This window comes from Accipiter gentilis, chromosome 25 (genome assembly GCF_929443795.1).
Source record: "Accipiter gentilis chromosome 25, bAccGen1.1, whole genome shotgun sequence".
Classification (NCBI taxonomy): Eukaryota; Metazoa; Chordata; class Aves; order Accipitriformes; family Accipitridae; genus Astur; species Astur gentilis.
Genome location: NC_064904.1, coordinates 19,810,096 through 20,089,874, shown reverse-complemented (window position 1 = coordinate 20,089,874; position 279,779 = coordinate 19,810,096). Strand labels below are relative to the sequence as shown.

At 50.0% G+C, this 279,779-nt stretch overlaps 11 protein-coding genes across 16 annotated transcripts in view; 6 read left to right on the top strand and 5 right to left on the bottom strand.

Moving 5' to 3' along the window:
• Window positions 1-9,808, top strand: part of RTRAF (RNA transcription, translation and transport factor) — a 13,960-nt gene extending 4,152 nt beyond the window's left edge. The window contains exons 4-8 of the mRNA XM_049828505.1: window positions 857-943; window positions 2,074-2,162; window positions 4,857-4,925; window positions 8,694-8,742; window positions 9,465-9,808. Of these exons, the coding sequence (XP_049684462.1) occupies window positions 857-943; window positions 2,074-2,162; window positions 4,857-4,925; window positions 8,694-8,742; window positions 9,465-9,619 (449 nt within the window). The 3' untranslated portion in view covers window positions 9,620-9,808. The remainder of the gene's footprint in view (window positions 1-856; window positions 944-2,073; window positions 2,163-4,856; window positions 4,926-8,693; window positions 8,743-9,464) is intronic.
• A 218-nt stretch (window positions 9,809-10,026) lies between these two features.
• On the bottom strand, window positions 10,027-23,692 carry NID2 (nidogen 2). Its single transcript, XM_049828503.1, has 21 exons — window positions 23,478-23,692; window positions 22,435-22,743; window positions 19,306-19,538; window positions 18,624-19,045; window positions 17,843-17,992; window positions 17,506-17,751; window positions 17,069-17,269; window positions 16,717-16,935; window positions 16,216-16,359; window positions 15,708-15,836; window positions 15,483-15,626; window positions 15,271-15,390; window positions 14,939-15,175; window positions 14,511-14,732; window positions 14,179-14,348; window positions 13,233-13,362; window positions 12,853-13,024; window positions 12,158-12,315; window positions 11,759-11,882; window positions 10,850-10,962; window positions 10,027-10,760 (listed from the first exon to the last, which is right to left on the bottom strand). Exons 1-21 carry the CDS (start codon window positions 23,670-23,672, stop codon window positions 10,750-10,752), a joined length of 3,849 nt encoding a protein of 1,282 aa, XP_049684460.1. The 5' UTR covers window positions 23,673-23,692; the 3' UTR covers window positions 10,027-10,749.
• Window positions 23,693-37,347: 13,655 nt separating this feature from the next.
• On the top strand, window positions 37,348-40,948 carry PTGDR (prostaglandin D2 receptor). Its single transcript, XM_049828460.1, has 2 exons — window positions 37,348-38,350; window positions 40,358-40,948. The coding sequence occupies exons 1-2, from the start codon at window positions 37,535-37,537 to the stop codon at window positions 40,622-40,624; spliced, it is 1,083 nt and encodes a 360-aa protein (XP_049684417.1). The 5' UTR covers window positions 37,348-37,534; the 3' UTR covers window positions 40,625-40,948.
• Window positions 40,949-46,821: 5,873 nt separating this feature from the next.
• PTGER2 (prostaglandin E receptor 2) lies at window positions 46,822-51,613 on the top strand. The gene is made up of 2 exons (XM_049828675.1): window positions 46,822-47,738; window positions 49,889-51,613. The coding sequence occupies exons 1-2, from the start codon at window positions 46,887-46,889 to the stop codon at window positions 50,132-50,134; spliced, it is 1,098 nt and encodes a 365-aa protein (XP_049684632.1). The 5' UTR covers window positions 46,822-46,886; the 3' UTR covers window positions 50,135-51,613.
• A 15,857-nt stretch (window positions 51,614-67,470) lies between these two features.
• On the bottom strand, window positions 67,471-108,160 carry TXNDC16 (thioredoxin domain containing 16). The gene is made up of 21 exons (XM_049828554.1): window positions 107,818-108,160; window positions 107,578-107,703; window positions 102,189-102,392; window positions 101,154-101,236; window positions 99,958-100,031; window positions 99,582-99,656; window positions 99,126-99,247; window positions 98,514-98,604; window positions 96,608-96,764; window positions 94,971-95,137; window positions 93,839-93,899; window positions 92,333-92,474; window positions 91,377-91,523; window positions 90,829-90,888; window positions 84,599-84,767; window positions 83,959-84,095; window positions 79,353-79,437; window positions 75,019-75,157; window positions 74,239-74,399; window positions 72,498-72,688; window positions 67,471-71,160 (listed from the first exon to the last, which is right to left on the bottom strand). Exons 3-21 carry the CDS (start codon window positions 102,355-102,357, stop codon window positions 70,877-70,879), a joined length of 2,514 nt encoding a protein of 837 aa, XP_049684511.1. The 5' UTR covers window positions 102,358-102,392; window positions 107,578-107,703; window positions 107,818-108,160; the 3' UTR covers window positions 67,471-70,876.
• A 352-nt stretch (window positions 108,161-108,512) lies between these two features.
• Window positions 108,513-127,129, top strand: GPR137C (G protein-coupled receptor 137C). Its single transcript, XM_049828620.1, has 7 exons — window positions 108,513-109,042; window positions 116,609-116,652; window positions 117,422-117,650; window positions 120,838-120,987; window positions 121,532-121,654; window positions 121,792-121,907; window positions 122,687-127,129. The coding sequence occupies exons 1-7, from the start codon at window positions 108,659-108,661 to the stop codon at window positions 122,856-122,858; spliced, it is 1,218 nt and encodes a 405-aa protein (XP_049684577.1). The 5' UTR covers window positions 108,513-108,658; the 3' UTR covers window positions 122,859-127,129.
• A 454-nt stretch (window positions 127,130-127,583) lies between these two features.
• ERO1A (endoplasmic reticulum oxidoreductase 1 alpha) lies at window positions 127,584-149,582 on the bottom strand. Of its 2 annotated transcripts, XM_049828444.1 has the most exons (16): window positions 149,427-149,582; window positions 142,351-142,470; window positions 140,639-140,722; window positions 138,647-138,685; window positions 138,097-138,173; window positions 137,931-138,004; window positions 137,330-137,450; window positions 136,539-136,576; window positions 135,274-135,285; window positions 134,094-134,120; window positions 133,831-133,923; window positions 131,652-131,898; window positions 130,827-130,896; window positions 130,379-130,465; window positions 129,667-129,800; window positions 127,584-128,018 (listed from the first exon to the last, which is right to left on the bottom strand). In XM_049828444.1, exons 1-16 carry the CDS (start codon window positions 149,535-149,537, stop codon window positions 127,958-127,960), a joined length of 1,395 nt encoding a protein of 464 aa, XP_049684401.1. In that variant the 5' UTR covers window positions 149,538-149,582; the 3' UTR covers window positions 127,584-127,957. The 2 variants fall into 2 exon arrangements, with proteins under 2 accessions (XP_049684401.1, XP_049684402.1); XM_049828445.1 differs by lacking the exon at window positions 134,094-134,120.
• A 772-nt stretch (window positions 149,583-150,354) lies between these two features.
• On the top strand, window positions 150,355-163,286 carry PSMC6 (proteasome 26S subunit, ATPase 6). Its single transcript, XM_049828522.1, has 14 exons — window positions 150,355-150,492; window positions 151,238-151,317; window positions 151,677-151,716; window positions 151,927-151,979; window positions 155,691-155,758; window positions 156,196-156,310; window positions 157,258-157,345; window positions 157,517-157,578; window positions 157,662-157,785; window positions 158,148-158,209; window positions 159,260-159,380; window positions 159,471-159,551; window positions 161,582-161,653; window positions 162,794-163,286. Exons 1-14 carry the CDS (start codon window positions 150,366-150,368, stop codon window positions 162,910-162,912), a joined length of 1,212 nt encoding a protein of 403 aa, XP_049684479.1. The 5' UTR covers window positions 150,355-150,365; the 3' UTR covers window positions 162,913-163,286.
• A 2,253-nt stretch (window positions 163,287-165,539) lies between these two features.
• STYX (serine/threonine/tyrosine interacting protein) lies at window positions 165,540-184,569 on the top strand. Its single transcript, XM_049828539.1, has 11 exons — window positions 165,540-165,873; window positions 176,370-176,402; window positions 177,256-177,309; window positions 178,442-178,539; window positions 179,233-179,293; window positions 180,716-180,752; window positions 181,301-181,340; window positions 181,423-181,473; window positions 182,088-182,160; window positions 183,159-183,252; window positions 183,972-184,569. The coding sequence occupies exons 1-11, from the start codon at window positions 165,817-165,819 to the stop codon at window positions 184,043-184,045; spliced, it is 672 nt and encodes a 223-aa protein (XP_049684496.1). The 5' UTR covers window positions 165,540-165,816; the 3' UTR covers window positions 184,046-184,569.
• Window positions 184,570-188,595: 4,026 nt separating this feature from the next.
• GNPNAT1 (glucosamine-phosphate N-acetyltransferase 1) lies at window positions 188,596-196,153 on the bottom strand. Its single transcript, XM_049828628.1, has 6 exons — window positions 196,085-196,153; window positions 192,765-192,952; window positions 191,966-192,028; window positions 191,161-191,288; window positions 190,599-190,660; window positions 188,596-190,151 (listed from the first exon to the last, which is right to left on the bottom strand). Exons 2-6 carry the CDS (start codon window positions 192,934-192,936, stop codon window positions 190,004-190,006), a joined length of 573 nt encoding a protein of 190 aa, XP_049684585.1. The 5' UTR covers window positions 192,937-192,952; window positions 196,085-196,153; the 3' UTR covers window positions 188,596-190,003.
• Window positions 196,154-209,825: 13,672 nt separating this feature from the next.
• FERMT2 (FERM domain containing kindlin 2) lies at window positions 209,826-260,695 on the bottom strand. 5 transcript variants are annotated; one of them, XM_049828523.1, is made up of 16 exons: window positions 260,460-260,695; window positions 241,929-242,162; window positions 229,491-229,625; window positions 225,928-225,960; window positions 225,252-225,477; window positions 225,005-225,107; window positions 224,559-224,666; window positions 222,575-222,709; window positions 220,452-220,501; window positions 217,709-217,833; window positions 216,359-216,465; window positions 215,776-215,997; window positions 213,574-213,594; window positions 212,929-213,053; window positions 212,559-212,700; window positions 209,826-211,169 (listed from the first exon to the last, which is right to left on the bottom strand). In XM_049828523.1, exons 1-16 carry the CDS (start codon window positions 260,614-260,616, stop codon window positions 210,996-210,998), a joined length of 2,097 nt encoding a protein of 698 aa, XP_049684480.1. In that variant the 5' UTR covers window positions 260,617-260,695; the 3' UTR covers window positions 209,826-210,995. The 5 variants fall into 5 exon arrangements, with proteins under 5 accessions (XP_049684480.1, XP_049684481.1, XP_049684482.1 ...); XM_049828524.1 differs by lacking the exon at window positions 213,574-213,594 and having other exon boundaries at window positions 260,460-260,694; XM_049828525.1 differs by lacking the exon at window positions 225,928-225,960 and having other exon boundaries at window positions 260,460-260,694.
• Window positions 260,696-279,779: the final 19,084 nt, after the last annotated feature.

Here is a 279,779-nt window from a genome sequence, read left to right as displayed (position 1 = left end):
TAGACCCTCGTTTCACAGGGAGTAGATCTGGAACCCTTGGGAACTAGGGCAAGGTTATGAAAAAGTTGACTTAAATCTCAACAGTCAGCAGCGTTTTCATTTCCTTATAGTGACAGTGCAGATACAAATGTAATTACTGGTGGCAAACGTAATAATAGCCAAAGTACTGTTTTCTGTTGTCTTGAATTCCTGCAGGGCTGAGCTCTGCCCAAGGCAGGGATGGGATATACATATCTGCAATCTGTAGAGCTGGTTCTCAGTCCCTCATGATGGAGAAAGTGAGCTGCCTGTGACTTGGGGGTACATGAAGATGCAGGAGCCAGGAGGTCCCATCCTCAAAAGGCTTGAAAAACCCCTCTGTGGATGGTAGATGAATGCTACAGTCTTTATAAAACAAAGCCTTCACTGGAAATGTTTTACTTGCTGATCAGAACCAACTTCAATCTGTAGTTCTTGAGCTCTGCATATGCTGCTGATTGAGGCAGAGGGCCAATGCTAGTTGAACTGATGGATTTTAAGAGCAGTAGAACTGTAAGGTGCAGCTTGTTCAGCCTTCTGGGATAAAGACTGTAGGAAGAGCCTTAATCAAGAACGTAATGCGCTACGTAGGTGTGGAGCATGCTCTGATGCTGCTTTGGATAGCACATAAGCTCTCTGCAGATGGAAGCTGTTAGGGTAGCTCACTAGAATGCCAGCCTTTGGAGACCTTAGTAGGGAGCCCAAAACATTAGCGTATAAGCCCAGAAGGCTCTTGGGCAATTACCACAACCCAAAAATACAGCTATCGCAAACTACAGCTTGGCTCTAAACCGTTTGTCATTAGCTCTAATGGTGTTCATGTTTGCTTCTTTAACAGCTGATAAGTATAAGGATTCTACCCCGGATGGTGCTAAAAATACTGACAATACAGCAAAAAATGCAGAACCACTGATTAACTTGGATGGTAAGTGTGCAACAACCTACTGTATGGATGCGTCATAAGTGAATGTGTTCCACGGCCTGTATGGTGTTCTTCAGATTTTAAGTTGTTATAATGCTGTGATGCGTACAACTTTTTAAAGCCCCATTTAAATCTTTAGGAATGCAGAGTTCATATATTCTATTACTGCTGGCTGAAACTGCCTCTCTGTGAACAGTGTTTTGAGAGTTATATTGAGTTCTTTGCCCTTGGCTGCGTTCCTACTGAAGGAAAGAGGAACTGCTCCATGTGAATTGCAGGTGTCTGGATGTGCACTGATGCAGAACTTTTCCTGTTAGGAAAAAGGGGAAGGGCAGAGGGGAGGATATTTTGCAGCAGAATGAGATGCCCGGAGACTTGATCAGATATGAGTAAGTTGGGAGGGCTCTTACCAGGCAGCGAGGAAGCAGCTGAAGGGTGTTTACCTTAACAGCTTTGCAGAGAGCTCTGTAAGACATAGTGCTTACTGTGGGTTAGGGTGAAATAGCAAGATACCTTTTGACTATAGGCTCTTAACATATCTTTAAAAAAAAAAAAAAGCTTAAGGAAACAGGATGGCAAGCCGTTATCTTCAATACCGTCACGTATTACGTGTTGGCTCAGTCTTCCCCAGCTGTAATTTTCTTGACTGCTAGGCACATTCACAATAAATGGAAGTGGTGGAAAATAGCTACTAAAATTAGCCCTAAATCCCCCAAGTCTTGTCTCGTTGCTCCTTTTACAAAAAGACAGCTAGGAATTGCTCCTACCCTCACCCAGCCAGCACAGTTCTGCTCTGCAGTGATAGAAAGGTAGATAAAAGAGAATACCTTCATGTAACTGGTTTTATTTTCAAAGACTCAACACAGGTTTCCTGTGCTGTAGGACATACACAATGTGTTTGGCATTGAAAACAGTGCTGTTTGTGCTGGGATGGTGTTCTGCAACCTGGTTAGAAGGCATAGTGCACACTTTGATCGTCTTGTAGCCAGACTAAGTGGTTGCTCATTGCTGTGTATCCGCAGCCTTGCCCATCCTTGAGAGCAATCCAATATCATGGAGTCAGGAAGCCAATTCTGTCTTTTGGAGCCAGTTAAACTAGCATATATATTTAATTGTGATGATTATTTTTACAGTGAATAATCCTGATTTTAAGGCTGGAGTGATGGCTTTAGCTAATCTGCTTCAAATTCAGCGACATGATGATTACTTGGTAATGCTTAAGGTGAGTTTCACTGTCTTCAGACCTCCTTTCTTCCTCCTTTCCCCCAGTGTAATAGCTTGTGGTGCAGAGTTACTGATAACTATGACTTTTTAGGCACAAGTAGAAAGTAAAACTCATCCTGTGTGTGTCTTTTCAAGCAGATAAGAACACAGAATATAAGTTATGGAAATTAATGCAGGGATAATTAACTTGGTAAACAGTTCAATTGTGGCTGAGTTCCTGGGATTGCAACACTGAGAACTGTTCAGAATTTGAAGTGCTCTAGGTTAGCTGAAGTACTGCTTTATGTGTTTTTAATGAACCTCAGAAATGTTGAGGAACACACTCAAAGGAGAAGATTGTATTCCAATGCTAGAAATTAAGAGAAATTTGAAAACATAGAGGCTAAGTGATGCAGAGGATGTTTTAAAACAAAACATCTTAGGGAGGGGCCACAGTTAAAAGCTTCCTCCTCCTTTTGGTCCTGTGAACTGTTTACTCCTTGTCATTACTGAAGTCAGTTTAGTTTAGTCTTGACAACTAATCACAGCTTTTAAATGCACTAAATAGGCTAATTAATTTTCTATAGCACCTTTTTTATGACTTTCAGAAAATTTGTGACTTACTGGCAGATCTCTGTAGTTATCTCTATGTTTTGGGTCGAACCTGTACTGTATTTTTGAAGTACTGTATTTACTGAGACTGTAGCAATCCTGAGTTCCTACCTGATAGTGTCATAGTATGGAAATAAGCTCAGTTTTGCTCGGCACCAAAATAAACTCATTTCACTGGAAAAACAATAAGGTACATTCATTACAGTAGCTGTGATATTTGCTAAACTTATTTTGGAGGAACTAAATGCTGTGGGTATTGAAGTTATATAGTGTGTGTAAATCTGTAACTGGTATACTTAAACAGTATTATCATGCTAGCCTGGTTTCGTAAGGAAATGATGTCCTGCAGTTATCCCAACTACTTTCTCATTCTCTCCAGTATGGTATCCTCCTTTGCCTTCCCAATAGCTTTTGAACTCTTCATCAATCTTTAAAGCGTGGTAGAGATCTCTTATATCAAACCCCTACAAAAAAACCCAACCCAAAACCCTACAAAAATCGGTGAAAAGGGATATCAGGTAGAGAGAGAAGAAACCCTGTGAATGGCGATGTTGAGGATCTGCAGCATGAGCTCAGCTGTTATTAGGCAGACTTCCTTCAGGTCGTCTTACAGGATTGTCTTGAGGCTAGCAAACTTTTTCTGGGTTCATCTGATTTGGTACTAGAAACTCGAAGAGATAGCAGAATGTGTTTTCTGCATAAATACATTTACATTTCTGTCACTATTTCTACATTTCTAGTCTCACTATTTTCAGACAGAAGAGGTTGGACAAAACCACCAGCCTGAATTTTTTTGCTTTTAATTACAGTGAGAATAGATTCCTGCAATGGCAATTCATGTTACATGAACAACAGCAATGCTGGCTTTCAGGCTAAGATAGTATTAGAATGTGTCATTGAAACTCATTAATTCTACACCACAGTAAGCAGGTTTGCAGTGTGCGTGCGGAGAATTATGATCCCTATTCAGGCTTCAACACTCAGGAGTGGATGCTTAGGGAAGGCTAAACTGTGCAAGTGTGCCACAGACATCTGGCCAGACATTGGCCAAAGTGAGCAGAGAGATATTTGGAGTCCCATTTTATTAATTTAAATCTGGCAAGTTGATCAGAAAGCATCTGTGTATCACAGTTGGATATCCTTTTTCTGATGCAAAAAGCACTCAGAATTTTCTAATACAAGGTCTGGTTTCACTGCTGGAATTTAAAGTTAAACTCCTCATCAAATCACTCTTTTGTCCAGGCTACTCCCTTCAGTTAGAAAGATTTCTAGAAGTATTCAGTGGCAACTTTCTAGTACTGTTTCAACTTCAATCATGACCAAAACTGGGAGAAATCTTTGGGGAGAGATATGAAGCACTAAGACTGCTTCTGTCACATTTGGCTACTCATCAGGAAAAGTCTGAGGAATGTGTTTGACAGACCCAGTTCTTTCTGGTGGAAGTCTGCCTGCATGGTATTCATTCAGTTATTTTTAGAGGCATTTACAGCTGTAGGTATCAGTAACTGATATCTCTGATCTGATTTCATGCTATGTGCTGGAGCCAGTAGAAACAGATGAGCAGCAGGATTGTTAAAATTGAGGCTGTTCTTGTTCCTGTGTCTAAGAATAATTCCTTTCTGTTCTCAGTCTTTTTAAAACCTGGGTGGGTAGCCTTGCTCCAGGTTTCTCTGCATGTGGGAGATGGTTCAGCATCTACTAAAAGGTGTCGATAGCAGGATTTCCTTCCTGAAGCAGCTGTATTGCAGCGGCATTAAAGATGTGTGGTCTCAGAAAAATAAAAATGGTGCTGCTGTACTGTTCCTAGTACCTTGCAGTTTCTGGCCCAGTAGTGGCAGAAATTAAGTTTAATGTCCTTGTCTCTTCTGGTTAAGCTGCCTTCCTGCAGCCAAAGAGACTACACCCGTGTAAGATACTACTCGCAAAGAATAATGCTATTTGAAAAGATTTAAGGACTGAAGGAGTTTTCCAAAAAGTCTTTCACAAAGCTGTGGGTTTGAGATTATGCTAGGTTCTAATCTTGGCTCCTTTTCCCTTGGAATTGCCGAGAAATACATCAAGACATAAATTAATTACTCTCACCTTTAAATGTTTCCTCTAGGCAATTCGCATCTTGGTTCAAGAGCGCTTGACGCAGGACGCCATAGCGAAGGCCAGTCAGTCCAAGGAGGTTTGTACATATGCTGCATGAATCTAGTGTTAATTATTCCATGTCAAGTAAAGAAGTGTAAGTATAAATGTCTGCCATCTCAGTCAAAACCAGTTCTGTTTAAACACTTTGTTTAGGAGCATGGTGGAAACTTGCTTTATCTTCGCTGTCCTGATTCTACAAGACCCAGAGGATTATGGAGAGCAGTATACAAAGCTCTTTTTGTTTCAGATTAATACAAATATATGTACCTGTGTGATATATCATGTAAATAGCTGTTCCCTATCTTAAGTTATTTGCTACAGGGTTACCCTTACTGTTCAGTGCAGCATGTCTACAGTATGAGAAGAAATGTATGACCTGGCTTTTCCTTGGAATTCGCAGCATTGGCTGCGTAAACAGGTTGAAACTTTCCTTGTATGGAGTGTTTTGCTTCATACGCACACCTTGTACGTGTTTGAGGGTGGGGATGTTGGACATCCAACTCCTTCCTCCCCTCACCCCCTTCCCCAAAAAGAGGTGGTGAAGGAAACTTATGCACTTAAACCTCAGATTTTGCAGAATTATTTTCTAGCCACAGGCTGTTGTGTGTCTAAGATGTTCCAGGGGATGACTGTGGTTTTTCAGATTGGTGGTTCTTAAACATCCCAGTTCTCCAGCTCTTCTCTCTGGCATTTGGTGCAGCAGCTGCTGGCATTGGGTCTTGGGCACAGCTAAGGAAGGCAGCCTCTCCTGCCCTGCAGGTGTATGTTTAGAAGTGTCCCTGCTAAAGCGACTGGATCTGGTCAAAGACCGCAAGTCCCTTCATCTTTTCTGGCAGCTGCTCAGAACAGTCCAGGCTTTATTTATTATCATAACACTGCTTACGGTGTTTACTAAGTGGCAATCGCAGGTGCTCTGAGTTGCAGTGCAGTAAGTGCCAGAAGTGTTGGAACAGTAAATCAAAGCTTTGGTCTTGTATATCCATAAAACGATTAAAAGAGCAGGAAAATATGAAAGCAGCTGAGACCGCTGTAGTCATTTTAGGTTCAGTAACTAATGTTAATAAAAAGCTGCTTTTAGCTGCTGTTTACATAGCTGTGCAGCTGATATGCAGGGATCAAAATGGGGTTTTCTGTGTGTTTGGCAGAACTAGCTTCTGTGAAGAACAATGAATTTTTTTCATGACAAAGTGTTCTTCATATTTGATAGGTTCTCAAAGTGTGGTCAAGTCTGAGCTTGAAATGTCAGCGTGTCACTGAATGTGATATATGGCATTGGGAGTGTATTCTCATTTGGGGTGCTAAATTTCAAGTGGGATGGAGAAAAGGGAGCACGTTGGAGGCAGGAAAACAGCTTTATCTGTGCCAACAGCGATCGTCAACATTGTAATGTACCAGATGAATGAAGAAAATATCTTAAAAGCAGAGGGGATAGCTGGGTTGCAGGATAGAAGGAGAGGAAAAATAAACCTCTGCTTCTGACTTTGGCCAGCTTGCTAATGGTCAAAATAGTAGCCACTGACACTTTGTGTATTAAGCCTTGTGCCTGGCAACAGGTTATAAATGTCTGACTGCTGCATGGCGGATGACTTAATATACAAAATGTCACGAGTTGCATTCTTGACAATATCAAGGTAGAGTGGGGAAAAGATAAAATAGATACATATCCTTCTGTCAGAGAACATTTCTGTATGACGGCTATGCTGAGGAAGCTTACACTGCTGTGCTTGTGGTTTAAATGTATCAAATAAAATTAGATTTATTTGTTGGTTTGTCAAGGTACGGTTTTCAAGGTAAGACACGACACTTTTCTTTTTTAGATTATATTTTGAATGGCTGGCAATTCAATGTGCTTGGTGTCTAGACAGGATTCAGATTTATACCAACGGACTCATCAGCTGTCCTTCTGGGCTTTCCTTGCCTGATGAGTGTATCCTAGGTAGGATCAAGTACAACAAATGCCCTTCAGGATCACTTTAAGGATGCTCCCAAAGTCTATACCTGGGGCATATCTGAAAGCACAACAAAGTGGGTACATTTTACCCCTACTCTGAAATCCAGAAACTTTTTTTTCCTCTCGCTCCCCGGGAATTGAGCTTTGCTGTTGACACTTCCACTTACAGGGGAGATGGTTGCAGTGGTCAGGTCCATTACAAGTGTTTTGTGCAGCAATTTCAAATTATATTTTTGGGGAATGATGCTGTGAGATGAAGTAGTCTGTGTAGTTACAGATTTAAAGGCACTCTTCATTTCATTCCCTGTTTGAAGCTGCTGTGCAATTGAGCATGTGCTTGTTGTAGTTGTAGCAGCAGTGGATGCCTGCACAGCCCAGCACCTGCTATGAGACCGCCGCTATGGGCTGCGGGGCTTGGGAAAGGCCAGTCTACTGCTCTGTTAAAGACAGCTTCCAGCAGCCAAAAAGGAGCTAACATATGGGGGGGGGGGGTGGGAGGAAGACGGGGAAGGTAATGCTGTGCTACCAGGGTGTCTCAGATACCACTTCTGAAGGTGCCACTGTGGTCGCTCAGCATTGGAGGTGCCTGAAGTGGCCGTGGGGAATTCATCCACAAAGAACCGGCTGAATCAATGTTTTGCTGCTCACGTGGCTCTGAGAACACACTAGGGTGGCAATGAGCTCTTTGCAGCCTGAAGTATAAACCTGATTTCTTAAAAAGTATATGTATGAAGTCTGATATTGCTGGAATCTGTCTGAAGTGGCATTCTTATCAACAAGCAGGTTAGATTTTAACAATGGAGATGTATTTTTAAGATTGCAGTTGAACATTCATTTTGTTGTAAAGGCCATGGAAAAGAACCACTTTCTGAAAAAGGGGTAATTCTAATGAGTTACAGTCACCATTTTGTGTTTAGTTTGTGTTTTGATCAGCTCAGTTTTTCTATGTGTATATAAAAGCCTTTGAAACAAATCCTCACTGTTCAGAAGGTTTACAGCCCCATCGTTGTAGAAACTAATGGTATCAAACTTGAATGTTTTTGTCGTGCCAAATGCAAGGCATTTGGCAAATATGCCAAGGCAAATGTTGAAAAAAGTTCCAGAGGTAGTAAAAGCAAATTCTAAGATTTGCATTGTTTAAATCTAATTTTATGTGCATGTTGAAACATGGTGAATGAGTATTTAGCATGACTGCTCCTCCACAGCTGGAGAGAGTAAGGGAAAGAGAGCAGTGCTTATAAATGACCACTAATAAGACTTTTCCTTGTACTGTCTTAATAGAGCAAGTGTTTAGAAAATTGGATGTTTAGCTTTATTCGTAAGCTTAAGACTTGAGAAAACACTTCTGGGGATGTTGATGGAGGTTGTGAGTTCAGTGCTTGAAAAACTATCTTGATTTTCTTTATTTTTGCAACTCCTTCAAATCAGCCAGTGCTTTGAAAACAGCAGCTGTTTGAAGGGAATAGTTTCTCAGAAAGCCTAGTTTGTGCATGCTTTTTGTTTGTCCGGGTAGTGTTGTTGCTGGATTGGGTGTTCTCTCGCAGTACTGTTGTTAGCCTTTTAAGGATTGAATGTGGGCAGTTGTGTATCCAATGGGTTTCGCTTGACAAGTAGGGGGTTTATTAAGCATGAAGAGTTTTTTCTTTATTGATACTCTGGGTTTTGATGTTTCAGGACACAAAGGCAGTCGTGTGTAATCAAGCATGATGACTTTTCAAAGTTGTCATATGTCTATATAAGCAAAACTCAAGTGTCCTCTCCTCTAGAGTTACCTGCTGTAGTACTTGATTTTGTTTTCCAAACATGCAAAATGACATTTCCAATTGTATTTGAACATGCTTTTTCTTTTTAAAGGGTTTGCCTGTTGCTTTAGAAAAGCACATTCTTGGTTTTGACACCGGAGGTAAGCAGTTCTCTTAATGTTACTTTTAAATAGTGATGTTTGACTTTTGACAAAGTATATTACTGTCAAATACGTAGCTAATGCGTACAGTAAAAAAGCCTGTGGTGGAAAGAATTGCTCCCTCCCAGCTTGTTATTTACGAGCACTCCTGAGCATTTTGTCTTGGAACAGAAAAGCATAAATCTTAGCTGTGGAATATGTTGTTTTAGAGTAATGTTTAAATAACAGCTTTTAATGGCAGCCACGTTTGCAAGTGGAAGGAATGCTGCTTGCTACTGTTGTCTTGCAAATCTTGCTTCTACCAGCAGAGGACCTCTGTGCTGCTTCTGTGTGTTTTAGCTGCATAATTTACCTAAAATCTAATCGGAGGCAGTGCAAGTTGGCATGACCTGATAGATTATTTTGTAAGCAATAGCCTGATGACCTGGGACTCCACTAGTCTGGCTTCACTTTTGCCCCATGCACACCTAAATTACTACTCAAAATGCTTCATACTGACCCGACTTGGCTGTGGATTACTGTGAGGGCTGCAGGAAGCCGGAGCGAGGTTTTGCAGAGCACCCTGTCCCTCTCTAGCAGCAGGGAAGGTTGTTTCCTATTTCAAGTATGAAAACCACAAGCATGAATGAAGCGCAGAGCATTAACTTAGATTAGGCTTTTCTTAAGACCTTCCTGTCAGATGAAAATGACTGATACGACTTCTCTTTCTGCAACTCACTCAGATGCTGTTCTCAATGAAGCTGCCCAAATTCTCCGACTGCTGCATATAGAGGAGCTCCGAGAGCTGCAAACAAAAATTAATGAAGCAATTGTAGCAGTTCAGGCGATTATTGCTGATCCCAAGACGGACCACAGACTGGGGAAAGTTGGGAGATGAACAGATAAAGGCTTTTAGTCTCTTGTGTACTTAGTACAATTAGGAACTACGTACAACCCTGTACAACTCTGGCATGCAGTTTGAAATGGTATTACTTTACTGTTTTGAAAGAAAGCAGGAAATTGAATTCTGACTTCTAATGAGTTACCATTTTTCTTTAAATAAATGAAGTTGGGGAAAATAGACAAATTGTTCTGATTAGCTCTGAGTTGGCAAGTACGACTTTTTCATTGTGTTTGGCTTTGTGTTGAGAAGGGAGTGTTACATAAAGGCTCTGCAGATTCCTCTTTTGCTGAGGTCCTGCCATATGAACAGCTTGCTCCTTGCTTGCTTGCTGCGTCTCCACAGTCTACCCTACAACTGAAATATTTAAAAACTAAATCCAAAGGGAAACTTAAAACAACCATTTTTATTCAATTATTGAAGTAACCTAGAAAAAGTGAAGCATTACAACATAAATGGTATTTCTGAACATGTATTGGTCTACATTGGGTAGGTCTATGAAGGCACTTAGAAGAACCAACAAGCATGAACAGATCAATTCTAGCATATTCTTCTAATATAAATACTAAAAGACATGCATTGAGGCAGTGGTGAAAATACAGAATTCTCTCCTGGAAAAACTTCAATGCCTTTGCCATATCACGTAACTGTTCTGCACACTTTTGGAGCACACAGTGTCTCTGTCTTCAGGGCTGTAGATTACTTAGACCCAGCAAGATACTGCATGCAAAGCTCCCCATAGGCGCTTATTTTTTGGATTAAAAGGACCCGTTGGTCAGATTGTCAAAACTATTAAAAATTAATCCATTCTTCCAATAAAATAAAACATTTGAGTAAGAAAGCTACATTTTAAATTTGCTTGCATAGGCAAGAGTTAGAGTAATGGCCTAAGATTCACAGGACCATTCTTTTTTGTCATATATCAATGTTTTCCACTTTTTAAAAAATACAGTAGTAAAGACTTGAGGTATAACTTCAAAAATACTTGATCATCTTTTGCAGGAAAGTAGGTCGCTTCATTGGCCTTGGTTAAGGGGGCTTTCCCCCCTTAGTCGTATGCAGTGACAGTTTTCTGGGTCTGAAGTTCTTTTGGGTGCAAAGATTGATGTTTCTCGAAATAGCAGTTACTATTTCCTTGCTGCAGAAAGAAATGGATAGCTTTAGCAAGTCAAGCACATAACAGCTGTCAGACAATCAAGAGGGGGTTGGGTTTGTTGTGTGTTTTACCTCCAGGGCAGTAAGGATAAACTGCAGTTATTCCATAGAGATGTGATCGCTGCTCTGGAAGATACTCATCAGTAAAGGAGCCAGTTTCTTTATCAATAGCTATCACACCGTCCCTGGTGATAAAAGGGGGAGAAGTGCTTTACTCATCTATGAAACTTGGCGTTTTTTTCCCCTACCTACATGCATTTAAGAACAGAGGCAGCTAAAAGGATTGATCTGAACACCTGCAGAACAGGTGGAAAGAAATTTGCCCCATAAGATCTATACCCAGCTCCTTCAGTGCCTTTCTCTTTGGTGATGCAGAGTCACAGAGACAGCCTTCCAAGGAGAGATTATCTCCCTGAGAGTCTCCTCCAAGTGTGGCAAGCACTTAAGTGTTTGTTGTAATCTGCTGAGATTTGATTGAAGTTTTGAGAGCTTCCAGCTGGAGTAGGAATGGAGGCGAGTTCCTGAGGCCGAAGGCCTTGGGGGGGTGGCGGAGAGGGAACAACTGAGGACAGAATCTTTTCTTTGACTTAATCTAGATTTAGAAACTTGGGCCAAGTTTTATTTCAAGAAAAAAAAAAAAACAGCAAAAAACCACCACTCTTTCTGTCCCTCCCAGGAAGCTGGGGCTGTTTCTAAACAACTGTCCTGCGCTGAGATTTACAAGTGGGAGTTGCTGAACGTGGCACTGCAGGAGCCCCAAGAGAGGGCTCTGGTGAGGTGCCAGGACTCGGGACTGGGGAGCAGGCTGGGGACAGCATTTCTTTTTCCTCCCTCTGGCTCAAAGCCCCTCCAAGCCACTCTCTAGCACAACTGGGGCAGGGACTAGGGGAGGCTGGCTCCTGGCCGCTGAGGGGAGCGGAGCCCTAGAACTGCTAGCTCAGCATTCCTGGCCACGGGAGGGAGCAGGTTTTCTTTCCTTACCGTCTCCAGTCTGTGTGGTAGAAGTGATTGGCATAACTGATGATGCTGAAAGGGTAGTTGAGGTTGTTCTGTATGATGCGCCGGCCTGCACCGTCAGGAAATATGCACTCCAGGTGCTTTGTTCCTTTTCAAACACAAGACAGTTACTAGGTCACAAAAAAACCCCCACCAAACGTATTCTTTGTATTGACCAAATTTTGAAACGGCTTCTCAGCCTAAGCATGTAGAAGCAACTCAATGCCATGAGCCCCCTTGACCCCGTCACACCAAATCTTTTGGGGCAGGACAGTGGAAAGGGGCAGAGGAGCCCACAGGTAGCAATGGGCTAAAGACAGATAGAGCTGGTTTTCCCCTCGAGGCTTAGTGTGTCGTAGTCTGGTCCTTCCTCGGTGAAGTTACCTGCGTCTGCCCAACAGAGCAGCTTGGAGAAGGGGTCGAACGTCAGGCCGTTGGGCAAGCCGATGTCCTTATTCACCAGGACCCTCCTGTTGGCTCCGTTGACAGTGGAAGTTTCGATTTTGGGTGCTTCACGATTCCAGTCCGTCCAATAAAGGTTGCTTGGGAAATAATTGTGTAATGAACAAACAGGACAGACAACAGTAAGGAGTGGTAGGAGATGATAGGCTTTCTCTTTGTTACTGGTTCTTGTCAGGAGAGAGGCCTGGTTTTTCCCTTAATAATGTCTGAAATAAATCTTAACTTGAATTGAAAAAATCTTTAAAAGAAAACCAGGATGATGTCAAACATGTTTACAACCCAAACTGTAGCTCTTAGATGAGGGCGAGTCTTAGGAGTAGCACATTTTGTATCGCAACAGCACCCTAGAGGCACAGCTTGTGTTTTCAAACGCCAGGCGCGTTTCAAAGCTTTTAAAAATAATGTACATCCTGATACTGAAACAGCAGGTTTAGCCAAATCCTGAATTATTAAATAAAAGAGGAGGTAGGGAACAGAGCCAATCCCTCCTACGGGGTGTGCAACGTAGGAGAGCTGCTCCCAGGGTCAGGATGCAGCCTTGGCACCACCGCGCGTGTCCGACTCTTGCACCTTGCAAAGCCCTGCCTGCAAATCCCTCTGGAAATGCTGCTGCTCACCCTCGGACGGGATCCACCGCGATGGCCCGGGGGTTGACGAGCTCCGTGTCGAAGAGCACCTGCCGCTCCGAGCCGTCCAGCCGGGCTCTCTCAATCTTATCCAGGCCGCTGTCGGTCCAGAACATGGCTCGGCGCAGGTGGTCCACCGCCAGCCCCTCGGGGCTGATGAGCCCTGCCAGAGGGACAGATGTGGTCGGCGGCTGGGGGCGCGCTGCTCCTGGACCCGTCACGGTCCCCTGACCCACAGCCAAGGGATGTGAGCACAGATGGAGGACCCCCCAAAGCAGGACAGCCCCAGAGCCGCCGCCGCAACGGGTGCGAACTTGGCTTGGACCCCCTGATGTGGCTTTGGGCAGGTGTCACCGGTGATGGGAGCACACCTGAACTGATAATGGTCTCCGGCTCAGCGCCTGGCTCCAGACTCGCCCGGCTTATGGTCCGGCCGGCCACATCAGTCCAATAGATCGTCTTCTCCCGGCAGTCGTAGTCGATCCCCACCACGATGGAGCCCTGCCAGGGTTGAGAGAGGGACATGGAGTGAAATCCTGCCTGGACCACGGCCGAGAGGCTCAGTGAGCACTCATCTCTCCAGCCGGCACTGGGAGCTGCCCGGGGCACTCTGCAAGGTGCAACAATGGGGAATGATGCTCAAATCCCTTTTCCCCGGCAAACCCCAACACCGATGGGCTCCTACCACACACCCCCCCAGCTGAACCCTGCAGCAGAGGTTTTTTTAGGCCAGCTGTCGCAGGCACACACCCACGTCCAGATGGGTGTAAAAAAACCCTTCGGCTCAAGGAGCGACTGCTCCAACAGCAAAGCCGGCCCGAGGAATGACCTTCAGGCTGGGGAAAGGGAATTCTTGGCAAGGTGTTTCAGTTCCCCAGGGTGCAGGGAGGGTCACGGCCCAGCTTTTAGTGTTCCTCTCCCTCGGACTGGCCTGGCTGGAGATGTGTATGGCCATGCTCCAAGAGGAGTCCGAGGAAGGAAAAAGGCAAGTTTGCAGTAGAGATGTGCAGCTGGCAGCCCGGGGCCCGTGACCGACGGCCAGGGGAGCTCTGCGAGCACCCGTGCTCCTCTTTGCAGGCAGCCCCTTGTCCGTGACCTGCCCCTCTACGGGGGGGGAATACGGCTGGAGGAAGAGGTGAGAGCATTCTTCCTCCACCTCAGCGCCAAGGCAGCCCTCAACCTTCAAGCGGTGACCCCTCAAACCACCGCGGCTCAGACAAGAGCGGTCCAGGGAGATGCGAAACGCGGAGTCGCAGCATCAGCCCATCCCTAACTCCCTCCCTCCGGTGGTCTCACACTCCCCCCATGATACTGTACATGGAGGGAGAGCAGGGTCTTCGCCTCCTCCTTCTGCAACCGCGTGCCGTTGAGGGGGAGGTAGCCGATTTGCTGTCCCTGAGCGTAGAGCAGAAAGGTCCCCATGGCCGGTGGGGACACGTCGGGCCGGGGCGAGGGCCGGACGCTGGGCGGCGCGACGCTGGGGAGACCTGGTGCCATAATGGCGGGGATGGAGACGATGACAGGGAGAGAGATGGCTCGGGGAGCATCAGCCCCTCGGCTCTGCACCCGAGCAAGAGCGGGGTGCAGCACCAGGAGCCTGTGCTGTGCTAGACGGGAGGGGTGTCACGCTTGGGGTGCTGAGGTCTTACATGGCGGGGTGCTGCCGGGCTCCGAGCGTGTCCCCTGGATCTCCCTGCCGCTCTCGTCCACGCACCAGCAGTACCCGCTATCCCCGTGGCACTGCAGCGGGGTGAAGTCTCCCCCCGCGTCGCACTGCGGCACGTACTGGTCGCTGCGGGGGCTGCCCCCGTAGTGCTCCAGCAAGCTCTGCCTCCAGCGCTCGCACATGGTGCGGGGCCGCTCTGTGGGCTCTGGCACGGGGAGGGGGACAGTCACCCCCCCCGTGATGGACCCCATGGACAAGCTTGGGGAACTCGGGGCTTTGCTGGAGCCCCGGGTCCCCCTCTCCTTGGTGGGTGCCCCTCCATGCTAAGCATGCCGGAGGGGCACCATGGGACTGGGGTGCTATGGGGAGGGGATGGTACCCCCCCCCGCCACCGCTCCCCCAGGCACTAACCTGGGCTCCCGCAGCGAGGCGGCGTGCTGCCCGGAGCCGTCCGAGTGCCGGCGATCTCCTGCCCTTCGGCATCCACGCACCAGCAGTACCCGGTGCTGCCGTGGCATTGCAGGGGCCGGTACCGACCCTCTTCGTCGCACTGGGGCACGTGCCCGTCACCCGCGGGCGAGGGTCCCGGCGGCGATGCCCGTGGGTACAGCCGCTCGTGCTGGCAGGGCGTCAGCCGCTGCGTGCTCCCTGACGCCGTCGAGAGAGCCAAAGCAACAGCAGAGTGAGGATGGAGGAAGGCACCCCAGGCAAAACCGGCGTGGCGGCGAATTGGGCAGCCTTACCGTGCGCACACTGGAAGCCATCGCCCTCGTAGCCGGGCCGACACCGGCAGGAGAAGGAGCCTGGCGTGTTGTAGCAGGCGGCGGCCGGGTGGCAAGGGTTTTCGGCACACTCATCCACATCTGTGAATGGGGAGGATGGGGATCAGCCGGGATGGAGAACCCCGGCGGCTGCCCCGTACGGTCACCCCATGGTCCCTCCCGCTCCCCCGTACCGGAGCAGTCGATGCCGTCGCCGGTGTACCCGGGGAGGCACTCGCAGGTGGGGTGGCCGCTGGCGTGGGACAGGCAGCGTGCCCGGTCCGCTGGTGCGCAGGGATGAGTCCCGTCCTCGCAGGGGTTGCTCGCCGGTGCCAATGCTGTGGGGACACGGCGGGTGAGGGGGTGGCCCCATGGGGCATAGGAGCAGGGGGACCCCGAACGGCAGGGCCGGCACTTACGCACGCACGCCTGCCCGTCCTCCGCCGGCCGGTACCCGCTGCGGCACTCGCACCGGTAGCTGCCCGGTATGTTCAGGCAGACGGTGAAGGGGCCGCACTGGCTCAGGCCCCCCGCGCACTCATCGATGTCTAGAGGAAGGGAGAGACGCCGGACACCCCGGCGGTGGTGGGACACCCCCATTTTTGGGAACTGGCTGCTCCTGGCCTGGGGAGGGGGATAACCTGCCCCGTGCTGCCTGTCCCACAGCTACCGCTTCCTCCATCCCCGCAATCGCTCCTGGAGCGCTTCCCCGGGTGCCCCCAGCACCCTGCCTCAGTTTCCCCCCATGATTCACCCATATTCTTGGTGCAGCTCCAGGACCTCTTGAGACCGTGGGTGCTGCGATGCTGTGGCACGTCCCAGCACCCCAAACAGCAGCGGCCACCATGGTGCCCCATAGGGGATGGATGGGGTGCACCAGCCCCCCTCACCACCACCCCCTCGCACCCACCCGCAGCCCCCACTCACCTCGGCAGCCCCGTCCGTCCGTGCGGTACCCGGCCGCGCACTCGCACGTGTACTCCATCCCCGCGCCGGGCTGGCAGCGCGCCGTGGCCTCGCACGAGTGCGTGTTGTCGTGGCACGGGTTCACCGAGGGATTCTCAGCATTGTCTGCAGGCAAAGGAGGGTGTTGGGGGGGGGGGAAAAAGACCTGGGAGACACAGGGAGCGGGGAACAACCGTTCCCGCTTATATCTGACGTAGGCATCACCGCTGCGCCGCAGCACCCTCATCCCACGCAGGGACCCGTGGCACCTAGTGTGACCCCCGCTGCAGTCCCCCCCCCATCCCAGAAGTGCTACGGCTCAAGCTGCTCAGGAAAAAAAACAAAAACAACCAAACCTCTCTTTTGGCTGTTTTTGGGCAAAGCGAGCATGTGCAGCTTTGGGAGCGGGTGGGAGACAGCAGCATCCCCCGGCGAGGGCTGGCACCCTGGGGTGGGCACCCCGGTGTGGGTGCTGGAGCTTACCCGGTGCCAAGCCGATGCGAGCGGCCAGGGCGTAGCGCAGGACGTGTTCCTGGCCGTCGTAGAGGGCGAAGGCACGTGCCACGCTCAGCCGCTGCCGGGCGGGCAGGCGGGCGTACGGGCAGCCGGCGAAGGTGATGTTCTGGCGCAGGCGGTAGGACAAGGTCTGGTTGGCGGTCCCCGCCACCAGGACGTAATCCCGCTGAGCGGAGGATGTCACGGCTGCCAGATGGTGAGAAAATTTCCCCCACCGGGGATGGGGGAGAAGCGGCTTCAGCGTCGATGTCTCTCGGATGTTGGGAACCGCGGTGGGGTGCGAGAAATCGAACCCCGGGGGCTGAGAACGGGCTCTTACCCGAGCTGGAGTAGTGGTAGAGCTCCTTGTAGGGAGTGATGTGGACAGTGACGTTCTCCGGCAGAAATGGCACCTGGCCCTGGATGTGTGTCTTAAGGCTTAAGTAATTGTCCGGCCCCAGCCCCTCGGCCGTCTGAGTGATGTGGACCGTCTCCTCTCCGGGGTGGAAGGTCACCTCCAGGCTCTGGGTGAATTCGGCGCCTGGGCAGGAAAAGGCAATGGGCGGCATTCGGTTGTAGGATTTTTAGGGAATACCTCCCCAAAGCACACCCGCAAGGCCTCACAGCAGGGAGGTGACAGCCAACTGAACCCGGCGGGGTGATCGGAGGAGCCGTGGGGATGCCCCGAACCCCCCATCGCCTCCCAGTGCCACCCCAGCAGGAGCCGTGTCCCTCGGAGCAACGGGACTCAGTGGCACATCCCACCTCCCCGCTTACCGGTGATGCTGAAGCCGTTCTCGGAGCCGGGCTCCTCCAGGGCGAAGAGCCAGGCGAAGAACCCGCCGACGGGCAGGAGGGGCAGGAGGGCACGGGCGGCGGGCTGGGGCACCCCGCTGATGGCCGTGTAGGCTCGGCCGTCGCTGCCCACGATGTAAGCGTGCAGGTCGACGTCCTGGAAGCGGACGGATGCTCTTCCCACCGTCAGGCTCCCGCTCACCTTCCCGTTGAGGCGATGCACGGCCCCTGGGCAGCGAGACGGGCACCCCTGGCAGCGGCCACCCAGGCAGGGGGTACCCGTCCCCCCCCTCCCCCCCCCGCCGCCCAAACCGCGTACCTTCGGGCAGGCATTGCCGCCCGTTGCCGTAGTAGGTGGCCCGACAGTGGCAGCAGATGCCGGTGGCGTAGTCGGTGCAGAAGGCGTGCGGGGAGCAGCGCCCGTGGTGCCGGGCACACGTCTCCTGGCTGGCCGCGCTGTAGGTGAACACTGGGGCCATAGGGGAAAGGGTTGGGGACACGGTGACAAAGCCACCCCTCACGGAGCTGGGGGGTGACCACCTTGCCTCCTCGGCCCCAAAAACATCGTGGGGAGACAGGCCAGCTGGCAGCGGCGGTTCCCAAGAAAGCCGCCTGGGATGCGTAGGGGAGGCTGAGGGGTTTGAACCTGTTGCCTGATTTCAGGCAGATCTGACAGAAGGCGAGAGATCGAGTTCCTGCGTATTTTTGGGAGACAGCCGGCCGGGGATGGGGCTTTGCTCCCCCAGGCCCATGGTGCCACGGTGGCTCCACAGCCGGCTCAGTGATGGGGAGGGGGGGCAGCAGGACCAGCCCTGGTCCCACACCGTCCCCTCGATCTTCCCTCCCTCGCAACGTGGGGCAGAGCGGCGACAAACCCAGCGGGCAGGGACGTATGGCTCCGGCAGCCCCTTGGCAGCAGGATTTAGCTGGGAAGAGAGGAGCTGGAAGGGCAGCAGCTTTGCAGGAGCGATGCCAGCCCACGCTAGTTCCAGCCCCAGCTGCTCGGGAAAAGATGAGCTTCCAGCAAAGAGGCCTTTTTTAGGGAGCCACCCGCCACGAGACAGCCCCGTTCGGTCATCGGAGGGGCTGCGACCACTCACCGTCGGGGTTAAAATGCACGTCTTCCTCCACGCCGACACCGTGATGCCCGGAGCTGTAGGAAGAAGGGTTGGCGGAGTAGCTCTGCCGGGCACCACCGTCTCCATCGGGATGCAGCCGGCGGCTCCGTTCCTGCCCCGGGGACGCGGGCAGCCCCTCGGGGACGATACCCGGTGCTCGGCGTCCGTGGTCGGGATGCGGTGATGTGGCCTCGGAGCCGTGCTGCGCCTGCAGCTCCATGGACGCGTGGTCGGCACGGCTGTAGAGCGCGCGGTTGTAGTCGCCGGTGCCGGGGCTGTGATGCACGGGGCTCTGCGGCACACCGGGGCCGGATTCCCCGCCGCCCCCCGGTTCCACGTGATCCAGGGGGGCCACGCTGCCCACGTGGAAGACCCACACTCCGGGTACCCCCGCGTTGCTCTCCCTGCAGGACAGCAGCACACATGTACGTCCATTACAGCCACGGTGGGAAACCCACCCCAAAGTACCGACCCCGCTCCACGCCACCCCTCCCAGGACCCCAAATGCGGCTCCGGTGCCCATAGGGCCGAGCCCCCCCGATGCAGCCCATCACCCCCAACTCGCTCCCCTCATTCTTCCAGCCTTTAAAAGGCTCCAGGGGCTGGGAGAAGGTGACCCTGCTCCCCCTGCCCACCCCGTACGGCCCCCCCTAGTACCACGCACCGCTCCAGGTGCCTCAAAGCCTGCTCGCTGCTGGCCAGGCTGTGGAAAAGCCCGTCCCTCTTCGGATCGTCGCCGTCCCCCCGGCTGAAGCCCACCCTGGCCGGCAGCTCCAGCTGGACGTTGTAGGATTCTTTGGGCCGTGTCCCCAGGAACTGGAGGCCACCATCGGGGTAGAGGAAGATGGCGTAAGTGTCCTCATCGTCGTAGGCTATGACCGCCTGGAAGGTGTTGAGCTGCCAAAGGGAGAGCAGGACAGACGGACGTCACGGAGGGGCAGGATCCCAGCGGAGGACCAAGACAGGGAAGGGGACCGGGGATGTGACAGCCACCTCCCCACACACAGCAGTGCACGTAAGCACCCCAAAAGAACCCTCTGTCGGCCTGCACACAACTCCTGGGGAAGAACAGGAGCAGGGGCTGCTCGTGCGTGGCCAAACCCCTGTGCAACGTGTGGGGAAAATGCTCAGCATCCTCCACGGGAGTCCGTGACGCAGCCAGACCACCCCCTCTCAGCTGCATCGGTGCAGGAGTGTCCCTTGGAACTGTCACACAGGGAGGTGACAACCCCGTCCCATGCCCAGGAGCATCCCAGGCCATGTAACCCACGCACCGGTTTGGCGTGCTGCAGCCCGGGAACCCCTCGGTCCCATCCTGCCCCTCACACCAGCAAGCCCCACTCCATTCCATCAGCACCAGAGGAAAACCTGCACTTCCCCGCTTCCCTCCTGAGAACAATTTTAGCTTGGTTTCCTCAGGAAAAAACATGCACGTGCTCCCGCCTTCCCCACACCCATACGTCCCGCTATAGGCACGCTGGCTGCCTGCCGTGCCAGCCCTGCGAGCCTTGGGACCGCGCCAGCCCCGAGCGAGGCTGCGTCGGGGAGTGGGACTGCTGCGATAACCCACGGACGGGCAGGTTGCGGAGCGAGCACAACCCTTACGAGCCAGCGGAGAATCCCCACGAGCATCACGGTCACCTCGAATGCGGAGAAACCAACGCTTGCGGCATTTGGGCCAGCCCCCCTCCCCCCCCCCCATAGGTTCTGCTCTCCTAATAAATAAATATAAGCACGCAGCAGCAGCCCTTCCCCACGAGCTGCCGGCAGCAGCAAGTGGGGAACGGTGTCTGAGCGAAGGAAAAATGATTAAACTCCCAGTTTCACCCCCAGAGCAGTGGGCAGAAGGGAAGGGGGGGGCTCTCCCCACCCCCCCACCCACCCAGCCCTGCCTGTCCCTGGAGCGCCAGCCCCAATTTTTGGGGCGCAGGGCCCCCGGGGCATAGCAGGGTTTCCCGTCAGTCCCGTGGGATATAAAGAGCCTTGTTGTGCGTGTCACACACTCAGGCATTCAGAGACCCCGTGCGAAGGCAGCCAAAAAGCTTGGGGGGGGATAACCCCCCCCCCCCGGGGCCAGATTCCTTCCCCCACGCAGCCGAATTGCTGTGGCAGCTGCAAGACTCTTTTTGCCTTGCGGTGGGCGGCGAAGGGGGGGACCCGGTGGTGGGTGACACCGATGCGCTGGCATCGCGGGATGCAGGGCAGAAAGCGAAGGAGGGGGGGACAGCCCCCGGCTTGCGGCCGGCTGCTCCCGGCAAGGAGCTGCAAAGGGCAAATTCCAGCCCAAAGGACAATTTTTGCTCCCGCAGAAGCGGGGTCAGCTCTCGTCCCAGCCCTGGAAAGTGTCACTGCGGGGACTAAGAGCGTGTCCCCAAGGAGGTGGAGGGGACAGGGGGCTGCCGGCAGCGCTGCTGGACCTCCCGGCCATGCAGGACCCCCAAGGCAGGGGATTGGGGAGCCTCAACCCCCCCCCCCCAGCCTTAACCCAGGTTTCTGCTTTCGAGGTTCAAAAAGGATGAACCCTTCCAAAGCTGAGGGGGTAAAGGCTTCGAGGTCAATGCTGGTTCTGAGAAGCGGGAGGGCAGGGTTTCAATAAATGGCATATTTGGTAAGAAAAAAGTGGCGTTTGGGGAGGTTTTTAGCAGTTTCAGTTAAGGGGGAGTTCAGCAAAGCCCAGGCACAAGCTGCATTTCAGTGCATCTTGAATGAAATGTTCCCCGGAGCCGCTCGTCTCCAAGCAAGTCCGGTTTCATTTTAAAACCTGATCCAACTACTCAGAGAAGGAAAAAAAAACAATTGGGAAGAGAAGAGGAGGCTGCATTTTTGATGGCTGCGAGGTCGCTGCGAGGCCCCTGATGGCATCTCTTCAGCTGCTTTCCCAAGTTTTAAATTAGAGGAAAAAATGTGCGTTGTTTCCTTCCAAACCTCGGTTTCTTCCCCTGCTTGGCCACTGCTCTCAGCAATCCGCTACTGAAGGGCCCCGGAGCGGGGGGACGGCCGGCAGGGACGGCTCCCGGTGGCCCGTGGGGATCCGGTGGCCACTGATGGGTTTTGGAGTCAGCCCACCCCACGGCAGCGAGAGCCTGTCACCCGTCGCACAGCTCTGGGTATTCATCACGAGTTTTCCTCTTGCAGCTCTTCATCTTTCAGCTCGTTTCAAGAAGCCCGTCCTGCCAGCAGAGCATCACCATCACCTCCTCGGCACGTCAGCAGCCTAATGTGACGGCTCCGGCCCCAGCAGCGCATCCAGCTTTTTCGGGGAAAGGCAGCACCGTAGGTCCACCAGGATGCACCCACGCAGGAGCCTTATCAGCCCGTGGGTGGAAAGCACAGGTCACCTCCCCGACCCAGTGGACCACCTACGAGCTTGTTTTCCAGGCACAAAATCAACCCACGGTGGAAACTCTGAAGCCGGCGGACTGGAGCCCGATGGGTGACCTGGGCTGCGGCTTCCCCCAGTTGCCCCCGGCCCAGCCCTGCTCTGCAAATGCAGGACCACCGGCACCGCAAAGCTTTGCCTGAGAAGCAGGGAAAAGCCTGAGCACCTCCGACCGTGGAGTTGAAGGCAACCTCTAAACCTCTTCTGCCCATCAGCAAAGCCAACAGACCCTCCAACGCCGCAGCTCTGAGCGGAGACGAGAAGCTCCACGTCTCCCCCAACGCTCATCCAAGGCTGGACCCACCATCCAGCTGCCCAGAAAGAAGAGACCGAGCGTTTTGGGTGCTACGCAAGGAAGACTCATCCTCCCGCGACACGTAGGATGGGCGTCCAACCTCAGCCTATTGACCTCACCTTCTTGGAGGGCTCGGTGTCCTGCGAGAGCTCCTGGTAGGCGCCCACGTCTTCCCAGGTGGCAACAAACGCGTTGGTGGGCACGAAGGAGCCGGCGGTGCGGGGGAACCCAGCCTGGATGTAGCCCGCGGCCTGGTCCAGCACATCCGGAGAGTTGTCTTGCCGATAGTAGATGTTCCCTCTGTCACCGGAGGTGTCGAGGTCGGCCAAGAAGGGAGCGACGACGGGGAAGTCTGTGGGGAAATCGTCATCCACGTACTGGGTCTCCCTGGGGAAATCCTGGGTGGAGATGACCCCGTTGGTCCCCACCTGCAGGGAGAGCGGCGCAGGGTGCTCAGGAACCGCAGAGGTGCCTCCGCCGCCGGTCGCCCACCGCGTCCCCCCCTCTCCCCGGTGGAGCGGGGCACCGGGCTGAGAGCCCTGAGACCGCGTGGCCCCATCCGGCCAAGGAGAAAACAAAGACCTTGGGCTTCTCCGTTCCCCCCCCTCCAGAGAGCTGCAGATCAGGGGCCATCCCAGCTGCAGGCGCCGCTGGCGGGGGGGGGGGAAACAGCTGCAAAGGAGAAAGCCTTCTTGTTCCTCCACAGCTGGAGATATCGGGCAGGAGACAGCGGGAGTGGGGGGGGGGGGAAATGGATGGAGAAAAGGGACGGATGGCGAAAAGACACGTGCAGCAGTGCGGCAAAGAAGGGGATGGAGGGGCAGGGGTGGGGAGAAGGAGTGAGGGGAGGTGGGTGTCAAGGGGAACGGCTGGGGAGACGCGGGGGTGAGCGGGGAGAGGGATGGGGGGAAGATGGAAGGAGGGAGGGATGGTGGGACAGAGGGATGGAGAGGAGGAGCGTGGGAAGATGGAGAGGCAAGGCGGGATGGAAGGAGGGAGGGAAAGAAGGGTGGAGGGATGGATGGGAAGGTGGAGGGACAGAGGGAGACGACGGAGAGGAGCGAGGGGGGGGGGGGGGGGGGCTGGAAGGAAGGAAGGGCGGCGGGAGACCGGGGTTGGGGGGGGGGGGGGGAAAGGGGGTCCGGGACCAGCCGGGACTCACGTAGAGGCGGCGGGCGGCGCGGCCGTAGAAGTGCAGGGTCCGGCGGAGCGGCAGCCCGGGCGAACTCTCGTCGTCTCCCGATCGCAACCGAGCATCGCCGCGGGTCGGGCCGTACGGCAGCAGGGCCGGCCGGGGAAGGGCTGAACCCACCGCCAGCACCGTCACCAGCACCGTGACCGTGGCCACCCCCCGCATCCCGCCGCCGGGTGGACGGGAGAAATTCACCTTCCCCACCCCCCCCCCCCCCACCCACCCCCCCGCTCTCGACCGGACTTTCCCCCCCCCTTTCCCCCCCCCCCCCCTCCTGGGGGGTTTAAACCGGAGCGAAATCGGAGGAGCGGACCCGACGGGACGGCCCCGACCCGGCGGAGGGAACCGGAGCCGGTGGGGCGGGACGGGGCGCGCCGCTGGTGGGGCGGATCCAAACCCGAAGCCTTTTCCTTATTGGATTCCCTCCGGTCCCGGCTTTGACCAATCGGTTCTTACCCCAAAATCCGCCCCGGGCTGCTCCTCCGGCGGAACCGGGCCCGCAGCCAGCCGGGGTCGGGACCGGGGAACCGGAGCGTGGGCGAGAGGGTTTTTTTGTCCGCTCCCCACTCGAGGTCCCCTCGGGTCCCGTTCCCTTGGAGCCGGGCAGAACCGGGACTCCTTATCCACGGGGGACCAGGGAAGGGGGATGCGGCGGTGGTGGTGACGGGGGGGGGGGTGGAAAACTGGAAAAACAGCCACCCGGCCAAAATACAGCGTGCGGCTCGACTGGCAAGTTGGCAGCGAGCGGAGCTGAGGGCCCGGGTGTGGGGTTCCCGCTGTTTATCCTTACTCAGATCCATCTTCCCTCCTCTCCATCCCAAGAAGTCTCAGGGGGCGGTCAACGCTTCAACAACAGGCAGCCAGGGTGGGGGGGGGTGGGTGTGGGGGTTCCCTGGCTTTGATTTGGGGTGTTGGGGCGAAAGGACACCCCCAAATCCAAGCAGCTGGACTCACTGAGTGCTCCTGGAAATCCAAGCTGGGAGCAGCCAAAAACTCTGTTCCATCCTACTGGAGCGCTTCCCGCTTCCCTGGCTCCGGGCCAGCGTTAGTATCGCATCTGTCCCAAAATGTATACATGCCCGAGGAATGCCAGATAACAAGGAGAGAAGTGTCAAACCCAGTAGGCTGGCGAGAGAAATAAATCAGGGACACATTCGTGGCATTCCCGGCAGGAATCCTCACATGGGAAGCAGCTGGACGCCCTCCTCCCCGTCCCTCTTGCAGTGACGGGGATTTCTTGCTGTGGCCCCTTGTCCCCCCCCCCCCCCCCCCCATCCTGGGCAGCGTGCAAGCCGCTGCATCCCAGGCATCCTGGAAAGCAGCTTCTACCCGTGCCGAGACCGGGGATGAGCTGGTTTAGAAACCCGGCTGTCCTGGCGAGCGTGACCATGGGGGCCGCATCCGGATGGGATTCCACCCCCCTCGGCTGCAGTCAGCTGGCCGGCTCCAGCCCTTGGAGGGAGACGCCTCGCCTGGCCATGGAAAACCATTAGGGCTTCGAGCGGGGTTCAGGCCAGCTGGATGCAGTCTGCAGCCTTCGAGGAGTTCCGCGTGCCAAAAAAAAGTGGCTTTTCTTTTGAAGCTTGAACACCTCCAGGGATCTTTGGGGAAAGTGGGCACTTTGAGGAGACAGCAGCTCCTCTGCCTCAGGGTGTCCCTGCCATGGGGAATGGTGGCATTTGGTGGCACCTAAGAGGTGGCGATGGGCAGAAGGGGCAGGAAAAGGGGGAGGACAGCCTTGCTGCCCCGTGGGATGGTCGGGGGCTACCAAAAATACAAACCTAGCCATCCCTGGTGGGATGGAAATGTTACAGTTATAGAATGTCTTGCTGCTGCAAGGGAAAGATTCGGGGGATGATTTGCAAGCTGCTGGGAGTACATTTCATTAAGCCACTTATCTTCTAATGTATTTTTAAAGGGGTAAATTAAGTTGGGTTTTCAAGGGAGGAGCTGCTAACCCCACAAGTTCCCCATGCCGGGTCCAGCCAGCGCTGCCCCGTGCCCGGGAGAAAGGGGCCCCGCGGGCCCCGAGGACCCTCTGCCCTGTGGAAGGGGCAGCTGCCAGGTTTTTTGCACGGTCTTTTAAGATGTTAAAAAAAAATAAATGCTTTTTACCATCTCCTCAGCAAAACTGGCACCAGTCAGTTAAAAAAAGTAGCAGCTAGGAAGAGCTGGAGTCATGCCCTGGCCTCGGGAGCCGAATCCTGCTGGCAACGAGCATCCCTGCGGCTTTGGGAGCGGCTGGGAGCCTCACCGGGTGCGAGGATGGGGATGGAGTCAGGGATGGGGACGGGGATGAGGATGAGGTTGGGGTCAGGAATGGCGATGAGGATAGAGTTGGGGACCAGGATGGGGATGGGGTTGGGGATGAGGATGGGTTGGGGACGGGGATGGGAATGAGGATGAGGTTGAAGATGGGCACGGGGACAAGGATGGGGATACGGATGGGGATGGGGACAGGCTATGCTCATCCATACCATGTGCCGGGAAAGGAGGTGCTTGTGGGGGACTGATCCCTGTAATTACTTCCATGTGCCTCAGCAGAGCCTTTGGCTGGGGGTGGGGGGGTTAGCCCTTCTCATAGCTTGGGCATAACAAAAAAAAAGAAAAAAATCAATAGGCATTTACTTGGCAGCATTTTGTGCAGAAACAGATGTGCTGAAGTTGGAGGAGGTGGAGGATGCTCTGCGGGACGGGGCTGGGGACGGATCCAGCCAGACCCAGAAGCCCCCCCCACCATGGACGCTTGCTAAACCGGGCAAACCAGGACAAACCCCCCGTCGTGCTCCTGCCAGATGTGGCTGCCGGGGTGGGCCAGCAACCCCCTGCCCTGCTGAAGGCTCGCCTTCGCCCTGGGCTCCCAGTGAGGAGGAGGAAGAGCAAGGAGAATCCTTGGCGAGGAGGCCGTTTCAGGCAGGAAATCCCGGCAGCCTCTTCCCCAAGGCCTGGCAGCCGGGATCGCTGAGCTGCTGCAGCCGGCGGAGATAAGGGAAGGAGCAGGAAACTTGGATCTCTCCTGGGGCAGCCAGGAAAGGAAACTTGATTCCCGGTGACCGGAGAGGGGCTGGGGGCTGCAACAGAAAGCAAGCGCTCGCAGGATGCACCGGGGCCGTTCGGTGCTTTGGGATGTCAGACGGGAACAGGGATGGCGTGGGGCTGGGGTAAGAGCGGGGCTTCGGCCAGCTCCGTCATGGGCTCGGTCGGCAGCGTCCTGTTGCCGGCTGGGTTAGTGGGTCACCGTAATGATGCCCTCGGAGCGTTTCTCCTTCTGGTTATCGGAAACCGGTCCTGCTCGAGGTCGAGCTATTTGGCAGGAAGGGCAACGAACTAGTGCCTTAAACATCCTGCTGGTTCTGGTAGGAGAGGGCTCTCACAGGGAAGGGGTTGTGCACATCTCAGCTCCCTGAATCAGCACGCACAAGTTTTTTGGCCTCGTGTCCTAAGAAAAAGAGATGTCTGTGGCCCTCCCCCATCCCCGCATCCTTAATAACCTGGAATCTGCTGGATAATTTCAGCCAAATCTGACAGTAGCATCTCTAAGGGTCTGTAAAGCCAGAGAGGAGAAAGAGAGACCCTGTTAGCTGCCCGCTTGCCTGAGAAGCTGGGCACAGCCTCAGGTTTGAGCTCAACCCTTACGAGCCATCCGAGAATCCACAACGGCTGCACGGCTGGGGTAAGCCCAGCTTACCGGCGGCAGGAACAACCTCTGCGTTGTGTCAGGGGCAAAGGGGGGAATCGCTGGGTGGCCGTGGCCCTCCCGTGGAGCCATGTCAAGTTATCTCTCTGGCCGGCTCCATCCATGGGACCGTAGCTCCTGGCTGGGCTCGCTGCCTTCCCTGTGGCTGTTTCCTTTCCCGGGAGCATCCCGCCGGGTGCTGACAGCGGGGAAGCCGTGACAGCGGGGCAGATTCCCACCAACGCAGCACCCAGCTCTCGACATTGCCATTTTTGGGAACGGTTCTCCTTGACTTTGGTCTCGCTTCTTTGAATCAGCTTCGCCTCATGACTCACCACCTTCTCACCCTGGCCCACCGCTCCCACGCGCGGGGATGCTCTTCCCTGGCGGTTCAGGACCGGGAGGTACATCAGGACTCGCTCAGGTTCATCCTCAAGGATGCACGTGTTGCCCAGGTGGGTCTGGAGACCACCAGCCCCAAGGACACCCAGCGATCCCAAGCCACTTGCCTGCACCCAAGCTTTCTGGCCCGGCCACAGCAGCTTGCAGCGCCTGGAGGATGTCCACCCACGCTGCAAATGATTTCCATACGCAGGGTCCATCCCACACGCTCCAGCTGTGACCCAGCACAGATCTTTCTGCTCGGGGCATCGAACATGTTCTAGGAGAGAGCTTGTCCTTACAGAGAGCTGGGAAGATGGGGTGCTAGATCACAGGTGGGTGTGTAATACGGAAAACCAAGGTTTTTACAGAAAAAGGAGGGGTTCTTGGCCCTGGGCCACTCGGCCGGAGCAGAAGTGTGGGAAAATGGCTTGGTGCATGGAGAAGAGAAATAATTAAGGTACTGCTCTGAAAGGCGAGATAGCAAGTGCCGAGCCCTCCCAGCTGGAAAGGTAGTGGAGCTCGGATCTCCCAGCACCCCGAGGACCCGGAGACTCACAGGATGGAAACACCGCTCCCCCATGGAAAAGCTTCCTGAGGCATCTGAGCCCCAGCTCAAAGGATCGCTGCAGGTTTTAGAATGTACTTTAAGAGGTAAAGAAAAGGGTTGGGTTTTTTTTTTTAAGTCCCTCTCCTTCCTTCCTCTCCCTAAATATTGCTGCAAAGCTGGTTTTGGTACCGCAGCTACCGGACGAACGTGCCGAGCCCTGCGAGCCGCCGGCGTGCCGGGAGCTCGCCGCAGAGCTCGCAGGGAGCTCGCGAGCGCGCCTGACACTGACTGATTCCTGCGCACCGTTCCCCCAAGATTAGCCAAAAGTTCCTTATTTGGTCCGGGCTCCAGCAAACTCCCTGGCAAGAGGGGATTTCATCTGCCAGGGAGAGCAGCCCAGATGGGTTTACGCTGGGGCTGGGAGCATCCGCCGGGGCAGCAGGGAGGGAGCGTGTTCACAGCAAAGAGAAAATCAGCCCGTGCCCTGTATTCCCCCTGGGATGTATCTCGTGGGGGTTTTTCCTGCAGCACAAAACGCAGCGGACGCAGATTGCCTCTTCCCGTCACCCTCCGCCGCAGGTCTGGTCCCGCTCCATCGCAGGGCTCCGGCCTCCGACACGCACCGGGCTGAGCTGATGCAGCTTTGAGATGTTTCCCTGGGTGTTTGTACCCTGAATCAAGAGTCCTCTGCAGAATTAGGTGTTATTTGCTGGGATCTACCCAGCTTCTCCCCACCCTGGGGTGGGGGGGGGGGGGCAAGGAGTCCCTGGGGAGCTGGGACCCTGTGGCTTGCCCTGGGAGCACTATCAGAGATGGGGTCCAGGCTCTGGTCACCCCTTTTGCTTGCTCTTCGCCCAAACAGCCCTTCCTAGGGCTCTAACAAATCCGAGGCTCTCCCCAAAAACCTTTCTCCAGCTCATCTCTCCTCGCCTGACCTCCTCGGGCCTCCAGCCCTGACCCCCTGCAGCACCCAAATGCTCCGGGGTGACTAATCCCAGCAATTAGCCTCGTTCCCTGCGTTTATCTCCTTCCTGCCTTTGTCTCCCCCTGACAGCCTCTCGGAGCAAATATGCTTTTAGCCACATTTTCCTGGCTCCGGCTCTCCAGCCAGCCTTTGTCCCGCCGAGTCTCTCCGAGCTGGGTGAAGAGGTTATTCTCCCCCGACACGTGTCCCTTCCATCCGCCGCGATCAAATCGGTGACCAAAAAAAAGCGCCCAGCAGAGCCGAGGTCACCCCAGCCGCCGGCAGCGGACAGGCCGGCTCGAACCGGAGGCGAGAGGATTTGTTCTCTAAATTGAAGACTGCTGCAGACCCAGGGGAGTTGCATGCTAAAAGGGATTTTAGGGCTGAGCGATCTGGCTAAATGGGGATAGAGCGCTCGGCATAGTCTAAAATGCAATGGGAAATAGCGAAACACATGGGCAGCACATTTGGGAGCCGCCTTCTCCTGTTCCTCCGGCCACGCTGTCGCATCCGCAGGGAGCTCCGCGGACCCACGGAGTTTCAGGGGGACATCAACCCTCACATGTGTCGGCTTGACCAGCCTCTCATAGGGGCAAGCCAGGCTGCTTTAATTATTATTATTTTTTTAGCTCTCCTGCTATTTTCACTTCTTTTTTTTTTTTTTCCACTTCAGGATCCATCACCTCCCCTTGAAGTGAGCTTCAAAACCTTCCGGGATTTTTCCCCTCGGAGGTAGGGGCTGCTCCGCAGTCCTGCCGAGGGCCGTCTCGCTTTTCTGGGGCTCCTCGGGTGCTTTTGTCGCGACGTGGGTCCCTTCCCCGCCGCAGCTGGGGTGCTCCCGTGGGCGAGCCCAGGCGGGGGGCTCGCCTCCGGCCTGGGGAATCCATGGAGAGGAGGAATGGGAGGTTTAGCCGGGAAACGGAGGGGTTTCTCACACGACGCCCGGCGGGACGCCGCACCGAAGGAAAAACTCGTCTGGGGACGCGAGTCCCGGGGTGACGCTCCTCGCCCCTTTGCCGCGGCCGGGGGCGGTGGAATAAACAAAACCCCTTTTTGCCGACGCCGGGCCGGGCTCAGCCCTCCAGCCCAGGGAGCGGAGCTGCTGGGCCGTCCCCAATTTAAAGAAAAAAAAAAAACAAAAAAAGACAAAAAATTACCCCCAAAAAAAGAGAATTCCGCGGCCGGGGCCTTTCCCTGGTGCGGGGCAGCGCCCGGCCCGGGGCCGGGGCCGGGGCCGGGGCCGGGGAAGGAGAGGGCGGCGGGGCCGGGGCCGGGGCCGGCACCGGGGCCGGGGAGCGAAGGGGCCCCGCGATCGGGATCGGCCCCGGCCCCGCAGCAGCGCGAGCCCTGCCTGCCGCCTGCCGCGCGCGCGCGCGCGCAGGCGCGGGGCTGCGGCCCCGGGGCGCGCGGGCCCCCCACGCCGGTCACGCGCCTACGGGCGGGCGCGCGCCCCGCCCCGCCCCGTTCCCCCTTCCCCGCCCCCGCGGCGAGCGGACCCCGCCCCCGGCCCAGCCCCGGCAGGCGCGCGCCGGGACACCGCACCTCGCGCCCGCACGTCCACGCGCTGCGCCGGCCCCCCCCTCCCCCCCTTCCTCCCTTCCTCCCATTTTCCTCCCTCCCTTCCTTCCTTCCACTTTCCTTCCTCCATTTTCCTTCCTTCCTTCCTTCCTTCCTTCCTTCCTTCCTTCCTTCCTTCCATCTTCCTTCCTTCTTTCCTTCCACTTTCCTTCCTTCCTTCCTTCTTTCCTTCCTTCCATCTTCCTTCCTTCCTTCCACTTTCCTTCCTTCCATTTTCCTTCCTTCCTCCCTTCCTTCCTTCCATTTTCCTTCCTTCCTTCCCTCCTTCCTTCCATTTTCACCTGCACCAGCCTGCCCTCCCTCCCTTTCCCTTTCCTCCCTTCCTTCCTCCCATTTTCCTCCCTTCCTTCCTTCCTTCCTCCCTTCCATTTTCCTTCCTTCCTTCTTTCCTTCCTTCCTCCCCTCCTCCCTTCCATTTTCACCTGCACCAGCCTGCCCTCCCTTTCTTTCACTTTCCTTCCTTCCACTTTCCTTCTTTCCTTCCATTTTCCTCCCTTCCTTCCTTCCTCTCTCCCTTCCTTCCACCTTCCATTTTCTTTCCTTCCTTCCTTCCCTCCCTCCCTTCCTTCCATTTTCCTTCCATTTTGCTCCCTTCCATTTTCTTCCCTTCCTTCCTTCCTTCCTTCCTTCCTTCCTTCCTTCCTTCCTTCCTTCCTTCCTTCCTTCCTTCCTTCCTTCCTTCCATTTTCCTTCCATTTTGCTCCCTTCCATTTTCTTCCCTTCCTTCCTTCCTTCCTTCCTTCCTTCCTTCCTTCCTTCCTTCCATCCTTTCCTTCCTGCCTTCGATTTTTTCCTTCCTTCCTTCCTCCCCTCCACCTTCCATTTTCCTTCCTTCCTTCCTTCCCTCCCTCCCTTCCTTCCTTCCTCCCTTCCTTCCTTCCATTTTCCTTCCTTCCTTCTTTCCTTCCTTCCTCCCTTCCTTCCTCCCCTCCTCCCTTCCACTGTCACCTGCACCAGCCTGCCCTCCCTTTCTTTCACTTTCCTTCCTTCCACTTTCCTTCCATCCTTCCATTTTCTTCCCTTCCTTCCTCCCTTCCTTCCATCCCTCCCTCCCTCCCTCCCCTCCCTTCCTTCATTCCTCCCTTCCTTCCTTCCATTTTCCTTCCTTCCTTCTTCCCTTCCTTCCTCCCTTCCTTCCTCCCCTCCTCCCTTCCATTTTCACCTGCACCAGCCTGCCCTCCCTTTCTTTCACTTTCCTTCCTTCCACTTTCCTTCCATCCTTCCATTTTCCTGCCTTCCTTCCACCTTCCATTTTCTTTCCTTCCTTCCTTCCCTGCCTCCCTTCCTTCCATTTTCCTTCCATTTTCCTCCCTTCCTCCCTTCCATTTTCTTCCCTTCCTTCCTTCCTCCCTTCCTTCCTTCCTTCCACCTTCCATTGTCTTTCCTTCCTTCCTTCCCTCCCTCCCTTCCTTCCATTTTCCTTCCATTTTGCTCCCTTCCTCCCTTCTATTTTCTTCCCTTCCTTCCTCCCTTCCTTCCATCCTTCTTTCTTTCCTTCCTTCCATTTTCCTTCCTCCCTTCCTTCCTCCCTTCCACCTTCCATTTTCTTTCCTTCCTTCCTTCCTTCCCTCCCTCCCTCCCTTCCTTCATTCCTCCCTTCCTTCCATTTTCCTTCCTTCCTTCCTCCCTTCCTTCCTCCCCTCCTCCCTTCCATTTTCACCTGCACCAGCCTGCCCTCCCTTTTGTTCACTTTCCTTCCTTCCACTTTCCTTCCATCCTTCCATTTTCCTGCCTTCCTTCCTCCCTTCCTTCCTCCCTTCCTTCCTTCCTTCCCTCCCTCCCTTCCTTCCATTTTGCTCCCTTCCTCCCTTCTATTTTCTTCCCTTCCTTCTTCCCTTCCTTCCGTCCTTCCTTTCTTCCTTCCTTCCATTTTCCTTCCTTCCTTCCTTCCTCCCTTCCACCTTCCATTTTCTTTCCTTCCCTCCCTCCCTTCCATTTTCCCTCCTCCCTCCCTCCCCTCCCTGCCTCTCCCGCCTCCCGGGGCCCCCAGCCCCCCCCCCCCCTCACTCCCAGACCCCATCTCCCCCCCCCAAGCCCCAGGACCCCCATCCCATCCCCCCCCCCCCCCATCCCTTTCCCCAGGGAACGGCCGCGGGGCAGCGCGTGGGCCCCACGCCCCGTGACTCGCCCCCGGTCGCGCCGGGAACGCCACCGAGCTGGACCGCACCGCGTTCCTCCCTCGATCCCGTCATCCCACTCCCGGGCCAAACCCAGCCCCGGGGTTTTCGGGGCTTGTGCAATCGAGGCAGCGTCGCTCCACCGTCCCCCTCCTCGCCCGACGCCTTCCAGCCCCGCGCCCTCTTGGTTTTTCCCCCTTCTTTTCCTCCCTTTAGGCAAACCGGGCGGGATCCCCTCCAACGATCCGACGCGATGCCGGCAGCTGCCCGAAACGCGGTGGGATGAGGCGGCCGCGGCACCTGGACCCGTTGCCCCCCGCGGCCCGAGCCGGCTGCCGCTCGCGGCAGATTTTCCGCCCGGCCGAGGCCGTTTCCTCCTGGAGGGGAGCGGTGCTGCCATAACGCAGCTGGAAACAATCCCTGGAGTTTCTCCCGCCTGGGCCGCCCGATGACTCGGAGCGGGGCTGTTCTTCCCAGCGCGGAGGGACCGTGCATCCCAGTAGCCCCCCCCCAACCCCCTCCTCTCCCCGGGGACGCTGTCACGGTCAGGACGAGGGGACACGGGGACTCGCGCCAGCTGCCGCTTCTGCCTCTATCCGCCAATTTAAAATGTTTGGGAATGTTTAAGATGCTCGGGGCATCTTCCCGACAAGGAAAACCCATCATCCTAGGAGGAAAAGCACCGGAATATCACCAACTTGGGTGCTCCCCATCCCCGTGCCCCGACTCCCCGGGGTGCAGCACCCTGGGGGCCTCCCCCAACCTGTCATCGCATCACTTGGGCCACGGGAGCACCCACGTGCCCACGTCGGGGAGCTGTGAATCCCCAAATCCCGCCGCTTGGAAAGAGTGAAAGGCAGAAAGCCCGGTGGGTGTTTAGCCTGGGGAAATCGGAGCTGGGGAAAATGTGGGAACAGTCGGGAAAGGACACCAGGGAGGGGAAGGTGATGCTCTGCCCTCATTCCCTGCGGAACCGGGGTTCCCGGGAAAGGGACCGGGGTTGGGATGGGTGAGGAAGCACCAACCAGCGGTGATGGAGCATTCCTGGGCAGGGAAAAGGTTTGGTTTTTCCTCGCAGGACCCTCCCGGCCTTATTTGTTCGACACGTGAATATCCAGCGAGAGCTGCCAAAGCCGCCGTTCCCCAACCAGCCGCATCCCTCCGTCCGGCTCTCCGGCACGGCGCTGCCTGCCAAAACCCTCCCCATCTAATGGGTTCTAAATTAGGTTATTCAGACACCGCTACAAACAGTTCCAAAGGGAATGCTGAGCTGGAGAAAGGCGAGAAAATCACAGTACGGTCGCCCCGAGCCGTGTCGCTGATGACGAACAGACGGACACAGCTTCTCCGGGCACGGCTTTTTGGGGAAAGCCGGGTTTGGCAATAACACGGCACGGCGGCGGAGCAGGCACCCGCTCGCCGCCCCTCGCCGCCACTCAGCTGGCGAGGAGAAGCCGTTTGGAGTCAGGAAAAGTTTTGGAAAAAAAACCACCCCACCAACAAAACCCAACCCTGAAATTCCTTGCGGATGCTTCAAGTTTTTCCAGCTCCTCATTTGTCTTCTGGGTTTTGTGGCGTGCTGCTTTTTCTTCCGCTTTGGGTTGTTTTTATACTGGGGGGGGGGTTTTTTCCCCCTCTCCGCCAGGAATGTGACCGGCAAGAAGAGGGTCACATCGGAAGCGTGACGAACAGGAGAGATTCGTCATATGCGGTGACGAGACTTTCTCAAAATCGTTTCCCCCCCCCCCCCCAAATAGCTGCAATTTATGCAAATGAACAAAAAGAAGAGCTAAACAGGGACTCGGTGCATCTGGCTGCCCACACTGGTTTCTCTCCCAGGGGAGATGAAGGAGGGAGATGAGTCTGCGGTTACGCTCCCGGCTGCACACCTACCCCGGCCCCGAGCCTGGCTCGACGGCGCCGGGGGCTGGATCCCCCTCCGCAGAGAAGGACGGTCCCCGTGGCCGGCCGTGCTCAGCGTCAGACCTTCCAGCAGCAGGAGAAGGAGCTGGGACCGGGTGGAAATCATCCCCCCTCCACCCGGGCTGCCTCGCGCACCTCGGAGGCATGGCCAGACCAGGAGATAGCCCCCAAAAACCTTCTCCATCCCATGTTTTTTCCCCATTGCGCCGGTACCGAGCAGCCCAAGGACAGGAACAGCAGCGTCCCCTGGTCCTTTGGGGTTTTCAGTGAATCTGGGGATACACCCACCCCCAATAAGGGCTGGATTTTGTCATGGTTCCTCCTCCTCCTCCTCTCTCCAAGCAACCCGTTTCTGTCGAATTTGGCCCTCTGGCTTTGTCCGGCAGGCTGGTGTCTGTCGAGGAACTTCGCAGCGGCGGTGGGGAAGCCACCAGAAGACTTTGAGCTCTCCTCCATCGCAGCAGACCGGCGGTGCTGGGCCCTTCGTGGGAGCGCGCGGTGTCATCACCATGCCCGGGTGATGGGGAGCAGCATCCCCTAAAAATCCCCCTAGGGAGGAAAGCAAAGCCCAGGGGTTTTACTTGAAGAGGCGACTCCTGCGGACGGAGGCAGCTTGCCTGGGGATGGTTTTTTTGGTTCGAGATAGCAAGTTTCTGCTCTGAGCAAGGAGTGGAGATGCTCTGCCCGCGTGCAAGCCCCAGCCCGCGGCGAGGACCGTTCCTCCCCGGCGTTTGCAGCATCACAGGCACCGATCGCTCCGGGGCCCAGGACAGATACCGTCCTCCCAGCCCTTGGGAGTTGGTAAATCAGCTCTTAGGAGCTGCCGGGCTCCCCTTCCAAATCTTCACCCTGGGGAAAACCTGAAGGATTTGAGCCCATCTTTCCCAGGCTCCACGCTGCCGGTATCAGCCCAAAAAGAAGATCCCAGGCCTGGAAAGAGGTGCCGCATCCTCTGCAGAGGACTACGCTCCCCGGGGTGCTGGCAAGCCGCCTTCCCGGCATGTCATCCTCGGGGAGCTGACGGCAGCCAGGGCGCTGGGCCTGCTAAAGAAGGCAGCGGGTGTGTTTTTGAGGCTCTGGCTGGGAGGATTATCGCTCAGCTTGCTTCTCCAAAGAGGCTGAATTTCTTCTTCCCTGGGCCCCAGGCAGGAAGCAGCCGCTGGGTTCGCGTTCAGCCCTAGCGAGGGCAGCACTTCAACACCGCATGTGTGCAAGCGCCGAGCTGCAACGAGTTTTATCTCGATTTTTTTTCCAGAACTGGGGCTTTCACCAGCACAGAGCACCAGCCACAAATGGTCCCTGCCCTCTCAGCCGGAGAAGTCACCAGCTCCCTTCGTGCAGTAGAAGAAATACAGTCCATAGCTAAAACATGCCAGGGCTGATGTCTGGCCCCTTAGACCTCCTTTTCCACCCCTCCTGTCATCTTGATACCTTCCTGCGCTTCGCGTACACTCATCCAGAGTAGCAAAAAAGGGGTCTGAAAGCAGACAACTGTGGTTTCAAGCTTATTCATCATCACATGTATCCTGCAAGCTGCGGTACACAGTACGCAGTGGCATTTCTGTGGCCACTTCTTTTCCTGGAAGAAGCTCCGGGGGCTTCTCCTGAGGTTTGCTTCTGGGATAGCGGAGCGCTGACACGAGCACGGAGGGGCTGGGAACCCCGTAACGGGGGGCTCGGCAGCGGTACCCCCGCACGGCAGCCGTGCCGGCTGGGGTGCGGGTAGAAGTGACGCTTGGCTGGGTTGAAGGCTCAAGCGCAGCACGTCTCCCGCGATGTACAGAAGCACGGGCACCCCGAGGAACGAGGGTACGTGGCACGCTGCTCCCTGAGAGAGCACGGGGTGCTGGACAGCAGAATGGGGCCCAGCAGCGAAATGCCCCTGGGGTAACTCTGCCCAGTCCCTGCCTTACCTACACCAGTGCAGCAGCCGGGCTTGGCCCCAGCCCTCTCCCCCATCACACCCCCAGGAGCTCAGCCCCAGCCTCTACCCCGTGACCCCGCTAAGGGCTCAGACCTGACCCCCATAACCCGTAACACCCCCCCCCCCCCCCCCATGGGCTTGGCCCCAATTCCCTCACTCGTAACTATCCCTGGGGCTCAGCCCTGGCCCCTCACCTTCCCCCTCGCCAAGGGGCTCCGCTCCAGCTCCCTCCCCTATACCCCCCCCGCTCCAGGGACTCAACCGTGCCCCCCTTACCCGTAAGCCCCCCAGGGACTCAACCCCCATCCTCTCCCCTGTCTCCCCCCTCCTCCAAGACCCTCAGCCCCGACCCCTTACCTTCAACCCCCCCAAGGGGCCCCGCTCCAGCTCCCCCCCCCCTATAACCCCCCCCCCCCCTCCAGGGCCTCATCCCTGACCCCCTTCCCTCCAAACCCCCAGGGTCTCAGCCGTGTGTCCCCCTCCCCAGGGACCCTGCACCCTATTCTCCACCCCATACCTCCCCCCCCCCCCACCGCCCAGGGACCCAGCTTACCCGTACCCCCCCCCCCCCCCCAATCCCCAGGGACTCAGCCCCGGCTCCTTTCCCATCCCTCCTCCCGGGACTCCCCCGTCCCCGTCCCGGTCTCCCGGGGGACCGGCGCGTCCCTCCGCCCCGCAGGCTCCATCCGAGGGCCCGGGGAGGGCCGGTGGGCGGGAAGGGGCCGCCCCGGAGGCCGTACGCGATCGTTCCGTTCCGCCTCTCCCCTCCCGTCCCCTCCTTCCCTCCGCCGGCGGGGGCCGCTCGCCCCACCGGGCCAGTCGCCGCCGGGCAGCCTCGGGGGGTTCATCCCGGTTGTTTGGGTCGTGTTATTCCCATCCCCTGCTACGATCCATCCCGTTCTTGGGATAACCCGATGGAGACGGAGGGTTACCGGTGCCGTAGCAGCCGGTACATCGAAAGCGGACAGTCGGCGGTGCCCGGTTCGGTGCTGTTCGCCGCCGGGCTCTTGGGTAACGTGTTGGCGTTACTGCTGCTGGGTCAGCACCGACGGCGTTCCCGCTCTCCCGGTGGTCGCCCGCCGCGGGTCTCCGCTTTCTACGTGCTGGTGAGCGGGTTGGCCGTTACCGACCTGCTGGGCAAGTGTTTGCTCAGCCCCATCGTGCTGGCCGCCTACGCTTACAACCGCAGCCTCAGCGAACTGGGACCCGGCGGGCGCGGCGAAGGCGAGCCGGGCGTCCTCTGCCAGCTCTTCGCCTTCCTCATGGCCTTCTTTGGGCTGGCCCCCACCCTACTGCTGCTGGCCATGGCGTTGGAGTGTTGGCTCTCTCTGGGGCATCCCTACTTCTATCGACGGCATCTCACCCGGAGGTTGGGTGCCGCCTCGGTGCCGGCGGCGGCCGGGCTCTGCGCCCTTTTCTGCGCCTTGCCGCTGCTGGGTTTCGGGGTGCCCATGCAGTACTGCCCGGGGACGTGGTGTTTCATCCGCATGGCCGGCGGTGGCCCGCGGCAGCTCGCCTTCCCCGTCCTCTACGCCAGCCTGATGGGCCTCTTGGTCTTGGCCATCGGCGCCTGCAACGTGAGCAGCATGCGGCATCTCTACGGCATGGCCCGGCGGCAACCCCGACGTGGACCCCCCCCCGCCACCGCCCCGCGCATGGAGGAGCTCGACCACCTCATCCTGCTGGGGCTCATGACCGTCCTCTTCACCATCTGCTCCCTGCCGCTCATCGTGAGTAACCCAGCTGACCCCCTCCCCCGGAACAGTCCCCCCACCCCCGGGGACTCGCATTGTTGCTTTGACACCCCCCCCCCCCCGAATACCCACCACTCCATCCCTGGCGGTCAGTCATTGCATTAACCCCCTGGAAAATAAAATCCCCGCTCCCCCCAACCTCCTGCCGAGGAGGCTGGATTGTTGCTTTGGCCCCCTCGGAGCAGTCCCTCACCCCGTCTGTGGGGGTCGGGTCATTGCCTAAAGCCCCTTGGAATAACCCCCCCATCGGCACCACTCAGTCCTGGGGGGGGTGGCAGGTCGTTGCTTTGGCCCCTTGGAATAAACCCTGGCACTACCACCTGCTCCTGCGGGCTCAGGGAATTACTTTGCCCCCCTCTGACTACTCCCTCAGCCTGGCCGCGGGGGTCAGGTCATTGCCTAAACCCCTCTGGCATAACCCCCCCTCACCAGCACTCCGTCCTGGGGGGGGGGGTGGCAGGTCATTGCTTTGGCCCCTTGGAATAAACCCTGGCCCCACCACCCCCTCCCGGAGGTGTTGGGAGGGGGGCTTCTTTGCTTTAGCCCCCTCTAAATAACCACCACGACCACCCTGCCCCCAAGGGTCAGGTTATTGCTTTAAGCCCCTTAGAATACCCCCCCCCCCCCCGTTCCAGGGGGTTGCCCCCCTCTGAATACCCACTGTCTGCACAGCTTAATTTATTGCTCTAACCCCTATGGAATAACCCGTCATCACCACCATTCTGTGCCAGAGAAGTCGGGGGGGGGGGGGAGGTGTCGGATAACTATTTTCACCCCTTCTGAGTGCCCCCCCCCCGTCCCAGGGGTCTGGCTGTTGCTTTAAACCCCATGGAATAACCCCCAGCACCACCCCCCTGTCCCAGGAGGAGGGGGGGGGCGTTATTTCATTGCTTTAATCCCACTGGAATAACCACACCACCACCACCCTGTCCCGGTTCATTGCTTAAAACTCCTTCGAATAACCCCCCACACACACCCGTCACCACCAGCCTGTCCTGGGGAGGGTCGGGTCATTGCATTGCCCCCCCCCCCCCCCAAGAATACCCACCACCAGCACCACGTCCCCAGGGGTTAGTTCATGGAATAACCCCCCCCATCACCACCACTCTGTCCCAGAGGTGGCAGGGGGGGTGGGTAATTACTTTACCCCCCTCTGAGTGTCCCCCACCCCTTCCCAGGGGTCTGGTAGTTGCTTTAACCCCATTGGAATACCCCCCCCCACTGTCACCCCCCCCCTCCGTGTCTCTGGGGTTGCCCCAGAGGTGTTGGAGGTGTTGGGGGGGAGTCAGTTCATGGCTTTAGCCCCTTGAAATAACTCCCCCCCCCCCCAGCACCTATTTCTAGGGAGGTTGGTTCACTGTGTTAAACCTTTCAACCCCCCCCTCCCTTTCCTTCCCCCCCCGCCTCCCGGAGGCGCCGAGTAGATCCAGCTCCCTTTGAACCGCACTGGATTTCCCAACTTGGGGGAAATCCTCCCTGAAATCCTTCCCCTTTTTTCCCCAAGGTTGGGGGTCCCGCTGGTGGGGTGGGGGTGGGAGACCCCTAGCATGACAGAGCCCTTGTTGCCCCCCCACTCCCAGTGCTCCATGTCCCAGGACTGGATCCTGCAGCACCGGGCTGTGGTCCAGCCGAGTTATCCGATGGATGCCTGGTCCGATACCCATCGCAGCGGGGTCGGGGGGCAACACAAATGGGGTTGTGTTTTTGCTCCGTTTACTCCATGACACAACCCCAGACCCTGGGATCGTATCTTCAGCTCTAAGCTCCTGGCCCTGATGGGGACATGGTCCCCCTGTGCCAGGATCCAGCCCCAAGTCCCAGTTTCGGGGTCTGCAACCCACAACACGTGCTGATTCGATGCATAAGGATATCGAGGGGTTAAAACCTCTTTTGCTGCCCTTAGGGGAATCTTTTTGCTCTCAGCTTTACCCCTGTAGGGACATCTTCCTTCAATTTTCCCTATTTCTTCGTTTTTTTTGACAGATCCGGGCGTACATGGGGGCCTTTGCCGCCGATTTCAACGAGGACGCTGACCTCAGCGCCCTGCGGTTTCTCTCCGTGAACTCCATCGTGGACCCCTGGGTCTTCATCATCTTCCGCACCTCCGTCTTCCGCACGTTCGTCCGCAGGGTTTGCCGGAGGTTGAATTCCCGGAAAGCCACCCTGAAAGGACCCGACCTGGGGGGGGACAACCAGTTCTGTCCCCTGGGCTGGCGCAGGACAGACCCCCCCCAGCGCGGCTTCCCCTGAGCGCGCGGGTCTTGCAGAAAGCTGGCGGCTGCTGGTGAGGATGAGGAACGAAGCCTTCGGCCCCGCGCCCCAGCTCCGGAGCATCCCGGGGCTGTCGCAGGTGGGGACGGCGTCCAACTCGCAGCGAGGGGTGGGCGTGAAGTGTTTCTGCCCCCTCCCCGGGCTGCTTTTTTGCCCCGGAGAGGAACCGGAGAGGGGGGGGGACTCCCAGGTACCTGTGAATATTTCCAAGCAGCAGCACTTTGTGGAGGGTTTGGGGAGCCTTTGGCTCCAGAAAAGCAAGAGGGTTTTTGGCGTGTGGCTTCAGGGCAGCGGGGGCGCACAGGGAGGAGAGGGGTGTGTGTCTCCCCGTCAAATAAAAGTGGTTCAGAGCCCTGCTCCGTTGCCTTGTCATGTGCGTGAGCCCCTTCCACGCCGAGGAGGGGGTTGTCCGGAGCTGGTTTGGGGTGTCCCCGGCTTGGCCGAGTGGGCTGTGAAGGAGCCTTTGGGGATGTGGAGACTCAGAAACGTGAGCAGCAGCTCGCGGCTGTGCCGAAGAGCCGGAGGGCAGGGGGGGTCCGTCCCCGGGATGCCCCTCATCCCTCCGTGGGATGCTTGTCGTCACATCCCTAACCCCGTAACCCCCCAGCGGGGCTGTGGTTTCTCGGCCGTGGCTCGCTCTTCTCTTGAAAATTGCTTCCTCCAAGCGCTGATGTTGCATTTGCGTTACTCAGATAGCTACCTGTCCTGCTGTAATGATTTTAATTCCGTATTTACGATGATCCTGAGGCCTAATAAGAGCAGTAATTGAGAGAAAGCAGAGCCCAGGATGTGGAACCTCACGGTGCAAGCATGCAAGTGAACAATCATTTTAATGAAAGATCCATTTTCCCTCAACCACACTTATTAACTGGATTTAATATCTGCCTTAAGTAACCATTTAGGCCAAAAAAATTATGATTTATGACCAAAGTTTCTATCTGCTTAGTGTCTTCGGAGGAGACAGGGCAAATATTTCTCTCCCTCTATTTAGTTAAGCCTTGCAAGGTGTAGTCGTGTTCCTGCGAGTTCTCATGTGATATTTATTCTTGGTGTCAAATGGATTCTGCTTTTCAAGGAAGAAACTCAGGCAAATTTGTCTTGGGGCTTTTGGGAGGTGACCCGGTTGGGTTGGCTCTGGGTTGACCTGCCAGGCTCTCCTGGCTGGAGAAAAGGGTAGAGCTGTATTTGGGGGGACCCGCAAGCTCCCTGCTCAGCACCTCTCGTCGGGGTTTTCGAAGGAGAAGGAAATGAAATGAAGGTTGCTTGGCGTATCGGTTTCATGTTACTGGCGTGTTATTGACTTGGAGATGGCTCACGTGGGACCGTGAAGTCAACAGCCCGGACTTTGGGCTCACACTCAGCGCTGTGGCTTGCGCCGGACCTGTTTCGCCGCAGCAGGATGAAGGCCAGGTGAGATAACGGCTCTGCAAAACCTTGCCGTTGTCCTCCCCGGGCTGGGATCTATCTCCTCCACCGTATGGATCCACGCACCGCTCAGGACAGACGGACCAGGCACGGCCAGGCCAGGAGCGTGCAGTGATGTGAGCCGTGGGTGCTCCGTGGGTGCCCAGGCTGGGACAGACCATCATCTGCCCGCCACCCCAACGAGGAATCGCTCCTAGAGAGCCTCCCAGGAGAGGTCCCTGCCCCACCATATCTGCATTTAGAGCCCAGGGCAACCACGCTCTGTGCAAAGCAGCAATTAAATTAAAAAACCCCAAACAGGTCCTTTATTAAGGTGCACGAATACAGACTCCCTCCGAGCCCTGAGATGATGCACACACCGCAATGTCTGACCCATCCGTGACTTTATCATCAGAGAAAAGAAATCGGGGAGCCACCGAGCTCGGCTGGGGCTTGCAGGCTGCCAGGGTGACCCCCCCCGTCCCTGCACGGTCCCCATTCCCCGGCTGGGCCCGTGCACGTCCCGGCGACCTTGACATGTTCATCTGGCTTCGGTAGAGCTAATTTTAATCAGCGTTCTGTCCTTACTGGTGACCTACCTGCTCTGGGAGCAGACATGGAGTCTCCAACCGGTCACCGCTGCCTCCGGGCGAGCCGAACTCCGGCTGCAGCCAACAAGGTTTGCACCGGCGGCTGAACGCCAGGCCGCCTTCCGAGCAGATAAATCATTCCTCGGCATGGATAAATCATTCGTGGGGCCTGGGACTGCCATATCGTGGTCCTCTCCAGAGATGGCAGCACGTCCCCAGCCAGGGCTGGGCTCCGAACCGGCCTGAGCACGTTGGGCACAGCCGCCGCAAGGAGAGGGCTGCCACTCTCCACCCCAACATTCTCCCTCGGGTAACCCACTTTTTAATGCCCGAACGCATATGGTTTGGAGCTTCAGGGGTTACATCAAAGCTCAGAGCCCCTTCCTATTACTGAGCTTGGAAAAAATGAAAATAAGATTAAAAAAAAATAAATTATCCCCGCAACACGCGATTTAGTTGTAGATGTTGCTAAACAGGAACCATTTGGCTCAGGGCTCGCCGGCCAAATGCTGAGGAGGTGGGAGCTGCTGTGCGAGCCTTCCCCCATCGCATCCTCCTCCTCCTCCTCCTCCTCCTCCTCCTCCTCCTCCTCCCGGGCTCCTCGCACTGTTCAGTCATTCCCCGTGGGCCCCCTCCGTGCCAGATTGCTCCTGTGCCAGCGATCCTCAAAGGGACGGACGTAATGCTTAATGGAGGCAATAAAGAGACGCTGCTCGGTGCAAGGCTGTGGCTCACACCAACGATGTTCTTTTCGGAGCTGTTGTGCCGTGCCCGCTGCCGTCCGGCCCTGTCCCACACTCGCGGTGTCACCGGTGTCACCGGCATCACCTAACCCTGCCTCCCGCTCCTTTCCTGGACATAAATCGAGCATGGTTAATTGTTTTTTGGGGTTTTTTTTTGGTTTTTTTTTCAGCTCATGAAATCCAGACACAACTTTGCACAAGCTCATTTCCCGGCAAATTGTTTAGCTCTTGCAAAAAGCCCTTTTTTTTTTTTTTTAATTGTCTGCCTGCATTTTTCAGCCATTCTGGAAGCAGGAAGGCGCGTGCCTGGGCAGGCAGCAGCGCCGGGGCTGCCAGGCACCCGAGCCAGGGTGCTCAGCCTGCGGGGCTGTAAGACACAACCAGCCGGTGAACGGGTTGATTATTTTTTTTTTTTTTAACCCAGCAAGCCAAGGCACCGAAACCTGGATCTGCCACGCCGGTGCTCAGCCCTGCTTTTCCAGGGTGGTGAGTGAGGCTGCTGGCAGCACCGGTGTACGAGATAAGGGATGAGGCTGGGAAGGCTTTGGAAGAAAAATGATGTCTGGCTTTGCTAAACACAAGTCAGATGGGGTTTTGGTTTAAGAGGGTTGAAATCCACCCGTGCAGTCCATCCCTTCACGCACAGGAGGGCTGGGTTTTTCCCCGCCTGCGGTGCCGAAGCTGTCCTTGAAAACCCACCAGGGATGGAGCAGGATCCCCAGCCGTAGGCAGTAAACTCCAGGGACTGAGTCCTTTTGGCTGCAGGATTTGTATGAAATTCAGGGAGCTTTCCTACAAGCCCAGAGTTTTTTCTCCAACTGCACCAGTCCTGGAAAGCTTCTTTTAGGGAAAACAATGCCAACGACCCTTGGGAGGACATATGGTCCTTGTTAGAGGCAAGACACCTGAGATAAACATGGAAGCAAAAGGAAGAAAACAAACACATCCCAAGAAACAGACAGATCGCACCAAGTGGCATGTTCCTGGTTTTGAGCTCAGAAGGGGAAGAAAAAAAAAAGAAAAAAAAAAGCCCAGCAATTTTCCTATTATTGCAAAAATATCCCATCAGAGGCGACCGTCGGTTGAGAAGTCTGAAGCCCCAAAAGGGTATTAAAGGCTCCATTAGCTGCCAGGAAAATGAGCTCCAGAAGATGCCAAAACCCCTTCCTGAGCTGTGACACACAAGACCAGAAAGGAGTGGGAGGCTGGGAAAAGCCTTGGAGCAACCACCCTACGGGGTGCCTGCTGCTTGGAAAAGGTCTCCAGGCGAGCGGACCGCAGTCTCCGCAAGCTGCTCAGATGGACCAGGCCAGGATTGGGCCTCAGCTCCATGTTTTTTAACCTGATTTTTCTGGATACCACAGAAGGCTGGACGTGCCAGGGTCCCATCCAGCCCTCGGGAAGCCAACAGCATCGCTCCCACCATCGGCTGCGTCCACACGTTTCGGTGCTCTACTGCGTCGGGGCTGGGAGGGGAGTTCAAAAGGGTCCTGGGACGTGCGTTTTTCTGGCCCGCCTGCACGGAGGGTTAGTCTGGGAGTCGGGTAAGACACCTTCCCCTCCATCACACCCCTTGCTTTGGCCATGGGAACGGGAAGGGCTGGGGCTGCGGGTGCCCTGCCACCGGCAGGGTGACTTGTACGTCCTCCCCACCGCGGTGAAGAAGCCTTCGAGCTGCGTTAACGTGGGAAACCAAAGCGAGGAATAGGAGCAGCCCGTCGGAAATGAAGGTGCTGTCACAAACCGCAGCTCCCCCAGCCCTGGAGTTTGCCGTATACCACGTTTCCTTTACGAAGTTCCTGTTACAAAAAGGAAGGTTTTAAAAATAACAGCCCAAACGTGCTTGTGGCAGCAACCTGCTGCGACCGACCGCGCTGCAGCTGTCGGTGTTCCGCCGGGGTTTGGGGGGGACCGGTTTTGCGTTACGTCATGGATGAAGGGGTACACCTGAGCCCGGCCTGGCATCCAGCTCAGCCGGATCCCGGCTCGGAGGCCAAGGGCAAAGGTTTTACTCTCAGCAAGGTGGGGAGAGGATCGGGGTCACGACTCGGGAAATACTACGCAACAGCGAGAGCTTCCTGTGCCATTTGCCGAGCCCGAAGCCCCAGCAAAAGGAACTTTCCTGGAGTTGGTATTTGGGGCGGATGAGCCGCCCTCAGCCAGGCTTGCAGTGGGAAGAGCGGTTCCCTCCGATGTGTCCCCCACTCATGACCAGACACCGGCCGCAGGAGGACCTCTTATGATATATAGGAAAAGGGGGGCAATGGGGACGTGGTGTGGGGCCGGCCATGGGGCAGGGTGTTCTCCGTGGGCTCCGGGTGCCTCTGGGATCAGCTGCGGCTCCCCGGTAAATCCACCCCACACCAGGCTGGTGGAGATGGCACCGGGGCTCATCGCGCCTTGGGGTCCCTCTGCCCACTGGGGTTCCCGGAGCAGCGCCAGCACCACGGTTCCAAGTGAACTCGGTGCTCCCAGACCGGCACCGGGTATCGCCGTGAATTGGGGAGTCCCGGATCGGCGCTGGGTCTTGCGGTGCCTCTCGGGGATCCCAAATGGGCATTGGGGAAGCTGTGCCTCGGGGATCCCGGAGCAGCACCGGGACTCTCAGAGCAGACCGGGACTGGCTGTGCTGTGTGTGTGCAGGGCTCCCAGACCGGCACCGGTGCTGGCCGTACCGCTGGGCTCCCAGGTCAGCACCGGGACTAGCCCAGCGTTCCCGGAGCAGCAGTGGGACTCTTGAGTCGGTACCGGGGGCTGGCCATGTGTGGGGGTCCCAGCTCGGTACTGGGGGGCTGGCCGTGTGTGGGGGTCCCAAACCAGCACCAGGGCTGGCCATGCCACTGGGCTCCTAGATCAGCACTGGGACTAGCCCAGCGTTACCAGAGCAGCAGTGGGACTCCTAGGTCGGTACCAGGGGCCAGCTGTGTGGGGGGGTCCCGGCTCGGTACTGGGGGTCTGGCTGTGTGTGGGGGTCCCAAACCAGCACTGGGGCTGGCCGTGCCACTGGGCTCCCAGATCAGCACCGGGACTAGCCCAGCGTTCCCGGAGCAGCAGTGGGACTCCTGGCTCGGTACCGGGGGCCAGCCCTGTGTGGGGGTCCTGGCTTGGTACCGGGGGTCTGGCTGTGTGTAGGGGTCCCGTACCGGCACCGGGACAAGCCCAGCCTTCCCGAATCAGCACCGGGACTCCCAAACCCCCCCGGGAGACCTGGCCATTTACGGGACTCCCGACTCACTCTGCAGACTCCCTGTGTGTGGGGGGGACTCCCAAAAAACCTCCCCCGGGGACTCCCAACCCGGTACCATGGGGGACCGGCCGTGTTCGAGGGGTTCCTAACCCAGCCGTGGGGAGAGCAGCTCCGGGAGAACCGAGTGGGGGAACGGAGGACACGACACGCGGGACGGGGCGGGCTCGGGGGCGGCGGGCGGAGCCCGGTGGGGGGGTTGGGGAAGGCAGCGCGGCGGGCGGTGCCGGTGGCGGCGGCAGTGTCGGGGCGGCGGCGGGATGAACGGGACGGGCCGGGGGTCGTGCGAACGCGGCGGAGCTCTACCGGCCGGGGTCCGACCCCTGGTCAGCGCCCTGATGTTCTCCGCCGGGCTCCTGGGCAATCTGTTGGCCCTGGGGTTGTTGTTACGTTGCCGGCGCGGTTCCCGCAACCGTCAGCCTTCGCTTTTCCACGTCCTGGTGCTGGCCCTGGTTGTCACCGATCTGCTGGGCACCTGCTCCGTCAGCCCCTTCGTCCTGGCTTCCTATCACCGCAACCGCACCCTGACCGCCCTCGCCCAAGGAGGACGCATCTGCCTCTATTTCGGCTTCGCCATGAGCTTCTTCGGCCTCGCCACCATGCTCATCCTCTTCGCCATGGCGCTGGAGCGATGCCTGGCCCTGGGGCGGCCTTACTTCTACGAGCGCTTTCTCAGCCCCCGCACGGGCTTGGTCGCCCTGCCCGCTATCTACACCTTCTCCGCCGCCTTCTGCTCCTTGCCGCTGGTGGGCTTCGGGCGGTACGTGCAGTATTGCCCCGGCACCTGGTGCTTCATCCAGATGCACCTGGACTACCTCCGGCACAACGGCGGCAGGGAGGCGTCCGGGTCGGACATCACCTTCTCGCTTCTTTACGCCACCCTGCTCCTCTTCCTCATCCTCTCCGTGCTGCTCTGCAACCTCAGCGTCATCGCCAACCTGGCCCGCATGCATCGCCGCGGGCAGAAGACCCGCCGGCTGGCCACCCTCGAGCAGCCCCGGGCGGCCGGCAGCTGCGGCCGGCGCATGTTGTCCATGGCCGAAGAGATCGACCATCTCCTCCTCCTCTCCATCATGACCATCACCTTCGTCATCTGCTCCCTGCCGTTCACGGTGAGTGCGACCGCCTCTCCCCTGGGCCGGGGTCCCTCTCCCCAGCACCCCCCTTTCTCTCCCTCCCTTTATAGGGCTCCCCCTCGCTCCACAGCCCAAATCTTATGGGCCGAGGTCAAAGCTTAGCTCCTCCTGAAGCTTGGGAGACCCCAGCTCTGCCACAAAGTCTAGCTGACCCACACATCCTTTGGGGACTGGGGGACCACTCCCCATATTCCCAGTGTCGGGAGGAGGACGGGGTGGCAGGAGCAGAGGTGCCCTCCCATCCCACAGAGGGTCCGAGGCCGGGCAGCGTGGCTCAGGCAGGGTCTGGGGTAGGGGTCCCCCGGACCACACGGTATCGCTGGGGTTCCCGGTGCTCACGGTGGAGGTGTGAGGGGTGGCAGAGCAATAAATTAGATATCTAAAGGTGGGGATGAAGGAGATGCTGCTGGGCTCGAGGCAGTGGGTGTTTGCACTGGGTGGGCAGAGTTATCCCAGATTTCTGTGGCAAGAGGGAAGGACGGAGCCGGAGACGTGGGCAGGCGGGAGGTCTCCGCTCCTCCGCAACAACACCGGGGCGCGGGCACAGAGACGGGTGATTGCTGCGAACGGAGATCCGGCACGTGGGTCGCAGCACGCCTCGTCCCAAGGGTCGTGCCCTCATCCCGTGCCCTGTCCGTGCGCGAGGCTTCCCGCAGAAATACGGGGTCGAAACGCCGCAGCCAAGTGAGGAAGGGGAGAGAGCGAGTCCTCTGACTCTGCCCCGGGGCTCTCCCCACCAAAGGTCCACTTTTCATCCATCCAAGCCGTATCCCAGCAGCAGCATTGCCGGCTCTGGAGCACCTCGAGCCACTCGTGTCCCCCCCCTGCCACTCGTGTGTGCGAGCCCGCCACCGCAGGAGGTCATTTTGTTCCCATTAGAAGCGAGCCCCACCAAGGTTGGGAGCGAAGCCAGCACTAATTTTGTGCTTGTGGAGTTAAATAGACGCTACCTTCCCTTCGTGCTCCCTTTCTTTTCCCAAGGGAAAAGAAAATAACCACAGGCTGTAGCCAAGCCAGGCTGCCTGGGTTTTAAGACAGAGAAAAGACAAAGCAGTAATGTCCGAACGCTCGCGAGCATCCCGGGAGCTAGACTCAACATCCTGAGAGACGCTTCAGCTCCCGTCAATGGGCCCACACGTGATGGGCAGCTTTCCCCGTGTCCCGAAAAAGCCCCAGTTTGGGTGCCGTGGTCATTGCGAAGCAAGACCCCTTGGCGGGGAGATGCGGACAGGGCCCTGCGGGGTCTGCTGGGGGCAGATGGGGTGGGAAAGAGGCACTGGTGGGGATCCCATGGGCCCTGTGGTAGCAGATATAGTCTTATCCAGAAGCACAGCCAGTTTTTCTTTTCCCATCGCCTGGCTCCCATGTGGGGTTGTGTTCAGGCTGCGTTTTGGCAGCGTCTCAAACCAAGCTGCCGGTGTCTCCTTGGTGTGACACTTTCTCTTCTGGCTGGGGCTGCCCACAGCAGCAGGAGGAGCAGCCCAGGCACATGGACCCAGAGACCATCAAGCCACAGCACCACAAAATCCTTCTCCAAAACCCCTCCGAGCCCGAGTTAAGTGCTGGGCTGTCGGCAGCCGCGGGTACCGGCTTCACCGCGGCCGCCTCGTGTCCCAGGTTGTACCGTCCCTGGGTGGTACCCAAGGGATCCCGGCCGGAGGAGGGATGCTCACATCTCCCACACCCTCAGCTCCCATCCCTGGCCGAGCATCCCCTCTCCCCCGAAGCGAGGGGGTGGCGATCCGACCCGTATGAGTAAGGAGTGCTGAGTCACCCTTCCAGGAAGCCCCGTAAGCTGCTATGAGTCGGCACGTCGCAGGAAGGACCGGAGGGGTCCAACACCCCGCATCCTCTCCATCTTGAACGTTTCTTTGTCCTATGTGGTTTTCAAGGTGAGACCCACCGCTTCCTTGAGCAGCCTCCGCCTTAACTGCATTAGGGCTGAACGAAGCCTCGCTGCGTGTTGAGAGCAGAGCACAGGCCTGGCTTTCATTAGCAAGAAGTTAATTTAAACCGGCAGAGGCAGCAAGTGTGCTGTGACAGCCCAAATCTCCCCAAGAAGCTGCCCGGGGGCCAGATCCTGGAAGCCCGGACGCGGCATTATTTCTCCCCATCGTGTTTTACAGATCCGCGCCTACATGAACAAGTTCAGCGAGGCGGAGGACAACCACAGCTGGGACCTCCTAGCCCTGAGATTCCTCTCCATTAATTCCATCGTCGACCCTTGGGTCTTCGCCATCCTGAGGCCGCCGGTCCTGCGGTTCATGCGCTCGGTGCTGTGCTGCCAGGTGACCCCCGCGAGCCAGGACAGACGGACTCCGTCCCCCGCAAAGACAAAACTGGCAGCACGGCTGGACCCCGGTGGGCAGTAGATCCATCGGCCATTCCAGGAGACATCTGCCAGGTGAAGCACAGCCCTGACAGATGTTAACGAAGCTCTGCCTTACGGCCCATAAAGAGACGTATCTGCTGTAGGGTGGGCCAGGGTACGGGGTGGCCCGGCCGGGTGTCACCCCCATGTCTGGGAAGCCCCTGGAAAGCCAGTGTGGTCTCTCACGGGGCAAAAAAAATACAGTGGGACAAGATCAGAAGGGCTGATGAGTACCTGGATATCGCTGTCGCCCTTAGACGGGGCTGCTCCTACCCGGTGAAGGGTGCAGGCTGTGTTCAGCGGGACAGTCGGGGGGTGAAGCATGGGGGGCTTTGCTGGAACACTACTGCTGGGGGGGGGGTGTCGGGGAGCAGAGCTTCCTGCTGGTGTGCTTCCCAGCAAGGCCCCCACGGTCATTTTGGGCTGAAGGCAGTGTGCGGGCAGGGGTACGGGTCCTGAAGATGGGGCTGGGTGGCCACCGTTGCTGCAAGCACCTGTCTCTGCCCCCAGGTCCCTAGGGATCAGGTAGGAGAAGAAGGGAGCGGTGTATCCCCAAATATTACCCTTTATTAGGTAGGCTGGCTGCCTGAGGAAATGCACTTTATCAGGTCTGTGTGCATGTGTCTGTCTGTCTGTCCCCCACTCCAGGGATTTTAGGCTCCGGTGGGTGCCAGCCCACCATGTCTGAGGGGCACCGGGCAGAAAAAAAAGCCAAAAATTGTGGCACTTCCCTAGCGCTGTGATGGCAGCAGAGCTGCGTGGCCCCTCCTGAGCACCCATTTTGCAATTTTCTTTGCCCTGTAGTTTGTGCAGGAGCTGACAAGGGGAATAAAGAGCCCGACCAGGGAACGAGAGGTTTCGGTCACAGCCATGTGCTTTACCCACATGCAGGGTGATGCTGCTGATGCGTTTTGGGTTGGCATGGAGGAGGGCTCATCCTCCCGGGCTGCCTGGCAAAGTGGTCTCAACTGCCCTCCCACCAGCTTGGGATAAATCTGCTCAGGGACATCACGTCTCTAGAGGTTTAATTAAAAAAACAAAAACAACACCCAAAACCCAACGAAACCAAAAAACCCAAGTGCGGAAACATCCAGGTCACCCATCCTGCCTCGTTGGGCAGCATCCTTCAGCAACGTGATTTTGTTTTGTGGGATGCCTGTTGCTTTTTGGGGCTCCAGGTTGGTCCCCACCGGGGTAAGGAGCATCCGACCCCGTGGGCGAGCTGGGTTTGTCCCGAGGCCATCGCTGCCGTTCGGAGTTGCTGGGGGGTTGGTTTCATGGCTCCCGTTTGTTCAGCATCCGACACACACAGTGTCGTTGTGCTGTTGCCAGCGGGGCGTCTCGTTGTCCGTTTGAGAGCCGTAGCTCTGCTCAGAAAGCCCAAAGGTGCCGAGATTTGGAGTTTTTCTGCAGTTCGTTAGTTGAGGTGATGTAGAAAAAAAATAATATGTTATTTAAATAATAAATGTCTCGCAAAGGAGCCTGCTGAGTCACGTGTGGGTTTGTGCTTAAGATGCATCTCAGGGTGGATCTGGCTCCTGGAGGAAACGTGTCACCTGCCTGGAGCATCGGTGGGGTGAAGCCTCGGGGACGGCGGGGGAGGCTGGGAGGGGAAACATGTGCCTCCAGTTTCCTAAAAAGTGAAAATAAACTGTGTTTTTTAGATGTGTGATGATATTTTCGCCTTACCTCTGCAAACTGGCCCCTGAGCTACAGAAATAGCCCCACCTCTGAGCTCTTCCCTCAAACTTGTATAACCCGAAGCCAGGGAGAGGCAGGCAAAGCTCCTACCTGTTATCAAAATACAGAAAAACCCAAAACAAACCACCCTAAAAAAAGGCAGAATTTATGTCACTTTTGTCAGGCAGCCAATATCCACAGGAAGTTTACTGGCCTCCAAAATGTGTGTGGGCAGATGTTAGGCATGGGCTGCTATTGCTCAAGCCTTGCCGGCGGGTTTCTGGCAGCACCCTGTGGCTGGGGGGATTTGGGGGGGGTTGTGTGGAATTTCAGGGGAGGGTTGCAAGATGTGTCCTGTACATGGGGCTGCAGCTGTGGTGCTCCCTACACTGTCCGTGCAATTAAGTCTTTAACCCTGTTGCTGAGCCCTGGGTGTCCAGATTTGGCAGACTGGCACCCGCCGCTCGGAGGTCGCGGTCACTCACGTCCCCAATTATTTCCCCATGTGTGCGTGCAGCAGCAGGAAAGGCACTTTTGGGGTTCAGGGCTTGTGCACCCTGTTGTGTCTTAGCGGGTGCTTGGCTTGAAAAGGAGCCAAAAGCTTTGGGAAGAGCCGTGGGTCCATGCGCTTTATTTGGCTGGATGGTCGTGACCTGGTTGCTCATGCTGGAATTTCGTGACCAGTTGCCTAACCCTCTTCTAAGCCAGAGGGAAAGGCTGCCTGGCATGCAAAAGATGGGGGGAAAAAAGAAAAAAACCCTATCACGTTGGAAATGGCGGGGGGGGGGGGGGGGGGGTGTCACATCCTGCACAGACCAGCCTGCCGAGGCGTGTGACAGTGGTGGGAAGGGGACCCAGGACCATCCGTGGCAGCGCAGGGGACAACCCGAAGGCGGGATGCTCCCAGCGGCTCTCACTCTGAGGGTCTGCTCCCACCGGCTGCCAGCTCGGTTGCTGACCACTAATTGCTGGCCGCTTGTTTTTTTGGGAGGTTTATGGCTCGTCATGGGGAAACGCAGGGCTGGGAGACAACCTCCCAGCATCCATCCTGCTGGGATCTGCTTTTTGCAGGGTGATGCTACAGCCAAGTCAATCTCGTGCGAGCTGTCCCCAGTAAAGGTCAGCAATCCTGGCAAATGGGGTCAGGGAAATGACTTGGCTGAAATTTAATGCAAAAATAAAAAAGAGAAGTCGGTTGTGAGCCGGGGAGTGGCTTGGTGCATGCAAGGAGAGGAACCCCCCCGAGACCTGAGTCCCTTTGCCGTGACGCATCCTGCAGAGACGGTTCCTTGCCCAGAGATGCTGTGGGACGCTGCTCTGCTTGGGGACCGCTCTACACGCCGCTTCTCGGGGAGAGAGGGGGGTCTCAGCCCCCCCGAGTCAGGTTGTGCTGGCTGGGCCCAACCCCTGAGCTGCTGGCCATGGGTTACCGCCGGCCACTGCTGCTCCCCGAGCCCAGAAAATGAAAAAAGCCATCAGTCCCTCCTGCTCCTTCTTTCAGATGAGTAAAGGGCCTTAATTAGAGCTCTGTGAGGACAAGGAGGGCCATGAATGTATCTCTGTATCCTGAGCCATGAGCCTGCACAAAACACTACTTTTATTAGCATCATGCAGGAGCCATTAGAAAAGCCAAATTAATTTGACTCACTTCAGCTCAATCGACATCTGCTCAGCTTAAATGCAAGGTGCCAGAGTGTCATTTCGTTGTCTGTGCCGACCCTTAATGGTTTTTTATTTCCATACCGGAAACCTGCCGCTGCCAGAAAGCGCCAGGCAGGTATTTACGTCTGCATTTCCATCTGGAAATCAAGCTGCCGAAGAGGAGCAAGGGAGAAGCCACCCGCTGGGGACAACGGATGGCATCAGCTGTCCACCAGACCTCTTAAAAACGGAGAGAGACTTTCCGCAGCTGCCAGAGGGAGCAGGGAGCTGCGGGACCTGGGGAATTGAGACCCTCTCCAGCTGGCTGGAGCAGCCTGGGGGTGGCTCTGAGTTGCGCCCCATGGCGGCGGGGAGGCTGGCGTCTGCCTTTCCTTCTGGGCTGTCTCCCTTAAAAAGGAAAACATGAAGGGTCCAGGTGGCAGGGCATGGTTTGGGTGGGAAATGATGGCGATGCAAGGCAGAATTTTAGGGAAAATGAGCGTTTTTGGAGAGTAGAGAAGAAAGGAGGGGAGCTTCCTTCTCGCTCGCTCTTTTTCTGGCTTGTTTGGAACATCTCCTCTGCATCTGTGTGCTGTCAGCAAGGAGCGAGACTTCATTTTTCAGCTATTTTGGCCTCCTGGCAGAGCCCGAGTGCTTCAGCCGTTGCTCTACCCACAGACCACAAAAGCCCCACGTCCCCATTCACGGGGGTTAGCAAACGTGGGCAACATTTGGGGACACCCTACAAAGGTGGGTGATGTGATACGCTGCGTGCGGCGTTGTGTCCGAGCCCGGCATCCCTAAGGAGCTCCCCCGGGATGGCTGGTCCGGTCGGTCCTTCGGGAGGCTGGAAGGAAAGCAGAGCCCTGGGAAGAAGGGGAGAGTCAGGTGGGAAGCAGCTGCCCTGCCGAGGCGGCTGCGTTTCCAGGCAGAGGATGGGCAGCGAGCCCATCTCCCCGGGCTCCAGGAGGGTGCACAGCCACGATAGCTATTACATCGGATTAAATGAATTAGGCAAGGAAGTGACTTAAGGGAAGATGGCACGGCTGGGCTCCCAAACCAGCTTCGCAGCGGTGCCAGGGCTTACCTCGGCATCGGATGTCGGAGCTGATGGCAATTCCCCCACGGTTCGAGTGCAGGGAAAAGAGAAACATTTGGTTTTACAGTAGCTACCTTCTGCTTTTGCAGCTGGTTTCGGATCTCTGCATCCCCGCGTATTAATGTGAAAGCTTTCCAGCTCCTCCAGGTCCCTGAGGTTACCCCACATCTCCCATTTTCCCGGATTCACCAGGTCCCTTTTTGGTCATCGGGGACTAACACCGAGCATTTTCCTCCTACAGCATCCCCAGAGGGGAGAGCTTGCCGTGTAAATCAGGCTGTTATTTTACCTTGCAGCCCAGTAAGCAAGGGTTTCGCCCCTTTCCAGGAAGGCTGTTGGGGTATCCCGAACCTCACAGGCTTAAAATCAGAGCCTGCCGCCCCACACCAAGACCCAGCACGAGTAATTCGTGGCCTGTGCCCTGTCATTATGAGGGGTTATGAGACCTTGGAAGCAGCAGGGCTGTGACAGAATTAACCTCTCTGCAGCCACATTTTCAAGCTTTTTTTGCAATGTATGAATAATAACAATTTTTTTCATTTTGGCTTTTTAGTTCAGCGTTACAAGGGAGTGAAGGTCTCGGCTGAGTTTTTCCTCAAACTGGCTGAATTGCCACCATTTCGGCTTCCTGGGGGACTTGCTTGTTCCTGGCATGTTCCCGGGTCTCTGTCCCTCCCCGGTACTCGGTCACGGCTTCAGGAGCTGATGCATAAGGGAGGAATGCGGGAGGGACACGCAGCCTTCCTGCTGCCAACAGCTCCTGCGGGCTCCTTTCTCCCCGTAGCCGGAGCCCGGTGTGCCGGGAGGGTGAGCCGGAGGATGCCGGGGATGGCACTTGGCCCTGGGATGGCGAAGGCAGCCATACATCCATCCCCGTTGGCCCCTAAGCCATAAAGCAAATGCATGGGAAGGGCAAAAAAGAAGCAGAGCCCCCGCTCCGGGTCTTCCCCCTCCGGCTGGGAGAACGTGCTGCTGCTGGAAAACCAACCAAGAGGACAACCGACACGCTGGGAAAAATCCAGCCGGAGCTTAGAGATGATCTACAACTGATTGAAAACACAAGGAGGGAAAGTTTTACAAACCCAACTGGGATGCGGAGCTAAAAATACAACTGCCGCGGCTCGGCGAGGGAGTGAGCGCTTGTTTGTTTGCCGCAGCGACGTGCACGCATGGCGGGCCTGGCACTCGCCCCCGGAGAAAGCCCTCTCCTTTAAGAGCATCTAGATGAGGAATGCGATAAGATAGATTCTCACTTGCCGCTTTTTATACAGCTGATGCGTACTGAAGGAGGACCCATCGCCTTTCTCCGAGTGGGAGAAGCCGGCGGCGAGGGTTGGACCGCGCTTCCCCGACGCTTACGGGCTTCGCCGTTGGGGCAAAGGCGGCGCGAGAGGTTTGGAAGGGGCACGTCGGGTCCCTACTCAAAAAGCCGAGGTAGGGAACGTGTTTGGGGAGGCTCCTGGAAATTGCAAGGGTTTCCCATGCCGAGCTGCTTTTTTTAACCGGATTTCCCTGAAACGTGGAAACATCTGCGCCCATCAAATCCGCAGGGAAATGCCGCAGATCTGCCAGCGCTGGTGCAGTTCCCAAAGCAATCTAAATCTTCAAAAACAAGAGACTAAACAGTGTCAAACTCATGTCAAGCGTGTGGCTTTCAAGAAGGCCATAAAAGTTATGAGGCACCGCTGAGCATGATGGATCGCTCGCCACCTGCCTCGCGTGCTAAACGCTGTGACCTCGCTTGCAAATCTCATTTATTAGGTAAAAACCGGGACCCTGCTAGCAGCCTCGTGAACTGAGCTCATGCAAGGAGGACAGCAAAGGCTTCTGAGAAAGTCAGACTATAAATCTGTGTAGGGTTTTGTGTCCCAGCGCGGTGGCCGAGAGCAGCCACCGCCTGCTCTGCTTTTGCTGCGGTTCCCACTGAGCCTCTCCAGCTGCAGAATGTGACAGTTTGTGGCTGAAATTAAAAACCTCTTAAAAAAAAAAAATCCCACCTGAAAAACCTTGTTTCTCTGAGCAGCCAGTTTGTGAGTGAGGTCCTATCGTGGTTCAAACACCAGCCTTCCAGTCCTACAAATCTGACACACCGCATTTCTCTGCCTCAGTTTCCCCTCTGTGCTCTGGGAGCATCTCTTCCCGACATAGGAGCTGCATCCCTCCCACGGCCATTCCCCCCAGCACCCCACATCGACTGGGGGAACTCCAGAAAATTAAAAAAGGGAATAAAAAGGGGAAATAATAACAGTGAAACCACCTGCGTGCCGCAGCTGGGGATGGCCTCTGCTCCAGCACACAGGGCTCTGCCAGCCTGAAGCCGCTGGCATCCTCCGACATCCTCCAGCTCCCAGCTGTGACCAGCTCTGCTCCTGTTAGTGTTGGCAGCTTTTGCAGCGACAAACGGTCCCTGCTTTAGCTCAGTTTTCCCTTCCCACAGCCAGCCCCACGCTGCCGGCACTGTGCCGTGCCGAGAGGAGCCCGACCGAAGCCGCCGTGCCAGTCCCGGCTGAGCGAGATTCCCACAAGGCTGGCAGAGCCGTTCCTCATGCGGAGCATCCGCAGATTTCTCTCTCCCACTGGCTACTCTAGAGAGCACCCACCAGATTCAGATATCTCCAGCTGGGCTTTTCGCAGCAGGCTGCTGAATTTATTTTTTTTATTTTTTTTTTTTTTGCATGGTGCTCTGCTTAGCTGGGGTGCCGGGGAGGGGGCAAGGATGCAAGAGGAAGGCTCTGCTCCCCGCTGCCTCCTCTTCCTCTGCCTAGAGGCACTGAAATGGTGCTAGGAGAAACCTCCAGAGCTCGTTGAGCCCATCACCCTCCCCAAACCTCCTCCAGCACCCATGTCCTCACTGTCCTCCTTCCTTTGCTGTCACCTCCACTGTCATTTCAACCCCAGAAAGCACCTAGAAGGTGCTGAATAAGCAGCATAGCAATGGCTGGTGGAACTGGGATGGATGAAAACCACTAAGGATGCCGTTTACTGGGAGCCCAATATCCCCGATACTGCTGCCATGGCGTGCCGGGGACAAGGTTTTATCTCTCTATATGTGGGGGGGCAGGAGGAGATGGTGTTGGCCACAACAGATGTGAAATGTCAAAGCAGACAGCATTTTGAACAGGCTTAAAAAGAGAAATAACTGTATTTACAAGAAGCCATTCCAGGGCTGTTTGGTTTGCCTGTGTTTATCCCCAGACATTTGTGCTACTAGAGTTTTGGCCACGCAGCTAATTGAGACCGATGGAGTTTGTCATGCTGAGTGGATGTATACATGAGAGAACATTTATTTGTCATGAGCAGCTGCTATTTCCTCCACTAAAGACCTTTTTCATCCAGTAGGGGATGGGAAAAGCTCATTTACAGCTGTGAGGACTCTCAGAGGGCCCTGCGGAGGCCGGACTGACCCATAGCATCGTGAGGATGAGTCCTCAGCGCTTATTCTCAGCAAACCGGTGCACGGCCAGCGCCTGGGGAAGGCACGGGCAGCCCGTGCCCTGGCTGAGGGGCTCTGCCGACTGGTCCACGGGGCTGCTGGAGGACGCTGCTCGGCGTCTCGGAGTGATCACATCGGGCACCGGTTTTGGAAACCTCGTGCATCTTGCGAGAATGGTCCTGTTTCCTCCAGTAGCCCCAGTCATTGCTGTCCCCAACATCTGCTGGGGCTGTTCCCAGCAAGGCCATCACCAGCCCTCGTTTCTCCTGCAAGACCACGTCCGTGATGTGGATAAGAAGGAGCACGAAGCCTCTGCAAACCTCCTGCAGCTCTGCAAGCAGGGATGGGGACAAGGGACAGCGGGGCAAGAGAAAAGAGAAAGGGCAAAGGAGAAGGGGGACAGGGGAAAGGCTTCCAGGCTCTATCCTGGTGTGTTTGGCCATCGGAAATTGCTGTGCTCAGAAGGTTTCTCTGCGGGTAGTACTTTGCCATCAGTCCCCCCGTTCATTGCCTTTTGCCTTCCCAAGCCTTGGCTGCTAAATCATTCCAGACTCCCGAGCCCTCCCTGCAAGATGCTTTAGGAGCTGGAGGCTTCCCTCTGCCAGGGGGTTTGGGGGCATCCCGGGACAGCAAAACACAGAGCCCCTGACAAGTCTGAGAGGGGTTTGGGGTCAAAACCGAATACCAGGAAATCCAGGGCAGGACATCCATCCGCTGGTTCAAGCAACCGGTTACCCCCTCGGCGAGGTCCTTCCCGAAGAGCATCCTTCCTGGGGAGGCTTGCTCAGCACTTTCCTCCTTGGCAGAGCTGTTTGCACAAGCTGGAGCACCGGGACCAGCTTTTCCTCCCCGGGCACGGCGTTTTCCTGCCGGTGCATCCCACCAGCACCGGCACAGCCGCCCCACAGAGCAGCTGGGCTCAGCTTCAAAGAGCCACGATGCCAAACGCTTCTCAAATAGCTACGCAAGAAGGTCTTGATTCTCTTAATTATTTATTATTGTGATGAATGTACTGTAATTATCAGAATAAAGCACGAAGATTTGCAAAGTTTATCATCAATAATCTCTCTTTAGGGGGGAGCTGAAGGGCTCTGATGCGACGCATCCCTTCTGCAGTGTGTTTGGGAGCATTCGAGCAAATATTTGGCGTCTGATAATTTTTTAAGGGAGATCAGCTTTTCCTGGGCATTGCAGCAATGCTCTCGGGGTATCTGCTGCCAATGGCCCTGCACCTCCATCCAGCTCACCCAAAGGCCCCGGGAGCACAAACACCATCACATTGCTGCTTTGCTCTATTTTTTCCCTCTTAGGGGGGGAGCAGCTCATGTTTTTCTCACATTTTTCTGAAGTCATTCTTTGTTTTTAGAAGGACGCACTAAGCCAGGAAGGATTTCTTCTTGCGGGCATGTTTGCTTTGAGACTTGCCTTTGCACAGCAGCGCCCGGTGCATTTTTAAAATCATATTTAATTGCCCTTTCCCCCTGCCTGGACTCGCTGGTGCCTTTCTGGGAGTGGAAGGGTGCTGGCAGCCCGTGGGGCCATACGGCTGCTGGAGCAGCAGGCCTCATAGGGGACACTTTTGGGGTCCCCATCCTTACAGAGCAGACTCTGTCCTTCCAGGGGGTCCCTGTCCTTGCAGGGAGCTCCTGTGGAGTCTTTGTCCTTTTAGGGGGTCTCTGTGGGGTCCTTGTCCTGGCATCGGGGTCCCTGTTCTCATAGGGGGGGTCCTATCCTTGTAGGGGGTCATTGTGGGGTCCTCATCCTTGCAGAGGCTCTAAGCCCCTTGTAGGGTGCCCTTGTCCTTAGAGGGAGTCCCTGTCCATGCAGGGGGGCATCCCTGTCCTCGTAGGGGGTCTTGGAGGACCAGCACCCGGGAAGAGCAGGGCTGTCTCCCACAGGGAGCCACATCCCAGGGCATGGCACACTGGGGGACAGCCAGGATGGAGGGGGACGAGGGGTTGGCTAAAAACTCCTCGTCAGCCTGCAGCTCTGCGGCATGTCCTGCTCCGGTTCGTGGGACCCCAAACTGGCCCCAACACAGACCAACAGCCGCCGTGGTTTGGAAAAACCCACGTAGCCTGATGCAAAGGGCATTGGAGCAGCATAGGGCAGGCGGAGGTCACCGCGAGAAGGCAACGGCCAGGAGAGCAAAAAGCAATTAGCAAGAGCTGAGATTTGCAGAGAATTAAACGATGACAGCAGTGCCGTCAGCCCGCTGCCAGCTGGATTTTGCAGGCTGGGCGGAACAAAAAAAAATACCTTTCTCTATTTGGGCAAGAAAATGGAGGGGACCTATCTGTTAAGTCCAAGAAAAATACCTCCTATCCTTGATATCGAACAGCAGATGGAAGGGCTTGGGCGAAGAGCTGGGGCAACTGGGTCCCAATAACCTCATGGTGGTGCAGGGACTGGGGACAGTGCTCATGGCATTGGGACACCACTAGTAAGCCATGACTGGGGGACTGGGCTGGGTAAAAAAAGACATTTCTCTGCACGAAGACTGGCCCCGCTCCCTGCTGAGGCTGGGTGGCAGGGACCCTGTTCCCAGTAGAGCCGGGACTGTCACTGGGGTTGGCTGGCTGTAGGCAAAGGGTAGGCAAAACCCTTTGGGCTAAAAGCCCTGATCTCCTGGGAGACTGCAGGATGCTTCCCAGCACTGCTGGAGCACTCGTTTTCCCTGGAAATCCCTGACACACCACAGAAGGATGGATACATAGAGGAGTTTGCCCTCGTTGTGCCCTGGTGCATCAAAGAAGACTCATGGCGTGGGAGAGAGGAGAGCAGGGCTGAGTGGTCCTCGCTGCTGACGGCTCAATTTTCAACCATCCTCGGGATCTCGAAGGGATGTTGCTCAAAAAAAAATAAAATCGGAAAACCAAGGAGGTCCAAAGGAAGTGGAGAGCAGGAGGGTTGTGATTAAATGCCTTTAACTCATATCCTTAAAAAAATAGATCTACTCTGGGAGCTGTTCGGGGAGAGGAATGTAAGGCTGGCCCTGCTGGCTCACTCTGAAGGTCTCTTTGTAGCTTGTCTCCATCCGCAGACACTAGCTGGGGTTTAGGGAATGAGTCCAAGGACAGGGCAAGTCAGAGCAACCTTGGCTGGCAATGGTCAGCAGTCACCAAGAGCCAACCCAGCCCCTCTGAATTCACCTACCCCCTTTCTGAAGGGACTACCACCCCATGGCAAGGAGCTTGGGAGGTACCCACGGGTGGGAAACCCACCTTTTGGGGACAGGGAAGGTGGTGGGGTGTCCTCCCAGACCCCCCCCCTCAGCGTTGCCGGGTCGCTGAGGCCGTCGGCACAGGGGAAAGGCTGGGAAGAGCAGCCAGCTGGCCCCGCTCCTCCGATACCGCAGGACACGGCTTGTCAGGGGAATAGTTGAAGCTTTGCCGGGGACGGCTGGGCTGTGTTGTGAAGCCCTTCCCGTTCCCTGGGAATTAGACTGCAGAGATGAAGTAAAATATCTGAGGCCTCGTCCCAGCTGGAGCCGAGTCCTTAAAACGGACCGTGCTGTGCTCCTGGCTGCGATAAAGGAAGAGAGAAATCCTTCCTGGTGAAAAAAACCCCGACTTTCCCTCTTACTCAGCCCATGCATCATTTTGGCGATCTGCGTGTCATCCTCGGCATCTCGCTGCCTTGCTGCATCTTCCGCGGGCAGGCTGCAGGCGAGCTGGGGAGAGATGCTGTCGCCTGGCCATGCCCCATCACTGAGAGCCCTCTCCGCTGTGGGGTGCCATCGCTGGGTCATCGCGGTCCCAATAAGCCACAGAACTTGCCAAGCCATGAATCAAGAGGGATTTTCTCCGGCCAGTGCAGCGCTGCCCTGGGGTGACACAGCCTGAATCATGCTCCCCCCTTCCAATTTCACTCTCCACGGCTTGGCCCAGCTTTGTCCTGATCTGCTTCGCTCCCAGGGAGATCCCCGTTTGCCCAGTCCAAGCACTGGGGACAGTCCCTGCCGGGTGTCCTGGCCCTGCTACAACCAGGCACAGGGAGTGAGGGACCCGTCTGCCTCCGCTGCAGAAAGCCCTGTGCCCACCAGTTGCAAACTGGGAGAAAGGACTGAGCGTCCCTCTGGATGGATGGGGAGAGGCAAGGTGAGATGCCAACCTCATCCTGCCGTACACCACTGCTGTCAGCCTCTGCTGCAGAAACAGCCTTGGTCCCACCCAGGATGGCCTTCCTGGTGTCCTTGGAGTTGGTGAAGGTGCCAGAAGGAGGTGACCCAACTCCAGCATGGGTGCTGGGACCTCCGAGCCCCTTGGGACCAGTCTCCGAGCCCTGCTCCAACATCTGACTGCCCGAGGCTGCGGCACTGTGGCTGAGCTGGCAGCCACAAACGTCCCCAGCTCCTGACTCAAAGCCCGGTGCGAATCGTGGGCTGAGGATAAAAGAACAGGTTGGGTTTCTGGTGCCTTTTTCTTCATGGATCCTGGGTTTTGCTGATCCTCCAGGGAGAGAGATCAGTGGGGAAATGGAGCAGCACTGCCCAAGTGCCAGGTGGGACCCAGGAACAGACGAATGGCGCAGTCAGCCCTGATGTGGAGTCACAGCTTTTACCAGCACATAATTAAGGGTTTCAAAAGCATCTTGAGTGCATCCCCAGTGAGGAAGACTCTGGTGAGGAGCTCAATCTGTCCTCTGCAGAGAAGAAGAAGAAATGAAGCAGGTTCCTGCCTGCACCTGCAGCCTGCGGTGCCTCACTGCTGCCTCCTCCCTGACCTGAGGGGAAGACTGAGAGGCTGTAGGAGAGGCAGAGAGACCTGGAGCTTTTTGGGATTTGTCCCTCTGGGGTCCTCAGCTGGCCTCCATGTCCCCCAGGAGCCAGAGCCCCTTGAGGGCTCTGCATTAGAGGGTTGCAAGCTCCTATTTTTTTCACCCTCTTCATTAAGGGCAAGAGGGGGAGGTGGCACCGTGCCGAAGGGGGACAAGAGGTCGGACCCTGGGGTCTGCACATGGGGACGGCTCAGAGCATGGATGATTAACCCCGGAGAAACCCAGCCCTGCACGAAGGGCTGGCAGCAGGCAGCGGTGCCTGCCCGCAACTGTCGCTGCCTGCAGCACGAGGAGGAAGGACGAGTGCCACCAAGGTGGGGACCACGGCAGGGGATGGTGGCCAGTGGGTCAAACCGCAGTCGTTCACAGCCCCGTTTATCACCTTAGCTCATTCCCACACCTGGGAGATGGGTTTCAATACCACGTGTCCTTTCGGGAGCAAGGACTTGGGCTGAAGCCTGTGGTTGTCACACAGGCTTTCCAGTGGAAATACTCCACCGGAGAGACTCTGCCAGGATCCTTGAGAGCCACCCCAGTGCGTTCCTGTTCCCGGTGAGGGGCTGATTCCCAGGGCAGCTCAGTCCCCAGGGAATCAGGCTGCTCAAACAGTGATGAGGGGACGGCGTCCCCTCCCTGCCACCTCTGAGCTCAGACCTCTGAGCTCAGTCCCAAGTGACCTGGACACCAGGCTGATGTCTCATGATGGGATCGAAATCTCTGCACCTGGCTGGGCAACTCACGCACCCCAATTTTCCCTAGGGACCTACAAACCCGGCGGGGAGTGAGCAGGCTAAGATGCAATACGCTGCCTGCTGAAATGCTGGCGAGTCACAGCCGGTGACTTCACTGTCCCGGGTTTGCCCGCAGGCAGCTGTCAGCGGCATATCTGGCTCCCCTGCGATGAGACTGAGCTGTTGTTTTGGCTCCAGCCTTGCTGTGCTCAGGTTTGGGCAGGTCTGTGGGGACAGGGACCCCTGCCTAAGGCCCCCCCCAGCTGGTGCTAATCCCTTCAGGCTCCCAAATACCTTATCCTGGCTGTAGTTAAACAGAGAGGCCGAGTTTGAACCTAAAGGTGCTGATCGCTGGGAGTGAACGAGGAGGCTGCCTGGATGCTGGTACCCACATTTCAGCATCCATGTACTGGCAAGGGAGGAGAGGCTACTTTTTACCTCCTCGGCTGCCAGCTCCATGGGGATGGGGTGTCTCCAAAAAGCTCAGCCAAAAGAAGCCCCATAGACCCCACACACTGCCGTAGGAAGGGTAATAAATGGCCAGGAGCTGGCAACGTCCCTGCCCTACCTCTCCCCCCTGCACTGGGAGCTGCCCTGGGCTGGGCGACTCTGGCCACTGCCCATGGACACTGTTCCAGGTTTGCTCCTGAAAGCATTTGCAGTTATTTCTGGGCAGTAACTGCCTTTCCAAATATTTGCCTTGGTGGTAGCGCCCGGCCCTGCTCGCAGCTGGGGCTCCCTCCTCTGCTCATCGCCATGCAAAGCTGAACTCTCCCAGCTGTAGCATCCTTCACGCAGCCTTGTGGCACCTCCATGTCCAGGATCCCACCTCTCCCCATGGGTGACTTCTCCCACCCACCTCCCCACAGCAGGTCCAGGGTCCACAGAGAGTCAGCCACAGCATCTCTCCAGGGCAACTCAGCCCTCCGAAGCTCCCACTCCCCAACGTGGGTCACTCACAAGCCCAGCTGCAGGAGAGAAGAGTCCAAGACTTAAAACTCAAAAGGGGCCTGAGCGGATTGCTCCATGGGCTGCACTGAGAGGCTCTGCTGTCTGCTCTCCTCCAGGTAGGACTGTGCATGGAGCAAGGCTGGGCCAGGGACACCATGGCTTTCATCCCTGAGAGCCTGCTTCAGCCCCGGGTACAAGGAGCCACAGCAACAGGTCCATGGCTTTGCCCTCACCGATGGTCCTGGTTTTCACTCTTTATGGGTCCATGTGCAGAGGTGAGTCCAGCCCATGAGCTTGGGCAGCTGCCAATGAAGAGGAACAACACCAAGTTTAGCGATAGGACTATTTGTTTTGCAAGCAAGCCAAGAAAACCCGAGCTGATGGAGCAAAGGCCCTTCCCCACCTCCCCACCCCAGCCGAGAGCCGAGCATTGCCCTCCAGGCCTGGAGTGAAGCTGGGACCCTTCCCAGCACAGCCCGTGGGTTACCACCGAGGGCTGAATCATGGTATTGCAGCCACTCTTTCAACATACAGAAGGGATTTGGCAACCCCATGGGCTATTAATAGAGCCGTGCTGTTCTCCCTGGGCCCCATGCCGTGCTGGATGAGTGCAGGAGAGCAAAGCAAACTCTAAGGGAGGCGAAGCGCTGAGTTTACCTAAGGAGAGGTCAGGCGAGTGGGGAAATAACCTGCTGGAGAGCAGGAACTGGAGAGCTGCCCTCTCTCCACTTATCGCTTCCCGTCCCCACGTTGGCTCCGCCGAGCCAAGAACAATGAACAATGGAGCCAGCGACATGGCGCCGGTGGACGTGCCACCTCCGCTCCCTTCCCAACCCTGCGGAATCCCAGGGGCTCCCACTTTCCAGGGATGGGGGAAAGACACTGTAAGGGGATTGCCGTGGGATGGTCCGTTGTGGTTGCTGTTCTTCCAGCCTGGTCTTTTGACTTCACCCGTTGGGTGTGAGAGTCACCCTGACTGGCCGGCGGCATGAGCAGCAAGGTCCTTTTGTGGACACCCATGTCACCCAGCTTGGGGACAGAGCAGGACGCTGTAGCCGTGGATTTTGTCCCAGAAGGAGATGCCGGAGGTGGAGCACCTCTCTGTCGGGAAGGGAAAAATACAGAGAAGGCATTCTATGAGGAGCTGATTCGGGCTGCTGATCCTGGCTCCATTCCGATCCCCGGCTCCAGGAGGATGGAACAAAACCAGCGGTGCCCTTGAGACCCAACCCCTGCCCACGCCGAGCATGGGGCAGAAGGGATGGACACCCCATCACGGCCACCCTGCAAGCTGCTGCGGGTGGCGTGGGGTTGGGTGCTGCGGGTACCTGCCCTAGGCCTGCACCAGGAGCACGACTGTATTTTTAGCGAAGGAAGCGCCAGGCGGAAGAGCCACCCTACGCAATGAGGAAACCCATCCTGCCCAGCTGCCACCCCTTATCTTACATCCCAGCTCCATCCTGCCCCTGTACCCTCCCTTCCCCAGCGCAGCTCCTCCGCCACCTCCAGCCGTGCCAATACGGCACCGACGGCTTCCCGTCCCACCCCCAGACCAACGTCTGTCTGTCTGTCTCCAGATTCCACCCCCCCACGTTTCTCCCCACCACCGTGCTTCAGCCACCGCTCCTGCCCCAAATCGGCAGGCAGCAAGGGCGTTGTGTGGGCTCGGGGAACTGGTTTGGGTCTGGGCAGGGGGACCCGCTGGTCATCGTGGACCACCCCAGGCACTGCTGAGCCCATAGGACCCTTCCACCATCCCCACGGGCAGTGCCAAGGGCATGGGCACCACAGCCCCAGGGTACCAGGATGGTTTGCATCACCCTTGTAAAATTGGATGCCCCTCAGGGTGGGCTGAGGTCTGGCCGTCTGCCTGCCCAAGGTGATTCAAGAAAGCCTTGGCAGGAGATCAGCCTCACCTAGCAACTCCGGGCAACCAGCCCTGGCCGCGGCTCCGACATTGCAGGCAAGGCCCCGTGGCAGGGGACGGTGCCCCATGGCAGGGACCACAGCCAAGCCGTGCTGGAGAGGAACCTGCCCTGCCGGGTGGCGGTAAGGAAACCATCTCTGCCGGGCTGAACCACCCGATGGGATGGAGTGACTCGTTCCCACCGTCCCCCAGCCCTGCCAGACCCCCTGTGCCCGCACCAGACACCAATGAGCCCAAGAGACACAAGCCAGCTCACCAGGTCTATGTCCTGCTTCGCATCCTGGCCACGCTGCCAGGAATCGCTGGCACGGCAGCTGCCTGCGCACAGGCAGATGTGTCCTTCCCATGCCCCCGCTCCTGCTTTGCATCATCTCCCTCCTGGGGGCAATGTCCTCTCCCGCCTCCTCCCTGCTCCAGCCTTCTCTTCCGCTGTCTTGCAGCTGGATCCCTATGACAGAGCCAGACAAGAGCCTGGCCATGGAGTAAGGCTTACCAGGAGGGACCGTGACCATTAGTGGTCCAAGCCTGGGAATGGGGTCATCAGCGCTCCAGGAGGGGCTGAGCCGATTCAGAAAATTCACCTTCTACCGCAAGGACTTGGCCTTTCGCCATCTTCATTTTGCTCAAAGGGCTGAAAAGCTGGGAGAAATGCCGTGATTGCTTCCCGATGCCCCACGGTTTGGAGAGCACCCAGTAGAGACGTCAGTGGGAGCAGGTGGGAGCGTGCCGGCTCCTGAGTCAGCGGGCACCGAACACCCGAGGGAGGGTGTTCAGGCATGGGAACCTCCATCCTGCAGCTGGGTCCCTGGGGCTTTCATGCTCTCCAATCCACCACTCCTTGGCCCAGCCACGCAGCAGACACTTCTGTAACCCTTCCTCTAAAAGCTCTTTAAACATGGAAAACACAACCCTTAATGTTCCCTCGCACTGCTGCTGCAAGCCTTCCTCCCTCCTAACTGATGATGATGGCTCTGCAGGACTCATCAAGGATGGCAAAAGACGAGACAGACCACAGCGCATGGAGAATTTCCTTTTGTTTCAGACAATAATTGAAATTGTTTAGCTCTCCAGGACAAGCACATAATCCTTTTTTTGTGTGTGTGTGTGTGTTTGTATCATCATTTTATCTTCTGATCAACCACTGACATTTAAACACCCCCTGAAAGGTTCCCAAAGTACACGAAGTCCATGCAACTGTGCACCTTTAGCGTAGCGCTGAAGTAAAGTACTGTCACAAGAAGAGTTTGGTCTGAAGCCATAAATAGTCAATACTGCATCTGCCAGGAAATTAATCAGTTCTTCAGCTCAGTGTGCACCTCGCTAGCATCACCTAGGGAGATAGAGATAGATCTATGGTTTACTCAAACAGACACCTCTTTTAGTGTAAACTGTTGAAAAAGGAGCTGATAGCATCAGCGTTCACTGTGATCTTGCCTCACTTTAGCATCAGTATGTGCTGGCACACAGAGAAGCAGTAGACACGTACACTGTCCCCCTGGTGATGGCTGGCTGCCTTCTGCATCTTTGCCAAGCGGTGTGTGCAGGATGGCATCCCGCTCCTCAAGCCCGGTGGGATGTACTCTGTTCCTCACAGCTGCTCCCCAGGTCCAGAGCTCTCCTTCCTCCGACTCGCTTCTCACTCAAGGCCATAAACACCCACTGAATACTTCTTTCTGCATCGGTCTGTCCCCAGAGCCGTAGCTATTAAAAACAACCTAGTGCAAGAGTCTGCATCTGAAGGATGCAGACCACAATCAAACTGTCCCCAATATCCCTCACGTTTTCTCCCTGTCCGTACATATCCTGGCACATAGATGCCTCAATAGATTTCCCTAAGTGCCTGCTTGTGCTATGCAATAAAAAAGACATTTTTGTATTTAAAAAAACCAACCAAACAACAACAAACTCAAAGCCAGGCCCACGCACCCTGATGTGGTCCAGGACCCTGACCTGCACCCACGCTCACAGTCAGCAGCTCCAGCAAACACAGCTGCCGACCCAGTTTGATGCTAGCAGCGGTGGGACATGGACAAGCACGTCCCTTCCCCGTGTCACCGCAGAAGCCTGTGCTGGCAGCTGCAGGGACCCTCTGACTGGGCTCGCCTCGGGGCTCCTGGCACCCCCAAACCCATCTGGGAGGCTCAGGCTGGTGGATCCTGCTGTTGATGTGGGGGCTGAAGCCTGTAGAGCCGGGACTCCCCAACTCTCCAGGTTTGCTACAGCCCCTATCCCGAGGAGCAAACAGCCCCTCAGCCACCAGTGTCCCGCCCCAGGACCCCACTGGACAGCCGTTGCTGACCCGCCATCGCTTTGGTGGCAATGCTCCAGCATCAATTAAGCAGCACTTGGAGAGGCAGCAATTTTTGAAGCCATAACCAAGATGTGGCACTGACCCCTAGTGACAAGCTCCTGCCCCGATGCTGCAAGGCAAAGGGCTGCGATCAAAAAAGGACGCATGGTCAAGTAGAGCAGGGACGTGGGAATGGTCCTCTATCTTGCACAAACCCTGCTGAAGGAAAGGATCCTTCTGCCGCAAGGGCTCGGTGGGCTGGTGGAGCATTCCCGTAGGGATGCATCCATCCCAGCCACCCTGGCCCAGGACACCAGCCCCTCTGCTCACCACGGCGCGCCCAAAACAGATGCAGATTGACTGTGCTTGAGATAGAATTTATTTAAGACATCAATGACAAGCCCAAATATCGCACTTCACCTGCACCAAGTGGGAGAGCGATGCTGTAACGGCAGCAGTGGCGTCATTAAGGACAGGGTGGGAAACGACCAACGTACAGCTCGTAGAGCCCAGCAGTGTAACGACCTTATACAGAAGAGGAATGACGGGAACTCATGGAGGATCTGTTCGCGCCCTGACCTACTCCTTCCCTTGGGAATGCTCAGCTGCATGGCAGCCTCTGATCTGCATGATACATTTTATTACTTTAAATACATACATTTTGGCTCTAAGCCTGTCATTAAGTCCAAAAATGGTCTGTTTCAATTAAGGGCTTCAAGGAGAGCCCAGGACTAATGGTCTATTTCTGGACATTTCAAAATACTCCCAACCATGTGGGCTGCTTGCAGGACAAGCAATACAGACTTTACAACGCTCTCGGCAGTTCCTTACCGTCAATTTTTCCCCTCCCTAGTAACTTCAGAGCCATAAGGAGGAGGAGGAGGATCCAACCATTCTGGCACCTCTCAGCGGTGCTGTGGAAGGGAGCAGATGCTTATTGAAGTGGGTGGGAAGATGATCATGGCATGGGTGGGATTAGACAAAGCTTCCCTCCAAACACACAGCCCTCCCCAGCCCATATCCCATGCTGGTCTGCAGGCTCAGGTCCTCCAGCCAGGAACGACAGACTTTTTGCTGTCCCCAGGAGACGGGCAGAGGCTGGAAAGCCACTTCCCCGAGTCCTGTGTCTCCCCATCTAGCTATGGATGTGAAGCAGCTCCATCCCACCTTAGAAGGGCCTGTCTCCAGCACTGCCAGCCTGGCCCTTCATCTCCCTCCCCTCATTTCCAAAGCTCTGGGCTTTCTGCAGACCTCACTCCCTGCACCGTCCCCAGCTCAGGAGGCACCAACCTTGCTGCTGTCACCGACACCAAAGAAAAATCGAGGCTGAAAATAACCCCCCAGGCTTGTACCCAAGAAAATGCCAGCATTGAGCAAAGCCACCTTCCGACCTGCCTGCCCTTGGGATTTTCTGGCAGATTTTTGTCCCAGCTATTCATGGCTGTTGTGATGACCTGAGCTCTGGCCTTTGTAATAAAACTGCTTTAACCAGATATTCCTCTTAGTCCCAAGGATGAACACGCTCATAAATTCAGTTCACGAGTCAGGTGTAAACACAAGTGGGTGCCAGTTTAAGCAGCCCTGGGGTAGGTGGCACGCTTGCCCTCCCAGCTCCACATGGGTACAGTGCAGATATAATCACTTTTAGAAAGCAGGGCTTGCTGACATGCATCAGTAGAGCAGCAACTACAACCGTGGGGACAGAAAATGCTTTATCCTGGAATCACTCACGCCTTCTTGCTCAGGGGTAACCAAAACGCCTGTGTGAGACATACAGAAACTAGAGACCAGGGCTGCACTGACTTTTCCAGTGTAGCTCATTGCACAGGCGAGCTTCCAGCACGTGGTGAGCTTACCCCATCTCTCCCCCAGCTATGGGGTGGGCTGACCTCCCTCACAGCAACCTCCCTGCAGATCTGCTCTTGCCGCTTGCTGTGCAATGCAATCCTAGGAGCAGCCGGGGGGGCCAAGGTGTGGGGTGTACAGACACGTTTCTGGCATCAGAAATCACAGCCACCGCAGAATGACCAGCACACTGCAGCAGGAAACTCACACTGAGACTTAGGGGCTGTTTTATCCCTTCACCATTAATTTACTGCTTAAAGCACTTCACTCCTTGGTGTAAAGGCTCATGGAGGGCTGGGAAAGTGAGAAGGTTTTCTGGGCACCATCCCACATCTTTTACTGCCCCCGGCAGGGGCATGCCCAGTTCTCAGAGCTCACTGTGTCTCTTGCCCTGCTTCTCCCTTGCCGCCAGCCTCGGGACTGTCCCCCGGAGGTCCCTCCCGGGGGACCCAACTTTCTCTGCCTTGGTGTCCTGGGACGGCTCCTCCTGGACCATGATGTCCCCTCCTGGATTTTCGGGTGGGTGCCGCGCCGGTGTGTCCCCATGGTGGTGGGAAGTGTGGAGAGGGAGCTCAGGCACGGCAGTCTCCATCATCTGAAGGAAGTCGTAAGCAGGGAGAGGGGGTTTCCAGTCCTCCTCAGACAAGGTACCTGAGAAGCAAATACAGTCCCGTGTTAAAAAGTTAAAGAGTTATGCAGCCCCACTCCATGGACATTTCTCTTTTGAAGCAATTATGGCTTTTTTTGCCCTTTCTAGTGAACGCAAAATTAAAGAACTTTTCTTAAAGATCACCCTCTTTCCTCCAAAACTAATACCACCACCCAAATGAAACCAGTCAGGGGTGCATTAGTATTTACTGGAGCTGGCCAAGGCTCTGCTCCCCAAAGGCTATGGGGGTCCTCTGTCCTCAGACACCCCCACTGCAAAGGTCACACTCGGGTTCTGTCCACCAGTGGGTGGATGTTTCACTCGGGTCTCAGATAACTGTGTTAATGACTGTGCATTACTGAGATGCCATTAAGAGTGAGGGGAGACTCCTGTCCATACCAGGAGGAAGCGGTCCCATTAGGTGACCTTTTTATGCTTTTAAGACTGATCACACGGTTTGTAGCACTTAAAAGCCTGAGGAAGGAGGCTGTGATGGCTGGCACAGCCTTGGCTGTGTGGTGAGCTGCTCAGCCATCAGCTCACCCCTCTGACACCCCTGAGAACTAAGGTCCCTTCCTAGAGACCTACATGACAGCCAGGTGCCTTTAGCAGTGGAAATGGAAAGAGGTGTGGGAGGATGGCTGGCTTACAGGGTTCTTCCAGCGATTACTGGGTCAGAAATGGTGTCTTCAGCTCTGGTGAGAGCCTACACATCCTACCCTGCCACGCTTTTGGAAACACTTGCTTTGAAAGGCTCATTTTAAAATTCACAAGCATCCCCTGGCTACACATAAGACATGAGGAAGGCACATCTGTGCTGCCTTCCTCCAAAGCTTCAGCAGGCTGATCAAGGCAGGAGGGATGCAGTGAAAAGCTTCACAATACAAGCCAACCCCTTATGTCTCAAAGACCACAGCAAAGCACCATCTTCCTTATCCTCTCACATCCAAAAAAATGCTGGAAGGTGCCTAAAGAGCAGCTATTTCTTATGGTGACAGCTGGGAGTCAGAAGATTTTCTATTAGCAAGCTGTGTTTCAGAAGGTTTGTTCGCAGCAACTGGAAAGCACAGCCAGGTTTGGGGATTATGATGGAGAAGGGATGTCGATTCAGAACTATTCTTGCTTGGCTCTGAACGTTAAACAGTCCCAAAGCACACTCATGAATGCGGGTATTCTCTTCTGGCCGGACTATTTGTACTTCTCCAGTTCACGCTAGCATAGCCAGTTTTTCCATCATTAAATTCCAGGGCAGACAATTTATTGCACGTAGCATCTTCTCATAAACAGACCGGAGCTAACAGTGCATGCTTAGGAACGTTACAGAAGTGTGTCCACTTACTGCTGGGAATCTCCAGTCCTGCTTTTAGCTTCTCCAGCCAAGACAAGATGTTCATTTCAGTGATGGACTGCTCTGATGGGAACTTGAATACCTGACCCCCAGTGTGAAGCTTCACCCAGATGAGAACAGGCAGCGAAGGCATGGTGGCAAAGTATGCCTTCAGGACCCCGTGTCCCACTGGAGTCTTCCTCCTGTTGGGAAAAGGAAATTCAACTCGCTCACCAGCGGTCTGGCAGCACAACAGCACTGAGAGCCAAGCAAGCGCCAAAGACCTCAGGCCACATCCAGCAAAGTATACACTTTTGCCTATGGGATGGCTGTAGAAGCTCAGCACATAAGCTCAATGCTTTAAGCAAGCCATTAGAGTCCAATGGAGAGGGAGCGGACAGCAGATTAGATGCATAAAGAAATCCTTGAGCAGGAGGAGCTAGGGCAAACACTGTAGGAGGGTGTGAAATGTTCTCCACCATAAGTTTTTAAGACAGGAGCGGTCCTGCAGCCCCACTGCTTGCAGGGAGAGCTACCAGCTCCCTCCAGCCCAGTGGCTGCCACTGCCCCGCAGCTGCAGCAAGTCCGCAGGGGGTGGAAAGGCAGGGGCTGGTGCAGAGGGCTGTCCTCAGGTGGTCCAGCCACTGGGCAGCTGCTGGGGGCTTCCCCAAAGCCCAAGGAGCTGGGATGGCAACTTCCTCAAGCAACACAGAGAGAGTCAAAAGAGGATATCGAGATGGGGGGACAGGAAGACCACAAAGATGCTGAGTGCTTCCGGCACTATTTTCAGGCTAAGAGTGATGCTCGAGGTCTGAGCTAGCTCTCCCATGGAAATGAGGACCTCTTTCTAGGACTATGCTACTGTTTCTGAGCCAATGGTTGTATTCTGCCCTCTTTTGGGGCCATGCCCTTTTGCTCTGACAAAGGACAGCTCACTCCTTCTCAGGAAGGGAGAGCAAAGGCAGATGTGTAGGTGGGGAAGTTCCAGGGGTTCTCGTTTCTTGTCCATTACTGGCAAACAAATCGTCTTCTCTTTGAAAACATGTGCATTCCCCGTTAGCTAAACTTCAGCCCACGCTGCGAGGCGCTTCCCAGACTTCAAAGCACATTATGATTAAGGCAGTGAGGTGTCTCTGGGCTTGGGCAAAACAAAGAGAGGCTAAAAATTGAAAACGCAACCAGGGAGGGGAGGATTAGGAAAAAATCCCCTCTCCTACAACGTTCTATTTCTTAGCTCCTGGATTCATTTTGTTTCTTGAATATTTTTTAAGTTTGCCTTATGGGGCTTTTTCTGGCTGTCCCTTCTTCTGAAAACTTTCTTTCCCCCAGTCAACAATCGGTAATTGCCCTGCTGATCTTCCCTCTAATTGCTGATGGAATAAACAAGCCAAGATACTCCAGGAGGGCAAATTTACTTTTTTCCCCCACAAGTGATGAAAATACAAATAACACCAGAGCCAGGGTCAAGTTACTGTGCAATATCTTTGAGAACATTTTACTCTACTGAAAATTATTTCTGCAATCAATTAAACATTTACTAATTTTACTTTGTTATGCAATTTTGCAGCTGCCCAGAACACATATTGAATCATTGCTAAATGATTTGACCTCCCAACTCAAGATGATTTCAGACCGAATAATCACTTTACCAGCTAGATAGTGTTTTCAGTAATTGCAGATTCAGTATTTTCCTTGCACTGAAATACTAAGAGCGAGCTAACGGAAAGAAGAAAAGAGGTTTTTACACACTCACAAGTTCAACCAGCAAGCCACAAACGCTTGCTGGGGTCTTCCTTTTGCCAGCTTCAGCATTTCCTTGCTTTCCCTTTGACCGATGTCACCATTGCTGAATAAGATGAGGAAGGGCTTTCTGAGCTGCAAGTAGCGGGGCAGATTTTGCACGGTGATTTCTGGCTGCGAGACATCAAAACAAGAAGTTGGGGTTTATAGGGAGGGGAGAATAAGACAAAATTAGACTTTCTGTCCTTACGCAAGGGGTGCAGGGGCGAAAGCAAGGCTGTAGTGTCCATGTTGAATGCAAGCAGCTCGAAAACAAGCGTGGGTGCTGGGATCTTGGTGCACGTTGGAGATGTCTACGCCCAACCCTGCCCATGGCAAGCCAAGTCTGTATGAGCAGCTGTGCGCTCTGAGATGAAGGGGTGTGAGCAGAGAAGGCAGAAGCAAGGTCAGCTCAGCCCAGCTCCATGTGTTATGGCTATAACCAGTCTCTGAAAGGCATGTGCAAGAGGCAGGGACCAGACCCTGCGACAGGCCAAGTCACCACAGCAGTGGGTCTGTGACTACGAGCACAAGCCAGGCCATCGACTCCCAGGGTCTCCTCCCACGAGACCACACCGCAAACAGCAGATTTCTGTCCAGACTGTCTGATCCAAGCCATAAAATCTAAAAACAAACGTAACTCAGCATGATAGAAATAATGAGCAAACATATTTATTTTGCACAGCTCCACGCTATAATCAGTTCTGCAAATTACTGCAATGGAAAAAGGACACTATATTTTTTTTTTACTTACAAAAATGTCCAGCAATTCGTATCTGATCATCTGCACCATGTCCTGCACGCTCTGTTTGGACAAAGCGATGCCTTCCACGCTCCGACCTCCGCTCCTGGCAAGGAGGAGGGCAGGGGGAGACACTGCATATTTACGGGATCTGAAAAAGAGGGATAGTAACAAGAACCAGCCAGGGGATTTGACACACACCAGATCTGCTGTACGCAGAGCTGGCATCCCCCCAGTGAAAAGTGGGGACAGGGATGTAGAGGCACAGGCACCTGCAGGAGGAAAGGGTCATGTTGCCCATTGCCCAGTCTCCAGACCCTTCACAGTCCTGGTTTGATGGGGAGAGATGGGGCTGATGTGTTCCCTCATCCCCTTCTGAAACAAGCACTTACCCAGCTCGCACCAGATGCTAAATATACACACACACACACACACAAACGGCACTTCCTTCTGCAAAAAAAAGACATCGGCAGCTAAATAGGGCAAATCCAAAACACCACCATCTAAACTATTTGCTGGCACCTCTCTTTCATTTTGACACCTAAGGTTAGGTGCTGAAAATACACACCCAGTGCTTTACTCTGCCTCCCAAGCCGAGGCAAACAGAAGGTCTTAGACTCCATCTGAGGGACAGCAACCTACACAAAATAAGCTCCAGGAGATCTATTTTTTGACTTGGTGAACATGGGCAATTTTGCTGTAGTCCAGCTCTGCATTAGAGCAACACACACAGATTGCACAGGTATACTCTTGGTGGAGAAACCAGCTCATCCTTTGTTCCCTAATGTTCTTCTGGTTAAGAAGGGTTCTTCTGGTTCAAGGGTATTTAAAGAAAAGCTGAGAAGATGGAAAGAGCTAAAATAGGAGAAGTCTGAGCAATGAAAGGGCAGGGGGTACATCAAGATGGGAGAGCAATATTCTGGAAGTTTGAGGAACTTCAGTCCTGAAGGTTCCAGATGTCAGTGCCCAGAGGAAGGGTGTGACAGAGGAAGTCAGCTGCCTCAACAGTTTTTTGGGGGACATCTGTAGTCTATTTTTCAAAGGCTGCTGGTAATTATTCAAAGGCTGTGACATCAGAATTGCTCGGGAAGTGAGCAAGGTGTAAGGACATTTTGGGTTGAGGAGGTGGGGGGCGTGGAAAGCCTTTGATTTCCTTTTCAAAAGTAATCTGGTCCATCTGGTTTTTTCTCCATATGAGGAAGATGCAACACAGACTCAGCCTACTGCAAAGGCAGCTCAGAGAAAAGTCATGTTACAACCAATTGCACCCCCTTCCATGGTTTGCTCAGGCAAGTTCAGTTTGGACATTGATATTAGCAGTTCTGAATGGGATGGAGATTTGTTCAAATTTGCTTTAAAAATCTCAGTGTTTGGTGGTTTAGGTCATCAGTGACAAAGCAGGTGGAGGGAACTGGAGGTAACACATTTCCGTGATGTTCAGCTCATACATGGGCCTCTCACTTCCTCCACCACAGCACTTACCCATCTGGAAATAATACACCCACTGCAAATTTCTAAGGGGCACCCAAGATCTGCACTGATGTCTTGATAAAGAGCAGCAGTAATGAATGACCTTGGACTTCCCTGAGGCCTTCAACTGTTGTGAGTCAAACTGTTCTTGGATTTAACCAAGGCATTTCAGTTTCTTTTTGCAGTATCCTCTGCTTTTTAAAATTTCTCATTGTAAATCCAGCCCTGAGCTAAGCTTTCCCCTTTCTGCCCAGAATCCTGAGCTCCACCAGTCAAGGAAGTTGAGTTTCCCACTTCTGGTCACGGCTGGGAAAATCCTCTGACCTATTAGGAAGGTCCTTAACTTTCCTCTCTGTTATTTTTCAAATTAACCTGTATTTGCAATCAATTAAGAATGGTAAAACCCTAGAAAATTTTTAAATTGAGGGATTTTGAACTTCTCAGACTTCCACAGGTCTTAAAGAGACTCTGCCTTGATGACTTCTCAGAGGAGGTAAGGACTCCTGCTCCCTATGTCTAAATACATCAACTTGTTCAGCAGCCTTTGATAAAGAAGTTTATTACATAGTGCCAGAAAACCAACAAATTCCCCACCTAACAGCTAGAGTCTACCCTGAAATCACTTCTCATCTTATTGGTACCAAGTGGTTGTACTGTTGCTTACCACAGCTTTCTATTGATACAGCAGGGGCATTCGATGGGTAATATGAGACTTGCATTTAAATCAAAAACATCTGCAAACAAATACTTGGCAGGAATCTATGACATCTAAGCATTTGAGAAATAAATAATTACTTCATTGAAAGCATTTCTTCCTTAACGCTTTTTTTTTTCATTAGTTACCAACCGAGCATGTGCTTGCTGAGCAAACAGTTTTGCTAACAACATTCTTTGTGTATTTTGTATACCTTTTTCTCTGGGAAGAGGGGACTCGGCTTTCTGTGACCTGGGAGCCACAAACATTTCCTCCTTGAGTGTTTAGCAGAAGAATAGCTTTTCTTTTCTTAAGAAGGGAAGTGAGCCTGGCTCTTGCATAAGAAATTCCTGTAAGTGTTTACTTTCTACTTACAGTTGCAAAGATGACCAGCTACAGTAGCATCACCCACAAATCACAGCCAAATTCCAAACTTGGCAGAATGAATACCTATATAAACTGTATTAACTATTCCAACTAAACAGGAGCACGCTGCAGACTGCGGCTGGAGCAGAAAGATGGAGGTGTATTCTTCCATGTCATTGCTGAGAAAACACAGGCTTTTTCTACTGGTATCTTGTTTTGTGAGATCACCCTGCCCTCCTTTGCTTTTTTTAACTTCTATCAGCACAGTTTGGTTAATAGAGACGTACTAGCAAGATATTTGCATTTTTATTCTCCGTGCATACCACAAAAATGCCCGTGTCTTGTCAGACGCACTAGAGATGCATTGCATCTGTAAGAAACTAATGAAAATAATTCACTGTTGCATTACTGGCTGTTAAACCCATACCTGGAACAGGCCAAGTACCTTCTGGGGTTTTTATCTCTGCCTTGATAGCTAATTCCTGATGGAAATGAGATGCCAGGACAAGCTGAAGATTCCCCCTGGATCTGGCTGCATTTATAGGCACTGAAGCATCTCTCACAGTCTAATCCAAAGCACTTTGCCCCTTGCTGGAGTGAGTCTTAATGACACAGTTAAGTGCATGGACTGATACATGCTCAGATCCCATTAGCTCCAATTTGGCTTAAAGTTAGGGCTGCAACTGATGCTCTTAGTCAGGAACTGACTGAGAAAGCCTTGACTTCGCCTTTACCATACAAACAGGAGGAAGGCTGCTATATTTTTCCAGCACTCTTCCTCCAGAAAGAGGATGCACCTCCTCAGAGCTCTGTCTGGAAACGGCAGTAACGTTTTGCTCTTGCTGAGGGGAGGGAAACGGGTGAGCTCATCATTCAAGCAAAAAAAAGATTAAGATTAACTGTTGAAAAGATAGAGGTAGGTTCTTCCCCATCCTTGGCAGTTGCAAACATCTCACAGCCAGATGCGAGCGCCCACCAGGAAGCTGGATGAGACCGAAGGGGTTTAACACCTTTCCCAGTGCTGCAGAAAGGCCGCCTGCTCCACACCAAGGCAGCTCCATGGAAAGACAGCATTTATTTCAGGTCTTTCAAACCATCTTCCAGCACCCAGACACAATGCCCACTCCACTGCTACCCAAGAAAGCCTGCAAGTAGTCACAAGGAGCCTCTCTTTTGGCAGCTCTTGGCAACTGGGGGGCAACCATCAGAGCAAGACTCACTCACATTTAGAGCCCTGGCTTTGCAGCAATCCCCTTATGCTCCCCCTCCCTATCCCCACTGGCACTTTCCCAGCATCAGGCCAGGGAAGAGGAGACGAGAAGCTGAAGGGACTGCAGAAAGAAGAAGACCAGTAGCAATTCATCACTTCTTCCTGATGGAAAGAGAAGGGCAGAATTGTTTTTTCTTCCTCACACACTGATCCTAGCTAGAGGATATCATTTTTCCAGCCTGTTTTTTCCTCCATAAAAGTTTGGTCCTGTTTGTATGAGGAACCCAACAGATGCATGGGGGCTGGCAGGGCTGGAGGACTGAAAATACCCAGAGTGAACTTAAACAGCAGGAAGGGAGATGACTGCTCATTTCAACAGGGCTAAATGAGTTGCCCATGGACAAGCTGCAAATCAGTGGCAGAGCCAGGGCTACATCTCCCTTTGGCCGAGTCCTGACCAATCTCTCTACAGGACTAAATCACTCATAGCTGCTTAGAGCTGCTGATAAACACTCAGCCTAGCCAGTGACACTTGCTCTAGGCATTGGCTTTCACTAAATGCAGATCAGTTCAAATTCTCACCAAATAAAAAGAGAACCAACTTACAAAGCCAAGACATCATCTTCGAAATACATCCCCATTGTTACATGGCCACTTAAGATGTTTCCTGCATCTTCAAAAGCTTCCCTGGCTGTAAGAAAGACAAAGATACGAAAAGACCAATTATAAGACTAATTAGAAATCTTATAAATCCCAGTGACCCTTTGGAAATGACTGATGGTGACTTAACTGGAGTAGTGCTAAGTGCCCAGCAGATAAACCAACCTCTCCCCCAAGTCCTTTTGGTTTTATCCAGTTCCTCAGAGCAGGCAGGGTCTGTTATGGGCATCCAGCTAAGATAGGGAAGGTCAAAAAGCTAAAATGCCTTGCAGACACAGCGTGCTCCACCGCTTTGTGCAGTTGCAAAGAGAGGGCAGCACCTCTGCCAACACACTTCAGCATAAACCCATGTGCAGCAGCTGCGATGGTCCACCAGTTGCCCTACCGAGACGGCAAGGTCAGGTAGAGGATGGGGAGGAAAGGATGGGTTGGGGCTTTCTTGATCCACCACTGCTGCATCTATCTGTGTTGAGAGACTGATAGCAGAGCCCCGAAATGAAGCTGGTTCCAGAGCTGGTTTATGCCATCAGAAAATATCCTGGTTTAGGCAGCTGGATCCATGGGAGGGACAAGCTTTGTGAGAACATGCAAGCCATTGTGTGTGAGTTTGTAAAATACAGTTATAGATCAAAGATCAAAACCGCTGCTGCCAAAGGTAGGGTGAAAATGGGGCAGATTTCACCCCCCCCCCTCCCCTTTTGTATTGGGCAATCGAAAGCAACAAAAAAGGCTCTTCTGACTTAAGGACACCAAGAAATCACCCTCTGGAGAAGTCAGGTTTTCCCAAGAATTGATTACATCTCAGATACAGCCATAATATATGTTGCTTTTTAACTTAAATAAGATTTCATTCAGATACTATTTAGTGTTCCTCGTAACGTTCACCGTCATATCACAACTGGCCAGCCCAAGCTCTTGGGACTGGTGACTCAGACCTCAATAGACTGAGGCTGGCTCAAAACTGGCCACTTTTTGGTTCTTTGCCTCCTGCTTTCCAGCTACACTCAAAGCCGTATTTTCCATTGTGTTCCCCTGGAACCACAGGGACCGCAAACTTTCCTTTATACTATTTTCCTTTCCAAATGGAAGCTTAGATCCTTAAAGGAGTGGCTCATTGAGGGTTCAGACAGTGTAGGAAACAACACACATACAACAAAGCTGGGGACACAGCTTGGCTGGTTCATCTTGTCATAGAGAAACCACCGTTGGATGGGTTTGACGTTAGTTCCCAGCTATTTGGTCACTTGATTTTATCAGTGTTGAGAGAAAAGCAACCCATAGGACCAGCTGATAAGGATCACCGAGAACTTCACCAACAAACCCTTTGTGAACTTGTCTGTGCCCCAGCTACTGGAGAAAAGGCCACGGGGCAGACTGTGAGTGTGCCCTGTGCCATAAGGCACTAAAGGACACAGCCTGACATGGAAAGACCAGGCTCGCAACCAAACTTCCTCAGCAGAGCATTTCTACAGGCATTTAGCCTTAAGCACCTGCTTGAGATGTAAGCTCATCTTCAAGTGGTGCCCTGCAGCATCCCTGGCTGCAGGAATTCTCTCCTACATCAGGACAACCTTCAGCAGAGTCCAGGCTTACTCCTTGCATCAGGGTCATTCCTGATGAGATCTTCCCTCCCTATCACACTTCCAAATTTTTCCATATTTTGGGAACCGTGCCAGACCCAGAGCCACGCACCAGCCTTCACTTCTCAACTGCTCACAGCAACCATCTCTTAGCGCTGTGCAAGAAACCCTCCACTACAGACACGAAGCCCTTCTAAAGAAGCCATTTAAACATTTCCTAGAAAATTAGTTCCCCCTGAGAGCACTGTTTTAATTCCCCGCAGGGCCTGATCATGTGCTGCAGCAGATGCCTCCAGCTGGAATCCCAGCTGCCTTCCATGACAGCCACCACGAATTGCACAAGCCCAGCTTCACTGCAGGATTTGGGAACAAGAAGGAATAAAACTGCCAGATGAGGAAGGGTCTACAGCTCCTGCAGAGTTTTCGGAGGCAGGATCTGAGCATCACTCCTTATCCCTCTAGCAGAAGGCATCTCATGAAACCATGCTCTCCAGCAGCACCTGTAGCATCTTTGCATGCCTTCTTCACTTGGTTTACACTGATGCTGGCAAGCCCTATGATGGTACCAGAGCTTTGCAGAACACAGGTGTATTTTTAAACATTTGCTGCACAGAGTCTTACTTCCAAGTATGCTTCCCGTTTCTGCAGAGCAAACAAATTTGTCTCCTATAAGTTCTCCAAGTTTCCAGGAAAATGCTCATTCACTGCCCTAGTAACACGATTCACCTCTTTGTAATAAATTTTAATTATGATTTTTCCGACAAGCCTCTTGTAGCTCAGACCCACTGAATGACTTCTTAACATAGTCCTGACACTAAGTGTTGGAAGAAGTCCACGGCTTTATTTAACTGGACAACTGGTTGCTTTGTTTCAGTTAACTAGAAATGGCAATGACATGGCACGTTGCTCATTCAGGTTAGAGCAGGAATTCTTGCCATGAGAAAATCATTGGAAATTCCAGATAAGTCTGCAGGCTGATAAGAGCAGCAATGTGGTTTCCCTGACTCTGGCCTGGGTTTGATGTCAGAACAGCTGGCTCCAGTTTTCTGCTCCCTCGGGTCATTCTGCATGACGCTCAAACACCCCACAGGTTACAGGTGGTGAAAGCATCACATATTTCATCTCCCTTGGCATCTGCAACTGCATTACCCCAGACTGCAGATGCCATTCCAGATTGCAGACTGAGTGCACCCCGAGGAAAGAGGCAAACTTGTGGGCTCCACACCGAGCCGTCTAGAAACCTCCAAGACTGTTGTTAGCACGGAAGGAAATTAACTTCTCCTATATAGGAAAGAGTCTTGAGCTCGCACATCCAGGCAGGTTCCTTCCACGAACCCCTCTCACCATCCCCATGTTGCCCAAGGTCCTATCATGGGGCTAATCCAGGCTCCACTACTGCAGAGAGTGGTATTATCTGGAATAGAGGGGAGATTTTGCAGCTCCACTGATGAAAAGCAGGGAGAAATGGGCTAAAGGTTTTTTGAGATCAGTAAGATTTTCTGCTATATTTAACAGACTTAGACCCTCCAGAAGAAGGCAGGCATATTAGCTATCAGCTGGCTTGGTGAACACAACCCAAGTGTTTTCTAGCTGGTTCCAGACATTTAATTTTGTTCTTACCTCTGTGCTCAGTGGATTCCCTCTGGACCTCCTCATGTGAGAAAGTAGCTTGGTTTGCATTTAACCAAAGTTTACAGGCACAAGGGAGCTTAAAAATGAAAAATAGTCTGAAATTTTGATCTTAAGACAGATCAGAAAACTCTCCTTTTTTTAAATGCAGTAATTCCCAGGGGTCCTAGCTCTCCACTATGGATTTGCCTGAAGTTGCCTTTCCAGACTGACTTCATTCTCTCTCCCTTGTTAACATGTATGATTGTCACTGTAGCTCTCAAGTCAATTTTCCTATCTTTCAGAAAGCTGTGGAAACGCAGTGGATCCCAGACCACAGCTATGGCATGCAACTGGAATGATACTGGAGCAGCATCAGAGTGACTAACAGCACCCTATGCAGTGGGCAGGGGAGGGAGAGCATGACTGCTCCAAATATCAGCCATTGGTCAGGACTATACGGACTGAGACTACAAAGTGAGGCAAATTCAAACAAGTTCAGAACACTCCTTCCACAAACTTTGCTTAGCATTTCTAGCTGATGTCCACTACTCTGGGGGCTGTGCCCACCTATTTAGAAGTCCACAAGTGGATTTCATTGAGTTATTCACATTTCATTCCTTTTGATGTAAGAAATTTGTATTTTATCTTATTATCTTATTTGCTTTTTTTTTTTTTTTTTTTTAAAAGGATTTGGACTGTGTGTTGGTTGGGAGGACTGAGACTACCACATTTGCTGGAGGAGGAGTCAGCAAGATAACTATCAGTCCAGTAGTGGAAAGGGCTTTCTTTAAGAAAGAATATACTGTGACATGTTGTACATGGACTACAGGAAGAGGCTGATGGGTCTGGGCTTGTTCAGTCAGAGGCTAAGAGGGGATTTAATGGCAGCCTACAACTACTTTGAAGGGGACTCATAAAGAGGATCGAGCCAAACTCCTCACAGTAAGGGGCAGGAGATACAACAGGGACAACAGGCACAAATTGTAGCTTGGTAAGTTCAGATTGGACTTCTGCAAAAATTTCTTTGCAGAGACAGGTCACCAAGGGCACTGTTGTTTTGTACTGCACCAAGCACCATGTCTCAGTTTCTGTCGGGGTTGTCAGATGCTACCATGCTGGATGTAGTAAACATGCCTGGCAGCTGAATGTCCTCTGAGCCATGATATGGCCCTTAGGTCCCACATCTGGAATCACCTGCTACCTTCTTCATGCAACAATAAAAAGAGTGGTGCCAGGCAGGCTGTGATGTGAGTAAACACACTTAGAGAAAATGAAACACAGAGGAACTTCCAAGCACCTGGAATCATCCTTCTCCCATCAGGAATGAAGACAAGTGCTTAACCCACAAATACCACACTAACCTTCACTTGTGGCTGTGCTAAATACTCCTAGAAGTGAAGTGTGGTGATAGGAAGACAGCTCAGAGGGAAACTCTCCTCTTAAATATCCTTCAGCTTCCTCAATTGTGGCCAGCTTCAGAGGGCAGGAAACTTGGCTCCTATGGAGAGGCAGAGAAACAACACGGGCTGCCGCCTTCTTCAGTTTTGGGATGAAGAGACAAAAGTGCAGCCTCAGTCCAACAATGCCCCAACCCAATATGACAACCGTTATGCCTCAATGACAAAAATCAGTTGCCTGGGAAGGAAGGGCAATGCCTAGTCACAGAAAGACACTGGAGATGGTTATGGAGAAGAGAGAACAGCCCTGAGCCAAACTGGTTGCTCTGAGATCCTTGGGATCCCCATTAAAAATAACAGAGAAGAAATTCCAGCAAAGAGAGAGGGAAAGTGGCAACACATGGATGCACTGCCCGAGAAAACATGTTCTCTGACATTGAAAAGCACAAAAAGTTATTAAGCCGATTTCCAAACCAGGTCTACAGTCAGATGTGACATTATTTTTCAAAAAAGGATTTCCATTACACAGGCCATGAAGAATCCAGAACATCATCTAGCAGATGTGCCAATCTTACTGTGTGGGGACTCATTAACAGGCACTTACAGCATGATGAAGCTGGTCAGTTCTTCGGTTCCCCACATGCCATCGTACATGACTGATCGCTCTCCCTTCTTGTAAATCTTGATGGCAGGAAACTGAGTGACATTCTCCTTTGTGCAAATGCCAGGCCAGTCCCAGCAGTTGACTCGAGACAGCAAAACCCCTCGAGTTCCTAGAGTGGAAAACAAATACATATAAATAATATGAAAGAAAAAAAAAATGGTTGAAAAACAGAGCTTTTTGTGAGCTTATTTGGATATTATCGCATATATTTGTATTAATGCTGCCAGAACTCCTATTTGCTTTGGTGTGCATCCTACAGGGCTGGATCCTAGCACTAACAGTAAGCCCAGGTAGGCTACCACTGAGAAGCTGCTGGACCATTCCTGGAGACAAATGCTGCTTTGTGTGGGCAGGATGTCAAAATCCAGCCCCAAATACACAATACTTTTGAGTACAGGCTAGCTCCCTCTTGAAATCATTCATGGATATAGCACCATTCATGCCATACACTTTTCAGCATAATAGTAACTATTTCCAGCCTGCGAATGTATTAAATACCCCAGCAGGTGTGGATTGATCCAAACAAAAGACCATGGAGAGAATAAACTCAGGGAAGGCTGCACTTCTCAGAACAGAATTCCCAGAGACGTTCACATCTGGCTGGTTACTCAAAGGAACACCATGAAACCCTGAGGCAACTGTCCAGAGCATAAAAGGCAGTAAAGAAAGGTACTGGAAATATCTCAGGAATAAGGCCAAGACAAAGAAACAATGCAGGCACTTGCTTACAGGAAAGAGGAAAGATAAAGCTTGGCATGGAGGAAGTTGATGCATTCAAGGCTTTTTCATTTATAAGGTGCCCAGTATTGAAAAGTGGCTGTTTTACCTAAAACATGAAGCCCAATACACAAGGAGCAGTTAAAAGTCACATAAATATGATAGATGTAATAGAGGCTGGCAGTCTTGATGGCATTCATCCTATCCTACTTATGCAAGCTGCCCATCTCCAAGCCACTAGCAGGTACATTTAGGACCTTAAGAAAGAGCCTGGGGTCTCACAGGTAAGGGAGAGGGAAAGGGAGAGCACTTGGAACTTACAGAGCAGTCAGTCCAACTTTGGTTCCTGCTACTAAAAAAGCTTTTTACGGGTCTCACCAAAGTGATAAACTCAAGGGATTCATAAGCAGTGAAACAAATGAAGGTTGGTTCCCTGCACACTCTCCATGAGCCCGAGACACTCTGCCTGCAACTCCAGCATGTCCTTATCAGCCTTTTTTTCATCTGCAGGTTGGGCGATGATCAGCACATGCCGCTGCTGGTCCTTGGCTAAGCCTGTGCTAACCAGCTGGCAGATGAACCATCAGCAGCTTCACTAGCCACCACCCCTTGGTTGCCAGCCTTGCCTAACCTGCCTCCTACCTGCTTGCAGGCTTGACCAAGGACAGCAGGGCTGCGTACAGTCCTCAGGCCATACGTCGTCCATGCCCACTGCAGGAATGCTATATCTCAGAAATCTTCATGTCTTCCCTAAATTTCTTTGAACAGCATTCAACAGTTACATGGGAAGAATGGGATGAAACCGAGAGACAAGTACACACACGGAGGCAGACCATTGCAAAGTGTCCTTCAGAAACCAGGGTCACGGCAGGTGATGAGGATTTCTCAAGAGTACAGTAGATCAAAACAGCCAAGCTTTCTTCTCTGCCTGTGCTTGGTTTGATTCTCATCAGTATTTTCACTAAAGGCTTGGCTGATGGAATAAAACATATACATCCAATCTGCAAATGATCCCAAGCCCAGAGGGGCAGAAAGCAATTTGAAGGGCAAAGTGTAAAAACAGCAGCATTCTGTAATGAGAAGCAGGATGCACAGATATCATCAAAAAAGAGCAAAGCTCATTCTAGGATTAACCCTCAACAGCATCTGCAATAGATGGGAAGAAAACGATGCTGTTCTGTCCCAGTGAGACCTCTGCAGAGCCCAGCAAGTCAGGCTGGGAAACATGTTTTTTGGGAAGGCTTAAGCAGATGAGAGAGAATCTGGAGAAATTTGGAAGACATGCCTCCTGAGGAAAAACCCAAAGAACTGTGTTTCTTTTGATTGGAAATTGCCTGGAAGAAAGAAACAATAAAATCTAACAATATGCAAAGTCTGCTCTGGAGGCGACAGTGAGATCACTCTGTTGCCAGCTGGGCAAGGACAAGCAACAACCCATTCCCAGGTGGGGAGGTTTGACCAAATATTAAAACAAGCTACTGAGAACCAAGCATAGCTGAATCTTTTTGGCAGAGAAGCTGCACAAGGGTTTTAATCACAGGTTAGAAATGTGCCTGCCAGGGATGGGTAAGGCATCTTCACAGACAAGGGTGAGGCAGACGTGACCTTAGCATGGGTTCCTATCCCCTAATCCCTATGTCCTTGGCATCCTGCTGGACCATTTTCTGCAATCCTCATTTTAGGTTCTGCTTTGCAGCTCACATAAGGAGTTTGCTGCTGTTCTGCCTTGTGTCAAAATCATGTACAGAAAAAGCAAGCGGCAGCACAGAGCTAAGGGTCTGCAATTCCACTCAGACAGTCAGGAGCTGTCAAAACACTCCCCGAGAGTAGAAATGGTTTGTGTCATTCTCCAGGCTCTGAAATAACATCTCAAATTAAAAGCCTGCCCCTGGATTTATTTCACACCTCTGATCCAGTATAACTGGTTTTCATCATCTCTTACCACATAATCTTGTGTCTTGCCCAATTCTGAAAAATAATGACATGGAAATAGGGCTTTGATGTGTCATTAAAATTGAGTTGCAAGGCTGCTCTAAGGTCCCTCAAATATGAGTTTTAGTGTTTGGATACTACCTCGGGGGATTACGTATCAGAAGTGCTCCAAAGGAGCCCCATCTGGCCTGAGGAACAGCTTGTACAGGATGATCACTCTCCCAACACAGTCTGCACCATATTATTAATTACTAAACGAGCATATTATTAATTAGTGAACGAGCAGCAGTTTCAGGAGTTGAGTAACTCAGCAACTGGTTGTTCAGCCCTGTGGTCACTGTTGCGCTGCTGGATGGGAAGAAAGGTGAAAGAGAAACCCAAGATCCTACTGTTTCATGATTTTAGGTGCTACTAAAACTGGCAACAGCAAGAACCTCTGTCCTAGGGGTCTTATAAAACCAGGACGAGAAAAATCATCAGTGCTACAGGGAACAAGAAAAATCAAGAATCCCTTAAATGTTTAATCCTTGAGCTGGTCCAAAGGCTACAACATGAAAGAGAGTAAGTTATGTATGAAGTGCTGCACTTCAAGAGGAGGAATCCCATACAGAATGGGAAATGACTACTCAGACAGCATCACATAATAGACTCCTAAATCCTTACTTCAGATTTAGGTTCCATGAATATACATTGCTAAATCACACAGGTGATTTTCATGCCTTTGAACTACAACTTCAGATGCCTGTCTTTGGAAGTCATTAGACAAGAAGACTCCACAAGCACAGAAGAGGGAAACAGAACTGTTTTTAATCACAGTATATTGCTTTTCTTAGATACTGGTTTTCTCTCGTCTTTGCAAAAAAGGCCACACACCTAAGAAATGCTCAGCACTGTCTCACCTTCACATCCTCTTCCCCTGTCCCAAGGGTACTGCTTCCATAAATTCACATCTTGCAGATGAAAACAAGAGCTGCAGCAGTTAGCCCCAGTGGCAGCGAGAATGGCATGCTCTTGCTGCAAGAGTAGAAAATGTGCTCAGTTCAGCAAGACAGAGATGCTTCTCTTTATGTCTTGCTAGATTGGATCTCTCAACAAAGGGAAAACACTTGGGGGGCTATAAACTTAATTTTGTGATGATCTGCTGAACATCTGTTACTGGATGATTCACAGGGTCATTCCAGTCTCCAACCTCCCCCATGCCCTTGATCTCATACTGCCTATTCTCTGTGCCATTTTGCACAAAGAATTGGCATCAAAAGTGGGACCTGGTTCTGCAACTCAAAATGTGCCTCTAGAGTGAGTGATTCATGCCTCAGACAGCTGGTCTTGGCTTTTCAGCCCTTAGGAAGAAAGCTCCACCCCAGAGAGCAGACAGAAATACCAGCGCTTCTGGGGAAGCTGAGAGATTGCCCCAAAGCCATACCCTGTGTTTTATTCTCAGTCCTGCATAGCTCAGGATCTTCTTCCCAATCCAGACTTCTGTCCCTTGCACTGCTGTATCTTCCCTCATCCTGGCCATCACTGAGACCCCAGGGACCCCCATCCTTTTAGGTCTTCCAGCTCCCCTGGTAGCCCGCCTGTGACTGGGGGTCCCTCAGCAGCAGAGACAAAGGATCTCTAGATCTCCTAACGCAGCTGTTCTCCATCCTTTCCAAGGCCGCAGCAGGGAAAGCAGACTGGAGTCATTCCACAGGTCACATCTGGCCTGGGAGTCTTCGGTAGGACCTCACTGATCACAGAGGAAAGGCCCTGACCCCAATCAGTTCATAATCTCTGTTGAGAATCTGCCTGTGGCTGCTTCCATGTACCGAGATTGTTATCAAATGATTCAAAAAACACATGGTGAAAGCCTGACCACACAGAATCAGCCAAGGTTTGGCCACTGGCTCAGGAAGAGGCAGGGTTTAACACACTGACTCTCCCACGTTGCTCCTTTAGCTTGTCTGACTGCTGGGGAGTCTAAAAGAAACCCCAAACCATCAACAACCATCACATCTCTAACAACAACCACCCTCCCTGACCTTTCCTGTTTATTCCTGGGACTTCAGTCCAGATCAAAGCTGCTGGTGACTTTCCCTTCATGCAAACAATGAATGCAGAACCGCTTTCATCCAAACCACAGCACTGTTCGCAGCATTCCCAGGAGGGTTTCTTGTAAGCAGCTCCCATTGCATCTGCTTCCCAGAAAGCTGGCTGGGTGCTCTGCTGCTTCTATACATGTCCCCCCCTGCTGAGACCTCAGCCTGAATCCTGCTTGCACTCTGCAGGACATGTCCCCAGTCCCAGGGGAGTACCATCACTAGGAGAAATGAGCCTTGATGAAGAAGAAAAACCAAGGGAAGGCACCGGCCACCCTCAGGGGTGCCAGAACAGCTCTCACCCAGATCCATGCAACTTTTCCACTGGGTTGCAATGAGCTGGGGATGAAGACACCTGAGTGTACCCTGCAACCAGGGCAAGAAAGAGGCACCTTTGGAGGAGATTCAGCCCATGTAAGAGTGATGGATGTGCCGAAGAACCCACCTCTCTCCACTAAGAGAGGGATGGGGCTGAAGACCTGGATGAAGCTGAGTTGGGGCTTACACTGCTCAGGAACTGCTCAGACCCTCTTGAAGGATCTCTCCCTCCTGCCTTTACTACCAGACTACCCAGTGTGTGCTGTCCTTAAGCGTTGCTGATTCTTTACCATCACATGTTATTTATGGAGTTCTGTGGCCGCCTGCAAGACTTCCCATGTAATTAAGCCAGTCTCCAGGCCCTGAAGGCACCATCATTGTAAATTCTTTCTCTGACACCATCCTGCCTTGGTAGATCTGGGCTTGCCCACACCTGTCTGTCACACTTTCCACCAAAGCCGGGGCCAATTACTGCTCCTTTCCAGATCAAGTACTTCCAGGGACAGGAGATCTGATGTGCCACCCAACACATTGATTAGCTGTGCAGCATGCAGTGCATCTCTTTGGTCTGTGCAGGACCTAACACCAAGGGGTACAAACAGGACCCTGTTTCCGTGATGCAGGCTACAGTGCCTGCTGTTTGCCCCTCCTTGCTCCAAAGCCCACCCTGTGTCACCCACTGCCGCTGATGTTCTACCCTGGCCCTCTCCATATTCTTGGGCATTCATCACGTAGTCACTGTGCCCACCAACATCACCATCATCATCATCATCTATCACACTGTCACTGGGCCCACCAACATGGCCACCACAGCTGCAAGGCAGTTTGGGCAGCTGGTGTGTACCAATTTACACCAACAACATAGGGCAACTGCAGAAGGCTGCATTCCCAGTCCAATGACTTTATAGAGGCACAAATGGATGACAAAGATCCCTAAATAAGAAACAAAGGACTCTTCCTAAGCAACCTGATGTAGGTACGCCTTCCTCAAGAGTTTGAGGGGAAAAAAACAGTCTATTCTGGGTGAGGGAGTGAGGTACCATCGGTATCCTCCCAGTCTTCTGGTTCCTACTGCCAGGGCAAGTGCATACCAGCTGTAAAGCACTCAGACCTGTGGCACCTTACCTTTCAGGTGATCAGCCACCTCGGTGTAAGACCGCAGCACTGCCAGGGACACTGCCTCCCCTGAAACACAAAAGAGACACAGCCCTGAGGGACATACAGGTGACAGACCAGCCCCACCTCGCACTCTGACAATGTCATGTTATGATTCTCTGCATCCTAAGGTGCTTCAAGCTCTGAAAGACTGAAAGAAATGAGGGAAATTGGACTTCATGCTTCTGTGCAGCAGACAGCAACCACATTGTCTAGGCTATCCCATGAGCCCATGCTACCACAATTTACCCTCTTGTCCTACATTCGGTCCCTGTAAAATGAAGGTTAAAAACCTATGAACATTGATATCTTTATACTGAGAGATACTGTCTTCACACAGTATCAGTCAATGAGAAGAACTGATTTAATCTGATTGCTAACAGTGGGTGGAGGCCCAGCAGGCACGACACAGCACTTACTTATCGTTTAAACTTGTCTACAGCATCACCACATTATGGAAAGGATGGTGAGCAGCGCAAGCTTAGAGAAGGGACAACCAGGCCACATTTCATACTCACAGCTGGCATAAAACAGCACCACTGTCCGGGCAGTCTCCAAGAGGGCAGTGTGGAAGGTGTCCTCCGTCAGCGCACGGATCTGCTCCAGGGGCAGCTCTCGCTTCTTGTCCCTGGAAACTGCTTCCACCACCTGATCATCCTGAATGTCTGCAAGGGACCCACAGCTGTGCATGAACACAGGTACGCATGCAGGGCAGAGGGAACGGCAGCCCCCTCGTGCCACCCCATCAGCCATGTTTTTGTAAGCCAGCACCTCTCAGCAGAGACATGGTGACTGTCAGCAGGGGGCTAACTGCCTCGTATGGGGGAGTAGAGGCACAGACACACATACAAAATCATTAAAATGCACTTATGCCATCTTACACCAGTTGTGCCCTCTGATTTGAACACTATTCTTTAAGCATGTTGGCTCTTCTAGGATCCTGTGTCACTTCTTTTGGAAAACAAAACCAATTTTGTATGGAAAACAAATGCATCTTCAAGGACATATTGTAGGGCCAGTGTTCTCTCCCTGGGGAAGGCAAGTCTGGAACAGCTTTTACAAAAACATGTCTCAAACGTTTCCAAAGGGACTGACAATTCTAAGGCTCTCTTCTGATGCTTGAAGAGGAGACAGTGTTGGGTGCACTTTAAATCCCTCATGTCTCTGAAGCTGGACGCATTCAGGCAGAAGCACCCCTGAAACTCATGCAGCACTTCTGCAACTGCTCCTCTAACAGCTGCTGATTTTTCTCCCTGGTGTTTCCCCTAAAAATTATGCCTGTCTGTCATGAAACTCCAGTGATCTGCAGAGAATGAAAGAGCCACTTTGTACAACCGTGATGTGACTGTGATGGTTTGCCTTGGATTTGCAAAAGTATGCTCTAATGCTTTAACATATGCCTGCACGTCTCTAGCAGATGCTGACTGCATGTCCTATCTGATGACAATCAGCTTTTCACTGTTTAGTTGCGCACCTTGATTGTTATTCTCTTTTTCACCCTCATCTTCCTCTTCCTCCTCCTCATCCTCCTGGATTTGTTCGACCTTGCTCTTATTTTCCACCAGGGTTATAACTTCATCAGTGTCTTCCAAAACCAGGTATTTGATTGGCACTCCCTAAAGAAAACAGAATAAATCAGTGGGAGCAAAACATCACCCTGTGCCCACTCTGTCTGCAAACCAAACTCGGGGCTGATGGGGCACCATCACCCAACTCCTTATTTTTGGGGTATGTCAACAGATTCCTAAAGCTGCCGAACAGGGAAGCTTCTGGGGTGCGTTTCCTTGGCCTGGTTTCACCTGTGCATGAGTTTTTCTCACTCCAGACTGACGTTTCCTTGCAAGGAAGTAATTGTGGCTATGTGGGATCCTGTGGCTGGAGTGGTGAAAGCGAACACCAGCTCCACCTCCCAGCATCTGAACATGGATCTACTGTTGCAAGGAAAAGTCCAGTGGCCAAAGAGTGAAGGGGGGGGAGGTACAGGCTCCCCTTGGCTCTCCCCCCTCTAGAGGGTCAGGCTGGGTCAGAGCAGCCCATCACAGCCTGAGAAACTGGCACAAAAAATCCTTTATCTGATGGAGCTGAACCAAGAAAAGTACTCCCAAGTGTACACGGGCTGCCAGTCCATGGAAAGAAAAGAGCAAAATGTGTTTCTCAGAAATGAGACCTTGTCAGCTTAAAACCAGTTCTGGCACTGTCTCAGCAAAAGGCATTTCAGAGAAAATGAATTTTATAATGAACTGAGAGAAATGACAAACTGCTGGCACCTCCCATTGTCTCTAAGAGGAGAATCACAACATGCACATCTCTCACCAGGGCATGTGAAGCCCTCAGGGGATGCTCAGGTTCAGGTCTGATCCTGTATCTTTGCAATCATAAGTGTGACAGTTCAGGTAATCTGGGGCAACGTGTGCTCCCTGGCATTTGTCGGCACCGAATTCCATCTTGCCTCACAAGCTGGGTCAGGTCCCTCCAGAGTTTAGCTCATCTTGATCAACCTCATTTCACTTACACTCTGTCCTTTTCCCAGATCACTGCCAGAGGAATTTGGTTACATCAGTTCAGTACAGACCTGTGGTTATTTGCTCTTAGTTTCACACCCATTTCCTCTCCCATCTTTTGAATGCCTTTCCTAAGGGGACAAGGGCCTTTAGAAGTCCAAATCTTCAGGGAATTTGCACTTGGACTACTACCTTAGGTAGTTTGCAACCTTGTGTTGCCTTAAGGTGTAGTGGAGATGTCACCCTACGTTTTGAACCCAAAATAAACTCAGTATTTTATCTTTACCAGCAGGCACAATTGCTCTGCAGTACCAACCTCAGGCAGTCCCATCATGCATCTAAGGAAAGACACTTCCCCTTGAGCTTCTGGGAAGGCTGTCAAATAACAATGGAGCTCAGCATTACCCCAACACCTCTCAAGAGCGCCACGCCCAGATATGGAAATAAGAGTTGTACAATAAAGAAATCCAGCATCTAACCTCATCTGGTGTCTTGAGAGCAACGTTTGACCGGAGCAGAACATTCAAATCTACGAGGTCCCTTCCAAAATACAAAGTGAACATCAGATGGTGCGATGTGCAAGGTCACACCCCCATTCAGCCTGGCTGGCTGGCAAGCCCACCTCTCTCAGCAGCACCATGTCCTCACAGAGTCGTGCTTCAGGGCCCCCGAGAACTTGCAGGAACACAGAATCAATGTCAGTGGTGGAGAAATAGGCTCCAAGTGACCTTCCAGTGGGACTGCACTGTATAACCTGCCTATTTCACAAGGGGCTTGGACTCCCTTTCTGTGATCCAGGTCTTTGCTTCTGCACTGGTAGCCACTTCCCAGTGCAGCTGCTCTGCTGGTAGACTTCAGCTCATCAGTAAATGCAGCCAAGAAGTGCCTCAACAAAGGGAGGTACCATGGTGGCAGAAAGCTGGAATAAGAGAGCCCACACCCATCCTTCCTCTACCTCCTCCCATTTGCACAGCTGCCAGCAGACATCCCCAAAGGCTGTGCAACCATGCCTACAGGGGCTGCACACCTCCTTTGGCAAGAAACCATGGAAACATTTGTAAACACAAGCCAGTCTGGTGTATGCAGGCTGCTCCTGAGTCCATGGAGCAGAGATAAATAGCTGGTGGTCAAGCGTGCCTCCTGTCCTCCTGGGGAACAAGCGTGCTGGTGTAACTCAGAGAGCCCTCACTGATGGAGGAGGCATCGCTTACTGAGCGGAGGCTCCCATCGCATCCCAGTACCCAGGCACCCAGCACCCACAGTCCACCTCCTTTACTGGATGTCCTTCTGCCCTTAACTTGAAGGCAAAATACAAGCCTTCCATCTGTGCTAAGTTTCCTTTCCAAAATCTCTCTTAGTCTGACTGTTTTTCCACTTCTAAGTCAGCAAGAGACTCAAACATTTCTACACTTCCAGCCAGTCTGAAACCAAACTAATCTTATTCTGGACAAGTCCTTAAAAGTGACATCCTCTCGCAGGACATAGCCTAGTTTTACTGTTTCTCATACAAATGTGAATAAGCCCACTGACTATCATCCTGGCAGTGGAGAAACCAAGCTCAGAAACACCACAAAAAGCAAGAAGAACCCCAAAACACCTTAGAGCAAATACCTGGACAAAAGGGCAACTCCTGCTTTTCCCAAGAGCTGCCAGGCCACAAACTCTGCTGTCCTCCTGTCAGCCTCATAGGTCTCTTTCTGGCTGAGGATGAACACAAGTGGTAGCCCAAGCTGTAAGTGAACGGTGGAAACCTTCTCTGGGTCTTCAGTGACCTCTGTCTGGAGAAGAGACATGGTTATACTGCAGCACATCTCCACACCGTTGAAGGTATCTCAGCTCTTCTTCTGCACAGCCCATGCCACCGTGTGTTCCCCAGCCACAGAAATAAGGACACCCTCGAGAAAAAGCCTCCAAGCCTGATTCTAAAACATCCATTGAAGCAGAACCCACACAACTCCTGTTAAACTGTTCCAACCTGCCATGACCCTCCCTGTTAGAAACCTGGGCTTTATTATGCATGTTCTTTGTGACTTAGCAACTCCAGATGTCAAATCTCCATTACTTTTTATTTACCTGGCATCCATGCCCCGGGGCATTTTGAGAACCCCGGCCGCAACATGCAAGAGCTGGCATCCTCCCCCTTCCTGCCTTGGACATGCTGCTTCATGAGAGCATGGAGCTGCTTAATGAAGTGCCTTCCTTCCATGGGCCTAACCCAGGAGGCTGGCTGAAGGAGACACTTCCTAGCTCATCTCCTCGTCCTTTCGGCTGGGCAGAGATGCCACCAGTGGGAACTGGAAGCCTGCTGAAGTTCCTTCCCCCATGGGAAGAGATGATAGGAGGGAGCCTCCAGTCCCTTGTGCTCACGAAGGCTTGAATGACCGATATCGAACTCCCCAGGGTGCTGAGCCTGCTGTGGGGAGCCTAGAGGAGCAGCTAAGGACTTTGGGTTTGTCTAGTTTGGAGAAAAGGTGGCTGAGGAGTGACCTTATTGCTCTCCATACTGAGAAGAGGATGTGGAGAGGGAGGTGCTGAGCTCTTCTCCCTGGTATCCAGGGGTAGGACACATGGGAATTGTTCAAAGTTGCAACAGGGGAGGCTTTAGACTGGAGTTTAGGAAGAATTTCTTTACTGAGAGGGTGGTCAAACATTGCAACAACCTTCATATAGAGGTGGTTGATGCCTCAAGCCTGTCAGTGTCTAAAAGGCATTTGGACAACACCCTTAATAACATGCTTTAACTTTTCATCAGCCCTGAAGTGGTCAAGCAGTTGGACTGGATAATTGTTGTAGGTGCCTTCCAACTGAAATAGTCTAGTCTGTTCTACTGTATTCTGTTCTGTTCTGTTCTATTCTGTATGTTCCAGTGAAGTCTATCTTACTCTATTCTGTGCTATTCCACTCTATTCTATGCTATTCCACTCTATTCTATGCTATGCTATATGTTCCAGTGAAGTCCAAGGGGCACCTCCACCCCATCACCACTCATGGTGCTTACAGACAACTAGAGGAGCATACATTGGTGCCAGGCCTCCCTGGAAAGTTCTAAGCAAGCAGAGCAGGGCAATGGAGTGTTGCTCCCATCCAGCCTCATGCCTGTTCCTTGCTTGGACCCAGCCTGGGAGCTTTGCCATTAACTTCATGGAGAAGGGGCAGCTTTGCCTTCTCCTCACACCTCCGTCATCCTCACAACCACCCCAGCTGCCCTCATTTCCACAGCCCAAGTGGCTCCTCTTTCCCAGTCATACCACCAGAGGAGCCCCCATGAGCTTGAGGTGCCTGTGGATGTTGAGCATCGTCAGAGCCTGCTCCATGGCTGTCCTCCTGCAGGGCTGCGCCAGGTCTGTGGTCTGCTGGCAGTGGCAGAACAACAGGCGGGCAGAAGACACATCAGGCTCGTCATTGCTGTGGGAGACAAAACAAAAACCGTGCTGAGCTAGGCATCCACCGCAGGGTTTTAAATGCCCTGACAGAATGACCGTGTTTGTTGACATGTTTTACAGGGCAGATGATCCTCAAGTTCAGAGTTTGGCAGGCTTGTGGGACCTCTTCAAGAGCCCCACTACTGACAGGTACAATTGTGTCCAGGTGCCTTTCAGAATTGTGCTGAACGTCTAATGAAGCCCCTGGCTCACCAGGTGTAAATGACCCCAACTCCAGAACAGTTGGCCCAGCTAGAGAAGGACACAAATTAAGCTTTTCTCAATGGGACCAGCCATGCCACTGCAGTGGAGACCCTGGCAGGAGGACGAGCGCTGAAGTCTACAGCTTTGCTCATGTCTTTTACCTCACTGGTGACATCTTACAGACTGTATAAGGAACATTCCACCTTTTGAATAGGATTGGTTTTGGCTGTGCCAAAGGAAGCTGTGAGATGGAGTTCCCTGGATGGTTCCCTGGTTAGTTGTTTCTGCTCTGATACCATCACTGGTGTTGGCCTGTGGGTTAACTGTGGGAAGTCACAGTTCCCACACACCCATTCCTTCCCTCTAAAACAGCAAGCACCTTCTTTGTGAAGGGTTTTAAGATGTCTCTATGGGAGAGTAGAGCATAGTATTAAGACCTCAAAGCCTGCTGCCCCGTTTGGCTGAAAGCTATTCATGTTGGTGAAGTTACCACCATTTCATCAGCTAAGGAGATGACCTGCTGGTGTCCTCTGGGCTTTAAGCAGAACGAAGCCAATTCCTGTCCAAATGACAACCGTGCCATCTAGTGGCAGCCACAAAATGCTGTCCCTGACCATGATCCTGCAAGGATGGGATGGCACCTCAGCGAAGGACCACTTTGGTGCCTGCCCTGGTGTCACCTGTGAAAGCAGGCGAATCGTTGTGTAAATGCTTTGCTGAAGATGCAACATGCTATGTGATATTCCCACCTTCCTCCCTCTGTTTCCTGACTGCAGTAGGTCCCATCAGCAGCAAGTCATGTTGAAGGATCTGCCCTTCTAATGCAGCTCCTCCCGCATGGGAAGGAGATGGCCCAAGCTGGATGGGAAGTCCCAAATACATGAGCAGTGTCTCGTGCAGCTGAACTGCAGAACTCACTGCTGCTAGAAGTTGTTGAGATGAAAATTAAAAATGAGTTAAAAAAATTCTGGTGGCTGTTAACACCATGATACAGGTTCAGCTCCCATCTCTTGAGAGTCCTGAAACCTCTGACTGCCAGAAAACAGGAGGCTGCAGGCAACACATCCATTTCCCCATACCCCTTGGGAAGCACCTATGGCCACTGCAGAGGTAAGATATGGAGCTGGGTGGGCTTTGCTCCGACCCACTGTTGCAGTTCTTACCCTTCTCAGATGGCCAGACTTGATCATCAAAGCACAGGGCTGAGTGTTTTAAGACTAGAACATCAGCTATATCAGCCTTCCTGAAAACCCATGGCTGAGGTTTGATCAGTCAGCTGCAGAAGGGAGACAGTGGGCTCTTCTCCTATAAAATCCCATTCAATGAACAGTCACAAATGGCATGGCTAGTCCCAGTCCAGGAACACAAGCAGCAGCTGGTTTTGGAAAAGCAAAACAGATCTGACTGTCCACCCTTGGCATAACATTCTGATACCATCCCAGATTTGACCTGGGAATCTGAGAAACCAAGAGTAGAGCAAACAGTGCAGGGGAGCAGCTCTCCCTGGTGGGTGGGTGTTTGGACATACCTGGTGTCTTTCAACAACGTTGCCTCAGTTGTCAGAACAAACTGGTGGACAGTCCCATAGACAAAAGCTGCCTCCATCACAGCTCTGTGCTCTGGAAAGAGAAAGGCAAAATGAACTCATCTCAGCTCCCTCCAGATCTCCCTCTTCATCCTTCCCAGTTCTTATTATCAATACCCAGGCTTTCACAAACTCCTGGTAGAAAGTCATAGCTGTCTGAAGACACGCTATGAAGGTAACCGAGTAACTGGAGCTGGACCCAGTTGCTGATCGCCAGTAAACACACAGGTGGTGTATGTGAATCCATTCTACTGCATAACCAGAGATCTGCCTGCCTATGGGTTTATTTATTTTTTAAGACAGCAGCCACTGGCTTGCTTTCTCTCTCAAGTCCGTCTCTGAAAGTTTATGCTCTCAGCAAAACTTTTCTGGTGCAACTGATCCCTTTGGAAACACAGCAAGACATACAGAAGTGGAGAACCTGTGTGTGGGTGGCCCTTTCAGGCTTCCTTGATCCTCTATTTGCAGGATTTTGGGTCAGAAACCCAGCTTCCTTGCACCTTAGTAAAAAGGGCTCTGGGAGGAAAGCAAAGATGAAAAGCTGAGTGTTGGTACCTGCTGTCCCAGTAGCTGGTACATAGGCAAAGACCATGTTCGACCTCCCTTTCAATGAATTTTCAATGTTCTGAAGATCTGCCAGTGTTTCAACATATTTAACTTCGTTAAAGAGCAGGGCACTGAGGAGTCAGAAAAAAACTCATTAGCAACTGTTTTCTTTTAACAGCGAATTTGCAGCCATATAACCATGATGGAAAAACAACGTAAAATTCCAGCTTCTTGCTGGCAGATTGACAATTCACAGCCAAGTACAGCTGCCCAGATGTGTGCTGGTAAGTCATCTCAAGGGCATAGATCTAACAGGGTCAAACCATACCAAAGAGAGAAGCAGCCTTCTGCTTGGCTGAGAGCAGCCTTTGGAATATGTGAGGTTTGTATTTATACAAAACTTTGTATCAACAAGTGAAAATGGAAAGTAAAGGATTCACAAAGATGTATCTAGTCTGTACTTACAACAAAACGTTAGCAACAATGGAGTTCACGTCAAACAAGGCATCAGTGGGGAACTCTCTGATCAGCACGTTACCTCTAGGGAGGGAAGAAAGAGTATCACCAAAGAAACTACAAAAGATTAGCTACACATACTAATTTAATCTTCACTCTGCTGAATACTTCAGCAGAAACCTTGGGAGGTTTCACACTGAGGACAAAGCATCTACTTTGCCTGTGTTGGGCCTTTTGGGGGTACTTTTTGCTAAACCCTCTATGTCACTGCTGTCTTCATAGCGCCTCTCTTCCTCCACAGACATCTTTGATCACTGACAGTGTTTCCTTCAAACATTTGCACTGGAAAGCAATCGAAGTGTGGTGCCCAGACAGCCCCCCTCACCTGAACAGGTAGGCTTTCCTTAATGTGTTTTCTTTTACACAGTATCTTGAGACATCCTCTTTGGGACAATTCACCTAGACATCAAAAGCATGTAATTAGACATTCAGCTCCACAAGTGGCTACAAACATACAGCACTACAGTTTTCTTCCATTCGAGAGTGTAAATACAGTCTTTCCAAACCTGCTGGGAGAGAAAATACAATAAAATGGAGTCCAGAGATGGGTACTGGAGTTTGTACTTCAGTTCTCCAGCTCAGCCTGCCTTGATTTGGGTCAGATGGGATCAAGAGATTTTATGTTCTGCCCAGCATATTCAAAGTGACAGATCACTGCTTGCTTATTAAACTCAGCCTGTATCTGGAGGAAATTAAATACATACACACACATATAAAAGCACTTCTTATAATCTCATTACACTTGCCTAAATTTGTAATTCCCTCACCTAAATCTGCATAAAGTTTCAGCTAAAAAACCCTTTATATGAAGTATTTATTGCACTGAATTGAAAAGAAGTGAACCAACCCATCCCTCAGTCTTTGCAGTTTGAGCTGGCAGGAGGGAGCTATGGAGAGAGTTGGGCGCATCCCACCTGAGTGAGACGAGCGGGCTGATGCCCTCCTGTGCAGTACGCTGGGGAACTGTACTCTTCCTTGCACCATGCCCATGGGTACACAGCAATGGCCAGGCAAATCCACGCACCTCATGCAGCTGCTGGGAGGCCAGATTAGATCAGCCACCTAAGCCCAGTATGTGGGGTGGCCCATGAAAAAGACCGATCTGTGAGAAAAATGTGAGTAGCTAAATGTCCCCTAAACCCATGAATGCAAATCAAAGTGCACAGGTTCATCTACTGAGACTGAACTGGCAGGCCAGGAGCAGCTCAGGGCTGCCCCTGCCTGACCCACAGCACTGCTGGTCTTCTGCCTTGCTATGTTTGGAGACACAGGCACAACATTGAGTCTCTCTGGGACACAGGAACCTGCCCATGTCCCGCAGGCAGAAAGCGTGATGCAACCCACAAGCAGCAGATGTAAGGCCAGAGCAAGGGATAAAATGGGATGTCCTGGTCTGCCACCATCTGCTTTCTTGTGGGGTGCCACTGCTGTCAGTCCCCAAGGTGGCTCTGCCCACCCTGCAGGAAGCCCTGCAGAAAGAATCTGCAGAAATAGCCTGTCCCACTCCTCGTCCCCATTTACCTTCACCACCGAAATGCCATAGTCCTGGAGGGCCTCGGCCGAGTTCTCAATCTGCTCCAAGAAGGGCTGGGCACCAGGAGAAACTGAAACACAAAACCCCCTGGTTTCCATCCCTTCCCCTTATGGATGAGGAAGATGACAGTACCTTCAGAGGAAGCACTGTCTGTACTCTGGCATGGTAACAGCATGCTAAGGTCCCCATGCAAACATCCCTGGGACATCTGAGAAGACCTGAGCAGGGCAAACAGGGAGCTGTGGCATGCTGCCAGCAGAGGTACCTGTGGGGATTTGGCTGGGGGAGACAGTGGGACTGGGACTGGTTTTGTCAGATGGGTGCTGCTGTGCTGGGCTGCAAGTCGCAGAGTCAGGAGCATCCTCCTGCCACGCACTGGGACAGTGCTTGACACAATATGGTCTTGGTCTTACTCATAGAGTAAGTTATTTACTGAAACAAGACTAATTACAGGCAACAACATGAATGCCCGCAGTCTCACCTCCTTCCTTTCAAACACACCCAGCCTCCCAATGCTGATGTGGGAGCTGTGTTGGTGTCTCAGCCCATACCGATGTCTCTGGGAAACCATATCTGGGGGCCATGAAGGAGCAGAACAAGAAAGGCAAGGCCAAGGATCTCCTTCTAATTCTTGACAGCCCTTAGCTCCCCTGCATGCAAGGGATCCCCCTTTCCCTGGGAGGTACCATGGAAGAGAAACCCAGCCCCTTTCAGGGTACAACTTCTTAGGAGGCTGGGTTTCTCTTCCATGGTACCTCCAGAAAATCAATGAAATGCTTTGAAGGAGTGTACCTGGGGACACAGCCAGGAAAGATCCCACCCCAGGAGGTCTCTGCCTGTCAGGAGCACTTGGAGCTTTGCAAATACGGATTTGCCAGCTGAGCTTGACCAGCTCTTCAAAATCACTTTGGGTTTACAAATCTCAGGAATTGCCTCTTCAGTGTTCCACTTTTGCACACACCCTCACACAAGTGTTTGCTGAAAACCCAGGCTGATGTAAATGCGTACTGTTAAATACATACCACTATGGCTGAAATAACTCAGGGATGCTCTGCCGGCTTGTAGGCTACCGAAATACTTCTGCGGGCTCAGCTCCTGCAGCAGCCTCGCACTTCCCTGTGTTGGGATGGAGGAAGCACAGAAGAGCAGGAAAAAGAAGGAAGAAACCCATCTGTCCTTTTGGGCTGACATGGCTGTTACCAGCTACAGGCACGGGAGAGTCACAACTGGGAAAAAAATCAAAAACATATATATGTATTTTATATATATATACAAACATATACATGAGTGTTTTCTGTTTAGGTAGGTGCAGCATGATTGTAATTTCCAGATGTGACACAAACATCTCGAGGACATCATGAATTAGTCACCAGAACAGCAGGTGATTCAGTCAACTGTAAAGATGACAGTAAAGGCCATTCTCTTTCCTCTGAGTGCTATCTGCAAGTGCACGGATCCTCAGTGCTTTCAGTTTAGGGCTGTTTTTCTTCCCTCCTTTTTTTTGTCTTTCGAGTCAAACAGAAATTACATGTACAGGCAGAAAACAGTGACAGTATCATACAACCTCCCCTCCCCCTCCCCCCCCCAGCTGTCTCAATTCTTGTTAAAAAGCTTTGAGGATGCCACTATCATTATATGCGCCACTGAAAGAGGTGTTCACAAAGGGACAGGCCATATTGGTCACTTCAGACCATGCCAAATGATGTGCCTGCCCCATCTCTCTGCCATTTGAGGTTTCAGCTACACCAAAAGGGAGAGGGGTTTGTGCAAACTCCTGGGGCTTGTCATGCCTGGCTCGGTCCAGCCTCACGTTATTCTGACATCGGTGGCACAGGAGAAAAACCCATGACCCACACCAGGCTGCAGGGCAGTCCTGGCAGTCTCTCTTCCACCCCGGGTCTCCACGTGGAGCTGGTTAGGAGAGGAGCCAAGGAAATTTCTGAGATGTTTCAGAGAACGGAGCAGAGACCAAGCGTGCAAGTCAGCTGCCAGGGTTCACCAGCAGCCCTCCCCAGGCTGCCCTGCCACAGCTGTTTAACTCTTCTTGCTCAGATTAAGGGGCTCAGGAGAGCTTCATGTGGACAGCCACCACAGGATGAGAAAACACCTTCTTCCCACTTCATTCCCCTGTTTAATACCAGCTTCCTTCACAGCCTGCTCTTCAGGTATTGGTCTTTGCTGCTGAGTGTGCTGGAGCACGGCTGGCCCCTGGTCAACAAAGAGACAAAGCCAGAGTTGAAGCCATGTAGAAGCTGTTTGCTTTGCATCATGAGCTGCAGCTGTTTTCGTTAACAAATGCCCCTGTGTCCATGGACTGTCATTCCCTTCAACACCCTGTCAGATGCTGTCAGCTTACTATCGCTGTTCTGTGATGAACCCAAACTAAAATGTTCAAAAAAAAGCAGCCAAAGTCCCTTCGCTTTGCTCCAAGAGCGAGGAGTTAGTGACAGCCAGGCATGCTCAACCTTCACAGGCTCCCTCTCATGTAGGTGAGGGGTTTGGATCGGGCCTGAACGGCACAAAGGAACAAAGACAGGGCTAAGAAAGGCATGAATTTTTTTCTTTTCATCTTAAAATCTCCAGTTCTTTCCAGCTTTGGGAAGTGTCAGGCATTTCTGGTCCTTTGCCCTCCCATCTGTTCCTCTGGCTTACAGAGGGGACAGAGATTGGGGTGGGGGGGGCAATGTTTATTAAATGACAAATTTGGCTACAGCGGGGTGGAAAAATAAACTCAATTGTGGCGTGTGGGAATCAGCCCAGGTCAAATGGGAGAGCTTATTGTCAAGGAGGCAAGAGGAGCAGCCTCTAATGACTCAAAGATTTCACAGCATTATACCTGGAGGAGGGTGCCAGCAGTTTAAAAACACAATTCCAGCCTCTACCCAGTCCCACTCTCTCTTCCATGTCTCCTCTGGCTCTTGTAGTTTTTCTAGCATCCACCTTCTGCCCTCTCCACACACCTGTGTGACTGCTGCTCTTCTCCTTGCACCTCTTGCCCAAAGTCAGCCCTGTCTGCCCCACCGCAACCCCTTACTCTGTCCTATGCCCCCGGTCCTCCCCATGCCTGCCTCCCTCCCTCTGCCCCACCACCCCCAACCCTGCTCCTCCCCATGCTTTTCTCACCCTTCACACAAAAACATGTGCTCATCCCTTCCCTACTCATGTCCTCTCACCTCTTCTTTACTCCGTCCTGCCCAGCAGCTGCCCTCTGAGCCCCATCAATCCAGACTCGAATATTCAGCTTTTAAGTCATTTCCTCTGTCACCTCTTTTCCATCAACAGAAAATTAACACCATAGGGCTGGAAACAGCCAGAACCCTGTACTGCAGCCACTCGCAGGATTACCAGAGATGTGTGAAAATACCAGGGATGTGTGAACCAGCTCTGTGTCACTGCTGGGAAACCCTTAAGCCCATGGACTGTGGGGCAGCCTAGCCCAGCATAGATGGTATGCAAGACCTGGTTCATGTTTTCACTGTCCTGCCTCCAAGACAGAGCCAGGCCAGGTGGTTAAGGCCACTGTAGATGACCTAAAATGAAACCAAAGACACCAGAGACACTCAGCACAAACTCCTGTGTTGGTATAAATTGCTTGTTCCACATTGGTTTTTGCTTGGGAATCCTGTAGAGGTAACCACGGGCTGGGATCCCTGTATTACCTCTGTGATGCCAGCTGCTTTCCCTGACACCATACCTCACAGAGCCCCTGGCTGCCAATATTTATTGCTGAGGAAGCTGCAGTACTGTTCATTCAAGGGAGCATGATGTGGGGTGGTTTTTAAGACTCACAAGACAAGGAAGAACCACTGTCCTACTGGAATCATAGACTGCACAGCCAGCTGGCTACCATCTCCATCATCCATGGGCCTCCCTCACCTCGGGAGAACCACGACCAACCTGGACTTAAATGCCAGTGATGTAAAATCTCCCACATTCCTCAGCAGGGTATTTTCCTCCCGGTGATGAATTACCTTCTTGCAAAAACCCTACACTTTATATCTGGTCTAAATATGTTACACTGCTGCTTCCCCTTCATTTTTTCTCATTATACCAGTATCTTCCAGCCTGCAGAGCCCTCAGTTGGCAAGTTTTAACTCCTTAGGTAGATGCTCCTAAACCAGGAGCATTTAGGGTGCTCCTAAATGGAGTTGCTTCAACCTCTCCTGTGATGATCGACACAGATCAGGCCTTTTGTCGCAGCAGGACATTCACCCCACAGCCAGCTAGTACAGGTTTTTTTGGCAGCACGCTCACCTGCCTTTTGTGCCCTTCTGGCAGCAGTAATAAGTGTGCTGCCCTCCCAAGTTTGCTGGCAGAGAGGACATATAACAGACCCCAAATCCATGTGGGGCTGCCTCAACCTCTTAGCTACAGCAAGCTAAACAGGCTGAAACCCTCTCCCGAGCATGGCTGGATGCCCCAGCACAAATATACCTGCTGCTGAAAAATGCAAGGGAAAGCATAACACTGACGGCTCTTCTTGCACTGTGGACCATGCACACAGGTTTCCTTTAGGGGATCCAGAAAAACTCCCTGAAAACCTCTCTGTTCCAGCTTTCTGCTCTGCACATCCACATGAATCCCTCCAGCCACACGTCACTGCCCGGCCAGCAAGCCCTTCCCAAACACATCCAACTTGTTTGCAGCCAGCTTGTCCGAAGATGGAAGCTGTCCCAACAGCTGTATTGTCTGCAAATTTATTTTCTCCTGAAGAGATGATAAATTGGCTCTTCAGGGCCAAAGAAAGCATCCTAGGGATCCCACTGAAGCCTATCTGGATGACGCTGACTCTCCGGTGACAACGCACTATGTGAAACTGTCACCCTGTGGCCACTTCACTGCCTGGGGTGGGGGGGTTGTCCTGCAGGTTTTTAATTCATCAGAAGACCACGCAGCCCCAAGTCACATGCCTGACAACTGTTGACATATACTGCTGACAACTGTTGAAATAATTGCTTATGTCAAGCAATATTTAAGTCCTTTTTTTTCCTTGGTGAGGTTATGTGTTAGTTTTATGGAATCCTATGGCTGCCCAGCAGTAACCTCACTTCCTTACCAGATATTGTGTTATTTTGCATATTTTTCACTACACGCTCCCCTTCCCTGCTTATCTTCAAAAAAGTGGCCAGCACCAGCCTTTTCCTAATCAGCAGACAAGTCAGGTTAATTATCACTACCCAGTTTTGCTGGAACAGAGCTCAACTCAGCTCCTTTCAAATTTTCCAAAGGCAAGTTCTTTGACCCAGCTGACTTGAATAAGGTCAAAAAGCCGCAGTTCCCCAGCATTTGGAGCCGGGACAGCGTTGAGATTGTTCTCCATCACTTCGGGACGGGCCTGCAAACATGGGACCGAAATACCCGCTGGCCCTTCCCACTTGCCCCTTCTCCCCAGCAGCCTGCGGAGGAGGCAGGGGTTGCAACCTGCAATTGCGAAGCCCCTACAGCCGTGTCCACCCACGTGTGCTGCTGTGGCTGTGACCCTACAGCTGAGGGAAGATGTTTCCACCCGGGCTGGATGCCCTGAAAAGCCTCCAAGCCAGGCTGCGATGTCGGGACCCACAGTAAGACTCATACACTGCTTCCAGTCAGAAACCAGAGCCTCGCCGCAGAGGTATTTATCCTGCATTTATCCACAAACGCTGTTTCAAGCCGGAGCGCCGCCAGGCCTTTTGTGCACAGGCAGGCGCACTTTTCAACCAGCAGCGTTTTAAGGACGTTGCAGATTGCTGCGTAATCAGCCCGCGGCGCAAATCCGTGCTGGGGCAGCTCACGAGACCGGAGCCACATCTGGCACACCATGTCGGATGATAACGGAGCTCCAGTCCGCCTCTCCCCTGAGCCTCTGACCCCCTGCACCAGATGTGCCTGATTTTCAGTGCAAATGCAAGATACGGGCCTGCAGTCAGGGGACGAGGGTGCCTATAGGGGTGGCTGCGGTGAGCTGTGGGAGCAGCATCTCGCAGCACCGGGATCCTTCTCGAGGATCATCACCAGAGGTGGGAAACACATCGACATCAAAGTGCATCCCAGCCTGTTGCCCAGCGTGCTTTGCCTCGCTGGGTTTTTTTGCAGCGATGCTCCCACCTCCTGCCACTTCCCGGAGAGTTTCACTTTCATTTTCATTTCCAGGTCCCACTTCCCAGCACCCAGTAGCCCTGCTGGGCCTCTCGCTTGCTACCCAAGGCTGCAAGAAGGCCACGCTGCGGCCTTTCCCTCTGCCCACACCAGGAGAGGAGTGCTTCGATGCCCGCGCACAGCAGACAGCCCGCAGCGTCACCCACTGCTGCTGCCCCCATTTAGTTTGTCCCTGGGGACAGCCCAGCCCCCCAAATTCCCTGGAAAGCAGCTGGCACCGTGATGACGGATGACATTGCTGAGCTGCCTCCCAGATGGCTTAGGGATGTCACCTACCTGGGCATCCCGAGCTGAAGTCCTCGTTCCTCCACCACGGCTGCTGGGAGAGCATCAGGCGTCGAGGTCTGCCCTCGGCACCAGCAGTCCCTCACGGTCGGCGGCCTGGCTGTACAGCTGGCGAAGCTGGGATGCCAAAAATAAAGCTGGCGGATCCAGTGAAGGGATCTCTGAGACCCGAGACGAGGTCTCTCGGTAGCCGGGGTGTGTGCGTGTGTGTGTCCTCTCCCAACTGCCCACCTGCCTGTTAGGATCCCTGAGCTTTCCCTGCAGCCATCGGGATCGCTCCCCACATAGAACGGCCGGTCTCTGAGCCACGCTGAGCCATCCCCACCCCACCAGAGACCCAACCTGCCACCTACCACAGCGGGGCTTCCTCACGCACACCCACGCAGGCTACCGGGGGTCCCCACAACCCTCCCCCCCCTCCCCCAACCCCCGACAGCTCTCAGGGACCCCTGTAGGAAAGCTCTCCGCTTCCTACACGAAGCCCCCCGGAGCTAGAGAGCTGCTAAGAGCCGATCTCCCCCTCACAAAGCGGAGGGTCTCTGCCCCCCGTTGCTGAGGAGACCCCCAGAGCCAAGGCGAGAGGGAAGAAGGGCGGGAGCGCGGGAGGCGGTGCCTCCGCCCGCCGTTCGAAGTAGGCGGGGCGGGAGAGCGGAGGGGAGGGAAGGGCGGGCGGCGGCGGCAACCCAAGAAGCGAGAGGGGAGCAGCGGGGGCGGCCCGTGAGTGACAGGTGGCGGCGACCACTCGGCAAGGCGGATGGGCGCGGTGTGGGCGGTCCGGCGGGGAGCCAATGGGGAGCGCGGGGCTGTCAGGAGCGAGCGCCTCAAATAATCGGGCTCAGCTGATTGTCCCCGGCAGAGAGTTGTTTGGCGGCGGGCGGGCGGGCGGCGCAGCCGGGAGGGCGGGCGAGCGAGCGAGACGGGGAGAGGGGGGGAAAAAAAAAAAAAATAAAAAGACCCCCCCCGTCCCTCACCCCCATTTTGTTGTATGGGGGTGTCCAGCCAGGGCTGAGGAGAGGGGCGGGGCGGGAGCGCGCGCGGCGACCGTTGGCGGGCCGTTGCCTCCCGCTGCCCCATGAGCTCGACGACGACGACGGCGGCGGCGGCGGCGGCCCTCGCTGAGGGGGCGGCCCTGGCTGAGGGGGCCGCCGTGCCCTACGCGGTAGAGCTGGGGCTGACCGTGCTCCACACGGCGCTCTACGCCGCCCTCTTTCTCTTCGCCTACCTGCAGCTTTGGCTGCTCCTCTACTACCGGGAGCGGCGGTTGAGCTACCACACGCTCTGCCTCTTCCTCTGCCTGCTCTGGGCAGCCCTCAGGACCACCCTCTTCTCCTTCTACCTGCAAAACTCCCTGCAGGCCCTCCGTCTCCAGCAGCCCTTCGCCCACTGGCTCCTCTACTGCCTGCCCAGCTGCCTGCTCTTCTCCAGCCTCTGCCTCCTCAACCTCTATTTCGCTGAGGTAAGTTTGTTTTTTTTTTTTTCTTTGAGGGGCGGGGGGGGGTGGGGGACGCGCCAAACCCCCACCCTGCAGGACGCCAGGGTTAAAGCCTCCTCTTCAGCCACCCTACCCCCCCTAAACTTGGAGGGGTACAGCCTGAAGCTGAGGCTCTGGGGTGGTGGGATGGAGGGGTGTGGAGGTGTGTGCCCTGACCAGTCTCGGTGGGAGAGGGTGCCGAAAGGTCTGCCCTTAGTGTAGGCTTTGGGGCAGCTTGGGGAGATGCAGGGGTCTGCCCGGAATCTAGGCTTGGGGAGGAGGAGGAGAGACGCAGGGATTATGCCCTGAATCCAGCCTTGGGGGTGGGGTGGGATGGGGATGGGGGGGGGGGGGGGGTGAGCAAAAAGTGTGCCCCGAATCCTAGCGTCAGGGTGGTGGGGTGCAGGGGTGTGCTTTGAATGCAGACTCCATGGGGTGGCATGGGGTGTGTGGGGGGAAACAGTCACATGCCCTGAATCTGGGGTTGGGGGGGTGCAGAGATGTGCCCTGCTCCCGGGTGGGGCTTTCCTCTTTGCAACCCTGTGAGGGGTGGCAGTGCCACGGGGGTCTCTTGGGGGACTGTTTTGCATCTTTTTTTTAATTGATTCCCCTTCTCTAAAGGGGACCAGAAAGTGGCAGCAGCAGGGGCTGCTCTGGCCTGGAGTGATGCCAACCATTACGTCACCAGCTAGAGCCTCTTCTGCTATTGTTGCTGCGCTCCCTCCTTCTCTCCATCTCTCCGCTCCGCTGTGAACTGGGCTTGTTGTTCTGCAGCTTGTTGTCAGACAAAAACCCTGAGATCCCTCTGCCTCCCCAGACAACAGCCTGGGGCTGGAGAGGTGGGCCCCTTCCTAGCACAATGATCGCTAATGGGACAGTGCGGAGCTGCTTGTTATTGCTGCTGAGCTGTATTCCTTCTTTTCTGGGTTTCCCATCACTTGTTTTGTGATTATTTTTTTATCCTCCTCTCTCTAGTCCTTTCACTTGTCTTTATCTTTTAAAGCCTTGGCTCTCCCCTCCCCTTTCTCCTCTGAATATTTTGTTTCTGCTCCAGTTTCTCGTGAGCAGCCCTTTGCTTGCCTGCCTTCCAGTTTGGTGACTTGTTTCATAAATAGGCAGTACTTTCCTTCCAGCTTTGTTGTTGTTGTTCAGATTCTTTGCTCTGCAGCTCTCAGCTGTTCGCCAGCCTCACAAAGGAATCGCTAACACACAGCGAAATCGCTCCATCGCTCCGATGTGTCACCGATGGGAGTTATGATTTCATTTTCCCGAGGACATCAACATTCACATGATAATGTGAGACTTGGAGAAATTGGGTTGTTCAGCTGTTTTGGTTCTTCCCCCTCTGACACAAACACCTGGACGCTGGGGTAAAAAGCTGTCGGTGTTATATATGCTGCCGATCGAGTGGCAGCAAAATAACAAATGGTGCATAGTGTGCATAATCCATCTTGTCTGTTAAAGGAAGCCTGACCTACCAATTGCTCCAAGCAGGAGGTGTTTGTGTGTCACTTGAAAGGCAAGCTGAGGAAGGGATCCCATGTTCTGGTACCACAAAGTGGCTGGATTTCTGTTTTCCTCTAAGTCACTGGACTTGACAGCAGATTTGCCTCTTTGCAGGCTTGTTAAAAGGCTCCTTTAAAGAATGGCAAAGTAAATTCAAATAGGTTCTCAGGCTTCCCGTCCTCCCACGATATCTGTTTTTCAGTGGACTCTGGTTGAATATACCCCATTTCTTTCTCCTTGAAGACCTAGAGCCAAGGGAAATCCTGTCTGAGGAAATAAGAGCTCAGAATCTAGAGTGGGGAAGGTTAAAATGACTTATTAAAATGAGTATGTGTGCTTAGTTACAGAGAGGGTCTGACACTTGGCTGTTGCAAGCAGAACAGGTGTCCAGCATGTCATGGTGTTTTTGGGTGATCTCAGTGGTGGTAGGCAGTGAAGCCTGCAGCTCCAGAGGTTTGGAGAAAGAGTGCAGCTAGATGGACCGAAATCCTTTGGTGCTTTTCTGGCTTCCATTTTAACAAAGGAAAATGATGCTGAGTAGTGATATTTGGCTGCCTCTGCTTGGGCAACAGGCTGATTAAACTATCCCATCCTTCTCTAGACAGAAGGTTGCCACGTGCTGGTAGCTGAGATGTGCCTGGCTTGGCTGTGTTCAGTGCTTCTCTTAAAGCACAGAAGGAGTTATGTTAAGGGGGGTTAGGGTGTAATTAAACAAGAATTGTCACTACCTAGAGGAAGGAGAGAAGCTATGGTGGAATCACAGCAGTTGAGCTGAAGTGGCTCAAGATCTAGAGATGACTGGTAAGTTTACAAGTGTGACTTCATGCAGAACCTGCTGTGGAGGGCCTGTCTGTTCCCAGTTCTTAAGGGCCAGTTGGTAGCAACCTGTAGAAGGGCATTCTGAGGGTGTCATCCCAGTCTGGTATGTCCTCAGATAAAAGCATAGGCTGCTTCTGTGCTGAAGGCCTAGCTAATTGTTTTTGTACACAGTGCCTCCTTTGTGGAGATGCTGGAAAAATGGCATCTCTCTAAGCAGTGAAAGAAAGTGTGGCCTCTGCTATGTTATTGGAGCTAATCTTGCTTGATTTACAGAGCTCCTCAGGCTATGTACAAGCTGAGGTTGAAATGGTACTGGGTGGGGGAAGAGCTCCAGGAAACAACAAATACCCATGGAGAGCTAGCATTATTTTGTACTCCTGGCTGTTCTGGGGCTGAAATTCCAAGTCAAGAAACTGCCTGGTGTTCCCTCTTTCTGTGGGGAGAGGCTATCCTCTTCCTATCACCTCCTGGCCCCTGAGATTCCTGAGGGGATGTGGAGGTCTGACAAAATGCATGTGGGATGCTTATTTGGTGGTGACAGTTTCTTTTTGTCACTGCCTTATTTCCACCTGGAAAATCAAAAGGTGTAATACCTTTTGCTTGGGAGCACCTCTTCCTCTCTGCTTCAGCTTGTAACAGAATGAGTTCCTTTTTCAGGAAATCTGGAGTTCACAGTATATCAGGTCAGAATTCCTCAGATCCACTCCCAATCTTGCCTCAAACTGGCAGAACCATGTCTCAGATATCCAGCCCAGAGGGCTTCTCTGCCTTGCTTTTGGAATAGCTCCTCTGCTGCCAGCTAGACATCTGCTTGAGTAATTCTACCTTTCCCAAGAGTCTGCCAGTTCCTGCTTTCCCCCAGGTCATGGTCAGGAGCACAGTATATGGAAATGTAGCCACAACAACCTCCATCTTGATCCTTTCAAAGACCTTCTTGAGCACTTGGCGTCCTTGTCTCACTTGGGAGTCAGCAATTGTGTGCAACAATGAGTAAGGCCTTCTGCTGGAGTGGTGAGGCTCTGACAGGCTGCTCCGCCAGACTGGCGTGGCCATAACCCTTAACCTGTCTGGGTTTCTTTTAAGTGCTCCATCTGATTAGATGACATCAGCCTCTTTCATCCCTTGCTGCTCTAATTGCACTGGAGCAGACATGCATGGAAAGAGCATCCAGCCTGGGAGCTGTTTGTCCTTGCTGTCCAGTATCTTCCTGCCTTCTCAGATGGAAAACTGCAAAAGCTTCCATCCATTCTTGTACTCTTCCACCTTCCTTGTCTAGCAGACACCTAGCATGTGCCCTCTGCCTCAGAGGGACAGCTGGCAAGAGGTCACTTAAACTCAAAACTGCTCCATCCCAAAGCTGATGATTCCCATGGGCCCCATGGTTCCCAAATGAACAGCTGGCTGTGCCAGCAACCAGCTATTCTAGAGAATCGGGGTATATGCAAGTTGTACCCTCTGTTCATGATGGCATAAGATGATCTTGGTATTAGTGGGGATGGTGAGATATCCTCCTCATAGATAGTTCCATTTTTGAGGGGCAGGTGGGGGCTTGAACACTTGTTATGGGGTGTAGTCCCAAAATAGTCTGTGCTCTGCTTCGATGCTCGCTGCTGAATGACTGTGGTGAGAGAAGGAATCTGTCTGTGGATGCTCTTGCAACTGAGAGGGCTGTGTTCATGTCAAGGCAGGACATGGTTGTGTCTTTTATCTCAAGAGCCCAAACTCATGATTTTTTTTTTTATGGAGCAAAAGACACTTTGATTCCATCAGACAGACAATGACAAGTTTCTGGCTCTCCTGGATCTTTGAGATCTGTTGCGAATGGCTGTACCAAAACCAAGCTGAAGTGCTACGTGACGCTCAATGTTAGGGCTAAGATCCTGGCTTGTACAGGTACTGAAAGTGGTCCTTAGCCACCTGTGGGATGTGGTGTCTGTCACTTGTCATCTTCTTGTAGCAGCTGTGACACCTCCAGTACACCTTATAAGGATGAGTGTGTTTCTTAAATGATGCTCTGAGAACATACCCTTAGCAAGTTCACTTTTGGGGCTTAGCGATGTCAGCAAGGTATTCACTTTTGTGAAATACATCCACTCATCACAAAAACAAAAGCCTCCAGCATCACAGGGATTTTGAGGTCTGTAGCTCTTCTTGGCCTCGCCTTCTTCCCAGGTCTGGGGCTGATGTGAAGTGCTCAAAGGATTTGTGACTCCAGAAAGACAACTGAGTGTTGCCTAACTGTTATAAAAGGCTTGCTTAGGAGTAAATGTTCTCAGTCCTGCTGCTCTGGGCTAGCAGAGACCTGTTTCTTATTTTCAGCAGGCAACTGCATGACTTCTGGGGCTGGTCTCAGCTAGGAACTGAAGGAACTGTTCAGTTTGCAAGGGTTGCTACTAGCAACTTGGCATAATGCCCCTGTTTGAGGGCAGGGGTCTGTCTTTCCTATTTTTGTGAAGAATAGGACTACTCCTGAGTTCTCTGCACTGGCTTCTTCACAGCAGAATCCTCTACATCAGCTGTCCTTGGGCTTTGAAAGCAGCAGAGCTAGTCCATTGCTGAAAGCCTTGCAAGATTGTCTCAAGGATAAGAACCCAAAGGTGCGTTGTGAACACTACTGGTGTCACCTATTGACCCAGCCCCTGCGAAGAAAAAGCAATCTTCAGATGAGTTATGTCTTAATAACTAAAACCACTGTGAACTGAGTGATGCCTGTTTTCTCCCTGAAGTTATAGGACTAAATAGCTGGGAGCTAATAAAAGTATAAGGCTGGTGCCGTGGTCTCCCTCTGCTTTTTGTGGCACCAGTCCAAGTATGAGTCTCAGGTTGCTGTTGCACTCTTAACCCTGAGACAGCTTTGTGTGCCTTAGTCCTCAGGGCTGTAGCGGAGGGTCTTGAGAGACTGCCTTGCACAGGCCTGCTGCAGAAGTCAGCATCTTCTTTCTGCTAGCCAGTGGCATTTGCCTGCTCAGCTGAGGGGCTGTTCTCACCCAGTGACCAGCTGGAATACAAGCCACAGACTGCACTGCTATTTGGAGGCTGCGATTACAGATGGCTCTTCTGGGAGTCAGAACAGAAGTACAAATACCTCAAGTGGATATCTGTGCTGTGCGAATGGGTACTGAACCAAGAGGTTTCCCAGCTGGATGTCCTCCGTGTCTGTTTTGACACTCCCAAAGTGCTTGAATATAGCCTACAGGCAAACTAAGGACAAAGGAGGGTTCGGGGATTTTTCTGTTTTGAAATCACCATATGGTCCTTCCAAGGCACAGATTTCCTGTAGCTCAGGTGAGCTTTGGGGCTCAGAGTGGATTATGCCACACTTCTGTGCCTCTCTGGGCTGGTATAGGCCCGGACAACAGGATAGAGGGCTTCAGAGACTGCTTGTAGTACTGTACCACTCAGCCATGGGGGCTGGATACCTCCCTCTGCTGAAGTACTGTGTCTTGTTTCCCACTAAGTGTAGCTTGAGTTCATCTTCCCTTAGACTGCGGGGAGAGGAGTCAGGCAGTGAAACTCCCTCTCAGAAAAGGGTTGCTGAGGCTGTCCAGTGTGCTGTAGGAGGGCTTTCAAATGCTTGAAACTACTACAATGGGTCAGACAACCCTCAAATCCTGAAATGTCTCTGGAAATCCTGTTGTCAGGAGCCTGGTTTCTGAAGCTTCAGAGTGCCATTACTACCTCAGTGCTGACTGGAAGGCAGGAGCCAAGAAATCCCATCGGAACAAAAAAAGCTGATTAAGGGTGCCTTGTAAGAGATGAGTGATCCTTCATTGCAGTCACAGTCTGGAAGCTGACAGGGAGGACTCCTTGCAGAAGCAGTGAAACTAAACCTCCACACCTGTGCGGTGATCCCACAGTGGTCTTATGCTGACCACAAGTACATGTCTACTGGATCTGGCTAGATGGCTCTCTACCTCTTCCCAAATTCCTTCAGAGTCTCTAGTCAGGACATGAGCTTTGTTTGAGACTGAATGTGACCTCAGTTCTGGGATCCTTCTTGGTGGGTTCTGTACCAGGATCTGCATTTTTCCCAGGACAAAACCCAGCTCCTGCTATGGCTGTACTGAATTGGTGTGTGACAAGTGAGCTCCATGTAGCTCTGCCAGCATGCTGCTTTCCCGCTGCTTGTCCCGACCATGTGTGAGCACTGGTTACCTGTCCCCTTGCAGCAGGACTGCTGTGTTCACATCTGAGCTGTGACTTGGGAGTGTGTCTTCACCTTCCTAAACTGTCCATACTTCCTTAGGCTAGAAGTCTTGCCCCTGTATGCTTCAGTAGGAGCCACCCTCCAGCCCAAAGGCACATGGAAGCTTGTCTGCCATATTGGAAAGAGTGCTGTAGGGCTGCCTGAGTATGAGCTGATGGTTCTCCTCCTGCCTTCCTAACGCAAATGGCTGGGAGTGCAGGCATGTGTTCAGACCCTGGCAGTCTGATGAGAGGCCTGGGAGCCTTTGCTTTTAAGCAATGGTCCTTCTTGTGCAACTTTCAGCTTGAGTCTCCTAATCCCTTGTGTGGTGAGGAGATTAACAGAACCCAGATCCACTCTTGGACAGAGTGAGTGTTGCTTTGAAGGGTGAAACAGTCTGTAAATGACTAACTGTCATCTAATGCACTTGTCTGTCAAGTGTGCCATGCAATTTAGCAGGCTGGGCTTTCCACCTCTGGAGGACTTCCTACCATCTCAGAGTTACTTTTCAGGTGTATTTGGCCTACAAAAATCCTAAGGGTGGAGGAGCTCTGAGCTCCAAATGCTTGTTACAGCCTGCAGGTCCATAATGCAATACCAGAGGGCTATTTTAGATCAGCTATTTGTCTTGCTAAAGCACAGCAGCTGAAGCAGCCTTCTCTAACAGGGAAATTGAGCATGATTGAGGTCCTAAAATATGCAGCTGGGCAAAGTAGATGTATTTTTGAATGACCTTAGTGACTACTGAGTGCTAAACTCCCTGCTTTTCTTGAAGTCCTTAGGTGTGGTGTTAAAGTCCTTGTCACGTATGGGGTAATAAATATGTTTATGCCCCTTGGACACCTACATTTGGGCTTGGCTCTTGCATGAAAAAGAATACCAGTCTTTCTCACAAGTGGGTCCAGTGCAAGACTTGATCCTATCTAGAGTCCTTCAAGGTGTCGAACTGGATGCTGGCTTCCTTGTTGTATGTATCTGTGCTAAGTTTAAAGGAGAACTGTAGGTCATGTTAAGTAATGCTGTGCAAATTTTTCCCCTAGGTCATATTCAAAGTGAAATGTGCAGCTGAATTCAACAAGTACAAGTAAGTGATACTTTTCTAATGTTACCTTCAAAGCTGGCTTAAGGTGAACTCGTGCTGCAGTGCTAGCAGTGGGAGCTTCAGACCCCAAAGACTGAACAGATCTAATGCCATACCTAGCTGTGCTCTGACAAAGGATCAGTGTTGTGCCGTGGAGCAGCACTGGGGGCTTCAAGGGTACCAAGGAAGCTAAAGCATATGCTGCATGCCTCCATACATGTCACCAGTGTCCCAGTACTGGTGCTGCTAGCAAACTAGATGAACTCTCAAGGTCATTCTGAGCTGTCCCACCCCAGAGAAGATCTGCAGGATAAGGCTTGAGCAATAGGTGAGACATCTGTTTGTGCAGCCCAGGTGCTTCCTAGCCATTTCCAGGGAAACCCACAATGGAAAGAAAATGTGAGCTCCAGTGGCTTTCAATAAAGAAGTTGCAGTGGTTGTGATGACTCATAGCTTATTGACTGAAGTTAATGCAGAGCTAGAGCAACACTTAAAATCTGCAAGATAAGAACCTGACTGTCAGAAGATGAGTCTTGTAACTCATGACTACTTACACTGCTCATGCATTATGAGAGCAGCTCAAACAAATACTCTGCAGACTTGGGCTGTCAATACAACCACTGAAACTTGCTGGAATGTCTGATCTTCATAGGAAGCAGAGCACTGGGCATGCTGGGAGGTTCCCTTGCCTGATGAGACAAGAGAGTGGTGCAGAATGAGCCCAGAATTGTCTGATTCAATCTCCATTTTTCCCCCCCCACCATCTCTCCAGGGTCCTGTTGTACCTGGGCTCCGTATTTACCAGCCTCCTCTTCTTAGTTGTGAACTTAACTTGTGCAATGTTAATCCATGGTGAGGTCCCAGAGAACCAGCTGAGGTGGACGGTCCTTGCCCGTGCCCTAGTCAACGACAGTCTCTTCATCCTCTGTGCCATCTCGCTGGCTTGCTGCATGTGCAAACTAGGAAAGATGTCTTCAGCAAATGTCTACCTCGAGTCTAAGGTAGGTAAATGCCTTGTAAGCTATGCTGGAACTGCACAATCATCAGCTGGATTCTCAGCTGGATCTGTGTGTGCTTACTCAGAGCAATGCTGGCCTTGTGGCACCTGAGCTACTCTGGCTCAAATACTCCCTCCAGTGTGGAGGTGGCAGGTCTTGAACTCCTCCCTCCAGAAAATGCATGCTGCTGCTGTGGGAATGAAGTGCCCTGCATGTTTTAGGGGAATACGTTGTCTGCAGCTTTGCTGGCACAAAAGGAGACTTAGGAGCTGTTTATGCTTTTCAGGTTGAGAAGTATAATTTAGGGTTTGACTGGAAGAGAGGGCTCTCTAAGAGTAGCGGATGCAGTTTCTGCAGTATATTGTCACTAAGGACAGTAAAGTCTGCAGCATATTGTTACCTCTGGCAGATGCATAACAATTCTCTGCAAAAGGGATTCCCTCCCCCCCCCCCCCAGCAGTCCAGTTTTAGCTGACTGCCTGCTTGCTTGAGCCAAAGGCAGTGCTTGCCCATCCTGGGTGAGGTGACCATCTTAGAAGGGGAGGAGAAGCTGCTGTAGATCCTGCCCTGAGGCTGAAGGACAAGTGAGGGTCTGAACATACACAACTTCTCAAGCAGGTAGGAAAGTGGTTAAGCCACCAGCAGTCTTATCTTACTGTGGCAGTAGGCTGCAATTAAGTGTGCACTTGAGCTGCCTCCTCTTCCTCTGGGAAGCCATATCACTCCTATCAAAGGCAGTGATTCCAGGGTGGGGACCTGGCCTGTTGAGAAGGGCAGACAGCAGTCTCTTGATGAGCCTGGAAGCATCTATAGAAAAAGCTTGAGCACCTGAGCATAGTCAGGCTCAGGGAAGCCAACTGCCTGGCTCTAGCACTTTTGAGCTGCTGTCTTTTTGCAGTAGTACAGCTCCTTACCCCATATGCTCTGAATTGCCTCTTTCCAGGTGTCAGAAGGTGGGGCTCTGGCTTCCTTATTTCCAATGTGCTGTCAGTCAGGTGAATCTGTGTGGGCTTAGAGCACTGCCATGCCTGGCTCAGGTGAGACGCTGCCCAGACTGTAGTGCTCCCAGATGCTGTTGGTTGGATGGCTCTGTCCCCCCTCAGGAAGAGGATGGAGAGGGTGACAAGCTGCCTTGCAGCAGACACTGCTACAAAGACATTTTGAGTCAAGACAACTGTGTGTTGGCTGGAGGCATCTCCTTGCTCCTTAGCAGGCCATCTGCATGACCACTCAAAGTGGCTGTGGTCCATTGCCCCCCCCCCCCCTCCTAGAGAGGGTAGCTAAGTGAAAGCTGAGAGGGTGGCCAGAGCTGTGCTGTCAAGGCTGAAGCTGAGACTTTTCTGTAGAAGTCTGGCTCTCAAGCAGTAGAGAGCATCTGTGGTTGCCCAGAATCTGGGGTGCATGGGCCATAGGCAGCTGGGAGTGGCTGCCTAGCTGGCTCTTGTGACAGCTATCCACAGAGGCTGCAGATTGCAGCCAGGTGATCTGAAGTGAGACAGTGGAGCCATGACTAAGCTGAGAACCTGCTCAGATACCTGCTTGCATGGGCCAGGTCTCCAGCTCTGACTGGCTCTGGACACTAATTAACTTATCAAGTTCACCCAGCAGTAGTTTACGAATGCAGTTACTTCCTCCAGTTACATGCCTGAGGCTGCCTGTGGGGCTGTACTCTAGTATAACATGCTCTAGAGAAGCCTGCTCTCAGGTTGAATACTCAACCTGACTGTCTGGTAAAGGTCTCTTGTATTCAAATGCTGTCTCCCTTCCCTGCCTTGGAGGCATGCCCTGACTTTGTGTTTTGAAGGAGCTGCAAAAATAGGGTGGGGATGAGCAGAAGTGTTACACAAATGCCTGAAAAGGCTGTCCTGCCTCCTGAACTCCAGCTGTGAACCTGCTGACTCAAAACAACACAGCAAGGCTGGAGGGGCATGGTGAGGCTGCTGCTTCCACTGAAGGTAGGAACCTTCAAGCCATTTGATGCTTCAGAAGGAGGCTGTGCTGTTGAACTGCTGCCAGATCCTATACTGTGGTCCTTATTAGCTGGAGACTTGCTTCACTAGCCTTTCTGCCTCATTTTCGGCTGTCCTGAATACCAAGGGCTCAGCTAACAGTGCTAGAGCAGGCTGTGTTCTTGTGCTTCATTGGTGTCACAAGGACTTGTTTGTTAGCAGCACTTTTGTGCTGACTCTTCCAAGACACAGTCTTGAGCAAGTGCTGTAAAGCTAGGAAAGTAGAGCTGGCATACCTGTAGCTCAGATGTGGAGCAGGTCAATAAGGTGTTCTTCCTGAGCAGATCATCTCTCTAAATACAAAGGCAAGTCAGCTGCTGAGATGTTTGTCTGCCCACTTACTGGCTTCTGCTGTGCAGTGACTTGGTGGCTATTAAAGGCTTCATGGGTGACTTTAGCAAAGAAATGGGGACACTTGCAGGTCTCCAAGTAGCTTCTTTCCCATGGCTAGCTGTCCAGGAAAGGTAAGTACTGTGACCTTCAGACACCTCATGCAGCAATCCCTTTGACAGCACTGCATCTGAAACATTGTGGAGAAAGCTGCTCTTCACCAGCACAGGACAGCTAGAAGGAAGCAGAGATCCCACAACATCTAGCCGCTCTTTAGCATGCTGCTCTGTGTACAGCAAAGCCTGGTTTGTCCCACAGCAGTGCTGGGGTTCAGGTGCTGGGTCTTTCTGCCTGTTCTCAGAGTTGCCTACAGCAAATATCTGGATCTCTTTCCTAGAGAAACGTTGTGTTCAATCTCGGGGTGCTGAACTGCTGCAGAGTGAATGAGCTGGGTGGACATCTCTGCTGTAGAGTCTGATCAGAGTGTAGAAGCAGCAAGTTGATTTTCTTAATGGTCATTGGCTGGCCTTCTGGAGACTACCACAGTAAGGCAGTGGTTGGGATAGCATCTCCATGGACCACCCGTTTGAAGTTGACTGAAAAAAATGCAGAATGACACTCCTGTGCCTCAGGTCTTCCCTCTCACAGGTGACACTGGCTGTGTAGCTCTGCTACTGCAATGCACTCATCACACAAGGAAGCTCTTAACCAGCTCTGAATATTTTAGCAACAACATAGAAATGTTCTAGGTCATTCTTGCCTGCAAAGCTTCTCATGCATTTAAGGGGAGGGTGAGAATCGCAGCTCTGTAGGAAGGTCTGTATTAAAACTGTTTTTTCTTCCTCTTCTAGGGAACATCTGTCTGCCAGGCTATTCTTGTGGGATCTGTAGTCGCTCTTCTGTATTCCTCAAGGGCTTGCTATAACCTGGTAGCTGTGGCCATATCTCCAGACAATGTTCCTGGTCCTTTTAACTATGGCTGGGACAACCTTTCAGACAAGGTAAGTGTCTGTGACCCCCAATCCAGAGCTAATAAAGTGAAAGGCAGTTACTCTACCATCCTGTGAGGGCATGTGTAGGGGAAAAGGGGTCTATGTGGGGGTGTCCGTTAAGCTGAATCCCCATATGAGCTGGCTTTCTGCCTTCAGAAGCCCTGCTTGCTCTTTCCACCAGAGCAAACCTGAATCTTCCTCTATCTGGCTACTTCCTCAGAAGGGATTCCCTGTTGTGCACTTCAGTTTTAGCCTGCCAACTCTTCTTTTGGGGGAGAGGAGGAACAAGTCAACTAGAGCAGAAAAGCAATGCTTAATCAGGCGTGGCTGTGTGCAAGGGAGAGTCATTGGTGTGGGGAGGGAGCTAACAGTACCCTGGTAGCACACTGAAGAGAACTAGCTCACTAGAAACAGTAGCAGAAGTCAGGTAAGGGTCCCCATTCTGGTTTAGGGACTCCTGCCTTCGTAAGAGTTTCTCTGCATTCCTAGTTCTAAGCTGTGTAGCTCTGCTGATGGCTTGGATTATACAAAGACCTCTAATTTCTGTCCACAGGTGCATGTGGAAGTGAGCAGTGAAGAGTATGTGGTGTTTGGAGTGGTCCTCTTCCTCTGGGAGCTGGTGCCAACGACTTTTGTGGTGCTGTTCTTCCGGGCTCAGAGACTGAGTCAGAATTTGGTAGGCCCAAGCAAGCTGCTGTAGCTTGAGTACCCCTGTGCAGAGAGGCCCTGAGGTGCCTGGGGTGGGGGGGGCAGGCCTCTAGGAAGACTGTCAGAAATATCTCACTTCTGGCTTCACTCTTTTCTCTTTAACAGACTGCAGCGGGGATGGTCAATAGTCACAGTTACAGCTCCAGAGCCTACTTCTTTGACAATCCGAGACGCTATGACAGTGATGATGACTTGTCACGGCTTGGGGCCAGAGAAGGAGGGTAAGCATTGTGCTGGGCGAGTGAAACAGCTGCTGTTCTGCTGTCAAGTGTGGAAGCAACAGAGCTCTTGGCTTCTGCTCTTAGGAAAAAGTTTTGGTATAAGAGGCAGCTTGGGCAAGGTGGATGGGCCAAGGAGCCTTCTGTGACTGAGCTTGGTTTTGCTCCCTTCTGCAGCTCACAAGGAGCTATTTTTATTAGACAGAAGTGACCAGCTCTGAGAGGTGGATATTGCACTGGGTACTCACAGGTGGAAGAAATAAGCAGTGGCTGCAGACAGGAGGCCTCATCCAGGAGGGCTGATCTTACTAGGATCCTTCCTCAGCTGTGGGGGCAGAGGGCTCTTAAATGACTTCCAGAGGAGTTTCTCCACTGGAAAGTGAGAGGTGGTGAAGTCCTGGGAGGGACATGGTCTCTGGGAGCCAACTGGGACAAAGCTCTGCAGGAACTCCTGGTGTGGGGGAGAATGGTCAGGTATCCCTAGCAAAGTTGTAAGGGGAAACCTGACAGCCCTGTCCCTGCCCAGGGGTGTAGTGAGGGGTTCAGAGGTTCTGGCTTTTCTTGACCAGTGTTGTAGGGCCTGGTGCTCCTTCCCTTGTACTTCTTTCCTCAAAGCCAGGTTCCTTGGCGATACTGTGCCTGTGTGTCATAGCCTGCTTCTGCAGACTTGGATACCCTGGTCAGTGCTGGGAGCAGAAGTCTCTCCTAGCAGTGGAGACTAGCCGCAGTCAAATTATTAATCTCTAAGAGTCCGTGTCTGGTTTTTCTGTCTCTCCTCCCAGCTTGGCCACCCCTCAGTGCTCTGGCTGCTATGGGTCCCTGGCGGGGAATGACAGCTACACGGTGGGTCCCCATCTCAGCGGAACTGCTACAGACAGTGCCCCCTTGCTCTTTGCCGCAGGCGGCTCGGAGATGAATAATCACCATAGCTCATACCCTGCACCACAGAACTGAAGAGGCTGCGAGGTCCCTTTCTTCCCAGAAGTGGCATTCATGTATAGGATTGTAACCTGGTTTTCTCTTTCCTTCTTCCCTGAAGCATCTAACTCATCGACACAAACATTCCACTACCTGCTGCAGCTGTAAGCAGGACTGAGCCTATGGCTGCAGGCAGTAAGCAAGAGAACTGTGACTTTAAGGTACCATGTAGCAAAGTGAAGCTGAACTCTCTGGAAGCTTTTTCTTGGTCTGGTCTTCAAGATGTTGGCAGCTAAATGCACCAGAGCTTCCTCACTAGAAAAGAAACATCAAATGCATATTTGCACTTTTATCTGCACACTTGGAAGGAACGAATCTTGCTCAGACTGTGCTTAGTCTGAGACTGTTCTAGTTACTCTTTTAATTGCACATCCATAGCTGGGAGAGGCACTGTCTTCCTGCAAAGACGTGTTCCGTGAAGTACTCTGCATCCTGACTCACTTGGGAGTGTGAAGCTCTGTTAAGCGAGCGTGTTGCGGGCAGGGCCTCCTGCGGTGAATGTTAAAGCATACTGTGCCATATTCACGCCTGGCAGGGCTGAGGCCTCTGGGCCCAGCATGGTCTTGCTCTGGCTGCTGGTCCTTGTTTCACCTGGTTGCTGAACTGTCCTACCTAGGACTGTGGGCTCAAAGCATATCCTAGCAGAGGCCTGTGAGGGTGAGGTTGAGTGCTCCTACTGGCTTAAAGATCACTACGTTGTAACCAACCCACTAGCTTATGGCAAAGGAAGAGGGCTGGCTTGAATGGTAGCTGCTGTCAAGTGAGGGGGCAAGACTTTATAGGCTGCTGCCTTCAGGGAAAGCTTAGAGCTGGAGCTGGCTCAGCGAGAGTGTGCGTGCAGGATTGCGTGTGGCCCCAAGCGTATGTAAAACTAGGGCTGCTTTAACTGGTGGGTGGTGAGAGCAGTCCTGCTCCCCCCTCCACCCATGGTGGGGCTCCCCTTTTCCCCCCCTCAGTATTAAATTGCATTTAGCAGATAACCAAGAGTTTTAACCTGAAGTGAATGTGAACTGGTGGGGTCCCCACTGGGGAGGAGGCAATGCCTGCTGTTGTGGAGGGAAGTGGCAGACACTGCAGAGATCTGTTCCCTGGGCTCCTTGCTCTCCCCTCTCCTGCTGTGGGGCAGGATGGTGGGCCTGGAGTCCTCCTGCTGCCACACAGCTGTGTCAGCAGCGCTTGGTGGTGTACACAGGGTTTGAGTGTGCTGGGTCAATCTGGGAGGAGGTTTCTCTGTCTCTCTTTAACCAAAATAGCCAAGTTTGACCTGGCCTATAGCTCTGTTGGGCCCTGGGAGATGAGGCTTGCTGTTATTCCTGGCTTGTCCCTGAGCCTGATGTGGGGCTGAGTGAAGCAGCTTTGGGCACAGACTTGGATGGAGACACTGGTCCAGGGGTGACAGCTGCTCTGATATCTAGTGACAACCTGAACTGGAACTGCTTTTTAACCCACCTAGAGCTGCTCCTGCTGTTCAAACCTAAGCCTGACACTGAAGGGCCCAGCTGGGGTGAAAGACTTGCCTGTGCACAGAGCAGTACAGTGCTGCCTGGCTCTGGGTGTGGGTTGCTGGGTTGGCCTCTGGTGATGGAGGGACCCTGAGGCAGCCTCAGTGTCCACAGCTGTGTGTGAGAGAAACCCCAAGCACTGGGGCAGCCCCAGCCTCTCCTCACTTGCCACATGCTCACTAGTATGGTCTGGTCACTCGATCACCCACCTCGCTTGAACTGAGCTAGATGTCACTTGTCACGCTGAGAACACCCTGTCCTTCTGTGTGGTCTCCTGTGCTGGCTTGTGGGCCTCTCCCTGCTAACCTGCTTCACTCTTGCTGGCCCAAAAAAAGGAGCAAACCCTGCTGCTTTTTGGAGAAGGCTCTGCAATGATAACTTTCAGCACATCCCTCTTGCTCTAGTACTTGAACCAGAGAGCTCTGCCCTGACTGCCGTGGCTCTCCTGGCTGCTCCACCTTGCTTGGTGTAAAGGACCCGTCTCCTTGCCTCGGCTGGGGTGCAGAAACAGGCTGCTCCATCTCAATCATGGCTTGACTTATGGCAAAGCTAATGAAGGACCTGGACTCGGTGCGTTGCCCTTCTTTCTTCTCCCATAAGTCACCAAAGACAGTAAGTGACGCTAGTGGCCCCTGTTCTTGCTTAAATTCCAAAGCACTAGGAGCACTTTAAGTTTTCTTTGGAGGGAAAGGAGTGTAGTGCAAAAAAAAAATATAATTAAAAATAAAAAATTAAAGGGCTACAGGCTCATTGTTCATATTGCACTGAAGCACACAACAACAATACGATCTTCCTGGCATTAGAATGGCAGGTCGGGGCAGTGAGTCTCGTTGCTAATGTACTTGTGAGTGACTGGCAAAGTGTTTTGGTTTTACTCATTTGTATGGATGGCCGTTAATTTCAAAACTCTGACTGCTCCTGCTGGGGCTGGTCCTGTGTTTTACTGAAGTAATTTATAGCTGAGAAGTACAATGACTTTTTTAATGCATAGTTGCCTTTCATTAAACTTTCTTTTTTTGGTATGGTTTAACAGTGTTTTGGCTTTGCAGTCAGGCAGCAGCTGGCTGCAACAGGAAGCTGTGGCCAATGAATGTACCTATTTGTTCTTCACTAAACTGTAACCAAGCACTACTATGTTGAAATAAAAAAAAAAAAAACCAACCAACCCAAAAAACAAACCCAAAAGACTCTGTGCTAGGGTGCCAGAGGCCTGGCTGTGTTTTGCTCTCTGTGTGACCCAGCCAGCTCCAGACGTGGTCCTGCAGTCCCCCTGGTCCTGGCCAGGGGCTGGTTGGCTGTGCCAGCACAGGACCCCGGAGAGCTGTCTGCTCTGCGGAGTTGTGTCCGGTAACTCGATGAAGCTGCTTCTCTACGGGCTCTGGAGGCTGAGTTGGATGCAGTGTAGCTTGGTGCTGGCCAGCCAGCCCCTGCTGGGGACCAGTATGCTGTGCTTTGCTCCAGTGTGACTGTAGCATTGCTGTGAGTTCCTCTCAGGGGCTTGAATGTGGCCGAGAGCACCCAGAGGTGTTTTTTGTGAGGGATCCTGCAGCTCCCCTTTGCAGCTGTGGTTTTCTGGTGCTGGGGAGGGCAGACCCTTCTCCTTGCCCTCACAGGGTGCTTTATCCTCTGCTGTTTTTCAGGGCTGGCTGTGGCCCAGAGGGATGCGGTGTTCCCTGTGTCCTCAGCTTGTGAGTTAAAACGTGCTCGAACCACGTCCCCTGCACCTCACTGCCTTCTGCTTCCACACACACAGCTCCCAGGGCAGGTCCGGAGACATTTCGGGGTGCAGGCTGTGCTTTGTCCCCTTCTCAGGACCTGCGATCTGTCCAGCCTCCTCCAGCACTGAGCTGTGGAGGAGCTGAAAAACCCCAGCTCAGTAACTCGGTGCTTCCTTTATTTCCTTGCATGGGTTTATCTGCGTGGCCTTGAGCTCGCTGCAAATAGCAGCGGCTTAGCTGGAGTGCACGCTACATCTTCCTGTGCAGCAGCACCTGCGCCCAGAGCCTGTTTTGGGGGCCTGGGATGAAAAGCAGCAAGGCTGCTGGGGCTGCCGCACCCCCTTGCTGCACCAGGGAGGGGGTGTCTGTTCTCTGGCAGCGCTGCCCAAGCATGAGACTGTCCTTTGCCCCTGTTGCAAAGGTGGATGGTGTAATCAGGGCTGGCTCTATCCCTGTGGGAGCCGGCTGGCACCAGGGCTGGGGTGTCTCACCCCTTACTTTGCAGTGCTGGATGGGCAGCTGTGGGGGACCTGGGCCAAGCCTGGGAGTGGCCCTCTGCTCTGCCACAGCAGCTCTCTGTCCCATTTCCCCAGCTGCTTGTCCTTGGAGCGGCAAAATTCAACTTTGCTTCAGCTGCTGAGCAGCTCCGTGCTGCCTCTGAGGAGCAGCAGCCCAGGGGTGGGTACGTCCTTTCCCTTTTTAGCCCTGCCTGGCTATCAGCCTCAGATGAGGGGATCCCAAAAGAGGACAAACCCGCTTTAACACGTTGGGAGAGGCAGAAAGGCCAACGGGTCCCAGCGCTTGCCGCAGGAGCGAGGCTGTAACTCGGGTCCTGGCAGCAGCTGCTGCACCATGGGAGTCACAGGGGTCCAGAGGCACCACTGACTGCTGGCTCCCCTTGCCCTAAATGAGGATAGGGGCAGGGGGTGCCTTCAGGAGCTGGCTGGAAGCAGAGCAGCTTTGTGGGGCTCATAAAGGACGCCCTGTTTTCTGCCTCACCTCTGGTCCCTGACAGCAGAACAGGTAGAAGAGGGCTGCGCCTGCCCTGTGTAGCCACCCTCTCCTTCCCACAAGAGACCAAAACCCAGCACCACCTTTTAAAAGGCGCACTCTTACTCCTCACCAGGCAGCAGGGCACCAGCAGCTTTGCTCCCACCAGGTTCTAGCCAAGATGGAGGCACAAGGCTGGCCGAACGGTGAATAGCAGGGTTTCTCCAGCGTGCTGCTGCTTGCGTCAGTCATCTCCCCTTGCCTTCGACAAGGAAGCAATTGCCGAAGCCTGGAACACACAGTCAGCGCAGCAGGGTTACTGCAGCAGAGACCATCAGGAACAGCTTGTTACCAGGAGAAAGTTTCACCAAGAGGAAAGCACCTTTGTACTGCAGCAGCTCTGAAGCACTGGGGGCTCCTATAATCCCTTGCAGCAGCAAGTTAGTGTAGGGACACTGTGAGGGGCTGATTAGAATCATGTAGCAGACAAGGAATTTTCCCCAAATTTATTCAGTGGCACGGTTCTTGCCCTACCTCCAGCTTCTGAAGGCGCAAAGATAGGTCTAATCCATCAAAATAGTACAGCAATATTTAAAGAAGTAATTCAGAATGATCTTCCAATATATAAAATAAACTTTACATATAGTCCCCACTTTTATACAAAAAAAGTAGCTTTTTTTTTTCCCCTTGTACAAAATTATTTGTCATCAGCAGGTTACAGACAATCAGCTGGGACAGGAGGTCCAGCAAGTGGTCTTCACGATGTAGTGGTTGGGAGTGTGATGGAACAATGATGTTTGTCCATTTTTAGAGAACCCAGAACAGCCAAGCAGTAAAACTTTAAGTCTCTCTTTCTCCAGTGAATTCACCGCATATTTCGTAAGATGTTCTTGAAGTTTTCCAGTTCTCTAACGCTTGTTGAAATCCTACGCACAAGGAAAGCAAAAGGGAAACGTTAGAGCAACATATGCATCAGATCTTATTTAAAATTTAAGAGAAAGGGACTGCTATCAAGTAAAGCTTCCATGAGCTCTTGGGAAGAGAGAATTTACAATTTACAATGCTAAATTAGGTTCTGGTTACAACCAGGCCCTTCACTAATTTCGCAGACTCTTTTTAAAGCAAACACTGAGAAACACAGTGGAACAGGATGTTATAGAGAGCTCAGCAGTGATCAGACAAACCCATTAACTAGAGGTCAAGAAACAGACCATAATAGTACCGGCTGTGCAGGCAGGTCACGGAGTCTCCTTGCAATATAAGCTTGTTTCTTCTGAAGGGCTTTTTGAATCACCTACCTCATTTTTCTGGCTAAATGCATTTTGCCCCTGGAGCACCAGCATCAGTGAAGATGCCAGATCGGACTCCGAGGACAGGGCCTTGTGAGAGCCTCTTCCGTAAAGGAGAGGTCTGCCCTTCCCAGCCTGAACAAACATCTGTTTTAAGGAAGTTTTGAATAACCCAAATCACTTGTGAACAACAAGCAAAAGACAGAGGTCTGTTTTAAAAGGCTCTTCTAATCCAGGTGGGTGGGACATGAGGTTGGAGTCTGAGAAAAAGCTGCCTGGCCCCAGTCTTTTCACACAGCAGAGGTCTTCCAGGGTAGAGTTTTAGCTGGGCAGCAGAGTGGGGAAGGGAAGGAAGAAAAAGGCTCTCTGCCTGCCAGCCCTCAACTTCCTCTGAAAAAGCCGTTCAGAAGGTCCGTTAAGTCTCCTGCACGCTGCTTCCGAAGGTTGTGTCAACACAGCAGGAGAAGGGCAGAAGGAAGCCCAGCTCCTCTGGTGTAAGGGGAATGCAGCAGCTGTGCTCAGGAGGGGAGTAGGGGAGTGCCACAACATCGCCGGGGAAGAGTATTTTGGGGTTTTCCAGATTTGACTGATGTACATTAGGGTCTCCCCATTGCTGATGATTTACATGCAGAAGGAACAATCAGTCGGTTTGAAGTGAGGCACGACGGGACTCCTGAGCTTCAGAATTGGCAGCAACGTCACCTGAAGAATCCTTTGAAAAACCTGTTTGCCAGAAACTCCAGGTCTGTCAACACCACCAAGTGGTAATGTATAACCAGAGTGTCTTGCAATCTCCTCTCTCTCCCAAAGGCCTCGTTACCCTCCTTTTCTGCCAAAAACTCCTCATCCAGCTCTCCACAAGGGCTGGACTAATGAATTCCCGTTAAATGCAACCATTGCAAACGGATCTGGGGATTAATAGGTAGAAGTGAGAAGCTTGAAGGAGAGCTCTAAAGTGAGCATAGAACAAGAAAAGCAACCTGTGTCTGGGGACAATGTGCTCCAAAGACAGTCACACAGTTTCTTAAAAATCACCAAATTCTTTGTATCTTAATACAAATGCTTCCTTGGATTCCTTACAGAAATGTAGCGTATAAAGAAGTTGTTTTAAGTTGTTCCAACTGTTGCACTCCATATTAACATCATCTGATATTTGAGAGCTTCTTTACGAGACTGTACGATCAGAGCAGGAGTTAATACTAATATTGCTGGTAAGAACCGACTGTTTAAATGGGCCGCAACGCAGCAGCCTGTGTAAAAGTAGAGGAAAAAGTCTCAAACTAACCTTCCAAAAGCATTAAATAAGGCAACAATTTCTTGTCTGGTCAGCTGGAATCCATAGGAAGGGCCACTTTCAGGTATCTTTTCTATCAGGTTTTCAGAAAAGAGGATCTTCAGCGCCGTACCCAAGCCCTGCGTCTGTGCATGACAAACAAGACCATTTAATAGTGGGGAGACATCCAGGGCCTGACTCACAAGTTTAACTTTACTTCCCTCCTTCATCTCTGCAAGGATTTGTGTTGACATCATCTCAACAGAGCAAGACCTGGATTTTACTTAACACAGCTCAGAGAAGGGAGCAGAACAGAGCCAGGATGCTTTATTTATTTAGTGTTAACTGTGATAGCAGAGCTACCCAGCAGAAGCTTCCTGCCTAGGTTTGACCGCATGTAAAATTCAGTGCCCATCTGGCTGAACCCCCAGTTTTATACCACCCTCTGCCTCGCCTGCCAGAGGCTCTGTGCCCCCTCCCCTCTCCCTGGGAGCAGCTGTAGCAGCCTAACCCAGTTTTCAAGTGCAGAGGCAACAGGCAGCTGCTGCCAGGCCCAGCAAGCTGGAATTGGCACACTGCTTCCTGCTGACTGGACTAGGTAACGACTCGAGCAGCCCTGATCTGTATCTAGGAGCTGACTGGTATCCAAGAACCGCATCTGTGTGCCAGAGTCCCATCAGATGAGGTGCTTCCAGACACGTCCCCAGCTGCTGACAAAGCTTACCTGCAACTTCCCCCACAGGCGACACTTGAAGCAGCCAACACAGTCCATTATCTTAGAAATATTCTTAAAGTGTAGCCTAAATTCCTCCTAGGGGAAAAGACATTCAAGTTGATGGTGGTTACACACTGATTAGGACTTCTTCCATGTATTAATCCAAATCCAATAATGTATTAATCCTGGGCTTCAGGCTAAATTCAGTGGGACTGAGTTAGGGAAATGCCTCCTGAAGTGGGGTCCTCAGCAGTGACTCACTGCTCTCCTTAAGACAGACCCTACGGTCTGTAATTACCCACAAGTATCCCATTCAGAAAGCAAAATGAATTGGAAATACCTGACCCAGTACCTTGAGTGTACTGGGGTCCCTTTCAGATCTAGAATCGTCCCAGACATACACCTGAAAATACCCTTTAGGTAGCAAATGCCCCAAAGGGAAGGGCTGGCCAATTACCTTTAGTTTAACAGCTTCCTTTTTATTCCCTGCAAAGAATGAGTTTTCATCGAAATGCAGTGGGAAAGACCTGAAATAGAATGAAAAGAGTTTTATCTCTCCACAGCTTGTTTGTATGGCTGAAGTCCAGATCCACAGAAGTATCTGGTTAGGTGTGTGAATGAAACTGATAGGTGTTAGACATTGGACATCTCTAGATGTATTTTAAGTGCAAGCTGCTTGTTTCTTAGATCTCTTGGAGGCTTTCAATTTTAGCTTGCGTCTCACCTTGGAGACATTTTCAGCAATTGCTCTACAGTTTCTAAGCAATTGTAGTCTGTTTTCTAACAGACTAAGCACTGAAGGCAAAGGAGTGTGACAAGACAAATTCAAACATTGATTACATTAGGAGACACCCATTTCCATCTGGTTCTAGTATCTTTCATTCCTCTTACTCCAAACTCTGTCCAATAGTCCAAACCTCTGTTACTAACATGTTTAGGATTGTTTTTCTAGTCAAAACCACAAAGCCAGGACTGGTGTTCCACAGATGAGTCAAACGGATAGCCAGTTTCAGGGCTGACACATAGGCAGTTATTAAATGCATTCTGCTAAATCAAAAAGGCAGCCTAGACTATTAAACTGTGGGCCTAATTATCCTGGTTTGCAATTTGAATACAGATATCAATGTACTCCCAGCAATACTATGCTACTGCACAAATCACTATCCCACTACAAGAAAGAACCCAGAACCTGCCTTTCTAGGTGCTTTAAGGGAAAGGTTAAGCCCACTCAGAGATGGCAGGGTTGAAAGAGCCATTCTCCCCAGGTACTGAATGTAATTACTTGGCCAGATGGAGAATTTCCAGCAATAGGTTTTTCATTTCCGCATCGTGACTTTTATTCCCTGTGTACAGCTGGAAACCTGGGCGCTCAAAGAACGGCAGCACTTTAGATAGGGCCCGCAGCTCTATCAGGTAGAGAAAATACAGGTTCTTGAGTCTTCTGGGACCTTCCCCTCTGGTGATGACTTCGTCAAATCTCTGCTGGAACTCTGTAACATTAGGGCCCCATTTCTTCTCTGACCACGTATCTGAGAGAGCAAAAAAACCCAAAGACGTGAGGCAGATGGGTATATATCTGGTGCACCTCCTCCCACTGTCCTAAGCTAAATGATGAAATATAAATCTAACCAGGGAGATCCAAGCTTTACGATAGTCACAGCCCTTTCACTAACCACAAATTGTTCGAGAGTCAAGAGAGGCATACTTTTAACCAAAATCAAACCCCAACAAATGCAGAACTCCTGCAGAGCTTTGTCAGTTGGTTTAAAAGATGACCCAGACTTACAAGCAAAAGCTAAAAATGGAGGCTGCCCATTTTTCAACAGAGTTAAATCAGCTAAAGAGTTTCTCATCAAGTGAGCTGATTGTTTCCAAGAGCAGTTCTACGTAAGCTGATGATGGTTCAACATTTGTCTGCAAGTGAAGAGGGCTGGATGGATGTACCAGACAGGCTGTGAAGGTCCCTTCGTTCCTTCACTCCCACCCACAAAAGCCACCGACTTACTGGACAACTCGGAAGAGGTCTCTGCTTTGGTCTGAGCATCTGCACAGGCAGACAGTGCAGACCTCCTGATCGTCTTGCACTGGGAAGCAGCATGGGGGCCAGGGGTTGGGAGGCTTCCTAACAAACAGGGACATCTTAAGAGAATTCATTCTATTGTGGAAATGCAGGAGAACAAAAGTAGCCAAGGATGGGAGGAGATTGGCCTCTATATTCCATTATCAAGCCCACAGGTTTCACAAAGAATATATCTCTTTGCTCATCCTATCGTGTACTCAAGAGTCTATAAAGTATATAATAGGAGATATAATACAGTTGTATCAAGCTGATGTATAAAAATGGAAGAAAAAAAAAGGGAGAAACTTTATCTTCTAAATCACCAATGGATAAGCAGCCCAGCAGGAAAGGACTCCTTCCTCCTTCCCAGCTCTGAGCTGAGGTAGGCTCTACAAGGCGACCAGGGTACCTGCAGATGGAAATCCCTGCATGGACCCAAGCTGAGCCAAGGAACACCTTCTCAGAGCAGAAATCACCTTCTGTAGCCTTTCACCAACAGCAGTTATCCCTTTCTACACAAGCCAAAGACACTTACTTGGCTGCCTGTAGCCAACCTTATTTTCCTAATCCTCTCCGCAGTCCCAACTCATGTCTTGCCTCTGATATGTCTCTTGTTATTCTATCTCCCAACTCTAATGTAGCCTAACTCACATCAAGGCGAGGCCTACGTGGGCCATACAGACTTAAGTGTAATTACTTAGTTAAATCTAAATTACTTATCCAAATTCCAACAGCTATCTCTAAATCTGTACTTGATTTTTGTAAGCTTTAGCAGAATAAAGGTGGTAGGCTTGGTCCACAGGTACCACTCTAAACTACCATGACTAAATCCTTCAGGAAGTCAGTCACAACCTGCATCCCACGCTGCATGAGCAGTGTTGCCACAGCCCTTGGCCACGTGAGACACACAAATCATGTTTTCACATCACCCTAGATTTTCAACCCCAGGGTTAACATTTAAATTCTTCAGATAGCTACTTATGGACAAAGGCACGCAAAGGAAATGGAAATGGCATAGAGAAATGGATCAAGGCTCTTGGGAAAGCCCAGCCAAGCATTTCACAGTCTAGGTGAGATTATTGCTAAACTGACCGTCACAAAGACAGGCTGTCCTCAACATGCAGTTAGAAACCCACTCCAAAATAACCTTGGAGGAAGAATAGAAGGAATACGTGCTGGAAGTCTTGGTGCAGAGCACAGTCCAGCCATTTTCAGACCTGAAGGCATGTGGTAACTGCATTCCTAATTCTGTTACACAACCTGTGTGCTGAGGGAGGGAAGAGAAGAGCACAGAAGTAGGCCTGAACCCTGGTGGAATGGGCTCCAGCTAGCATTTAGTGGAGCCACAGAAGTGTCAATTTAGGACTGATGCAGGAGAGCTGAGGCAGGAAGTAGCATTTACCTTGTAAAAGGTACCTGGCGCTCAAATGGATGTTGATGCTTGCGTGGAGACCAGAAATGAGTTTGTAGAAAGCTCGTTTCTCTACACAGACACCTGAAAAGAAATGGGTACTTCAAGATACTGAAAGCATAGGTTGAATTTTCCTCTCCTGGCTGTCAGACAGAAATCTAATCCCACCTGAGCTGGGCCAGAAACTCCCACCCATTCCCTGCCCATTTTTCATTCATCCCAGGAAGAGCAACCAAGTTTAGAAAAAGGATTACCTTTCAGCCACTTGTAAAATGTATGCCCTGGAAACAAAAGGAAAACAAGCACATCAGTTTGAGATGCCTTCCAGCAGCAAGAGGGCTTTAACACACCGTGTCATGTTTTAGGCCACTTCTTTGGCCACACCTTTCAGAACACAACAGGATGATACACAAATGAGACAGGGCAGTACACTCCCCTCTGCGGCACGGGAGGGCAGCAACCACAGAGGGGAGGGTACTGCCCAAGCCAGATGACCTGAAACCACCTGAGGCCAGCCCCCAGAGGACCTCTGCTCACTCCAGTTTGCAGAAGCAGGGAAAGGAGTGTTAGAAGACCATGAAAATAGTTTTTCTCCCCACCCTTCTGACTAATGCTTCTACAGCACAGCGTGGCAGCAGCTAAACATAGCACGTGGTCTTTCCCACCTATCTCAGCAAGGGCTGGATGAAGGTGCAGAAGCGCTGCAGAACGGCACAGCATAAGGGGAAACAAGGACCACAGATCACTTTTCTCTTCTGGCCAGGATGGCGAGACAGACATTTTTATTAAAAATAAAACAAAACAGTGCAACCAAGCGTGTACAATCACACAAGCCAAGTGTTTCACACTACCCTCTACTACATGCTTGAAAGTAATCTGGAGAACATAAACATGGATTTGGAGCTAATTTGGAGACAAAGACATGCCATATACACAGGCCCAGGGCTGCAGAGGGTGAAGAGCTCCAGGGCACAGCCCTTCCCAGATGGAAGCCCTGCAGGGCCTAAGGGAGTTGGGCACCCAGCTCCTACCAGCTGTCAGAGGCTGTTGGGACTACCTATGAGTTTTCTCAAAGCTCCAGCCTGAGAGCTTCTTTCTCAGCAATAACAAGCGCTGAAAAAACACAACACAAGTCCTGTTCCTGAAGGCTTACAGCACTTCAGTAGCTACCTTCAAATGGGACTTGTACTCTTAAAAGACTGCTGGTGCTTTTTAAGACCTCCACACAAGGACAGGCTGGCCTCAGGCACAGGGAGCTCAGAGGGATCTCTCCACAGGGTCCTGAACACAGCAGAATTTCAAGACAACCTCTGATTTGCCTGCATAATGATTTTTCTAACCAGGTGCACTACCTAATGGTACAGCTTGTGACAGTGTGATAAAGACACCACAGTTGTTTCTGTTATCAGTAAAAACAAACAGAGTGCCACTCACCTCCATCGTCTCCTGATGAAAAAAAGCACGAGCAGTGGAGGGAGAGAAAAGAGAAGATAAAAATTACACATGACCAAAATTAAACTCCAAAGCACAAGCATTAAGATCACTCTGTTAATCTGCTCTGACAAGAGAATGAGCCTCTCCAGGGACGTTTAGAAATCTTCTGAACATAGAAAATATCATCTCTAACTGCAGCAGTGAACATACCAAATGAGCAATGCTCCTGAATAACCTGACCAACGCAGGAGGGATCAGTATTTGCGAAGGAAGTAAAACCACCACACAATTGAAGCAGAAACCAGAAAACAAGGGACACAAATGTCTGCCTCTGACAGAGATCTCCTGTATGACCTCTGACAAGATACTCAAAGACATCATCCCTGCTCCCTGCAGTTTCTTAGTTGCCTGCAACAACTCTTGCAGGTACCAGGTCAGATTCTCTATTTTCATGTCCTCCTGCTTCCTCATCTGCAAAACAGCAGTCCTTCCCTCTCCCCTCAACATACCTGTGCTATTTCATTCTGATCTTGGCCTAAACAACAGAAGTGGTCAAGGGAAGGACTGATATTTTAAAGGCCATTGTACATTTCTTTCACCAGTGCTGCTCCTGAAGTGCCACTCCTTTGCACAAGGCTCAAGGGAGCGTGGTAAGCACCTGCACAGTTTAGGGAAAAATCAAGATATCACCCCAGAGGGTACTGCTGGAGCGGTGTTCTGGTCAAACGAATGGGGAGTGAGGTTAATGACATTCTAGATGTCTGGGCAGGATGGAGCCTCAGGAGATATGGGGTCTCTTAGCAGCCTTGGGCAAGAAGACTGTTCACTTCCAAAACCCTTCCCTACTTTCATTTACACTGTCTAGCCTTAGCCTCTAGGGCAGAGTTTCTCTTACTGGATGGTTTCCTCAGAGGAACCCAGCCAGATTCTTATTTCAGTCCGTCACAGATGGTTTGGCATTGCCGAGTACAGAAACCAGGGACCCAGGAAGAGCAGATTGTTGTAGCTCTTGATCAAGTGTAGAATTTTATGGTTAATGCAAGGGTACCTGGAAGTGTGGCATTCTAGCACCCATCCCAGAGAAAGGAAGTCTGATCCTCCACTCCTGGAAGAAATGTGAGCTTTGGAGGGACTGGGAGCAGGACTGAACCCTGAGCTCTTCCTGGGTCCATTCTCATTCAGTAGAAGTAGCTCAGAGAGCATTTACTGTTCCTGGAGCTAGGATCAGTACGCTACTAAACCACTTAGTGAGATAAATGACTCACCTCTACCAGATGTCAAAGGTCTTTTTACATTCTGAGGCCTAAGAGGAAAAAAAAATAAAAAAACCTTTAAATATGGCAGATATCTAAGTCACTGTCTCCTGGCTGTGCAGAAACACAGCACAGCAGAAGTAGTTACTTCTCTGCAGTCAAATAGCCTAAGCAGTTCTTAGTTCTCCTTCTGTGCTTCAGCTTTGCTCAGACAGGAAAGGGGTAGAGCAAAATGTTGCTTCCTCCCCTTCTTTCTTTAGAACAAACAGCTAGGAAAACTCAAGTGTCTAGAGAGGTGCTAGTGGACATTATCCCACGGCTGTGGTGCTACATGATACACTAGTATGAATGGGGAGGAAATCACTAGAGAGACCACAGCAGGCAAGACTGTAGACCAATGCCCACTAGTACTGTGCATCAGCCCCAGGGGTATTCCCAGCAGACTTCAAACTGGCACACAGACTGGGGAGAGAGCTCACCTCACCTGTGCGATGGCCAGGGAGGACTGTGCGCCCAGGACCACATCACACAAGAGATGCGCACCCCCTGCCAGGCTGCTGTCTCACCACACTGCAGGGCTTGCATCGGGAGCCTGCACCAGGGCAAGCCATTGTCCAAAGAACAGCCAAGGGGGGCTCACGGCGCAGCCACATGGCTTGTCCCCTCCTCTGACAGCACACACTGCACAAGCATTGCAGCAAAGACAGGAGGATGGGGATTAATGGAACAGTTAAAGTACATGCAGCCCCTCTGCAAAAATCAGCGCCTGCAGGCTTGTGGAACCTGTCTCCCAAAGCACCTACTTGAAGCAGTTTTCTTCGTAAATACTGTTCCAAATTTTCCAGGCATCAGGTCCTTTGTAGCCAGTATAGCGTTCAGGATTCAAGAGTAAATCCACGTACTCCGCATCAGGAGAATAGATGTCTGTGAAGCAGAGTGCTGGGTCAGTGACAAAAAATTCTGAAGGAAAATGACATCTTCCAAGGCTGATCCAGCCACCCCTTTGCATACTGAACAGTCTTGCCAGGAGAGACCAGCTCATCCCTCTCCAGAGACAGGTGCATAATACTTGGTATGCATCAACCCACTGCAGCGGGGCAAAGCTCTCTGGCCTTCAGAGCTATCAGAGCACAAGGCCGCTGATGGCAAAGCAAACTCTGAGCATGCTCCATCCAAGGTGCTAACTTACTAAACACAGCAAGACCCTGACCAGTGGGGTCAGAAATACTTGGTCAGAAATATTTGCATTGTATTATTTTCAAAATACTGAAGGCGGGAGTGGGGGAGAGAAGAAATGCTGTATATGCTCCAGGCTTGCTGAAGTATTACACATTGGCCTGAAAGTTCTGCAGGGGTGCTTAAGAACCCATTACAAGACTTGTCAGATGTAATAGGTCCCTATACCATCAGCTTCGCAGAAGCTGTCTGAAGAGTCATCGTGTCGTGTCCACTGGAGCACTGCCTGCTGGGTTTCCTTGCTGCAAAGAAGGTGGAAAAAAGACTATCAGAAAGAGCACTGATACTAGGTTTCCCTCAAGACAAGTAAGGATTGTGGAAAAAGAAGTCAAACCTCAAAGAGCCATCAACAGCTCCAAGTCTCTTAGCTTCTTCACACTCTTCAGCAAGGTTATTGGCTTCTTCCGAATACTGGGTTGAAAAGCAAAAGAGTGGGGGGAGAGGAGGATTAAAAAGCAGTTTTTCTGCTGTTAGAATTCTGTCTTTAATGCACTAACCAGTTTAAGCATCAGAAACACTTTTATGATTCATTCCACCCTGTATTTCCACAGGATGTCTGCAGATATTCAGAGGCTTATGCAATTGTGATGACTGTTGCAGGGACTCACAGCAGCCTCTGGCGCTGCCATAGGAGCATTTTGTGCCTGACAATACCTGCTCTTGGAGAAGTCTGCTAAACTGCTCTATGTTAGTGGAGGGGAATACCTGACTTCAGGACAGCCACCTCAAAGGTCTATAGCATGCCAAACACTCAAAGAGGGTAAAAATTTAGCCATAAAGTGCATCCCAACAAATACTGCCCATCTGATTAAGGCAGCTTTTATCAGCTGCAGTGACACAAAACTGGTCCTATAAGCTGCGTCATTTTATGCAGACACACCTACCTTGTAACTTCCAGATCTGATTCCATCAGGGACTTCGTCCTGAAAGACAAAATTGAGCATGTGCTACATGTGGGGCTGATGAGGCCTTTCAGCCTAATCTTTGAGAAAGATTAGGAAGGTTACCACAGTTTCTAGAAGTTAGAAGGTAATCAAAGCACTCGGCTCAGCTTACAACACATCCGATTTCTGGCTCCTCCACGGACTAAGGTTAAGCAATATTCTTGGTGTTTTATTTTGATTTTTCACAAGACTCCTCTTCTCAAAAGGTCAGCAGCCTTCCACAAGTACTACATCAGGTTATGTTTTGCTTACCCAAGTGTGAGGTTAGGGAAGCCAATATAAACTTCAGAGGAGCCGGAGTTGCCTCTGGTCAGCTGATGTCTGGCATCCTGTCTTCTGGTGATGCTGGTGCTCCTGGCAGGAGCCCAGGCGCCTCCTCAGATAATGCATCTACCAGCCCCTGATATACATCATTCAAAAACTTCCCTTTTACCACTCCATCATGTAATGTCAGGCTTGCCAGCCCCACACAACCCAAGCAGTACGCACAAGACAATCAGGCCCTAAATGCTCTTCAACTTCCATTTCCTCCATCAGTAGGAAGGCAATAAAACCACTTCTACGCTGCAGGAGCAAATACTATGATGGCAAGCAGCACAGGAAGAGAAAAATTAATCAATGAATAAGACTTATTTTTGTTGCTTTCAGTATGAAATGGACCCAAATCAAATTAATTAAAACCAGCAGTGACACAGTCAGTTCTTAAAATAAGAACTACTAGCTAATACTAACATAATTGTAACATTACTCTGTCACATTGGTCATAATCATTACCAAACCAACCTTCTTAAGGAAGAAAAGTATTTAAACAAAATTTAGGGTTATTCTGAGAAAAAAACAAACCACCATCATTCTGTTTTGGGTCCATAATAGGTGCTTTTTAAAGACTAGGGAAGCAAAGGACACTTATTTGAGAGGTAGAGTAGTTGCTGAGAAGATGAATGAATTTAACATATGTATCAGAATTTACATAACAAATGATGCCCCCACACACGTACCAGCTTGTTTCAAGGTGTCATATCAGCTTAGCTTTTTTTTTTCAGCCACCAGCTACACTACATCAGGTTACCACAGAGTTACCAGGTGAGGGGGACAGACACCTGCTTCACTGCAGCACACTTTAAAAATCATACGTGAAAATAAACCAGTGAGTAGGAAAAATGCAGGTCAGGAGGCCTCTCTCATTAAGAGCACTCATCGCACCATCGGCATGGCATACCCCTGCATACCATTAGCATACACACTGACTGCTCTAGAGATCCAGGAATGAGAGTGTAAGATGGTCTGTTGCTGGCTGCCAACCACAAAGCCAGGCTGGCTGGCATTTTCACCACCTCTGTCAACCCAGCAACTAAGTTCTGGTTCACTCCCTTTTCATCCCCTTCTTTTCAGGCAGACACCTGCAGTCAAGATGTTTTCTCAGCAAACAAAACCCTTTTGTCCAGGATACAGGGACAAGAGTGTTTGCTTTTGTACTGGGAAACAGAGGGCTCTGAAAGAGCCATTTCATGTAAAGAGAGAGGCCTGGAAAGGGCCTGGTCAAATTCGTCAGCCAAAACTGCAAATCACAGTGCAGCTCACAGGCCAACAGGGTGCATATCCTAGCATTTAACACGAGGTACTTCTTGTAACTACAGTGGATTTGTCCCCAAACCATCCCACTAGTACCAAAAAATAAAAGATGGACCAGGACAAGTTTTTGGCCATTCACAGAGGGCTGGCTGTTAAAAACCTAGTCTTTAAACTCGCAGAATTTAGCATTTTGGCCTTTCACATGGATACCAGTATTACTGCACCTAAGAAAGCTCCATCAGAGCTGCAGTTTTGCTATAGCTACGATAACGAGAAGAGCAAGTCATTGACCTGCTTCTTTCTCTTGGTCTGCAAAAGCCAAAGAGAGAAAAGAGGTAAAAGAATGGATTTGGTACTCACAGATGGGCAGGGCTTTACAGCACAGTCTCTTATTCCACAGTGACTGTTGTCATTCCAAAAAGGACAAGGTTTCTTTAGGTTTACCTACAAATAATATATTATTCTATTACACATTTCCTCCATGCAACCAAGCCAAAGTTCCACACCACAGTTTACCAACACGCATCTTCAGCGCCTTAGTGCAAGACTTCAGATAACAAAACATAGTGCAAGGTTGAGTGCAGTGAGAGTGGAAACAGATGGTGTTATTTATCTTAAAGTTGATCATACTCATTCACTTGTCTTGCATATGAGATGTGTGTGCCCATGCAACCTGGCCAGGACTGCTTGTGGTAACACAGAAGACAGGACACAGACAACCAATTCCTAATCATGTCCTGAGGCTCCTGTTGAGCAACGACAAACTGGGTTTTGGCCACGTGGTTTGTACTCTTTAGGAGCCAACAGTTACTATGGGGCAATCTTTGGCCTTGGAATATTGCTCGCTTCATTCTCCACAAATCTTAGGGGAAGTTTGCTCCCCATTAATTTTCTTTGTTTTGGGCATCTTAGGACTACAGCCTGCCTCCCCATTGCAGGAGTAGGAAGATGATGCACTGGAGCCTTGCTGCCATCCTCCTGTGGCCAGAGCACAGGTGGTCTGCTGTCAAGTCATCTGTGTTCTGGACTTGTTGATGTGCAAGCCTCCTGGGTTCAACAGGAACAAATAATTCCTTGGTGTTTCCAGAATGATTGCTATCGCTCATGTCCTGGTTATGAGTACAGGTTATCCTTTTAATCCTTGCTCTGCTGTTTCTTCTGATGCTTTCACACACAGACATTTCCATTCATGCTTCATTCAGATCAATCTTATTATTTCTGTAACAAATCCCAACACTGGAATGGGAAAGGACACTAACTTCTTTAACAAATCCTAGTCTTTCTTTTCTGTGACTTGGTATCAAGTATCATTCTTTGAAAACAATTAACATTTAACAAGATTTTGTGGATTTGGTAGGGAGGGGGAGCAGGGAAAAGCAGCTCTACCCCTGTGACTTTATATATGGGCCCATTCTAGTTTGCAGTGCAGTGAAGTCAGGGACTTTTTAAACTGTTCTTACAGAAGAGTAAATACTTGCTTTGTCTGCAGAAACAACCAGGCAAAGAGACAGTTCAGTATCTGTATGCAGCAGGTAAAATAATGCCCCATAACCAAAGCACACCCAAATAAACCCCACATTTAGTGATATACATGCAGTCTCACTGAATGGGAGCAGAATCCATCTGACAACAATGGCCTGCCAGTAACACCATCAATTCACCTGATTATTTGGTAACTAAACCAGGCTTTCTGTGTTGATGGGGAGACACTATAAATACTCTCATTATGCAACGTGGATCTCTGGTCATCAAGACTTGAGCCACAGCTCAACGAAAGAAGTCACTTCATTGGTCTACTGCTTAAGTTCTTAAGAGGGAAAAATGCATAAGAAAATATCTTTTAAACTGTGCAACTTATAAGCATGTTGTACCACATTAAGATTCCCCTGATAATAGAAGAGTCCCACTTACTGACTGCATTCTTAAAAGATCAGGATTAAAATATAGGTGGCTGATTTTAAAAAGACCAGCAATAACTTCAAGAGAGATTGAGGAGAGAGAGAAAAAAAAAAAGCAGAAAAAAAAAGCAGCAGCACACAAAATAAATACAGTTCTTGAATGAGAAAAATCACCTTGTAGTATCTAAAATAGTCACTTTGCAGAAGTTCATTCAGTCTAGGAAAAAGCTTGTAGTTGTTGAAGGCATCAATGGTTTCTACATCACAAGTGCAGTCATCTAAATGACCAGTAACCTGTTGGATAAAAAAACCCAAACAACAAACAAACAGTTATGAACAACTTAGCCGGTACTTTTTAACACTGCAGACAATAAAGCAATTCACTTTCCTTTTACCAGTGAGTCAACTAGTTAAGTTTAACCAGAATTAAACAACATTAAACCAGACTCTGCCGAATTGGCAGAAAACTTCTTTTGACGCATCCTTTAGGATTTGTCCTGTACTTGTTGCTTGGGGACAGGCACTTTTATTTGGGAACGCTTTTCCTCTAACATACATTGATCTATTAGAATTCACTGATGTCAGAGTAATAGGCATCAGGCAGACACTTCCATCTCTTCAAAAAAGCAGACACGACAGACACATTCAACTAGACTGTGTCACACACAGACACAAAAAACACACAGCCCTGGTCCACACATCAGACACAGTTATACAGATCACAGATGTTTCTGTCAGGGCCAAATCCAGCAAGACACTGGAATCAGCTGCTGTAGCAGCTGTGAGCCATACGCGCTGCCAGCTCAGGTTCCCATTTGAGACTAGCCTCAGTATGTCACTCCTGTAGAATGGCGCACAGGTGAGAGCTGGTGTTTGCGTAAAGGACCAGTTAGACAACAATAATGCCACCAAAGATTACAGCTCTCAAAGAAAGTCCTTGCTGTTAATCAACTGCACTGCAGCCATTTGATCAGAACCACAGCAACTGCAACAGTCTCTCTCCTTGCCTCAGAGAGCCATTTGGCAAGAAAACATTTGTTCTAAATCTGATGTAGAAAGCCAACACTTCTTGCATCATCCTGAACAACTCAACAAGCTGTGTGCAAGTCCCGAAGAAAAAAAATATAATAAAAAAATGTAGCACAAATTCAGCTATGGCTTTCTGACATGTAGATTACTGTCTGGATGACAAAGTCCCACAACACAGAAGTAGTTTTGCTTCCCCCACGCCCCCTGATGAGTACTTGGGGAAATCACCCTGGCCAAAATCAAGTATTACTGCTCATTCACTCTCAACAGCACGCCAGGGATTTTTCCTGGATGTTGATGTAGCAATACAACACATGGCAAGCTGCCATTCTCCAGTATCAGATAAATTCAGGGGCTTAAGATCAGGCAGTTGTTTTAAATCAATGTTGTTAATTTATGAAGCAAAGAATGGGATGTTTGCTACCGTTCATGATATAAGAAACCCTCTTGCCACTTCTGTCCCAGAAAGCCTACAAAATCCTCGTAGCAGACAACATCCTCGATGTTTCTACATCGTAGAAACGATGTACCCCACACTACACCATTCTAGGAGGTTATGTCCAATCTCTGCCTTCTCTCTGTGCACGAGAAAGCTGGAAACAGAGACAAGCAGAGTAAGCCTGGAAACACTGGCACGGGCAGCAACTGCAGAGTGTGACAGAGCGCACTGCCGAGTGATGGCATAAAAGCTCCCCGGGGAGGCCAGGAGCAAACAGGCAGATGGGGGATCCACAACACCTAAGAAGGTGCTGAATTATATTTAAGGGGTTCCCCCTTTTCTTACATTTAAAACACTCAACCAGCCTAAGGGCTGCTGAACACTGTGGGACAGCAAACAGGAGCAGGTATCACCCCTCTTGCAGGAAAGGCAGCAGATGACTGAAGTCACAGGCATCTTGGTAGTCAGACCCAGGAAATGAGCATTAAAATCCTGCAAGCCTCAAGAAAAAGCCTCCCTGAATCAAAAAAAAGGTGCTACTCCAGCCTTCGCAATTAGGGCAAAATATATTATGCGCAGAGAGAGAAGAGCGCCACGTGAGAAACATGAGCCACCTGCCTTGACGCATTTCCGGAGAGCCCTCAGATAATTCAGCAAGAGCTACACATCAACTTAAACCATTATAATTAATACTCTGGAAATGAAGCTCCCTGCCCTCCTTCCAAGAAGGAAGGCAGAAACAGAGCACTTGCCCTCAGAGCACACAGTCACATGAAATGGGGAGGTGGGGGAAAAAATGGCTTGGATTAAGCATTGAGCACCTTAAAGGCAAGTGCCAATTTCTTCCTGCCACGCTGGACCAAGGGGGAAAGAATCCAGGCTCTAGACCCAGACTGCTCTATAGCAGGAATTAGTATTTTGCAAAGAGCTTTTTTCAACAGAGCTTTGATATTTTGGACTCAGCCACACTGACCTAAGGGGGAGTGAAGGGAAATCTATCAGAGCGTGCCAGAATGCCCTGCTCCACTTGAGCAAATTGTTTCTGTTAAGGCACCATGATTTGGAGGCTCACTTCTATTTCTAGTGTTCACATTGAAGCCCACCACCTCACACGTGTACCGTATTCTGTCAGGCATTTTGCATGGTAATGAAGATTAACAGCATAACAATTAAGCTTTCCACTAGCCTGAATCACCCCTATAAAAAAAAGCCACAATTTGCTAATCCAGTTACCCAATGTAAAGCTGTTTCAAAATTAAAAAACAAAACAACAAACAACCAACCAACAAACCACAACAAAAAAAAACAAACAACCACATTTTTTATTTCCTGGAAACTTGGCATCCATTGGGACAGGCAGCTTATTGATTGGGTCTAAAAGTGGCCTACAAAAAGATTTGTGGATAACCTTCAGCTGCTCTCTGTATCCATGCTAGACAAACATGTCACTCCAAGGGAATGACATCCCTGTAAGAGGTAACATCGGAGCACCCAGCCAGCCCTCAACCGAAACAGGACACGCCATTTGTGCCAGGCCTGTCTTCACTATGTCTAGCGACCAATTCAAGTCGGAGCCAACCTGGCAAAACATCATCCTGAAAATAATCCAGGGTGAAGCGCTGCAGATGCTCCCACAGTATTCAGGAGTCGGTGTGGGTCATGCTTTGGAGATCTCAGAATATCTGCTGCTCGGTTTAGAAGAACACTGGTGAGAAGGTCAGCCACAATGCCACCAAGAATATGCCCATGGAGGCAGCACACGCAAAGGGGAAGCGCTGGGGAAAACTCAAACTCCGCTCAAGTCAGAGGGAAAACTCCTTCTTCCTCCAAGGATTTCAGTCAGACTGTGCAAAAATGGGCAATATCCCTAGCCGGCACATGGCCAATGAGGTATCGCTGGCCTGCTTACCTTCCTGCTCTGCCTCCTAAGCCAGCAGGCTGCTGGGAAAGAAAGCTCAGCCAGGCCTGGTGATGCCACCTGTATGCGGCCAACCTACCAAAGTTCATAGGCAAAGGAGTACGGAAGGCAGCATCAAGAGCCAAGCCTCCTCAGAGACCAAGATCCCAGCACCAGTGATGCTACCACCAAACAGCACTGACCCGCTTTAAGACACAGGGAAGTGGGCATTATCAGACCACTTGGCAGGGCATGGTTTTCATCCCAAAAGTTCCCTCTTGCTCTGTGACCACGTGCCACCCCAGAGCCTCTTTCTTTCAGCCCTCTATGCAGCCAGACACTCACTTGTTTTGGACTTCAATTCTTGCTGACAGAGCAGTTGAGCTACAGCATGTCTCAAGCATGCCCTGCAATGGGTGGTGCCTTAGAACAATCCCCCCCTCCCCACCTCCCTAAAATATTTATCTACATCTTCAGCCTATAATGATTAGAACAGTTGTTTAAGATGAAACAAAAATTGATGCAGTCCCAAACATGTGCCATGTGCTTACTGGCACCTGTGAATCACTGCGCTGAGCGGCAGCGATGGGTTTCACTCCACCCAGCAGGGGTGTGAGAGCCTGGCATGAGACCGAAGGGCAGGGCTGGGTTTGCCCACTGGGAAGAGATGCAACGGAGCCGCTGGGACAGACGTGACACAAGTGGCTCCAGCTGCTGAGTAAGCATCAAGGAAGGCGTTCGGCTGGCCCTCTGCAATAGCCGCTCTCAATCCCTTAACATTGATGTACCCGCCTTATGTGTGTAACGCAGGTTGAAACACTGCCACACGTGGACTCTGCACAGTCCTTGGGTTTGGCCTTTGCTTCATCTTCCTTTACCTCCATCCCAGGCTCCTGTCAGTCTGCTCTCCCCTGCACTGCCGGTCTGTCTCTCCCTACCTCTTTCTGCTTCCCTCAGCGTCACAGAAATGTCCCCTGGGCCGTGGATTTAGGGCTTTCTTCTCTTGCTATGGGCTCTGTCCCAGACCCATACACCACCATCTACTGCACAGCTGGGCAGGAAAGAAGGCAAACTCCTTTCAGCATCTCCCACTTGTAGCTACAGCAGGGCACAGGGAAGGGAACACTACAGTGGTTGAGGAGTTGCTTTTAGCCTGTACCAACTTCACTGGCAGCTGCCTGCTCTTCCAGAGAAGCCACACCAGTCCCAGGCTGATGGCAAGCCGATGCTTTCCCTGCTACCCCACCAGAAGCTTCCTTGCAGTTGTCCTGCACAAGCAATTTGTGGCTCTGCCTACCTGTGGCACTCATTCCAGCTAGGTCTCTCTTTTATCCTTGCAAGCACTTGGAACAAGTAGCTAGCAGCCAGGTGAGGACAGTCATGCCCAGCACCTTGCCCTGGAAGCAGTATATACTGGCCCAGGTGCCTCCTCCCACATCTTTTCTGCCCCAGAAAACAAGGACCAGGGGTTCCGAAGCTCACGCAGAAGCAAACCTCACATGGGAGCCTCACGATGGGGTTAAACCGCAGAGGCTGAAGTGCTGTCAGATGGCACCTCCAACCATCTGCTAGCAAAGAAGGATCTGCAGCTGCTCTGCACTTGGAAGCTACCTCTCGAGCCACCCTACAGAGATTGGGAACCATCCTAGGTATGAATTCCTCCCTGGGAGGCTGTTGGGTGAACACCAATTCAACAAGAACGTTAAGAGCGGCTTGAAAGTCTGTTCAGGTAACAACAAGGTAACTCTCAGTGCCTGGACTCACCCCTAATGACAGCATACTGGCCACAGAAATGCCCCTGAAGGAAACCAGCCCTCTGCCAGACCGGAAACCCAGTCAAAATCGCAAGCTGCTGAACACCTGCAGCACATCCTTAATGCAGCTACATCAGTCTGTAAACAGCAAATGAGCAGTAATTACTAGGAATATGGAGAATTGATTCATGGCTGACTAAAGCATTAATGCAAACAGGAATATCTGGGTGGGGGACGAGCTGTTTGTAAAGTTCAAGGGAAATCTGATATTGAAATGTTATTCAGCACTAATGAGACAGATTGGAAAGCAGAAACAGTATGTGAAATTTAAGCGGTTTTAGTAACAGACGGATGTTTCTAAGAAAAGTTTCAGTACTGGTTAGCAACCTCTCTAAGTAAATGAGGAGCTAAAGTAACAGTCAAAAAAAGCAGGTGAGACATTGCTCTTAGTCGTACAGACAGACAAGAGCACAATGCCCATTCCAGAATTATGGCCCACTTAAGTCAGCATTTGAAGTATTGCTAGAGCAAGCGCTCTCAAAAGTGGCCCTTGTCAACTGTCCCAACACAGGCTGACGGACAAGTCAAAGCTCTTCCATTCACCCTACATCAAGGTTTCTTAACCTGACAAGCTCATGAGACAGCAAGAGATGGTTCACAGGAAGAAACCAAAAGCTATACCCAGACCTTCAAGTATATAAACAAAGGGAGATAAAACATACCATTTAAGCTTGCCCTATATTTTATTTGGTCGTAAATAAAAACCACCAGACCAGTTTGGTGCAAGATGATCAGCAGATTGTTTTTTATGAAAAGACAAAGCAGCCCTCAGGTGGTTTTTTTTAAAGGTTAAGTGGTTACTAAGAGTGAGAAACGCTGTCCTACATAACACACTTTCCCAAAGGCAATAAAGTCTGGAAAAATCTTGAACCTGAACACTTGTACTGAAAAATAAACCAAAGCATACACTACTCCATAAACAAGAAGTGCATTGCAACAAACCAATAGCATACAAAGTACAATGCCAGTTCCTTCTACCCAAGGAAAAAAGCCTGCAAGCCATTACTATGCCAGAATGCCAGTTCATTTAGTGGTTAGGACTTTTTATCCCATACCACACTCCTGACTCAGACTTCAATCCTTAGGAGACAAACTTCACTGCTAAGCAGGAAGCGTACAAGCAAAAACCCCATAGAGATATAGACTCAAAATGCATGCTTTTCAATTCTGTATCAGTCCAGCTTGTATTTACCATTTCCACATTAAAATCAACTGTCAAGAGCCACCCAGAAGGCAAAGCCAAGTGCACAATGGCATTTGTTTTCTCTCTCCAATCTCAATTTGACTCCCATTTAAGCACTAGCATTTTAATACAGTAAGAGTAGGCTTTTCAACAGCTTTTTTAAAAGGCAACAAAAATAAAGCACTAAATACACTGTACCATCTTCACTCCTTAATCTTGCAAAAGTGCTTGCGCACAGTTAAGTTAAAAGGAAGCTGTGTAGCAACCATTCCCCTAAATCTAGCTGCTTGACTATACCCAGTTCTCTCATTACTGCACATCAACGGAAGTTGCACTGAGCACGCAGGGCCAGACGGCAAGACACCTGGCACATCAACAAGGGGAATTAACCCTGGAAGAGCTCTAACGAGCAGGGGCAGCCCAGCTCACCCCGGGCATGGCAGGGTAGGGTAGCAGGTGCCTGCTGCAGCCACACTCTCTCCTGGACAGCAGAGTTGGGAGGAACAGCCAGGCAGACCTGCAGGAGAGGGGATGAGGCAGCTCCCAGACATTATAGTAACACACATACCTGAAACAGCCGACGAAAGGCACCTGGGTGGTTAGGGAAGACCTGCTCCCCTAGCTGAAACACTCATCTTCCCTGCTAGGGGTAGGGAGAGAGGCAAGGAAGAGGGCATGGTGCTGCTCAGCAGGCAGATGTCACCCTCCGAGTCCCTTTGCTCTAGGCAGGCTTTCCCATCCTCAGAGAGGAGTCGAGGCGCTGAGACACCTGCACCCAGCGGTGCTCACGGAAAGGGTCGGCACCCCCCCCCCCACGCCCGCCCCCAGGGCACGGACCCCGCCGCCGCCCGCCCCGTCCCGTCCCGTCCCCCATGGGCCACAGCCCACCTGGCAGAAGCAGCGTCTCTCCGCCGCGCCGGGCGGCCCGCAGGGCACCACCGGCAGGAGCAGAACGGCGAGTCCCAGCGCCCTCAGCAGCAACCCGCTACCCGCCGCCATCTCACCGAGCCGGCGCCACCGCCGCCGCCTCCGCCGCCTGAAGAAGCCGCCCCGCGCACCGCCCCTCGCCGGGGGCGCGGCCGCCGCCGGCTACGCGCCGCACCGCACGCAGCCCCGGCCCGGCCCGGCGGGCTGCCCCGTTGCGGAAGGTCGTCCGGGTCCTCGCCGGCGGTGACCCGGGCGAAGCTGCTGCCCGCCCGATTTCCCGGCCGCGGTGACTCACCGGTGCCGGGACATCCCCGGAGCCGCTGCCGCCGTTTTTTTCCTCACAGAGCCGCGGCCTTTTTGTCCTGGCTCTGCCTGCGCAAGGGTTCTCCCGTACCCACCGGCCGCGGCCGCTGCTTAATCCCTAAACCGCTGCCAGTCAGCGCTGACGACAAATCCTTGCTAATTCAGTTAACGGCATTTACAATTCGGCTGTAGTCTAGCGACTCGTCTTTGTCGTTCGAGCTCCCGAAGGGCCTAAACCCCTGACAGGAGACCCTGAGGCGACGGCTGAGGAGAGGACCCGCGGACCGGGATGGGGGAGGGTGGGGGTGGTGAAGCTCCCTGCGGAGGCTCTTACTCGTACCGGCCACCTCGGTGCAACGGGTACGGGCACGCAGGCACGTATATACACACAGACATAAAGATAAATACAAGCACGTACTTTGTACGCGGGACGGGCGGGCCGCAGGACGCCCAGGTTGTGATATTGGCGCCTGTCGCAATGCGCATGCGCGTCGCCTTCACGCATGCCATCTCCTCCGCGGCGGTAGGGGGCGCTGCGAGGGGGTGGGGTGGGGCGGGGCGGGGCGGGGCGGGCGCGCGGCCCTGCCCCCGGCGGCCATGGCCCTTCCCGGCATTCCCTATGAGCGGCGGCTGCTCATCATGGCGGACCCGAGAGACAAGGCGCTGCAGGATTACCGCAAGAAGCTGTTGGAGCATAAAGAGATCGATGGTCGCCTCAAGGAGTGTGAGCGTCTACTCTGGGGGTGATCGCTGTGGGGAGTCGTCGCTGTTAAGAGCACCGGGGAAACCCTGAAGGAAGCCGGTGGCCACCGAGCCGTTGTCGGCGCTTCGTCATGGGCTGGGCCTAGCCGGGCCCCGCGGGGCAGCGGCCGGGCTGAGGGGAGGGAGGGCGGGCGGGGGCCCTGTCGGAGCGCTGCTGGTCGCCGTGGCTGTTTTCTTTTCCCCTTGGGAGGACCCCGCCGGGCAGCCCGGGCCCTGGGGACCCCCCTTGCGTTGGGGTGGGTGGGAGGGTCAGGCCCTGTCGCCCCCCAGATCGAGCCGGGCCGTTCTCTTTCCTTAGCCTCCCCCCCCTCCTCCCCCGTAAGGTTCTTCTGTCAGCTTTTATTTTCCTGATGCAAACGTTCTCTCTTACATCTGTCCTGGCAGTAGCATGTCCCTCCATACGAAAGTCAGTGCTGTGCAGAAGCACCGGTACCTTTGAATTTGAGCTTTTTACGTCCTAGATTGGGTTTTTAGACACCTTCTGCAGAGATTTTTTGCTAATAAGCGATACTGCTGTGTTGAGGATGGGCAGGCCCTGGAGTTGCTGAGAAGGGGCTCCGCTGTGCTCGCAGAAGGGAGGCTTACTGGGTGTGCAGATCCCCCACAATCTAGCTCTACCTGCTGCTGTCCTGCTGTAAAAAGGCCTGGTCACGAGTTACCGTTGGATTGAATGTCAGCAAACTCCTGTGTTCCTTTCCTTTTTCTAGTAAGGGAACAGCTGAAAGAGCTCACCAAGCAATATGAAAAATCAGAAAATGATCTCAAGGCCTTGCAGAGTGTCGGGCAGGTACGTAAGAGAAACGAGGTCATAGCATCCTGTGGTGGTGGTTGACAATGAACTTGCCTGGAAGTAGCGTTTAAGTCCATTTTTGGTATCAAGAAAGACTAAGTGGGAACGGTACAGCTAACAGAAAGAGGAGCTGTATCGTCAGGGACAGAGACACTGAACATAGGGGTTAGAGAGGTTTCCTGTGTTTGTCCTGGTTAACAGCGACGTGTTAAAGAAATAAAAGTACTGGCAAGCGGTGTGAAGCAAGAGAAAGAATTTCAAAGTTAATGGTCATCTTCCATGTGCTGAAACACATTGAATGTTGTTTTGCAATGGTAACTTATCTGTAGGCTAATACTGCGTTTATTCTTTTGCAGATTGTTGGCGAGGTTCTTAAGCAGCTAACAGAAGAGAAATGTAAGTACACTGGACTGTTATGTTCTTTGAGATTGTGAAAATAAGCTTTTGTAGTTAAAATCCAGCTAGAGATTTGGAGTAGTAAAGAATTACAAGTATTGGTGATCTGAGTATTGGCAGAAGAATGTAATATACTGGATAGTTCAGAAGCGTAATTCGGAGCAGCGAATCAAGTAAATTTGGTGTTTTTCTTTGATCTTCTCTCGCCAGTCATTGTGAAGGCTACAAATGGACCAAGATATGTGGTTGGCTGTCGTCGTCAGGTAGCTATCTATATGAATATTCATTAAAATTTTGCTTTGGTCTTGAATATTAGCATTGCTTTTCATAAACTGGGTCCTTAGTGGGATTATGTATTTTCTTCTTTAAGGTGTATGTGGCTATTTTATAGTGGTATCTGCTTGCCCTCCCCCTTTGTAGCTGCTAGTAGTGTAATTTCCTAGTAAAGACAAAGCAGTCCACAGCATTCGTGGAACCTTGCATGTGTTTTACTCTTTTCACTGAGTTGAAGCTCTGTCTTTCTGCTGGATTTTGAACTCTCTAAAAATTAATCACTATGAAAATTTATCAATTGCGTAAGGTCGCTGTTGCTATGTTGTGAGCATGGCGTATGACCATTACTGTCATAGAGCTGAGCTTTAGATTTGATGTTATGTAACTATATGTTTTATGTAGCTCTTCACGTATTTTTTTCTAATGCTTTTGCACTCCACTCCACTAAATAATTAGGGGGGGCAAGGCCCCTGTTCTAAACACTTTGAGGGATTTTTAGCTGTTCTTAATGATGTTAAAAAAAGCCGTGGCACTTCTAGTCCACAGGACAACAGCTTTTTGATCTACAGCAAATTCTATAGAAGTAAAGACACTTTAATACAGAACCTTGCTTCCAGCGTAATCCATCTGCTGTAGTCAGCAAGAACCACTTAGAGGTACTCTTTGCTTTTTATTTTTATACAAAAGTATAAGGGACGTAGTGCAGGCATGGTTTAAAAAAATGGTTGTTGGTTAATTGAGCACTGAATGTGACCCACTTACAGTAACTAACACCCGTAAATCAGCTGTTCCTCACCAATGCTGCCCATTAAGTAGGAACCACAATACTTAGTGCAAGTGTTCTGCAACTGCAGAGCTGTTGGGAGAGCAAAAGTTTTATTACACTCCTCCCTGACTTTGAGAAGTGGAAGCAAAGAAGAATATCTATGAAATGATAGACACTAAGGTGTCTCTGAACAGAGAACAGCAATCCCAGGGAAGGATCATATATACTGAGAAGGCAGCAGCATTTTATGTAGTTATTTTAATGCACAAGTAAGTGTAAGCTCTTTTAACAGCTGTGACCTCTCAGTGCATCCTGAACTGATTCCCTTATGGCGGAGAAAGGTAACTGCAGCTTTTAACACATCATGATTGTAGCATGTTCTCCTATATTATGGAAGTTGTAAAAAATAGAAATTCCTTCAGTAAAAGGAGCACAGGTGTAGTATTGATGTTAAAGGTGCTTTTCTTTGTCTTTCTGAAGAGAAACTGTCGATCTTGGCAGAATTTTGAACTCTTACTGGTTCTATGTAAAGAAAGAAAATGTGTTTGCAAGACTAATGTGCATATGTTTTGCGGTACCCAGAATCTCTGGAGTAGCTTAAGGTTTGTACATGGAAGTTAAATTGAAGAACAGTGTAATAGAACTCGAACATACAAAAGTTAACCAACTCTATTTAGATGATTCAGCCAAAATGGTGCTGTGGTGGCCGTAGGAGCTGAGGGACAGCAAGCCAGTGGCAGAGTGGGGAGCCTACTGTACTTTGAAGAATTGAAAAAGAGGGGCAGAGGGGGGGGTTCTAGGTGTCAGAGAAATTCCTGGTAAAGGCCCACAATTAACAACACTTAGCAGTAAGCAGGGAGCAAAACTCATGCAATAAGTATTTTCCTATGCCATTGACTGTCAGTGGATTGTGTATTTCTCAGTAAGGATGGACCTTTTCTCCTCCTTTTAGAGACAAACTATTTGAGAAATGTGGGTACCAGTAAGTGTGTTAGTTCTTGTAGTATATATACGGATATACTTGACTTTCCTCGAGTGTACCGATGAGACATGTTTTTGCTTGCATAAAACGTCTGCAAGAATTGGTAGTATCGAAATGCTCTTTAAATATATAACTTTAAGCTTCATCCCTTTCAAGATGCTGTGGTGCAAACTCACTATTTCCTTTCACCAGAATGAACAAAGTACTTTTCTGGAACATAAGTATGCTTAATTCCACTTCGGAGCACATGAGGTAGTCTTGAGGTTCTGCATTGAAACAGAGATAAATGCTAAGGAAGAGGTTGTGTTTGGATGAGCCTGGCATTGCAACACATACACATTTCAAGTTTATTCTTCAGTAAAAGCACTCTTTGATCTTAAAAGATCCTTGGCTTGATACCAGAGACTAAACAAACATATCCATGATTGTTTTCAAAATGTCAAAATATCAAGGCAAATAATTTCCCATGGAGCGTTTCATGGAGTAGAACTAGTTTTTGATCAAAGTCCTTGTGGCTGTGCTGTGACCCTGTTTAAATTGAAACAAAATTACTTCCCTATCTAAAGTGCATTTCCTAAGGAATTCAAGGTCAAGTGTTTCTCTTTGTTTTCTTCCCACTGCAGAATAACATAAATCTATTGGCCAGTATTGAATCTGATAGAATTTCAAGGTTTTACAGATTTCTTAAGGTTAGGCAGCTGGAAAGAGGTCTTATTAGTGACCCCAGGAAGGGAGGGAGGGGTGACAGCTTGATCCTGAACACTACCAGAGACTGAAGAGCCCATGTGTGCAAGGGACCTTATAATCCCCCTAGCGGGAGCAATGAGAAGCTTCAGACAGTCCTTGCAAACGGTTGTCGAAATCCCTGTTTTTCAGGCGCCATGTCAGTAAAGCTCAGAATAAATAGGTAAATAGGTTTCATATTCTTCAAATGTGGATTGGGTACCTTTTTTTTTTTTTTTTTTTAAGAGAAGAAATTAGAGTGGCAAGGTAATCTCTATGATTGTTCAAGGTTGTGTTGTGTGAGAGGTGAGGCGGCTCTCCTAGACCAGGTTTCTTAAAAACAAAGTGAGAAATGCAAGTTAGTTGTTTTAATCCCAGCAGAATTTATCAGGGAGTACTGGAATAGGACTGCTAATGTGTTAAAAAATCTCATAAAAGTGGAGTAAGCAGACAAACACTGCTGAGGCAGATGAGTAGGGCATCTGAGGTAAATGACAGCAAAAGAGTAACAACTAGAACGGCTGACTTTGAAAATGGGATATAACTACTTATGTGAAAATGTGCAAATGATGGAAGGCTTGGAGAAAATAGGTTAGGGACATCTATTTGCCCTTTCTGTCAGTCTAGTAATGAGAATGCCGTTGAGTAGAAGGGTGGCAAGTTCGGACTCAAATGGGCAGGCTGTTCCATGTGTCCTTAAAGGAGAATTGCTTAGTTGTTCTGAAACAGCTGGGTCTGTGCTGTGTAGAACAGAAGGGAGAATTGGATCTCTCACTAATCCAGTCAGATTGACAGCAGTAAAAAAGAAAAAAAAAAAAATACAATCTAGAAAACAGTATTTATTTTCAAAAGTGGCAGAGGTAAGTTAATGACTTGCTGTTCAAGATCTATTTAAATGTTAACAAAAATTATTGTGGTCTGTTAGTTTTGCTGGTGTCCAGTTGTGACAACCAACAGGTTTGTTGGTCTAGGCCAGCTCCTGGATCGCTTCTCCTGAAGATCATGTTCCCATGAAACAGCGGGCCAGCTTTTTACAAGTTTAAGCATTCCCAAAACCAGTGGTGACAGGGGCACAGAGTTTATTAAATGAGCTGCTTGGCAAGGCTCAGTGGCTTTGTTTTCTTCTTGTGTGTGATGGAGCAAAGAGTGCAAACTACAGTAAACATCTTGGCTAAAACCAGACGTTGTTTTGGAGTGTGGTTCTAATGGAAATACCTTCTTTGTGACTAGCTTGACAAAAGTAAGCTGAAGCCGGGGACAAGAGTTGCTCTGGATATGACCACTCTGACTATTATGAGGTAGGTTTCTGCTTTAAGACTGCTCTTCTGCTCATCATGTAAAGGGGGGAAAAGTGATCTGAGTAGGTTACACAAAGGTTTGAATAATCAGTTCTGTAATATTTTGTAAGTGTTTTCTGCAAAGCAGGGCTTAAGGAAGGACAATTACTTTGAGGGAAGACTTATGTGACTATCATACGTGATTTAAAAAGAAGTTGGTTTTCTTTAAAAAAACAGTTAAAATGGCATTTTCAGCAGTTTTTGAAGCTTTTGTTTGGTTTAAAACTTGAGAAAGTTGGCTAGGTTTGGTGTTTATTCTGTTTTTTTCAGCAAACATTTGTCTTGTTATCAAGGTGGGAAGAGAAGAAATAATTTTCATAGTTGCTGTAAAACTTATTGCAATAACTTTACAAATATGTCTGCACAGTGAGAAATGTCTACTCTTAACTTTTTTCCAGATATTTGCCAAGGGAAGTGGATCCATTGGTTTATAATATGTCCCATGAAGATCCAGGGGATGTTTCGTATTCTGAGATTGGAGGGTTGTCGGAACAAATCAGAGAGCTGCGAGAGGTATCCAGTATTTCAAAAATGCTTACCAAATAGTGGGATGTGTTCAGAGTGAAGTTTTTAGTACAAAAGTGTCTTACTGTTGTTTGTCCTAAACTATCATAAGACAGACTGTTAAAGGATCCTAACAGATGAGCGCTTTCCATGTTTCATTAACTTCGACCACATTTTCCTAAACTAGAAGATAACTTCTGAAGTGTTGTTTAAATGTTTTCCAGCTTTGTAATTGTCTTTGTAACAAACAGGATTGTGATTGCGGGGTGCTGGTGCACGCATACTGAAGTAATCCTGTGAGTTTGGGCATCAGTGCTGCAGGCTGTGCAAGCCTGCCCAGGAATGCAGGTGTGTGAAGATGAGCTCGTGCTGCTGTGAGCCAACTGACTATAACAGAGATTGCTTGTGTGCTGTGCACACACCTTGCAGCAGCAGAGAAAGATTATTCTAAACACCAAAGGCCAGTTCTCAAACTGGTTATATCTTATCTACTGTTACAGAAGTTTTGGATTGAGATTAAAATGAAGAAAATCCTCTGAAGAGGGTTTGAAGGATCTGAGACCCATTAGGCTGAGGGAGTGCCATAAAGTCAAGTGGGAGGGCATAGACAGAATTGGTTTGCTGGTTGCCAAACTTGAATTTTGCACAAAAACTACTAGAATCGCTCTGGGTAGTGGTATTACGACCGCAGAAAAACATGGTTTGAGCAAAGAGCATCAAGAGAAACAAGCCATTGCAGAGCTGAAGTCTGAACAACAAGGACAGGATTGTGGATCATTCCATTAGATCAATCTGCCATTTTCTTACATAACTGTTTCTCATACAAGATATGCTGCGTGGATAAATAAGAATGCAGGTATCTGGAAAACAGCCTGGCAAGTGTACCATTAGCTTCCTGGGATTGCTGATCTATTTTAAAATGCAAAGTCTCATTTTGTTTATCTGTCTCTTCACAGGTAATAGAATTGCCGCTTACAAACCCAGAATTATTCCAGCGTGTGGGCATTATACCTCCAAAAGGCTGCTTGCTCTACGGCCCCCCCGGTGAGTCTCCTGAAAGGGTAATGAATGCTTAGTTATCACTCTCAAACTGTGGCAGTAGCCTTGTTTGTTTCTTTTTTTTTGTTTGTTTCTTTCTTTTTTTTTTTTTTTAAATGTTGTTAGCATGGAACATTGGGTTACTAGTTAAACAGTTTCAATCTCTTGTCTGTCCAGGTACAGGGAAAACACTTTTGGCCAGAGCCGTAGCGAGCCAGCTTGATTGCAACTTCCTAAAGGTAGTGTAATTTTACTCATGCACATATGCTTAATCTGTTTGCACTCCAGTCTCTTCATTCACATGTCTCTTGTCTTTCAAAAGGTGGTGTCAAGTTCAATAGTGGACAAGTACATTGGTGAAAGTGCTCGACTCATCAGAGAGATGTTCAATTATGCCAGAGATCATCAGCCTTGTATCATTTTCATGGACGAGATAGATGCTATTGGTAAGGCTAACAGCCTGGAGGATGGCTAGAGTCTCCTTTTAACGCTGAAATTGGCTATAACGCCACAGTCTGTCTTCTCCAAAGAGAGTGTGCGTGCATGTTTGTTCAGAAGAAACATAACGGGACAAGTGGTTCAGCTTCCTCCTGGAGCTATTAGAGCTAGCTTAGAACCACACCTGTTCATATCTGGCTTGGATATTTTTGACTACATGAAAAAACATTTTAAAAATGTGTGCATTTAACTCTTTAAATACCACACCTACTTCCCCCCAGTTTAAAAGGGATACCTAATTGTCTTTAGATTTTGTATTATATGGAGACAAAAATAAAGTACTGTAACTTAGGAGTTTGGTATGCTGCAGGTGGTCGCCGTTTTTCTGAAGGCACCTCAGCTGATAGAGAAATTCAGAGGACTCTGATGGAGGTGAGTGTCTAATCCCTGACTACGTACTGTACAGTCCACGCTAAGTAATAATAGAGATGTGAATTGTTACACTGTGATCTGGCTTGGTAGAACTTTTTCTGAGTTGTTAATTTTAAGCTAAAAGTGAGCTAGATGCTGCTTTTACAAAAGGCAGCTGCACATCCTGATAACTCAGCCATGCGTTCAACTTGGAGACTAATTGAAAGAAAAATTGCTGAAATTATTAGGGGTATTTTCTCTTCTTACTGTGACTTGGCTTTGCTGCTGCTTGCTGCATCTTCTTTGAAGGTTTGGAGGGACCCTCTTTCTTAAAGAAGGGAAAGTGGAGCTTGTCTCCTTTAGTCCCAAAGACACTTACTCCATACAATTTTAGAACTGTTACAGTTTGATTTTCAAAACTAAGAGGAGAAGTAGTTGTATTTCTTTGTTTCTGTACTAATTGCTCTGGTAAACAGAGTTGTGTGAAGGGAATTTTAAAACCGCTGGTGACAATTAAGAATTCTGAAGCTAATGGGAAACTTTGTTGGCCTATGTTTGCAAACAGTTTGTCTGGTTCAAAAGAATGTGTCTGCCTTACATAAAGAATTAAATCACTGTGATCAAAGAGCAAGTACTTTGAATCTTCACAATGAAATGTCTCCGTACATGTGTATTAGTATTCTAGAGGCTGTTCTCCAAGTCTAATTTAAATGTCCTGGACTTAGTGCAATACAATCAAAATGTGTCAGCCAACCATTGGCTCCTTTAGTACTTGCGCTGTTTTCATTGCCTTATTGTTTTAGGCAAAGTCTTTCACGTTTCAGTTCTGCTTTGCTCAAGATCTTTTTCTCTGAGCAAAGCATTTTCAAGTGTCTCTTAAGCTCTTCTTTATTGCTTACAGAATATGCAGGGGGCTGTGGCCTTTCATTAAAAGGCTTGTAGCAGTTTTTTTTCTGATTTATCTTTACCACTCATACATCTTGATGAAAATACTTATGCAGAAAATAAGTATAATAGATCACACTAGGAAGGTCTTGGGTTTTTTTAAAAAAAACTTCTGTTTTCTATTAGTTATTGAATCAGATGGATGGATTCGATACTCTGCACAGAGTTAAAATGATCATGGCTACTAACAGACCAGACACTCTGGACCCCGCACTTCTGCGGCCTGGAAGACTGGATAGAAAAATCCGTGAGTTACTGCTTCACAGTGGCTGGAAGGAGGGTATTATCCGTATGAGCTGTGGTTTTTCACTTTTATTAAAGCTGTAATTCTTTCTAGATATTGATCTACCAAATGAACAAGCCAGATTAGATATTTTGAAGATTCATGCAGGTCCTATCACTAAACATGGTGAAATAGGTAAGTAGGAAGCTACCTGGATATCCTTCCTACTTCTGTTTGTAAAAATGTGAAGAGGGTGAGTTGTTAACGATGTCTGTCCTTCCAATTCCTACCCTTACACTGGCCACACAATTTCCTCTCTTGGAATTCTCCTTTTTTTTTTTCTTTTTTTTTTTTTTTTTTCTTTTAATGCATCCTGATTGAACTGCTGCTAAGTCTTCCTTTGAAAAGGAAAACTGAATATAAACCCCTGGAGCATAGTTGTAAACTGGAAAATCAGCATGGTTCTCATCGGGTAGTTTCCTGTTTCTAAAAGAATATCTTAATGCAAGTAAACAGCATTTTCATTAGTCCCCCCAAAGAAAGAGAAATTGTTGCTGCAGAGGTCTGAAAAGGGTAAAGAATCTTTAAAAGTCATGGAGAAACTTACTTTGGAGTTCAGAGATGGTGTAATGTTGTCTGAAACATGTCTTTGGTTAGTGGTGGAGAGAGCTCTCTCCAGAGCGTAAGGTGGAGAAGTATCAATCAGATAAAATGGGGAAGGTTTATTTAATGACTCTCTTACTCTATGCTGACCAAAGTCTTAGTTTTACTGTGACACTTCAGAGCTTTCCTCAAGAAAACTGTAATTGTGATTTGCCTTTAAAATGACGGTGGCTGCCTTTTATTTCAGTAAGGCCCAACAGACCTTGCCTGCTTGTTCCCAGCCCCATGCGACCCGCCCCTGCCTCTTTGCTGACATGAGCTATTCATGCAGCCAGGCAGCGTGATCTGGATAGTGGAACGATCTCGTTCACCATCTGGCTGCACGAGCAGCTGCAGCTCAACAGAGGGGGTGACTCGGGAGCAGGAATGAGCTGGGGGAGGGCGAGAGGGTTGAGGATTGCTTAATGTTGGCTTAAATGTGCATGCATGTGACTATAGTCTAAGATACAGAAGAAGCTCCAAAGCAAATCATGAACCTGAGGTGAACTACTTCATCCTTTTTCTCCTATCTTTGGGCACTGGAGTGGAAGCAGGGTAGGATCGTTCCTTTACACCATTTAGCTGGGTGAGATGTCAGATGGGTACTAGCTAAATTTCCGAACGTGATGTGGGAAGACCGTGATGCTCAGCTTTGAGATCCTGAAAGGCAGGCTAGAACTTACTGGCAAGGTGGGGTGTGAATTGTATTAAAATCTGAAGATAATGACCTGTTCCAGGTTCCAGCGTGAGATTCTCCTGCTCTGGTACTGGTGTCTGCAAGGTTTTTAAGTTCAGAGTCTTCAGTGATGTTCAGCATTGCTCTCGGTCCTCTCGCTTGGTTTTTTTGACTTTCCAATTATTGGAAAACTTGTTTATAGGACATTGTGCTACATGGAATTAAAATACAGTTGAAGAATTTCTAATCTCCAGGGGTTTTGGGATTCTTAATATAAAAACGTTCAGTTCAAATGTTTTGAATTTCATACAGAAGATAAACTGTTTTGAAAAGTTTTGCAGAAAAGTTGATATTTTTTTTTAAAAATAATAAGCCTTGCAAAAATCAGAACTTGCTGGAGGCTCAACAGATGCAGTGTTTTAGAGATTGATTCTAGAAACTATAACCATAGCCACTTTTTTAGTAAATATATGTGCATAAAATACAGGGCTTAATATATCAAGACATTAAATGCTTTTAGTAGATGCAGTTGTTATGAGTGGAAAGGGACTGAGTTATGATCACTTGGAGATAAGTTTCTTGTTTTATTACATCATTTAAATGATAAGAACATTGCCTTGATGTGGTTACAAGCATCAACATGAAATGCAAGAAAAGCTACAAGTTAGTAACTTTGGCATTTAATTATATAATATGAGCTTTTGGCTGCAATACATTTCTGTTTTAATGACAGGGGTAATACAGCTGATTATTTCAGTTGATTTAATTTATCAGTCTAATGGACAGCTGTCTATTTGCACTGAAATCGCAGTGAAGTGTTTCTTTGTTAGCTAGATACGTATTTTGGCGGCATCCATAATGGGAAGTGTGAATTTATTTCTAATTGACATTTGTGTTTTATGAATAGATTATGAAGCAATTGTGAAGCTTTCAGATGGCTTTAATGGAGCAGACTTGAGAAATGTCTGTACTGAAGCAGGTATTTTCTTAACTCTTAACTTTGATATGCTAAGTCTTGGTTAATGCTAAACACTTGAGCTGTTTCTCTGATACTTCTGTCAATGGATTAAAATCAGGAGGTCAAAAATATTTTGCTGGAACGTGGCTCTTGTTCACTGATGGCTCACTTTTTGTTCTTAAGGGCTAGGTAGCATTTACTTAATGGAATGTTAGCACCTGGACAGTACCAAAATGCCAAAACAGTTGCATATTTCAGTGTGTCACATGTGACTGGACTGTTAAGCACAAGCAGCAGAATGGTGATATGCCCTGAAGCTTTGATGGAACAACTTGAACAAAATCTTTTTTCTTTCTTCCAAGTTTCCTTATGACCTATACAGTCACCCAGAACTTGATTCTTTACATGCTTCCTCTAAGGTTACAGACAAGTCTCTTATCAGCTCTGCAGATAACCCAGCTAGGCATACCAACAGTCCAGCTGATACGTGCAGATCTGCTGCCAGTTCGGAGCAGTAGCACTGCATTCATGTGACATTGCGCCTGCTAGTATCCCCTGCCATACACAAGCTGGATCTGCACAGAGTTATGTGGATTTGTGACATGTGTGGTATAAAAGATCTCTGTAGTTCAGGTTCAGCACGATGGGAGATAAAAAACAGCCATACCATTTCTGAGCTGGAGCTGGCCTCTAACCACTTGTTGGCCGAGTATCGTGCCATATGTTGTACTGTCTCATAAGAACTAGATGCATTCCAGAAACAGCAATGGTACCCATTTTTCTCCTTTTTGCGGAGAATCCGAGTCTCTTAGTACCTGGGTGATAAAATAGTTAACACTATTTTATGCTTTTTCCACATTATAATTTCATTGTACGCTTAGGGCTTGCCTACATTGGAAGGCTGAGTAACACAGTAAATACACACTCACAGTTTAAAGCAAGTTATACTTTTCTTCTTCGTGATCACCTAGTTCAGAAAGGGGACCTCATTGAAGTTTATTCCTCTTGCCAACACTCAGGACCTGCATGTGAAAGTCTACATGCAGATAGTGTAACTTGGATCTGTTCTCACTTTAAGTTGAGCAAATCTTTATGTACTGTCTTCTCTGTACTGTTGCTGCAAGAAGCACCAGCTTATTGCTGTTAAATTATTCTTCACAGGTATGTTTGCGATCCGTGCTGATCATGACTTTGTAGTTCAGGAAGACTTCATGAAAGCTGTTAGAAAAGTGGCTGATTCTAAGAAGCTGGAGTCCAAGCTTGACTACAAACCTGTTTAACTTAACCATACAATTTGTGATTGACTGCACATGTCATACTGGGTTAATTGTATAAAAAGAGAGAAATAATGCACCTCTTAATTATTATTGTAAGCTGTTTGTGTAACATGTAGCTAGTAATTTGGTAACACTAGTTGCATGTTGGCTACAGAAGTGTGTTTCCTGTACAGTTCTGAAATACAATATTCATTACAGCCCAGGTTAAGTAAAATGTGTGGAGATGTGTTTTCTTAGCAATTACGGTGTGAATTTACAAATGTGCCTGAATGGTTTAGCAGACTTTAAGAAAGTCAATTCATTTCTTGACTTTTTTTATATCGGTATATTTCCTTTCCCCAAACAGATTATGAATAAAACTTGTTTAAATCTGCTTATCGTGGTGTACCTTCTCTGTAACTCTTGAAGAGAGTTGAGTTCTGTGTCTTCAGCATTCGAAGAGCAACTTTTCTCTGGTGCAAGGATTGCATTGGAGTCCTATGCCTTGCATACCAAATGGAGGCAACCCTTCCCTCGGGCAGAGGAGGGCAAGTGGTATTTATGTACTCCTTCACTGCTGAAGTCCGGGAAGAGGATTTAGCTGAGCTAGCATTTAATTCCTCAGAATGCAAGAAGTAAACAAGCCTTTTAAAATGTTTGCCATCTTCCCTTCTGTTAGGATAACTCCTATGCTGAATGCCAGCTTATAGACAAAAGCATCTAAGTGGAGGTGCAGAAACTGATAGGAGTTTGATATATAAAAGTTTTGATTACAGCTTTTTGGGGTCGTGGGGGAAATATGCAAGAGGGATTTCCTTTCCAAGTTCCCTTTTCAGCTGCTCTGTAGCCAGGAACTGTCCAATATACTTTGAACCTGTGCCGCTTTAGACATGCAAAGTGGTGTACCTAATACTTCTGGAGCTCTGAACAGGGCTTTGCCTGCACCTTACCAGGTTGGAATTTTGCTGTGTGGGGGTTGCCTTTGTGTTCCCTGGGAGCTGACTGCTGCAGCTTTTTGAGTAACCACAGAAAAAAGTAAAAACGTAGAGGCTAAGGTGTTCATGTTCTTAAGGGCATCTGTTCACTATGCTTTTTTTTTTTTGCTTTCTGATCAGTTCCACCCCCAGGGCTGTGCATGCAGACTGACCAACTGCACTGTGCAACTTACCTGAACGTTTGACTGGAACAGTAGTGTACTGGACTGTACTTCTAATTATCCTAATTGGATTACTCTAGGCATGCTCAGCTGACAGACAAGTACATGAGATTAACTCTAGATTTACCAGGAAACACACTGCTTAACAGCATCTCCCTGTCAGTTTTAATAGCTGTGTGTTTTTATCTTTCCTCATCGCTGTGAGACAAAACAGGCAGCATAAGGTGGAGAACAGTTACACCAGGACAGGCAATGATATTTTAATGTTACGGTTAATGGTTGTTATGGACCTTTTTTCTGGTTAGTAATGAAAACTTTCTATCGTGACTGTCAGAAGACGCAAATCTCAGTTTTAGTTTACCGGAACGCTGGTTTGAGTGCACCTCGTACAGAGCTGCTAGGTCTGGGTGCTACAGCCAGTGCGCATGGAACAATTAGAAAGTTAAATAAAAGTCAGTTTCTGAGCACTACAGTGATGTAAATAGTGAGCTGAGCATCTGGCATTACTGTGGAGGGGGATAAAAGGTGGCAAACTGTTTCCTGAAGCCCTGGGAATGGTTATAGCTTATTTTTGAAGTTTGGGCCGTAAGCTAAGGCCACTGACAGCTGTCCCTGTTCCTATTCTCGATGCCAGCTGGAGGTGGGAGCTGCAGTTTTACTGTTGCTTTCTCCTTTGCCGTTTCATTTTTTTCTCTTTCGCTGAAAGGATATTGCAGTGCTGAAGGAACGGTTGCTGAAATGCGGTCATCAAAAGTTTCTCAAGGGGGAAATGAGCAAAGTGTTTAAATAGTTTGGGGTGGTATCTTAAGAGTCCAGCAGAGCACGGGACAGGGAGCCTCAAAAATAGGAAAAATAAGTTCCTGCCCCAAGACTGGTGTGTCAGAGGGCACCTCCCACGTTCAGAGAGGACCTGTTTGAAAATGACCCCATTTGCAGCATCAGCTAAAATTTGAGGCAGGCAGTGTCAGCGTCCTTCTGATGACGGATAAAACGTCTGCTTGCCAAAACGGAAGCGGTCTGCTCTGTGTGCGAGGAGAAAGAGACCGCAAGCCATGGCAGGGCGAGTGGAAGGCGACGAGAACATCTTGGGAAGCGTTAATGGCCACGACATGGCGGCCAGCGCGCCCAAGGTGCCAGTGGTGGCCGAGGCGTGAGGCGCTTCAGGCCTGAGCCTCGACCGGAGAAGCTGGGCCTTGATCGCCGCCAACCTGTGGCGGGAAAAGGGCCTGTTGAAGAGGTTCTAATTAGGGTCGCGAGGAGTTAATTAACGAATTCGGGGAGGGGGGTGGGGGGGGGGGGAACGGCGCTCCCCGAGCCCCGCCTGGGGATCGGCCCGTGAGGGGGAGAGCGAGCGCGCGCGCGCAGGCCGGTTGGCGCCTCACGGCCGCCGCGCGCCGGGCCCCGCCCCCTCCCCTCGGGCCGTTGGCGGCACCGCCCCCGCGCGCGGCGGCCGTTGGGGGCGGAGCGGTTGGGGCGGAGCGGGGCGGGAGAGGGAGCGGAGGCGGCTCCGCCGCCGCCGCTGGAGCGGAGCCCGGGGGCGGGCGGAAGGGAGGGGGAGCGGCGGCGGCGGGAGGAGGAGGAGGAGAGGGAAGAGGCAGTAGCAGCAGCAGTAGCAGCAGCAGCATGGCGGCCGGGCGCGAGCGGCTGAGCGCGCTGCCGCCTCCTCCGCCTCCTCCCGCCGCCGCTGCTGCTGCTCCTGAGCCGGAGCCCGCGGGCCCGCTGCCCAAATAGCCGCCCTGCCCGGTCCTGCCCCGCCCGGAGAGCGCCCGGCCATGGAGCTCGCCAAGCCGGCCTTCCCCGCGCTGCCGCAGGCCAAAGAGGACTCTGAGGTGAGGCGGCGGAGTAGGGGGTGGGGGGGACAACAGGGGCCCGCCGCTCCGGCCCCGCCTGAGGAGAGCCGCCCGCCGCGGGGGGTGGGGGGGGGCAGCTGCCGCGCCGGCCTCGTGGGCGCCCGGCCCGGCGTGGTGGCGCGGATGGTCCCGGCCTCCCCCTAACCCCCGCCCGGGGCTGTGGGGGCCTGTGTTGTCGCCCCCCCCCCCCTCCCTCCCCTCCCCCGCCGGTACGCCCCGTTCCGCCTGGCCGCGGGGTCCCCGCTGAGATCCCAGCGCAGGCCTCGCTGGCCGCCCCCGCCGGTCCCCACCGAGGCGCAGGTCCGCCTTCTAAACCGCCCCCCCCGTACCGGCGACACCCCCGCCCGCAGGTCCGGCCCCCCCGGGGACCACCGACCACATCCTCCGGTCCTGCCCGTTGTCCTTTGCTCCCTACCGTCTCCATTGCCCTCACAGAACCCCTTCCCTCCTGCGCCTCCCCTTGCGGGTGCCTCTGGCCTTTCCCCGCCTGCCTGCTTTTGGGGCTGTGAGCGAGCCCTGCCTGCTGAAGAGAGGGTGCCTGCTTTCACAGAAGCCTCCCCCCACTGAAGAGAGGGTGCCTGCTTTCACAGAAGCCCCCTCCCCCCCGTTCATCTTGGCTCCCTTGGCTTTTGCCCTCTGACAGCAACCCCCACTCAGCTTGCTGTCACTGGTGTCCCCTCTTCTGTGCTTCAGTGTGTCATGGCCTGTCTGTTAGCCGCCCTTTTGCTTTCTGCTGCACGTTCCCTCTCCCTTTGTACGGTCACCAGTCCTGTCCTCCATCTGCTGCTGGCTCCCAGCTCGCCCCTTTTTGTACGTGCAGAAAGGTAAGGAGCTGCTAGCAGTGAGTACCTGCGTGTCCCCTTCCAAGCAGTTGGTGTCTACTAACTCTTAGATACTCCAGAAACAATTTGGCGCTCTGGTGAGTCTGCTGGGGAGGCATTTTTATGGTGTTGAAGAGCCAAGACTTCTCTGCAGACTAAGACAGGTGGCAATATCTGCTAAGGCTAAACTGCACCCCGTGTGGTGTTAGAGGAGTCGGGTCAGTGTGGTGTCCGATTTCTGAACTTGGCTTAGCTTCTCAGTTCTGACCCTGGATATTGGTGGTGTGTTTTCATGTGTCACAAACAGCCTCAGGTGTCCCGCTTTGACAGCTTCAGATACTTCATGCAAAACGTCACAGTCTTCATGCGGGGGGGGGAAGTTGGTAGTATCTGAGCTCTGCAGAGGACTATACATTGTTGCATAATTCATAAACATCAGCCTTTATTTCTATATTAATGGCGTTGTTGAATACCGTTGTTGTGGTAAGTTACCTGAAAGATGGAAGTTACTATGTATTTTTCTTTTTTGGTTTTGTTAAGATTTAAACACCGTTCTTCACTTCAGAGCTGTGGAGGTGTTTACAAGTCATCTTGGTTGTTTTCAGAAAGTTGTAATCAGTTTGTATCTGAACACAATTATATGCCACCCTGTGAGGTTTATAGTTTCTTTGTTTTTAAATGTCTTTTCTTTCTCAAGAAACCAATCATATTATCTACAGTTACTTGTGCAAATGGTTAACTGAATTAGCCTGGATGGCTTTTTGAACCTGTTTATAACTAGAATGGCTAAAAAGGAGTGTGCAGTTAAAATAGTTTTAAAAACAGAGGTCACCGCCAGTCTTAACAGCTCTTAGCTGATGAAAGCTGAAACTTTAATAGTGTCCTTCAGAGTGGATTTTATTTTTCGCTTTTTTCATGCTCTATCTCTCAATAGTATAATGTACAGAATGTTACAACTCCACATGCTGCAAGACCATAGTGGAGAATTTCAAGGACTATTTTTAAAAACCCAAAGTTAATTTTTTTTTTAACAGCTTACATTACACTATAGTTGGAGTATTTGGGGGAAACAGAAAAGTTAAAGCCAGTAGAGAATGTCAAAGTTCTTGTGGAGCAACTTCTTCAGCAAAGCCTACGAGACCCTAGCCTTGAGCCTTCAGCCCCACCTTTAGGATGCCCACAAAATGTAGTTATTCTTGAAAAGCTGAAGATGATCTCTTGTGTATTGCAGTGAGGAGGTTCTTTAATGAGGAGTACTCTCCAATTTTATTTCAGGAAGTTGGTTATGTATGGTTTAATGCTGTCTTGGTAGATTTGATTTCAAGATATTGGGCTGCAGCAGGGGAGGGGAAGGAGAGAGAACTTGGGGAATCCCTGGTTTACTTGCTCAAGAGTAAGTGCAACTTTGTGGTCACTTTAAGGCAATCTAACTGCCACCCCCTAGCTCCCTTCTGTCTGACACTAGTAACCATGTGACAGCTTAAATATAATAATAATTTTTTAAAAAGCCAAATTGGTGAGCTGAACTGGTTGACTGCACAGCTTCACGCTCCCTGGTGCTGGCACGTGGAAAAGTCAGAGAGCGGGCAAGGCTATCTGAGAGGATGACGGCAGCCTGTGGTTGGATTGACTTAGGCAGACTGCAGGAATGTACTCTAGATAAACAGGTCAGTTTTCTGGCCTCTAGATTGTTTGCAATGTCCCTAATCCATACATAGTATTACAAATTGCTGGATTTTTAAACTACTTGACTATTGGTACCCTTTGGAGCTTGCAAAATGCCAGGTTAAGAAATGCCAGTGATGTTTACCTGCCAGAGAGAGTTGTGCCTTCTTTGCGTTCCTTACCTGATACCATCTCAGCAAATGACAGACCAGAAGTTCGTTCTTCTGAGCAACCTTAGTGACATGTGTCACTTTTTTCCTGCAGTTTTTGTGTGTACTTAAAGTTTGTTCAGGTGGTGAAACCATGTTTGTTATAGGTCAAGCACAGACAGGTATTCGCCAGTGTCTGCCGTGCTTCGGTACAACCGTGTGTCAGTGCTGGCTTGCGGTGCTTCCTCTAGTCCACTCTTAGGTGCTGGCTGCAGTCTGGGTGAATTGTCCAGTTCTGCAAGATGAGCTAATGAAGTCTGGGATAAACCAGCTTCCGTCTTTCACTGTGAGTCTATGGCAGTTAAAAGCTGAACTCCTTTTTACAGGTCCTTATGCCATCTGAGTGTTTTCTACTTCTAATTTTTGGATATTCAACATGTAACTCGCTATTCTTGCAAAGCTTTTCTGGTATATTTCATGAATGTCTGTAAACTCTATGTGTTCTTTTACAGATTAGTGACAGTGAATATGTCAAAGTCTTATGAGTAATAGTGGTTATACATGGCATGAAAATAATTTCTAAGCTTAGATTTATATGTCTTTCTAACATTGGCACTACTTTCAAGATGATGTCTCAAACTTTCTTAAATTTGAGAAGTGCTGGGTTTGGTTTCTTTTCCCCAGTATAAATGTGTATGGCTAAAATCCTGTTAAAAGAGTGTTGGGATAACAACAGTTAGTACATGCTGGCCTGTTAGTACTGAGACATCTTAGCACTTTTGGAAAGATGGCAAGTAAGGTCTGGAGTAATTCAAGGAATTTAATGGAAATTTTCCCATTAAATTTAAAACAAACAACCAAAAAAGAATAGTGCTAGGATGTATGTAATGGGAACGCAGCAATAATTACATTTCTTTGTTAAAACATTAGCATATTTGCTTGCAAGCAGGCTGAGTAAACTACTATTCGTGATGTATTTAGAATTTTTTTAGGATTCTCCATGTTTTTTTGTAATGGAATTATCAGCTTATTGACTAAGCAGTCATATTTGCCTTTTTATTATGCGTAAAAACTGAGGTCTCTTTAGCACATGGTTTTTTGAAGAAATTTACATTTCTTAACAGCTATATGTAGTCTGAAATGCTAATGTATTGTTACTGCTTTTTTAAAACTATGCAGTAGTGCAGTCTATCTAAAGGTGGAACAAATTTCTTAAACTTATTTACTTCTGAAAGGAAACAAAAGTAACCCCCTGAACCATAGTGAGTCTTCTCTTCTGCAGTCTTTAAAATAAGTAGGAAGCCTGTATTATAACATTTATTTTACCTGCCCACAGAATATTGCAAAAGAAATTTAAAAAAAAAAATAAATGCTATGTTATGCTGTGAAATGTAAATCAGGTGACAGATTTTGATCATAACTGTGGGATACTATCAGACTACTTTGCATATATCAAAAGAAGTGCACTGTGGCAGCTGAAGTTGAGCAGTCTTGTCAGTCGTGATTAACTTATGCCTTGCATCCACGGGAAGCCTGTTGAAGTGCATAGGCATCCACACAGACGTGAAGGTGGCTCACAACTGGAGCAGTCTGGAGAACCAGGGGCTTAAAGCCTGGGCTTTTTAATCTAAATGAGGATTGTACAGACCTGTACATTCCTTTGGCTGTCTCAGTATAGCCCAACTCACTAGGCTGTAGTTAAAAAAATGAAGGCCATGAAAAAGGACATGCTTGCACCATTATAAACAATTCTAATAATCCAAATACAATTTTTCCTTTACCATTAAAACTTGTTCATTACTGCTCATTCTACAGATTCTTTGTAAAAAGTGAATCGCTCATTCTACAGATTCTTTGTAAAAAGTGAATCATTGTGACCTTTTATTGTAGTGGGTAGAAATGCTGTGGGGTGAATACAGGAGAAACACTACTAGAAAAAATTCAGATGAGTCTCAGCTTCTGTGCAAGTCTCTTTAAAAAGAAAACAATACAGAAAGTGTGGCAGTCCTGCCATTTGGCTGTGTGCTTCATATAAGCTGAAGAATTCTGTCTTCGCTGCTTTATCGTGCTTTAATAAAAGCCAGTGCTGACGATCCTGTGTGCTAATAGGTAGTTAAGCTAGTAGAGGTATCTTTTGCACCAGTGTTACAGAATGGGACAAATAAGAAGCATTTGTTTCTCTTCTATATTATGTTTCTACTTTCCATTTAGTTGCTTTAGTCTACCTTTTTATTCTTTTCCATGGCTTGTGTTTCTCTTTGCTAAAAATAACCTTTATTTTCCTGTTGTACACTTCTTCCTTCCTCTGTGTGCTCTGTCATTCCCACCTGCTATTATTTTTCCTCTTCACCTTCCTGCTTTTGTATTCCTTTGTATTTTCAAAAGCAAAAATGTCTGTATAATGAGGACTTCCCATTCATTGTCCAAGTACTCTTTAGAAATAAGCAGAAAATGCTGTTAAACACTGCTTCCCAGCCCATGTTGACCAGTGTTGAGACTGACTGAAGTGGGATCTGTGACTGAGGGGGGACTTGCCATTACAGCAAAGCCCATCTAATAGCTGGCTTTGCTAAAAAGTGGCTTTACCCGTCCTGCCAACCATCCGGTGTTGTCACTGTTTTTGTCCCAGAGCTTATCTGACCTGTGGTGACCTGGAGTAGGGAGCTTACTTGGTAGACAACCGGCTTTGCTAAAAAAGCTGTTAGTTTGGGGCCATTATAGTTTCCTGAGCATGGTGACTGTAGGATTAAACAACTGCGCAAGGGTGGGAATGTTGCCTCACTGTTTAACTGGCTGCTGCTTTGGGTTAGCAGTACTGTCAAAGCCTTCCTTAACCTTGTTAGTATAGCTCTGTTCTTGTTAGTGGCATGCCCACATCTTGAGTGAACGAAAAGACTGGGTTTAATTTTTATATTTTATATACTTGCATTAGAACTTTTACCCCCCCCCAAAAAAATATACATATATTTAACCCTGAAGTGGTCAGGCAGTTGGACTAAATGATCGTTGTAGATCCCTTCCAACTGAAATAATTCTATTCTATATACATATTAAAAAAAACATATATTAAAAAAAATAAAGTGCTTCTAACTGGAATAACTGTCCATGAACATGAAGCATAACTGAAACTGAAGACACAGCCTTTCATTGCATTCTTTATTGTAGCTAATTTTGAGGCCCTTAAAGTAGCATGCTTCACAGTGATAGACATGACAGGTTGCAGTAATATTAAAATATTTTTCTTGAATATTTTTTCAGTACTTCATTTAATTTGTCTGTTTTCTTATTAAAAGATGGCAAATGAGTATGCTTTATTACTACTTCAGTATCGCATGATTTCTTTTGACAATTGTTGTTCCATTTTGCCAAGGCCATGGGTGTAACTAGCTTTATTTTTGTGCAGATCTTTAATGATTATGTCCCCTCTCCCCCCCTTTTGTTGGACTGTATCAGCTGGGAGGCTTTTTCCAAGATATTGTCTAAAATACTTTCAAAACCAAGTTGTGATCTCATTTCATTGTGTAAATTAGACTTAAAACTGCCTCAGAATTAAGCATAAAGCTTTTGTGTCAAGGTAGTTGTTAAGGGATCACAACCCATCCACAATCCAAGCTGTAGCCTGCTAAGGGGGGGGTCTTAGTAGTGTTGGCAGTTAGTATAATCACGCCCTCTGACTGTTCTGTTATACCACTGTTTAGCTGTATTTTTAATTTCCTATAAAGAGCAGTACAAAGTTATATCCAAGAGATCAGCTGGCCAGAGCAGATGAAGGAATTGGAGCAGGTCAGCAGAATGTGTGGCTGTCACTGCTGTAACAGTTGTCTTCAGCTTTGATTTCACAACTTGTGGAAGAATGTTGGAGGAGAGCCTTTTGAGTGTTATAGCTTATATGAATATTCCACTAGACAGAGAAACAAATTTAGGCAAGAGGATTCTGACAGACCCTAGATTTTTAGGGGTACGCAAGGAACAATCAATCATGCAGAAGTCTTGCTGTGATGAATTGCAGTGGGAAGAGAAAGCTGTACAGAGAGGCAAGTGCTGCTATTAATCAACAACAAATGAGCTGTCTGAGTGTTGGAAAAGGGTCAGAAACCTGGAGTGGTCAGGAAGGTTTTACTGGGAGTTGCGTGCAGCTTTTCAAAAGGACTTGAGTAATGGTCTTGAAAGCAGGGAGAGTCATGGCAGATGGAGGCTGATGCCCAGCGATGCTGAGCAGGTGAGGGGCAGCAGCTAAACATCTAGAAAAGATACTTCTTGTTGTTGGATTCTCCTTCTTCAAACTACTGATCTGATTTATTTTACTGGTGGTTTTTTTCAGCACCTGTGATAGCTTCTTCCTTCATCTAGGACAGTCTGTGCACAGTTTGCAGGCTCTACTAATTATAAGGCAGCAGGAGTTTAACCATAGTTAATGAAAGTGCGGTACTGCGGATTGCCTTTCAACCAAAGATGAGCTTTGGCAAACACAGACTAGGATATACCTTTTATATGTGAAAATTAGATGGGTCTTCAGACTTAAACTGTCGGATAGGGACCAGTTAAGTGATGTCATGTATATCCATTTCACTACATTCCTTCTGGTGAAGCATATGCAGATAGCATAAGGTACGTTGTGGTGCTGTGTTTAAAAACCACAGTCTGCTTTTGTGCAGATCTTGAGTGTAGACAAGTCTCAATGTCAGGGCTGTTAAACTAATTAAAACAATTCATAATATGAATTTTATATTAAGTCCTAGCCAAGGTCACTCTTTCAGGAAAAAGTCCACATGTACGTACATTTGCACATGTCAATGTAAGGTGTCAGGGTTTTTTTGCTATTAAACTGTTCTAAGGAAGAACAGGTATAGCTATGGCAAAATATTGACGAAATAACCGTAACTGTTGGCAGCATAATTCTTGATGTAGTTTGGATATTGGTTACCAAGAAGCTCTTTGTGGTGTAGACAAGTCTCACCTATTCGTTCATGTCTTCAATTTATTTCAGTTAGAGATTGGCTGTAGATGGGGAAGGGAGGGCGTCAAAATGTACTTTATTCCCTTTTCTTTTGCTAGTAGCTCCATTCTGGGACAGCAGTTGAAGTGCTTTAGATAGTCCCTGGCATTTAATTTGTGCGAACGCAAAACACAGCAGGTATGCGCAGTGAACACCCTCAGCAAAACAGCTGAGGTATCTTTTAAATTTATCTGTCAGTGAATCACAGTCTAGTCTTACGAGTATTGAAGATCATGCCTTCCAGTGAGTTGTCACTTATTCTGTAGAACCTACCAAATAGCAGCAAGGAGTGCTTTTATTCTATCCAGCTCTGGCATCACCGGTTGTTTTCTTAGCAAAATTATTGTATTTGGTCTGATAAGAAGAGAAACTTTCAGTAGTTGTTTGTCTGCTGGGTGCTTCAGACAGTGTGAAAAACATGGCTGATGAATGAATTCCTTAAAATGAGACCCCTGCTTGGGTTCAGTCTACATTAGTAGATATTTTTTTTTACATAATTTTTGGTAACATTTAAATAATCTTGCATTGTTAGTTTTAAAAGCCTTGAAGGGGTGTCACGAAATCACTGGAATTACTCTTTCAGTAGTTTGTGTACTTTTTATAAAGAAAACATTTAATCTGAGACATAGTCTTTCAGGTATTTATTTTGCAGACTAAATCCCTTTGGAAACTGTACCTTCCTGGCTTCTTCAAGAACACTGAAGACTAATGTCTGAAGCCAATACTGACATTTTTCTCTTGTTCAGAACATCTGTGGCATCTGTGTCTTTTGGGTTTTGGTTTCCTTTGGATTGTATATTGCTAAATTCTTGCCTACTTATTTTGCACAGCTAACAGCTGTTGGGACTAAAATGATTTCCTGTTTCTAATGCATTTGAAAGGAATATTTGTAATGTATTGTTAAGTCCTCTTGACTAAAGTAGTGATGAATTTGTTTTCATTATGCTCTAGATTAAGACTTTTAAATTCTCCAAGTATTTAGATAGAGCAATAAACCCACTTAAGCACTTGTATACTCCTGGAGTGTAGCTTCAGCTTTTCGAGTTTATTTCTCATAATAATGTTTTTATGATTGGACAAAACTGGGGTTTTCTTGCTTTTTGGTGAATGAAGTATGCTTTCATACATGCAGTTAGACAACAGGATTATGCTAAAACACTCCTAGGACAACCTTCAAAGGATACAGTTCTGCAAATATCATCCTTTTGTCACAGAACTTCTACTTTCTACAACCAGGAGCTTTTATTATTACAGCTGAAACATACAGAAGTAACTTACCTTACCTCTCTGTCTTTAGCAAAGATCACTTCAGTGTATTTTATTTTCCTGTTTGTACTACCATTTTAGGTAGTATTCAAAGAATTGTTTTGAGTGGCTTAATGTTTGTTTGCTTTCTCAGAAATGCTGTCCCAGATTCAAGTGGTTTCTAGAATAACTTTACTGATACTGAAATCCCTTCTAATTCCACTAACAAGAGCTAGCAAAACCTCACTGTGTAACTGTGTGTGTGTCTGGGGGAACCACTGTATTTTTTCTCATGTGCCTTAGTAAAAAGGGGGGTTAATGTGAAATTGATGCTACCGGTACAGCTGCAGGTGCTAAGGTGGACGGAAAGGCAGTTTAAGGTCCCGGGTCTTTCTTGGTGTAATCCTCAGCTCGCTTCAGAGCGTGAATATTTAGAGTTTAACTTTCTTATAGTTTAAGGAGATTGGAACATCAACAAGAACGACATATGGCAAAGTTTTTTCTTAGCTGCCGGTGTGTGTGGAGCAACCAATAAAGTTATGTAAATAAATGTATGCAGTCTATTTTATTTGATATGTTTGACTATTTCCTTTTTTTCTCCAGCTGGTAACTGTGATCTCAGATATAACTCCTTCATGTGTGAGGGTCAAAGAATGAGTAAGAGCCTGTTAATAGAGGACAGTGGGAGTTGCAAAGAAGGAAAGACAGGAATAGAGTCTGAGCATTTTTCTGTTCAGCTTTGGCAGTTCTGTAAAATGGAGCAAAGGATGAAAATATTGATCCTGGCATTCGCTCTGGGCAGTTCTGATAGACTGAGTTGGATGATAGCAAATAGTCAGCTGGTAAGGGGTTGTTCCCAAGAGGTGAACCTTCACAAACTTGAGGGTCTGAGATTCTGTGGAAGGGTGTGATGTGCTAGCTGTAAATTAACCGACAAGTAGAATCATGTCCTTGTGACTGAACACAAGCATATGCGTTTACTCTGTAAGGATCCCTCCCAGTGTAACTCTCTAGGATGGAGACAAGTGGAGATTCACTGTAGTGGCTTGCTGTGTTCATGGGGAACATAAATTTCTACAATTGTTAAAGCTAAATCCTGAATATTCAAAATAAAGTTAGTTGAAATATATTAGGTGAGGCAGTGTGGATATTAAGGGAGTTATCTGCTATACTTGTTATCTCCTAACTGTTTTTTCAGTGGCTGTAGGAATGTACCAGTCAAAGGAATTTTTTTGCTTCTGTGGCTAGTACAGAATGTTCTGAAGCTTTTTTCTCCCCCCCCCTGGCTCTAGACGGAAGTTTCTAAGCAGAAAGCTGAGGTGTGGATGTACACCACTAGCTATTCTACACAGGCTTCCTCACTGCTGTAGGGTAGTTGAGGTTTCTTCACATTAGCTTTCAAAATAGTGTTCCTTGCACTTGAGTGTTACTGATATCCATGTGGAGAGTTAGCAGTAACCATAAGCAATGTGCCTGTTGCATAGCAGGTAGCTTGTACAATCTGCAGAAAATAGATTTTGATTCTTTTACATAAGATCTCTGTCTGAATTTGTTTTTCCCTTTATGTGACTATATAATTATTTTTTGTTTTATTTTAAGGATTGGACCTATCCCATGAGGAGAGAGATGCAGGTATGACACACTTTCAATTACCATTTGAGTCAAAACCCATGGTGCATTCAGTAAGAAAAAGAAAGTGCCCTACAAAAGAGCTGGCATCAAAATCAGTGTTTAGGCGTAAAGTGTCAGGCAGCACTATGGGAGAGATGTGTGAGGATTGCCAGGTTAGAGTGCAGGTGTGCTTGGATGTCTGTTGTGCAAGTACTAAAATAAAAAAAGGAATTTTGTCCTTTTCTTCAGACCCCCCAAAATACTGTATTTTTGTCTTCATGAATATTTTTAGGAGGTGGTTGTTAACAATGTATTGGAGCTTTGCTTTTTAACTTAAATTTGGTTTGAAGTAAGGGTTCTCAAGTAGGATGGACATTTAAAATTTTCCTACCATAGTGTCAGCCAAATCTTTGCACAAGATAAGATCTACAGATCTACACATCTTTATTGGCAGGGAGATAAATGGTTAAAAATTGATGTTTTCCTACTACTAGGACAAAGCTAGAAGATTTACCATGTGTCTATCTTTTTCCATGAGAGTGATTTGGAATTAATTACAAGACACGATTATGTACAAAGTAGAGTTCCCTTCATTTGATCTGGGGCTGGGTAAGATGCAGTAATCAAACTGGAACTTAGTCCAAATAAAGGACTTGATTCCTGTTCCAAAACAAGATCTCCTGCACAAAGATCATGTTTCTTTTATTTTGCCAAACTGTTTTTTTCCCTTGTCCTGTTATAAATGACACTTGATAACACATCTCTCACTAATATGTAAATTACTTGTTTCTATGGGCATAGTCTGAGTTAAGTGCAATGTATTATTTAAAATAATTTTGAGTTGGTATTAAATGTCTGTTCTTTTGCCTCCTAGGAAATTTTACCTGGGTTATTTTTAGGCCCATATTCTTCAGCTATGAAAAGCAAGGTATGATTTTTCAGAATAGTGTCTCATAAGGAAACTTCGCTGTGGTGATTTGTTTTGTTACTGTGGTGATATATTCAAGTGTTATCTATATAGGTGTAAATTTGGTTGCAATCCTGAACTGGAACATGAAAGATGCTATAGTAGTAGTAATGTCGTGCATTTCTGGGATGGTCTTTTTAGCTTGCAGGATTATCTGACTGGGGCCAGTGTCAATGCCTCCCCTTTCCAGCGTGAATCTGAACTACTACTGCTTTGGACACATGCTGGGGCAGTTCACACTTACAAGACTGTTTTCTGTAACAGTCTTGTGAGCTAAAAGGTTACTTCAGGAGAAAAATGAAAAAAGAGCCCCGAACAGATTTTTTTCATGTCGCTTGAAGTTCTGCATGTGTCTGTGTACACACACATGCATGCTCCCTCAATTCAGATAGTCAGCTTTACCTAGTCCTTACACACCACAGAAAAGTGTAAGTTTGAAGTGAATTGCATGATAATTGCAGTGAGCATTCATGTGTGAGCTTTCTGTATTAAAATTGAGTCTTAGAATTAAGCTTGAATATAATTTTTCTTAGAAAAAGGCAAATTGTTTGAGACTTGCACATTACTGGTGAGGCAATCTATTTCCTTTGCTAAAATGTTGCAACACAAATCAGAACTGGGAAGTCACACGTATGCAGTAAAATAAGGTAAATTGCATGTACAGTAAAGTAAAACACTGCTAAGACGAAGCTTGTATCTGCAAACTTACCTCATAGTTTAAATGATCTTACTTTCAATGGTCTGATTCCAGCAAGAATCCAGTGCTAGCTGAAAATTACAACATCATGTAGGGACTTGCAATTTCAGGCGAAGTGAAAGGTGGGCAGAGACAAACAAGTTCATTAAATGCTGCCTTTACTGCCTGTTCTTTTTATCATTGCTAGGAATGTTTTTCTTTGCAGCTCCTAATGGTTGTTTTGTCTTTTTTGAAAGACAAAAGTTTTTCACACTGTGCTTTGAACATTAGAAAACTAGCTCCGATTTTTCCTTGAGGACATAATATAGCCCTATTGTGTATTTAAGTATAGTTTTTATTACTGTGTAATAGATGAATTCCATAATTTAAAAAAAATGTGTTTTTCTTTTTCCACAGCTACCTATACTTCAGAAACATGGAATAACCCATGTAATATGCATACGGCAAAATATTGAAGCAAATTTTATTAAACCAAACTTCCAACAGTTATTTAGGTGAGAAATGATCATAACATGCAGACCTGCAAACAATGAAAGGTCTTACTTTTAAATGACTTACTCTGTATTAACAAGATTTTTTTGTTAGTGTTCTTTCCAAATATTTTCACGTTGTCAAAACTATTTGAAAAATGTGCAAAGGTGTAGAAAGACTTTTAAATCCAAACCATGTAGTTTATTCATCCTGATAAACTCTAGACATAGGCAAAGTCTGGAAATGAGAAATATCCATTAGTTTGCAGTAACTGTCTTCAGTTTTGAAGCTGTTAGCTTGTCCTGCTAATAAAACATTTGAGGTAACTTAATCAGAATATGTGTACCTCTGAAAAAGTTGCATGCAGCCCTAGGAGAGAACACTGGCCATATTTACAAACTGATGGGGAACATGTGATTATGTAGTATGCTGCTTTCAAAGTTGAGTCACCTGTAGCATGGCACTTGTGAATTTCTTCCACTCTGAGAGGTGATTTTGTCAGGGGATGTTGGAAAAGGTTCCTCGCTTGCTGCTTTCTAAGGGCAGCTCCAGAGGTTGCTTGATTGTAGAAGTTCTGGAGCAAAGTAAAGTCAGGAGGGTAGTGCTGGCTTCTTTCTGCAGGTTTGAGTATTGTAGTGGGGTTGAGTCAGCTGTTTGTGTTCTGGTGGCAGCAACTCAGTGTTACTGTGTACTCATAGCAACTGTTTTCATTGTAGGTATTTAGTCTTGGATATTGCAGATAATCCAGTTGAGAATATAATACGATTTTTCCCTATGGTAAGTATTTGTGTGTTAATGGGAATGGATTGTGAATGGAGTTGCCCAGTAAGGATTTTCTGATCTAACGGATACCAGTTTCAAATTTGGGATACCCAGCCTGAGGCACCTGGAAGGGCTGTGAACTCTTAAGTGACCTTATTATTACCACTTCTAGTAAGTGTAATTAACTCCCTTTTGTAAGTATAGAAACTGAGGTGGAGTTGTAAGAGCTGTACCTTTTTATGGTCTCAAAAGAAAAGAAAAAAAGGCTGGTCTCAAAACAAAGAAATCGGGTCATAGGAGAGTGCTGGAGAACTTGGCCTGTAGGAAACCTTTTTTTTTTTTTGAGCCCAAGAGTAATTACATCTCTTGTATCAAATACTAAAACAAAATCAACAGAAAATAGTAACTAATTCATGTAATTAAGTTTTACAGCATCTTGAAACATGTTTATTGTAGAGGAATTAAAGTAACTTTAAGTTAAACAGTACCCATTATATACTGACCTTTGGAAATAGAATGAACCCTTAGTTTTGAGCTATGGTTTTGTATTTTTATTTTAGGTTCGTTTGCAACAGAGCAAGAGCATTTTGTTCCTCCCCACCCTCTCCAAAAAAAACCCAAAAAAACCCCCCAAAACAACAAACCAAACCCAAAAACAAAACAAAACACCAAAAAGCTCTTCTGGCTTCCCTGTGTATGGTAGAGGTGGTCATGTTTTTTCAGAACAAGGCAGGAAATCAGTTGATGGCTTGCAGCTTTGCAAAAGTATAATGCCACTTGATCAAACAACATCCTTTGCAAATCTTGCAGTTACTGACATCTTAGTAGCTCAGTGTTGGTATGTTTTTAAAACTCTAGTCTGAGTTTTTCCCACAATAAAATATTTAGATTTTGCTTTTCATCTAATCAGCTGTTTCAACCTGGCAGTATTCTGCAGACCTCACTACATCATGTCTTGCCTTATAGATTGATTAGACCTGCTTCTATAATGGAAAATATCATTGGATAACTTCTAGGAAGACATAGGTGTCTGTAGAGCAGTCCAGGCCACATTGCTGTTGATGCGTGTGGGTTTTAATTTGTGGTTTTGGTGGTTTGTTTGGTTTTTCCCCCCCAGCTGTTAAGCAAAGATGGTTAGAAATTACTTATTATACTGGTGTAACATGTGACATAATAATTGTAAAAGGCGCACATACTGGATTTTTATGCATTTTTGTTTCTGGCTTCGCACTAGTTGTTCACTGACAATTTTATGGATAGTTAAAAGTACAAAAGAAATATGAATGTCCAGTTGAAGTGATGCCTAAGTCTGTATAAACAGTGCATTATTGTCACTGTATATAAAGACTGATAATAAAAATTCTACCAAATTTAAATGCAGGTAGCAGTAACTTCTAAAATAATTTGAAACTTTGACTCTTGTAATTTTTTTTTTAGACTAAAGAATTTATTGATGGAAGTTTACAAAGTGGAGGTAAAATCATATTAACTTTCTTCATTTACTAATACATTGTTGTTAAAGATTTAAAGCTAACTTAGTGGTATATATTAGAGGCTCTTAAATGTGAGGTTTTCTTAAATTGGGGGTTTTATTGTGCTTGACTTGAACTATATTACACAAGTTCAGAGCAAAGTGTTCTTTCCTTTTGCCTCTGACTGGAAAACAAACTTTTTTGTATATCTGGTTTGTTGTGGTTTGGGTTTTTTCACTTTAAACACAACTGTGCTCTGTGCATGAGTTGTTTTTGTCCCCTCTCTAATGTAGGGCCTTAAATTTGTGTTGTGGTCCTGGAATGCAGATTCCGTTACTCAAAATCCTCAGAGGAGCAGGAGTACATGCTTCTGTAACTCAGGGGAGTAATGGATGGAGTGTAGTTAGTAATTTAGAGCAAAGACAGACATACCTATTATTCTTAGGATGTACCTTGCTACTGTGTAGTTCTCTATAACAAGGAAAAACTACATTTCAAAGCATTTTCTTCAGTCTGTACAAGTATAGTTGGTTGGTTTTTTCCTTCTCAGGAAAAGTTCTTGTCCATGGAAATGCAGGGATTTCTAGAAGGTAGGAAACTATCCATCCTCCTTATTAATTTTTTTTTTTAAAGAATGGAAATACATTTTACTAATTTTTTTTTTCTTTTCAGTGCTGCCTTAGTTATTGCATACATAATGGAAACATTTGGGGTGAAGTACAGGTGAGAACAGAGCGTGGTCATGTAGTTAACCATTTGCCTGAGAAGGCTGAAGTGAGAGAGTACTGTAGTACAGATAAGAAGTCTGATATGTCTGTAGGTATTCATTTTTTAATTCAAGTAGTGTAAGTGAATAATTTTGGAGGGAACGTAAACAGTTGTGTATTGATGCATAAGCCAGTTGTTACCTACTGAGATTGAGTGAAGACTTTACATGGGGCCGATTATTCCATTTCACTTCACTGCAGGATTGTTTACATCCTTTCTTTAAGAAGAACTAGGTACCTGCTGCTAATGGGAACAGGATACCAGCCTACATGGATTAATGCCTTGCTGTAAAACTACAGGAGAGGCCCCAAGAGGCTGTTCTAAGTAGTGTGTTGAAAACAGGCCAGCAAGCTGAAGACTGGAGGTGGGGGTGGGCAAATAGTATTTTACAACTACTGCTTCCTATTTTGCCCAAACAATTTCAGTTATACAAACCAGTTCTGAGGAGCATTTAGAGGTTGTATATTTCCTAAGAACTGATAATCAGAAGGAAGACTCCTGAAACCACAGAGACTTTCATCATAGTCTGTTTTCCACTGAAGTATTTTCTCTGTCCTTCTCTTTTTAAGGGATGCATTTACTTATGTTCAAGAAAGAAGATTCTGTATTAATCCTAATGCTGGATTTGTCCATCAACTTCAGGTGACTTCTTTTTTTCTAGTCATAACTCAAAAGCCATCTGATGAATCATCTTCCTGCAGAACAGCTGTTTCTACTTAGGCTTAACATTTACTGTAAAAGTATGCTTCAAGTAAATGTCAGAAGCTATAGTAGAGCTTGGGAGGAAGATGAGTGGGTACCCTAGTTCATTAGACTTAAGCTTTAGACAAAGCAAATGGAGGAGAAATAAAAATCCTGTTTTGTGCAGTGATTAAGAGGCTCTGAAACAGCTTGATTGGTGGCTAAGGAAATTGCAAAGTGAATATTGTGGCATGCATCATTGATGCTTCCTGACACTTGCATTCAGTGGTGATAGAATTCACAAGTGTGAAACAATGAACAACAGTATCATGAAGTTGCTTTATCGTATTCAAGGAGTCTATGGGGCGAATGGTGGGTAAACATCAGGACAGTACGTTAAAACAGGTTTGCAGTCTCTCTGCTATTACTTAAGTGGCTGGCAGCGAGATGATTGAATATATCCTGAGTTGTTGGGGGGGGGGGGGGGGTGGGTTTGGTTTTTTGTGTTTTTTTTTAAAGTAACTCCTGTGAGGAGTTGTGGTGTAGCACTGATAAGCATGACATGTCACTAGAATGCAACTTCAAGGCCATGTATGGTTTGTCCTTGTAACAAATCACTGAAGCTACTGTATTCTAAGTTTGGTTTGTTTCTACTGTCTGAATTGCATTTTGAGAGCAGCAATGAGTTCTCTGAACATTCTCACAGAATTTTTTTAATGAAAGTTTTTACTTTCTTCCTTAAAGCCCTTTCTTGTCATCCTTTAAGTTTTCTTTTGTTCTGTCTTCCTGAGTTTTTGTTGTTCATGTCAAAGCAGCAAAGAACTCTCTTCCTCTAAAATCTCTGCCTTACTATAAGATACTCTCTAGTCCATCCTAGTGAACTCTCTGAATTAGTCCTTCTCATCCTTACAAAGCATTATGCCAAATTAATAGCAATATGTATTACTATACTTTTCCAGGAATATGAAGCCATCTATCTAGCAAAATTAACCATCCAGATGATGTCACCACTGCAGTTGGAGAGATCCCTCTCAGTTCCACCTGGTACTACAGGTCAGAAGCCTTTCCTGTTGTGTGTGATGCTGCCTGTCTTACCTGGTGTTGTGCAGTGACTTTTGCACTCCATAAGTAAACCTCCAGCAGCAGTGAGTCTCAGACTTTTGGGAAGGGGATACCTGCAGTTGGTGTGCAAGCTATATTCAAACTTCAGTTTGCAGTAATTTAAATACTCTGTTCTCCTATGGTTGAACTGTTCTGTGCTGTTGTCTGCACTTCCATACCATACTGGGGAAGGGCCCTGCCTCTCTCTGTCCCTCAAAAGCCCTGAGTTCCTTAGGGGAATCAAGAGTGACAGGTTGAAAGCAGCCAATATTCATGACATAATTGCTGGCCTTAAAATTAAGGCAGTTGGTCTGAAAAGAAGTTTTGCTGTGCCTTTAAACAGATAACGGGGGGTTAGGGCATACTAAAAAATGTTACCTTAATCATACAGAGGTGTGCCAGTAGCAGCCCCTGCTAAAGGTCAGTGAAAATGGAGTTTGGGGGGACATGTAAAGGGAACACAAAAAATGGTGGATTCTAGGAAATTTCTCTTTCATGTGGAGAAGTGTGAGGGAAGAGTGCTGTCAGCAACTGGCTGTCCAAAAGCTGAATGTCTTCAAAGGGTAGAGTTCCTGCAAGAAGACAATATCTGCCCTGTAGTCCTACTCACAGCTGTGTATTGTTAGAGCTGATCTCTTCAGATGTATCCTGCTTCCTCTTGCCTTCTGCAGGAAGTTTAAAGCGAATGCATGAAGAGGATGAAGAACTTGGAACCATGCAAGTGGCAGCAGCACAGAACGGATGATACCTGAGGACAAGCACTGTTTGTATTGTGAATTCCCACCAAGAAAGGTGAAGAAAACTAGGGAAAACGAATTAATAATGCAAAATGAACACACACGTAGCTTCTTTTCAATTACATGTTGCTTTCAGATGTAAATCTGCCTCTGCAACACACTAAGCATCATTTTTAAGATGTTGGACTTCTTGAATGAATAGATGGCACTGATTGTTTTACTCCTTTTTTACACTTTACAGTTTTATTCTAAACCAAGATTTTTGGACTTGCAAAGAGGTATTATTGCAATAATGCACTTTTCATACTTGAAATTTCTTTATTTGTATGATATAAAGTTATTACTTTAAACAAAATGCAAGTTGGGGGGATTTGTTTATAAAGTTATTTGTGTAATTTATAACAAGAGAATTTAGTAAAGAAAAAGTTTGCTAAAACTCACCTTGTTCTCAGTATATATCATGGTCATGCTTGTAGAAATGTGCTTTATGAACTGCACTATGCACTACTACTGGCAGTTGAGCAACAGCAGTGTTCTAATCAGTATTTAACTCTTTACCTTGTTATAAAACCTCATTATATACTGAATTATTTTGAGACTGACGCTCCGAGACCAATTTAAGACAAAATACTGTTCTAAAAATCTTGCCTTGTTTTATGCAAGTTAAACAGAGTACTGATTAATTACCTAATAAAATAGTCATGTGCTGAATTAATACAGAGGGCAGCTACCAATTTTACACACATCAAGACTGAATTCTTTTAGCTAGCATTAAAAAGCTGCTTGTTAAATTAGCTATAGGTTGATTTAAGTTGACCGAGCCACTATGGTTCATCTGTCTACAAAAATAGTGCATCTTCAAACTGGTATTGAAGGAGTAGTTCCCTTTGTAAGCAATAGTTGCATCATTTGAGGTAAAAATTGGGTTGGTGTCTGAAAACTGAGGCCCAAAGCACTGGCCATAATAGCATCAAGACCTAAAGGATTCACCTTGGCTCTTCTAAAGCATTAGAGTCAATTAAGGCCACACACCTATCAGTGCTTTAAAGTTTTCAAACTGGGAATTGCAAATGTGTGGTTCGTGCAGCTTTGACTCTTCTCCCTTCCCAGAAGCACTGTGATAACTACTGGCTCTGCAAGTGCAGTCTCAGTTCTGCATCTCTGCTTTATTTGCCAATCAGTCTGTTGCATAAAAGATACGAATTAAATGATGGCTCCTTTAGAGCACTGTGGTGACTGAGCAAATTACAAAGCTGTTAGAAGAACTTGTGCAGTTGGGAAATCTGAGCTTGTAATTAGACTATATTTTAACAGGGAAGAGGTGGGCTCAAGAGAATTGAATCAATATAAAAGACATTTGGGGATCTGAGCATCCAGCTATCTCCCTGTACTCTCGTATGGCTGTGTGTGAATGGCCAGTGTTGTCTGTCAGTCTCAGAATGAGCAACCTGTGCTGAGGGGGACCCTCTGAGGGCAGTTATCTTTGAGTTTGAAGGTATGCATCTAAACAGTGAAACCATTTTGTACTGTGAGGATCTCTTCTGATGCTGCTTTTTGCTGGAGGACTGTCCAGCAGCTTGTTTACTTTGTAGGAGTTCTGCCTCACTTTGTGTATTCAAGGCAAGTTGACCACGCCTGTGACGTGCTGATCTTTGCTTAGTCACTGATCCTCTGCCTTGTCTTACAGCTTCTGGGAAGGCTTGCTGAGGGGCAGTCCTGCCAAAGCAAGCCTGGGCTCTTGGCCTGTGTGAAGGCTTTTACAAGCAGTTAGCAGATTCTGGTTTGAAAACCACTGCCTGGGTTAAAGCATGCTGCTAGAACAGATGTTGGTGTCACCTGAGGAGGAAATCCTCCTGCAGTAAGTCAGGGCTTGTAGCTGAGCCAGGACACCTGGGTGAGGCTTTGTAGCCTAATAACCTCTTCTGGTGTGGAATAGGAAGGCCCTGGAGTGCTGTGTGTGGGGAGGGTTCACAGCTTCAGTGGAGCTGAACCAGTGTTCAGCAGAACTTTACTGCTGTCTGTCCTCTGCCACCTGTGTTGGTGATGGAGCAGTGCAAATCCTTCAGAAAAAAAAAAATCTGAGAAATGTATGATGCTTTAGTTTAGAAATTTTCACCTTGAAAAAAGGAAGTGTGACTGTTAGCTCCTTAAGAACTACAACTTGTCAGTGTTAAGCTGACTGGCTAAGCATGCAGTGCTGGTTTTGCAGTTGTAGGGTTTATTATGTGCTGTTAACTGACTCTCTGTAAAAGAATGCTTCTGGGGCTCTTGGGAAATACAATCTCGGATGTTTCACCATTTACCCCACGAGGCTACCACATGGCTGCAGTGGGGTTTGTGGATGTCTGTCTCTTTTTGCACAGCTCCCCAAATGCTGCCAGCTGCAAGCTTCTGACAAAACATGCATGGGAACCAGAACTTCTGCATAAAACTGCTTTCTATTTCAGCTCCCTTGGGAGGGGGTAGAGATGAAACACAGATGGAAGAACACTCTTGATTCATCTAACTATCCCCTGGCAGAGGGACTTGTTCATGTGTAGTCTGGTTTGGTTACCTCACTGGGGTCCTGGTGCTTCCCTGGGGAGACTGTTGCACAAACTAATGAGCTTCATGACTAAGGATTTTCCACCAATCTTTTTTTCATGCCTTTACCCCCTGCTGCTGCCTTTGCAGTCATTCTGGTCTGTCTGCCTGCTGCCTTGCAAAAATCCTAAGGGATTCTGAGATTAGTTTTCCTATATCTATTATTAAGCCTTTTATTTAAAACTTTGTGACATCTGTCTCATTTAGCTTACAGCCAGTAGGTTTTTCAATTACTGTTTGCTTTCTGGGGTTGAATCAAAGGTGGTAATTTGCAGCAGGGGTCCCTCCCTGTGGCCTTAGAGTACCAGCAGAGGTTGAATATTGGGGTTTTTTCCCTTCCCCAGGTTCAGACGCAAAGCTGCAGGACCCAGATCTTTGGGGATCCACAGCTGTATGTTCAGGTGCTAAAGTTCCCTTTCCAGCTTAGGGGAAACAGAAGGAGCTGGAGATCTCTTCCTTATGGGGGGAGAGCTGTTACCCAGAAAATGAAATCCCAAGGAGGAGGTAATGTTACACCACTGGAGTAGCTGGTAGTTATGTTATGGTTGATTTTGGACAAGATCCTTGGTTCCTTTGTTTCCTGGGAGTGGGAGGGTCTTGCTTTTTCCTGTTGAGCCAATTGTACTGTAGATACATTAACAGGGCTTCAGTTTAGGGGCTGCCTCATGTACTTTAATACCACCTGTTGCTGTTAAATGCTGTTATTTGTGGCATTTTTCTGGTGAACTGTGACAGTTAAATACATAAACCTGTGTACTAGGTGTTCTTCAGCAGCAGCAGCAGTGTTTGACAGTCCCCAGTCTTGGGCAGTACCAGCTCTACAGCATCTGCCTGCAGTTTGTAGAGTGGGTTTAGTGTGTTTGCCAGCTAACACTTCCAGGGCCTCTGCTGGTAACAGGCCAGTTCCTGCCCTGCAGCTCACACCCACAACCCCTTCCTCATGTACACTGAGCCCATTCTTCCTCCGGAGGAATTCCTGACAGCCTAGCTGTTTAACCAGGTGTGGCAGCACCTTTCCCCTCAACACAGAGCTGCTGTAACTGCTATTTCCATAGGGGTGGTAGCCTGCCAAGGTTGGGATTGTCACCTCTGGTACAGAACAAAGAGCTCTTCAAAGCTAAAGGGATGCTGACAAGCTGGATTCTGCCCAGCAGAGGCATTGTCATGCAGCCACAAACCCAAGCTTTCAACCTAATTCATTTGTTTTACAATGATCTAAGCTGGGTACCCAATCACCTGCTCCTCACTTGTGCTAATCTTGTCATAAACTCTTAATGAGGGCCTGGAGCTATTTAGATGGTGTAGATATCACAGAATTCAAATAATCCACTTTAAAGTAGTGGAAATTCAGAATTAATTAAAACTATGAAAGGCAAGAAAATCCACCTCAGTCATTTGGACCCAGCTGATTTTACACAATTAGTTCAGAGCTGGGGCTCAAGCCACCTTGATCTTCTGTCAGCAGAGCACATCTGGGAGAAGCTCTGCTTTCTCTTAGGGGAGAACACCCCTAAGAAAATGGGGCACCTAGGCCTAACTGCAGGGCTGCTGCAGCTGAAACACAAGTGGCTGCTGAGCAGAAAGTGGGTTAGAAACTCCTGCCTGGCTCCAAGCCACACAGGTCTCAGACTGTGCCTTGTTCCTGGCAGCCCTGGGCTTGTGCCCATGTCTGGATGCCCACCTCTGGTTGCAGTAGAGGCCCTCAGCTGGGGGTTTGTGGCTGCAGGCAGAGGCTCCACCACCAGATTTGCTTTTGAAGACTTGCTTCATCAAAGTCATACTTGCCAAGATGCAAATGTGCATCAGACATGCTTAAAATCAATATGGGGTCTCAGAAAGCATTCTTTTCAGTCTAGGGAAAGGAAAACAAAGATACTCGCAGCAGGCAGTACTGTTCTGAAAGACAACAGGTACATACCTACTCTGGATACCTACCACTAGGCACAAGGCAGCAATATGAAGAACAGACCAGATATACATTTGGCAGTCTTCATTTATTCAGCTTAAAGATTTTTTTTTTAAAAAATAATCAATAAATAAAACAGACATCACCAGGGAAACACTATATTGAGTGGAGTACCATCAGGAACATTAAATAGAACCCCCACCACAGCTTAAAAGTAGCTCTCCACACCACAATGAAAGAACATTTTGTAAGGCCTAACTGTTCACAAACAAGACTGGCTGTTCTGTACAAACCTTCATGTATTTATAATGCCCTATTCATAGATGTAGGATTTGTCACTCTCTTTGCACAAAACACTACTGTTGAAACCAGAGCTTTGTACGTTACTTGCTTGCCATTGCTGGCAAAAGTGCTAAAATCATTTACCCAATCTTAGAGCAAGAGGGATGCTCCAAAGCAGCAACAATCCCTCAGGACCAGGATGGGACATTTCTCTGCCAGTTTGCTATGCCATAGGCATAAGCCATTACCAGCAAAACCGCAGCCCACCTGACCCTCAGGAGTTGGGAGTTCAAGTACAGCAAGTTGGCTGGGTGTGTTTGGTAAAGCTGAATGCACTGCTGCCAATCCCAAATCACATTCCCATTGAGTACAAGCCAGAGCCCCGCTCAAGATGGGTGTATTCTGTCTGCCAGACATTCCAGTCTCCCAGTTACCTTTGCCCTGTCACAAACCATTGGGTTATTCTTTTTTTTTCTCTCACAAAAAAAGTAATTATCCTGAAAACAAAGTTATCAGCTAAAGTGCAGGATCCCTGCAGCGAGAAGTACACATCCATTTTTAGACTCAGAACATCAAGCTTTAGCATAGCCCATGAGGATTCTCCCCTACCCGCACAAATAGTAACAAATTCAGTTTTGGAAAATAGTGCCTATAAAACTTTAGGTACGCTAACATCAACAGCACTTCAGTGAGCTTTCACAGAAAGAACAGAACAAATGCCCATTCTGTATCACTAATTCTGCATAAGAGAAGCATCATCCCTACCCGAGCTACGTCATCCTTCCGTGAAGTACAGACAGCAGAACAATCCCACGAGCTGTACTTTGGCTACCAAGAAAAGAAGCGCAAACCTTTAGAAAAATACAATGCAAGAAAAAATTTGAGATAAAAATATATACCTTTGGTTAAAAACCATCCCTTTAACAAGAGTCCTTTGTAACTCAGCTAGAACAAAAAAGCTTCACTTGGACTGAACAGTAGTAAAAATTAGTTCTAAGCGCTTATTTCCTAACCAAGAGGACCCTTCTAAAATGTCAGTAATTTTTTCTCCAGGATTTACACATTTCATGTTCATTATTTATAGGGATCATTAATATTTGCAGCAATACTATATAAATTTTCCACGAAGAGAATGTTTGTAGCACAAGCTCCTCCACCAACAGTCTTTAAAAAAAAAAAAAAAGACTAGAAGTTCTTAATTAAAGAACCGTTGAAACATGTAGTTTTCTTCAGATACTGAATAGCCAAACTTCTTATAGAAATCCACATTTTTTGGCAGACACTCAAGTGTAATTTTGTAACAGTTCAGTCTCTTACTTAGCAATGTTAGGGTGGACGTTAATCTGAAAGACAGAAAACCAACAGTTAAACAGCCCTGAACACTGGATCAATTAACATTTAATTAGCTAAAGTTATAAGACCAACAATACTGAAGTTTTACCGAACTCTGCATTTTCCTTTACTATACAGGATAGTTGCTATCCCAAGAAAAAAAAGAGAACAAAGTACCAGCGTCTCACAGACAATTGTATGGTACAAGAACCTCAGCTTGCACCCTGCCAGCTAGTGATACCTCCTGGCTAAATTCTTTTCAGCTGTCTGGCTGGGGAGGCTCTGCCCTGCAGCTAACCTGCAGAGCTAAAATCCTGCACTCAAAGGTCTGGTGAGCCATCTTTGCCAGCTTGTTTGCTGGCACTCATCAGCACGGTAAGGTGGGGGGACAGAAAGCAAATGAGTAAGGGCCTGCCACCCTGCCTGCTGTGGAAAGGCAAAGGTGGTGAAATACTTACAGTTTACCAAGCTGCCTTCCTCTGCACTCCCCGCTTACGACAACATCCTCTATCCTGCCTCTCTGTGAAAATACAGGCAAGTGTTAGTTGAACAGAACACTGCTGTGCGAATTTTCTACTGTCTGTTTCGATACAACTCCTCCAGTGGTCAACATGCTTGGAATGCCCCTTCCAGCACCCAGCAGGAGCTGCAGTCCCACCACAGCCCTTCCCTGCTGAGGGATTTCTGTCTCTCTAGCTCCCTGTTTTCACACGTCTAGCTGGGACTCCACAGCAGTGAGATCCTCAGCCATCTGCTCTGTCAGAACCAAGTCTGACTAGTTCAAAAGCTCACTGGGAGGGAGAACGGGACAGACATCAAATTGCTCTTTTTCCTTAAGAAAAGCCAAAGTTTCCTTTTACTATTCAGCTGAGCACCCAAGGATGGGAGATATTTTTAAGATGCTTTTGTCACTGACTCAGCAGAAGGTACTTTGTCACACAGTAACACCATGGAGTTATGCACAGAGTCAAGGGGACAGGATCTTTTCCCTCACTTTACAGCTGCAGCGAGAGGATATACCTTTGCACAGGAGTGAGTGAACTTGTGTTCTATCACCAGCGTTGCTGTAGCAACAATCTGTCCAAGATTTGTGTCTTCTACAACAGTAACGTAGTAATCTCCAGATCTCTTCATGTGCTCAAAGGTTTCTGTGGTAGCAGGCAGACAGCAGAACAGTCACCATTAATCTCAGATTAAATTGCTCTGAAGTCTAACACTTGCAACAGATTCTGAACGCAGATCACTGCAGGGTTCAGGATCACAAGGAAGATGCACCCAAGACCCCAGAACCTGAAAGCCCTAGAGTCAGACTAACCAGACAGAACCAGGAAAAAGCAGAAGTTAAACAAATGCCTTTTCCTCAGCTGCCAAGAGAGCCCTCCTTCCCCAGAGTCTCTGCAGATGGGCACTATGATGATGGTAGCAGCACCTCTTAAGTTTTCTTAAATCTCAGTCAAACCAGTGAAGCAAGCTCGGGTTTGCTGTTGAGCGATGATCAAAGACAAGCCTCTGCCTCGCTACCGGTGCTGCATTAATTCAGCCAAAACAAGCCATCACCCAGTAGTCCCTTCTGCCAGGCATCTAAAGCTCAGTCTCAAAAGCAGGTATACAATTCAGGTCCGTCCCAGCCAAGAAACCCTTTGGGATAGTTGCAGCTGGATCCAACGCTGAGTGCCAAAGGCTGCCTCAGGGAAGCTGAACAACTAAATCCCTCTGGCATCAGGCAGTTGGGAGCCTCACACCCAAGTGGATTTGCTGTCAGCGTCAGTATCCTCTGGTTCCCAGCCACCTCTATGGAAATGCCAAGAAATAATGATATACTCACTGATAAACTGCTCTGGGCTTGCAACTCCAGTTTCAGTCAGCTGACCCAGAACTTTAAAAAAGCCTGTTATAAAAAAAAAAAAAAAAAGGGGGGGGGTCAGGAGGGAACAACCCTCAGTGAGGGAGAGAGACACAAAGAGCTCCAAACAGCACAGAACAACCTGACACAGCTCTATGGAGAGTTAACATCCCCATGGCACCATGCAATTCAGTCATATGTAAAAGCCTGCGCTCTGCAGTTGTAGAGCTAGACTGCAATCTTAAAATCAAACTCCCACCTTGAGCACTGCTGAAGGATCAGCTAATGCATCAGCAGCAAACTGCAGCTTGAACGCAGAAGCTGCATACATTCAAGCAAGAAAAGTATAAGCCTGAAATTATGCAAGATTAAGCTGTATATTCAGAACAACATTTTCATCCAAGTTACAGAACTGAAGAAGTCTTCATGCACTAAGAATAATATGCTGGTTCACATTACTTTTATATTAAAAGGAACAGTATGAACAACTGTACTCCCTCTCTAAAGCTGTGGCGAGTAGGAAGCTGTGGATTATTTGGAAGATTTTACTTGAATTTTAAGAGTGGTTTTGAAGTTATTAAAACAGTAAAACCAATTTTGAGGGTCACCCAACACAGCACGACCAATCCATTGTGCCAAGTGCTCAAATTCCTTACTGATAAAAATAACCCAAATCAGATAAAATGAGCAATCCTGATCTATTGAGAGATCATGCAGAAACACATATGATCTAGTTCAGCACCTAGCTTTCATTTGGGATGATCATTAAGCAGGATTCTACCTCGATTTAAATCAGCTGTGCAAAGTGGTCTCAAAACTAGGCCATCTCCTGGTTCTAAAGGAGAAATAGCAGGAGAAAACGTCGTCGTGTTCTCGCTCCAGTCAAGTTCATGCAGAATATTTGGGTCAAACATCGGTGTGTCATCAGGCATCACAGTTGCAACAGGCATCATGGCTGCAACAGGTGTTCTGGAACAGAATGCACATGGGTAAGGAACATTTTGGTTTGTTCTTGCTTTAATCTCCCAATATGTCATTTCCCCTGGTTATATCATGCCACGTGATGTTTCTCAGGGACGCAAAGAAAGGTGAATGAAACCAGAGCTGCTGTTCACTTTATCTGCAACTGAAGCTCCTCAACCTTCACCGGACTAGGCCGCTGGGTTAAACAAAAGAGCACGCACCCCAACACTGCACACGTTATCTAAAGCCAACACACGTGGCACTTTTATGTTCAGCTGGGCAGTTTTTTCTCTTGGAAAAAACCAAACAGATAAGACATCAACTGGCATATTTAACCTCTATAGCCCTCTGAAAAGGAAAGCATCTCGCACTCTCAAGAAACCTCCCTAACATACTGCTTACTGAATATAGAGATCATTTGCATTAGTGTTTCATTTAAAACTGGCGGTAGGAATAGTACACTTTTTTCAACCAGTCCCATCACATAAATATTTAGTATCTCAGCCAAGAGGCACTCCATCACACATAGGAAAACACAGATGATATGACAGCCTGCACACATGCTTACAGCCCATACTGCATTTCTAATGCAGTTGTGTTTGCTCGGTATATTTACAAAGCCTAATGCCATCTCAGCTGTAAAGCACAGCATCTCATTGTCCATTAACAGGTAAAACGCAGAACTGCCAAGATGATGGTGAGACACCTGTTAATGATTAAAGAAAGATCTGGGAATTATCCCTAATTCTGAATAATACGCAAGAGGAAGCAAAGGGATATATTTTCCTAATCGCTAGACACAGGAAAATAATTCTTACTTTGTCACCTGTGGAATACCTGGTCAGGTTTCTAGTATGAACAGAATATATCGTGTGAACTTCTCCTAAGTTCTTTATACAATTTCAAATTAACTTAGTTGCACCATAAAAGCTATGGTAGTTGCACGCTGTTGGACAGGCCAAATAAACATCAGAAAGAAAAATGTATTTGGGATGAATACTTCTCAAAATAAGACATTTTACAGCCCTGTTAAGCTGCCCAGAGAAAGTACAGAGGATGTTACCTGTGAAGCATCTCAGCATAACTGCAGCATTTGAGCCTCAAAACTGAAGGTGGCTCTGGAAACGCAACTGAAAAAGCTTCTTTCAAAAAAGAAAAAAAGCAACCACAAAATCTTTTTTTATGCCACCTGCTGGTATACACTGGCCTTTAAATCCCCATTCTCATCTCAATCTTGCATATAAAAGTAAAAAAATTGCTGATATAGCAATTAAAAAGCAATACAAATTCTCATCCCACATGAATTTTCAAAATGAAACAGTGGGAAAAACAAAGTGCAAAGAAAAACATTTCCATAGATGGAAGAGTCAGAGGTGAGAATCCAGGTCTTCTGAGTCCCAGTCCTGAGCTTTAGTGATCAGATCATGCTGTTATGTGCAGAGAACCGCAAGCCCATCGCCAGCGTATTAATTATGTCACTGCTAAGCAAAGCCAAAGTCTCCCTGGTTCCAACAATACACTTGGTATCTCTGTTCCTAGATCTCGATTATTCTAACGTTACCATTACCCTGTCCCGTTACAAAGCCTTCCTAGAATTCATGAGTGTTCATAACAACATTCAAATATTGTACTGTACAGCATAAGATAAATTAATTTCAGCTCAGGCTTACAGAATACCAAGCACACACAACAGTAGAAAAACACATGAAGGAAATAAAATTTTTGATGTTTTTCAAGCAGTTAGTGACAAACTAAGAGTGATTCTTCAAACTACATCCACCACAGCTGGAGCAGGAAGAAGTTTGAAGCTTCGCCCATTTTCTGGAGTCAGGAATATGACTTACTCGATAGAAATGCAGTGGCCAATTAAAAAATGGATCAATGTACGGTGAGGGAGAAGAGCTCCGGCCTGTTTCAATGGGTCACTGGTCTCCCCTCCAGGCCTGCTGAGCTTACTCCACAACCAGGTGCTGGCCCTGGTACACACCTGAAGTCTCCCCCAGAGCATCCTGGGCTCCCCACCCGTGTCAGGAGTGGGACAGGGTCCCGCCAGTGCCCACAGAACACGTTCTGCCCCGCTCACCTGTCCCACCTCCCTCTGCTCTGCTCTCTTCTGGAAAACCAGCGTGGAGGGAGCACAGTATGCCGGGGGTCCCCCCCTGAGATGAGCTGCCTGCCCAAGGGGACCCCCGAGAGCTCGGTCAGACTTCTGCCGGCTCCCCAGCGGTGGGGGACAGGGCGACAAACCCCGGCCCTGCCTCGAGGGGGGCGAGAAACAGCCCTGCACGGCCCCTCGGTGGGGTCCCCTCAGCTGAATCAGCCCCCCTGCGGTCCCTCAGGGGTTCCCCACAGCTCCCCTCAGCTGAAGCAGCCCTTGGGGGACGACGACGACCCCCCCCCCCCCCCAACCCCTCGAGGGGATCCCCTCACCCTCCACGCAGCCCCTCAGAGGGGTCCCCTCACCTCACACCCCCAGTCCCTCGGGGGGTTCTCCACATCCCCTCACCTCACCCTCAGCCCCTCGGAGGGGGGGGAATCTCCACATCCCCTCACCCCCAGCCCCTCGGGGTAGCGGTCTCCACATCCCCTCACCCTCAGCCCCTCGGCGTAGGGGTCTCCACATCCCCTCACCCTCAACCCCGGCCCTTCGGGGGGTCTCCACACCCCCCCACCTCATCCCTAGCTCCTCAGAGGGGGGTGCCTCCACATCCCCTCACCCCCAGCCCCTCGGGGGGTTCTCCACATCCCCCCACCTCACCCCCAGCCCCTCGGAGGGGAGGGGGGAATGTCTCCACATCCCCTCATCCCCGGCCCTTCGGGGAATCTCCACACCCGCTCACCTCAGCCCCAGTCCCTCGGGAGGGGTCTCCACTGCCCCTCACCTCAGCCCTAGCTCCTCAGAGGTGGGGAGGGGGTCTCCACATCCCCTCACCCCCAGCCCCTCGGGGAGGGAGTCTCCACAGCCCTCACCTCACCCCCGGCTCCTCGGGGGGTCTCCACACCCCCTCACCTCAGCCCTAGTCCCTCAGAGGGGGGGGTAGGGGGTCTCCACATCCCCTCAGCCCCTCGGGGAGGGTCTCCACAGCCCTCACCTCACCCCCGGCCCCTCGGGGGGGGGTCGGCCCCGCCCGCACTCACCCGCGCACGAGGCCGCGGCGCCAACTGCCGCCCGCACCGGCTCCGCCGCAGGCGCCGCACGGACGTGGCAGGGGGGGAGGAGGCGGGACCCGGCACGCACGCACGCCAGCGCGCAACCAATCGCCACCCGCCGGCCCCGCCCCATCTCCGAACGCTCGGAACTCCGGGCCACCCCCACGCCGGCCCGGCGACTTTCGGGAACGGCCACGCCCCCGCGCGAGGATTGGACGGTGGGCGGTGTGACCGCGCCCCCTCTCTGGAAGAGGCCCCGCCTCTTGTCGCGCGTCGCGCTCTCGATGGCGGAGCCGGGGTAAAATGGCGGTCGGGGGTCGCTGCCGCTGCCCGGCCTCGGCGTTCCCGTGGAGCACCCCCCTGCCCCGTCGCCCTTCCCTCCTCTCCCCGACCTGAAGGGCCGTTTCACCCTGGCAGCGGCCCCGATGGGGTCGGCGGGAGGAAGGATGGAGGCCAGCGAGGCCGGGCGAGCCTCAGGGGCGCGAAGGCTGAGGCGGTTGCCCTGACAGGGTTTTGACGTCTGAAAGAAAATCCCTTCGCCTCCCCGAACTGGCATCCCCCCAGGAGCGAGGCGGGTGGCTGGGGAGCGGGCAGTGTCCCTCGGCAAAGGGAAAGATTTCTGCTTTAGTGGAGAAAGCGCGGTGCAGGAGGGTGGGTTGCTGGATCACACCTTCCTCTCATCCGTGGCTGCTTTCTCTTTACAGCTTGGCAGGTATGGGGTTTTTTTTCAGCCAGCTGCCTTTCCTATAAAGATTTCCTTATTTTGGGGGGGCTGACTGCAGGACTTGGCTCTGGGAGAAAGGTAAAACTGAGGCCCAGACCACATGAGGTCGGTGAAGATCCCTACGACGCTTTTCAGAAGCAGCGGATCACTAGGCAGCTCGCAGGGTGTAACTGCTGGCTGCTCTGCATACTTTTCCCTGGGTTTTCACTGGGGTTTGGCCTCCGGAGTTCCTCAGGGAAGCTGCTTGGTGGCTATGGAGGACTGCTGACTTTAATCCAGAGCTGGCCACAGCCCAGGAGGGGCTCGTGGGTACCTGCGGAGGGATAGCTTGGATGAAAGGGCTAAACAAAGGTTCTTCTTTTTCCTGAGGAATTGCAGGTGGCAGCAGCTTTCACCATGAAAGCATCCCTCGCTTTGATAATTTTCATCTCTGGGGGATTATTTTTGGAGGCTCCATCACTCCCCTTGGTCCCCTGCTGTCCTGTGCTAGGATGGGTCTTGTTCAGCCTCCAAGGCTGGCAGGGTGCACGAGTGAGGGTTTTTCTTCCTTTTCAATAAAAAACCCCAAACTTAGAGATCATCTTGAGAGACTGTTTTATAAATAGCAGAGGTCAAGGCATGCATGTAGCAGGAGGCCTGCTGAACAAGATAATTATACAATGTGCTTCTGAGACATGATTTTCATTTTCCATGTTTCTTCCCCCATTACTTTACCCTCAGAATGAATCACTCTCTGTTACCGTGGAAACAATCAACATTACTTAGTTTTTACTTCTTCGGGCCCAGAGTGACCAGATGATACCGCCAACCCCCCTGGGCTCAGGCACACCCAAAGTCTGGGGGCGATGCTCGCCCCAAGCTTGTCCAGCAGAGCCAGGGCTGGGGGCTTCGTGGGTGAATCACCGTGACTATTGACCTTTTATTGCAAGGAAAAGGCATGAACTGGGTGTGAGCTTTCCCCTCCTGTCCCTTCTCTATTTCCTTTGTTCTGAGGGATTGAGAGGACTGGGAAGGTTCCATCCATGCTAAAAAAAATGAACACCATATCTTGCTTCTGTGCATGAAAAGAAACTGGGAAGTGCTGCTTTGACTGGTTAAACGGGGAAACTGGGAGTGCAGACACATTTCCACTGCGTGAAAAATGGCAGACGGGGGTTTAGCTTAACTCCCTCCACGGTGCCTTTTCCTTCATGGAAAGATTTTACAGATGCGAGGTAGATTTTGCATTTTACCTAAGTAACTGTGAAAAATCATGACTTTTAAAAAGTAAAATCATGCTATAACAAGGCCGTGACCACATGGGGTCAGCCCAGCTCTCCCCAGTGAGACTCAGAGCAGAGGTCCTGGACCTGCACAGGGAATACCGCATGTTTTGGACAAGCCTTATCCAGATACATCCTCACAGTTTCTGGCAATCGGTGGCGTAGAGACATCCTGACCCAGAACATACATCTGGCCCGTGGTATTTAATAGCTGAACAGTGCTATCGTCTGCGTGTGTGTCTCAGCTTCTGACCTCCAGAGCTCCTAAATGTGCCGCAATATAATATTGCAGAATGAGGAGAAAATCCTTTGGTTTGGTTAAACCTCTTGCCCTGCCCCAGCAGGGCCGTTTTTGTTAGTCCTGGAGACCAGTCCTGTCCTGTTTACCACCACAGGCACTGACTGCAGCTTGGCTTGAGGACAGAAACGTTTCTGCCCGTGGATTTTGTAGCAGCGTGGGTCTAAACCAGAGCAGGGAAATGATCTGGATGGAAAAACCTTTCCAAGGAAAGGTGAATTTACCAGGGTGTGGGCAGAGGTGGGAATAGATCCTCTTCAGTTGGATTTGCAAGCAGAGAAGGACTGGGTTAATGTACCCAGCAAGGGGAAACTGGATCATTTTGGGAAGGCTCCTGAGAGTCCATGCACAAAACAGGCTTCGCTTCTTACCAAAAGCTTGGCGAAAGGCACGTGGCTGCTGATGAGATCTCACATCTCCTTGAGACACCTCCAAGTCCCACGCAGTGGCTTTTTAAAGGTCAAGTGATTAGGGCCAGTGAGGATTCACAGCAGCCAACAGATAAATCTCCCCGGTACCTCTGAGGCCAGGATTTGGTTGCTGATGAGCAAGGGGAAAGTCGAAATGACACATTTCCACTTGTGTCACGGATGCGTTCATCTCCTCTCCACCAGTTCCACTCCAGTGTATTTTGTTGCAGATTAAAAAAAAAAAACAACAAAAAAAACCAACCAAAAAACCCAAACCAGGAAAGTGACATCCTCTGGCTGCTCCGTTTTTGCCAGCACTGGAACAAGGCGGTCACAAGGCAGGGAAATTGCAAATTCGTGATCGCGGGACAGTCAGAAAGATGGGAAGGGAGCCATGCACTTGCTTGATATAAATGTCTGAGTCTGAAACACACCCTGCTTTATGAGGAGAGAAAAAGCACTCGCCTTTCCTTTGGCCGTATGACACAAGGCAGCAAGAACGAATAAATCCTTGCCACAATAAAATTGTTTACATTCTGTTTTGGAAACAGATGCTTGGGGCTCGGTATACGTAGGAACCAGCCTCTTTGATTCTTTTTAACCTCTCATAGATCAGGCTGTATCCAGCCACCAGTAAATCCCAAGTGGTGGAAACACCTGCAGAAGAACTGCATAAACCACCTCTGGGCACCTGGATTTCACAGAGGACCCAGCACCCGCTTAACCCCCGTCTGTCTGCCAGAGGAAAGAAAGATGCTGCCGTGTGTCCCCAAATGTTGCCCACGGGCGGACAACAAGAAACTAAATACCTGCTCGAACTTAGTAAAGTCGTAGGGGAAACCTGGCACTCTTTGGCAAAGCTCTGCCGCCATCCAGATGGCCGCCTGGGACCTGGAAATGGTATTTCTTTGGGATTTACGATAACGCCAGTGCAGTTATGAAAGGCGAAGTGCATCTGGACTGTGTCTACCTCGCTGGAAATAATTATCCCATCCTTAGCCAAGAAGCCAAATACAATTTAATTGCAGGGGAAGGGGAAACGTTAGGAACCGCAGGTGTGTCACAGCCCCCTGCCCCAGCTATCACTTTCAGAGGGAAGCAGAGGCCGCCCCTTGCAGAGGCAGCCCCAGCCTGCCATCCACAGAGGCTGGAAGAAGTGTGTGTTCAGTGTCTTCAGGTTTTCTCGTCTGCCCATGGCCCAGAAACACTTTTTTTTTTTAATGGAGAAAATCCCCACCTGCGGCTAACAGCATCACGCCTCATTCATACTCAAGTATCCCGGCTCAGAGTCCAAGTCAGGGCTTAAAAAACCATGCAAAAGCAGCCCCAGCAAGAAACTTAATTACTGCTGTCGCCCTCCTTTGGATGTGGCTGTTTTATGAGAAGTAAAATAGTATCAGCTCACCTGAAAAAAATTGGAGCTGGGGTCAGATCAAGCACGGATCTGGCCTTGAGCTGAGAAATGGGGAACACAGCCTCAATGGTACTTCTGATCCCAAAGTGTCCTGAGCCTGCGTGCAGCAGGTACGAGGGTGCATCCCAGGTAACTCCAGAGATTTGCGGTCCCTGCAGGTAAAAGGACGTTTTCGCATCAGCAGCAGGCAGAGCACTCTGGATGACAGATCTCCCCAGCCTTCCCGTACAAAATGAGCGCACTGTGGATTCGATAAGCCATTTTCTGTGGATGGATTAGTGAGTAAATAACAGCTTTTACTTTTTTCCCTTCCACCAAATACAAGCTGGTGGTGCCAAGATGGCATTTGTCTAGTGACTGTCTCTGCAAACACGCTGTCTTACCCAACGTCCCATCAGTGGGCCAGTTAAGCAGGACCTTCCTCTATTTCCCAAAGGTCGTATTTCTATGAGGTCAATTAAATTCAGGATGGAAGCTTCCTCAGAGGAAATACAGCCCTGATCTCTTGTCCTCCCCTGCCATGGATGCTGGGGGATACATTTAAGGGACAAAACGGGCAGCTGTGGGGTAGCCGGGGTTTGGGCACGGCTAAGTTTCCATCCTGCACCATCAGGTCATCTAAAACCTGAAGACAAAATTGCCACCCTGGCAGGATGAGCAGCGGGAAGGGCTTTGGAGAGGAGCTGTAGGCAGGAGGGAGATGTCGCACCCTGCTCGTACGTGAGTCCCAGCACGGCAGCTCTGTGGACACCCCGGCCGAAGGCTCGGCAGCGGCCCCGGCAGAAAAATCTCAGCGTGTCCCTCGGCAGCCGGCTGGCGGGACAAAGCATGCAGCAGTTTGGAAGTAAGTGGTTAACAACCAGCTGAGCTGGGAGCAAGGGGAGGATTTACCCGGCCATGCCGGACCCTGCATCAAACTGGGGAACATGGGGCCTGGGAAGAAGCACACCCCAAATCCGAGCAGGCAGAGGACGATATCGCTACGTGAGCCGCGCGGCAAGCTTGATCTCTGTTTATCCATTGCGGTGGAAATGCTTTATCTTCTGCCTGGGCCGCTCTGTGTGAGCAGTGATAAGAGGCGGTTGTTAAACAGAAGCTGAAGCTGATGTTCTCTTGGTCTCTGATTTCCAAGGTTACAGAGAAGAAAAAAAAACAACCGCTGGCTGATTCCCATGCCCAGAGCTGGCACGGTGCGGGCAGGAGTCCCGCGGGAAGGGCAACGGGGCTGAAGTGAGCGGGACCTGAAAGAGACTGAACAGCCGGTTGACAAAGGTGGGGGCCTGGGAAGAGCAGGAGAAGAAAATATGGGAGTTTCTCAGACTTGCGTGGTGGTGACTGACTGCTGGTTGCCTGCTCACGGCTGGAGAGGATCAGCAAGGCCGTGAAAACTTCAATAGGTTGCTAATGTCTCTGCTGGACTGTGCTGAGGGGGGCTGCTCCTGCGTGGTCCCCCCACCTCCCCTGCCGGGGGTGATGGTCCTCTTGCAGCTCTTCCTGGGCTCTGGGTTGGCCAGACACCAACCAGACCTGGTGGCAGCTGGTGAGTGCTGGGAAAAGGTACCACAGCTTGTGCCAGTGGCTTCATCCTGACCATCCATCCATACTTCATCCTTCCTTCCTTCCCTCTTTCCTTCCATCCATCCACCCATCCATCCCTGGGTGTATTTGCATCCTCCATCCCTCATCCTTTAGTGCTGAAGTTCAGCCAGATGCAGCCACAAGCGGGGAGAGCAGTCCCAAAATTTTCTCTGATGGAACCCCCTCCTCCCATTGCATGTGGTGGGGAGACTGTGGCCAACCTACCCCCAGCTCTTGGTCCTGGCTGGAGATGGGCAGACGGTCTGTATGAGACAGGAGGTGCTTCCCAGCTCTCATTATCTCCGGCCAAACTGCAGATGGATCTGCTATTGAAAAAAAAAAAGAGAAATGAAAGCAAGCCAGAGCACATGGTTGCAGAGAACAAACTCCCAGATTTGGGGGGTATTTTAGCACTGGGTGTATCAGAGCGCTGGGAGGGAGGCTGTGACAAGATATGTGTTTGCTCTGATTTCCCCACCAGTTTTGAACTGTGTGGCCCATCCACAGAGCTGTCCGTGCCCTAGGAGGTGATGGGGAGGGGTGAAACTCCAGGTATCAGCAAGGAAATAACAGCAGAGAGAAATGCCCTGAATGAAGGACTCGGAGAGTCACCCGTGGGATGGCCGCGAAGCTTAAGTGAGACCAGTGAGTGGCAACTGGTCCTGGGGGTTGAAAGAGACAGCTGGGCTTTCAGATCTGAGCTGGCTGCGGGCTCACAGAGAACTGATGGTGGCCGATACACCCATGGGACCGAGCATCGTGCGATACCCGCTCTGGTGTCCCAGGGCCACCTGCAGCAGAGCCATCTCCGTGTCCAGGCAGCCATCCCTCCTTGGTCCTAGCCGGCAGGCGATGGGCAACATGCTTGGCCGTGCCGTGGTCGCCTGTGGCCCATCTTGCCCAGCCATCCCTTTTCCCTCTAGGTGGAGTTATTACACATCAAATTTCAGCTTGCTTCATGTCTGGACGCACTCCTGCAGCCGGCAGATGACGAGGTCCCTGCCATTCTGCCTGCATCCCTATTGCCCGGGTGCTTCCTCGGAATTTAACGACCTGAGTTTAACGAAACCCGGTGTATCTTGGAGGGCTTATGCCTACGTTGCATGTGTGGAACGGGAAGAATGAGCTGTGCTTTGGATGTGCGTGGGCAGGGGAAGGACGGGGGTCACTCCAAATGAAACGAGAGTGATAATGCAGGGATGTACCGTGGGCTCCGTGGGGCATCGTCCTTTAATTCTGCTTTACGAGCTTCTCCTCCTTCCTCTTACCTTGCGGTATGGTTGGAGGGGAGGCAGGAAATCCTGCAGGGCTATTTTTGAACTCTGGATTAATTAGTGGCATGGTTAATGGGCGGGGATTGACTTGAAGGACAATTTGGGAGGCGTCGGTTCCAGATGTGCTCATTCCCAGGCTGTGTGGACATCTGAGATAGCGCAGGGTTCGGCTGCGGATGTGGGGGGAGCAGTCGGGGCCGGACTCTGCACCACGCTGTGCCCAGGGGCACGTCCAGCCTCGGGGCAGCATGGCCCTTCGTCTCCACTGCTGCAGGGCTGGGAGGGTCAATCCACTCATCTTTTAGGTCATGGACATTTTATTTTTTTTTTTTTTTTTGCAACTCTGCAAAAAAGAAAAATGTTAAAAGTGCTCGCCTAGTGCTCTCCCTGATGCTCAGCTCGTTCCCCCCCCGCCCCCCAGCAACATTCCCCGCTCTCAGGGTCTCTTCCAGGATCCGGCATTTCGGTGCTTTTGAAGATTTAACACCCCTCTCCCTCCACCCCCCCCGCCCCGTCATTTCCCCATCAGTCTCAGACATGTTCCCATCCGCTCCTCCTGTTTATGGGAAGGGGAAAAATCATTCAGGAGATAAAACAGCCGGTCCCGGCCGTCACCCGGACCCTGCGGTGGGGCAGCTTGCCATTGAGTTCAAGGGGAGCCCCTCGGCTATAAGGCTGTGTCCTTTGAAGCGCCTGACACATGATTTTCAGCTGTGAGACGATGCGAATCAGATGTGGTCCTTCCAGATGGCCGCCCAGGATGGGGCACAGCACGGACGGGGGCTGGAGGTGGCCTGGGGACAGCTCTGTCCCTCCGACAGGATGGACAGGGATGGGGACACCTTGGGGTCTGGGCTGGCCGAGGGCATTTTTACCGTGTGTTTGCTTTGGGGGGGCATCTGGGGATGTTTCTTGTTGTGGAGGGAGCCAGGCGAAGAGGAAGGGCTGATCTGATCACTGGGCCAGGACCCAAGCTCTAGGCAGGGACCTGTCCTGTGTGGGTTGTGTTTGGTCTCAGAGCTGTTGGAGTGGCCCCCTTCATCCTGCTCTGCTTGAGCCTGACTCAAGCTCCCAGCGTTACACCTCCAGCCTTTCCAAGACTTTCTGGACTGCTTCTTTCCAGGTTTACCATTCCTGAGAACCTTCCTTACCCTTGCTGCCTCATCAGGGCAAAAGCGAAACACCCAAAACTCTTTCCTCAAGGTCACCGATAGCGAACAGCAGCTCTTTGCCCTCCTGCCTAAATCCGCTGAGAGCCACTAGGGAAACCAGGAACCTGGTTTTTTCCAAGTGTCCCATGTGAGATCCAGCCATCCCTGCCACCTGGGAGAGACGATACACACATTTACTGTGGGAAGGGGCAAAGGAAGACTTCACCACCTCTAAACACAGCCAGAAAGTCCCTTGAATGCATTGCATGACACAGGTAGGACAGTTGGGCTGCTGAGACCCCCCCATCCTGCTCCCGGGCTGGATGTGGGGAGCACGGCCGGGGTTTGCCGGTAGCTCCAGCCTTGCCTAGCCAGGATAAAGCACTGTGGATTGCCTTCGGGATGCTTGACATCGTGAGTGCCAGAGCCCTAAGAGGATGATGGAAGGAGAGGAGCCCTGTGAGGAGGCGGCTGGGGGCAGAGGTAGATATTTGGGAGCTGCCTGCGGGCTCCCTGCTTCTGGGCTTACCCCTCTGCTTTCCGCACCAGCTGGAAACACGGCGGTGGAAGGTGTGAGCGGGATTTAAACGGGTTTATTCTGCATGGGACCAGCACCCCCTCTCCTGCTGGCGTGCCGGGGAGGTAGAGCTAACACCTGAGCTCTGCCCTGGGATTAAGGAATTGCACGAGAGGAATACAGAGCCGCCGTTGTCCCAGCCTGCCAGCGCAAGCCCCGTTTGGAGGGCAGCACGTGGTGCCTCTCCCCAGCCAGGTTTGGCCCAAGGGGCTTCACCTTCTCCACACACCACCGTAATTCCCCCGTGGCCCCTTATGCTTGTCCCGAGCCGATCTGCTGCCTTCCTTTGGGACATGACCCCAGGCAAGGGACGAAAGGGAGCAGTTCCCAGCCGAGATCGCTGGTGTGAGTCAAATTTCTAACCCAGATCCTCTCCCATTTCTTTTACGCCCCCTTTCCCAGGCAGGAAATCAAAGCCCAGCTTGCTCATTAGGGGCTGACCAGCTGCTGACCAAAAGCCAGGAAAAAAAAACCAAAAAAAAAAAAAAACCAACCCAAAACCCCACAGCAAATGCTTTATTTCCTCAAACTGCCTCTTTCTCAGAGGAGGGGGAGTGGGAGTCCTCCAGCCAGAGACTTCCCACCAGCCGGGGATCTGTGGCTTCGCCGGGAGCTGACAGCACCGGGGAGCTCTCTTTCCAGGTCTTTGTCTTAACTATGGATCAAAGGGAAAACTTAGTGAATGATTTCAGTATCTGACAGGTTCTTGCATATTTGAGTCCCTGTGAAATATGGGCTTGGCCTTTCCGAGTCATTTGGGCTCTAGGAAAATATTTTGATGCTCCTCTGTCGACCTAAAAAAGAACTCCCCCCCAAAGTGCAAATGCTGCAGCCTTTTACACGGATCAGATAAAACACTGATCAAACCGATGTAAGCTCCCCACCAGCTTTTCCAGGGCGAATTTGGCACGTTGGCTTTTTTTAATTCTTCTTAAACTGGCATTTCCCATCCTCTCCCTCCCCAGCCCACCCTTGCCCATCGGCACGGCTGTTTTCAGCTCCCCGCGTGGGGAAGGTCTGGGTTTGCATCCCTGCGGCATCGCGGACCCACGGCCTCGATAACACCCTGGGAAAAGTCCCCGTTTGCTTTTGACAATTATGAAAACCAGACGGGGGAGCTTAAGAGAAACTAAAGGAGCAGTTTCTGGACGGGGGGGGAAGACTCAAGCCTGAAATATGTCGAACAGCTGGAGGGATGCAGGGGATTTCAAAGGGAAGGCTGGGATGCCAATCGAAACGGGAGCAGGCGCGAGGCCAGGCTGCCCGGACCACATTGCACTGGTGCTTACGGGAAAAGATGCAAGTGGGGAGGCACTTTTTTTTTTTTTTAATCTATAACATCTAAAAGGTATTTATAGATCTTTTATCTCTTTAGTGCCTCGGTGCCACAAATAGAAGCATACGGTGCTTTTATGATACTTAAAGCAAACAAATAAAAACCTCACTGATTTCCAGAAAGGTTTTGAGCCATGCGAGCCTTGTCACCGATCAGTCTGAATTTAATTACACTGACGAAACTGCTCCTGCCTTCCGAGTTGGTGCCGTTGCTGAGGGCTTTGGCTCTTCACCATCCTTTCCTGCATCGGAGACGAGGCTTAATACACCCGGGAAGCGAGGGTTTCTCGGCAGCTGGACCGAAGCAGGCAATCACATCCGCATGTGGTTTCGTCTCTGGGCCGGATCCTGGGCTGGTGGTGGTGACGCCTGGTCTGGGTTTTCTGCATCCCTGGTCAACGCCGGGTAAATTCCCGGTGGTCCTGAGTGCTCTCGGGGGTGCCCAGGGCCCGTCTCCGCCGGCTCACGCAGCATGCGGGGCAGGTCGGGGTGGAAGATGCTGTTGATCCCAGCCCCGCCGGGCTCCCGGTCCCCGATACTCGACCAAGCGAAGAGCTTGGAGGAGCCGGACGAGGCAGGGGAAGGCGTTCCCATTGCCCTGTGATGGGAGCACCGGGAATTTGGGAGATGCCTTTGCACCCAGCCTGTCCTGGGGAGCTGGTGCTGGCTGCCTGGGAGTCCCTTCCCGGCCCGAAGGCTGGAAAGTCCCCAGTGTGATTCCTGCAGGGCTGAGCCGCTGAAATGACTCATCCAGCTTGGTTTTACTACAGATTAATTTGAGGAGGTTTCTTCAGCCCTTGCCCCCCTCCCCCCCAGAAAAGCCTCACTGCTTTGGGGTGGCCGTCCCGTGGTGGGAAGAATAGGAGGGCTTTCAGAAAACAGCTCCATGCTCCCCATGCTTCCACTTGTAGGGAATAACCCAGGTCCTTTTGTAGTGGTTGGGGGTCATTTTGTGTTATTGCCCCCCAAAACCCAACAGCTTCCCCAAATGGCCTCTTTCCATTAATCCACGGCCGCGGGATGTGCCCGTGTACCCAGGCTGTGCATCTCCTCCCTCCTTGCTGCCGACGACAGCCTGTTTTGGAGATATTTCTTTTTTTGCTTTGTTTTTAAAATCTCCATGGGTCTGCGAATCTCTCCTCTGTACAAAACTGCCGTTCCTACTTTAAAACCGCTGTGTGACTTGCCCATCTGCACGGTATTAAATTACTTGGGGCTTAAAAAGCCATATGAATCCTAGCCGACACCCCAGCCGGTACCTTGCTCAGACAGGCATGCAAATCCCCTGCGTGCATTAAGTGAAGTGGTTTTTCACCCTGGCAGCCGGTTTGCATCAGTAGCTTTCGGTGAAGTGATTTATTTTTTCCTCTCCCCCCCCCGCTTAAAGGTCCTAGCGCAGGGACAGCAAGGGAAGAGCATCCATCCCCCTTGGCCTTGCCCGCTGTTGTAAGGCTGGAGTAATTCTGTCTTCAGGCACCTCTGTCGCTTGTTTTTGGGTAAACTGGGGTTTAAGCAGTCCTGTTGGCTCTGAACCTCCCTCCCCGTTGTGTGCGTATCAAAATAGTTGGAGATAATTTCTTCCCCCCGCCCAGGGCAGCCACCAGTTTGTGGATGCCAGCCAGTTACTGCTCTTCCTCCCTGAGGCTGAGTCACCCCAGGGGGCTGTGGACACCCATGGACTCATTTCTCTTTGGTTTTGCTTTTGTTTTAAATTCGGTTTACTTTTTTGTTTACCCAGAAGGGTCAACCCCAGCCAGATTTCACTGCATCAGCAGAATAAACCTCCGCATCTCCCTTCAGCGCTGGTGCTGCGGGAACTGGGATTTGCATTGCCTTGGCTTGCCAAGACCCCCCTCATCCTCCCTTGTTGGCTTTAATGCCCAAACACCCCCGAACCCACCCGGCTTCTGACACCTCTCCCCAGCAGATCACTGGAAACCCTCTGCATCCATCACATCCCGGTTCCCTTTGACTTTCGGATCACCTCGAAGCTCCCTGCGACCCCCTCGCTGCTTCCCAGCCTCCTACAAGCGCCCGCACCGCTCCCCGCTTCCCACCCAGCTTCTCCCTGCTCTCACCCTCGGGGGCAGGGGGGGGGGGCGTGTGGGGAAGGTCTGCGGTCGAAAGCAGCCTCTGCCTTCCCATGCCCCTTCCCCGACCTCCTCTGCTTTTCTGCTCAGTGTTTCCTGCCTTATCACCTCCCCCAGCTGCAAAATCGGGCCCCGATTCAGCAGAGCAGAGCCCTCCGGGGGAGGCTGGGGATGGACAGACCCGTCTTGTCCCCCCACCTTTCCTCTCTACGTTACACCTCTCCATCCCACATAACCTCAGGCTGTGAAATAAGAGGTAAATATTTTTCAGCGAGCCATTCCCATCACACGCCCAGCTTCGGTTCTGTTCCAAGCCGGGCACGTTTTTATTGCCGTGCCTTACCCGCTCCCGCATCCAGCCAAAATCCTGGTGCTGCCTGCCAGGAGCGTGCATGCCGTTCCTCCGTTCGCGTGCCTCTCCGGGGCTGCCTGGACTTGCCGGGCAGCCGGGAGCTGCCAGTACCCAAAAGAACAAGCCTGCAGGTACGGGACAGGGTTGGGAGCATCCCCGTCACGTCCTGAGCACACCTCTGCCCCGGCCCATCATCCCATTTGCGGTGGGACCAAGGAGTGGGAGGAATTGCCCGGCACTGTCAGGCCACCCCTTCCCCTTGCTTTTATGGAGCAAAGTGCAACCCATCCAAGAGCACGTGGTGCGAGAAATAGAGGATCGCTGCAGAAACACAGCACTGATGGGGAAACGCATAATTTCCTCCAAGCACCTGCCCGTAAGGGAGCAAATTCAGCTAGCGCCCGGGGAAGATGCTGCAGGCGTTGCTGTCGCCTGCCGCTCTCTGTCCCCCCAGACCTGGAGGTGCAGTCGAGCAGCCATCCTCACCCCTTTCCCATCCCTCTGGCCCGGCTGCGGCTCTGCCATGTCGGGATGGGATAACCAAAGCTGGGAGCTGGACCAGACGTGGCCAAGCAGCATCCCTGGTCCCTCTGTCAGGGTGTTTTTGGGCACGGAGCTCTGCCGGTGGTGAATCTCTTGCCGGCTTCTCTGCCCGGGGAACATCCCTATTCCCACACAGCAGCACCATCTCCACCGCTTGCCAAAACCCCGCTCCACGGGCAGCGGGTCGAGGGCTCTCACCGGCACCGCAGCGGCCGCGGGCAGCATCTTCCACCGCGGTGCTGCTCTCCGGGCAGGCTGGCACCAAACCCGATTTCATTTCGCTGCCAACTGAAAGGCTGAAATACAGCATTTTAAGCTCGGCTTGCAAATAGATCGATTTTTTCCTTCTTGCCAACGTAACTGAGCCCAGCGTGCCGAGGCTGTTTTATACCCCAGCGTTCCATCAGCAGCCTTCAAATTAGGGGACGGCAGGGCACGTGTCCCGGGCAGCATCCCTCCCCGCATCCCTGGGATGCTTCCCCACTGCCTGCCTGGCCAGGGAGCGGGACCAACGCTGCTGCCTTGGACTCTCCGGCCCCGTTCCTGTACTTTGCTTTGGTTTTTGGTGGCATTTTGTTTTGGCAAACTTGGGATAAGGGAGCAGGAGGGAGCACGGGGCTGGCACGGGGTGGATGTATCATATGGGAGCTGCTTACGGCCCTGCCGTAGAGCAGTTGAACCACAAAACCCAGGAGCGGCAGCTGAATATTAAATAAAAGCTTTGACTTTTATTTAAAATAAAATGCATTTGTACATAGTCTTGAAACCACAGACTACAGGAACGCAACACTGGTTATTCCTCGGCATTAGGTGGGGCAGGAGATCCCTCCCCGTTAGCGTTAACACTGCGCTGGCTTAACGAACGGGGAGGTCCTGGCCCCAGGTATCAGTTATCGAGGGTGTTGTGGCACAGCTCTGAAATCCCATTTAACTTAGATAAAAATCTACTGGACTGAAATTTGTTTTGGGTTTTTTTTGTTGTTTCTTGGTTACTCCCCATACCACTTACAGGCATACTATAGTTAAGGCTGATACACCAGATCTATGCAATATTCTAGCTGGCTTGTGAGACTAGTTAAAAAAACTGTACAATTTTATAAAATTTGTGTTTTTTACATTAGTTACACAAAACCTATACTTCATAAACCTTTACTTCATATTGTAATGAAAAAGTTTGCATATCATAGGCAGAACAGTGACTATGCTGGTGAATACTAAAAGTGTCATAATACAATATGGTGTAAAAATAAAATAAAATTAAAAAAAAAAAAAAAGACAATATAAATGATTATCAAAAGGCAAGTTAACAAATAAAACCAAGCTATAACAGACTAACAGAAGATCATCTTCAAGGCCACACGCAACTATCTCCAAAGTCATGTCAGGCACCTGTAGCAGTCCTGGTGCACGTAGTGTGAAAAGAGAGATGGCAATTCTACTTATGAGGAGGACGACTTCAAAAGAGGTCAAATGTACAGAATAAAAAACACAAAAAAAGAAAGAAAACACTCATGCATTAAACATGATAAATAGACTTCATATAGGTTAAGCCCTGGATGGCTTTACAAGAAGATGGCTTAGAGTTCTTAGAAAATTGGCTATTTTAAGTCAGTCAAATCTTATCCTGATCTGCCCATCAGATTCGGTATCTAAAGGCCAGCGGCACGATCACCTGGCCCAGATACAGTCTTGTTATAGCAAATTAACAGAAGTGCTCATTAGTGCACACAGATTAACTGGTCTGGTAATGCAAAAATTTTCATGATACAAAAAAAAAAAAAAGATACATTTCAAGCTTACTTTATTAAGCAGCATATTTCAAAGAACAGCTTTTTAAAGTTAAATATTAATATGGCCATGGAGTTTCCTCTCGGTATACAGTACATGGGACTCACACCCAACCACTGGTCAGTTTGTAGAACATCTCTTCATCTAAACTCTCATTCTGATCTTTTGCTCGTGTCGACAAGAAGATGTAGCCGCCGATGAACTCGTGAACTACTTTGCAATCCACCTCCGTGCAAATGAAGGACACCCGAACGTCATCTGCAAACTCCACTGTCACCTAGAAGGCAAGAACACAGGGGTCAGCCTCACCGGTGCCTTCCCAAAGGAGTTACACTGACGCATGCCCTTCCTTTCTGCCTTGTTTTTCTTTTCTGTTAACCCCAGATGCCTTTTCCACTGCCTAAGCAAAATCCAGTGATGTAAATGATGATTTGGACTCGATGATCCATATGGGTCCCTTCCAACTTGAGATATTTTGTGATGCAATGATTATTGTTCAAACGTTTAGATACAGAAATACCTTTTATTGCTTTTTTTATTATTTCATTTTTATGTAATTTTCGATTTTATTTATCTATTTATTTACTTATTTAACTTACGATTATACGTTTTATTCTCCCGTGACTCAGAGACAATTACCCAGCATGTTTGCACCTCTCGGCGGTGAGCACGTGGCGACATCTTCTTTGCTTCAAGGGAAACAGAGACCGGGCACAGACCTGTCGAGGGCTGGGATTTCTTTCTAGTTTTCCCTGCGAGTGTATTCTGGTTTTCTAAGTTGAAGTTTGGCTGTAAAAATACTTAATGGGGGTTGGGGGAGCTTGTTTTGGAGTGACTGAATAGACTGTCCATTTATTGATGCCCATTATTTTTTTGTCCCCCCATCACTGACAGCTCTGCGGGAGGGAGGGGGATTCCCAGCAGAGTATGCGAGCCGAATAATTGGGATATCGGGGCTTGCAACTGGGTCAAAACAAAGACTCTGAGGCAGAGGGGAAGCTGAATAATTTCTCTAGCAACTCTTAATGAGCCGCAAACCGCAGGAGAACAGCCCTCACATATCCCTGGCAATTTTAATTATGTATTCCACCAAAAAGGAGCACAAAAAGTTTGTGTGTCCAAACGTAACGGTTGGATAAAAGCCCATCTCGGAGCCTAGTGAAGTGTCTACTGTTGCTTTTCATTACTTACAGGACAACCTGAGCTGTCCTGCAAGTAAAAGGAATTTTAAAATGGATAAGGCCCAGTGCATTTATGTTACTGGTTAGGATCAAGCCTAAGCATCTGTTCTAAAGTTTGATTTTATTTAGCTGCCTTTGAGTGGGTGTTCAGAGACTGGAGAAAATCGTTACGCATTAAGTGTGTAACTGGCTGCATTAAAGAAAAATTCAGTTGGGTTTTTTTCTTCTTTTTAAGGGTCATACTCAACTCCAGCGGCAGTTAGGACAAGCTCTGCTAGATCTCCAAGGAGGGTGGAAGAGGAGTGAGTAGAAACTATCTTACATTAACACAGCCAGATGGGACATGCTTTAGAAAACAGCGATGTGAAAACCTGACTTTTTAAAAGCTGACTTACAAAGTCAACTTAAAAAAAACACCCAAGAGCAACGCCTGTCTCACGTAACAGGAGCGGGGGAAGCGGCCGAGGTGTAAAACACTAGCTCACCATTTTAATCTCCCAGTTTACGTTCCACTGCTTCATGTTGCTGAACCGCCAGGTTTTGACGGCGTCACCCGTGCTCGCGTCCATCCGTATCAGCCGGTTGTAGGCGATGCCGATCAGCTCCTCCTTCTTGCCCCCCTGGAACCTGCGACACGGCGAGGGATTAATAAATGCACACCCGCAATACACAGCTACGCGGCTTAAATTCAGCAGCTGAGTTAACTTATAAATTTGGTTTTATAAGTCGATGCAATTAATGCTTTTAATTCCAGTACCAGTGCAACTTCCACAGCTAAGGATGTGCTGCATATTTAATGGATCGTGCATATTTATTCATGAAATTCCTCCTGTTCTGCCCAGCAGACCCACCGACCTTGCAATGAAATGCGTGATGCCAAACTCCGGCAGCGACTGCCAGGCTTGAATAAACCGCATCTTCGCCTCGATGAGACTCATCTGAGCGACGTTCTGGTGGGCTTCCAGGATGCGTGCCGTGATCTGCAGGTGGCGAGACACACTGGTTTTAGGTGAGGGGGATCGTTAGCGGCATCTCGACTGTCACGCGCATGGGTAACAACTCGGGAGGCATTTGGGAGCCAGCGCGGTTACAAACAATGCAGGTAATCGATAATTTCTGCCCTGAGGTCTTATTTCAGCTACGACTGCTCAAAGCCTGCGACCACGGCTGATAAACGTGGAGCTGCTTTTGTTTTGTATCTCCAGACATACAAAAGCAAATATGGATTTGAGCTGTCTGGAGGCTAAGAGCCGCTCAGGCTCGGTTAGTTTAAGACGCAGGATGTGAGCAAACGGCGGGGCAAATTTCTGGTGTAGGGTTTCTAGTTTCGCAGCATAAATCACTGGGGACCATTATAAAAACCAAACAGGGCCCAAGTTTCTCTCGGGGGAAGTGGGTTTTATTAGATTTTTTCATTGCTGCTCTCCAAACCAAAGGGGTTCTAGACTATTTTAAGTTTTATCTTAAATATATCTTAATTTTATTGTTGCTGTCACTTACCAAGTCTCTTACATAGCCTGGCTGTAGATGGCAAGGCGAAAAAAAAAAAAAAAAAGAAAAGGAGGCAGAAAGAAAAAAAAGCAATCAGAAATATGGCAACAAAGCAAAGAAAAAGTGTAAATTAACTGCAAACCAAAGTTCAAGCAAAAAAACCACATGCACAATTTCTTAGGCAGAAAAGCAGCCAAAGTGAACGTAAGGAGGAGAAGGGACAAGCGAGCAGATATTCACCGCTCGTGCCGTCCCTGCCTGAGCACCAGTGCGATCCCAGCTGGCCAGCGTTGTGTAGAGATGGTTTTGGTCCTTCTGGTGGATAAAGGGCAGGGTAAAGCTGCCAGCTCAGAGGAGAATTCTCCCCACACCTCTGCATAAACTCTAGCCCACTTACTCGAAAGGGAAGCTCAACAGCTCACTACGGGCTCTTAGCTCAATAGCTCCTTTTATTTGAGATATGCAGAAAAACGATGGGGATGCTGCTCGGGATAACAGGCGGCTGGAGGATAACATCAGCTGGGCTTCCTGGGGATGCATCTGCCCTCGCAAGCCGGCTGGACGCCAATCCGACACCCAACCCCAGCACGGTACCTGAGAGTTGCGAATACACTTATTTTGGGTTGGGGTTTTTTTTGCATTTAGGATTTGGGGCTCCCCAAAACCAACCTGCCAACCCTACGCTGCTGCAAGAGCACGTTGGAGGCAAACACCCCACGAGCGGGTCTGGGGCTGGTGTGGGACCAGGCGCCTCTATAAATCCTCCGGCAAGGCCCACTGCCAATTGCCATTTCGGCACCATTTGCGGGCTGCGTGACCTCCTCCTCCTCCTTCCCCCGTGCCGGGGCGCGGAGGGACCCTCGCGGCCAAATTCCTTGCATTCCCGCAGCTTCCATCCCTCCGTCCTTCCCAGCCGTGCCAGCACACATGCCGCCGGCAAACATCCTTCGCTGCTGCAAGCTCTGCCTCTGGCCATAAAAGAAAAGCCTAAATCTGCTGTTTAGCCGATGTCTATAGGGGACCCAGCGTTTGCATCGCAGGCCCCAGCCCCGCTTGGAGCAGGGCAAGGGCTCATGCCCATCCCCACGCTTTGACGGAGGTTATTTCTATAACGAGGATACCTGCACGGTAAGCAAGTTCTGCGAGCTAATATTTTTCCAGGTGCCTCCATTTTACTGAGTTCAAGCCTAGAAGGTATTATATATGTTGAAATCGTATTTATGCAGCCTCTCCTCCATCCAAGTGGATAAAAAGGCTTATTCAGAAGAATAATAAGGGCTATATAAAATATAACTCCACTGCCAGGAAATCATCATGCTGTGCCAATAAAAAGTTATATTTTTCCTGCTTCTCTGACTTGCAGCCTTCTTCTGGGTTTGGAGAAATCGTATCTAGCCACAGCCAGCCTGAAGTACACAGGCTGCGAAGCTACAGCTGAACGATTAAGTCACCGAAAGGCCATGGAGCAATGCCTTACTTATTTTTGCCGCTGTCCTGACATATAATGTCTTTCAGAAAGTCATGCATTTATTTCCAGCGCAGAACAGTTCAGCCCTGTCATGCACGGATCGAATGTAGCGTTGAGTTCAAGCACAAGTCACAGCAACTCAAAATGAAGCAATGTTTCAAGGACTGGCATTTGGAAGTAGTGGAAAAGCAAAGACAGAAATACGCAAACCACATTACAGCCAAGTCTGGATAAAGCACTGCAAGCAACTGCAACTCCACTGATCCTGAGGATTTCTGCACGGACTCTGTGCAAGTGAAGGGGTTTTAATCCCAGCACCGGGGACTGATTTCATCTCATCGCTGCTACATCTGTGCGGGGAGAGATGGGGGCAGCTGACCCGTGCTTTGCTGCACCATTGCTCGGTTATCAGCAGGGGCAAAAACCGTTCCCAAAATGTATTTTAAATAAATGTAAATACATTTTAAATGTATTTAAAATAAATGTTTTCCTGCTGCCGAGGCTGTGTAGGTGCACTGTCGCAAAATATATGGCATAGTTAAGGTCGTGGGTGCCATACCCAGGTGCTGGATCGAAACCACACATTTCAGTCAACATCTCATTTTAGTAACCGCGTGCATCCGATTAAGTGACAACATCCGAAACACGTAGTGTTAAACGCCGGCTAATGCCGAAACAGGTGCACGGTCAGCCCGGTCCACACCAACACCAACACCGTGCCGGGAGAGCGGACGAGCACGTACCTGCTTGTTCTTGTACTTTTTCAGGTAGCGAGGAGAAACCAGACACTCGGGATTAATGTCGGTGGTGATTTGTTCTGGGATCAACTGCGGGTCTGGGTTCAAATGCTGCATTTTCAGGAAGGAGAGGATGTTCTGTACTTCCATGCCGTAGGAGCTGTCGGCCATCGTCTTGCCCTTGGAGGCCAGGCGGCAGGCGGCCATCCAGCTGGCATACTGCGTCTCCTGCCCCCCAAAACAGAGACCCGCGCCCGTCAGAGAGGTGAGGGTGCCGCCTGCCCCCCCACCCCTCAAATAAAACTCCAGGGAGCCTTTATTTCCCTTCCAGCCCCAGGAGACTCAAGCACGCACAAAGATGGGCAGAAACCCAGCCAACGTGTAGACTATAACCACGGGACAAAGCTGAGGAAGAGCAAGGGTTGATTTTCTACTCCAAATTCACACGCGTGCTCTGAACGTCAAGATCAGACACATGTGAGTGCATTTTCTACTTTTTTTTAGTTAATGCCAGCTACATGACACGTCCGAGCACGAGCTGATGGTGGGCAAAGGGCGAAGAGAGGGCTGGTCCAAGCGATAAACTTACATTATCGCAGCGAAGCCAGATTTCATTCATTCCCTCTGCCACCGGAATCAGAAGTTTGATGTTAAACTTCTGACCAGAGATGTTCACGTCAGGGGTAACTTCACATCCTGCAAAGAGGGAGCCAGTGTTTAACAGGTGTGTGAAGAACTATGCCTTAAGAAGAGGAAAAAAAGAACAAAAAAAGGAAAAGAAAAAGCAAAGCTCTCCAACTAAAGGGTGTCCAACAGCATCCCAGTGCTGCAAAGGTCTTACACCACATCTCCGATGGGATAAACAGTCTACATAGCAGGGACAAAAACTGTGTCAGATGTCTCTTTTTCCAAGTGACAGGAAAAAAGAGGGGGAAAGAGCAAGGCCTGATCTGAAAGCAATGAAGCCAAAGCTAACCCTCGCCCGCAGAATTAATCTCATAGATCCTGCCTGGCCTCACAAATAGACCTGATGGCTGGCAAACACCCCGTGTCCCCAGAATTTTCATGAAAGTGTAGGAAAAGGTGGCCGGACAGGTGCTGACTCTCACCCTGAAAGCCTTATACATTATTTCGGCCGGGCGCATTGCTGCTATAATCAGTGGCAAGGTGTGAGCATCCCGCTTTTGGTGTCTGGAGAGAACTACAAGCGGTTGTATAAACACGGGGGGGTGATGAACAGAACCAGCCAAGTTAGCCCGGGCGCCGCTTCAACGCCGCCTCTGAGATTTTTTAAAAGTGCCGTCACAGCAGATATGTCAAAAGCTCCCAAAAAGGTCCTGAGGGCCGGGCTTCGCTCTGACTGCAGCCCGAGGTCACTTGGCATCACATCTGCTCCTGCCTCCACAGGGAAAAAAATGAGCTCTGCGCTTTGGTGGCTGCTGGAGCAGGAATGTTTAACTTGACATAAGAAAAACCAGCAGCTGTAGGAATTTAAAAACTCATGTGCAAGGCTCGCAGGGAGCACTTGAGCGAGGCTGCTCACAACCAGCACCAGGGAGAGGAGGAAAAAAATTTAAAGGCAGCAGAGGAAGAGAATGGTTTGTTCTCTCCAGCACAGCGTGTGCTCAAACTTATTCTCTGCCATGGGAGTTAGTTCAATTCTTTTGGACGGCCACAACAAAAAGGAGAACGGCAAGTTGTCTCTCTATGGTATCGGCGTGCTGGAGGCTCTTCCCCTTGGGGTCACACGTACCACGTACTCACTTTCTAGAAGTCTAAATATATGCTATGCTATCCAACCCAGTCACCCTCATTCCTTTAAACATATTTACCCAACCCTAGAATGGCATGCCAAGAAAATAAAGCAGTAGGAAAACAAGATGCAAGAGGAGCAGCCTATTACTGGAATAAAACGCAACAGTGCCGACGCTTCTCTTACCTCTCAGGTTCATCTGGTGTGCAGGAGTCCCATTGGATTCCTCTTTGCTTTTATAGCAGGAGATAGAGGTATCTTTGAAGGTGCACCAATACGGCTTGTAGCCTTTCAATGTCAGCTTCTTGGGCCTGCCAGACAGGTTGAGGGACATTACATTCGGTTTAAGCTCCTAAACGAAGCTGCTGCACTGGAAAACTCATTTCACCCTTGAAAACCTGGGGTCAGCAGCCGGGGGTATGCACAGTCCCTGCCTGGGAGCTCAGCCACCACTCGCCATCCCTTCACTACAATTTTGGGTCAAGAAATTGAGCTACAGTTGCAAATTTGGACTCTTCAATCCCATGGAGGTCCCACTAATTTGGGGCAAGGTGGGGGAGCTGGAGAACTGTATTACAAAAATAGACATGCCCATGAACTACTGCAAAATATGCCTCTTCACCCGCCACATTAAACTAGAACCACTCCACTCAACCTCTGAAAGGAAGCGGTATTTCTAAAAGACTTGTCATTCAAGCACATGCATAAGTACGCTTCTTGTTTTCTTTTTAAACACTCCACATCAGAAAAGGTTCAGTTCCTTCCTATGGAAAAAATGGATTTTACCCAACTTTGTGAAAGTAGCGATGGCCCTGCAAGCCCGCAGCAAAGCAAAGCACCACCTGGCATGGTGGTATCCTGAGCCTCCTCATCCCACCACGAGCCCAGGACCTTCCTAGAGCTGCAAGTTTCTGATTTTTCTTAACCATCCCTAACTTCTAAACCTCATTCAAAGGCTGCGTCTGCAGTTTCTCACTGCAATGCCCTTCCCTCATCTCCATCCCAGAAATAGCTGCTGAACCCTCACCTGTAGGGATCAAATATGTGATGGCCCCAATTGCTTATCTTCAGGGCTCTGCACTTTCATTTCCAAGCAAAAGCATGCTGGGGGCTGCTCGGGGAAATTAGGGAGGTGGGGGAGAAACACGGCGTCTGCCCGAACCCCGCTGCTCCCACCCCTCTGATGGACATCTGAGCTTGGGGCATCTGCTGCCTCCTCCTGCCTTTGATGGTTTTCCTCCTCCTAAAGCCCTGGCACAGACAGCCCTGCCCCGTGCAAACTTTACAACCACTATTTCCTTTGAAAGCTGCCTCCCGCTACAGAAGAAGTCACCAACTTCCAGCCAAGCCATCCCACACATGCAGGCTTTTCCATCCTTCACTCTGCATCCCTCGCTAAAGATGCTTTAATACATCTTTACTGTCTTGAGCTTTTTTGGGGGGGTCCTTTAAATTGCAGGGGAGAGAGAAAGATCCCAAGTCTCTGCAGCAGCACCAGGCACTTATAGGGACATTTAGGACTTATATACAAGGTATACTAGGGACATATATTGCAGCACCTCCCCAACTGAAGCGTGACAAGAGGCACGTCCAAAGCTGGGCCAGCTCCTAACATCGTGGCATTTATGTTGGGTTTCTGGCAGCAAAATACCCCCTGGCCCTCATTTTTAGGAGCAGATGGCAATTCTGTGCTTCCCTGTCATGGCAGGACAGCCTCAAATCCCAACCCCAGCGTTTGGGGCTTGCACCGGGCGAGGGGAGGGAACCAGCAGCTTCCCACTGCTCCATCTCTTGCCCCACCAACTGGTGCATCCAATTTGCAAGCAATTAGCTCCCTGAGTCGTGCTTAATTTTATTGGCAAGTAAGCACATCGAAGGAAAGAACAAGTTTTTTGTTAGTTTGTTTGTTCAAGGAAGGAAAAAACACACACTCAGATGCAGGGCACAGGCTGCAGCCCTGAAACTTTGCCCCAGCTAAGACAGACCACAAGCCCAGACAGACAGGCAGACCTTGTTAATTTGCCTTCGGAGAGGGAGAAAGAGTTTTTCAGAACAGAAGTACTAGGTTCTGGCTCCAGAACCAGAAAATTAATAAAATAAAGACTTGTTCCAGAGCTATTTCATTGCCTACAGCTTTTCTTCTATATCCTATAGCTATGCTGTGAAATCTCATCATTATTTCCAGTTTCCAGAACTTTCACCGTAACCCTCGCCGCAGCAGGCAATAAATTGCAAAAGACAGTCCTGCCTGCCAAAATGTTACTCAAAGTCCAGACGCTGCTGTTCCCGGTTTCCACATACCACCGTCCAAGTCAAAGCAAAATTAAAATAACCCCTAAATCCTGAGTGAGCTGGAAGAGGAGCAGAGTCAGCTTAACCTGCTCCTTTTGGCAAGAAGGCAGACAGACCGGGATCCCGGCTGTTTATAATTCATCCAGTCTCTTGCAAACCAGGAGAAGTATTTGAGCAAGGTTTCTAGGTTTCACTCCTAATTTTAGGACGGCTTGATTATCTCCTGGGCATTAATTGTGTTAGAGAAATATCCCAGCACACGCTGCTGGCTACGCGATGCAGCAAGCTCCCCCAGAGGGATGCCTACCTGCTGGGGCAGCGATCGTGGGCAAACACCCTGGGTTTTATATTTAAGAACTGATCAACTTCAATATCCAGAAGGTTGAATAGTGCGAAATACTTAGTGACTGTGCTACAGGATAAAGAAGTAAACTGTTTTAATAGTGAGAGAGCACAGATGCTGAGCTGTGGTATTACGCAGCAATTGCCAGGTGTCTTTTCACATGAGATAACATAGTGGTGTGCAGCAAGATCTTAAGGCCAGGAGATTAAAAAAAAAAGGATGTTAGGCAGTAGGACCATTAATTATTCATAGACATTACCAGTTTCACAAGCACCTCTTCCCATCAGCACTTACTTGAAGACTTTAATGTAGTCGGCGAGCTCCGGGATGGAAGTGATGTCACCCTGAAAATAAAAGATTATCCCATTCACCCGCCCGCCCGAGCGGAGCCGGGGTGGTGGGTCCGAAAGGAAAGGGATGCTGCACGGGGGGGGGAAGCCGGCGGCAGCTCCACCGGCCAACATCAGGGCTCAGAGGTCACAAAAATGTTCCTGAGAAAGCCTCATCCACTTCACGGGAGAAGCAAGCGGAGAAAAATCTATTGCACAGAAGTGCTGTTTGGAAACCAGAGGACAAGGTTTTATTTTTCTTTGAGGAATTCCTGCTGCCGCTGGAGCCAATTCCCACCCGCGAGGTCACTGGCGGTCACACCGGCTCATGTTCGCACAGGGATTTTTCTCCTCCCTTAGTTATTTCCTTAGACTCCAAACAAAAGGAGAAGATGCTGCTCTGGACCTCCATGGTGGACTGGGGAAGGGCTTCCTGACAGTCTAGAAAGGTTTCCCCCCTGTAAACTTTTTTGATATTGAGTTTATCTTCACATTTTGCATGAGCAAAATACATACGGTGGCACTTGCAATCCCACAAGCTCAAACTAAAGGGTTTTCAAAGGACAGAAAAAGCAAAGACTGCTCCAACAGCTTCCAGTAGCAAGACAGTTTACTTTCCATCTGCAATGAGCAATGCTGTTTATAGATACCACAGGGAAAAAAATGCAGAATCTAAACAAACAATCCAGTAATTGCCCATTATCCATATTCAATTACTCGAATGCATCTGGAAATGGCTACTGCTAGCAACCCCTATGGAAAGGGACGGAGTTTTTTTGATGAATCATTGTCATCTTCACTCCTGTCTGGCAGGGACTGTTCCTTAGTACTGTGCTTTAAATCTGGTTTTGCAAAGAAATTATAAAAGATCTCTTGGCGATAAAAACTTGTCATTATTTCTGTCGCACCGAAGCAGCGCTGCTCTCCCTGCGGCAACCAGTTAATATTATAAATCTCTGCTGTTATTAATGCTAGTAAAGCAGGCTAAGTATGGATGTTAACTTCAAAAAGACCCTTAATAAACACTTAAAAAGATTATATGAAGTGTAAGACTGGAAAATTTCAGGGATTTTAGGGTTTGAAAGAACTTAAAATGAAACTCAGAGATGGTATAAATGTGCAAAATGCCTGGAAAAGATTTGCTGTGCCAAGTCTGACTGGACCTAGTCCTTTTTCTGCAGTTTAGTTCTTGGGCTTTACATTTCTAAAGGTGGAAAACCAGTGTTAAAACAGCATATCAGGAAAAAAAAATGAAATCCTCTGAAATACAGTGATAGCTCACTCCAGGCTGTAAAATTCAGTCCAATAAAAAAAGGGTTTCATAAGCATAAGTTATTTCTGAAAATCATGGCAGCTGTTTCAGGTGCTGTAAAACTGCCGTGAATGAGAAATGGTGGAAGAGAAGCCTCAGTGTGAAGAATTCAGTATTTTGGAAAGTCAGTAGCAAGAACAGAAACCAAATTAATTTTAATTTAGTCTTCCATTATTTCACCAGGAAGGTGGCTTAGTGCAGGATGGGAGTTTCAGTAAGATCCTGGCTCCTCCGGGACTTCTCCAACACCATTTGGTCTTACGGTCCCAGCAGGAAAAAAGCAATATTGCACTTGACTTCTGCAGCAATGCAGAGCTGGGCACGTGGGATGGGCTGAGCTCCCCCTGCTAAATTAACTGCAAACACCCAAAAACCAGAAGGCGGTCTTACGGCTTAAATGAAGCCATTGGTTCAATATGTGCACGTGCTCAAAGAGGTTTTTATTCTGCTTTGGGCTCAGAGCAGAGCTCCAGCTCGGTGCTGGCCCCACGTCAGACACTGCCCAGGGTCCCTCCCAACAAAACTACCCCTTGGAATTTTAAAAAAATACTGTTTTTAAGAAAATATTATTGGGGTCTATGTTTTATGTTGCTTCACTGGGCTGTGGGCAACTTTCTCATGCTGTAAGAGCAGAAATAGAAAAAAAGGGAGGGGAAGGAAATAGAAAAGGTTGGATGCCTGGAAAAATTCCCAGCTCAGGATGATTATTCCTGCCTCGTGCGAGGTGAGGAGGGGACGCGCAAGCCACCCTCCCACCGTGTGCCTGCAACCCTTACCAGGATCGTCGACGTTTTGCCACCTTCCAAAGTAATTTCCAGATCCGAGAGTGCAGCATCCACTTCATCCACCTCCTTGTCGCTGTTGTTCAGGTGGTTTTCCGAGGACATGATGGACAGCTTATTGATGTGGTACTGAAAGGCAAGGCACAGCATTTCACCGGGATGCTCCTGCGATCTGCCGGATGCCGCGGGCTCGTCACGACACAACCACCACGCTTGGGATGCGGAGTGGAAAACCGAAGCTGTACCCTCCGTGGGAGCAGAGGCCAGCAAGTGCTGAAACCCGGGCGCAGTTGAGTCGGGAATGACCGGCTTGGCTGCTTTCAGTCCAAGAGTCGGTGGTACAGACCCTGAAGGACTGCTCTGGAGTCCGGAGGGCAGAGCTACTCTTTTCACAGCATCACAGCCAGGTTGAGGTTGGAAAGAAGCCCTGGAGGTCGCCTGGTCCTACCCCCTGCTCAAGCAGGGCCACCTACGGCCATTGTCCAGGACCATGTCCAGTTGGCTTTTGAGTATCTCCAAGGATGGAGACTCCACAGCCTTTCTGGGCAACCTGTGCCAGTGCTCGGTCACCCTTACAGTAAAAAAATGTTTCCTGATGTTCAGAGGGAACCTCCTGTGTTTCAGTTTGTGCCTATTGCCTCTGGTTCTGTCACTGGGCACCACTGAGAAGAGCCTCGCTCCATCTCCTTTACAGCTTCCCACCTGGTATTTAAATACATCAATAAGATCCCTCAGAACCTTCTATTCTCCGGGCTGAACAGTCGCAGCTCCCTCAGCCTTTCCTCACAGGAGAGATGCTCCAGGACCTTCATCATCCTTGTGGCCCTTCACTGGACTCTCTCCAGTATGTCCACGTCTCTCTTTCCCTGAGGAGCCCAGAGCTGGACCCAGTACTCCAGTTGTGGCCTCACCAGTGCTAGGCAGAGGGGAAGGATCACCTCCCTCGAGCTGCTGGCAATGCTTTGCCCAAGGCAGCCCAGGATACCATTCACCTTCTTTGCCCCAAGGGCACGTTGCTGGCTGATGTTCAACTGGGAGTCCGCCAGCACCCGTGGGTCTTTTTTCTGCCAAGCTGCTTCCCAGCTGGGTGGCTCCCAGAATATACTGGTGCCTGGGTTTTTTCCTCCCCAGGGGCAGGACTTTGCACTTTCCCTTGTTGAACTTCATGAGGTTTGTGTTGGCTCATTTTTCCAGCCTGTCGAGGTCCCTCTGGATGGCAGCACGACCCTCTGGCCTATCAACCACACCTCCCAGTTTGGGAGGATGTATTGCATCTGGTTTTACCCCATAAAACCAAAACATCTGTAAAATCTCACACAAAGGACCATGCCCAACCCATCCTGGCCAGCTCGGAAAGGTAAACTGAGTCTTTATATTTCTGTTTTCAATTTTTTTCCCTAGAAGGGGCCCTAGGAGCAGACAGCCCTGCTCTTGATGGGGATATTTCTCCATCCTACAGCAACGAGGCATGCCAGACTACACATAGCCACCCATCTCACAGAAGTCAATAGCAGGTGGAGTATTTATGCCAAATCACGCCAAGTATTTCATAAAACAGATAAATAAAAAGTTCTGGGAAACCCACAGATTATCACCAGCTGTTTGGGGGTAGCATGCCAGAAACACAGTTCAGTAACCTAGTGTACTTACTGGGGTTTTTTAAGAAGGGCAAACCAAAAAGTTAACATAGATATAAACATGTTTGGTAAAAGAAGTCCAAGTTCCTTTTCATGAGAAGTAATCAACAGCAAATATTTAAATTACCTAATAAGCTCAAGTGAGGATTAGGAGACGGGTAACGATCCGAATTCTACCAGCATGAGAAGTCCAAGCTCCCAGTGAAGACAAGGTGAGGCTTAAAACACCAGTTACAGCAGATTTCACTTATCGTGTTAATCAATATTCACCAATACAGAAGTCTGCAAAGCTACGAAATCAAGCTCAACCAAAACTGTAAGCATCTCGGGCTGTCTCCTACCTGCAGTGCCGCAAACATCATCATTTCTTCCTCCGTGCACTCGATCTCCTCCAGCAGAATAGCCCATTTGGACTGCTCGTACAGCTGATTGATCCTGATCGCGTCGTACTACGGCACAGCGCAAAAACACGGACCGGTTGTAAAACGTATGAGGCCAGTTCAAGCCAAACCACTTCATCTTTCATTTCAATGCAACACTTCAATCCGAGACTGAGAAGCCTCTGCCACTGGAGTGGAGTGGCTCTAAACAACCCTTAGAGCATCTCTAGCAATACCTAAGCATTAGCAAACAGGTAGGTGGGATCACGCAAACCTGGGTTTGATGCCTGCACAGTCAATTTTCAAAGTGGTGGAGGATTTACCAGCACAATGCACATTAGGGATACAGGCATCCTTTGCTCAAAGCCTTTGCCTGCAAGATGCAATTAAAATAAATAGCTCTGTACCTTTGGATTCAGGTCAAAAAAACTGTAGTACTTGAATCGGAGCAACAAAGCCTCATTTTCTTTCACCTCCTGCTCCATAAGAGATCGGGATGAATCCAGCCATCTGTAAATTGTCAACATGGGATAACACAAACAAAAAACTCTGGCAAAGTCATGATGAGGGTTTCAAGAATGCAATTTAAAACTGCGTATTTTAAAAAAAAAAAAAAAAGGAAGAAAATAGCAGAAAAACAAATCCTTAACTTACCCTTGGTTGATTTTGGCTTTATCGAGCAGTGCCTGTGGCTTGTACATTTTTGCTAAGGACTCCGGGGAGGTGACAGGCTGGCTCACGGCCAGGATGCCCGGGTTGCCCTCCGACAAGGCGCTGTCACCGAACCAGGCTGAAGTGGGTGACAGGGGACTGCCGTCGTGAGCATCGTAGGTCGGTGTCATTGTTTTGCTATACAGTCCTGGGCTTGAATATATGTTTCCTACCAGTAAGAGGAATAAAAGCCAGGAGTTAGCTCAAGGCCAGTCCCTGCCTGCTCCCAACCAAGCCAACTCAGACACAAACCCGAAGCCAGTGGATGAGAAACCTTCCCTTTTTTCACCACTTTTTTTTCCACGATGGGAAAACACTGCACTGCTTGTTTTCCCATGAAAAGCTGTCCCTCTCTCTCAGCTCTTCTCCAAGAGCAAAACTGATGGAAAACTCATTCCAGCCCAAATCCATGGGAAAAGGTGCAGGTCTCCCATGCCGGGAAACTCCTGCCCTTGCATTTCTGCGGCACCTGGGACACGAATGGCCCCCAACTTACCGGTATTACCTGTTGCTTAAAGATTTTGGAAGTCAAAAGTTTAGAGGAGCAGGAAAATAAACTAAGGGCGCAGTCAAAGAGACCAGAGGCAGAGCGCAAAAGTCCTACTGAGGTGGAGCTCACCTTTGACGGGGCCGATGTAAAGAATATCGGTGCCTATAGAGAGGGAAAGAAAGGAGGGGAGTGAGAAGGCGAGAGAAAGTCACCGGGAGAGTAGGAAGGGACAGAAGCCAAAACCAGGCATTTTCAGAAGAGAGCAGAATAGCACAGATGAGGTTTAACCCCCCAAATGGAGCGTTTGCAGTGGTGCCGGTGGACTCGGCAGGCAAAGCAACCAAAGTGACTCCACGGTTATTTTATTCATGTTACGAGAAACAGCCGGGCACGGAACGTGGCATTTCACGGACGGAAAAGCTTGCTGAGACGGTCAAACAAATTTGGTATTAATATGCTGAGCAAGTGGTGTGATTTGGTGCAAAACTGATCCCGAAGCACACATTACTCCCAGGCCTTTTAAAGCTTTACAGCTCGTACAGACTCAAAGCAGACAAAAAATACCCTTTTAAAATTACAAATTTGAAGAGAAGAAAGTGGACCCAGCTTGGTATCTCATACGCCAAAATAGCTGAGAGCTAAATAGTCCCTATTCATCTCACAGGAGCATTGATTTTTATGGTAAGAATATAAAATCCAGTTTTTCAAAATAAAGGAGATTCAATGACCATATCCTAATGTCAGTAATTCCAATGCGTATGTACCTCAGCCAATGAGCTCAGCATCATTTGCTGGGCATAAATCTGTGCACCAGTACCTAGAAGGACCGATACCAAACTGGCTTTTTGGGAAAGACTTGTGTCCCTTTTCAATCATGAGCCTGTTCAGATGTGCAATTCGATGCACCCAAACTCCACCTCCAAGAGCACTATTAAGGGTGTTGAAGGTGGCACGTGGCAAGGTTGAGATGCCACAAGCAAGGTCTTCTCTGCCACCTCTCGCTGCTGCCCTGAACCACCACCTCGGGCCGCCCTCCAGCTCCTCACTCCAAAGAAACCCTCCTCCCTGAGCGGGCAAGAAATGACAGAAAGCTGAGCTAGACATCTGGCAAAGTCTAACACCAAAACAACAGAAAAACCTTTCCAAACTCTCATTTTTTTTGCCATGGGTATCTCAATGAGCAGTAAGAACGGTTTGAATCAGCAGCATCGTACCAATGACAGCCAACATCTTAAAATAATATAGAAACGTGATTCTAAACTGCCTGACAGGATGGAAAATGTAAGTGAAAACCATCTGTTGCCATTGAACAAGAAAACCACCAGGATGCTTTTAATGCTCCTGTTAGGTTTTGCCGGCATCCCAGTCTGGATTAATGATCTGGGGGACCAGTAAGCACCATGGGTACCTGCCATCAAGACAGACCCAGCCAACAGGCATGAGCAAAAAAGCAGCAGAAATGGCCAAGGGATGGAGATATCCACCTTCAAGCTTCAGACTTGCAAGAAGGCCAGGGGTGACTTGCCAGGTACATACACCAGGAGCAGAGCAGCCCAACAACAACCAGCAATAAACCACTATCACCATCCATAAACCGCATCTCAAAAAATGCTCTTGCCTCCTCCCCATCCACCTTCACGGCCTGCCAGCCTCAACCTTCATATGGCTCAAGGAGACAGGACTGAGCATTAACTGGACCAATAAAAGAAAATCCCAATTCTTGCCCCAAATCGGGCAGGTTTTCCCATGGACATCCCCCCATTTAAGTGTCCGCTGAAGGAGCAAAGCTTCCCCTCAAGTGTTCTCCTCATCACCTTCTCCAAACATCTGAACCATCTCAGAAGAAGCTTCCCTTAAAAAATTTGCCCGAGGCAGGCAATGTCACGGAAAGTTCCAGTTAAATAGCTAAAAGTTTGGTTAACTTATAAACAAGTGAATACAGGTCTTCTAATGGAAAGTGTTGGGCAACATTTACTGTGGGTGTATTGACAGCTCTGCCTACAGTGATTTAAATGGTTTCATTGCCAGGTACGGGATGCTCAGTGACAAAACATGCCCGTTACATCTACATGCACTGAAATAAGCAGATCCTGAAATATTAACTTGTTTTACAGAAGCATTCAGCACACAAACTAACGTTGGAATAACGCTAGAAACAATTTATTCAGATTAAAACCAAGACTTTTAACTAATGGCACCTAAACATGGCAGGTAGCCGCAGTAATTAAACCTGCAGCAAAAGTAATTTCATTCACAAGGAAAGCAAAATCAGCAAGACAGTTCAAAGTGACTCACTGAAAGGCCAATAAATAATTAAAATAAAAACCTATCTTTTGCATACATTTCCCCCAAAGCAGGCCAAGTATTTCCTATTAATCTAATGGAGATGCTGTCCACAAACACCGACTTTTGGAAAGGCTAATTACGGACTTTCAAGAGGAAAATGCCAAATGAAAATGAAAATTGACTGGAGCCTTGCCTGATGCAGGGAAAACTCCCTGAGCCAGGGGTGGGAGAGGACTAGCCCAGAAGTATTTTTAAGTAACTGAGAGGAGGAAGAGCAAGACAGGAGCAAAAGAAGGATTATTTTTCCCTTGCTACAGACCCGTGCTGATGGTTTGCTGCGGAGCCCGTGGTGCACATCACTTGGGCATGGCAGCTCCAGGGCATCATCAGCCTCACCCGCGCCCTGCGCAGCCAAAACCTTTCTGCTTACAAGCCCAGAGCCACCAGTGGCATTAAACCACGCTGCATGACCTTCACTTGTACTTCAGTTAATTTCAGACCAATTAATACAAGTTTACTGAATTCCAAGATATTTTTTTTAATTAAAGCTGCTCTGCTTCCCTCTCATCGCTGGATTTAAAACCAAGAGCTTTGGCAGCCAGGCACGCCTCGCCCACCCGGCAGCGCACATCGCTGCGGCTTTCTCCCCAAGTCCCTTTGGGCTAAAGTGCTCCCACTTGACCGACTTTATCATTTAAGCCTCTGCCATTTGCTTTCAAACAGCAGACCCCCAGCAGCCACGGATCGGAGCTGAAAAACCCCTCCGCTTGCAAACACCTCCCTGCATCAATTTGCTGCCTGCGGCAGGAGATGGTACTTCATCGGCGATGTTACTCCGTTAGTGATGTTCCTCCGTTGGCAATTCTCTTACCAATGCTGCTCTGGTTCTGTAAGCCAGACTGGCAAACTAACCCCCAGTAATAAAAGGCTCTTTTTTTAGCATTACAGTCCAGAGCTATGCCCTTAACATAAGGGAACACTAATGCAATTAATAAAATATTGGGTTTGCTGGGCTATAAATAAGGAGTAGAACGGTGGTACTGCCTAAAACACACCTGGAATTCGACATTAGGAACGATTTTCCATTTAACTCCTTTCTTAATAGCGTAAGAAAACCTTTCAGTAACCCAATCTGAGTGTTGAAGTGGTCACACTTGGTTTCTGTTTTATTTTATAAAGTCTGGCGTTGTTGTGCTCCCCTACATGCGTGACAGCTTCAGGCATGCATCTGTGCAACCGTGACCCAAGTGCTGCAGCCCTGGATGATTTGTGGAATTTATTTGGGGTCTGTTTCTTGCACAGACCTTAAAGAATTATGTCAGACTGATACCGCTATGTCATCCCCCGCCCCCATTTTATTATCTGTTTGCCTCCTGCCGACCCCATCCCTGCAAGCCCCAGCTCACCAGACCCCGGCGTGATCAACGGACCCTCCAGCTCAAAGGCATCGTCTTCACATTGATCATCCAACTTCTTCTTTTTTTTCTTTGACGGATCTCTGGGTTTCCTCAAAAGGGAGAGCTCTTCTGGATGCCTGATGTCTGGGGAGAAAATGGACCACTCTTACAAAGGCAGGATGGAAAAAAAGGGGAGAAAAAAAGAGTATCCTTCCTTTAGGAACAACACCCATCAATGTGCAGTATCTCCCTCGGCTGATTTTTCTGCTTTGCAATAGTTAAAAAGCAAGTTGAGAACGTTTTCCCTGCTAGCCTGCCAGAAACAAGCACCGTCCTTGGCTGGAGAGGTAACATAGCATTTGGGTAAAATGCTGAATTTCCCAGGCACATCCACTCAAATGCAAATAAAAGCACTGCTAGACCCTGCAACACAGCCTAGTAACATTCCCACCCATTATCTTAAATATAAATACAGATATAAATTAACATTAATCAGCAGGTAAACCCCTATTTAGGCACCTAGGTAACAGGCCAGGTACTCTCATTTCCATAGGAGCAATCCAAGAGTCAAGCCATTTATTTACATTTCAGACTGGAAATTTTAAAGCCTGTATTGAAGGCACCCACTTTTTAAAGAGATTTTGGACAAAGTATTTCCTTTTCACAGCAAACCTCTAGCCTCTCCCATTCCAGCCTGAATAATTTTAAAACCATGTTACTTAAAATTAAGAGCATCCCAGCGTGTTTGTGTTTTAAGCCATGGGAGTACGGGGGGCTAATGAAGAAGAGAATTTTAGGGCCGTTTTCCACTAAAGCAGTGCTTTGGGGTTTGCTTATGCCTGCTGCAGTTGCTTCCAAGCAGGAAGGAACTTTCCGGGAAAGCGGAGTCCGCCGTCCGTCGTACCACCGAAACCACCGAGGGACTGGACAGGAGCCAGGAGTCCCTCGCCGGCGCTGCAAAAACCAAGAGGGGAGAAAAAAACAACCCCATCTACTCTGAACTGTCCTCGGTCGATATGTGGGAACTGACCTGGAAAATCATTCACCTGGGCACGAAGCCATCCTATTGCAACGATGAAAGGCTGCAAAAAGATCAGAGAGCTCTGAAATACAGCTTGGATTAGAAAAAAGGAGATTGTGGGTCACGCTTGAGCCTGGAAGGAAGAGTTTCAGAGCTGGCTGTCCACGTTCAAGCCTCTGCGTTGTTTCTAGCTCTGTTTTTTGCGTGTATTGCCCGAAAAAGCTCAGCTGCACGAAGATGTGCAAAGCTTGGGCTTCGGGATGCCCTAAGGAAAGCAGCCACCGGTCCTGTCCCCATCGAAGCCTGCAGCTGTAGCCGCAACGGAGACCGGGAGACAGAGAGGGAGCTGGCTGCATTGCAGCCAGGCTGTATTTTCCCACCAAGAGGAATGCTGAACAAGACAATAAGTCATTATTCTAACGAGGAGAGGTTACAGGGTTCGTATCTCACCGCCGCGGCTGGCAGCAGTGGGAGTTTGCTGTACACTCCCAGGCACGGGATTATAATTAAACCTGGAATTTGGTCCCCAGCACATGACCCGAGTGGGACACGTCCCCACGGCAGATGTGTCTGCCCCGACCCACGCTCACCCGCGCGAGCATCCTTCCTTACTGCAAATAAGCGGGGAAACGTCAGGCTGGAATTGAGCTCTGCTCCCCCCTCACCCCATCCAGGGACACACCATGAGCCCAGTAACCAGAAGTGCTTTTCCACATTTGTCAGGGGACGGCTGCCATTACAAACAGTACACTCCAAAAATTACTTTTTTTTTTTCTTTTTTTTTTCCCCCCACAAAATTTATTAAAGCGCGGCTTCCCTGACAGGTCACATCCCTGGGCTTCGTTTCCCTGGTTGCAGACACGGTGAGCATCACAGGGACGGTGCATGGGGACACACACACACCGTGACAGCCTCCCTGCGATGCTATTTTAAGTAACAACCTGTGCTTTTCCCTTTTTTTTTTTCTGCTATTTTAATAAACAGCCTGTGCACCACCACCAACCCTGCCGTGCCTGTCACATTTGGGGGATTTGATTTTAGGTGACCTCCAGGGATGGATCCAGCTAGCCCTGGTGTTCCCACATCCAGAGGCTGGGCACCTCTGGATTTAACCATCTCTTATATTGTGGGTCTGCCATCCCAAACCATCATCTGGCACAGCTTTAATTTAAGCTTTAATTTTATTATATATTTATTTATATAATATTGATATCTTTTATTTATATACATATAAGCTTCGTTTAATTTAAGCTTTAACACTGATTTATTAATACTACATACACACTATCATGCTAAACTCCATCCCTACACCCACTAACCAACAGTTAGTTTCACTGCACAACTTTTTGACCATTTCTAGCAATAAATACCTAGCGTATGAAACCAGACAGCTATTCGCATTCCCATTTATCACAGCCAGCTTACCTCATGAAGAAAAAATCTGCTGGGACAACCAGGGTCATGCGCAAGGGACAACACGCAGCACAGCCTAAAATGAGGAGTTCCCCTGGTATTTTGCTAGCAAGGTTTATACTCTGATGTTTATTTATGGTGCATTAGCAACTGATACAGCCTCTCAGCTGAAACCATTCAGAGAGGCCAAGAGAAGGGCTCCGGGCCAAGCTCAGCTCCTGAAAGCAATCTGTTGGAGACAGCCCAAAGCTTGACCATCTGATATCAAAGCAACTTTTTAAAGTCCCTCAGTCGTTCATGACGCTATCGTCGGATTATAAAGGATACGGGCAAGTTTTCGGCAGCTGCTTCGAAACGGCGCATGGCCGCGGGGCACGGCAAAGGCAGCGGCATCCTTGTGATGCTGGAGCATCCCTACTCCCCTGCAGCCGCGCATGTTTCCCATTGATAAGCCGCAAATTTCTCCCGGACAGCGATCCGCTGGACATACCATCGTCTCCGAGACTTTGCAAACCCACTGACGCCAACTGAGGGTTGCAGGGGAAATTAAAAATAAAGCCCGCCGTGCTAAAAAGCAGAGGGCAGAAAAGCAGCAAGAGAGCAATGTTGCTTTTATTTCCCACCCCAGAATTAAGAGGAAAAGGAAGAAGCAACTTTGCGTGTTTCAATCTTTCACTAAACCGCTGGCGAAAAAAATATTTGCCGCTGCTTATGATTAGTAAGTGTACAAAGGGTCTTAAAGCATGTTTTGAACAGAGCTGGGCTTGGCAGACATGGTGTTTAGTTACTGTAGCTAAAGCAGAGCCTATCCCAGGGTGTAAGGGCTTGCAGATGGTAGGACTCCAGTTAATTGGAAACCGGGACAAAGGAACCGCTCCAGAGTCCCAGCCCCTGTTTTCTGGTCATAAGAGCAAGAGAAAGATCTTTAAGGTACCCAAGTGGTGCAAAAACCCTAAAGTCCTTTATATAGCTTTGGGCTTTTTACTAAGTCCCACAGCACCTGGTGGAGCCCATTTGCTGGAATTGTTCACCTGGGCTAAAACATCTCCCCAGGGTTTGACTTCAGCCCCAAATTCCCACTTGAAAGCCTCCGTTAACTATTTCATCTGCATTTTCCAGCTGAAGCCAGGCTGCTCCTGCCAAAGGTCCCTTCGAAGGAAAAAGGGTCAGTGAAACATGGGTGAACCAGGAGAAGTGACCTTCTGTACAAGGCTAATGTGTTGACTCTTCAATTGATGCATCGGTCGGGGCTGTGTTTGCTTTAAGAGAGACTCCTTGTCTGTATACACGAGACAGATGGCACTGGCAACGTCTACTAGAAATTACTGTAAATGATCCTTTCAGCATTTTATTTCTATTTATTGTGTAAGCGCATGAAAACCCAGCTATCCAGCCTCTTACTGAGCATCCCCGGCGCCACTGGTGGCAGCCGCCAGCAGAAACCATCTGCGACAATACGCAGCGTGCTCTGTATGGAAGGGGAAAGCACTGCCCCAAATCTGTCCCAAAACCATTTTTCAGCTGGATCCAAGCGGAAACTATTTGGATTCTGACATCTCCTCCAGCCCACGCTGGACCAGCTGCAGCTGCGGCTGAGCCCTAACATTGCTGCAGCTCCATATCCACGTCCTAACAGAAGGGCTTCGTCAAATTTAGGGGATTTGTTGCCCAGAGAGGTGGTCGATGCCCCATCCCTGGAAACATTCAAGGTCGGGTTGGAAGGGGCTCTGAGCAACCTGGTCTAGTGGAAGGTGTTCCTGCTCATTGCAGGGGTTGGTTGGAACTAGAGGATCTTTCGGGTCCCTTCCAACCCAAACCATTCCATGATTCTGTGATTTTATCAAGTGAGGGAAATGCCCTTTGGCGAGAAGAGCACACATACATGCATTTCATGGGAGGCATTTAAAAAACGCAACCGGGAAGGCAGCTTTCAACCTCCAAGAGAAATTTTTCCAACTGTTGGATGAAGCCATTTTACTCCCTACAGCGTCTTCTTTTCCATCTGCCTGCAAAAGCCTACTTGTGCCTGTGCTATCTCCTGATGAAGACAAATCCATGGCTTTTTTTTCCCATGTAATCCCTCATTTCTCGTCCAACCCCTGCCCAGGTCACCCAGCCCAGCTGTGCCCATTTATCTCCCACCCAGAGACAAACAGCAGAGCTGGGATGAAATCCTGTTTTTTCATAGGACACCACACTGACTGCCCCTAGAAAACTGGCTTTGAAGAAAAATATCTGCCTTACAGGGTGTAAAATTCACTATTTATGCTCTTTTGCACTGAATCCACCAAGTAAATCTTGCAGCTGCTGCATTTTTAACCACCAAGGTGTATCGCGATGGGAAAGCAGTTGTGGTCGGAGATGGGACCAAAATCCACGTGTCTCGGCATGGAAGAAGGGGTAATTTTGCTGCTTTGTCCCCATCCAAGATGTGGCGTCCCCAGACCACACCAAGCAGCATGTGAAGGGGTCCAGGGACACCCGGTGACAATTTCTGTGCTCCGAAGGATGGGCTCAAACTCCTACAAGAAATCAGGTTTGTGGTTTTCTCGCACCACCTACATACACAACACGGCATCATTGACTGGAAGGCCTGTGTGAATATGTACCAACTTCCCCAGAAATAAAAATTATGGGAAATCACACTAGTTTCAATGTTCAGTTTTGATATATAAGGAAAATTAATGCTCCAAAGAAGCGCTCTCAGCATCCATTTTTCCACTCGATTTCTGGCTCCCTTACAAGGCCAGAGGACTGGTTCGCCTGGTTAGCTCTTGAAGCATAAAAACTCCATAATTTTACTTGTAGCACAGACAGCATTTAAGGGAAACCCTTTCTTTAATGCTGGTCCAGTTACCCTCTGAAAGGAAATGTGTTTTGAAGTGGGATATCTCTGCACTGGATCACTGCTGTCTCGAAGCAATGACTCATAAAAATTACAGCCTTTGCGCATCGACATGACAATTCTTAGAAAAATGAGACCTCAAACCCCATTTCTCTCCCATTTCAGACTCTAGAAAAAAAAAAAAAAGTATTTTTCTTTGGAATAAGTGAATTCTATGGATCGCGTTTCCTGAATTTACAGAATTCCCGAGTTTACAGAATTAAGGATCTGACTTATCTTCAACATAAATTCACTGGAGATAAAGTTTTGCAAAACAGTCCAGAGGAAAAAAAAAAAAAAAAAAAAAAGGAAAAAGACTTATATAACTTTTGAAGAGCTTGGAGATAAGTCTGTGGTTGTACCGGATGCTGGGCAGTATCGGATGGTGGAGCAGATCCTCAACCCCTTAGCACAGTTTAGTAGGTTCGTACACCCATCTACATTCAGAACATTTTATTATGGGTTCTTCAGCTGCCTGGTTGCTTAAATATTTATTTGGGTAAAAGCCAAGTTCTCTACTTGCTGCTCCGGGCCATGCAGCTATGTCAGGACATCCCGCAAAGCCTCCCGAGATGCCCAATGAATGCCACGGGCACAGACCAAACTGGGGTTGACCCTGGCAGGGGCTTTGCCAGAACCTTCCCAAATTCACCGTGGAAAACCCAAGCGCCCGTTGATTTACTTTGACTTGCCACCACAGTAGCAATCTGGAAAACCACCCAAAAACTGAAGTCACTGGGTTTTGCAGCGGCGTGACCGCTGCTTGCAAATGCTGTCTGCGCGAGCGGTACCCAGAGCCGAAAATCCAGGAGGGACCCAGGAGGAGGAGGAGGAGGCAGACAGCGGCGATGAAGCCAAGCGTTATTGCGAGGCTAATAAAAAGTACTGTTGGAGAGACAGAGTCAACAAATGCTGAATGTTTGGATGGTTTTTTCCACAAATGGGACGAAATCCCCAGACTCCAGTTAACCGGATGCCTCTCAGAGCAGGATAGCACTTTGAGCCTTGCCCCTGAAGTGTCTGAACTGCAGCTGAAGTCAAATTATACTCAATCAAATTAAGCACCACAAACAAGAGAAAAAAATCCACTTACACCCTCTGCATCAGCCCATAAAGAGCAATCAGAGTAATCTTGAGGAAGGTGGTGGCATTGGGTTTGCCAGCATCTCCTAATGTCTTCAGGATGAAAGTCTATTTAAAGGGTCTCTGTCAACAGCAGAGTAAGGATGAAAAAATTCAGTGACTCACGCAGTGACATACAACCTGATGCTACTCAACAGGCAGAACAGGGACCGGGGTGGGGAGGGGGGAGAAAGAGGAATATTTTTTTCCATTTCAGTCACTTTGCAATTAAATCTCATTATTTCCCTTACAGTCCAGTTTCTGGTGTTCGTCTGGGTCCTACACAACAGCTGCAGCTGAATGTAGGCAAGCAATAAAAGAGGAAAATAGCGAAATGAAGAAGTTGGCAGCAGTACACTTGGGCCTCGCAATTTAAAAGCTGAGTACATTGCAATTTGGCCGACTCTCTAAATGGTAAGATTTCCTTCCACACCCATCCCCTAGACATATTTAGAAATAGCTGCGCTACTGCCAAACCTCTCTACTCGTGGCAGCAAAAAGCAGCAAACCCTTCCTCGGTATTTCACCGGCTCTGTCTCCATGTCAGCTCCAAGCATCTTCATGGTGCTACTGAGCATCCAGAGACTGTATCACGAGATGCTGGTGTGGCCCCCCCAAATACCCCCCAAGATGCTCACATGCATCTACCAGGACTCCATTTCAGCTCTACTATTGTAGGAAAAATGCTACTTTATTTACAAGCGGGGCATGAAGGAAGAAAAAAAGGTTTAAAGAGGTTTGCAGTGGCGAGGAGTAACTCCAGACAGTTTTGCCTCCCGGAGAGCAACCGTGCTGGGGCTGCGGCTCCACGTGCTAACGGGCACGGGCAGAACCCTGGGAACACTGCGCATCTCGGAGTACCAAAGGGTTTCAGTTTTGCAAAAAAAAAAAAAAAAAGCGGCTTTTTATAGAAGTTTTTTTGGCAACTGAGGGCGTGGAAATACTACAAATACTTCAGAAGTCAGAGGACGTTCTGTACTGGAGCGGAGACGATTTATAAAGAAAAAAAAAAAAGGTAGGGTCATATTCAGCGTCTAGACTGCTGGATGGTGTCGCCTTGCTCGGGCTGGGCTTGCATCACGCCGCTCCCAAATGCCACTGTCACCTCGTCTCGGGTTGTGTTTGGTGGCTGGAGGCTGAAGCAAGGAAGACCGGCTATCGCCATCCCATCAGTCATCCAGCCTCCGGTATCTCGTTATTTTGGGGCAGGGAGAGATGAGGAGAAGCAGCCCATCACCTTCGCAGGACTCTCTGCATCCCATCCCTCCTCCCCCAGCCCCACAAGCTCCCCGGGATGGGACCACCCTTACCCTATGCAAGATGGGATCCCAATTTCCCAGCGTCCCTCAACCCCGGGGAGCTGGGGACTGAAACGAGACGGGATGCGGGCACGGAAACTGCCGCTGCTCAACACAGGATGCTCCGCAGACTTCGTTTTCCAAAACAGGTGATTAATTCACACAAAGCTTTTTGAGGATTACGAGGCAAAAGCTGGGTGTGATGCCCTACTAGCCTCTGGGGGGAAAAAAAAAAAAAAAAAGATCTGAAGGGAATTTCTTCATCTTGCACAGCCTAAGGGTGAGTAAAGGAAGGAGTAGTCATGAATTTTGGAGAGCTTCCTCCCAGAGCTGCCTCCTCCCAGCTCCAGCACCACCATCCATCTCCCAGAGCTCCCAGCTCCCACCAGCGTCAACTGGAATGATCCGTGCTCCTCTGCTCAGGCTGGAGGGCAGTGTAGGTCCCAAATCTTCGTAGCCAGAAGAAGAGGAGAAGGATTCAAGCTTTGATGCCATCACAGCATCTCCCCTCGCCCTGCGGCTCCGCAACATACGCTGTTTCCCCACGAGAAGCAGCATCGCCAGGGCAGGAAACGCCGAGGCATGGGAAAAAACCTTCACACTTGCATCTCACTGTTTGCTTTTCCTCTCCCACGTGCCCACACAGCAGCAGCAGATCCTGCCTGGAGTCCCTCACTGCTCCCAGGACACATGGAAAAAAAATTCAGGCAACAGCAGAAGGGGGATGCTACAAGAAAGCAGCTTAAGGGCATGAACAGATGCAAGGCATCCGCTGTCCTGGAATCAAACGAAGCCGTTGTCAAGAAAAGAGGATTTTTCTCCTCGTAGGATGACGGGTTAGCGGGAGCTCTGCAATGCAACTATTGTGGAGGAAAAAAAGGATTTTTCTGCTCATTGTTATGTAGGATGATGGGTTAGCGGGAGCTTTGCCATGCAGCCACATCTCCCGTCTCCCCAGATCCCACTTTCCAACGAGGATATTCCCACCCACGCCAATAAAACATTAATTGCAGCCACACCAAATCGCATTTGTGTATTTGATGGGCTGTCTGCTGGGCAGAAATATCTCCCCAGTGGGACAATAAGAGGGGGGGGGAATGCAGGAGCCCCGCAGGCAGCACCCCATCCCAACCTCCGCCTCCCGCTGCCGGTCAGGCATGTAGCACAAAACCTGTGCCTCTCCAAAAAAAAAAAAAAAAGGAAAAAAAAAAAAAGTGAAGTTTTACTTTCTCTTTCTCTGGTCTTTAATTGCAGATCAAAGCTGGCCCTTCAGGACGGCGTTGCCTGCCAGCAGCTGCTCCCGGGCAGGCTTCCAGGCCACCCTTCGGGCGAGGGCTGCCCATCCCATCCACCACCCTATTCCTCTCCTCCTGCCTGCTCCTGCCTGCTCCCACCGAAGGCAGGGTCAATCCGTGCCGTTAACCCTCCCGATCGCTTGCTGTGGGAATTGAGGGGCTGCTATCCAGCGACTGGGAATGAGACCGTGTTTTTTTCCAGCTTCGCATGACCTCCAAGAAAACGAGGGATGTACGAGCGGCTCCAGCATCTTCCCACAGCCACCTCCGGGCTGCCCCGCGGGAGCTGCGACCCGGCCGGCGGTGAGAGCTGCCCTTTGCAAAAACTTCACTCTGTGCAAGAACAGAGACTTTTCTTTAAAAATCAACCACATGCTGCAATGGGGACACCTCTGGGTACAATTTAAAGGGAATATAAGAAAAGGCACAACCCTAAATAACTCACCCAAGTGTGTTCTTGCTTGCGTATAGAGGGTTTTATAAATGCAACCAGCTAGAGTCCTGGCAACATGAGGAATTACTTAAATTACTCATTAATCATGCCATATGCTAAAATTACTGAAGTGTGTAATTAAATGCTCCAGGGGCAAAGACAGCAAACAGTTATAGCCAAAATATGAGCAACTCACAAGCACAGTTCTGTCAGCTGGACATTGGTCCAAGCCACACTGGACCCTAACTTTAAAAATCAAGGCATTTGCAGAGACAAGAGCTATGCTGTTAGAGCAGGGACTATTTCTTTCCCCTTCTGCTTTGAATTATCTACTCAGTTTTCCTTGGGGAGACAATTAGCATGATTAATACGGGGTATGAGTGCTCTCTGCAGCTAACCTGTGCAGAGATGCTGCGGAGGGCAGGAAAAGTTAATGGAGAAAAATGGGGCAGCATAGGCACTAACCTGGGGGGGAAAAAAAACCAGAGGGAAACAGGCAGGTTGGGAAAGTGTTATCGCACGGTCTGCAAGACCCCAAGAGAGGGCTGTGTTGGAGAAAAAGGAAAATGCAAGCTCCCCAAGCCAGGATGACCCCATCACCCTATAGCCACTCGAATTTTTGGTGGGCACCGAGGTGTGGACAGACATCCCCCACGCCTTCCAGGAATGAAACGCCCTGTGCAAACTCAGCATGACACCCCTGGGATGATTTTGCGTGGTAGAAAGCAGCAGCTCCTCTCACCCGGCAAAGCGCGTGACCTCCCGGCCGAGATTAGCTCCTGCCTCCATCGTCACTGCTCAGCTCCAGGACCCCGCGCTTGAGGACGTCTCTGACCCACGGCACAGCACCAAGGTCACACGCAGAGGACGAAAAGGACAGGCGGTGACCGGGATTTGCATGGAGGGGTTTGGTGTTTGCCCCAAGGAGCTTTCGCATCATATGTATCTATGAAGCAAGACCTCCTTGGGGCAGACACCAAACCATATATATGTGTTCGCATTGGGAAGCTCTTCCCTGGACCACAGAGGCATTTGGACACCTATATTTTTAAAATATATATATATATGTAAATATGAAAGAAAAAAATAGTGGTATTTGGACACATATTTTATATATTAAAAATATATACAATACACACATATATATAAAATATATATGTTAAGATATATTATATATATGAAAATAGTATATATACCTGTATATTATATAGGTGTCCAAATACCTCTGCGGTCCAGTATTCCAGCCCCTCCAGCTCCAGCACTGCCCCTTCCCTGCATCCCAATCCCCTCTTCCCTCAAGACGATGCTGGAGCCGATGGGGCCATCTTCCCCGTAGCTCTGCTGAACATCTGGCCCCCAGTAAACACAAAGACAAGGGCTAAACAAGATTTAATCACTGTATTCGGCCACGTAGTTTCCATCCATTCTCAAACTGCTCAGGCGGGTAAGAGTCACTAAAAGGAGAGTGGAGTTTCCAGCAAAAATCCTGCTTTCACCAAAATCAGGAACATTTATTTCAGTAGTCATGGAAGGAATCATGGAAGGAAAGTCAGAACCACCCTCAACAGATGTGTCGCCCCTGCATGATGCAGAGAGCTCCTACCACAGCTGGGCTGCAGCTATCTGAGCTGCTTTTTCCCCTTCCACATCTTTAAATATTAGCATTATTCTGCTAGTTTGTTCATAAATACACTGAGAGTCCTGGAGTTGAATAAATAGCTGCTTCAGGCCCATGTAAGGTTTTGACTGCTCGGCAGCGTCAGTGAGAGATCTCGTTACGTGATTAACTGTATCAGAATTTCCTGATGTGACTCACTGCTAGAAAGATTCATCAGCAACCAAGATGATGCTTTTGACCTCTCTGTCTAGCATTAAAAATGGCAATAGGAGGCAGGGGGAAGCAAAATCAACTGGGAAATAATGCTGGCTAAGCCTTTTCTATTTTAAGGAGAAATTGCCCAATATTCGTGTTTAAAAAAAAAAAAAAAAAAACAGGAAAGAAAGAGCAAAAAAATTCATAATCAGCTATATATACCGACCTAACCACAGATGCGCCGGAGGCCACGCCATAACACCACACGTATGGCTGAGCTCTTTCTGCCTCACGAAATAACTGGGTCAGCCAAGAGAAACCCTAGCTGCTTTTTGAGACCAGAAATAGATTTACTATGGCCGAGGTCGGGTTGCAGGCTCCTTTTGGAGGGGAGCAAGCAGGAAGGACACCGGTACAGAGCCATGCCGAGAGCTTATTTGAGTTCCTTGGAGCAAAGTTACTGTGTCCTGGGTTTTTTTGTGGGGGGAGAGAGAAGCACCGGCTTCTGGGATAAGAAATTTGTGAAGATGGGTAAAAAGTGATGCACAAAAGCAGCAGCCCGGGACAAGTCCTGCATACCTAGTAGGAAATGATCCATCCTTTCTTCTAGGGCTTCTTCTCAACAAGAGAAAGGATCGCGAGAGGAGTTGGGGAGGAGAGAGGGAGACTTAGTTCCTTCCCTCCACCAGACAGTTTTACAGTGAAGCATCATCACTTAATCTCTAATATGATTTTCCACTGGAAGAGAACCCACGGATCTGGCAGGTTTCCTGTTTCAGGGTTTGTTTTTCATCTAGCACATAAATTTGCAAAAAAAAAATTACGACCCAACACCAGCAGCTTTAACATAAAGCAGGGCTGCTACCGCCTCGCCTAAGACAAAACTGAGAACAGCTTCGCTACGAAACAGATTTCAGCACAGAAAATACATTTCTTCTTATGTTTCGGTCCCATTATTTAAGTATTTGCACAAAAAAAGGTTAGATTTGCAAGGGAAAAAGAGCGGACGTCCAGGCTGCTTGATGCCCAAGTGACTGTTGGGTGTTTGAAGCCAGAAAATACCAGTGATTTAGTAAATTTATGAGACCAGCACATGCACCAAAGGAGAGGCGGGAGCCAAACCAAACAACAACCTCCCCACCGGCAGCTTTCGGCACTCACTACTTACTGAACGTTTTGCAGATGTCAGAAACCGCCTTGAAGACCCTGTCCGAGAAGTTGACTTTCACCTTGACGTACTTCATGTTGGGCAGCTGAAGGCGAAGCAGCTTGTGCTGAGGTGTGAACTGGAGCTTGGCATCAGCCTGTATCCCGTATTTGTCCAACGTCCAGTGCGTTTTAAGGAGCCAAGTTTTCTTCTTTTCCCACCACAGCGCATGATCCGACCAGTCTTTCTTGACATCTGGAACAAAGAAACCATTTTACCAGTTAAAACCGGGACCAGAATTAGCCTTCAATAGACAAGAGCAGAAGTTTAAATGCATTTCACTGAGAAGCGACTATTGATCCAAAACCGCTGACAGCCCTTTTCAGATACAAATAATTGCTTGTACTCAATAGCATCTAGAAGCCACCGCAGAGATAAAAGTAGGAAAGAACCCAAGAAGAACAAGGATGAGACACAACGTGTCCGTGGATCGCTCAGCCCGACAGCAATGCCAAGCGTGAAGCCAAGGGGGTCATGAATGACCCGACACCTTTCCCCAGGAGAGATTTTGCACAGCTTTTTAGGTTAACTATCAATTCTTGGGTTTCCCCATCCCCACCATGTAGGACATCTGCATCTACCCAAAGGTGAGTCAAGCCACCTCGGCACACACGGGAAGCAGAACTAGAAGGAGGTTTGCAAGAAGAATTAAATAGAAATACTGTGTCTTCTCCAGGTCTTTCTACAAACAAAACTGGAAAATTCCCAAATGAAACTAAAAGTTACTTCCCAAAGGAACAACAGTGCAAAACCCAACAGCCACGTCTCCTTCCAGCAGGGATGCAACCATGGGGTCTTTGAAAGTCACGTCCCAGTTGGGCAGCATTTGGGGAACCAAAGCACGGTGATAACTCCAAAAGACAGCCACTGTGCAATATGTCCCCTAACACCTGGAATATTTTTTCCTAACACCTCCCCTGCTCTCCCCGCAGCCCCCTGCCGTTCCTGCAGAGCATCTCCCAGTCCGACAACCACCGGCCAGCGTTAAGGGTGCAATGTCCCCCCCACCATGCAGGAGAAAGGAAAGGAGAGGAGGGGGGTATGATCCAAGCACTGCAGCTGCATTTTGCAAAGCTCTGCTTAGCTGAAACCCTCCATCTACAAAAATACTGACCGGGGGCGGGGGGGGGGTGGTGTCAGCATCAACGGTGACAGCCAAAGCTCTCATTTCAAAGGAAAAACCAAATGTTTCCGCAGGATGTCATCTGGGCAAGCACGCGAGAACCTCAAGAGGCTGCAGGACAAGTTACAGGGACACTTCTGCACTCGATATTGCAAATGATAGAGTTACCCATAAATTTTGAGCTTACGGACTTTGTATGAGGATTATTTTAATTTTCCTAAGAAAAAAGAAGCTTAAAAGCAAAGCACTTTCCAGGTTAAAGCACCACTAATATAATAATTCAGTTTTCAGCTCCAGATCCTCCTGTGATCCTGGATTCCCAACATGAACCATCAGTTTAAACCAAATTAAAACTGCCAGCTGACATTTATCGCAATAGGTCCTTCCTCCATCCTTCGGCAGCGATGCTCACGCATTGCAGGGCACCAGCTAGAAAGCCGGAGGCAAACCCAGGAGACGCACCAGCAAACAGCCTGAAGGTACCAAGGAACACACTCCGGGACAGACATCAGGAAGACTAACCCTACGAGCCGCATCTGAATTTAATCAAAATGAGAACAGCTTGACAAACAAACTTTCTTCTGTCCCTATCTGAAAATGGGATCTCAATCTCAGGGTTACTGAGAAAAGCCAGCAGAAGCTTTTATTCCTTTGAACTCCTGGTCTAACGGCATCATCATGCAGCCAGAAAGTGGAAATGTTCAGCTAGACTTTTCAACAGCTTTGTACAATCAAATTAAACAAAACCAAATATAGAAAAGCATGCAAACTTGCACAAGCCTTGGCTACTCTCAAAAAAATCTGAGAAATCATTACAATGGACTCTGGTAATGAAGTCCAACTTCTGCCCTACTGAAAGCTGAACAAATTGGCACTGCAAGTCTGGGAGGGAGGTAAAAAAAAAAAGGCATTTTGAATCACTAAGAGAAGGGGATTTGGGTTTACGCTGCAGATTAACCTTTCAGGCCATGGCACGAATATGCACAGCATCGTCTTGCGGCCTGAGAGTAATTAACACTTTGAATTAACAGTGAGATGTTGGCTATGGCCAAAAAGGTAAAGGTTTGTGGCTGCCCCACAGGGTAGTTATATATAAAAGAGCTTGGCAAATGTTTAGCAGCTGACTTGCGATGTTGAGTTTAACACTAACATGTTGACAAGAAACCTTCAGTGCTTTGCAAGGCAGCGGGTGCGACGCAGGGCTTGGAGCAACCCTTGCACACCGGGGAATGCCAACCACCTGGTTAAATCTGATCAAAGGTTTATAAATCTTCACCAGGGTCCCAACTCACGAGTTACTGATTTGTCGGGGTTACAGCTTTACGACAAGGCTTATTATTTCGGCTCAGTCTTTTCCTATTTCCTACTGTCGGTCGCAGAACCGGCCATTTCATATTTATCAGAGCCCTGGTAGGTCTCCAAGCCCTGCAAACTCATTTTAGAGATCCCAGACCTCGAATTCAAAAGGTTACTGCAGGTCCAAAACCACACTGCAAATCTTAGCGGAGCCGTTTGCAGATCCAGAAGCTCCTCCGAGCTGTTAAATGCTCCTTGCACATCCCTCAGCTGCCATTTCCAGCCATGAAGGGTACCAGCCTTACGGCAGTGCTGTCACATAAAGAAGCAGAAATGGTCAGAGCCGGCAAGTGTTCATCAGCATCTCAAAGCAAACAGGAAAAGAAACAGGCTTGTTCAGTGGGATGGGAAAATCCACCCGTATTAGTCTAAATCAGGCTGATTCCTGTGTATGGCACGGCGGGAACGCCAGAGCCACCAGGACTTTGGTGTCCTCAGTGCAATAAAAAAGCATCCTCCCACCATAGTCGTCTCGGGCAAAGGAGAGCACAGAGGGATCCCTGGAAATGAGCTGCACATATCTGCTAGGGTCAGAGCAAATCCTTGCCACCGATGCTCCTCTTCCAGGCAAGGAACCTGCCAGGTGAAAGCTGCGGAGATGTGGAGACCAGAGCTGTCAGCATCAGCTGGAGCACGGGTTGGGGACAGGGAGCTCCGGGAGCCCAAATCCAGCAGCAGCACCCACGGGAAAGGGAAGCACGGCGCTTCCTTCCCGGCACCAAAAATAATCCCCGCTCCCCGCTTCCTCCACCTCCCCGCACAGCCTGAACCAAAACCTCAGTGGCTGGGAGCCCGGCAGGGCTGGGGCACCCGGCTGTGGGTTTTTTTTGAGGAAAATCCTGGTTTTGCATTTGCCTCCCAAACCCGTGCCAAGAGGCAGAGAGGTGGCACGGGTGATGCTGAGGACATTTTGTACAGCAAAACCCACGGAGCGAGCGTGCTGTTCACCTTGAAAAGCTGTTCAGACGGTCCTACAAATGCAAGAGGCGTCTTAAATCACCCAGATGGCTGCAGAGACCTCTGCGAGGACAGAACATTATGAGACGAGGTGAAGGGCTGCTCAATAAAGTGTTTTAATCCTTAAACATCCTTAGCTTTCAATTCACGCCGGTGCCTGACCGCAGTCACCTCACACCAGCTTGTCCAGCGTAATTACAATTGCAGATTTTTATTCCCACAGCTACCACTAAATTCACATCTAGAATTCAAGTAGCAGAAAGGAAGTCTTAACTGAGATGCATATAAAGCGTATTTTAGTTCTGGGCTTGCTATGGCACAGATACACACATACACAATTACCATTTATGCAACAAACCTGAATTTTGGTGAAGTGCAAAGCAGATCGAGGCAGTCCCATCCATTCTGCCTGACGGCCCATTTATCCCAGGAGCCGGCTGCTCCAAATGCTTTCCCTCTGCCGATCCGTGGATTTTAAAAGTCCCTTTTCTGCTCTGCTTCTGCAGCAGCTGTTGAACCTCCTTTCTTCAGAAGCATTACTTGGCAGGCTCTCTGTGCGAGCTTATGACTTACTAGCAATAGTATACAAGTCTCCGGCGTTACATAAACACTGTATTTGCCTTGTTATTTCGGGATATCCCCTATTGCAGATGGGCTCTCCTTCCGTGCACCGCTCAGGACAATGGAGCCCTGATACGACCAAATAAACCTCTTTTTTCCCCCACCCCAACCCCAGCACACGGCTAAACCCTACTAGATGGATATTTGGAGAGCAGGCAACTCCAGCAGTGGTGGTCTCCACCTCTGGGAAAGGCTCCTGCGGGGTAGCACCAGATCCCCTTTCACACACACATCCCTGATTCAATCCATCAGACAGCAAAGAGCCTACAAACTCCTCCATCACCTTAACATTGGAGGAAGATTATTAAAAAGCTCCTGCATAAGCTTGAGTAGATATGCAGGGAACTTCTGCAAGCCTGTCTGGTTTGCATCGTCATTTTTGGTTTGATTTTTGGAAACAAAGATTTGCAGCTGAAGCTGGTTTCCCTGCGATACTCTTCACCTTAGGAGGGGCAGCAGATGCAGCCAAAGCAGAGGTTTCAGTTCATTTCTTAATTATAAGTCACGGCTTTTAGAGCAACAGATTCAAGTCTTCAGCCCTCCCGGGGGAGCAATATGGAAGGATCATCCTCCTCTGGTGCAAAACACAGCAGAACCAAAGCCCATCCATCCCACTGGTTGTTTTTCCATAGGAGCAGAATTAGCACAGCAGCCCTCCCCCATCCTGGCTCTTCCCCAGTGGTGAATGTGCACCAGGGGTGCCTTTAATGATGATTATTCTTGCTCTGGTCTAGTCACGCTCGGGAAGTTGAGGAAGCAAAATGCCTTTCCATTACCCACACAATACCTCAAATTGCTCCATATATATATAAAAATATATTATGCATATAAACACACATATATACACACTTACATCATATATATACATATATATAAAATATATGCATATATAAAATATATATAGACATACATGTGTCATATATACACACATGTTTATACACACACACACATATATATAAATGCTATACATAAAAGATACAGTGCAAGGATTGAAACCAACTCACAGGCCAAGCGTTTCCTCTTGCAAAAAGTGATTTTTGTACTTGGTAATCTACTGAGAAAAAAAACCCCAATTTCCCAGCTTTTCAATGAGTTTGGTGCAGATGGGCCGAAATCGTTCAAGGGTTTTTATAAGGATGGAAGGAAAAAAAAGTGGGTTGCATTTCTTTTTTTTTTTTTAAAGTAATATGCAATAGACACTTTACTGAAAAAAATAGATGGGGACAGCATGTTTAAAACGCTGACTGCAGGCAGCTTGAGAGGCAGTTGGGAGATTAAAATACCTTTAAACTCAAATACCTGCTGATAACACATTAATCCAGGGCTTGCAAGCCCCAAGGAGGGGCCAGGGGCTCTCCAAGCCAGAGGCTGGGTGTTGGCTGGTTCCACACCCCTTCTTGAGAAGCCAGGGAGAAGAAAAACTCCTTCAAAGGAAAAGAGACCTCCAGCAATAAATAGCTGGGGAGTGCCCTGTGTGTCCTGGGCCAGCTTGCTGGGAAGGGATGCACCCTCTCCTCCGCCCTCCTGTCCCACCGGGATGCAGCGCATGGCCACCGTGCATGGAAAGCAAGGCAGAAGTATTTAAAAACTTGAAAAGGAGGGCAACAAGGAAAAAAAGAGGAGAGGAAAAATAAAAAAACACCACCAAAAATCCTTGCACATAACCTCGTGTGGTTGCTTTGGTAGGTTTTCCATTTCCACGTACTATCAAGCTGTACGTGTCAATGAGGTCTGAAGGTGTATCTTCACATCACTAAAAAAAATCAGAGAATTTTGCAAATGTTCCCAAAACTTTCAGAAGTACCAAAAACCATCTAATCGGTGCATGGAGCAGGACAGAGGCGCTGGGGAAGGGCAAGAATAAAAAAGCGTTTTACAGCCAAGAATGCTGCTGAAGGTTCCGCTCCAGCCAGCGCCTGCTCTCGTGGTCATTAATATTATTTACTTTTCAGAAACTACTGATACAACCATTAAACACTGCTGCGTTTCCTTCCCCCACCTGCAGACGCTGGTGCAGGGATCAGCTTCTGCATCTCAGATCGGATCCAGACCCACGCGGTTTGCTGGGGACGGCCGCAAGATCATCGCTTGCTTTTGAAAGATCCTCCCAGTCAGTGCAGGGATTGGGATTTCATGAGACAGATGTGCCCAGGCTGCTCTGTGACCCTACAATACCAGTGAGCTGATCAGCTCATTTTGGGCTAATATTGTTGCAGTCAAATTAAGGCAAAAAAAAAAAGCCAGATTTTTTTAAATATATATATTTATACTTATATATACAAGTATAAATAAACACACACCTATGTGTGTGTTTACATATTTATATTTTATGGGTGTATATATGTATATACACACATAGACGTAAATCTATATAGCTGACCACATTGCTCCCTGTGGGGAGGGATGGGACATAGCCTCCTCTCTGCTTGCACCAATCTCTTTAAACCCAGATTCCTTTAAGCATGCCAAAGCCACTCCTTCTAGGACAATTATGGAAAAAAAATTTTAAAACAGAGCTGTTTTCATTTATTTTGAGTCCAAGAGAAATGCTGATGTGTTTTGCTGTGCAACACGGTCGCTGTCTTAGGGCAGAATCTATATTTTAGTGCAGATTTAAGTCTTTTGGGGTTTGGTACGCACTGGAGTAGACTCCCCTCCACCCCCTAACGGGGATTTAATTGCAGAGCAAAGTTCAAAATGGAGCAAAAGTCCTTCCAGCCTCTGGTCACACTTGAAAAATTATACTTTGAAACACAGAGATAAACATCCTATAAAATTATTATCAGACCGCTGTAATAAAGCTGTAGCCATGGCAATCTGATGCTCTTGGTACTAATGAGACTTAATAGGGGGTTTTAATCGCATGCCCCATATGTATTTGACACATGCTGTGAAAAATATAGTGTACAGCAGCCAATCTGCAGCAAGCACCTGTGGAAGGGATTTTACCCACTGGAGAATGCAAAGTAGTACCTCGAATTCTCCCCTATTTCCCAGTTCTCCCCTATTTACCACCAAGGGCAACTATAACCACTACTTTGTTTTCAGGCGAATGTTCAGGAGAACATCTACACACACCCACAGAGGTGTCCAAAACAGGGTGGACCTGTGCTGGAATTTAAATCTAAAAAGAACATTTCTTGCATGAAAAATAGTTTGACTTGTTCAAAAAAAAAAAAAAAAAAAAAAAAGGCAGACAAAAGCAGCCTTGTTCCCAATGCTGTGATTCCTGTGAGCACAACTGAGCGCAGGAGACCTCCCTCTTGTCCCAGCGTGCCAGGGGACACGCATGGTTCACCGCTGCGAAATCCTGACGTCAAAGCACGCCATGTAGTCGCAGAGAGCTATTCAAGAGCAATGCAAAAAAGGAGGAGAAAAAAAAAACCACCCAAAACCCATGGGGGACACTGAGCACATCAGGACACAATGCTGAATGCAGATGTGCAATGTGTCCTTGCTCAGAAAAATTATGGAGTGTCTTCTGCTAATGAGGGAACGTGCTGCTGTACTGCTGGAAGAAGAAGTGTCCTTTTATGAGGTTTGTAAGTGAGGTTTACAAGGGCAAGCCCACGTCTCGACAGGGCAGGGATGAGAACTGAAGGACCGAAGAGGTGACAAAAAAATGCAGCGGTCAATCTTTTTTTTTTTTTTTTGCTCGAAACCACCACCCTCCCCTGAAGAACCCACCACCTACACAGCCCAGCAATGAGGCACGGCCCCTGTGAAATTTTACCGCTTGGTTTCTAAATCACTAGTTTTGTTTTATAATCCACGTGCGGAGCAGGGACATTCTACAAGCCCACACCATCAATAAGCATCTCTGCAAAAGCACGAGGCTGATACACCGAACCCAAATGCCCCCTGAAACGCTGCTCCTGGCAGCGCAGGGCTTTGCTCCTCCACGCTTGATCCGCTCGATCCGTGGGATGCTGAGCTTTCTGCATCTCTGCCGGAGCCAGGTCCGCACGCAGGCTTCAGGGGGAAGAGCAAATCCCGACAAGCCTGAAAGTTACTTTTTTTCTAAAGTAAACTCTAGGAAGGAAGCTCTTTTCAGTGTTAATAGGATTACTCAACTAGCACTTGGAAATTTAATTCATTAAGATGCCACAGCAGTATCTAGTACTTACACTGCTAGTACTGAAACACAAATACTCCTCCTCCTCCTAGGGCTGAAATGATTTATCTCAGTGCCGGCCACACTGACAAGCACCTTTGCCCTGAACAGATGCCACTCACCTGCAGAAAGAACAGCAAAACCCCCTTTAAATTTGCTTTACACCTCTGATGCTATCCCACAAATGCAAGAGGCACAGGCAATCTGTACCACAAGCTGTGAACCAAGCATATGGTGTTTGCCCTAGAGGTACCTACATACATTTATTATGGTTTTATGCATAAGTTTATTATACATATATATATATAAAATAAAATCTGTTTTATTTCTCAGCGTCTATTGCATCTGGAGGTCTATGGGTTTCTCTGAGCTGCTCCCCTGTGAAGTACAGCCATACCCAACCCTGTTTAAACCCCTGAGCAGGGAAAACAGTTTTGCAGCCACACTGAACCCAGCTGAAACGTCAGGAAACTCTCTGGAGGGGCCAAAAGCCAGGGCCACCTTGGCTCCCCAACACCCCCATGCTAATAAGCACCGATCAGCTCAGGAAGGTCTTTTTTGCAAATGCAGTGCAGACTTGCTTTAAATCCTTGCATCAGCACCCCGGAGCAATTTGGCTTGCTCATTTTTCTATGGGAGGGAATAAAGGAAAGCAAGGGTGGATGTTTTTATTTTTTACTTTATTTTATTTAAAACAGGTTCTTTACAACCGGTTTTTGCTGAGTGTTTCCCCTCAGTCATCAAGCACCCCTCCAGAGGAGGCTTTCACTGGCTGCTCCCTGCCTCCCATGGAATCACAAGAAATGGCAGAAAACTCAATTAAGGACTGCGGTTTCCATGATTCATCCAGCACAAAATAGGAAGCATCGGACAGAAACACAGCAGCAGAGGAAGGAAGGAAGGAAGGAAGGAAAACCACTTCTCCAGGGAGCACTCAACTGCCTTGACTACCAGCCCCGGTGCTCCCTCACCCTCCAGCCCAGTATCACACTTCCCTTCCCTCACCAAAAAGACAAAGTGCCCCAGGGTGACGGTTCCAGCAGCCTGCAATCCTGACTCATCCCCAATGAACATGCAAGGCAAAAAAGAGCCGGTCCCTGCCAAAAAGACATCATACCTGATAACGGAGCCAGAGGACGTTCGGCGGGATGGATGTGTACGGCGGATAAAGGAGGACCGAACAGGCAACCCTGAATTCCCAACCTCTCACCTGAAGCTTCAGTCTCACCAGGCAATTCCCCAAGCGTGCCTTAACGACGGTTATTCTCCGATAAAAGCTTAAACCCCTGGAAAGCGAGGTCTGTAACTGTCGCGATGCCTCGGGCAGCCTCATCCCACACCAAACCTGTGAGCTGGTGGTGGTCCCTCTCTTGCAGACCGGGTGGGATCCTGGTCTGCAGGAGAAAGACACCAAACCTTCCAGGTTTCACCCCAAGTGCATCCTTCTGGGCAGAGGATAAAGGAAGGGAGCCTCGTCCCTCCCCGGCAGTGACAGCAGCCAAAAGTCCCCCGCGTGCCACCAGCCGTCCCTTGCACATTTTTTGTGATGACCTCCTGGGGCAAAGCAAGATTTGGGGTGAAGTTCGTCTCTGCTCTAGCTCCTTTGCAGAGCCATGGGGAGATGCCATGGGGAGGGGATGAAACCCCACCATTTTTCTTATTTATTTCTGCATCAGTTAGGCCAAGCTCATTGATGCACGCAACACACTTTTAAAAGGCTTTAAGACCTTTAACGTTGAGCTTGGATCCACCTCACCCATCAGGCAACCAAGCTCAGGCACAAAAGCTGTAGAGCAGGACATGGGGGGTGGCAGCAAGGACAATTTCTGCTGCAGACAGCTCTCAAACAGGACGTCGTGTCAAGCAAAGCCCTGTGTATTATCAGCAAGGAAGAGAAGCTCAGCAAGACAGCGATATAGCTCCTTCCAGGCAATTTCATAAAATGCAGACTTTCTAATTGAATTTGGAGTTTCGACAATTAACCCTTCCAAAAGTACATATGCCTGCAGGGAGGAGGGGAAAAAAACCAGAAAACAGCCACCAAACATGTATAATCAGCTGGTAAGACATTTAAAATCTAGTAATTGGCAAGATGAATTTTTGGTTGCTGTCTAGTTGCTTTGCAAGCTAAAAAGTACCTGAAATTATAAAGGGGAAGGTTTATGCAACTGCCGGTGTGTCTGTTTGCTTATGCGCACCCCCTCCCAACACTGTTCTCAACCTGTTGTCCAAATTGAGTCACGTTTTACTACCCAAAACTGGAAGTCTCCAAGATCCCACCTGGTCTGCAAGAGTGACGCGAGTGCAGCTCCCCACGCCGGCTTCCCCGTGCGCCTTACGTCATATCGAAACCTGACGGAGCTGGAAGAGGAAACTACTGATTTGGGCTGGGTGGGAGCAGCAAACCCAACAATTTCCTGTCTGTGGTACAACAAACCCAGGCTCTGGTATTCGCGGGAACGCCGCCGCCGCCTCCTGCCCCGCTCTCTTCCCCCTCCGACCAGGATCTGTGTCATCAGCCGGGCTCTTTCAAGCCAAAGCAGATGGCTCACAGTGAAAGGATTAAAAAAAAAAACCCAAAAAACTAAACAAAAATAAAATTTAAAAATTCAGGTTTTGTAGGGGGGGCCTCCAAAGAGTCATCGTCACTCTGGGTAGACATATTAATTGCCCTGACCGCAGCTTGGAGCTGCCTGCGCATGGTTTTTACCTACCCCCCACCCCAAATTCCTCTGGTCATTGGCAGTTCAGATGAATATTCCACTTAGGCTAACAAAGAGAACATTATTTGAGCCATGATCCTGCAATTTGGCGTGAGCCTGCGTAGAAGCTTCCTGGAGTCAAAAGCTGGATGTAAAGTAAAGAGCCAGCCCTGCACGGATCAATGTGCATGGCCGGAGAGTGTCTGTGTTAATAGGCACTTGCATATTCTCACTTAAATGTCATGAAAAATGTGTTATTCAGAGGACAAGGATTCAGCACAGGTCACTAGCAAAGATATTAATCAAGTGGCAATATGTAAATGTGGGGTGCATTAGCAGCTCCGTTGGTCTCCTTGAAGATGCTGCAGAAGCGGGAGCATCTGTGCCTGGAGCATCTCTGCTGGGCAGCAGCCAGCAGCCTCCAGGGTACCACTTTTGCCTCAAAATGCCCCAAAACCCTGCCTGTTTCTGGAGCAGGAGGACTTTTGTGCTCAGCAGCATGCCAGATTCCCCCCACCCAGCCTCTGTGCTCACCATCCCACCTCCCGCTGGTTGGGCAAGTTTTGCTGTTTAAAAGCCTGGGATGAGGTTTCCGAGGGAAATCTGGAGCGGGGTCAGTGCGGAACGTCGGAGGACTCCTGCTTGCCCAAACCACAGCAGCCCGAGCTGCCCTGGGCAGCAAACACCGCCACCATTTATCACGTTATTTGAGACAACCACTCACCACCCCGCCTCAAAGGGAATACAAACAGCTTCTCGCGAGCCTCCCGGCGTATTAAATGGCACTCAGAGCCCTCTCGTGAACGCCACGCACTTGAAAAGCAATACTGAAGAGTGACCGAGCGCTGATTTTGAAGCAAAACATCCTTCTCGTCTCGACCGACGACTGATGGCCAGACGAGTATCTGCAGATCTTACAAATGAAGATGCTGGGCTGTCATCCTGGCGGCATGGAAATGCCCCGACTGTACTCCAGGCACCAAGCACTGATGCTCAGATAAGTATTTTTGGAAAGTGTGGCTACAATAAAACCCCTTCCTTTATTTCTCTTTAGCCTCCAACCATTTTTCTTGCCTCCTCTAACAGCAAAGCACACCTGGTCACCTAGTGAGCCCCTACCCAAGTCTCCTTGGAGAAGTCCAAAGCAAAAGGAGCAAGTCACCTGCAAGACAGCACTGCAGACTCATCCTGCCTTGTGTTTGCAACAGAAATGGGCTGGGGCAAGGACTCTGCATTTCTCTTACACAAGCTGTTTCAGAGTTCATTCCAGTTTCAAGGCAAAGTATTTCCCCAGCAAGTCTCATGACGACTCGGAGCATTTATAAGCACTGCAAAACCTCAAACGCAAACCTGGGGAAATCAATGACGCTGCACTTTCTTGGTGTTTTATTCATAACCCTTTAAGGGGTCCATTAAGAAAAAGAGACTTTACAGGGCGAACACTAATACTTTCAATAGATCTTGCAAAGAGCGCAGCTGAAGTCATTGGCAAGGAAACATGGGCAGAGTCCATCTGATGGTGAACAGAGCCCCTGGGGTGAATCCCAGACACATCTGCAGGCTAAAACCAGCAAAAGAAAGAGCTTGATGTGCTACAATGTGCTATGTCACCTAAAACAAAACACTTTTTGCATGTGACAACTCCTGCGCCAGTCCTCAGGTGACATCCTACCTCCTCCCAAGTGATAAAGAGGAGATAGTGGAGGAGCTGACAAGGGGAACAATGGCATTTAAACCACTTGCCCAAACCCTTATCAGAAGAAGTGATTCACAAAAAAACCCAAGGCCTTAGAAGATGTCATCACTGCCTGCCGTTATCAGCCACTCTCCATGGAGGGCAGGGGGCTTGCTTTGACGTTTATCCCCCGGCGCAGCCTGCGCATCCATCCTGGCTCAATAAAATGGGGATGCCACCACGCCACGGGGCAGCACCTCCAGCCATCCTCCTGCCTTGGCTGGGCGATGCAGCAAGCGTTAATGACTTTTGGTCTAGAAGGACTGCTGTAATTCCAAACCCAGCTGGTTTTTGGTGGGTTTTTTCATTCACTTATCTCTTTTCTTCAGGTACAAACCCCTAAAGGTGCTCAGTCCTCCCCCGGTGCTCCCAGTGAGCCCCTGCAGCTGGAGCCGGCTGCCACACTCATACTGCCTGTCAAAGACACCTAGAGAGAAATCTGCATTTCCATTGCAAAACTTCTACCCATGGACTTTCTGAATCTGCTTGCTGCACATTTAGGTCATCTGTCTTATCCTCTGCCAGCCACCATTTGTCCCCCTTCCCTGTTTCTGTCAGCTCTTCTTTTACTCCCACTACCGTACAGAGCATTCCCCAAACACAATCCTGTGTTTAACATATATCCCACAAAGCTCCTCCCAAGTGTATCTCAAAAAAGCATGGGGTTTTTTTCTTGCATGTGTTTAAAACAGCCTTAAGTTGACAACAATAACTTGCGTTCACTTCCTTCCTTCCTCTGCTCCCAGTGATTTTAAGCCTCATTTTTTTTGTTTGTAAGTCAATAGTGGCAAAATTCCTAAAAAACCCTGGGTGAGCACCAGGAGTTTCCAGTACAGACCCCAACCCGCACAGACCATCTAACTACTACTGCTCTTAAAACCTCAGCAGTTTTTTGCCTATTTTTCAGAGATGACTGCCAAGCACACGGCACGGCTCAATTAACAAAGTGGCTTAATCCAGTGCGGTGATAAATAACAGGGGAGCGAACAGGTCATTGCAATTCACTTGAGTAACCAGAATCCCTATCTGCTGCTTGGGTTTCTTCCAATCCCCGCCTGCATTAGTGACAGATTTTAATTGCCTATTCCCAAATAGTCTGACCACAACCACTCTGTGCAGGCAAGGACCGAGTCGACAAGATTTACTGATACCTGCAGCCTTGCAATTAGGGACAAGAAACCTTCTGGCGTTCCTGCTCTGAGCATGGTACCCCAACACGTGTCCCCCGTGCACCCCAGCCCTCTCCAAAGCAAAGGGCTATTTATTGCGATCATTTTCTCCTACAGACATCAGAAAATACTAATGTAAATCTAGATTTTCCCTTTCCCAAGCTCTCCTTGCTGCTGGGAGGAGGGAAGGCTTTTTCCCCCTGCTCACTAATGGTTGAAGAGCTTCTACCAGCATCCTACAATGAGAGCAGGACCGCTCTGCTGCAAATTCACAGCGATGCCCTAAACTTCACTGAAACTCCATGCAGGCCACAGAAATCTGCTTTTCCTGCCCTCTGGCAGCACGAAGAAGTCTACAGGAGGTTTGTCCCAAAGGATGGAGCCAGCAAACCCCTGCCCAAGGCACAGCCCCCCCTTCCTTCCTCCCCCCACGATACGCAAGCGGAGCAGTCCATAGGGGAACCCAGAGCTGCAAGGAAATTTTATTTTGAAGGCATTTCCTTAAAACTGACAGTAAGAAATCTGCTTTGCAAAAGACGAATAATTTTTTTAATGCTGGGAGTTGTTAAAAAAGGGAAACGAACACTGGCAGGGACAGAGGAACGACGGGGAGGGACAGGTTAAAAATGCAGGAAAAGGGTTTCAATGCGGAAAAATTGCAAAATTCATGGATCTGGAGACGAAGCAGCGGCAGAGGCTGGATGAAGGAGGGCATTGAGGAGGCACACGAGGCCGAGGAGCGAGTCCTGTCCCACCCCGCTCTGCAAAACCCGACGCTGATAAACTGGCAGGAGCTCAAAGAGGAGCCATAAAAATAATGAGAGGGCTGGAAGAGCTGACATGCAGGAAGATTAAAAGGAACTAAATACGTATAGCTTGGCTCGGCGACAAAAGCCAAGGGGAAAGGGAAGGCAACAGCCGGAGATATCTGTGGGTCTTGACCATCCCAGGGAGGTGGGCACTGGGGCTGAGCTCCCAGGGGAACACCATCCCTGCTCCCCCTGCCAGGGCCGGCACTGTGGCTGCTGCATTCCTTCCCTCTAATACAATCCCTAATTTAACAAGTGGAGAGGATCCGGGCAAACACATTTAGGGGACGCATTACGTCAAGCGCTAATTTAGGTCCTCACTGGGTTCCGTCCCGTGCATGCACCCGGCTTTCGGCACACGAGTCGGCCCCGGCTCTGCTTCGGCATCTGCCGGCCCCAACACCCAACACAGCTCAAAACCGAAGGGAGCATCCCTTACTCATTCGTGATCAACGGGTTGATTTTTTTATCATTTCTAGAAAGCCATTATTTTTTTTCCCTAGATACTGAGTGCTCAACTTCAGCAAATCTTTCTGCAGCTCCAGCATAAAAATAACAACAACAACCACAAAAAAGTTTTCAGAGAGTCAAGGCTATCTCCAGCACGAGACCCTCTGATGTGAGCGCTTGCTTCCTTTTGCAACAAGCATATTTATATCCGTCTCTTCCTTCCTTTAACTTCAGATAATTAGTAAATCAAAACCTAAGCATGGTGGAAGATGGTATTTTTAAAGCCGCACAAGGGCTTTGTGTTGAACTGGGACCTGCAGGCACAGCTGACAGCTCCGCTACTCCCACAGCCGCAGGCAGGCACGGGGACCTCGCAATTAATATTTGATTTGAGCAATTACAGTCATCAGCCCGGTCTATACCGTTAGTAAACACACCCCAGCCATAAAGAGCTGATAAAAAGACAAGGGGGAGGTTTGGCAGGGCAGAGCTCCCCACCACTGGCGGGTTGGGGTGCTCGCTTTTCACCGTCCCGGCGGCTTCGGCCGCGCGTTCCCACGCGTCCCGGACAAACGGGCTCTTTGTCCAGGTGCGCAGCCGAAGCCACCGGACACCGCGGTGTCCCCGGTCCCAAGCCCCCCCATCACCACCTCGTTAATAACCCCACGCTCGCAAAGAACCCTCGAAGCGTTTTCCTTGTCCAAAGCAGCACGGTGCCAGCTACGACTTCAGAATTAAATTTTTCTGTAAACTGGAGAGCACCCATAAAAATCCCACCCCCCCTCCACCCCATAAATGAAGATGTTTTCCGGCTCTGCGTAAAACTCCTGCGTGCAAAGCAGGCGGCGGATGGGGGCTGAGGCCCCGTGACGGGCAAACCGGCCCCGGGGTGTAAAAGTTTGGCTGGTTTTGGCCCGAGCAGCGAGGAAGCGGCAGCACAGGGTGCTGGGTGGGGGCTGCCGGGGTGCTGGGTGTAAGGGTGCATGGGGGAGAGGGGCAGCTTGGGGCTGGGATGGGGTGCTGGGCAGGTTGGGTGCTGGGAGCTGGGGTGGGAAGGGTGCTGGGAGGGGGTGCGAGGGCAGGAGGGGTGCTGAGTGCCAGGGCAGGGTGCTAGGACAGGCAGGGTGCTAAGTAGAGTGCTGGGTGCTGAAGCACAGTACCAGGGCAGGGTGCTGGAGCATAGTACTGGGGCAGGGTGGTGGGTGCTGGGGCTGGGTGCTGGGAGTTGAAGCACAGTGCTGGGACAGGGTGCTGGGACCTGAAGCACAGTACTGGGGCAGGGTGCTGGAACCTGAAGCACCGTACTGGGAGCTGAAGCGCCGTACTGGGGCAGGGTGCTGGGAGCTGGGGCAGGGTGCTGGGAGCTAATGCACAGTACTGGGGCAGGGTGCTGGGGCAGGGTGCTGGGAGCTGAAGCACCGTACTGGGGCAGGGTGCTGGGAGCTGGGGCTGGGAGCTGAAGCACGGTACTGGGGCAGGGTGCTGGGGCAGGGTGCTGAGTGCTCAAGCACCGTACTGGGGGCAGGGTGCTGGGAGCTGGGGCTTGGAGCTGAAGCACGGTGCTGGGGCAGGGTGCTGAGTGCTGGGAGCTAAAGCAGAGTACTGGGGCAAGGGGCTGGGTGCTGGGGCAGGGTGCTGGGAGCTAAAGCACCACACTGGGGCAGGATGGTGGGAGCTAATGCACAGTACTGGGGCAGGGTGCTGGGGCAGGGTGCTGGGAGCTGAAGCACCGTACTGGAGCAGGGTGCTGGGAGCTGAAGCACCGTACTGGAGCAGGGTGCTGGGAGCTGAAGCACCGTACTGGAGCAGGGTGCTGGGAGCTGAAGCACCGTACTGGAGCAGGGTGCTGGGAGCTGAAGCACCGTACTGGGGCAGGGTGCTGGGAGCTGGGGCTGGGAGCTGAAGCACGGTACTGGGGCAGGGTGCTGGGGCAGGGTGCTGGGGCAGGGTGCTGAGTGCTCAAGCACCGTACTGGGGGCAGGGTGCTGGGAGCTGGGGCTTGGAGCTGAAGCACGGTGCTGGGGCAGGGTGCTGAGTGCTGGGAGCTAAAGCAGAGTACTGGGGCAAGGGGCTGGGTGCTGGGGCAGGGTGCTGGGAGCTAAAGCACCACACTGGGGCAGGATGGTGGGAGCTAATGCACAGTACTGGGGCAGGGTGCTGGGGCAGGGTGCTGGGAGCTGAAGCACCGTACTGGAGCAGGGTGCTGGGAGCTGAAGCACCGTACTGGGGCAGGGTGCTGGGAGCTGGGGCTTGGAGCTGAAGCACGGTGCTGGGGCAGGGTGCTGGGAGCTGAAGCACCGTACTGGGGCAGGGTGCTGGGAGCTGAAGCACCGTACTGGGGCAGGGTGGTGGGAGCTAATGCACAGTACTGGGGCAGGGTGCTGGGGCAGGGTGCTGGGAGCTGAAGCACCGTACTGGAGCAGGGTGCTGGGAGCTGAAGCACCGTACTGGAGCAGGGTGCTGGGAGCTGAAGCACCGTACTGGAGCAGGGTGCTGGGAGCTGAAGCACCGTACTGGAGCAGGGTGCTGGGAGCTGAAGCACCGTACTGGGGCAGGGTGCTGGGAGCTGGGGCTGGGAGCTGAAGCACGGTACTGGGGCAGGGTGCTGGGGCAGGGTGCTGGGGCAGGGTGCTGAGTGCTCAAGCACCGTACTGGGGGCAGGGTGCTGGGAGCTGGGGCTTGGAGCTGAAGCACGGTGCTGGGGCAGGGTGCTGAGTGCTGGGAGCTAAAGCAGAGTACTGGGGCAAGGGGCTGGGTGCTGGGGCAGGGTGCTGGGAGCTAAAGCACCACACTGGGGCAGGATGGTGGGAGCTAATGCACAGTACTGGGGCAGGGTGCTGGGGCAGGGTGCTGGGAGCTGAAGCACCGTACTGGAGCAGGGTGCTGGGAGCTGAAGCACGGTGCTGGGGCAGGGTGCTGGGAGCTGAAGCACCGTACTGGGGCAGGGTGCTGGGAGCTGAAGCACCGTACTGGGGCAGGGTGCTGGGAGCTGGGGCTTGGAGCTGAAGCACGGTGCTGGGGCAGGGTGCTGGGAGCTGAAGCACCGTACTGGGGCAGGGTGCTGGGAGCTGAAGCACCGTACTGGGGCAGGGTGCTGGGAGCTGGGGCTTGGAGCTGAAGCACGGTGCTGGGGCAGGGTGCCGAGTGCTGGGAGCTAAAGCAGAGTACTGGGGCAAGGGGCTGGGTGCTGGGGCAGGGTGCTGGGAGCTAAAGCACCACACTGGGGCAGGATGGTGGGAGCTAATGCACAGTACTGGGGCAGGGTGCTGGGGCAGGGTGCTGGGAGCTGAAGCACCGTACTGGAGCAGGGTGCTGGGAGCTGAAGCACCGTACTGGGGCAGGGTGCTGGGGCAGGGTGCTGAGTGCTGAAGCACGGTACTGGGTCAGGGTGCTGGGAGCTGGGAGGACGCCGGGGCAGGGTGCTGGTCCGGCCGTGGGGGTGCCGAGGGAACTCACCGAGCTTCTCGACGAGGCGCAGCATGACGCCGCCGATGTGGATCTCGCCGGTGACCCGCAGGGTGACGTCGCGGCCCAGGTCGGTGACATGGACGCTCAGCTCCCACGTCCCATCGGCGTAGCAGCCGTCCGGCATTCGGATCCCATCCAGCGCCATGGCCCCGGCCTCCTGCGCCCGCCAGCCGCGCCGCGCCGCGCCTCACCTCACCGCCCGCCCGCCACGGCTCGGCTACGATCGGCTCCGCTCGGCTCCGCTCGGCTCGGCGCAGCCCACCTCCGCGCCCGGGGCGGGGGGGGGTTGCGTGTGTGTGGGGACGGGACCGGGGGTGGGATGGGGGCGCGGTGGGGCGGGATCGGGGGTGGGGGGGGGGGGGGGGGTGGGGGGGTGCAGCGCTGCCCCGCCGCCCCCCAGCCGCTGCCTGCGGGGCCGCCGCGGGAGGAGAAGGGGCGGGCGGCGGGAGGGAGGAGGAGGAGGAGGAGGAGGGGGATAATAATTAAAGGAAAAACGCGTCCCGCGCCGCCGGGCCCCTTGGCCTTTTATGGAAGCGAAGGACGGAGCAAGCGGGGCCGATCCAACATCCGGGACTCGCGGGGGGGGGGGGCGGCCCGGCCCGGCTGGGGCAGCCGGTGGAACCGCTGCTCCCCGGTCCCGGTCCCGGTTCCCCGGGGCTTTGTGCGGAACCCGTGGGGCAGCCCGCAGAGCGTCCTCTAGGGCCGGTGGGAACTCCGTGTCCCGAACACGCGTGGATGCTCTGGGCGCCTTTCTGCCGCAGCCTTGGCCCCTCTGCTGCCTTTAGGGTTTTGGGGCTTGGTTTTGGGGGGGTTTTTTTGCCTTTTTTTTTTTTAACACTGGCCATTTAAAAGCCCCTTATTCATCAGCGAAATATTTCGTGCTAGGCAAACCCCTTACCTTAGCATCACAGTGCGCGGCCCGCGCCGAGGCTGGGCGATGTGCCGGTTCCCTCCATCCTTATCATCTGTGAATCTTAGGAAATAGGAACTGTCTCTAAATAAGAGTCTGAACCGGCACAAATGGAGAAAAAAAAAAAAAAAAAAAAAAAGAAGAAAAAAAAGAAATTATCCGCTTCCTGCAGTTCTCCACCCAATGATACATACATCCCGCCAAGGCAACCGGGCTTCCTGAAAAACCGTCACGCGGAAGGAGCCGCATTTTGAGGTCCAGCGCGGTGGTCGGTGGCAGTGGGCAGGATGTGTCCCGCACCGTGCCGGGTGATGGGAAACCGCATCCCGACAAAGCCGTGCCCTCCCTGGCAACCTTGGGGACGGTTCTGCCAGCCCGGAGCTTTCCGCACCAGCACCGTTCCCGCGTCCTGTGCTGGGAACGGCAGCGGGAACTTTGCCGTCGTGAAGGCAACAAAAACCTCTTAACGGGGATGATAAAGTCTTGCCACCTTTGCACTTTTGCTGTTATAATGGAGATATTTATAAAGGGCTGTTCCTGTGTTTTCCCCTATGCGTTAATAAAAGGTTTCTCTAACCGCTCTGGGCAGGGTAAGCCAGGTTTTCCCCATAAACAGCCTGGAGGATTTGGGCTAACGTGGCTGATGCTGCCAGAGGGAAATTGGGCAATGCTGCCCCGAACGGTGGGAGAATGGGCAGCAGATGACCTCCCCCGCCAAATCCTCCCAGGGCCTTAATCCCCGTCAACGTAACCCCCATTTCATCCCCCCCAAACTTGGAGACTGGGGCATAATTTACAGGGTGACAGCTTGGGAGGGCAGGGGAAAGCCGGTCTGTAACAATAAAGCTTTCACAGATTGTATCTTGGTGTTCTTCCAGAATGAAACAATAGGGCAATAAATAGAAAGGGTTACTCTCAACCCGAACGGTTTGGATGAGGTTCCCAGCTGATGCAATCTAACACGGTTCCGCTGGAGCTCGTACCCTTTCAGTACAACCGATCGCACGCCGTGAGCTACGGGCTGCTGGTTCCTCCTGCTCCTAAAACCATTTGTGGGGTTTCTTTTTCCCCTGACGATGGGGAAAGCCTCTCTCTCTGCCCTCTCCGTCCCGGCCGGGGCTGGGTGCCGCTGTTCCCGGGGACTCTCCTTTCCTCCCGGCCCCGCCGCTCGGCGGTGGGTGTGCGGAGAGGCGGGCAGCGTGATCTCCAATGCTTGGCCGAGACGCAAAGCAAGGTCAAAAATGCACCGGCGAGGCTCTTGCGTCAGAGGCAGCCAAGCATCCCGGGGGCTCTTCCCACTGTTTGCAAGAAGTCCTCACTCCGTGCAGGCAGCAATAGCCAAATAAGGTGCCGAAACGCACGGCTGCTTCCATCGGGACAGGGATGATACCTACCAGATCTGCCGGCAGCGCAGCTCCCGGCCGGCCGCTTCTTCTGCTCCCGCTCCAGGGAAACCGGGATGCTTTTCCGATGAACCGACTCAACGGGCATCTTTGGGAAATCAGCGATGAAGCTGAACGGCTCCTTCCCTGTCGCGGGTTTATTCGACTCGTTTTGCCCCTTTTTTTGTTCGTGACTTTTTTTTTCTTTTTTTTTTTTTTTTTGGTTTTGAAACTGTTATGTGCAGTTGTTGAAACCAGCTGGCTTTCCTGCCTGGCTGCTCCGGGGCTGTGGGCAAGCCGGTCAGTCTGGCTCTTTCCAGGGTGACTGGCCATGGAAATCTGCCCTGTGTATTTGGGTGAGCACCCAGCTCGTCTCCATATACAGAGGCAGAGAAATTCCCCAAACCTCTGTCTCAACAAAAGCGCCGTTTCCTCAAATGCTCCAGTGCGGCCGAGCGCAATGTGCTTTTGACCCGGTGGTGGGCAGCCCCCGCTCGGCCCCCATCACCCCTCCGGTTCACCCCGGTTTCGATACTCCCCGTCTGCAACTTGTTCCTTAACAAGGGCAAAGTTTCAAAAGAAAACCCAAAAAAGGAGAAATGCAGATGCTTGTTTTTCCCCCGGCGCTTTTTGTGTCTCGAACACCTCCCTGCTCCCTTACAACCCACTGCCACTGGTACCGCTCCTCTTCACACGGGGTTTGCAAGATCTTTACTTCTCCCTGAGTTTTACTCTGAGCTCTTTCCAGCCATCCTTTAAGCGGCTGGGGACTTGGAGCATTACTTGAGTCCCTTTGAAAAAAATAAACTGCTGGAAATAAACTTGGGCAGGAACCGAACACCAGCACAAACCGCTTATTGCCTCCTCCCGCATCTCCAGCACCCCCGTAACAGCAGGTGAGAGAGGTTCAAAGCACCTGGATGGTTTTCACCATGTGTCTCCATCCCCTTCCACCTCTGAGCGTCTTTTGGATGTAGCCACGGTTCACTTTTCACAAATGACCATTTCCCAGCAGAGAGAAGGTCGTGCTCCTGGCAAAGGAAACGTGCTGGGTAACTCCGCTTCCTTGTTTATTCCCGGTCACATTCGTTCTTCCCTGATTTTGTCGTTTCGGAAATGTCCACGTGACTTGGCTTTTTTATTTTTCTGAATGTGTATGTGGAGTAATGAAGCTGTCACAGATACGTATTGTACAAGTGTGCAATCACCTGGTATACGTATAGAGTTGTTCAACAGCCTTGTAACGAGAGGACGGATAATATTTGGGGTTAAGGGCTTGAAAAAGCACTTGAGACGTGGAGGTTTAGTCTTTCTAGATTGTAGTAATTCCCTCTTGGGATCTTGCAAAGATTATTCAGCATCTCCATACCTCACCGCCCAGCAGTAAAATAATATTTGCTTATGTCCCCTAGGACACAACCCCGGCGATGCAGTCCCACTGCTTTGCTCGCATCTAGCCTACCTCCAGGCTCATCATCTCAGCTGGATGTAATGTTTGCTTCTGATGAATGAGGTCAGAAGAATTCCCAGGAGTTTGTCTCATCTTTGGCTCCGTCCGTAACGGAACCTCGGCATCCTTTTCTGGGCAGGTTTGTAGCTGGTGTGGCGTCTTTGGGTTTCCCCACCGGCTGTAGGGGAGGACGGAGATGACAAGCGCGTATTGGAGCTGGAGGGTTATGTGGGGGCCAGGGTTGAACGCACAAGGCAGCACTTCTCATCTTCGTAGAGTTTGAGGGCCAGGAAGGCCTTGTAGGTCTGTAGACTCAAGTCGTCACGTCTTCAGGTTGGGATGTTTGTCCTCGTTACCCCAAGGGAAGTTCAGGCAACCCGATGTGGCGATGCAGCTGGGTGCTCTGGGCAAGGAGTGCTGATGCCAAGATGGGTATTGTTACCTAAAATGAGAGCCATCGGCCTTAGGAGGGCCACGTGGCCAGATGTCTCCTCCCGATGGCCAAGGACACACGGGATGAAGCCAGGGACCAAGATTCGAGACTGTCATAACCATCCAGCTTGGTCCTTTGTGCCCAAAGGTTACAAAATACATCCCCGCAGCTGGAATAAATCCTAGCTTGCAAGAGATAGCTACGCTCAGATAAGAGACACGGAGCCAGAGTGAGCTACCTCCTCCCTTGATAAGTCGAGCCAAGGTTTCGTTGCCCTACAGCTACAAAATCACATCTCATTTCTTTGCCGCATGTGCCTAACACCAGCCGCGGTGCACCGGAGCCTGCTAGGCTTGTGCCGCAGGACAAAACCCGCTGCAGGGCTCTTCTCTGTCCCCTCTTCACCTTCTTTCTAGGAACTGGGGTCAATTAAGCTCTTGAAGCCTCAGGCTGGGAGGTTTGTTTCCCAGCCTCTTCCTCTGCAATCAGCTCTTCACAACAAATAACTCCGCGGCCTCTCCTGACTCGGTGTGTCAGGCATTAGTTTCCTGTTGACATTAATTCCTGTGCTGTCGTTTATCTTTTATCCTTTTTTTCTGTCATGTGGTTGTGTCCTTTGGAAGTTTCCAGCTGCCAGGAGTGACCTCCACCGAGTGTGACTCTTGCCTTGGCCCAGAAAGGAGGCAACGTGCCCCAAATAATTCTCCGGTTGTTCCCAGGGTCAGAACGGTTCTTGAACTTTGTGCCTCTCCGAAAGGGCTGGTGGGTCCTCGAGCACCCTCTTGACATCTGTTTTAGCCAGAGGGAGTTGTTAGCTGAACACTCGAATCCATGTGATGGAGAATTTGGATCAATCCCAGGTAAATTCTCCGAAAAGTTGATTCATCCCCAGGGCTCAAAATGTCCTTCCAGCTCCCTGCCCGGTGCCTGAGTGTCTCACAACAGCCGTGCCCAGCACCCCGCTCTCATCACCGATCTTCCTCCGCATCGCCGGCGCCTGGATCATGGGTTTGGTACCACTCATCATCCTCACCGTGGCCTCAGTGTCACCTCATGACTCGCACAGCAAATCACGCTGCTCTGCATAGCCCGAGTTTTTGTAAAGGATGGGGCAGAAATGCTGCACAGGGATGCAGGAACGTGTCCCTCTCAGCTGCTGCCATCCCCATCGGTCTTTCAACCAGCCCCAGGACCCCCAGCGATATTGGACCATTGCCTCCATCCAGCCCACTGCCAAGGTTTCCAAATTCTTTCAGCAAATACCTGTCCCAAATGTAGCTTTCCCCGGCTGCTTGCACCGACTCTTGGAGGGTGCTCTCCTGCGGATGCTGCGGATGCTTTGCATGGTGCTGTCAGCAAGCAGCCAGTGTAACTCATTTTCTAGAAACCCAGGATGGAAAATGCTGTGTTTTGATGAGGTGAGCCCAGAACACAATCAGTCTGTAGAGTTTTTTGGCTAAAGGTGACTTTGAAGGGTACTTTACCATGCTACTGATTTGCACTTGCCCAAGCGAAAGGGGGTAACTCCAGCCCAAAGGTTCTAATATCTCAACTCCCCTCTTCTCCTGTAATATACAACATATTAAACCACTTTCTATTGTCCATCAGAATTTTTGAGCCTTTGCCACTCCCGTTCTGGCTTTTCTCCACCTCCAGAAGGCCTTCTATTCATTTGCCTTTACAAATACAAAGTACAGGCTGGAAGGCTGAATTTCTCTCATGGAGCTGGGGCTCGAAGAACACCCAAATGTCACGTAATGTTCAATCACCATCCCTGGAGCTGGTGACTCTGCGGTGTTAGAAGAAACACCCAGTGTCATTTATCCACTGCTAGTCAGCAAGAAGAAAACCCAAAAATCCCCAAATAATTCATCTGATGGCTCTGACACCACCATCTGCAGAGCCAGCCAGATAGTGGAAAGTGTTTATTTGGAAGTGATTTACTGGGAAGCAGTGGGCAAAAAAAAAAAATGTTCCCAATTCACACCATCAATTTTTCACAGCCGCTATTCAGGCCCTTTTGGGGCAGCCACTTGATGGGAAGCGGAGCTGCGGGAAAGCACCCTATCCTGACACCCAGCACCTTGCAGATCTCCCCAGGTCATGAAGGAGGGGAGGAAAACGGCTCCCAGCACCCTGCGTACCCCCGTCCTGTGTATTTGTAAAGTGGCAGCCCCGTGGCTGGCATCACCAAGTGCTACAGCATCAAACCCCCACTCCACCCCAAGCCGTGGCACTGACGCTGCCCGTTATCTCTCCAGCCCCAGCTCTCCCCTCCCCAACGGTCTGGGGAAACTGGCTCCCAGCCCGTGGGTTTTCCCGCTATCAGCACAGGGAGCAGCGAGGTGAAGCTCATCCGTCACGCTTCGTTAGGGGGCCCGAGGGCTGCAGAGGCGTAGGGCATCCCTTGAGACAGGCTGGACCATTCGCACGCCTATGGATGCGCTCTGGAGTGGGGTCGAAATGAATTCAAGACATGTGGGGATCAAAGACAAAGTCCAGTGAGAACAGATCCCTGTTCTGCCCGTGTCTGGGGTTTCACCACACCAGTTTTTCTTTGCAAGCATTGCTTGAATCCCCCCACCCTGTGAAAAATTTTGCTCAGCATAAGATGAGCTCCCAAGGGCACTGCTTGACCCCATGGCACTGCAGAAATCACCAAATTGTGAAATAGAGTAGCAAATCCAGCTCTGGGGGTTGGTTGTCCAGCAGTGCTCAAGGGACATGAGGCTAGGAAGGGACTGGGATTATTTTCCTATTGTGGGAACCCCAGAAAGCCCAGCCTGGACCACTCACCCCCTCTGGCCAGTACTGGGATGCTCCATGTTGGCTGCACCACCGACTTACTTGGTGCCAGTGTCCTGGTCTGACCCCGCAGCCCCAAAAAAGAAGCTCTGAGATGGGTTTATTCTTCATCTCCCATGTCCAGGTGTACGACAGCAGCAGCTTGGGGGGTGAATGGGGAAACCCAGACATCGCCCCGCAATGTGGAGAGCAAACACCAGTGGGCAGCTGGGACACACTCGTGGACCAATTAGCCCCCAAAACCCCACACGTCCCCTTCATGTGGCATCCTGAGAAGGAGCCATGTGGCTCCAGGCTTCCCAGGGAGCTGCCCGCTGCCCCCAAGCCCAGCCAGAAGGAAGGAGAGGCCGGCAGCCACGGCCCCCCAGAAACACCACGGCTTCATTCCCGTTATCTGATCCCAGAAGCATCCAAAGCCTTAGGAATAAGGGACTCAAACCAAGTCATGCTGGTGCAGGGAGCAGGGAATTCCCCAAGGCTGCAAAGCCCCAAAGGCCAAACAAGAATAGCAGCAGCCCCATAAATCACACCCATCCTATAAATCACAGCCTCCTGATAAATCCCACCCCTGCTGCGGGAAGCTGCGAAGGCTGGAGGAGGGAATCAAGAACGGAGCCGCTGGGGTTTGGCCACCTTTGCTCATGTGCTGCTGGAGAACAAAAAGCTCCGAACGAGGGTTTTTATCGAAACGCACGTCAGAGCTCTGCGAAAGCCGGGCTGATAACAGGCACCTGAGCAAAGGCACCGATGTGATATGGACACCGGGGCCACGTGTGCCTCAGGGGGGCATTTGGCCGCACAGCTCTGATGGAGCCATCATACCAGGGCAATTTCATCCTGTGCAAATCACCCGAATTTGCCCCAGACCCCAGGTTGTGGGTGCAGGGGGAGCGACCCAGCGTCGTCCCCTATGACAGCTTCACCTGGGCATCCACAGGGCCCCCACTGCTCTTCTGTCATGTTTTTAACCAAACACAAGCACATCCTGGCTCCTTTCACTGGGTTTGGGATGTTTGCTGGCTTTCCTGGTCAAATCCTGGTACGAACGGCTGCAGCCAAGGAAACTGCAGCAATTTTCTTCCCATTTTACAGATGGAAATGCTGAGGCTGGATGCACAGCAGTGGTTTAGAACCACTGAGGATGCAGCTCCCTGCTGGAGCCAGTATCCTGCTGCCTGGGATGGCATGGGTGGTTTGGTACGGTGGAAAAGCACAACAGTCCCTGTGTGCAGGTTTAGGTCAAAAATAACTCCAAACCGCTTCCTTTTTCAGGGAAAATAACACCGGGAGGCTGCAGAGAAACAGGGGGGTTAGTGCACCGGCCGATGCTGGGCTCAGATTTCCCAGCCACGTCTGTGTATCTCCGCTGTGGATAGCTTCAGCTCTCAGTGCTGTGCTGAAGTTTTCTGAGCTGAATAAAGGGATTTTGGGGAACATCAAGCAGAAAACAAATGCATCTATTAAAGGGAGAGGGGGTTAATACCTTTTACTTCCTCTTGGACACCCGAGATGCCCCGTGTACCTGCAGCAGCCGAGCACATTCGGAAGCCTGTTGCACTGGGGGAAGCTGGAGATGAATGATGCCCAGACAGCTGGATGGTTTTATGCTTTTTCAGCTTCAGTCTTCACCGGAAAGGTCAGATACAAGCGGGATGGTAATGCAGTTAGTGCTGGAAAAATAGAGACAGAGCAGATCGGAGTGGTTTAATAAGGTAGACGTTATTGAATCAGCCGGGTGGGATGAACTTCGCCTCCGAGCAGAGCGGTCTGAAGCGATCGGCAGCTCCCGTAGGAAGGAGAGGTGGGCTCTCAGGTGGCCAGGAATGGGCAACATGGGAAGATGTTGGGAATCCTTCTGAAACATGAAATTGTGGTGTCTTGCGAGCTCCTAGAAGGCACACAGTGGTCTGCAGCCAAGGGTACCGCCGAGCACCTACGGCTTCTGGTGCAGCCCCGCATCACCTGCAAACTGGGGCCAGGCGAGCTCGATGAGATCCCCGCCGGGGACCCCCGCTCCCAGTTCATCAGCGGTTTGTGGTGAGACAGGAGGGTGACGGATGAGGAAACGTTAAAAGAATTCAGGCTGTTTACCCTAGAGAAAGAAAGACGACTGATAATATCTTCAGGTAGATAAAAGAGGGTTTATCTGAGAGGGAGGGATGGGAGAGGGAGGAAATGCTCTGTTCCTCGTTTCCACAATGGATAGGCAAAAAGCAATGGGCAAATCGCCCAGAGAAAGGTTCAGGTTAGCTTTTCAGGGAGACTGTTTAGGTGTAAGGGAGTGAAGGACTGCAGAGGGAGGGGAATCACCATCGTCAGAGGTTTTTAAAGCTGAGCCAGAAAACATGCATCCCAGATGGTCTATGTGCCTGCTCTGTGCCAGTGGGGCTCTCCCTGCTTCTCTGATCAGTAAAAACTTTTGGCGGCTCATTGCTTAAACTGGAGGATGCTGGGGCTGCTGCCTGATCTAAAGAGCAACAGCTTCATTCTCTCCAAAGATAGGCTTGAAATCAGCGCCATGCACAGATTTGGTCCAGTGCCTGCTTGCAGGTAAATCTCTGTGATCCACTGTGTGCTGGATCCAGCCCGGAGGACGCCCCAACCCCACCACGAGGATGATCGTCTGCTCATGTCCTTGCAGCTGCGTGTGGCCAAGACCTCAGGATGGAGAGCACATCGCTGCTAGACCATCTCATGGGCCAACAAAAGTACCAGTGACACAGCCCTGGTAGGAGCAGAGAGGTGACAAGCGCTGGGGGGCCAGGACCCTTCATCCCTGCTGCCAGCTGGTGCCATAGAAAGCTGGTCTGGGATTGCTCCTGAGGTGCAGCAGGATGATACTCACGGGATCAGCAACGATGGCAGGTTGGTCACATCTTGGCTCCCTGGGGAACGGAGAGGCCAAGACAAGGTTGTGTTGCATGTTTTGCAGCCCAGTTAAAGCTGCAGCTTTCATGCACCGAGCACAGCGAAGAGTCAAGCCCAGTCACTAAGGCAAGAAACTGCAGAAACCAGCTGGGGCTTGGAAAAGAATACAAAAAACCAGCCAGAAAATAACCCGCCGCACTGAGAGCTGACTGTAAGCGACGGTTGTTTAAACACGGCAGAGTATCAGAGCGCTCGAGGAGCTGGATGTGTGTACGAGAGAAAGGTAGCCGGAGGTCGATGCCAGTATTTTCTGGCAGCGTTGGGTTGGAAATATCCTTCAACTCCTTAGATAGCAAGCCGGAGATTACGATGTGAAGGAATGCACCACGAGTCGCTGCTGCGCATAGCCGTGGGAGGGTGGGAGGAGAAGCCAAGCCCCATGGCAGCATGATAGGGAACAGTTTGGAGACAAACAGGGAAGAGGAGAAAATCAGGTCAATGCTCTGAAGTGGCTTAACAGGCCATTGGGAAGCTCTTGGGAAGGAGACCGGTGCGGGGGGAGACGCTTTGAGTGAGAGGAGGTCTCCATGGCAGAGAGATCATAGAATTGTAGACTCACGGAAAGGTTTGGGTTGGAAGGGACCTTTAGTGGTCATCTCGTCCAAGCCCCTGCAACGAGCAGGGACACCTTCAGCTAGACCAGGTTGCTCAGAGCCCCGTCCAACCTGATCGTGAACACTTCTAGGGATGGGGCATCGACCACCTCTCTGGGCAACCTGGGCCAGTGTTTCTCCATCTTCAGTGTAAAAACACATCGGCACAAACACAGCCAGAGCCCCGGGGAGCGTGAACCGAAGCGATGAGCGGGAGGGAGGTTAAGTGCCACCTTCGAGGGGATGGACGGGGGCACTGGGCAGGTTTGGGATCCCAACCCAGACCCCCGCTGCCCTCCCATCTTGGCCTGTCAAGTGATGAACAGGGCCAGGACGTGCAGACCTGGGGTTCACCATGAACCCCCCCACGCTGGGTTGCTGTGCTCACACGCTGACCCCGTGCTGGCGAGCACAAGAAAATATTTATCACCTTGTTTGGCTCCCCAAATCTCTCTACACCAAGCACCGTCTGCTTTTGGGAAACTCCATCTCCATCTGAAAGCCCAAATCTTGAGACATCTGCCTGGCACTGGCCAGACCCTCGGAGGTCCGTGGCACCCCGAGTCCAGCACTGTCGCCCACGCTGGCAGTCACGCAGATGGGGAAGGGCAAGTCCCGAACGCTTCTCCTCGGCAGGGGACCGGAGGGAGGGGAGGTGATACGGGAAAGTCTTTCAACCACGTGTTTGAACGCACAGCCGGCAAAAAGATATTCCCAAGACCTCACTCGTTTTCCCGACTACGTGGAAACATGGCAATGGAGAGGAGGAGAGACCTATTTTGGCTGTCTAATGTGCTTTTCCTCCCCAGGGGGCTTTAACTAAGGTCCTGAGAAGCCACTGCCGTTTACACTGAGCTTGCAGCCTCCAGCTCTTTATTTTGCTCAGTTTTAAATAACACGAATGTTGGGCTCCGTCAGTTCCTCTGGGAGATTTCTTATTTTTAAAGGCAGAGTCCAGGAGATTGTGCTGCCAGAGTATTTTTTCCAAGCATCAAGTCCCCCATCCTTCCCAGCAAGGCTGTGGTGTGGCCAGGCTTTGCTTACATCTCTCCAGTGTGTTTTGGGCACTGGAGATGCTGCCAGCTGAGCAAAGATGGGTAAATGGGTTATTCCAACATTTGCTTCTTGCAAGGAAACACCTCTGCCTCCTCCTTCATCTCCTGAGTAATGACACCGGATAATGACAGCACCAAGCCAGGAAAAACCAGCGATAGCAGCGTTGGAAAGAATAAGAAAAAAAAACAAAACCACAGCAAACCCCCACATAGTTCCATCAAATTGCATGGAAATTAGGCACCAACTTGCAGGAGTCATGCCTGGATCTCAAAGGAGAGGTTACCAAGTGCACTGGATAACTGGGATGTGGAGGGTTTGTTATAAATGATGTATCCTTCCTGGAAGGGACCCCAGCGTGAAGATTGGACTTGCTATCCAACAGAGCAAGCCCCTTCTTAAGAAAGCCTGAGTCCTGGGAGCAGGGCTGGCATCTCGGGTGGCTTTGGCACGTAACACCACGATTGCCACCTTCCGTATCCAAACGGCTCGTGGTCGTGGCAAGTCGTCTCAGTGTGACATCCCAAGCGGCACAGGGAAGAGCAGCTCTCAGGCGTTGAGGAGGGGCAAGGGAGGATCTGACTCCAAATTTCTTTTCCCTGGGAGAGGTGCCAGGATCGGGCAGGGCCACTCTGCAGTGCCAACTCACGGTGCCCTTACGTGTCCTCTGCCATCGACCCAGCATCCAGGGATGCGCTGCCGGAGAGACACTCAACTGGAATAACTTTCTCTGTAGCACACGCCAGTGGAGTGGCCACTGGGAAAACTCCCAGCGTGGGTAAGCCCAGAGTTAACTTTCCAGGCAAAGTTGTAGGAAATGAGAAGTGCTACAAGGGAGAGTGCAAAGGCTGGCGCGTTTCTGCTCTTCTGCATCCCAGAAGATCAAACAGATGGGATTGTCCTGGGACGCACAGCAGTTTGGGGGGCGGGGAGGGGGGAAGGAGTTGCTTCTTTGCAGGATAGCTGCTCCGGAGATCAAGGGTGACATTTCCAGCAGGGCAAGGCATGCTACATGGTCATGTCCCAGCTAATACAAGGAAGATATGGGCTCATTTCCAAGCACTCTGGCTTCAGGCCAGTTGCTTAACTCTCAGCATCTCAGTTCCTTTAGCTGAAGAAGAGGCAAGCTGTTCTTCCTGGCCTCTTTGGCATCTCCTGGGCTGTTAGGACTTCGGGAGGTAAGGATGGGATGTACACCTACAGCCCTACCGCAGCAAGCTGTCGGTAGTAGGGTGTGATGGACATTGGTTTTCAGGAACCCAGTCCCATGCTTGCAGGTGCAAGCCTGTTTTCTGCAAGGTCAGGTTCAGGAAGCATCATTTGAATGATTTATGGTCTGCGTTTTTGGGGAACTGTTTCCTTCTGTTGGCCGAGTGCTGGAAGCTCCCCACTGCTAAGGGCAGGATGCTGGGAGCACAGGGTTGGCTCTGACAAAAGCCCTGTGCTCCTAACTCGCCCTCTCGGAGGAAATTTGGCATCAGCGGTGAAGGTCACCGCACCGAGAGCTCTGGGGATCAGCAAAAGGAGGCCTGAGTGCGATGCCTTAAAAGAAATCAGGAAGGGACACGTCTGTCTGTCTGTCCCTCTAAGCTATTTTGCAGCCAGCATCGCCCTTCCTTAACTTACAGCGATTCTAAAAGTATCGCGTTGCAAACAGATCAAGTGCCAAGTTCACCTAATCCAGAAAGGAGATCTCTTTGAGATTCCCTTGGGCTTTTCCTAGACTGCCCAGGCACAACCATCAGCATGCAGGATGTGAAGGAGACCGGTGGGCATCGGAGCAGGACTGCCCAGCCTCTGGAAAACCATTTCTGGGGCAGGAGAGCTACTAAACACGCAAAGCATCCAAGAACCAGGTAAGCAACTTTTTGCACTCTTTGCTCTCCAGGACACCCGTCCTCTTCTCCCAGGAGCTGGGATGTTTTAGAGCTCACAGAGGTGATTCACAAAGCTAACTGCAAACTAGAAAACCTTATGTCAGGAAGAAGTCACAAGGCATCCTAACCAGAAACATATTTGGGGAGTGAGTCAGTGGAGGAGGAAGCAAAAAGAAAGTTGCACCCTTTTACTTGATGAAAAAAGCATATGGCAACAGCCAATATTGTGAACAACATTCCCCACTCCAGCAGCCGAGCCAGAGAGAAAAGTCATGACTCAACCGTTGCGTTTCATCCAAATCTAAAGAAAAATCTTGTTCAGGAGGGGTATCTTCAGGGAGAGTCAGCAAGAACCGATTTAGCCAGTTAATTATCTGAATTGTTTGGAGAGGGTAAAATTATTTTGCAGAAGCTTTTAGGATCATTTTAAAGCCCTGATTTAAACACGGCTTAGACCGTGGAGAAACAAGTGCACTCTGCAGACATACATAATGCGCAGAATATACGCATCCCTGCTCGCGTACACACACGCTTTCTCCAGATACCACAGAATAAACTCAGGAGGACCTTAATGCTTTCACAGAAACAGCTTGCATCCAGAGCTCCTGCTTCCCCCAGAAGGCTGCAAACATGTCACCATAAATCATAAATCTGAGGAGGCCGAGAATGCCATCACGATTATGAAATATAACTAGAAATTGGCAAAACGTTTGCTGCAAGATCCATACAACTCTGATTTTCTTTGGGTAGCTAGAATGAAGAATAAAGAACCTGCATCGCAGAATGCAGGACCAACACGGTCTGCAGAGGTTTTCAGGCACCGACACTTGCTAAAGCTATTCAGAATCAAAATTCACTGCAGAGAGGCAGCCTGAAGCAGCCGGTCTCCAACATCTTTTTTCCCAAGACTTTCTGGTTGCAGATGTCAAAGCTGTAAGGCTTGGACAGCCCTGTGACTTGGGAAAGAGAGTGAATAATCCCTAGAAAGCAGCCTGGCGATGCTGGGTGGGAAGATATCGTCTGCGGGAGGTCAGACAAGACACATCCGTCCCTCCTGACTTGAGCCATCCATCACCATCCAAGTCTGGATCGGGAAGCGAAGGCTCCTGTTGCCCTAGCATGGAACCGCAGCCCAGCTGCTCCTTAGAGGCTGCCCACCGAAAACTGGGCTGGAGACCGTGCACCAGATAACCCTTAGGATCGGGACGGGCTCAGAAAGGGCTTTCAGTTCCCTGGAGGCACACATGTACGCCACGGGCTCACCGGAGCAATTAAATCCCACCAGGACAAGCCTTGCGATAGCGATGTTTCGGGTGAGCAGCAGCAGTACCTTAGTCCAGGTGTTGCTCACGGTGAGTAAGAAGGGATGGCTCAACCCCAAAGAATAAGGGGGTGCTGGGGGCAGGCGCAGGACTGAGCCCCTCGAGGGAGGAAAAGTCCGTAGCTCTCGTCCTGCTCGCTGCCATCCGCCTTGCGCCCACGTCTCCTGATGGGAGCATCAAGCTACAACATGTGTTGAACACGTGCTGGCTGATACGCATCAGGCTGTTCCGTATCGCTGCCAAGATTTGCCTTGATTTAATCAGCGCTTCTCCTGCCTGTTTTTTCTTCCCCCCCCTCCTCCCCACTCCCCCCAAATGCAGATGTGGTGTCTCCAACACGGAGGAGATCGCAGGTTTCTTTCGTGACAGCAGAGCACGCATCATTGGAAGGAACATTTCTACCCTCTTCCCTTTTCTGCAACCACCACAAAGCAGCTTCACCTCCCTCCCTTCCCCCTGCTGATTTTTAATACTCCGGTTTATATGCAAATGAAAAAAACCCACACTCAATTGCATGCAAGGGGCAGTCTGGTAAGCATAAAGGAGAAACCCTGAGGAGTGTGCCAAGAGACATAACTGTCCCATCCGAACATGCTCGGTAAACACAGGCTATTCAGCTGCTGTTTCAGTCTAAGCCCTTCCTGCAAAGCACATGAGGCTAAACACCAGTGCCACATCCAAGCTGTTTAAAGATTCCTATTCCGACAGTATCTCACTTTATACAAAGCACAGAGATTAACTGCGGGACCCTTCACGGTCCAGTAGCTGTAAAACTAGCTGGGGAAATAGTGGTGAAACGTCGTGGTGGCATCGCTGGAACACTCTCCTGTAAGACACCAGCTGGGAGATAAATGTTGTTTGTTTTGGAAGCGGTCTGTGCTTCTTTGCAAATGGGTCTGACCATTTCCTTACTGAAAGCACACCTAGCAACGTTGAAAGGACATTAAGCTATTTTTAAACTTAAGTATTGGTTACTTAAAAGTAATTATGAATGTGAAAATTTCTGACAAATCCTGCAGTATGAAACATCCTGGGAAGTTACCAGAGCAGGACATTGGCGGTTTTAGACGGAAAACGTGCACGCTCCTCATTCGGCCCTTCGGCTCAACGGAATGGGAGCGGGATGAAAAGGTGGGAAGATAACACATCTGTGCACGTTTCGGAGGGCTCCTCTCGTCTCGCAGAGATTTTTGCCGTTTTGCATTTCCATGCTGTTTCACAACAGGAAACACCTACCCCGGGAGCCGGCGGGGAGCCTGTTCCTGCCCAGCTGGACTCCCAGAAATAAAACACGGGGCTTGCAGAAGCCCCACGGCAAACCGCGGTGAGGGGGAAGCCCCGTTCCCTCCTCGCAGGCTGGCTTTTGCAGCACAAACCGACTCAGCACCCAGGTTTCACAAGCATCACCGCCCTGAGACCACATCCATTTACACCAGCTCGTCCACCCGTGCTCAGTCATTCGCAATTGCCTTTTCTGCCGCTGAGGGGAATCAAAATTGTCTCCATTCCCAGCCTGCTGGGTCCTCACCCTGCAAAACCTGAATATTTGGAGCCCCAAAACCCCAGTGACTCAGTTCTGAAAACACAAGTTGTGAAAATACACCAGAGCCAATGTGGTCCGTCAGCCTCTTTCCGGTGGTGGCACAAACTCAAGTTTTTAGTTTTGGGTAGGTGTGGGAGACAGCAGTAGGTGGAAAGATATCACAAATTCAAAATCAGAAGAGCTGCTCTCCTTTCCCCCTTCCTGTGGCTTTGGTTTCCAACCAGTCTGGGCTTTGCTGGCAAGGGAATATGAACAGAAAACCAGAATTCAACCCTCTGCTTGCTGAGAGGCTGTTGGGCATAATCCGGAGCACGCGGCAGTACACGGAGGGCAACACGGATCACAGCGTGATCTCCCTGCTCGAGACATTCAAGGGTTCAGTGCTGGCCAGCTGGCAACCTAAATGCCAAAGCCTTTTTATTCCCCCACCTAATCCATATTATACACGTTCGCCTAAGAAAGAGTGGGAAGAGCAACAAGCACTAAAGGCACTCGGGACACGATCCAACACTCAGCAAAGTCAAAGGAAGACCTTTGTTTTGGCCAGGTTGGGATCTGGCTGTTAGAGAAGTAGCATAAGCAGGACCACGTTGGTAGCCTGAGGTGGTTTGTCACATTACCATTGATATCGTATTAGAGAGAAAAAAATCTGGATTCATGAAGCACTGGATAAGGTTAATTTCTGCTTGAAACAGTTACGAGTTCAAAACCCAAGTTAAAGGAGCCTTCTTATAAACAGAAGGAAGTAGTAAAACCCCCAAACCTGAGATGCTTTGGCACAAACATGCTTGAAAATTCCGTTTTAAAATGGAAGTCAAGGTTCTTCTTTATCAAGGAGTATGCTGAAATGGTAAGACCCTTTAAGTAGCTGCTCTTTAAGTACAAAGTATGGGCCCACTCTGAGATGAGATACTGACTTCCAAGGAGATAACTGAAGGGGCCGTAAAACCAGCAAGAAAAACAAATTGCACGTGGGGTCCGTGGAGTACGAGGGTCTGGTCAGGGCTGCAGTCTGTAGAGAATTTTGCACTTCACCTCTCCCATGTCCACACTTACAAGCAATGAGGCACCAGGGAACAGGCAGAGTAGCTGCAAGAAATGGTATTTTATTTAAGAAACAGAGAAGTTAATCTGTGCCAGATGCCCACAGAATTGTCATATGAAACCCCTCTCTTTGGATAAATCAGCGAGGATTTCAAAACCACAAGGGATTGCTTCTGGGACATCTCATGCTTGCAGGGGACTCATTGACTTTTCACTCTTGAAGGGAAAGGATTGGCCAAGGTCTGCTAGTCAAGAGCTGCTGCGACTGCAGCTGGGGAGACAGGGCATTTTCAGGGAAAAAGGCTGATTTTGGAATTTGCTTTCCAATGGGACCAGAGGGCACTGACCTCCAGGGTGAACTGAAACTTTGATAGCCAGGCATTTCTCTCCACGGCTTAGGAGTTCTCCTCTTATTCCTTGGAAGAGGAGACCGTGTCAACACGCTGTCAGCATCAGGAGCTGGGCATGCAGTTTTAGGTGCTTCTGCAATGGCATGCAGAGAAACACAAACCGTTCTGACATCTATAGCAAAGTGTGGGTCAAATGGGCCTCAAGGGAGCCAGGAGAAACCCAAAGAGCAAGGAACCAGTCCTGGGAGAGGTCAGCCCAGATCCACTGCTCACCAACACGCCAAAATTCATTGACAACAGAAAATGTTTCGTCGGTCCCAGAGTTAAGCTGACTGATGGAAAACACAAACGCAGTGAAAAGAGAACATGCAACGCCATCCTGAAAGCTAAACACATCCAGCTGGGCTTTGCTGATGCTGAGCTTTCAGGAGAAGTCTCCAGGATCACAACGGTAAGATGTGCCTCTTGGGTTTCAAGTGGGTTTCAAAGTTTCCGCTTCAAGTCTTGAGGATGCACAGGCTATGCCCAAACATTCACGAAGCAAGCTTCAGTGGACAGAAATTCCAGTGGACAGAAATCAAAGCAGAAATGAAAACCAAATGCTTCAGAAGAGGGAGGGGAAAGCTAAACCAAGAGAAAGTTTGATTTTGTGAAAAATGATTAGTAAATGCAGATCAAACATGGAATGCAAGAAAAACGTCAGGCTGAAGTCCATCCGATAAACCAGAAAATGGGATTGTCACATGGGTGACATTTAAAAAAAGAGATTTTAAAGCTTTTCGCAATATCAGCAAAGACAATAGGCACGGACCCTGGGGAAGCAATGAAAAGTACTCACTACAATTGCAGATGCAGAGCAACCAGTAAGATAACGCTTGGAAAACTGAAAATTACTCCGTACATGTGGCAGTCTATTACTGGGCCTTGGTGTGTAAAAGCTTACTGAACCCCTGACGGTCACTGAAGACGCGTGGCAGAGACGGGGGAGATGACCCTGTAAAACACCACGGGTCAATCACCTGCAGTCCGACTTCAGTAGAAAAATGATACGCGGAGGCAGAAACCTAATCTCCAAGCTAATAACAGAAAAATGGGAAACAATGAATTTCAAATAAACTTGCCGGGCAGAGGGCACACAAATATACGTTAACTATCTAACTGCAAACAGTTGACATAGTGATTCATGAACTCAACTTGAAAAAATCAATCCCTACCGATTTAGCTACGTGTAGAGTCAGCTCGACTGACAAGCGGCACGGGAAACGAGCAACAGGACAACAGAAAACCGTGAAGGAGGAAGAGATGGCAACCAGGCGTAATACATATGTATAAGAATATGAAACATGTTTCAGTTCAGCCTGATAATACTAATTAGGAAAGGAGATAAAACAATTGAAATTGGCCAGCTAGACTTTCACAGTGAAATAAAGCAAAGGGCCTCTAACTCCAGAAACACTGGCAATAAAAGCAGAGAGAGCACATAGAGGGGAAGGGAGGTTGTAGTAAAAACATGACAGAATAATTAGAAGCAAAGGGATGGAATTCAGGAAATAAAAAGAAAAAATGAAGCTGATTTATCTGCAAAAAATGACCTTGTAGCAAAAAACCTGGGAGCGTC

Coding starts and splice junctions, on each gene's coding strand:
- NID2 (XM_049828503.1), bottom strand. CDS start 23,672: ATGCGGGGGGTGGCCACGGTCACGGTGCTGGTGACGGTGCTGGCGGTG. Junction 17,752..17,842: donor GCGGCAATGCCTGCCCGAAG/GTACGCGGTTTG, acceptor CTCGCTGCCCAG/GGGCCGTGCATCGCCTCAAC. Junction 14,349..14,510: donor GCCCGGCAGCACCCCGCCAT/GTAAGACCTCAG, acceptor TTATGGCACCAG/GTCTCCCCAGCGTCGCGCCG.
- PTGDR (XM_049828460.1), top strand. CDS start 37,535: ATGGAGACGGAGGGTTACCGGTGCCGTAGCAGCCGGTACATCGAAAGC. Junction 38,351..40,357: donor TCTGCTCCCTGCCGCTCATC/GTGAGTAACCCA, acceptor TTTTTTTGACAG/ATCCGGGCGTACATGGGGGC.
- PTGER2 (XM_049828675.1), top strand. CDS start 46,887: ATGAACGGGACGGGCCGGGGGTCGTGCGAACGCGGCGGAGCTCTACCG. Junction 47,739..49,888: donor TCTGCTCCCTGCCGTTCACG/GTGAGTGCGACC, acceptor CGTGTTTTACAG/ATCCGCGCCTACATGAACAA.
- TXNDC16 (XM_049828554.1), bottom strand. CDS start 102,357: ATGTCAGCCCAAAAGGACAGATGGGTTTCTTCCTTCTTTTTCCTGCTC. Junction 93,900..94,970: donor GGAGTTGCCCTTTTGTCCAG/GTATTTGCTCTA, acceptor GTATTTTGGAAG/GGACCTCGTAGATTTGAATG. Junction 75,158..79,352: donor GAAGATGATGTCTTGGCTTT/GTAAGTTGGTTC, acceptor CCTCTTTTTCAG/ATCCCGTAAATATGCAGTGT.
- GPR137C (XM_049828620.1), top strand. CDS start 108,659: ATGAGCTCGACGACGACGACGGCGGCGGCGGCGGCGGCCCTCGCTGAG. Junction 116,653..117,421: donor GCTGAATTCAACAAGTACAA/GTAAGTGATACT, acceptor CCATCTCTCCAG/GGTCCTGTTGTACCTGGGCT. Junction 117,651..120,837: donor ATGTCTACCTCGAGTCTAAG/GTAGGTAAATGC, acceptor TTCCTCTTCTAG/GGAACATCTGTCTGCCAGGC.
- ERO1A (XM_049828444.1), bottom strand. CDS start 149,537: ATGGCGGCGGGTAGCGGGTTGCTGCTGAGGGCGCTGGGACTCGCCGTT. Junction 131,899..133,830: donor CGCCAGGTACCTTTTACAAG/GTAAATGCTACT, acceptor TTGCTCTCTCAG/ATACGTGGTCAGAGAAGAAA. Junction 128,019..129,666: donor TTATTTAATGCTTTTGGAAG/GTTAGTTTGAGA, acceptor CCTTGTGCGTAG/GATTTCAACAAGCGTTAGAG.
- PSMC6 (XM_049828522.1), top strand. CDS start 150,366: ATGGCCCTTCCCGGCATTCCCTATGAGCGGCGGCTGCTCATCATGGCG. Junction 151,717..151,926: donor GCAGCTAACAGAAGAGAAAT/GTAAGTACACTG, acceptor TTCTCTCGCCAG/TCATTGTGAAGGCTACAAAT. Junction 151,980..155,690: donor TGGTTGGCTGTCGTCGTCAG/GTAGCTATCTAT, acceptor CTTTGTGACTAG/CTTGACAAAAGTAAGCTGAA.
- STYX (XM_049828539.1), top strand. CDS start 165,817: ATGGAGCTCGCCAAGCCGGCCTTCCCCGCGCTGCCGCAGGCCAAAGAG. Junction 176,403..177,255: donor CCATGAGGAGAGAGATGCAG/GTATGACACACT, acceptor TTTGCCTCCTAG/GAAATTTTACCTGGGTTATT. Junction 183,253..183,971: donor AGTTCCACCTGGTACTACAG/GTCAGAAGCCTT, acceptor TGCCTTCTGCAG/GAAGTTTAAAGCGAATGCAT.
- GNPNAT1 (XM_049828628.1), bottom strand. CDS start 192,936: ATGATGCCTGTTGCAACTGTGATGCCTGATGACACACCGATGTTTGAC. Junction 191,289..191,965: donor AAGCCCAGAGCAGTTTATCA/GTGAGTATATCA, acceptor CTGCTACCACAG/AAACCTTTGAGCACATGAAG. Junction 190,661..191,160: donor TCACTCACTCCTGTGCAAAG/GTATATCCTCTC, acceptor GTATTTTCACAG/AGAGGCAGGATAGAGGATGT.
- FERMT2 (XM_049828523.1), bottom strand. CDS start 260,616: ATGGCGCTGGATGGGATCCGAATGCCGGACGGCTGCTACGCCGATGGG. Junction 224,667..225,004: donor TTTTTGACCTGAATCCAAAG/GTACAGAGCTAT, acceptor GCTGTGCCGTAG/TACGACGCGATCAGGATCAA. Junction 213,595..215,775: donor AAAAGTACAAGAACAAGCAG/GTACGTGCTCGT, acceptor TGCCATCTACAG/CCAGGCTATGTAAGAGACTT.